Genomic DNA, 272681 nt, shown 5'->3' on the forward strand with positions numbered 1-272681 from the left:
TGTGGAATAACCACAGAATCAATGTGGGGCATATAACGAACATAACCATTTGTGCAGTGCGGTTAAATTTGGCGTTAATGGGCTATGGCAGCAGATGTCCGATGAGAGTGCCTTTGCTAATGGGACATCACCACCTGCAGCACAACTCCTGAGCTCATAACCATATTGCTTGCACCCTACATGACTGAAAAACTGTGGCCTGGTCAGATGAGTCCCTATTTCAGTTGGTAAGAGCTGATGGTAGGGTTCAAGAGTTGCACTGACTCCCATGAAGCCATGGACTGAAGTTGTCAACAAGGCACTGTGCAAGCTGATGGTGGCTCCATAATGGTGTGGGCTGTGTTTATATGGAGTGGATTGGGTGCTCTGGTCCAACTGACCTGATCATTGACTGGATATGGTTATGTTCTGCTACTTGGAGACCATTTGCAGCCATTCCAAGACTTCAAGTATCCAAACAACCCTGGGCCACAATTATTCGCATTTGTTTTGAAGAACATTCTGGACAATTTGTGTAAATGAATTGGCCATCCATACTGCCCGACACGAATCAAAATGAACTTTGCGGGACATAATTGAGAAGTCAGTTTGTGCCCACCATCCTGCACTATTAACGCTTTCGCTGTTATGGATGGCTGTAGAGGCAGGATGGCTCAGTATTTCTGCAGGGGACTTTCAGTGACTTATTGAGTCCATGCCATGTCGAGTTGCTGCACTATGTTGGGCAAAAGGTGGCCCAACACGATATTAGGAGGTATCCCGTGACTTTTCTCGCTGCCCCTAATTCCTGTATGCCCTGGCACCCAACAAAAAGATACTTATTACCTTTAATTCCAAATGTGTAACAGAATGTTTTTAACATTTTGAATCATTACATTGGGTATGTTTCTGAGAAAAAAGAAAGATTAGGTTTTAACACACTGTCCGTGATGTCTTGAGGAAAGTGAAGAATGGATGGAGAAGGAAATAGGATAAGCCCTTTCAAAGTAGCCATTCCAGCATTTGACGTAAGACCTTTAGGAAAATCACAGAAAAGCTAAATGTGGATGGCCAGAGGGGGATTTGAAGTGCCATCCTTACAAATATGAGTTCAGTGTCTTACCACTATGCCACATTGTGTAATGGTATATTTCCAGTACTGACTTGAGGGCACAGATAGTGTCTAAACTTGCATTCCCATGTACTGACTTGAGGACACAGAGAGAGTGACTAAACTAACATTCCCATGCATCCCAATTTTTACAGAAATATGCCAGAATACCCAAACCCTCTTTGGAGATAGCATTTTCTTAATTTCAAATTGCCTGTCCTGATACAATGCTTTGTTTGCCTGAAGTTTTGGAACATCAGCATTAAGCTTCATTCAGTCAAAAAAACTAAAACGATTGGTAATCCATTCCAGTATAATATAGAAATTCTTTTAGAAACTTGATGGTCCATCTTCTTGTAAACTATTACATGTCTTCTAACTTCAGTGTGTTATACTGTAGTTTGTTTCCAAGGGTTATGGCAGTGACATGCAGAACTTTCTGTTAATATTGTCTGTGTTAATCATGGGAAAATGCAAGCCCAAACTAAACAATAAGAAGCTGCAAGAATAACTGTTTATAAAGAATGTGGTGAGAAGCTGAGTGCACAGTTTGTGGTGTGAAATTTAGCAGTGGATATAGATGATGCACTGGCTCAGCAACTTAGATGAAGTCCAACAAATATGAAACTACACTCCACGTTAACTCATCAAGATTAAAAAGTTAATACTACTTTTTGGTGAAAGTAGTTTCAAATAGGCATAAGGAGCCACATTTGAATACCACACAGTAATGGACACATAGATTTCTGGCCCATGGACTGCACCACTGACAATTAAATCATTGATCTACAAGGAGATCTCACACTTGTAGATCAAAATCAAATCTATTATCATTAACATGATTGTGTCACTAAATAATTAAGGAACTGAAAGCAGCACAGTTTATTTCAGTGATGATAGATTTTTAACGAGATAGACTTCAAGCTGCTTCCTTTTATGTTTAGGTTTTAAATTCAAATAAATACATGATAGTGGGAGTGTTGGACTTGGTGAACTTTGATGCTGAAAGTGCAAGCATTTAGCTGTATTTCTAATACTTGTTTAGCAGTCATTCTGTTGTACCTGTCGGCAACTCAACATCTCAACTATAAGGTGAGTAAAATGAGTTTGACTAGTTTGTACATCAACTCAATCCCAGTGCAAGTATCAAGGGCCAGCTACGAGGGTCACTCCAAAAGAAATGCACACTATTTTTTTTTTTTAATCCATCTTTTATTCTACATGTTGGAAAGTTTTACTGTGTGTAGATACATCCTTTAGGAACAATATTTTCATTTCTCCACATAATTTCCATCCCTCTCAACTGCCTTACGCCATCTTGGAACCAGTGCCCGTATACCAGCATGGTAAAATTCTGGACCAACCTGTTGGAGCCACTGTTTGGCAGCGTGCACGAGGGAGTCATCATCTTCAAACCGTGTTCCACAAAGAGAGTCTTTCAGTTTCCCAAAGAGATGATAGTCACATGGAGCCAGGTCATGACTGTAAGGCGGATGCATAACAATTTATGGTGGTTCCACATGGAATCGAAAAACACTGTAGCCATAACTTTTCCAGCAGAAGGTGTGGTTTTGAATTTTTTTTTTTTTTTTCTTGGGTGAATTTGCATGATGCCACTCCACTGATTGCCTATTCGTCTCTGGTGAAAAATGATGGAGCCATGTTTTATCATGTCACAATTCTCCCAAGAAATTCATCTCCACCATTCTTGTACTGTTCCAAAAGTTTGCTGCATGCTGTTTTTTTTTGTTTCTTTATGAGCCACTGTCAACATCCTGGGAGCTCACCTGGCACAAACCTTTTTCAACGCCAACACTTTCAGTATTCTGCAAACACTTCCTTCCCCTATCCCAATGTAGCGTGACAATTCGTTCACTGTGATGCATGTGTCAGCAGTCACCAATTCGTTAACTCTCTGCACATTGTCTGGAGTGTGTGCAGTACGAGGCCTGCCATTGCGAGGACAATCCTCAATATTGCTGTGTCCGCTTTCATCACGTAACCTGCTTGCCCACTGCCTAACTGTACTGCGATCGACAGCAGCATCTCCATACACCTTTTTCAACTTCTTGTGGATGTTTCCCACTGTCTCGTTTTCACAGCACAGGAATTCTATGACAGCACATTGCTTCTGACGAATGTCAAGTGTAGCAGCCAACTTGAAGACATGCTGTGACGGTGCCACACACGGGAACAGGTTGAACTAAGTTTGAAAACAAGTGGGAAGGATGTATCTACACACTGTAAAACTTTCACATATGCAGAATGAAAACTGTATGTTTACAAAAATAGTGTGCATTTCTTTTGGAGTGGCCCTCGTACTACAGTTGTGGGTTAGCTTGCTTCAGGAGGTGATACAATGGCTTTATGACACCCGTCCCAACTGAATCAGTGCAAGCATCCAGGCCAGATGGAGTGCAACACAACACTGATAAGTGGTCTCATATTGCTGAATTCTTTCTCACCCATGAAGTTTTATTTTGTTTCCTCTATCTCTTCTGGGTGCTTCACTCTTTTTATCTGGTACTGCAATAGGTATAGGACATTCTGCTCAAATAGTGTACAATGCTGTCCAAACTGGAAGAGATGGCTTATCCATTGATATGTACAAACATTTTGATATCTATGCAGCACATGTTGGAAAACTAAAATCATTCTTTGAGTTCACTGAAGTAGAATACAAGGAACTTTTGGGTCATAGTGAAACTAGATGATTCTCTCTTCTATTAGCTGTTGAAAGAGTCACAGGTGTTTTCCCAAGCTTTAAAATCCTACTACCCATTCTCTGACAAGTGTCCTAACCATCCAGAATTTTTTTTTAAATCTACTCTCCTCCATCAACCTTCAGTACTGTATGCTGAACAAAAAAATGTAACAATAATTGATGTTTCAGGCAAAATAAATATATTTCTCAACAAATTAGAAGCCAGAAAATCTGAAAGAGTTATGACATCTGCAGTAAAATAAAAGTTAGCCAAGCTGAAAAGTGAGGGGCTATTGACAGCTGGTCAGTTTAAAGACATCACTACAGGTTTCTTTGATACCTGCATTGGATATATAGGGTGCCCTGAGAAGTTCCTAACTGCTTCTGGGACAATGCTAATTTTTGTCTTTTTATTAAAGGTAATCTGAAAGATATTGACTGCAGAACAACATAACAGCGTCATACATTGGAGACTCAATGGACTACCCTTTGCTGAGGTTCAAGGATTGTTTTGTTAATGTTACGGCACAGAAGCCCCAATACAACCACTGACTAACAAGTTCCAGCGAACTGAGAATGTCTGTGATGAGAAACTTTCTGGGCAGCTGTTGACATCATAGGAAACTGTGGAGACCGTAAGACAGGCTAACGAGCTGAGTCCAAAAGTGATGACACATTGTCTCAGCCAGGAATGTTACATTCAAAAGTCCACTCTGTGGCAATCCTTGCACATCATACGGAAGAAAAAGGCTTATCACATCCAAGTGCTCATCAACTTGCTCCTGGGACTATGTGGCTTGCATGGCCATGGGCCACAACTTAACAGTAAACAACAAAAATTTTTTGGCACATGTCCTGTTCAGTGATGAGGCTACCTTTCATATCTGTGGCCTTGTCGGTCACCACAACAACAGGACATGGGCTGATGAATAAGTACACATCACTATAGAATTGAAATGTAATGCTCCAAAGGTAAGTGTATGGCTAAGCCTCAGCTAACAGCTTATTTTCGATCCATTCTTTTTGCTGAAGTAACATTTATGCCAACATCGTATCTTGATATTCTTGAGCAAATTCTGCAGCCCAAATTGTTTGCTGGTAACATTCCGGATACAGCAGTGTTTCAACAGTATGGCACCCCTCTGCACTTTGCACACATTAAGTGTAAGTACCTCAATGAGACGTTCCAAGGACCCTGTATTGGACAAAGCTCACCATGTTCTGGGCATCAAGTTTTGGTCTTCTTTGCAAGGAATCACATCAAGATTCGGTGTACAGGATGAAGATATTAGGGATTTGTAGCACCTGTGCAAAGAAATTTCAGCAGTGGTGCATACAATTAATCTAGCAATGTTGTAATATGCACTCAGGTGCACTAAGGGGAGATGGCAACTCTGCTTGTACAGTAAAACTTGCTCAAAATGGAAATGCAAGTGGGCTGAAACAATTTTCTGAATTGGACAAGTTTCCAGGGCAGGTATCATGCACAAGAGTATAAATTTGCAATTATGCACTTGTTTATGTACCTTCACTCCTGCACGGTACATGTTCATTTACTGTCTATTGTACAACAGAACACTACACTTTACAGAAACTGATAAATAACATGGCATTTCTCCATCAAACTTTAAATTCATTTGTTGTTGTATGTACATACATATTATTTTCGCATTTATTTCCCTTACATTTCACTTTTTTCCTGTTCAAATATGCTTATTCCATGCAATTTCTTGCACTATACAATGGCTCCAACAACACAGAGAACTTGTACACAGCTTCTTCAGGCGTGTTAATTTTTCTAGGGACATCATTGCGGATTTCTGCTGTTGCTGAAGTAATAGTAGATTGAGTTGAAAGGAAGTCGTCACTTTGAATGTAGCAATCTGCACTGCATGGAATGTTTCACATTTTAATTAATTCGCTATTAGGTTGTACAGTATTGTCTTCCATTGTGTTGCTACTCTTTCACACACATTCTTAACTTCGCCACACACTTCATGTCACACGATGTGGTGATTAGCTACGAAACTGTCAAGCCATCCTGTGCATGTCAAAATCCTTATTTCAAGCTCTTTTGCAACTTTCAGAACCACACTCTGCAACATGGGTCCAGACATTTCCTGTTTTCTTCCCTTTCATTTGCCTGTTCCCTCCCGTCCACCTTATCCCTGTTCCTTAAGGTATCATAAATTTTGTGTTTTACTACCTTTCAAACACACAATCTTTTCACGCACAGAGAGTTTCTTTCTCACTCGCCTCGACTACATTGATTACTTCATTAAACGTTACTAACACATACTTTTTGTTCGACATCATGTTACCGGTATCACTTAAAGTGTTGCTAATGAACTAAAATTGACAGGAGATAATGCAAACAGTGCATTTATTTGGAATGCTTGACCTTGATAGGTAAAACCATTGTTTAGCTGAACAACATCCATCTCTTTCACTGCACATATTGCAGCAGTGTGTTTATAATTGCGCAACAATGTTCCAGTGTGCTCCAGCGCGCATCAGTAATAAAGTAAAATGAGAAAAGCCAACAAACAAGTGAATCATTTCCTTTGGTATACCGACACTGTGTCCAACTTGTTCATTGTTGCACAGAGTAGCCCACACCCACAACACCGCCCTGTGCCAAAATTCTTTTTTCTTGATTTTGCACTGCTCAGCAGAATGTCATGGTTGTAGAGTCTTTTGTGTTATAAGTAGTGTCCTTTTAGAGTCGTGAATAACTAATGTATACTGTAATACAATAGTGCTGTATAAACTCTTTTCTGCATTATACAACAAATTATTAGTTAAGTCTTAAAATTTGCATTCTGTTTCCGCATTAGGCGTGTTCCACTTTATACGAAATATTAGTATAAAAAAGTGTATTGAATGAGTCAGGATTGAAATTACTTGTTCAGCTTGGGCAGATTTTCAAATTGTACATGTTCCGCTTTGATCAAGTTTCACTGTAATACGAAGTGCAGTCATGTCAAATGGCACTTAATTACGGTGTCTTGTTCTATGTTATTTTTGTATTTTTTGATATTGTAAACATTTTATTTATATTGAAGTGCTCCTATGCAGAAATAATTAGGGACCTCTTGGGCGCCCCGTATTTGGGAACAGTGTGAACTATTTCTGAAAACTCTTCGGCCAACAGAGTGGACTGTACAGTTTTGTAAAATCTTATGTCATGAACTTTACTGTGGATGAGGGAGAACTATTTGACAGGTACTGTTGTGCAAGTAAATACTGTGAAGGTAAACTGGTGCATTGGAATAGGAAATCAAGTACTAGTGTCAACAAAAATGGCAGGACATTTTTACTCATTTTCACAATGAAGGAATGTGTCTAAAATAGATAAGAAACATGAGTGTATTTTCAGTAGTTATTCCACATTTTAATGCATCTATTGAAAGAAGGTTTTCCTCAATTATATCCCTATGAGCAGATGAAAGAAAGACTCAAGTTAGAAATAGTAAGAACTCCTACAATGATAAAAATACATTTGGTAAAATCACGTTTGTGACAGCACCTGTTCTATTTTATGTGTATTCTCTACCGGTTTGGATTGTTACAATCATCTTCAAGCATAAAAATGGTGTACATCAATGGATCAACCATACATTTCCGTCATATGAGCAAAGCAATGTAAAACACATATAATTGTGACAATAGCCTGTCGTAATACAGTCCATATAAATGCACTGTGCCTTGGCTTAGTTACAGTAGCATGTTGCATTGCTATCAGAGTTGTGTTAATCAACCAAACCTCTACACCTTTATCAATACAGAAACTCGATACTCCTTTGCATTTTATTACATAACATTCTGTATTATGGATTAGGTCTGATTACCATCTCTACGAGAAGCTTGATCAGAAGGTCTACTTATCCAAGTTCTCTTTTTTCATTTGGGTGGTTTTATTCCCAGATGATAAATCCTTTCTTCTGGGAGTCTTTTTAGTTAAGATATCGAAGACCACTAGGGATCTATAACATTCACAAAGTCAGAGCCCAATTTGACTCGTCTACATCTACATCTACATTCATACTCAGCAAGCCACCTGGCGGTGTGTGGCGGAGGGTACGTTGAGTACCTCTATCGGTTCTCCATCCTATTCCAGTCTCGTATTGTTCGTGGAAAGAAAGATTGTCGGCATGCCTCTGTGTGGGCTCTAACCTCTCCGATTTTATCCTCATGGTCTCTCTCTTTGCGAGATATACGTAGGAGGGAACAATATACTGCTCAACTCCTCGGTGAAGGTATGTTCTCGAAACTTCGACAAAAGCCCGTACTGAGCTACTGAGCGTCTCTCTTGCAGAGTCTTCTACTGGAGTTTATCTATCATCACTGTAACGCTTTCGTGGTTACTAAATGATCCTGTAATGAAGCACGCTGCTCTCCGTTGGATCTTCTCTCTCTCTTCTATCAACCCTATCTAGTACGGATCCCACACTGGTGAGCAGTATGCAAGCAGTGGGCGAACAAGTGTACTGTAACCTACTTCCTTTGTTTTCAGACTGCATTTCCTTAGGATTCTTCCAATGAATCTCAGTCTGGCATCTGCTTTACCGATGATTAATTTTATATGGTCATTCCATTTTAAATCACTCCTAATGCCTACTCCCAGATAATTTATGGAATTAACTGCTTCCAGTTGCTGAGCTGCTATATTGTAGCTAAATGATAAAGGATCTTTCTTTTTATGTATTTGCAGCACATTACACTTGTCTACATTGAGATTCAGTTGCCATTCCCTGCACCATGCGTCAATTCGTTGCAGATCCTCCTTCATTTTAGTACAATTTTCCATTGTTACAACCTCTCGATATACCTCAGCATCATCTGCAAAAAGCCTCAGTGAACTTCCGATGTTATCCACAAGGTCATTTATATATATTGTGAATAGCAACAGTCCTACAACACTCACCTGCAGCACACCTGAAATCACTCTTACTTTGGAAGACTTCTCTCCATTGAGAATGACATGCTGTGTTCTGTTATCTAGGAACTCTTCAATCCAATCACACAATTGGTCTCATAGTCCATATGCTCTTACTTTGTTCATTAAGTGACTGTGGGGAACCGTATCAAATGCCTTGCAGAAGTCAAGAAACACAGCTTCTACCTGGGGACCCGTGTCTATGGCCCTCTGAGTCTCGTGGACAAATAGCGCAAGCTGGGTTTCACACGATCGTTTTTTCGAAACCCATGCTGTTTCCTACAGAGTAGATTTCTAGTCTCCACCACTCCATCTACAGGCCACAAGTGGCCCATTGGGACCATCCGACTGCTGTGTCATCCTCAGAGGAGGATGCAGACAGGAGAGGTGTGGGGACAGCACATCGCTCTCCCGGTCATTATGATGGTATCTTTGGCCGAATCCACTACTATTCGGTCGAGTAGCTCCTCCATTGGCATCATGAGGCTGAGTGCACCCCAAAAAATGGCAACAGCGAATGGCGGCCTGGATGGTCAAAACTTCGGTGATCTCATGGGAACCGGTGTATCCACTGTGGCAAGGCTGTTGCCACAGATTTCTAGTTTCCAGAAAAGTCATTATACTCGAACATAATACGTTTTCCAAAATTCTACAACTGATTGATGTTAGAGATATAGGTCTATGTTCTGCACATCTGTTCGATGTCCCTTCTTGAAAACGGGGATGACCTGTGCCCTTTTCCAATCATTTGGAACGCTACGCTCTTCTAGAGACCTACGGTACACTGCTGCAAGAAGGGGGCAAGTTCCTTCGCGCACTCTGTGTAAAATCATCAGGTCCAGTGGCCTTTCCTCTTTTGAGTGATTTTAATTGTTTTTCTATCCCTCTGTCATCTATTTCGATATCTACCATTTTGTCATCTGTGCGACAATCTAGAGACGGAACTACAGTGCAGTCTTCCTCTGTGGAACAGCTTTGGAAAAAGACATTTAGTATTTCGGCCTTTGTCTGTCATCCTCTGTTTCAGTACCATTTTGGTCACAGAGTGTCTGGACATTTTGTTTTGATCCACCTAACACTTTGACATAAGACCAAAATTTCTTAGGATTTTCTGCCAAGCCAGTATTTTCTCTGGATAGGCTTCAAGCAATCTGTGTGTGGGAGGTTCCTTAGAAGTTGTACACTAATGAGTTTCACCTCAACAGCCACCCACCACATCCATGTAGCGCACTTTGAGGCTGAACTTCCTAACAATCCAGGTAGTCGAGACCATGTCCTCAGTCTGTGTGGCATACAGTACACCACTGTCACACCAAATTGCAATTACTTAAGCATGCCCAGGAACTACGGTAGGCTGTTCCAGCTAGTGTGCCAACATTTGGCTATCCAGACATCCCTGAGGCAGCACTGGACCTCTCACCCTACAGAGTCAACACATCCTCGTGCATACAGACATGGCAAGGGATACCAATATTACCCAAGGAGACCAGTATTACTATTTGTTTTCAAAATGCTGCTGACCACAGCAGGCAATTAATTTAGACACTCACCTCTATTCCATGAACACCAGTCATATAGATCATTTGTTTGTACATTACCTTATGGTCTTCAACGTAGAAGAGAGTTACTTGTTTAAATTTGTGCATTTTTGTAGTTTAATCTTAAATTTCTTGAGTGTTTGTGTATTGTATATTCCCACCATCTTCAGTATCGACAGGGGCTGGAATGCTGTATTCCCTTCACTCACATCTCTAGACAGTGCTGGCTTTGGTCACGGAGCTTGAGGCAGGCCAATGGGCAGCACTGTGAGGTGCCAAATGTGGATACCCAAGGGACATCCAACACTCCCCCCCAACTGGTCCACAGTTGTGAGCAGTCCAGTTGCTGCCCGCATTGAATTTGACCTCTCACCCTTGATCAGCAGAAGACTAAGACTAAACAAAGTGACTCATCAGTTTGGCTCACAAACAGGTTTTCTGAGCCAGCTGCAGTCATTTGCCCTGTTTCAGAGCAAGGTCTTTGCAATTCACAGAGAGTGCAATTACCGGTAGTTGAGAGCTCTAATGTTAGACACATGATGGAGCCCCTGAAGGACATGGTTGAGAAGAGGGGAAAAAATAGTGTGCACACCAGGGGAAGTCGTCCCAGACATGTAGCGAGTCCTTCTGGATGCCATGAAGAGCACAGGGTGCAGCCAAATGCAGGTGGTGGTTCACAATGGTACTAAAGATATGTATTTCTTTGAATTAGAAGAGATTCAGATCTCTGGTTTCTAGAAGATATTTGAAGTTGTAAAGACAGCCTGACTGCTTGCAAGATGAAGACAGAGCTCACCATCTGTACCATTGCTGACAAGGCCAAATGCAGACCTTTAGTTCAGAACTGGGTGGAGGGTCTGAATCAGACCTCAGACGAGTGTGCGACCATGTAGGTTGCGGATTCCTTGACTTGCATCATAGAGTGAAGTGGTGTTAGATCTGTTTTAACAGATCAAGGGTCCACTAACACAAGGGGAGGCTACACAGCTGGTTGGCACTGTGTGGGGTAGACTGGGCAGTTTTTTAGGGTAGTGTGATTTGGAAAAGTATGATCAGAGGTAAATCTCAGGTGGTAGACCTAGGAAGCATTGGTATTATAGCTGTAAATTGTCGTAGCTGTATCAGGGAAGAACCAAAGCCCCAAGTGCTCATAGAAAGCATCGAAGCAATGAAAGACCTCCTGGTTCAACCTGTCACGTGCAGGGTAAGCAGGCAATGCCCTTTCGCATGGGGGCAGGGGCTGCATGGAGCACCAGTGGCAGCACGAAGGCAGAAGGTGGTCAGTGAGTGTGCTTCGGTGGGTTGTGCTGTGGGCCACCTCGAGGTCATTTTGCTGGCCTTTCCGTTCCTTGAAGGGAATTCTTTGACTGTTATTGGGAGTGGCTCTGGTCTTGTGTTCAAATGTTAATGCAGTTTCAAGTGTTACGAGGATCAGCTGGGCAATGATTAACTTCAATTTGGTTGTTAATTTTTCATGTAATTTTAAATGCTGCACAGATCAGCCTTTAAGCAGTTTGTAGTTTAAATTTACCAGTGATTTGAGGTGCTGCTCAGATCAGCTGGGCAGTTCTTGAGTTCATTTGGGTTGTTGTAGTTGTTGACTGAATTTCCATGGGTTTTAAGTTCTGCACAGATTAGCCAGGCAACTGTTGGCATGGTTAACGTTGCTGCAGATTTTGTTTTTTATAGATTAATGTGGATTTAATTTGTGTGCAGCTCAGGTTAGCAGCTTTTGGGTTGATTAACAAGGCTACTGCTGATATTTACCATTTCTGTTAAGGCCACAGTAGTAGGTGTTTGGCTCCATGAAGGCTATACTTCTACGATTACGACATTGTCCATTATTACCATACTGAAACCTGTTTGCGTCAGAAGGTGTTAAACAAGTGCATCCTTCGGCCTTGCATATCTGCAATTAGTGTGTGACCTACTGGCTCAAGTGAGTTGTCAGTTCTCGCTCCTCATTTGGTTCATAAGGTATTATAGTTGGGATAATTCGACAACCCTCCACTGAAGAATTGCTCATGGGATCGAGCTTGGGTTACAATCTCCAAGACTGATAATGGTTTACACAAATTCAAAACTTAGCGTTGACTTCAATACAAAATGATTTTTATACTTTCCACACTGAAAGTCTGTCTCAAAATCTTGCAGAAAATTCAAAGAGCACTGTGTGACAGCAAGTGGACATGTTGCCAATAACAGCCAAAATTTGAGTCAAGAACAACTAAAAACATGAATAACATGCGAGTAGGTGCATGTAGCAGCAAGTTAAGTCACTCAGAGGCAAGTTTTATGGTCCAGATTTTTACCAATTGGGTTCCTTTCATAGTATGCTGATGAAACATTTTTATTAATCATATACAACTACTCACTTGACAAACTGGACACAACAATACACAAGAAAGGAAACAGAAATAAACTGCTGAATCATAGAAGTGTATCACTGACACTGATTTTGGAACATAGACTGTGTTCAAACATTATGAAATACCTTAAAGAAAACCATCTACCGAGACTCAGCCAGTAGGGATGCAGAAAATATCATTCTTGAGGAACATAACTGGCTCTATTTCTATATTTCCTAAAGGCTCTTGACAGCATTCCTCACAACTGACTTCAAATCAAATTGTGTGCCTATGCAGTATTGGTCTCAGTTGTGTGGCTGGATTTGTGATTTGCTGTCAGAAAGGTCACAGTTTAACATAAATGACAGGATCCTACAGTTGTGTTACAGGTACTCTTCCTGTTCTTAATTCACATAAATAATTTAGGAGACAATCTGCACAGGCCTTTTAGGTTGTTTGCAGATGTTGCAGCTATTTACTGTCTAGTAGTTACCGGTAGATCAAAACAAGTTACAAAATGATTTGTATTTAAGTTGTGTGGAAAGTGGCAATTGAGACTAAACAAGAAAAAGCATGAGGTCCTCCACATAGGTACTTAAAAAAAAAAAACTCTTAATAGGTTGCTGATTCAACTAAATATTAGGGACAGAAATGACAAAAAACTTAAAATTGAATCATATCGTGGAAAATATTGTGGATAATATGAACCAAAGACTGCATTTTATCAGTAGAACACTTAGAAGATGGAACAAATCTATGCTTGTCCATCCTCTTCTGGAGTAATGCTGCACAATATGGAATCCTTACATGATAGGACTCAAGCAGAACAACAAGAAAGTTCGAAGACAAACAGCTCATTTTATGACATTGAGGAGAGTGTGTCTGGAATATGAGGCGCGAGTTGTGGTGGAAACAAATACAACATAACTGTGCTTCGCTGCAGCAAGACCTGTTCAAGGAATTTTGCTCAACAACTTTCTCCTGCAAATGAGAAAATATTTTAGTGTCTGCCACCTACATAGGGAGAAATGATCATCACAATAAAATAATAGAAATCCAAGTTTGCTTAGAAAGATATAGGTATTCATTTCTCCCTACACACTACGTGAGAGTGTAATGGCCAGTCTGAAAGAAGTTCTATGAATCCACTGTCACAGATTTAAGTGTGAATTGGGGAGTGGATTTTAGATGTAGAAGTTGGTGGCGTAGCTCCATTACGTGAAATAGTAACAATGTGCCCCACTTCTTTGGATGTTCTCCAACTCTTCTCCTATCCAGCTAAGTAAAGAGCTCACATGATGTTTCCTACATAAAAATAAAATGCTGAGTTATATCAACTAGGGTGTGTTCAACACAATGACAAAGCTGCCCATTACTGCGTAAGCTTGTAATCAGCTGATTATGCAATAGTGTAACACATTGCAGCTAAGGACTTCCACATTCAAGAAACAGGATGTCACACTGCTACAGACAGCAGAGCCTGTGGCTACAGTTGCCTGAGACTGAAGTTGTGTGTGTGAGCTGCATTTGCGTGTGTGTTTTGTCTATTTTCGACGAGGGCCTTATGGGCCAAAAGCTTTATTTGTGACAGTCTTTTTGTTGTATCTATCTGCGACTCAGCATCTCCGCTATCTGGTGAGTGGCAACTTTCCTTTTCATAATATTGTTACATTTCTGGATTTTCCATTGTTTGAAATATTTTACACTGTGAGTCCAAACCTTTGTCTGGTTTGATGTGGACTGACTCCTACATAAATAATGGAAATGGAAAGTGTTACACCATGAACCACCTGATGTTTATCAAACTTGCTGGGTTGCTTCCTGTGACCTTCCGCCTGGTAGTTCATGGACATGATGCCATCAATCTGACCAACACAAACTGAAGAGAGACTTCTTGTTGAACACCTCAGAATGCCTCTCAATATTCAATTGACTTTGGATTTATACCATGCAGTTTTCTGTTGTCTGTGTTATGTTGTCAGCAGTAAACAGTGCTTGGCAACTTGAAATGTCATTCTGGCTTCCAGGAATCTGTTCCTGAAGAACCATGATAACACTCTTCTTGTAAGCACTGGTATGATCTTCTCCTGGTAGTTCAGGAAGGATGTGTATTTACTCTACCTGCCACAATGTTGGCCTGAATCCATCTCGTCACCACTTGTTCTACAGTCATTGCACTATAGCCAGACTCGTCACCACTATTTCTACACTCATTGCACTATAACCAGACAGCAGTCAGTACCATGCTTCCATGTTCCTCCTGCTAAAGACTCAACCTTTCTCAAATTCAAAAGATGGTGACAAGGCACATGCATGCCCTCTGGACATGCTGTGTAGCAATCTGTTCTTGAAAAGTTCCACTAATGTGACACACATCCAATAGCCATCACGTACTCATGTGGTTTATGCATAGGAATGATTTTTTTCTGAACCAAAAATAAGCTCTCATAAGTAATAAATTTTAATCAACACACCTCACAGGCATGGAAATAGAGGAATATAAAGTTCAGTCAAGGTGTTCATGGGTAACACTATTTCTGTCCGTGTAAAGTAAATTCTGTAAGTGAAGGTATCTAGTATTGTACTGCTCTAGATCCTGTATCGGAGCACATCGTTCCCTCAACAGATGGCATATAATTTACTCTCCCAAGACACAAAGTCGTTAATCAAAAAAGTAGTTTCTAAATGCATTCAGATCTAGGATCCAAACTCAACCATATTAGACAACATCACTGCATTATGTTCATTTACAGCAAACCATGTTATTCTTATACACAGTCCATACTTATTTTAGCATTGACTTCTCTGACTTTTCATGTATAAATACATGAACGTTCCTTTGTTCTTAATACATACATTTTTTGTCACTTTTATTTGTCAACCTCCAACATTCCCATAGCTGTCAAACCTCTTGTTTTTACTGTTTACTTTTTGCATTACATTTTAATATAGTATATTTTAATATGTACCTCTCACAAGCTCATAACATATAATAACCAATAAGTACAAAATTATTGCACACCATACTGTACTAAATTACTACAACGAAGTACAAAAATTACTACAATGAAATACATTATCTACGAAAACAAATATTTTATAGCAGACTGAAACATGCAAATGCACAGTAATTGCACACATGACAGAGAGTTTATAAATGTTTTTTCTTCTCAAATATTTTTTGATGTGACGTTTACTTCTTCTACCAAAGCTAATTTATTCACTTTCTTCAGCTCTTCAAATTTCTTAATTTTTAAGAAAAATTCTTTTTTCTTCTCTTTGCTTAACATATGTAGATTTTCTTCATGTCTTCTGTGAGCAGTTCTAACATTGGTCAATAGTGCTTGGGTAACTGACATATTCGAAATCATAGTGCATTTTCTACTGTTCTTTGAGTAACTTAACTTTTACTTATATTGCTTTTTGACAAATAAACTTTTATTTCTTCAAACACCACTCAATTATTTCATTCCCATGTGAAAAGACTAGCCAGTTTAATAGCTTGCAAATTTCCTGGTATTTTTAATTACCCATCACAAAACATGAATCGAAGTCATCTAATCTTGAAGAACTTGCCTTTTCCAAACTATTTTGAAAATTTAGCCCAACAATGGTGTGTGTTTCACTGCAGAGACTGCTGCTACGGGCTTTAGCTTCTGGAAAATGATTTTGGGATTGTATTCGTAGCATAAAATTACTCTAGTGCTATGTCAACCATTGTTTTGTAAATGCCAATTTTGAAATTTGATGAGAAATAGGAAGCAAGTGGACAAAAAATTTGAAATTTTCTTAAAAATGGTTAACAACAGTTTTGAATAATTCCAGTTTATATTTAGTGATAATGTCTTTCACTTACTTATGCTGAAATATTTTCCATTGGCTTGGCATTTAAAATTCTTCTTGAATAAATAAATAACTTAAATAATCAAAAATTGTCAAAATTCATCAACTCAACATTTTCAAACCAGAGTACAGTGTTCTGAAGTTAACTGTTTTTCTTGCTTAATATACTCCAAGTGAGAGGCAGGAAAATCATTGAAAATATAATAGGAATTTCACAAAAAATATTAATTTACATCCCACTTTTCAGCTTGCAAACAACTTAGTCAATTCATTGACAACATGAATTTCACAAAAAATTATTATATTCACATCCCGCTCTTCCCATAAACCACAATGTTAATGGGTTTTTCTCCATCATAATTTTCTCTTCCATCATCATCTTTTCTAACATTTTGAAAAAACTAAAATTCACTTTACCCCATCTATGTAAATTAGAAGGATATAAAATTAACATGTAAAACAGCTTAAAAACACCATTAAAATACTGATTCTGGGTGACTTTCCAGAAATCTACCCCTTTTTCTAGACCTCTCCAGTCCTTTTCTTTGACTCCTCTTCCTTCCCCTTCAACCCATCTGCCACTGGCTCTGAAAGCTTCCCTAACTGTAAATTTCTTTTATTGTGTGTTCTGCTGCAGCTTGGTGAGTAGATTTTTTATCTGTCCAATTATATTATTTTGTTGAAATAATCTGTATGAACTCTTATTTATACAGGATGAGTCACTAACTATTGCCACCATGAATAATTCCGAAAGTATGATAGCAGCTGAAAAGTTTGTGGGACAAAAATTGCGTGGGACAACGGCGGCCGTAATATGACGGCTTTTTGTTGCTAGGTGGGGTCGTGTCAGGGATATGGAGGTAATTTTTTTTTTTTTTAATGGGATGCTATCGTTTGGTACTTATTTTCTGATAGCAGCTATTGAGACGAATCCAATGATGTGTAACAGTAAGGTCTTTGAAGGTCAACAAAGGTCACAAAGGTGGCATGAAAGTCCATTTACAGAAGGTGTTTGAAGTGATGACCAATGGTATCAATGCAGCACTGCAATCTTCTTATCATGGATTGAGTGGCATTCCTTATTACATCGGCGCTTACCGAAGCACATGCTCTGAAAATTCTCTCTCACATATTATCGGCATAGTTGGAACGTCTTTATAAACAATGTCTTTTATGAATCCCCACAAGACAAAATCCAGAGGTGTCAAGTCTGGTGAACGAGCCGACCATGACACATCTCCTCCACATTGTAACAATTCATGTTGAATGTTACTTAACATAAGTTTCTTCTGCCTGGTCCATTGATGAATGAATACTAAATTTTCATGCTTGACAAAATTTATTCGCATTAATTGACATCCGAACTGCACACTCGTCATGTAAACAAAACACGGACAGACTTCACTGATCTGTTTGACTACCAAAAGTAACTTCAAAACTGACTTGTTGCAGCATCGCTGCATTTTTTGATATAGAATTTTAACAACAGCTTCCAAAATAGTCCATTATTAAATTTGTACAATTTCAATGTTACAATTAAAATTTACAAAATGTAAAGAAACTGATGTTACAGCTGAATAAGGTATCAAATACAATATTTGAATAACAATCTTTTATAGTAATATCTTTAGTTTTCCATAAGAAAATCATTTTGAAATTTAATTGAAATTATGTCTCTCATATTATTTTACTTATGTAATTAATTACAGTTTGGTGTTTCCTAGCATTAAACGACATTACAAATAAGGCCTCAAATTATGAAATTGGAAAACTGTGAGATGTAAACAATTGGAGAGTTAATTAGAAATGTAATTACAAAGACTATTAATTGCCAAGGAAGACATAAAAATAAATAACAAATGAAAAAAGATCGCTTGGTAATAACTTTTAAGATGATTCTCAAGATAAAGATGTTTTCTATTACTGGATCTTTAGATTACCATTTTGTTAATTAGAAGCATTGATTTTTCATGCTAACATTGCTGCAGTTTCTAGTTATTTATTGCTCAGGACTTATCACTTCAATTTCTTGTTTAGTTACTTAGTATAGGTACATAATTTTATCAGTGACAACAATCCACCGATAATTATGACAACGCATGATCTTCTAGAACATTCCATATGCCTTCGCAATGAATATAAAGTTTTTTATCAAATAGGACAAAATGATAAACATAAAGACACACATACAAGGCCTTAGGAAGCACTGAATTGTCCGATAACTATCCAGATGCATATAAAAAGAAGGTGGTATTAGACATTTCATATGAATTTTTGGGAAGGCTATATAGTTATAGCGTCCAATCCAAGGATTTGGGAATTGTTTCTGCAACTCACTTCTAGCCATCAGTGAAAAATGTGGTGGACATGCATCGTGTTGATACCACATTCTGTTCCTTGTTCCGAAAGGTATTTCTTCCAATAACAGACCTAATGTTTCTTGCAGGAATGCGGTGTACTTCCTACCATCAAGATTTCCTCCAATGAAATAGGGACTTATAATTCTGTCCTCCAGAATCCCACACCGTACATTCACCGACCATGGTTTTTGGCATGCAACTTGCCGCAGCCAACATGGATTTTCAGTTGACCAATATTGCATGTTATGCAAATTAACATTTCCATGGTTCATCAGTAAATAAAATCATATTAATAAATGTGTCATCCCTCTGAATCTGAAGTTGAGCCCATTGGCAGAATTCAATGCGACACATATAATCCATACCAGTGAATTCTTGGTGGAGACTGATATGGTAAGAATGATATTTATGGCGATCCAGAACACGAACACTACTACTCTGGCTCATGCCAGATTCTCTTGTGATTTGACGCGAACTAATACAAGGATCTCGAACCACAGTGGCAATAGTACCAATTTCCCTTTCCTCGTTAGTAACTTTACTTTGCCGGATATATTTCCGATGCATTAAAGATTCAGTAGTTCTCAATTTATCATAGACATATTTAAATTTCCAATGTGTAGGGTGAGTACACTGAGGAAATCTTTCAGCATATAGGTCTCTAGCTCACACTGAATTTCATTGGTATTCTCTATAAATGAGAAGCATATCGACTTGTTCTTCGAAGAAACACATCATTCACATTCACTTGATTTGACAATACTAGTCTTAACGTACCTATTAGTGTTGTATTGAAAAACCATTGAATGGTGTTTACATGCCAATGGCACGCTGTATTTGGTGAAAATTTACTATTTGCATGATATACGAGAGAGCATTGTCAGAGCATGTGCTTCGATAAGTGCCGAAATGACGTGGAATACCACTCAACCCATGATATGAATATTGCAGCACTGCATTGATACCAATGGTCATCACTTCATACGCCTTCTGTAAATGGACATTTATGCCACCCTTCTGACCTTCAAAGACCTTAATGTTACAAATCATTGGATTCGTCTCAATAGCCGCTATCAGAAGTATAGAAGAATAAGTACCAAACTACAGCATCCCTTAGAAAAAGAAAAAAGACACCAAACAAACAACAAAGTTTACCATTATTTCTGAAGCAACCCCACCTAGCAACAAATAACCAGCGTCATATTATGACCCCCATTGTCCCATGCAACATTTGTCCCACAAACTTTTCAGCTGCAATCATACTTTCTGAGTTATTGTAGGTGGCAATAGTTAGTGATTCACCCTGTATATACTTAAAAACTTCACAAATATATCAATCTGAGCTCTCTGTCCTATATTTTTTGAATTGTTAAAGATATTGTATGAAATCCTCACAATGCTGTACCTTATTTTCAAGTTCATCGGAAAAACAGGAAGTAAGACCATGGTTTATAATACACTGCCAGAAAAAAGTGCAACACCCTCAATGACTGTCCTTGATGGCAGCAGGATATAATATGTGCGGCATTCGTAATTCATTTGTCATGGTCATAGGTGATCAGATGGCACTCATGAGATCTATCTGAGCACCATATGTTTTGACTCTGCATGCAATAACTGTGCCGAGTTTAAAGATGAAAAGTGTTCGTGACATTTATTCTAGGGTACAACCTGTGGTGTCACCGCCAGACACCACACTTGCTAGGTGGTAGCCTTTAAATCGGCCGCGGTCCGTTAGTATACGTCGGACCCGCGTGTCGCCACTGTCAGTGATTGCAGACCGAGCGCCGCCACACGGCAGGTCTAGAGAGACTTCCTAGCACTCGCCCCAGTTGTACAGCAGACTTTGCTAGCGATGATATACTGACAAATACGCTCTCATTTGCCGAGACGATAGTTAGCATAGCCTTCAGCTACGTCATTCGCTACGACCTAGCAAGGCGCCATTACCAGTTTATATTGAGATTATAATTAATGTATCATCAAGAGCGATGTTCTCCAATTATGGATTAAAGTTAAGTATTCAAGCAACTCCATACTTTATTTAGTAGACTCAACTCCTTTAACTGTTCCAGACCTCACGCCAGTCTGCGTGAGCTTAAACGCATGCATTTCGGCCTCCTCTAGCAACACGGTGTTGGCTCTTCTGCCAATACATCACAACCATGCTCCACCGACAAGTACGTACTCTTATTGATAGCTTCAGCCATTGAATGAGGTCATGTTGTGGGAAGCTAGTTGGACATATCGAGGATTGCTGCAGAGGTCTGTGAAACATTTCTACACCAGTGGACCAGCTTCCGGACATTCCCATAGTACACACGCATGTCAAGATTGACACATCTTGCGAGCAGCAGTGCTGGCCCACCAAACATCATCCAGGGACAAACTCCATGCACTTGTTGCACCTGCTGTGTCATCGGGGGGCCATTGGGAACCATCTGGTTGCACCAGGATTAAAATCATGTGCCTCTTGTCAGGCTACCGCTGATACCGACAAATCTGGCTACTATGGTGTTGTGAAAAGAGTTTACCGGATAGTGGTATGGTGCTCTGTTGTCTTCAGAGATGAAAGAAAGTTCTGTTTGTATGTGACTGGTGGAGAAACGTGTATGGCGCAGGCCTGGTGAGCTGCCTATTCCAGAGCACATTCACCCACAATACACAGGTCCCATCCATGCTTCAAGGTGTGTGGGGGACAGTCACATTTGGTGTTTCTGCAGAGTAAAGTAACCAGTGTCCGCTACGTTGCATAGGCTATTACCCACGTGCTATTGCCATTTCTTTGACAGGAAGGTGATGTGCTTTTTCAGCAGGTATGCACGTTCACATACAACTGTTGTGGCACAACATGCTGTTTGTGGTGTACAACAACTACCTTGGCCAGCAAGATCACCAGATCTTTCACCCACTGAACATGTATGGTAGATGATGAAATGGGAACCATTGCCAAATTGCAATGAAAGGTGCAAGATGTTTGGGTTAATCTATCACAGGATGCCATTTGGCACCTTTATGATCACTTGCATGTGAAATACTGTGGCGTCTGTTTCACGAATTTGTTATCATATCCCTTACAATCGTGAACAACCTGTCACATCACTTGTCAATAACATTATCTTCTGAAGGGTGCTGCACATTCCACTTCCCCCCCCCCCCCCCTCCAGCAGTGTATATTTGCACTCAGTTGTACCCTCTGGTAATATCTGTTCGAATGTCTCTCCAACATCTGAACACGAAAGCAATGAAAACTTCCTATTTACAACTTTCAAAACTCATATTGCTTCAGCTTTTGTAATTTTGTCCCTTGTACAAAATGATCAACAAACTGTTGATAAGGTTTTGACACTGACATTTTAACTGTGTCAGGTTTATTTAAAACTGCAATAATTGCTTGGAATAGGTTGAGTGGTTGAATTTCTACTAGCAACATCTCTTTTTCCTTGGGACACTTACAGACAAACAAAAAAAGTTTTTAACAGAACATTGATCCTCCTTTATACTAGGAAAACTCAGTTGAGCTTTTCCTTTGTAGTAAGATGTTACAACCTGACATCCAATGTAAGATAAATTAAAAGATTTTCCATGTAAGTTTGTACACTGGTAGGTCCATTTCTTACCCAGCCACCAAATTGAGGTTTAATTTCAGAGTCTAATCACTGTTCACTGAAAACACTTTATTTTGATATTTTCATAACATATCCATGGGAAAAATTTATACACTGGTCAACAAATGACAATTTGTTGTTGTTGTTGCCTGCAGTGTTTCAACACCTTTAGGGTATTCTATGGTTGCTGAATTCAAATATACCAGTTTTGTCTAATTGGCTCTGGTTTGTGAGATTTGGTATATCACTCCTTTTGTGTTCTGTTTAGGTGCAGACATATGACAGGAATGTGTTTTCTACCTATATACTTGTTAGCACTGATATTCTTGTCATGTAAAGCATATGTCATTGTTTATTACAAAATACACCCATAGGTATAAACATAAATTTGCATTTTCTTTTTGCAGTTAAAAATGAGTTTGTTCCACAGAGCCTGCCTAAACCACCCAGGTGCTTTCTGTCCATATGTGATGAGTATATGCCCCCAAAAGGAAAAACATCTGTGGCTCTGTAAAACAGGCATATCTCACTTATTTAAGTGTACAGCTCAGAGACAGAGACTCAGGCATGCAAAATGATGTGTGTGGTGTGTTTGCAACAGCAGAAAAGTGGAGCAAAAAGAAGTTTACATTCTGGTGTACTCATGGTGTGGAGAGAACCCACATACCACTACTAAGACTGTCATTTTCAAGTAGTGAATTTGAAAGGGTTCAACAGGTACAAAAAAAAATTATATAAATATAACAGAGGGAAACATTCCACGTGGAAAAAATATATCTAAAAAGAAAGATGATGAGACTTACCAAACAAAAGCGCTGGCAGGTCGATAGACACACAAACAAACACAAATATACACACAAAATTCAAGCTTTCGCAACAAACTGTTGCCTCATCAGGAAAGAGGGAAGGAGAGGGAAAGACGAAAGGATGTAGGTTTTAAGGGAGAGGGTAAGGAGTCATTCCAATCCCGGGAGCGGAAAGACTTACCTTAGGGGGAAAAAAGGACAGGTATACACTCGCACACACACACATATCCATCCACACATACAGACACAAGCAGACATATTTCTGCTTGTGTCTGTATGTGTGGATGGATATGTGTGTGTGTGCGAGTGTATACCTGTCCTTTTTTCCCCCTAAGGTAAGTCTTTCCGCTCCCGGGATTGGAATGACTCCTTACCCTCTCCCTTAAAACCTACATCCTTTCGTCTTTCCCTCTCCTTCCCTCTTTCCTGATGAGGCAACAGTTTGTTGCGAAAGCTTGAATTTTGTGTGTATATTTGTGTTTGTTTGTGTGTCTATCGACCTGCCAGCGCTTTTGTGGAAACATTCCACGTGAGAAAAATATATCTAAAAACAAAGATGATGTGACTTACCAAACGAAAGCGCTGGCACGTCGATAGACACACAAACAAACACAAACATACACACAAAATTCAAGCTTTCGCAACAAACTGTTGCCTCATCAGGAAAGAGGGAAGGAGAGGGAAAGACGAAAGGATGTGGGTTTTAAGGGAGAGGGTAGGAGTCATTCCAATCCCGGGAGCGGAAAGACTTACCTTAGGGGGAAAAAAGGACGGGTAAACACTTGCACACACACACACACACGTATCCATCCACACATATACAGACACAAGCAGACATATATATATTAATAGAGGGAAACATTCCACGTGGGAAAAATATATCAAAAAACAAAGATGATGTGACTTACCAAACGAAAGTGCTGGCACGTCGATAGACACACAAACAAACACAAACATACACACAAAACTCAAGCCTTCGCAACAAACTGTTGCCTCATCAGGAAAGAGGGAAGGAGAGGGAAAGACGAAAGGATGTGGGTTCTAAGGGAGAGGGCAAGGAGCCACTCCAATCCCGGGAGCGGAAAGACCCACCTTAGGGGGAAAAAAGGACGGGTATACACTCGCACACACACACACACATATCCATCCACACATACACAGACACAAGCAGACATATTTAATAATCTGGTATGAGACCTCAGTCTGTCAAAGCAAGCTGCCTAAGTTCTAGCTTCAAGATTAAAATAACTGTCTACAACCAGACATTAAAATAACAATGTACCAGACAGAAAAAGAGCAACTTTTGCAATACTTCGGACGAGACCGTGAACTTGTGTATTGAAATAACGTTTTGGGACTTTCCAAAAATTGGGATTACAGGAATATCAACCACAACAGTGGCAGCTTTTCATAGACAGGTCCACTAAAAGCTGAAAATGTGTTTTATTGCACAATGGTAACCATTATGCATTTGTGCCAATTGTGCACTCCAGGGTTGCCAAGTTAGTGGAATTTCCGCTAAATTTGGTGGATTTTATACACTGTCAGCACATGAAATTTTGCATTTATTGGACAACAGATTTGTGGATTGATGTCAGCAACAATATTTTTCCATTTAATCCAGTCTTTCCATTATACAATTTGAAACTATATTTAGTGTGCAAAATTCTGAACTGGCAACAATATGGCTCCAGCTAACTCTTAATAATCAGATTTCGATATAGTGTTTCCCCTGCCTCAAGACAACAGAACAATCCTTTCCAGTCTTAGTTCTTTGGTTTTAGCATTGCAGTTACAAGTTACCGTGGACCGAAGTCAGTACAGTGCATAGTGTTGAATTGTTAATGTTTATGGTGCAGTTAATCACATTGTAATTGGTAATTTTCTTTACTCTTATTAGTTGTCTCATCAAAAAGGACAAAACATACACCCAAAAGTTTAGAAAAGAGTGGCTTAGCAACAAACAATTGAAAGACTGGCTTCTTGACTTCCCCGCCAATCCTTCTAGTGTGTGACATTGATTTTGGCAGTGCAATTAAAATTTGCGTTTGTCAGATTTCGTGAATCATTCAAAAAGCTAAAAGCACATAGAAGCTGTGGCACCCTTTTCTTCACAGGGGCAGTTGAATCTAGATGCAGATGTAGTAAGGCAGTCCAATGAAGTTTCTGTTGAAGAAGCTGCATTATGTTTATTGTAGCTACCCATTCTGCAGCCTTTCAAAAAGTTGTGTTTGCACAGAAGCAAGTGTAGTGGTGTGTGTGTATTGAACCGGGGACCTAGAAACAACGGAGAGGCTTTGTCCCACTGTAGCCCTCAGTGGTTCACAGCCCCACAACAGGTTACAGCAGACCACCTACCTCACTGCCACCCCACACTGAACCCAGGGTTATTGTGCAGTTCGGACCCCAGTGGACTACTGCCCAATGGAAACAAATCAGCAATACTGATGGAAACAAATCAACAATACTGCGGCATTTTGGAATGAAATTAGGTCATACAGAGATGCCAGCAGCTTAAATCCTTTCTGAGAACTCTCGGTCGGGCTATTATGCTTTTGGTTTTACCATGGTCCAATGCAGGGGTGGAAAGCGCCTTTAACCAACTAAATTTGGTAAAAACGTCTCTCCGGAACAGACTAACTACTATTGTGGTGAGCGCCATAATTACAATAAGAGCTGTTCGTAATCATGTTGGTAAGTGCTGTTACGATTATGAGCTGCCGGAGAATGTTCTCCAAGAAATCGCCACCTTGACAGCATATGCCGGAGGGATACCTTCACTTGGTCCCAGTGCTTCAACAGACAATCTACGGCAGGATGAGGAGGAAAATGAAATACTGTGGCTTGCACTACATTAATGTGGAGTGGGATCTGAACTTAGTGAACTTCCCTTTATTAGTAGTGTAGTAGTAGCAGTAGTAGTATGCCATGAAGATGACAAAAAATTTCTTTGTTAAGTTATCAGTGCATTGAAATTTCGTTTTTAGGAGGCTAAATAATAATAATAATAATAATAATAATAATAATAATAATAATAATAATAAGCATTTAGTGGATTTTTAGCAGAATTTTAATTTCATTTTAGCAGAATAAATCTTTCTGTGTTGGCAATGTTGATGCACTCAACACAACTTACTGAAAAATATGATGTATCAAAATGCATTTGGAGAATCTTCATTATCAGGAGCATCAGTGGTTTATGTGCATTGATCTCAAGAAAGTAAATCTCTTGCTTGGCCAGCATGGTGGACACACAAAGTACCCTCATTTCATTCACATGTGTGATAGCAGGGCCACCCAAGACCAAGGGAGAGCATGACAGTAACAGCAAACATTATCAGTGAGCCATTGATTGACAGAAGGTACGAAGGTACATCATTCTTCCACCTGTTCATATCAAGCTAGGATTGATGAAGCAATTTCTTAAATCTGTAACTAAAGATGGCAGTTGCTTCAAATACATTTGTAAATTATTCCCTGGTCTAAGTAATACAAAACTAACAGCCAGTATCTTTGATGGTCATGGAATTCGGAAACTCATGAACAATTCAAATTTCACACAATATATGACTGATGCTGAGGCTTCTAAGTGGTGTGTTTTTGTTGCAATTGTCAAATACTTCTTGGGTACGAGGAAAGCAAGCAATTTTTAGGAATTGGTGCAAAACATGTTGTTACACTCAACAGATTTGTAATATGAGTATCAAAGTACACTTTCTCCATAGCCACCTTGACATAGTTTCTGAGAACATGGCTGATTGCACTTAGGAACAAGGTGAGAGGTTCCACTAGGATATAAAAGTCATGGAAGGAAGGTACCAAGGTAGGTGTGGCAGGATATTGTCGCAGACGAAGCTGAGTAGCACTGTGGTGTAGTGGTTATGATACTAAACTGCGTTCAAAACTCACCTGGACTGTACAATTTTAAATTCTATATTTGGTTAGAGTACATTCTAGAAGTATCCACAAATGTCAAGAATCATGGTACTGGAATGTTCTGGACCTGTATATATACTGTATGTGTTCTGGCTGGAGGCAGTTCGCTCCACTCTTGTATGTGCAAGTGCAGAATAAACCTTCGTTAAGTGAAGTTAGTCTTCGTCATTCATCTAATTACACCTTCTTTTACGTGACATTATTCTGGTGGAGACACTTGGTAGCGGAACTTGTGATAGAGCACATTATCGATGACACAGTGGCTCCCATCAGGCCACGACAGAGCCGCCCTTTATGATGCGAGAAACCTGAGTTCAAGCCATATTCACAGACCACAATCTATTGGGGACAGAAGAAGAAGAGGACATTACGATGACAGCAAGTGTGTGCCACCACATGAGACATCCTTCTGGGTTCTCTGGTGACAGTGGCAAAGATCCAAACAAGTGGCTGAAGGTATGTGAGCATATAGACAAATTTAACAAATGGGATGACACCGTGTGTTTGGCTAATGTATTTTTCTATTTGCAGAGCACAGCCAAGCAATGGTATGAGAACAACGAGGAGAAGTTCACAAGCTGGGAAGTATTCCAGACGGAACTGCGCAAGTATTTCGGTGACACACAACGACAGAAGTGCAAGGCTGAAGATAAATTAAAGTGTAGGGCACAGCATCCAAGGAGAAACTACAGCACCCTATATACCAGACATCTTAGAACTGCGTAAAATAGTGGATCCTAGAATGAAGCAGGAAGATAAGGTTGCACATCTCATGAAGGGTGTTGCTGAGGACATGTATCAAGCTCTACTCCTGAAGGAGGTTTCGACAGCAGACGACTTCTTAAAATGGTGCCAGCAATGCATCAAAAAAGATTTGCACGCAAGAAGTTTGAATGGCTATTAAACATATCGATGTCTGTGATGGAGGAAGCAACTGATTTCACAAGTGTTATTCATCAAATAGTGAGACAGGAGGTTCAGAAGGCACTTGGACTGCACGGCGAGCAAAAAACCGAGACGCTTCAAGAGGTCATAACGGAGGAAGTGGAACAGACATTGAACCCAATCTCTCGTCCTTCATTTCCCTTTAATACGGTGAAAACGTTGAGATGCAGGCGGAGTTACATTCCTACAATGCCACATGAGGAACCTGTTTGGGCACCAAGGAAGACTGATGTCTGGAGAACCCAGGATAACCAACCAGTATGTTTCCACTGTGGATGACCGGGGACATGTGGTGCACTATTGTCGAGAAAGGCGGCGGATATTTGATGACGCCCGTGACAGAAGACAGCAGACCGATCTTAGCCGACGCCAACCCCAGGATGACAAAGATGAACAAGAAGACAAGAAGATGTGGGTGCAGGACAATGTAGGTCACCATTGCCACAAGCTAGCCGCTGGAGATGATGCTCCCCAACACGCCAATCAAGGTCTCCATCTCCATTTAGAACTGTCAGCTGATCACCTAGCCGCCGACACCTGAAAAACTAAAGGATGCGACCTTTTTTGGAGGTGAGGCCACTGGAGAGAAAAATCCTCTGCCGTCAATCACTACAAAAATTATAGGAAACTACACTGATATCCTCATGGGTGGCTGATCAGCCCAAGCACTTGTGGACTCTGTAGCATCATATTCACAGTCATTTCAGAGAAGTACCATCGCCAGTTGCAGAAAACTGTATTCGGCGACAACAAAACATCTCTGCTGAAGATGGCTTATGGGAAATATGTAAAACCTACAGAGAAGATGTACCAATCATGTGGGTATAAGTGGCCATACACAGCCCATAGAATTCATCGTCTTACAAGAGTGTAATCATGATGTCATCCCTCGGATGGGAGTTTTGAAAGTTTCTCAGGAATTATAGATTGTGGTCGCTTGAAGATTATGCTAGACGAGATGAGATACTGTCAACAGCATTCGAATGTGTGGAGACTATGTGTGCTGCATGAAGTGATCATTCCTGCAGTCAGCGCGAGAAAGGTAACTGTCACATGTCATGTCATGTATCAACACATGGATCTTGCAGTGGAATGCAAGAGAAGCATACCACTGAAGAACAACTTGGTCATCCCAGCCTCTGTTGTCTTGTTTAAGAACGGATTCGGCGAATTGTGGATAGTTAACTGTCACTGAGAACCGCAGATCCTTCCAAGATGCATGTGCATAGCAAACGCTGAGCCGTTAACTGAAGAACAGCTGAGCATCATAGAAACCTCCCATGCCAAATCTGTGGGCAAAATTAGCATTACTACTACAAGACAACATCTTCTAGATGGACTATCACCAGATCTCCCTAAGGAACAACAGAAGAAGCTACTTGCCATCATTCAAGAGTTCTCTGAATGCTTCAATCCACAGGTGAAGAGCAAATTAGACAAATTGATGGTGAAGTACTAGATTAGCACTGGAGACCATCAACCAATAAGCCAGAGAGCATATGGTGCGTCAACAACGGAATGTCAAATAATTCGTGACGAGGTAGAGAAAATGATGAAGAATGACATCATTCAGCCTTCGCAGAGCCCATTGTCCTCACCAGTGTTTCTTGTCAGGAAGAAGAATGGAAGTTGGGCGCTTCTGTGTTGATTACTGGAAGCTTAATAAGATAACTAAAAAGGACGTTTACCCTTTTCCACGAATTAATGATACACTAGATTGTCTGAAGGGGGCTAAATTTATATCAACCATGGACATGTACTCTGGATACTGGCAAATAGAAGTAGATGAGGCTGATCGCGAGAAAACTGCCTTCATCAGCCCTGAGGGACTGTATGAGTTTAAGGTAATGCTGTTTGGTTTGTGTAATGCACCAGCAGCTTTTGAAATGATGAGGGATAATTTTCTAAGGCACCTGAAGTGGATGATATGTCTTTGTTATTTACATGACATCATAGTGTTCTCAGAGACATTTGATGACATTATAAAAAGACTGAGGGCCACTCTTAAGTGTCTCCACCAAGGCGGACTGAAACTTAATCCAAGAAAGTGTCTCTTTGGAGCAAAAGAAATCAAAATAATTGGACGCCTTGTGTCAAGTGAAGGTGTGCAGCCAGCCCAGAAAAGGTGAGATCTGTAACAGAATTTCCTATTCCTAAAAGTATTAGAGATGTGAGAAGCTTCCTTGGATTATGTTCTTATTACTGTTGTTTTATCAAAGACTTTTGTATCAAAGCCAGGCCACTCCAAGAGTTGTTAAAAGCTGATGCTAAATTTATCTGGGGTGGTGCTCAACAAGATCCTTTTGATGTGCTGTGAAAAGGTCTGACGACTGACCCTGTACTTGGTCTGCATGATGAGAGAGCACCTACAGAACTACACACAGATGCCAGTGGGTATGGGATCGGTGCTGGTCTGGTGCAAATTTTGGATCGAAAAGAGAAGGTTATAGCCTATGCTTCTAGGACACTGACAAAAGCTGAGAGAAACTACTCAGCTACAGAAAGTGAGTGTCTTACTGTGATCTGGGCCATGTGCAAATTTTGACAGTATCTCTATGGAAGGCCACTCACAGTTGTTATAGACCATCATTCACTTTTTTGGTTGACAGGTCTTAAGGATCCAACAGGATGACTTGCCAGGTGGGCACCACGTCTTCAAGAGTATGACATTACCATGGTGCACAAAAATGGAAGAAAACACCAAGATGCCGACTGTCTCTCAAGAAACCCCTTGCTAGACCATCAAGACTTTGATGAAGACAGTGACTGTCTTGCTGCACTCCAGGATCTCTCTGCCAAGCAGAAGAAGGACGCCACGATATCTCAAAATATGCTTGCCTTAAAGCGGTCAGAGGATGTGAAAGGACAATTTAAGGTAGTTAATGGATTATTTTGAAAGAAAAACTTTGGTCCGTTTGGAAAGAGGTCGCTACCAGTGATTCCTAAACACATGCGCTTAGATGTTCTAACAGAAATTCCATGACACACCTGAGGCCGGACATGTAGGATTTATTAAGACCTACAATAGAACCCGCAAGAGATTTTTCTTCCAGATTTATTTAAGAGTGTCCGTCATTATGTGTCGCACAGTCGAGAGTGCCAGAGGAGAAAGGCAGTTTCTCAGAAATCACTTGGCCGACGCATAACAATTCCACCAGCCGAAACGCCTTTCCAGCATGTTGGGATTGACCTCCTCAGACAATTTCCAATGTCTGCTAGCGGCAATAGATGGATTATTGTTTGCACTGATTATCTGACATGCTATGCCATTACAAAAGCCGTGAAAACAGCCGAAGGCATCCATGGTAGCCAAATTCATTTATTAAAACACGGTGCCTCAAGGTCGTTAATTACGAATTGAGAGAAAGTTTTTCAATCAAATCTTGTGACAGATAAACCGTCAGTTCAACATTACTCATCACATGACGACTGCCTACCATCCGCAAACTAATGGGCTTATTGAACGCCTTAATAAGACCTTGGCCGACATGGTATCAATGTTCGTCAATGTAGAGCACAGCAACTGGGATGAGGTGCTACCTTCCATGACGTTTGCCTACAACACCACCAAACAAGACACCACAGGATTTACACCATTTTTCCTGGTGAATGGGCATGAGGTGACTATGATGATGGACACTGTGTTTCCATTACATCCTACATCGGCCAGGTGTTAACCAGAGCTGAGGAAGCTCAGCAGTTAGCTCTACTCCGTGCACTGCAGGCTCGAGAAAATGGTCGCCAAAGGTATGATGCGAGCCACCGCATTGCTGTCTACCAGCCTTGTGAGATCGTCTGGATCTTCACTCCTGTTCGGAATGCTGGTCTCTCTGAGAAGCTCCTCAGTCGTTACTTTGGACCTTATAAGGTTGTAAGTCAGTTGTCTGATGTTACTAACGAAGTTGAAGATTTTGACCCCGTCACAAGACGACGAAAGATCAGAGATACAGTCCACATCCTTCGAGTGAAGCCCTATAAGGATCCTGCAACCCAGGGAAAATTCGAAGCTCCAGTAACAGGCAACAAGCAGAAAGGTGTCAAAGAGCGTAGCAGCAAAAGAAGTTCTAAGAAGATCACCACGAAGGCGAGAATCAGTCATCAGCAATCAGAGTATGCACGACTGATGATTCATTCCCGGAATAGGAGGACATAACACCAGGACGCTGTTCTCTTAAGGAGAGAGCAAAGTCACAGACGAAGCTGAGTAGCACCGTGGTGCAGTGGTTATGATACTATAAACTGTTGCATGAAGGGTTGGTGGTTCAAAACTCATCTGGATTGTACAATTTTAATTTCTATATTTGGTTCGAGTACATTCTAGAAGTATCCCCAAATGTCAAGAATCATTGTACTGGAACGTTCTGTAGCCGTATATATACAGTATATGTTCTGGCCGGAGGCAGTTCGCTCTGCGCTCTTATATGTGCAAGTGCTGAATAAACCTTTGTTTAGTGAAGTTAATGTTTGTCATTTATCTAATTACACCTTCTTCTACGTGACAATATGATGGCAGACTACTGTTGAAGACTAGACGGGTCTGCTCCGATTTATCATGCAGTAGTTGTTACACTGTAATTTAGCTTACTTTATATCCGCGAAGTTTTGTACTGTTTCCGTACTGTTTGTGACTTACCATGTGGTATAAATTTATTGTGTATTTCTGTGTGTTTTTCAGTGGAATCATATATTAATGCAGAGTCCTGATACTTCTTGGTGGTTGTGGCAAACAGATACATCCTGTTACACTTACGTCAACCCTCTTCAGTCAAGAAACGGTTCCTGATCTGGAATTAAATGCACTGTTCGTCCATCAGCCCACACACCTTCAGATAGGGAATCAAAATCTAGAGCCTACCAGACAAAATGGATGATATATTGACATCAGCAACCCTAACTTATCCTAAAATTGCTGAAACTTTTCTGGAAGAGAGTAAAAAAAAAACCACACACACACACACACAACATTGTTAACCAGTGTTATGAATTTAGGATCCAATAAGTGACCTAATATGATATTGGTACATTTATTAACTTCTCTTAACATACACCAACTCATAAGCTGAGTTTGACTGGCGCAGTGAGTGGCAATACCCTTCCAGTTGCTTTTAACTCAAAAATATTATTGTAGTTTGCATGTTTTTCACTTTTTATTGACTTATGATATATCACCCATACAATGAACTACTTAGTTTCTAAAGCAAGACTTGAAAATATCAAGAAAAAGACAGAGACTGAAAAGCATGTGGGAACCCCTTCAAAGGAAGGTCAATATGCACATTATTAAAAATGTGGAACAAGCATGTGGGAACCTCTTCAAAGGAAGGTCAATATGCACATTATTAAAAATGGGGTACTAGTACCACTGTAAAAATAAACAGTAAAGGAGAAGATTACACGCTGTTTATGAAACCACCTTGTCATTCTCAGCAGTGGTTTAGGAAATCAAGTGTAAACTTAGATAAGGTAACTATTTGGGAATTTTAATGCAGTTCCTTCGAATGTAGGGTTGGGGTTGGGTTGGTTTGGGGGAAGAGACCAAACTGCGAGGTCATCGGTCTCATCGGATTAGGGGAGGATGGGGAAGGAAGTTGGCCGTGCCCTTTCAAAGGAACCATCCCGGCATTTGCCTGAATCGATTTAGGGAAATCACGGAAAACCTAAATCAGGATGGCCAGACGCGGGATTGAACCGTCGTCCTCCCGAATACGAGTCCAGTGTGCTAACCACTGCAGCACCTCGCTCGGTCCTTCGAATCTACTTGCTCATTAAGTTGTGATGATTCATACTTAATTCTTGCATAAAATTACATTAATTGTTTGAAGAAATTTGTGACTTTATCAAAGGACAGTTTCTGGTTAACTTTGGTCATCAACTAAATGACCAAAAATAATAATTATAAAAATCCACAGAGTTGTGTATATTGGTGCAAATACACTCCTGGAAATGGAAAAAAGAACACATTGACACCGGTGTGTCAGACCCACCATACTTGCTCCAGACACTGCGAGAGGGCTGTACAAGCAACGATCACACGCACGGCACAGCGGACACACCAGGAACCGCGGTGTTGGCCGTCTAATGGCGCTAGCTGCGCAGCATTTGTGCACCGCCGCCGTCTGTGTCAGCCAGTTTGCCGTGGCATACGGAGCTCCATCGCAGTCTTTAACACTGGTAGCATGCCGCGACAGCGTGGACGTGAACCGATGTGCAGTTGACGGACTTTGAGCGAGGGCGTATAGTGGGCATGCGGGAGGCCGGGTGGACGTACCGCCGAATTGCTCAACACGTGGGGCGTGAGGTCTCCACAGTACATCGATGTTGTCGCCAGTGGTCGGCGGAAGGTGCACGTGCCCGTCGACCTGGGACCGGACCGCAGCGACGCACGGATGCACGCCAAGACCGTAGGATCCTACGCAGTGCCGTAGGGGACCGCACCGCCACTTCCCAGCAAATTAGGGACACTGTTGCTCCTGGGGTATCGGCGAGGACCATTCGCAACCGTCTCCATGAAGCTGGGCTACGGTCCCGCACACCGTTAGGCTGTCTTCCGCTCACGCCCCAACATCGTGCAGCCCGCCTCCAGTGGTGTCGCGACAGGCGTGAATGGAGGGATGAATGGAGACGTGTCGACTTCAGCAATGAGAGTCGCTTCTGCCTTGGTGCCAATGATGGTCGTATGCGTGTTTGGCGCCGTGCAGGTGAGCGCCACAATCAGGACTGCATACGACTGAGGCACACAGGGCCAACACCCGGCATCATGGTGTGGGGAGCGATCTCCTACACTGGCCGTACACCACTGGTGATCGTCGAGGGGACACTGAATAGTGCACGGTACGTCCAAACCGTCATCGAACCCATCGTTCTACCATTCCTAGACCGGCAAGGGAACTTGCTGTTCCAACAGGACAATGCACGTCCGCATGTATCCCGTGCCACCCAACGTGCTCTAGAAGGTGTAAGTCAACTACCCTGGCCAGCAAGATCTCCAGATCTGTCCCCCATTGAGCATGTTTGGGACTGGATGAAGCGTCGTCTCACGCGGTCTGCACGTCCAGCACGAACGCTGGTCCAACTGAGGCGCCAGGTGGAAATGGCATGGCAAGCCGTTCCACAGGACTACATCCAGCATCTCTACGATCGTCTCCATGGGAGAATAGCAGCCTGCATTGCTGCGAAAGGTGGATATACACTGTACTAGTGCCGACATTGTGCATGCTCTGTTGCCTGTGTCTATGTGCCTGTGGTTCTGTCAGTGTGATCATGTGATGTATCTGACCCCAGGAATGTGTCAATAAAGTTTCCCCTTCCTGGGACAATGAATTCACGGTGTTCTTATTTCAATTTCCAGGAGTGTATATTCATAAGTTGTGAAAAGTGAACCAAGAAGCCTCACATTACTATCTTCTTCATTTTTACAATGTCTGAATTTGGAAACAACAAATGCCTGTAATATGTCAAAAATAAAAAGATTACCAGTAACAGATATAAATTATTATACTTCTAGAACTGTACTGATGACCCAACTGTTGTGCATACTATACTGAGACAAACCTTCAGTTTGAGAAAGAAACCAAAAAACATAATTCTAGTTTATTACATCAGCTTAAACAGCTATTGATTAAGAATTTTCAACAGTCAGCAAGCAGATATTTTAACTCTACCCAATTTCAACTCAGTCAATGTGAAATGTCAGCTATCTTTATTGCATCAAAATATTCGAGGACTGAGAAATAAAATTAATGAATTAACTATCTGCATAGATGAATTAGAGTCTTAAAACCCAACTGACATAATCTGCCTCTCTGAACATCATGTGACCACTGGTATAGAACTTTTAAGTGTTACAGGGTTTAGGTTAGCATCTCACTTTTGTAGATCAGAAATGGAGAAAGGAGCAGTTGCCACATTCATCAGGAACTGTCATAAATTTAAGAACATAGACATTCATAAATTTTGCCTAGAACAGCATATGGAAACATGTGCAACAGAAGTAGAATTTCACAAAAAATCCTTCATAATATTAAGTATGTCGAGCACCTGCAGGTAACTTTAACCTTTTCATAAACCACCTTGAAGCTGTACTGGCCCATTTAACAACCAAAAACAAAGAAATAGCGGTTGCTGGTGATTTCAATGTAGATTTCCTTAAAGACTCACCCAATAAGAACTTATTCGAGTTAGTAACACTATCATTCAGCTTAATTCCCACTGTAAAGTTCCCCACTAGGGTAGCCAATGGCTCACAAACAGCCATTGATAATATCTAGAAAAGTCCAATTAACAAAATTATATTACAAAATCAATAGTCAATGGTCTCTCAGACCATGGCATGCAGTTGCTTCTGTTAAATGTTAATACTGAACACGATATAAAATCTGTTAAATCTGAGCTCAAGAGGGTAATCAATAAGCCAAAAATTGATTATTTTAGGGCATTCCTCAGAGACATTCACTGGACTGATGTTTACAGTGCTCATGGCATGAATGAAAAATATAACACTTTTGCTTATAAAGTGCTTACCTTCTTTGAACACTGTTTTCCCCCAAAACTTACCAAGGTTAGAGTAAAGTCTACAAAGAAGCCATGGATTACTCAAGGAATAGGGGTATCTTGTAAAACAAAAAGAAAACTGAATCTGTCAATCCGAAACAGTTCCGATGTTGATGCTATAGCACATTACAAGAAATACTGCAAAATATTAAAGACTGTAATACGGAAATCAAAGCAAATATATTACAAGGAAAAGATAGTCATATCACATAACAAAATAAAGACAATATGGGATATAGTGAAGGAGAAGACCGATAGAACCAGACATGAAGAGGAACAAATAGCATTAAGAGTAAATGATACATTGGTGACAGATGTGTATAGTGTTGCAGAACTTTTTAACAAACATTTTATAACTGTTACTGAAAAGATGGGGTTGTCAGGATCGGTAGATGCTGCTATGGGATACCTCAGACCAGACATTTCAAGTAACTTGCATAATATGAATTTGACCAGCAGAAATAATGTCCATAATAAAATCTTTAAAATCAAAAGCATCTAGTGGGTATGAAGAAATATCAACAAAGTTAATTAAAGAATGTTATTCTGAGCTAAGTAACATATTAAGCTATCTGTGTAACCAGTCATTTATCAGTGGAATATTTCCTGAATGGTTGAAATATGCTGAAGTTAAGCCACTGTTTAAGAAGGGAGATAAAGAAATAGCATCGAATTTCTTTCCAATTTCACTGTTGCCAGCATTCTAAAATTTTTTAGAAAAAGTAATGTACAATCGGCTTTATAACCATCTTATCTCAAATAACATACTGTCAAAGTCACAGTTTGGATTTCCAAAGGGTTCTGATATTGAGAAGGCTATCTACACTTACAGTGAAAATGTGCTTAATTCATTAGACAAAAAATTGCAGGCAACTGGTATATTTTGTGATCTGTCAAAGGCATTTGACTGTGTAAATCACAATATCCTTTTAAATAAATTAGAATATTATAGTGTAACAGGAAAGTAAAATGGTTCACATCTTACATCTCTGGCAGGAAACAAAGGGTGTTATTAGGAAAGAGACATGTATCAAGCTATCAGACATCATCCAACTGGGAACTAATTACATGTGGGGTCCCACAAGGTTCCATTTTGGGGCCCTTACTTTTTCTTGTGTATATCAATGACCTTTCATCAGTAACATTACCAGATAACAAGTTCGTTTTGTTTCCCGATGATACAAACATTGCAATAAATAGCAAATCAAGTGTAGTCTTGAAAAGATCAGCTAATAAAATATTTGTGGACATTAATCACTGTTCTTAGCCAATTCTTTGTCACTAAACTTTGAAAAAACACACTACATGCAGTTCAGAACTTGTAAGGGGTGTCCCACGAGTATATGCCTAACATACAATGACAAGCAGATAGAAGAAGTGGACAGTGTTAAATTCTTGGGATTACAGCTTGATAATAAATTCAACTGGGAGGAGCACACCACAGAACTGCTGAAGCGTCTTAACAAATCTCTATTTGCAATGCGAACTGTGTCAGACATAGGGGAAATAAAAATGAAAAAGCTGGCATACTATGCTTACTTTCATTCTATAATGTCATATGGGATTATTTTTTGGGTAATTCATCTAGCCAAGCTAAAGTTTTCCGGGCATAAAAATGTGCAGTAAGAGTTATATGTGGTGTGAACTCAAGAACATCCTGCAGAAGCCTGTTTAGGGAACTAGGGATACTAGCTACTGCTTCCCAATATATTTATTCCTTAATGAAATTTGTCATTAAAAATATATCACTTTTTTCAAGCCAACAGCTTAATTCATGGAATCAATACTAGAAATAATAATAATCTTACCAAGGATTTAAAGTCACTTAGTCTTGTACAAAAAGGTGTGCATTATTCAGGAACACACATTTTCAATAACTTGACAGCAGCCATAAAAAGCTTATCAACCAATGAAATTCAGTTTAAGAGAAGGCTAAAGGATTTATTGGTGGCCAACTCCTTCTACTCCACTGATGAATTTCTAAGTAAAACCAACTGATATATATATACAAAGATGATGTGACTTACCAAACGAAAGTGCTGGCAGGTCGATACACACACAAACAAACACAAAATTCTAGCTTTCGCAACCAATGGTTGCTTCGTCAGGAAAGAGGGGAGGAGGGGGAAAGGTGAAAGGATGTGGGTTTTAAGGGAGAGGGTAAGGAGTCATTCCAATCCCGGGAGTGGAAAGACTTACCTTAGGGAGAAAAAAGGACGGGTATACACTCGCGCACACACACACACACATATCCATCCATCTTTCCAAATATACACATCAAAAAACGTTTTGCGTCACCCCGGTTCTGAGAGTTCTGGAACCTGTACAGAAAATTGGAACAGAGATCAACATAAAGATGATTTCCACCCTTTTTATTGCTCATAAAAACTACACATTGCATGTTGTACCACCATTCAGCGAGACCTTCAGAGGAGTTGGTCCAGACTGCTGTACACACCAGTACCTCTAATACCCGGTAGCACGTCCTCATGAATTGAAGCATGCCTGTATTTGTCATGGTATACTATCCACAAGTTGATCAAGGCACTGTTGGTCCAGATTGTCCCACTCCTCAAAAGCGATTAGGTGTAGATCCCTCAGAGTGGTTGGTGGGTCACGTCGTCCATAAACGGCCCTTTTCAATCTATCCCAGGTATTGTCGATAGGGTTCATGTCTGGAGAACATGCTGACCACTCTAGTCAAGCGATGTTATCCCAGAGGAAGTCATTCACAAGATGTGCATGATGTGGGCACAAATTCTCATCCATGAAGACGAATGCCTCGCCAACATGCGGCAAATATAGTTGCACTATCGGTCAGAGGATGGCATTCACATATCATAGAGCCATTACGGTGCCATCCATGATCACCAGCAGTGTACGTTGGTCCCACATAATGCCGCCCCAAAACATCAGGGAACCCCCACCTTGCTGCACTTGCTGGACAGTCAGGCATTCAACATGACCGGGTTGCCTCCAAACACGTCTCCGACGATTGTCTGGTTGAAGGCTTAAGGGACACTCTTCGGTGAAGAGAACGTGATGCCAATCCCGAGCGGTCCATTTGGCATGTTGTTGGGCCCGTCTGTACCGCACTGCATGGTGTCATCGTTGCAAAGATGGACTTCAGGATGGACATCGGGAGTGATGTTGCACATCATCAAGCCTATTGCACACAGTTTGAGTCGTAACAAGACATCCTGTGACTGCACAAAAAGCATATTTCAACATTGTAGTGTTGGTGTCAAGGTTCTTCCGAGCCATAATCCATAGATAGCGGTCATCCATTGCAGTAGTAGACCTTGGGTGGCATGAGTGAGGCATGTAATCGACAGTTTCTGTCTCTCTGTACTTCCTCCATGTCCAAACAACATCCCTTTGTTTCACTCCGAATGCCTGGACACTGTCCTTATTGAGAGCCCTTCCTGGCACAAAGTGACAATACAGACATGATCAAACCTCAACATTGACTGTCTAGGCATGGCTGAACTACAGACAACATGAGCCGTGTACCTCCTTCCTGGTGGAATGACTGGAACTGACTGGCTGTCAGACCCCTCCATCTAATAGGTGCCATTCATGCATGGTTGTTTACATCTTTGGGCAGGTTTAGTGATATCTCTGAACAGTCAAAGGGACTGTGTCTGTTATACAATATCCACAGTCAACATCTATCTTCAGGAGTTCTGGGAACTGGGGTGATGCAAAACTTGTTTTGATGTGTGTATGTAGTCAGATGATTGAGGTAAAAGTAGGAACGAATAGTATAGTTGTAGTATTTCACCTATTATCCTTAATTCCAATGTTAAAAAATTGAAGACAACTGAAAGATAAACATTTTAATAAAATTATGTGATTTAATTGCACATGACTTCTCATTAAAGTACAAAACATGGTTCCATATAAAATTAAACATTTATAAACACTGTTATGAAAAATGCCTACTATGCTTGTAAAACAAGAATGAAAATTGCACTTGCCAACAAATGTAGAACGTCAACATTTAGTTGACTTACACAGGAAATATGAAATTCCAAAATGACAATTTTACCGTATTTGTATGTTAAAACTCTAAATAAAAAAATATTTTCTCCAGCACGCTACGAATTAATTCAAGTTTTTCAATGATTTGTACTTCTGATCATTCTAACTTGCAGTAAATTTTTTCTTCTTCAGCTCTGACATATGTAGGTCCAGGAATATCATACAAAACTATTTTCTTAAGTGAAACAAATGTTGTCTCCAAGTAAATTTAAAAACAAGAATTATAACTATTCACCAACAGTTTTTAGGTGTAACTATATTACAACCTACCAAGGACACTGAATGTACTATCTTATTTAATGTGGAAGGTATTCCGAGCACTTTGCACCATTTCTTCTGACCACTGAAACCTTAAAAAAGAGAGACATTCATAATTAATCAGCAACACAACACCATTAATGTACTTATTAAAAACACATTTCTTATATGAGTGCATTGATACTATAGTTAGCATTCTGTGCATTAAGTGGCAAAAAATTTTTAAATATAAAAACAAATCTGTGACCATAATGGAGCATTATGTAATGCATTGTCCCATGTTTTGTTGTCCTTCTGCCAAATTCATTTATGACATGTGAAATAAATAAAACTGATGGGCATCTTTTAGATCCTCTTACTATCATCCCAAGTGGTCATGACTATCATTAGATCACTTATCAATAGGGAAAACTGCTTGACAAATGGCAATTTTGGTCAAATATAAAACAATAATCACCACAGATTGTCCATTTTTGTTGTGTCTCTTGAACTATTAGACCTGCTACCAAAGAAATAGTACACTCATATGATGAAGAGATGCTACCAAGGAAGAACATGTAAGCTACTCACCATATTGTATAAAGTTTGTTTTCTTTGTATTTAATGTCAGCTTATTTGAATAAAACCATGACTGTATGTATGAGAGCATTTTCTCTGCTGTAGTACACAATGATTCTTTTATATCACTAATTATGATACTCGTGACATCTGCAAATAGTAGAATTTTGGCTGAGCTGTCTGGAGCCTGTATATCATTGATATAAATTAGAAATAACAATGGGCCCAGAATGCTGCCCTGTGGAACACCTATTTCAATTTGTTTTGGTTCAGATATGAGTTTAAAATTGTGAAGATTGTTGGATGATCATCTCAGCTCAACAAATTGTGACCTGTTTTGCAGATAAGATTCAAACCATTTTTTAACAGTACCCCTGATGCCTATTGCTTCAAGTTTCTCTAGTAATATTACATGGTTCACAGTATCGAAGGCTTTGGATAAATCTAGATTAATTCCAACAACCTGTTTATTCGACTCCAAATTTCTTATTATTTATGTTGTGTAGTCCAGTATGGCTGTTTCTGTACTGTGCCCTGCTCGAAAGCCATGTTGACTGTTATTTATTAGTTTATGTTTTTCTAGATATTTTGTAACCCTGATTTTCATTAATTCCTCAAGTATTTTGGAGAAGGCTGGGAGGAGAGATCTAGGTCGGTAATTTTCTATTTTATGTCTGTCACCATTTTTGTATAGAGGTATCACTTTGGAGATTTTAAGTTTGTCCGGAAATATCCCTTCACTAAGGGACAAGTTTGCTATGTGCACTATAGGTTTGACAACACATGGAGCAATTTTCTTAATTATTGATACAGGTACATCATCCAACCCAGAGGACATTTTGGATTTCAAGCATTTAATGACTTTTAGAACTTCATGCTCATCTGTTGGCATTGCCATCATGCTGGTATTTTCCATGGGAGTTGTCACTGTTGGTTGTTACTTAAATTTACTACTTAAAGTAAGGGGAATATTTACAAAATAATTGTTTACATAGTTTGCCATGGCATCTTTTTGTATGGAAATATTTTCATTATTTTTAAGATTGATTTCCTGTTCTTTAGTTTGATCCCCAGTTTCTTTTTTTACCATTCTCCACATCATTCTGGACTTGTTACTAGCCTGCCTTATTAATCTATCATTACTTAATAATTTTGCTTTTGCTATTACTTTGCGGTAAGTCTTTTTTTGTATGTCCTCACATATTCAACAAACTGCTGATCATGACATGTTTTTAACTTTAAACTTAGTAATTTCATGGTTTCACTTGACTTTTTAATTCCGGGTGTAATCCAGGTCCCTTTGGATCCAGATGATCTATAACTCAAAAGCTTTTTTGGGAAACACATTTCAAAGTATGTCATAAAAGTGGAAGCAAATATATTGTAAGCATCATTTGTGTTTGTTTGTGCCAGGACCTCTGACCAAATTGCATTTTTTAAATTATTTTTGAACTGATTACAATTTTCATAGTGAATGAGGTGCAAAGACAATGGTACGCCAAAAGCATTGTACACTGGCGGAAGCTTCCACCAGAGGACGTGACTGTCAGAGGACAATGCCCTATTCTGAATCATGTTAAAGCTGCTTCTCTCTGTCTACATTTTTGAAGGGATGTTTAACATGCTGTAACTGTTGGGCTCCACTGTACTCCAATTAAATTTACTTTATGATTGACAGATGGCAGTGGTGGGCAGCAGAGTTGCTGCCCTGTACACAACATGCCATGTGCTCATGCAACTGATAGTTGCATGTGCATTAAAGAGAAACAACATGTCTGCTTATTGGCTGCTGTTGACATCTCTGTAGGTAGGGGCGAGGGGTGGTGGAGGTGCAGATGTGAGAACCACTGTGGCTGTTGCGGTGGTAATGTGATAAGATCCCAAAATCACACACTATGGCAATCACACAAGTATTAAGTCACACAACCACATGTTGCTATGTACCAAATTATCTAAATATTATGAAAAGATAGACTGCTACTCTCCATAAAGAAGACATGTTGAGCTGCATACAGGCACGATAAAAGAAACGGTTCCATATTATCAGTAACAATCTTTACATCATGCCTATCTGCAACTTGTCATCTTTATGGTGAGTAGCAATCTATCCTCCACGTAATATTGTTGATATTCCAACCTGGACTTTCTTTTGTTTTCAATTATCTAAATAAGCGTGTAAAATTGTAAGAGGTGAACACAACTGAATTTTTGCCAACATACTGTAACATTAACAGATGCATGCCAGTTATATTTGAATCACTTTCATTATCGGCTGTGTACTCATTAGAAATGCTGTCAGAATTTAATGAAATAATAAATTGTTCTGTGTTATTTTACACTAACATTCATTCTTCCAAGCTTTCGTTACTACTTCCTTCGTGTATCTTACAACATTATGCCAATTTGACAACCAAGTTTGGTTTACAGCATCCTCTGTCAGTCTTTCCACTTCTGTAAGCAGACTTTTTTGTTGTTCCTTGCTACATAACTCTTAACTTCAGCTCACATGACTTCAGTGGAATAGAAATGATAATGATATGATGGCAGTCTAAGGACCCAATGTCTAAATTATTTTAACAGTTCATCTACAACATATAGAGATAAAGCTGCTTCATTATGAGCCACGAGATCCAGTAATTTGCCCTTTCGACAGTCATCTTGTATGGGAACATTTCTCTATTGTAACCATTTCTCTATTGTAACCATTTGATAATGTATTGTTTTCTGGAACGTGCCTTATCAAGATCCTCGAGGTTATGTCCATAACTGTTACCAACAGTTTACTCAACTTTTTTATTGTTTACCCAACTTTTTTATTGTTCTTTGATATCAAGAGCTGAAGAATGATTCACAGATTCTAGCTCTGTATGCCTTTAGTGAGATAAATCTCCACTGCCTATTAATACAACAATTAACAACTAAAACCAAGGGATAACAATTTATATAAATTCTCAGCTTTTCATGTTCATGGGTGTAGAAATAAAATAATAAAACAGTTTATTATATTGATAAAAGTAGCATACTAACTAAACTGAGAGCTAGCTTATGACCACAATCCTATGAGAAGATAGTTTTCTTGTTGTTGTGGTCTTCAGTCCTGAGACTGGTTTGATGCAGCTCTCCATGCTACATAGTTTTCTTAGAGAAAAATAACAGGAAGCTTATATTTACTCAACATTCATGGCCTGTTCAAATCAAGCATAAAACGACCACATTTTTCACAGCAAGCTCTCCAAACAAACTGCTTTAAATTTCTTAATTTCAGAAACATCACAATAACTATGATCACTATAGGCAACCTGTGAGCTTTTAACCAAATAGTTTATTTGGGATCATGTGATAAAAATTGTGAATCTGACATTTTTCTTTTCAGTATTTTGTGCGGAAACTAAAATGTTTATTGTGCATACCAACTTCAGCAGCTGATATATCTTTGTCTTATTTGCATAAAAATGTTTTTATTGTGGGGCAAATCAAAACTGCATTCTGTGTGCTCCTTCCCCTCTTGTCCCCTTGTGACCTGCCCCACCTTCAATGCCCTCCTGACTCTGCATGTCATGTCAGGTGGCAAGGCTCTGCTAATCGTTCCCACAGAATAGGCAACACAGTGAGCAAACGAAACCAAACAAACAGTTGCGATTGGCTGACACCAGGCTCCTACCATTTGACTTGCTGATATGTAAATCATGAAATAATTTCAATTGGAGTATAACCTTAGTTTGTTGTATTGTACTGTCCGCCACTCGTCTCCCACTGACAGGTAAATTTCCTCTTCAACGACAAGATAATAGCATCCTAAAGGATACCACAGACCACTAGGTAATACATTGTTTTCCTCACTGCAACATCAGCTTTCTCATTTCCCTGGATTCATACAAAGCCCAGTGCCAAGAAGAATCAGAATTACTTTCCTTGCCATTGTAGTATGGAAAGGCATCTTGTACATTTTGTACCATATTGTTTGCTGGGTACATTTGCTAAAGATTCTATTGGGCACTTAGGGAATCAGATTGGTTGCATCTCGTCTGCACCAGTACTTTCAGCACTGGATAAAGGTCTGTGTCAAAGATCATAAATTTGTCTGGAATCAAAACCTAGTGACACCTGTAATGGGAAAATAGTAAGTTGCCAATAGTATTGCCCTGCTCAGACATATCACGGTAAATAACATATCAAATTTGATGAACATTTAAAAATTCATAAAATGGTTGTCTCAAGTTAGACGAAGTACAAGGAATCTTTCTCCAGCCTTGGGTTAAAGCATCAATTCCTTAGGAATAAAGGAAACTGAGCACTGAAACACTGAAGAGTTGGGTCGTCAAGAGGTGTGCACGCACGCATGCTCCTAAGTTGCTATACGGTACCAGCTGGATGTATAATGCCAGAGATGCATTTCAGCAAGTGGACTAAGTTGGGTGGGGAATGTGTTGGGTGGGGTGGGGTCGGTAGAGGGTGAGAGGCAGGGAGAAGAGTTGGAGATGGGTGACTAGTAGCTCAAGAGGAGGCAACTGATTTGCTGGTTAGGAATGCTGGAGGGAGGGGTGACTGGTGCACAGGCTGGGCATGTGATGCACAGATTATGGAACTGGCGGGGAATGGTGCATGCTGAAGGTGACATGGGGATGTGATTTTGGAGGGTGTGACACAATGGAGGGGAGAATACTGTTGGGTGGAGGTGTGGGGGCAGTGGACTATCAGAGATTCAGGCCAGGATGGTTACAGCAGCAGAGGACACTGTGTTAGGGTAACATCCATTGCTTAGTTCAGAGAAAGGATCTCGGGTAGCATGTCCCCCTTTTCAAGGCATGGTGATAGATAAACAAAACCTTGAAAAGGGATATGGTTCAGTTTTTCCAGTCCAGGGTGATACTGAGCATTGAGGGGGACACTCGTAGGAGCTGATTCGTGGGGCCTGTCGGAGGAGTGGGGTGTGTGAAGATAAGGCACAGGAAATCTGTTTGTGTATTAAGTTCATGGGATAGTGCTTGCCTGTGAAAGCCTTTGTAGCGGTTCTACCTTCTTCGTTTATTGATTGTCCTCGGTGTCGACATACTGCGTTGCTACATTGGTTGAAAAGTGGGCTGACTACTGTAAATAATGTAGCCGACAGGTACACATTTGCGTTTCACTGATTTTCTTTCACTTTGCACAGCCCCCCCCCCCCTCAATAATACACACTAATATATGTATGGCCAGTGCACTATTGTTTAAACTTTCTGTAAGCCTCATTAATAGTTTGCAGGCGAACCTCCACATACTGCTACAATAGTTTTCTGCGTAACATCTACGAGCAGTAAAAAACACAATTACACAGTTCACAGTCCTTCAAAATTGAACGGTCATTGTCACTGCTTTAACATATGGCCTATTGGTGTAACACTTATTTCACTGTTAAGTTGATACATTGTTGTCGTTCTAAGCAATACAGGTTCCTCATCAAACTCGGCCGTGGACTGACTGTCCCGTGACCAAAAATCGGGCCCTTATATATCCTCACAATAATAGGTGCAGAAACTACACATTGATCGAAGTTTACTTTACAGAAATTACAATTAAAACTTATCTCATTAAATTAACAGAATACATCAAAAAATTTACTTCTTCTTCTACAAGGTTTAGGCTGAATTATTTGTTTAAATGATGAAATGAACATATAAAGTTATGTAAACAACACTTTTGATAAAACTGTTAATTACTTTGGAATATACTTCAAGAATACTAGCATTTCGTCTTCCAAATGTTTACAATTAGTACAGAATTTATATTTGTTTATACGTCAACAATAGAATGTAACTTACGAAACAATTACTGACTTCGCCCTATAATGAAAGGTACTAAATAGTAACAGTCAAAATAAATTAGAAAATCAATTACATACATAAAACTAGGTTCAAAAGTAGATCTGCTGTTCTTTACTTTAAAACTGAGGGTCAACCTTCCTCTTTTATGGAAATGCAGATTATAGTCATGTATGTTAATGGTAATTAGTTAAGAACAATATGAATTTCTAAGGAGGCAGATGGTAAAAGAGGGGAATTAAAATTATCCCAGCTTGCTTTGTCACACCTTCATGAGACATTCAGCATACTGGGAAAGGGATTTCTCATCACTACAAATAGAATGTCCAAGGGAGCCATGGATATTTGGGATAGATTTTTTGGTGTGGATGGGATGGAAGCTGTTGAAATGCAGGTACTGTTGGCATTTAGAGGTTTTCACGTGGACATAAGTGAGGATGGAGCCAGCAGAGATGTATAGGTCAACATCCAGGAACGTGACATGTTGTGACGAGTTGGTACAGGTGAAGCAGATGGGATAGAAGATGTTGAGGTCGTGAAGGAATGAGGATATGACGTTTTGTCCCTGAGTCTGGATCATGAAGGTACAGCCAATGAACCTAATGGCCCATAAAGAGGCTGGTTGTGCCATGGATTTATTTGTATGCCCTCCCTTCAAAGGAAATCTATGACATAGGCATTGGCACCTTCATGGTACTCTCCTAAGCCAGTCTGTTTATGGGCCACATAGAACCTTACTAGTCTCCCAAAACCCCAAACTCCTGGTCTGGTTCAGGTTCATTGGTGGTATCTTCATGAGCCAGACTCATGGACAAGACACCCTATCATTATTCCTTCACACCTCAACACCTCTCTCCCATCTGCTTCACCCGAGCCTGCTCAACCAAATGCATCACCTTCCTGGACTTTGATCTACACCTCTCTTATGGCTCCATCCACTCCTCTGTCCATATTACACCCATCAACAGCAGCCATCCATTCCACACCAAACAAATCCCTTATACACAATTTGGCTTCCTGTGGATGATGTATTTGTTATGATGAGAACTCCCTTTCCCAGTGCATCTAAGGTCTCATGAAGGCTTTCACAGGCAGGCACAAGCCGCCCCCCCCCCCCCCCCAAGGGAGTGCCCCCCTCATCACCCAATATCACCCTTGATTGGAATAACTGATTCATATACCTTGTCAGGGCTTTGATTATGTACCATCAGGCCCTTAAATGAGAGACATGCTAACCAAGATCCTTCCCTTCCCTCCTGAAGTGGTATTTCATACCCCACCCAATGTACACAACATCCCAGTCCATTCCTATGCTCACAGAAATCATTCCCTGTGGAAGATCCAGGTGCAAGACCTGCTCAATACACCTATCCAGCACTTCCTACTCCAGCCCTTTCACAGGCTTATAATACACCATAAGAGGCCGGGCCAGTTGTGAAAGCAACCATGCCACACACCATCTCTGCTGCAAACACTGCTCAGATGTTTATGTCGGTATGACTACCAACCGCCTGTCCACCAGGATAAATGGCCTCCACCAAACAGTTGCCAAGAACAATATTGACCACCCAGTGGCACAACAAGCAGCTGATCATAACATGCTCAATTTTTATGAATGCTTCACAACCTGAGCAATCTTGATCCTCCCCTTCACCACCAGGTTTTCTGGATTATACAGATGGCATTTGTCCTTGCAGCATATCCTCTGCTCCTGGTAATTGTCCTAGCCTAACACTACTGTAACCCACTGCCCCCACAACCTCCATCCAACAGTTCCTCCTTCCTCCACCCTATCATCCTCATCCCAACCCACATCCCTACATCACCTTCAGCATACGCTGCTCCCCGCTGGCTTTGATACCTGTGCATCACATGCCCAGCCTGTGCACTTGCCACCCGTCCCTCCTGCATTTCTAGCCAGCCTCCTCCGGAGTAGCTAGTCACTGACGTCCGACCACTACCCCCACCCGTTTACTCCCTCTACCCTCCCCCCACCCAACACAATCCCCAATGCACCTAGGGTGTGTGCGCGTGTTTGTATGTGTGTGTACGCGTGTGGGCATGAGCGCGTACACAGGCGTGCAACTATTTTTCTTTTCTTGTGTGTGCCTGTCGACAACTCAATGCTTTTGATTTTCGGTGAGTGGGTCTCCTTCAGTCCTAAAGCATGTACATTTCACTAGAACTTGCCAACAAATTATACTGCCTTCAGTCATTCACTCTAATACAGAGCTCTGCAAATTGCACCTTTATGTTACTCCCAAATGGACGGCATATGCATATTCACTGACTATCAAAAAGATAATTTTAGGTTGAAGACCATGTGACCGACCTGGTACACATACATGTTGCACTATGAAGTAAAGTTCCACCAGACAGTTAAAGATGGTTCCGCAGCCTCAGCACAAAGGTTGGGTGTGGGGTTTGTTTGAAGGCTCTTATCACCAATCTAATGGCCTGCTGGTGAATTAAAATCCAAGCTCTTTATATATTGTGTTCACGCAGAACCACAAACAGCACAGCTATATCTGCTGTAGACGATTCAGCAATAAAAAACAAGGAAGTGCAGCCTCCCCAATTTCAGGCTATCCTTCCTGCCCATCACAACCTCTTTGGTTGTTTTATGTTACATGCACTTCATTCGGCTGAAGGAGAAATCCAATCAGACCAAAGGATGCGATGTGTGTTGGTTTGTGACACGAACTGTTGAAAAACATATAAGAAAAGAAACACATTATTACTGTAAATAGGGTCACATTCTTTTGTGAGTGATAGCATTTTTTGAAAAGCTCCAGTACACATTTCTATAACAAAAAAGACCAATAAAAAGAGATGAAAAACTGTATTTGGTCTTTGTAGAGGTCCAGGGCATCTCAGGAATATTACTACATAAACATTTTATTCTTTTGTAATTTGGAACTCACTTCTGGTGAACTACGCATTAAGAGATTCGTCGTTTTGAACAATTCTGCTTCGGTAATCAGTTGGTTAAAAGGTTTATATAAACTTCTAAATTATACCATACTTTGAAACTTCTTACCTTTTTCATTGACACTACATGTTGCATACTGTCTGTTCACATGAATGTTTTCCAAAATGTCTCTTCAATTGAATGGAGAGAGAGAAAAAAATTACTACCTGCCACATGGCAACAGAGCTGCTCAAACAAATGAAAGGTGACACCCTCAAGTCCAAGTTCCAACAAACTGGACGAAATTATTGAAGGAAATGAGACTATTCAGGTACTCCAGTACAAATTCATCCAGAAAAAGAGACAAATTATAGTAACAGAAAGATCAATGAAAAGCTGTAAAAAGCAGGTATTTGAAAATCTGACATGAGAAGGAAAGGGAAAGAAAAAGCAAATGACCATGACGAAGCATTGAGGGGGTAGAAAAAGAAAATTAGGTTCAATTATGTCAGATAAGTACCTAGAAGCAAGTAAGAATATTAGTTGGAACAAACTCTATTCTTATTGATAACATAATACAGGGAGAACAAAAGCTACCTTTAAATTAGGCCATAATTAAAAGGTATTATGTATTTTGAAATATTTACTTTATGAGTCATAATTACAGCTGGGCATAACATTTTTTATGTAAATATGAAGGAAACTATCTGATCACAAGAACCAGTACTTATTTCAGGTAACAATATGTATGGAGTTGTCTACCAGTGCCAAGAGAGTCAACAGTGAATCTCATGTCACTTTCTATAGATAACACATTCCACCTCAGGTTACACCACTTTTCTTTGAAAAGAATTCCCTAGACTCCACAATCTGATTGGTTTAGGAAGATGAATGGACAAATATACTTGTTACGCAATACCCTGCCACAACGCATACACTTCAACACAAGGGCTGTGACTTTACTATTCCAACTACTTGGACAACTTAACTCATTAGGTGTGGTCTCTCAGACTGTGCGAAAATTTTCGAACTTGCTCTCCTAGGGCAGTTGTGGTGGAATGCTTCTATACTCCCCTACCCTCCTTAGATTGCCGAGCCTATGGCATTTTGTTGTCAGTTGCGTTATCGCTTTCTGTATTTACTGTTGACACATGTTATTGATAGGTGTTGGAGTCTCTTAAACCGCACCTTGTGAACTATGTACTTGTATCCTTCAGTACAGTACCGTATAGCTCATTATGTGTTGGCACGAATGTGTCATTTTTAACTTTCTCGAGTTTGATGAAACTGTTAGTCGGTCTACGGAGGAAGTTGTCAATAATATAGATCAAGAAATAAGCAAAAAAGATGATGATTTTACAATAGCCAGTGATCACAGTTCTGCTATCAAACAAGAGTATCATTCAGAGGAAGCACTTCTGGGAAAGTTGTGATGGGGACCTCTCTGCTTCTTCACTGAAATACTTAATCCATAACTGGTACACCTGGGTCCTAGGGACTTGAGAGAAATTTATTTTTTGCTCTCCCATCATTCAGTTGGCTACCAGCCCACAGCATTGTCACACGTGTGTCTCTGCTAGTTTTGCATCTATAAAAGCACATGGGTCCCAATGACCCAGTTGTACCTGCAGTGAAAGTTTATTTTCTTTTATTGTACTAGATTTCATAAAAATGGGTGAGGAAGACATCATCAATACTCAGAACGAACCAGTGGGCAGTGATATTGATGATACAAGTGGAAGTGACAGCGTGTGTTGTGCTCATAGTGTTTTGGTGATTTGGATGAGTAAAAATACTGAATTTAACTGGTAAAAACAATAAATGATTTAAAACCTGAGATTTTTAAGCAATTGCTGCTTTTTTTACCATTTTCATAAATAAGGTATATCATTTGGCTGAAAATGTTACCATAGAATCTTCCCAGAAGCTATGACTGCAGAAATCTTTATACTGTATTTGAACTTTTCTTTCGGTTTACAGCTTTGAAGAACAGTCCATTTTGATTGTAAATGTGTAGTTACAGTTATACAGGTTATTGTTTATAGCTCATGAGTAAGACTTGACAAATGTATGTTTCTCACTTTTTGTGCTTTAAGTACTTCACTGTCTTTTTATACAATTTATGGAGGAGATTACCAGAAATACTGAAATTGGCTTTGTATCTGGATTAATTCTACCATATTAAATAGTTAGTATTTAAATTTTATCAACTTTGTTATTTTCTTCTAAAACCTGTTCAAAATTTATCTGGGTCCCAAGGACACAAGTGTACCTTGTGTGTTAACATTTTTTTCTGAACTTATTGGGTGGAATTTTTATGTCAAAATTTAAATCCTGGAATTTAGTTTCATTTGGGAATTTATTTGCTACAGAGTCTATTTATGCACACTTAAAAAAAAAAAAAAAAAAAAAAAAAAACACAAAATTGGATGAGTAAAAATGCTGAATTTAACTGGTAAAAACAATAAATGATCTAAAATCTGCGATTTTTAAGCAATTGCTGATATTTTTTACCATTTTTCATAAATGTTCAGCACTTTAACAGTCTATTTATGGATACTATTAAAAAAAAACACACACAAAATTATGTGCTTTTGTATGATAAACAGTAAAATGCTGTAGGCTTTGTTTACTGCAATAAAATAAACTTAAAGCATTTAATCAACACTTAAATAATTGTGAAAATGAATTAAAAATTTCAAATGATTTTTGCCTTAAATCTCGTTTTAAACATAGGGGTCCCACAGGCCCCATCTCGTGGTATATATTACAGAAAAGTCAACTCGCGAGATAAGGGTTAACATCTTAATGCTACACAGGCAGAGACCTATTCTGCAATCTCTGCATTTTTCTCAATCACTCCCCTGTTCAAAACTACATCACTTTAGATCTATTTTTAATTTATTAATTTTTCTTGTAGTTTGAAGATTTTTTGTATTTCTTTCCACAGCCTGTTCTTCTCAGCTTATTCCTACATCTCCTCTATGCTTCCATTTTCAGTTAACCCTCTATGGGATGTGGTATTCTCTGTAATGATATCAGATGTGGTATGCAAAATTGATCACATCGCTTAATTACACTTGTTTTATTACATTTTAATAATTAAACACTTTATAAATGGCAAATATCTTCACAGAAAGATGAAGATGATATAAAAGAACAAGAACAATGATAATATTAATAATTCTGTTGTCTCGATCATCACTGCTGGAATGTGATAACAAATAAGAAATTTTACCGAAGTCAGAGCAGGAAGTTTGAATGTTCATCAAACAGATTGGCTTTTAACAAATTTTGCAACAATATTTTGTCAGTTTTCTCTTCACTGTGCAGGTATTACACTTCTTCCTCTTGACCCAAGTTTCACCTTCTACTTCTTCAAATGTCAGTCTATAACATTTTTGGATCTGCTGAAGGTCCGAATGAATTTCTGTGGTGTCCAAACTTCTTCACGCCAAATGATGCAAAACTAATGCAAAAGACAGTTGTTTCAGGAATCTTCTTCTTCTGATACATGTTCCATTGCTGCCAAAACAAAATTATTCATGCTTTTGTTCCACTCATATTGATCACTGCAAAATGTATAACCCTGGGCCAAAAGTGCTCATTTCTTGCAACATTGTATGAACTGGTCAACTCATCCACAGTTCTGACTCAACCTTTTGAGCCATTATAAAATGTTACAATGGATTAGTTTTGTTTATCTTCTCTGTAAGCATCTACTGAATTAATCTCACACTAGGATCATATACATTTTTAGAATAATAGGAAACTGCAATACATCATTTCTTGAGGTCAAAAAGTGAACTCTGGACAGATCTTCCTCTAGTGGTAGTAAACTTCGGAGGAATCTCACACTTCTTGTCTTCAAAACAAAAGAAAGAGTTTTTCCTTCCTAACACTCCTATCAAGCCAATATTGGCGAACCACTCATCTGCAAAACTTTCGAGCTTACTGCTAAACAAATTCACACAGTCACAGAACCACTTCTAAAGGTCGGTTGCTTATGTCATTGAATCCTTCCGATTCCAATTATATGGTAAAATATTCATGCGTCCACAAGAGCAAATATCTTAATGTATTGTTTGTTTGGCCTGCTGCATTTACATATCGGAAAGAGCTGCACCTTCCACAGAATTCTTCCAGTTTCTCATCTACTGTAACATTTTTCCTAGAGTATAGGATTTATAACAGTTCTGTACAAACATAGAAAATATTTCTCGAATTGCAATTATCTTATTCTAAGAAATACAGCAATGGCCACTTTTTTATGTATTTTATTTATGCCACTACAAACTGCTGATTGCTGTATTTCTTAAAATATCATGTTCCACAGCCACGGCGGTCAACTGGCAACAAAATTGATAAATTATTGCCTTTATCTTGTGAAATCGTCTCCTTTCATCATGGATTGCATGACAGCAATGGCACTACATTATGAATTTGAAATACTTTACATTCATTATGAGGTGAACACTTTCCAATACTGTCCCCATTGGCTACCCACAGATCTCCTAAGCTTTTCCTGTTACTACTGTTAACAGCAGCTAAAATAAGAGACTGATTAAGGCTTTCAAATCAATAACATCTGTTGGTTTTCCATCTCTCTCTCTCTCTAAGACCAAAATGAAGATTTGTTTTCTCAATATGCTGATTTGTTTACAGAAATATAATAGACAAAATGTCATCATCTATGAGGCAATTCCAGCATTTCAAAGCTGTTCTCACTGCTTTTGCTGCTCCTGTAGGCCTAGGTAACTTTCAGATAATACTACAGGCCATGAAGCATACTCTCTCTGATGGTGGAACTTTATTTCATGTTGTGTCTTTGTTAATTCCAATATAACAACACTCATTTTTCTCAAGTACTTCTACATCATCCTCATGGTTGTTTTCATCTGTTTCTGAATCTTTCTGCTGAACTTCAACATCTTAGTCACTCACGGTGTCCATTTTGTCTTCAAAACCATCTTTAACTTCATTATTATCCTATTCAAACACAGTCTTTGTGACTTCTTGCCGGCCGCTGGTGGCCGAGCGGTTCTGGCGCTACAGTCTGGAACCGCGCGACCGCTATGGTCGCAGGTTCGAATCCTGCCTCGGGCATGGATGTGTGTGATGTCCTTAGGTTAGTTAGGTTTAAGTAGTTCTAAGTTCTAGGGGACTTATGACCTCAGCAGTTGAGTCCCATAGTGCTCAGAGCCATTTGAACCATTTTTTGTGACTTCTTAAATATGTTCTGGCTCAAGGGGATTGAATATATTACTGTAGCTTGCCATGATCAAGCATATCCCACCTAAAATAATAAAATTTCCATAAAATAATGCAATCCAACACTGTGTATCAATCTGATACTTTACATTCAGAAAGCCATAACAATCCATCAAATGATCCAGAAGGGAATAAATGTATTGCATGTTCTAAAGTAGCTGTTTACTTCTTACAAATTTATGTTGATAACCAGATAAATGTACTGTTGAAATGAAGCAGGAGTGGGGGCAATGTACCAAACAGAGCTATCAGCATATCCCAACGACAGAGCAATTGCTCCAATACAGAAGCACACAGCAACGAAAAGGGTTAAGAGAAGGGAAGCTGCTAAGTCAAGGTGTAACTGCTCTTGATTGTTGACAAATAACTGATAGAAAATTTTGATGTTCATTAATCTGTTCAGCTGTGCTTGGTGAAAGGTTGATTACACAACTTAAGTCCTACCTGTTTCAAAATTTTATTTTTAAGTTTCTACTCTCTTCCTATTCCCCTAAATCTTGTCTGACTAAAATCCTGGCCACCAGTAAAACTCCTGAAGACTTCTATGCTCAACAATTCCTTGCTTCCTCTTGCTGGATGAAAGAGTGCTTAGTATAAAATGAGTGTATGAGTACCTTTTATTTGACTACTAAAACAATGACTAGTTTCGGGCCAAGACCCATTTTTAAATCATCATAACAAAGTCAAAAATGGCATTTCTGAAGATGCCAAGACTGTACAGTAAACATGAGTGAGAGAGACACGGATAGACGGATGTTGCTGCACACTTCTTGTTCTTGTAATACAACGCTTTATGTTTATCTTTGGTGTTACCGTCTGTTAGGCCTACCTATCACAAACGGGGGACAGTATCTCCGAACTGGCAATAGTTGTCAGTTTCAGATTATGAAACAAAACAGTGAACAGCAGTGTAAGTCGTCTGACTTATTATCATATACTGCCTCTTTTATTATCCAGAACTTTAAACAAGTTTCCTAAAACATTGGATCCTAGTGACATACTAACAAAAGTAGGAAAAGCTGAATTAGTTTGCAGTAAATACATAGATTAAAATGAGAAGCTATCATGCTATACCATGTAACAAGATGGAGGTTGTGGGAAACAAGAGTTACATAAACAGAAGGAATAAAGGGTGTGTCACAATACCCAAGTGCACATACGATACACAGAGAGGACACATGGTGTAAATGGTAACTGTTTGTGATGTACCTCAGTGGTAAAGGGAATACCTCAGCGATAAAGGGAACTTGAGACGAATAATTTGATGTAGATCACTTGCAGTCTACTAAGGAGGGACACAACCTTGTACTGGCCTACAAAAACTACATACACTGTAGCAACTTCATCATGTGAGAATTTTGACATCAGCTATTTTGTTACTTTTACTAATTTAAACCTTTTCGTGAGGGTAATGAAAGATAGAAGACTTAATGTAAATGTTATGCAAAAGCAATTCACATTTAAAATTCAATCTAAACTTAAAACCTACAAGCACAGTAGTAAGAAGCCCAGACATACAAAACTATTTAACTGTTAGTTTTATACTTTTAAAATTAAAAACATTTCAACATAAAATTTAGACAAACATCAATTTTACATTTTATAGAGGCAACAACAATGTGTTTCTAATATTTGACGGCAATTTCAGTCAACATCTCTTATAGCTGACATATGCTGTAGCTTAGGTGGCTTTTATAGGCCAATCCAAGGTTGTTTCCCAGCTTGGTAAACTGCAAATGTCCTATACATCAAACTGTTCATTTTGAATTGCTATACACCACTGTGGTACACTGTAAACAGTTGTCATACAAGCCCTATATAACATAATAATATCAAAGCAGATATTGCAAACACTTACCAGTCTCCCCAGCCCATCGTTTTATTGGGAGCAGAGTTAGACGAGATTTGTTCCACATCCAGTTTCCACAAGGCCTTCAAAGCTCTCAGGGCAGCCTGAAATTAAATATTAGGTGGCAGAATGTATTACTTCAAATTCACACAAACGCACGCCCGCCTGCCCTTTACTTACTGCCAGATAAGTATTGGGCACACATGTTCACTATCAGTTGCATCTTATAAGTACTAGTTTCTGTAGCAGTACATAACACTCCAGAGACGTGATGTTTATCCTTACTTCTTCTTATCAGAGAATGATACTTGCAAATGAAAATTATAAAATAAGGTGTTGCAGGTAAAACCACACATATTTTGTGAGGATTGTTATTTTATCTGCATGTGGTGAGTGATGTCGAGGGATGACACGAATCTTCAAGAAGGGATGGCATCCCAGCAACTTTGTGGGAGGGCATAACTGCAGGGTGTGGAAACATGAGTGCCAAGGATTGCTTACCTACTCTGGAGTGGTGCAGGTGTCTTAAGGTGCTATCTATAGTAATGAAAGTTATGATGTGTAATAAATGAATGAAATGTGCTTCATATAGTCAGTGCCGAATATTGGTACTGACCGAAGCTCTTTACATCATGTCAATATATGGGTTATTCAAACAAATGGACTTTTTATGTTATTCAAAGGAAGTAAAAAATTGTTATAGAGTCTCTTAACAGAACTAGCAGTGAAGTTGGAGAATGACTCCAGTAACAATCTTCCAAGCAGTCACAGTCATGAACATAAAAAGTAACGTGGTCTGCATTAATGATATTCCAGCATGTTGCTAACCACCATGCAAAAAACATCACAATTAATAGCACATACCTAAGATGTTAGCTGATAAGGTTCATATAATCATCTAATTTTATGACTGTGGTAATCAGAATACAAATTTCGCTGTTACACATTATCCAAACTTATATAGTGAATATCCCTGTCATATAATTAGATAACTATATTATCAGAAATTGCTTTGGCACATGCTAAGAAACTGCTGATGATGGGCATGCACGCACAACATTTGTACAGCAATAAATAAATAAATAAATAAAAAGAATAAATTAATGAGGACACAATTTACTTCTACATGCATGAATTTTTTTGACAGCAACTTTTTTATGAACATCAGTTAATGAAACAGATGAAAAGTGATTTACAAACAAACTCACCTGTTCCTGTGAGGCATCAACTGTTGATCCAACACCGAGACAAAGTGAAGGCTGGTTTGTTGCCAATGATACCAAACTTAAGAATTCATCATTAGGCTGCATAAAACAAGCAATATTTTGTTACACACATATTAACTTGATGACAAATAATATCTTACCTAATGACACTTTAAATTTGTTCATTGTTATGTACTTTCTTTTTCATGCATAGGTGTGTGCCCCCCCCCCCCCCAAATCTTTATTTAATTTTATCAGTTCTTCATCTTTCCTGCCAGCTTTACTGCTCTATGTGTTTACAACACTAGTCATTTCTGAACAACCACATTCAAACTCAGTGAGGTGATAGTAGTGGTATCTTTGTCACTGTAAAGGCTTTCTACTTAAACCTAACTAACCTAAGGACATCACACACATCCATGCCCAAGGCAAGATTCGAACCTGCGACCGTAGCGGCCGCGCGGTTCCAGACTGTAGCGCCTTTAACCGCTTGGCCACCACGGCTGGCTAGGCTTTCTTGACTAACATCAACTTATCATGTTCAATCTCAAAGGTAACAAATGCCCACGACTGTTACAGCAAATATTTAAAGCAAACCTGATCTGCATCATAGTGGCACTACTAGCGCCACTCTTATGTAGCTGGTAGGATATTGGAAGAGACATCACCTTTTAGATGTTGAAACACACCAACCAACTTCTGTTTATGTCACACAACTGCTTCTTAGTGTTGTTGTTTCTGTTAGTGTCTATCTGCCACAAAAATCCCTGATAATTCCACCAAATTATGCATATAGATGTCAAGTAGTCTTCCGAGAAAATGTTCCATTGAAGTCTTTGTATTGCCCACGAGTCATAACCTTAGCTCCACTTCTAGGATACATTTTCCATTGGAACAACTTCCCATCATTTCTAAACAATCAACACTTTTCCTTTTAATGATAGGCATTTTCTTGAGCAGCCTGTAGAACTGCCATCCCATTTCACCCTAAATCACAAAATTATTTGTGATGATTAAAAGCAGAACACTTTTTTTTTTAGTTTCATACATGAAAATAACTGTCAAACATTTCATTTGCAATACAGAGTTTTAATGCTACTACTTTTTATTTTTATTCAATGACAAGTGGTTTGAACGTGTTGATCGTATCAGTTAACTCCTGTAACAGTTACTGCCAGAACTTAGTGGGTAGAAAAATCACCTCCCAGTTATTCTTAATACAGTAAGTGTGTAGATTGTCACATACCAATATTACATTCATATCTATTTGTACTGTGAAGTACAGTGAAGCCAATTTATACTTTACAATACTGATATTCTGGTCAGATTTTACAAGTCTCCTTTTTCATGAGGGTGGCAACAGAAGAGTCTCTGGAAATAAATGACAATAAATTCAGTGACATTATCTATTTATGTGTGTCCTTACTCTGATGTATTTTGATTCAACAGGGTTAGTCTTTCTCCCCTGTCACTGTCAACCTGTACATGAGAGTGACAAAAAATAAGTCCTTAAGTGAATCAGAAGAGACCAAGAACTATCAATGCAGGTGGAAACCAAAAAGCTACAGAAAATATGACCTCAATCATCCATTAGTATACACCAGTAAACCCAATTCTTTAAAGAATTGAACACTTACGTATAAAACAATTTCAAAAGTCTGATTACTTTACAAAAGAATTAATGTACTGAATATCTGGCATTAAGCATATAAGCAAGAAAACGTTTAGAAAAGGTTTGAAATCATGCTTTAAGTTTGTTGGAAGTCAGTAACTGTTCTCATTATGAAACCTGGATGAATATAGTATGGGTACTTCACACTCTATTTCAAGTAAAAACAGGTTTCCCCTCCATCTTAATGCCTATGATGTCTACCTTCAGAACTTTGTGCTGTAATATAATTTTGCAAGAGCATTTAGTGGTATATGCGAATACTGTCTAACAAATTGTGTTGCAAATAGAGTCAGTGGTAAAGAAGTAATAAATTATAACATCTTGCCTGATGCTGCACAAACTGCACAAACAATGAAAACATAGTGACAATTTTTTTTCCTTTTATTGTTTCTTGGAAGGCTGTCAGCAAGAGAAAAACTCCACAAATGTTAGAAATTGTGTGTAAAGTTTGTTGTAAGTCACTAGGTCTTATTTTTAAATAATGGGTGAATATAATCTGGTTATTTGCATGTAGTGAATTATGCTGCTTCAAGATATATACACAGTTTCTAACTGTAATACTTGTCTTACTTTGTTAAACCTGTAACATAAGATTTATACCATTTAATGAGTAGATTCTAATAGCATTTTAAATTTGGTCAATAATTATATAATAAAAGTAAAATTTTTGTTGCCCATGGAACCAGTTATATAGGCAACCTACAATTGGAACTGGATTCCAGGAAAGTCACTCAGAAATATAAATGCACTGAAGAAAATGTAGTACCACAAATACCACTCACTACAAAAACTCTCTTTTTTTGTTTCATAATATTCTATTCCTAATTTTCAAAGGCTCATCCACTGTTCCCACCATTTCTCAATAAAATATCCCGGGATTGAAGAATAAAGTAGATGAGCTCCTGGTTTGTTTAGATGACACTGAATCTTATAATGTAATAGATATACTATGCCTGTCTGAGCTTCACATTGTGTCTGATATGCAAAAGGTAAATATCAGTGGTTATAAACTAGCTGCACATATGAGTAGAGAGAATAAGGTGAGAGGAGTTGCCATACATGTCAAAAGTTATCACTGTCTTTCGTATGGCATCATATTCTGGGGTATCTTATCATTGAGTAAAAGAGTGTTCATTGCATTCACTTATGAAATTTGTTATTAACAATCTGAACGAATTCAAAAGTAATAGCGGTGTACATGGCTACAACACTAGGAGAAAGGATGATCTTCACTGCTCAAGGTTAAATCTGACTTTGGCTCAGAAGGGGGTAAATTATGATGCCACAAAAGTCTTTGCTCACTTACCTAATAGCATCAAAAAGTCTGACAGATAGCCATATAGCATTTAAAAGGAAATTACAAGAATTTCTTAATGGCAACTCCTTCTACTCATTAGATGAATTTTTGGATATAGTAAGTGGGTAATTTCCCCAACACCCACAATATATATATATATATATATATATATATATATATATATATATATATATGAAAACAAAGATGATGTGACTTACCGAACGAAAGCGCTGGCAGGTCGATAGACACACAAACAAACACAAACACACACACAAAATTCAAGCTTTCGCAACAAACTGTTGCCTCATCAGGAAAGAGGGGAGGGGGAGGGAAAGACGAAAGGATGTGGGTTTTAAGGGAGAGGGTAAGGAGTCATTCCAATCCCGGGAACGGAAAGACTTACCTTAGGGGGAAAAAAAGGACAGGTATACACTCGCACACACGCACATATTCATCCACACATATACAGACACAAGCAGACATATTGGTCTTTAAATATGTCTGCTTGTGTCTGTATATGTGTGGATGAATATGTGCGTGTGTGCGAGTGTATACCTGTCCTTTTTTCCCCCTAAGGTAAGTCTTTCCGCTCCCGGGATTGGAATGACTCCTTATCCTCTCCCTTAAAACCCACATCCTTTCGTCTTTCCCTCTCCCTCTCCTCTTTCCTGATGAGGCAACAGTTTGTTGCGAAAGCTTGAATTTTGTGTGTGTGTGTTTGTGTTTGTTTGTGTGTCTATCGACCTGCCAGCGCTTTCGTTCGGTAAGTCACATCATCTTTGTTTTTACATATATTTTTCCCACGTGGAATGTTATATATATATATATATATATATATATATATATATATATATATATATATATATCCAAAAACACATCTTTGTTTTTGGATATATTTTTCCTACGTGGAATGTTTCCCTCTATTATAATCATATATATATATATATATATATATATATATATATATATATATATATATATATCTAAAAAGAAAGATGATGAGACTTACCAAACAAAAGCGCTGGCAGGTCGATAGACACACAAACAAACACAAATATACACACAAAATTCTAGCTTTCGCAACCAACGGTTGCTTCGTCAGGAAAGAGGGAAGGAGAGGGAAAGATGAAAGGATGTGGGTTTTAAGGGAGAGGGTAAGGAGTCATTCCAATCCCGGGAGCGGAAAGACTTACCTTAGGGGGAAAAAAGGACAGGTATACACTCGCACACACACACATATCCATCCACACATACAGACACAAGCAGACATATTTAAAGACCTTTGGTCTGCTTGTGTCTGTATGTGTGGATGGATATGTGTGTGTGTGCGAGTGTATACCTGTCCTTTTTTCCCCCTAAGGTAAGTCTTTCCGCTCCCGGGATTGGAATGACTCCTTACCCTCTCCCTTAAAACCCACATCCTTTCATCTTTCCCTCTCCTTCCCTCTTTCCTGACGAAGCAACCGTTGGTTGCGAAAGCTAGAATTTTGTGTGTATATTTGTGTTTGTTTGTGTGTCTATCGACCTGCCAGCGCTTTTGTTTGGTAAGTCTCATCATCTTTCTTTTTAGATATATTTTTTCCACGTGGAATGTTTCCCTCTGTTATATATACCGCACGTCCAGGGCCTCGCTGTGATGGAGCACTTCCTTTCACGCTGATCACCTGCCACCCTACCTAAAACCTCTTTTCTCATTACCTTAGCCAGCTTCATCCTGACCCACAACTTCTTCACTTTTGAAGGCCAGACATACCACAATTAAAGGGAACAGCCATGGGTACCAGGATGGCCCCCTCGTACACCAACCTATTCATGGGTCGCTTAGAGGAAGTCTTCTTAGTTACCCAGGCCTGCCAACCCAAAGTTTGGTACAGATTTATTGATGACATCTTCATGATCTGGACTCACAGTGAAGAAGAACTCCAGAATTTCCTCTCCAACCTCGACTCCTTCGGTTCCATCAGATTCACCTGGTCCTACTCCAAATCCCACGCCACTTTCCTTGACGTTGACCTCCATCTGTCCAATGGCCAGCTTCACACGTCCGTCCACATCAAACCCACCAACAAGCAACAGTACCTCCATTATGACAGCTGCCACCCATTCCACATCAAACGGTCCCTTCCCTACAGCCTAGGTCTTCGTGGCAAACGAATCTGCTCCAGTCCGGAATCTCTGAACCATTACACCAACAACCTGACAAACAGCTTTCGCATCCCGCAACTACCCTTCTGACCTGGTACAGAAGCAAATAACCAGAGCCACTTCCTCATCCTCTCAAACTCAGAACCTCCCACAGAAGAACCACAAAAGTGCCCCACTTGTGACAGGATACTTTCCGGGACTGGACCAGATTCTGAATGTGGCTCTCCAGCAGGGATACGACTTCCTCAAATCCTGCCCTGAAATGAGATCCATCCTTCATGAAATCCTCCCCACTCCACCAAGAGTGTCTTTCCGCCTTCCAGCTAACCTTTGTAACCTCTTAGTTCATCCCTATGAAATCCCCAAACCACCTTCCCTACCCTCTGGCTCCTACCATTGTAACCGCCCCCCGGTGTAAAACCTGTCCCATGCACCCTCCCACCACCACCTACTCCAGTCCTGTAACCCGGAAGGTGTACACGATCAAAGGCAGAGCCACGTGTGAAAGCACCCACATTATTTACACTGTGACACATTTTATGTGGGAATGACCAGCAACAAACTGTCCATTCGCATGAATGGACACAGGCAGACAGTGTTTGTTGGTAATGAGGATCACCCTGTGGCTAAACATGCCTTGGTGCACGGCTGCACATCTTGGCACAGTGTTACACCGTCCGGGTTATCTGGATACTTCCCACTAACACCAACCTATCCGAACTTCGGAGATGGGAACTTGCTCTTCAATATATCCTCTCTTCCCGTTACCCACCAGGCCTCAATCTCCGCTAATTTCAAGTTGCCGCCACTCATACCTCACCTGTCATTCAACAACATCTTTGCCTCTGCACTTCCGCCTCGACTGACATCTCTGCCCAAACTCTTTGTCTTTGAATATGTCTGCTTGTGTCTGTATATGTGTGGATGGATATGTGTGTGTGTGCGAGTGTATACCCGTCTTTTTTTCCCCCTAAGGTAAGTCTTTCCGCTCCTGGGATTGGAATGACGCCTTACCCTCTCCCTTGAAACCCACATCCTTCCGTCTTTCCCTCTCCTTCCCTCTTTCCTGACGAGGCAACCGTTGGTTGCGAAAGCTAGAATTTTGTGTGTATGTTTGTGTGTCTACCGACCTGCCAGCGCTTTCGTTTGGTAAGTCACATCTTCTTTGTTTTTTTTATACAGGGTGAGTCACCTAACATTACCGCTGGATATATTTCGTAAACCACATCAAATATTGACGAATTGATTCCACAGACCGAACGTGAGGAGTGGCTAGTGTAATTGGTTAATACAAACCATAAAGATATGCACGGAAGTATGTTTTCTAACAAAAACCTACATTTTTTTAAATGGAACCCCGTTAATTTTGTTAGCACATCTGAACATATAAACAAATACGTAATCAGTTCCCTTTGTTGCATTGTAAAATGTTAATTACATCCGGAGATATTGTAACCTAAAGTTGACGCTTGAGTATCACTCCTCCGCTGTTCGATCGTGTGTATCAGAGAGCACCGAATTACGTAGGGATCCAAAGGGAACGGTGATGGACATTAGGTACAGAAGAGACTGGAACAGCACATTATGTCCACATGCTAACACCTTTTTATTGGTCTTTTTCACTAACGCACATGTACATTGCCATGAGGGGTGAGGTACACGTACACACGAGGTTTCAGTTTTCAATTACGGAGTGGAATAGAGTGTGTCCCGACATGTCAGGCCAATAGATGTTCAATGTGGTGGCCATCATTTGCTGCACACAATTGCAATCTCTGGCATAAAGAATGTCGTACACGCCGCAGTACATCTGGTGTAATGTTGCCACAAGCTGCCACAATACGTTGTTTCATATCCTCTGGGGTTGTATGCACATCACGGTACACATTCTCCTTTAACGTACCCCACAGCAAGAAGTCCAGAGGTGTTAGATCAGGAGAACGGGCTGGCCAATTTATGCGTTCCTCCACTTCCTATGAAACGCCTGTCGAACATCCTGTCAAGGGTCAGCCTAGTGTTAATTGCGGAATGTGCAGGTGCACCATCATGCTGATACCACATACGTTGACGCATTTCCAGTGGGACATTTTCGAGCAATGTTGGCAGATCATTCTGTAGAAACACGATGTATGTTGCAGCTGTTTGGGCCCCTGCAATGAAGTGAGGACCAATGAGGTGGTCGCCAATGATTCCGCACCATATATTTACAGTCCACGGTCTCTGTCGCTCTACCTGTCTGAGCCAGCAAGGATTGCCCACGAACCAGTAATGCATGTTCTGTAGATTCACTGCCCCGTGGTTTGTGAAACCCGCTTCATTGGTAAACAGGTAGAACTGCAACGCATTGTCTGTTTATGCCCATTGACAGAATTGCACTTGATGATTAAAGTCATCACCATGTAATTGCTGATGTAGCGACACATGAAACGGGTGAAAGCGGTGATGATGCAGTATGCGCATGACACTACTTTGACTCAGTCCACCGGCTCTCACAATGTCCCGTGTACTCATGTGTGGGTTCATGGCAACAGCAGCTAACACACCAACTGCACCCGCTTCTCCTGTGACGAGCCTGTTACGGACCCGTTTGCGTGCTACGACCATACCTGTTGCATACAGTTGGCGGTAGATGTTTTGCAAGGTGCGGCACGTTGGATGCTCTCTGACAGGGTACCGTTCTGCATACACCCTGCAGGCTTCAGCTGCATTTCGTCGACACTCGCCATAGATGAGTATCATCTCCGCCTTTTCAGAGTTCGAATAAACCATGGTCACAGTTCCTACAGCACTACACTGTCACAGACGTGTGGTAACACGGTGTACTACAGTTGGTCTGCGTGCGGAGACGAATGCAGAATAACAATAGCAGCAAGCGCTACATGCGGACACTGCGACAGCTAGACCAAACCACAACAGTGCACTATAGCCACACTCGTAAACTCGGTCGTCATCGTAGGGGGAAAAAGGACGGGTATACACCCGCACACACACACACATATCCATCCACACATATACAGACACAAGCAGACATATTCAAAGACAAAGAGTTTGGGCAGAGATGTCAGTCGAGGCGGAAGTGCAGAGGCAAAGATGTTGTTGAATGACAGGTGATGTATGAGTGGCGGCAACTTGAAATTAGCGGAGATTGAGGCATGATGGGTAACGGGAAGAGAGGATATATTGAAGAGCAAGTTCCCATCTCCGGAGTTCGGATAGGTTGGTGTTAGTGGGAAGTATCCAGATAACCCGGACGGTGTAACACTGTGCCAAGATGTGCTGGCCGTGCACCAAGGCATGTTTAGCCACAGGGTGATCCTCATTACCAACAAATGCGAATGGACAGTTTGTTGCTGGTCATTCCCACATAGAATGCGTCACAGTGCAGGCAGGTCAGTTGGTAAATCACGTGGGTGCTTTCACACGTGGCTCTGCCTTTGATCGTGTACATCTTCCGTGTTACAGGACTGGAGTAGGTGGTGATGGGAGGGTGCATGGGACAGGTTTTACACCGGGGGTGGTTACAAGGGTAGGAGCCAGAGGGTAGGGAAGGTGGTTTGGGGATTTCATAGGGATGAACTAAGAGGTTACAAAGGTTAGCTGGAAGGCGGAAAGACACTCTTGGTGGAGTGGGGAGGATTTCATGAAGGATGGATCTCATTTCAGGGCAGGATTTGAGGAAGTCGTATCCCTGCTGGAGAGCCACATTCAGAGTCTGGTCCAGTCCCGGAAAGTATCCTGTCACAAGTGGGGCACTTTTGTGGTTCTTCTGTGCGAGGTTCTGGGTTTGAGAGGATGAGGAAGTGGCTCTGGTTATTTGCTTCTGTACCAGGTCGGGAGGGTAGTTGCGGGATGCGAAAGCTGTTGTCAGGTTGTTGGTGTAATGGTTCAGAGATTCCGGACTGGAGCAGATTCGTTTGCCACGAAGACCTAGGCTGTAGGGAAGGGACCGTTTGATGTGGAATGGGTGGCAGCTGTCATAATGGAGGTACTGTTGCTTGTTGGTGGGTTTGATGTGGACGGACGTGTGAAGCTGGCCATTGGACAGATGGAGGTCAACGTCAAGGAAAGTGGCGTGGGATTTGGAGTAGGACCAGGTGAATCTGATGGAACCGAAGGAGTTGAGGTTGGAGGGGAAATTCTGGAGTACTTCTTCACTGTGAGTCCAGATCATGAAGATGTCATCAATAAATCTGTACCAAACTTTGGGTTGGCAGGCCTGGGTAACCAAGAAGGCTTTCTCTAAGCGACCCATGAATAGGTTGGTGTACGAGGGGGCCATCCTGGTACCCATGGCTGTTCCCTTTAATTGTTGGTATGTCTGGCCTTCAAAAGTGAAGAAGTTGTGGGTCAGGATGAAGCTGGCTAAGGTAATGAGGAAAGAGGTTTTAGGTAGGGTGGCAGGTGATCAGCGTGAAAGGAAGTGCTCCATCGCATTGAGGCCCTGGACGTGCGGAATATTTGTGTATAAGGAAGTGGCATCAATGGTTACAAGGATGGTTTCCGGGGGTAACGGATTGGGTAAGGATTCCAGGCGTTCGAGAAAGTGGTTGGTGTCTTTGATGAAGGATGGGAGACTGCATGTAATGGGTTGAAGATGTTGATCTACGTAGGCAGAGATACGTTCTGTCCTTTCGTCTTTCCCTCTCCTTCCCTCTTTCCTGACGAGGCAACCGTTGGCTGCGAAAGCTAGAATTTTATATGTATGTTTGTGTGTCTATCAACCTGCCAGCGCTTTCGTTCGGTAAGTCACATCATATATAAAAAAACAAAGATGACTTACCAAACAAAAGCGCTGGCACGTCGATAGACACACAAACAAACACAAACATACACACAAAATTCAAGCTTTCGCAACAAACTGTTGCATCATCTTTGTTTTTAGATATATTTTTCCCACGTGGAATGTTTCCCTCTCTCTCTCTCTCTCTCTCTCTCTCTCTCTCTATATATATATATAGGGAAACATTCCACGTGGGAAAAATTATATTTAAAAACAAAGATGAGGTGAATTACCGAACGAAGGCGCTGGCAGGTCGATAGACACACAAACAAACACAAACATACACACAAAATTCTAGCTTTCGCAACCAACGGTTGCCTCATCAGGAAAGAGGGAAGGAGAGGGAAAGATTAAAGGATGTGGGTTTTAAGGGAGAGGGTAAGGAGTCATTCCAATCCCGGGAGCGGAAAGACTTACCCTTTCCTGATGAGGCAACAGTTTGTTGCGAAAGCCTGAATTTTGTGTGTATATTTGTGTTTGTTTGTGTGTCTATCGACCTGCCAGCGCTTTTGTTTGGTAAGTCTCATGATTTTTCTTTATATATATATATATATATATATATATATATATATATATATATATATATATATATATATATTTTCCACGTGGAATGTTTCCCTCTGTTATATATATATATATATATATATATATAAACAAAGATGATGAGACTTACCAAACAAAAGCGCTGGCAGGTCGATAGACACACAAACAAACACAAATATACACCCAAAATTCAAGCTTTCGCAACAAACTGTTGCCTCATCAGGAAAGAGGGAAGGAGAGGGAAAGACGAAAGGATGTGGGTTTTAAGGGAGAGGGTAAGGAGTCATTCCAATCCCGGGAGCGGAAAGACTTACCTTAGGGGGGAAAAAGGACAGGTATACACTCGCACACACACACATATCCATCCACACATCATGTGTGGATGGATATGTGTGTGTGTGCGAGTGTATACCTGTCCTTTTTCCCCCCTAAGGTAAGTCTTTCCGCTCCCGGGATTGGAATGACTCCTTACCCTCTCCCTTAAAACCCACATCTTTTCGTCTTTCCCTCTCCTTCCCTCTTTCCTGATGAGGCAACAGTTTGTTGCGAAAGCTTGAATTTTGGGTGTATATTTGTGTTTGTTTGTGTGTCTATCGACCTGCCAGCGCTTTTGTTTGGTAAGTCTCATCATCTTTGTTTTTAGATATATTTTTTCCACGTGGAATGTTTCCCTCTATATATATATATATATATATATATATATATATATATATACAAAGATGATGTGACTTACCAAATGAAAGTGTTGGCAGGTCGACAGGCACACAAACAAACACAAACATACACTCAAAATGACTTACCAAATGAAAGTGCTGGCAGGTCGACAAACACACAAACAAACACAAACATACACACAAAACTCAAGCTTTCGCAACAAACTGTTGCCTCTTTCCTCATGAGGCAACAGTTTGTTGCGAAAGCTTGAATTTTATGTGTATGTTTGTGTTTGTTTGTGTGTCTGTCGACCTGCCAGCACTTTCATTTGGTAAGTCACATCATCTTTGTTTTTAGATATATTTTTCCTACGTGGAATGTTTCCCTCTATTATAACCATATCATCAATTTGAACCCAACAATTACGTTTGTTATTGTCGCTGTTGCATTTCGAAATCTTTTCTGTCGTCTTATTTTCTCTTTTCCCTCTTTCCTGATGAGGCAACAGTTTGTTGCGAAAGCTTGAATTTTGTGTGTATGTTTGTGTGTCTGTTTACCTGCCAGCACTTTCATTTGGTAAGTCACATCATCTTTGTTTTTAGATATATTTTTCCTACGTGTAATGTTTCCCTCTATTATATATATATATATATAGACACACAAACAAACACAAACATACACACAAAATTCAAGCTTTCGCAACAAACTGTTGCCTCATCAGGAAAGAGGGAAGGAGAGGGAAAGACGAAAGAATGTGGGTTTTAAGGGAGAGGGTAAGGAGTCATTCCAATCCCGGGAGTGGAAAGACTTACCTTAGGGGGAAAAAAGGACGGGTAGACACTCGCGCACACACACACACACACACACACACACACACACACACACATCCATGCATCGATGGATATGTGTGTGTGTGTGTGTGTGTGTGTGAGTGTGTGTGCGCGAGTGTATACCCGTCCTTTTTTCCCCCTAAGGTAAGTCTTTCCACTCCCGGGATTGGAATGACTCCTTACCCTCTCCCTTAAAACCCACATCCTTTCGTCTTTCCCTCTCCTTCCCTCTTTCCTGATGAGGCAACAGTTTGTTGCGAAAGCTTGAATTTTGTGTGTATGTTTGTGTTTGTTTGTGTGTCTATCGACGTGCCAGCGCTTTCGTTTGGTAAGTCACTTCATCTTTGTTTTTAGATATATTTTTCCCACGTGGAATGTTTCCCTATATATATATATATATATATATATATATATATAGAGAGAGAGAGAGAGAGAGAGAGGGAAACATTCCACGTGGGAAAAATACATCCAAAAACAAAGATGATGTGACTTACCGAACGAAAGCGCTGGCAGGTCGTTAAATATGTCTGCTTGTATCTGTATATGTGTGGATGGATATGTGTGTGTGTGTGTGCGAGTGTATACCTGTCCTTCTTGCCCCCTAAGGTAAGTCTTTCCGCTCCCGGGATTGGAATGACTCCTTACCCTCTCTCTTAAAACCCACATCCTTTAGTCTTTCCCTCTGCTTCCCCTCTTTCCTGATGAGGCAATAGTTTGTTGCGAAAGCTTGAATTTTTTGTGTCTATCGACCTGCCAGCACTTTCGTTCGGTTAGTCACATCATCTTTGTTTTTGTATATATATATATATATATATATTAGAGGGAAACATTCCACGTAGGAAAAATATATCTAAAAACAACGATGATGTGACTTACCAAATGAAAGTGCTGGCAGGTCGACAGATACACAAACAAACACAAACATACACACAAAATTCTAGCTTTCGCAACCAATGGTTGCTTCGTCAGGAAAGAGGGAAGGAGAGGGAAAGACGAAAGGATGGGGGTTTCAAGGGAGAGGGTAAGGAGTCATTGCAATCCCGGGAGCAGAATGACTTACCTTAGGGGGAAAAAAGGACGGGTATACACACACACACACACACACACACACACACACACACACACACACACATATCCATCCACACATATACAGACACAAGCAGACATATTTAAAGACAAAGAGTTTGGGCGGAGACGTCAGTCGAGGCAGAAGTGCAGAGGCAAAGATGTTGTTGAATGACAGGTGAGGTATGAGTGGCGGCAACTTGAAATTAGCGGAGATTGAGGCCTGGTGGATAACGGGAAGAGAGGATATATTGAAAAGCAAGTTCCAATCTCCAGACTTCGGATAGGTTGGTGTTAATGGGAAGTATCCAGATAACCCGGACGGTGTAACACTGTGCCAAGATGGGCTGGCCGAGCACCAAGGCATGTTTAGCCACAGGGTGATCCTCATTACCAACAAACACTGTCTGCCTGTGTCCATTCATGCGAATGGACAGTTTGTTGCTGGTCATTCCCACCCATGCACCCTCCCACCACCACCTACTCCAGTCCTGTAACCCGGAGGGTGTACACGATCAAAGGCAGAGCCACGTGTGAAAGCACCCACGTGGTCTACCAACTGACTTGCCTACACTGTGACGCATTCTATGTGGGAATGACCAGCAACAAACTGTCCATTCGCATGAATGGACACAGGCAGACAGTGTTTGTTGGTAATGAGGATCACCCTGTGGCTAAACATGCCTTGGTGCACGGCCAGCACATCTTGGCACAGTGTTACACTGTCCGGGTTATCTGGATACTTCCCACTAACACCAACATATCCGAACTCTGGAGATGGGAACTTGCTCTTCAATATATCCTCTCTTCCCATTATCCACCAGGCCTCAATCTCCGCTAATTTCAAGTTGCCGCCACTCATACCTCACCTGTCATTCAACAACATCTTTGCCTCTGCACTTCTGCCTCGACTGACATCTCTGCCCAAACTCTTTGTCTTTGAATATGTCTGCTTGTGTCTGTATATGTGTGGATGGATATGTGTGTGTGTGCGCGAGTGTATACCCGTTCTTTTTTCCCCCTAAGGTAAGTCTTTCCACTCCCGGGATTGGAATGACTCCTTACCCTCTCCCTTAAAACCCACATCCTTTCGTCTTTCCCTCTCCTTCCCTCTTTCCTGACGAAGCAACCATTGGTTGCGAAAGCTAGAATTTTGTGTGTCTGTGCACCTGCCAGCACTTTCATTCGGTAAGTCACATCATCTTTATATATATATATATATATATATATATATATATATATATATATAACAGAGGGAAACATTCCACGTGGAAAAAATATATCTAAAAAGAAAGATGATGAGACTTACCAAACAAAAGCGCTGGCAGGTCGATAGACACACAAAATTTTTTTGTAATGCCAAATGTCAGACAAGCCTGAGAAAATAGAATATGGGAGCGTAATCTGGCTAGGGCGAAGGCATGTCTGCGGAGGGAATGTAAATTTTTTTGTAATGCCAAATGTCAGACAAGCATTTTTTTGTAATGCCAAATGTCAGACAAGCATTTTTTTGTAATGCCAAATGTCAGACAAGCGTGTGTGTCTATCGACCTGCCAGCGCTTTTGTTTGGTAAGTCTCATCATCTTTCTTTTTATATATATATATATATATATATATATATATATATATATATAGGCACACACACAAAGATGATGTGACTTACCGAACGAAAGTGCTGGCAGGTCGATAGACACACAAACAAACACAAACATACACACAAAATTCAACTTTCGCAACAAACTGTTGCCTCATTAGGAAAGAGGGAAAGACGAAAGGATGTGGGTTTCAAGGGAGAGGGTAAGGACTCATACCAATCCCGGGAGCAGAAAGACTTACCTTACAGGGAAAAAAGGACGGGTATGCACTCGCACACACACACACATCCATCCACACATATACAGACACAAGCAGATATATTTCAAGCCTGAGAAAGTAGAATATGGGAGCGTAATCTGGCTAGGGCGAAGGCATGTTTGTGGAGGGAATGTAAATAAAACTTAATGGGGTCGTTGTGGGGGTGTTGTGAGGGTGACATGGTATTAGAAGGTGGAAAGTGTAACATGAGGCTGAAATGAAAATGAAAATATATGGGGAGAGATAAAGGTGAACTGGAAAGTAACTCGAGATCTGGTGTGAAAAAGGCGAAAAGGTGTTGGTTACAGCTGGGCTATGTTGGACTTGGATTGGTAGACAATGATGTGCACAAAGGTTAGGTGGTTGCGTTGCCGCCAAAACACGTTAAAGGACGGAGAAATTCTGGAAAATTTCGAAAAAAGTGCATGTAATGTTTTAAAAGGAGTGGCTTTGTGGTGGCAGATTATGAAAATGAGGCTAACAATTGTCTGACGAAGAAATATGTCTGCTTGTGTCTGTATATGTGTGGATGGATATGTGTGTGTGTGTGTGTGAGTGCATACCCGTCCTTTTTTCCCCCTAAGGTAAGTCTTTCCGCTCCCGGGATTGGAATGACTCCTTACCCTCTCCCTTAAAACCCACATCCTTTCGTCTTTCGCTCTCCTTCCCTCTTTCCTGATGAGGCAACAGTTTGTTGCGAAAGCTTGAATTTCGTGTGTATGTTTGTGTGTCTTTCGACCTGCCAGCACTTTCGTTCAGTAAGTCACATCATCTGTGTTTTTAGATATATTTTTCCGACGTGGAATGTATCCTGGAAATTGAAATAAGAACACCGTGAATTCATTGTCCCAGAAAGGGGAAACTTTATTGACACAGTCCTGGGGTCAGATACATCACATGATCACACTGACAGAACCACAGGCACATAGACACAGGCAACAGAGCATGCACAATGTCGGCACTAGTACAGTGTATATCCACCTTTCGCAGCAATGCAGGCTGCTATTCTCCCATGGAGACGATCGTAGAGATGCTGGATGTAGTCCTGTGGAACGGCTTGCCATGCCATTTCCACCTGGCGCCTCAGTTGGACCAGCGTTCGTGCTGGACGTGCAGACCGCGTGAGACGACGCTTCATCCAGTCCCAAACATGCTCAATGGGGGACAGATCCGGAGATCTTGCTGGCCAGGGTAGCTGACTTACACCTTCTAGAGCACGTTGGGTGGCACGGGATACATGCGGACGTGCATTGTCCTGTTGGAACAGCAAGTTCCCTTGCCGGTCTAGGAATGGTAGAACGATGGGTTTGATGACGGTTTGGATGTACCGTGCACTATTCAGTGTCCCCTCGACGATCACCAGTGGTGTACGGCCAGTGTAGGAGATCGCTCCCCACACCATGATGCCGGGTGTTGGCCCTGTGTGCCTCGGTCGTATGCAGTCCTGATTGTGGCGCTCACCTGAACGGCGCCAAACACGCATACGACCATCATTGGCACCAAGGCAGAAGCAACTCTCATCGCTGAAGACGACACGTCTCCATTCGTCCCTCCATTCACGCCTGTCGCGACACCACAGGAGGCGGGCTGCACGATGTTGGGGCGTGAGCGGAAGACGGCCTAACGGTGTGCGGGACCGTAGCCCAGCTTCATGGAGACGGTTGCGAATGGTCCTCGCCGATACCCCAGGAGCAACAGTGTCCCTAATTTGCTGGGAAGTGGCGGTGCGGTCCCCTACGGCACTGCGTAGGATCCTACGGTCTTGGCGTGCATCCGTGCGTCGCTGCGGTCCGGTCCCAGGTCGACGGGCACGTGCACCTTTCGCCGACCACTGGCGACAACATCGATGTACTGTGGAGACCTCACGCCCCACGTGTTGAGCAATTCGGCGGTACGTCCACCCGGCCTCCCGCATGCCCACTATACGCCCTCGCTCAAAGTCCGTCAACTGCACATCGGTTCACGTCCACGCTGTCGCGGCATGCTACCAGTGTTAAAGACTGCGATGGAGCTCCGTATGCCACGGCAAACTGGCTGACACTGACGGCGGCGGTGCACAAATGCTGCGCAGCTAGCGCCATTCGACGGCCAACAACTTGGTTCCTGGTGTGTCCGCTGTGCCGTGCGTGTGATCATTGCTTGTACAGCCCTCTCGCAGTGTCCGGAGCAAGTATGGTGGGTCTGACACACCGGTGTCAATGTGTTCTTTTTTCCATTTCCAGGAGAGTATATATATATATATATATATATATATATATATATATATATATATATATATATATATATATATATATATATACACACACACAAAGATGATGTGACTTACCAAACGAAAGCGCTGGCACGTCGATAGACACACAAACAAACACAAACATACACACAAAATTCAAGCTTTCGCAACAAACTGTTGCCTCATCAGGAAAGAGGGAAGGAGAGGGGAAGACGAAAGGATGTGGGTGTTAAGGGAGAGGGTAAGGAGTCATTCCAATCCCGGGAGCGGAAAGACTTACCTTAGGGGGAAAAAAGGACGGGTATACACTCGCACACACACACATATCCATCCACACATATACAGACACAAGAAGATGTCTGCTTGTGTCTGTATGTGTGGATGGATATGTGTGTGTGTGCGAGTGTATACCTGTCCTTTTTTCCCCCTAAGGTAAGTCTTTCCGCTCCCGGGATTGGAATGACTCCTTACACTCTCCCTTAAAACCCACATCCTTTCGTCTTTCCCTCTCCTTCCCTCTTTCCTGATGAGGCAACAGTTTGTTGCGAAAGCTTGAATTTTGTGTGTATATTTGTGTTTGTTTGTGTGTCTATCGACCTGCCAGCGCTTTTGTTTGGTAAGTCTCATCATCTTTCTTTTTAGATATATTTTTTCCACGTGGAATGTTTCCCTCTGTTATATATATATATATGTAATATTTTGTGTAATGTAATATCTTTTATAGACACCTTTTACTAACCTGACATGTTCCACATCATTACGAAGTGTCATATTTATGATCTATGGAACAAGTACTAATCTAATCTAATCAGCATGTTGTCTCTTCAAACACATTTTGAAAAGGAAAGAAAAATGTTAACATTTGTATTTTGAAGCAACCATTCATGTTTATCACAAAAAATATTGCTTACTTACTTAAATTGTAAACAGAAACATAATTTATGTCCTTTTGAAACATTTCTGAAATATGTTGCACCAACATTATTCAGTAAAGAACCTAGCAAAAATTAGTCAGTATGAAACATTATTTTAACATTACTACAATATTACTTCATACACTACCAGCTTAACAGCAGTAATACAGAATATCAAGAAAGAAAGCAAAGGCTGAGTGGAGCACAAGCTCATAGTGGAAAAGGGTGTGTAAGGAAATGAGCTGCATATTTGTCAGAGGAACTCTCTCAGGATCCATCTTGGGCAATGTAAGAGAACCCACAGGAAATGTATACCAGAATGGTTAATGGGAGATTCAAGACTCATTCCACCTGAATATGTTGAAAAAGTTACAGACAATGAGACAATCCTATTCCCACTTTTTGAGGAACATTACTGATTATAGAACTTTTCAACTGCTGAGTGTGTGTGCTTGATCTATCTCCACAAGAAGTAAATTGAGAAATTGAGGAGGGGTAAAGATGACATAAAAGCATATGATACCTTCTCAATTAAACTGCATATAGCATGCTCTTTAAAATTAACATCATTTTAAATTTACTTCAAACAAAATAATAGTTCCCATATTATATGCACAATGATGATTACCTTAGGCAAATCTACGAAATGAACTTTAAAATCCAATAAATCAGCTGCTTGCATCAATGTGTGTTTTGCAGTAACTTTTTGGTCCTGTGCCGTTTGTGATTTGGAGCTGAAGGTGGAAGACGTTGTGTCTGTAAGTGTTGACCTCACAGTAGACTCACCAAGAAAGGAACTTCCACTCTTCACCAGCTGCTTTGCAAATGCTACCAATCTTTGATTCAAACCTGCAAGTGTTAGAAACAGGGATTCAGACAGCTACACAAAGTACGTGAAAAATACATGTAGCATATAAATAATGTCTCATACACTGACCAGGGCAACCTGATTAGGAATACGGGGTACTATTAACCATTTTCATACCCATACCAGAGAGGTAAAGGGTCAAAATCCAATATTTGCAGTTTGGTTTAAGCCTATATTTGTAATACCCACACATTGCTTCATTTGAAGAAGAAGAGTGGCAGGCTTGTTCCAGTCCATGATTGGCTTAGTGCTCAAGAGTCCACATGATTATTAAACATTGCTTAAATTGGCCATGGCTTGGAGCACACGTCACTCTTTCTCCACAAATAAAACAGCATGGAGATATTAAAAACATTCTCATAAGTGAAGACAGTGGAATCTGAATTACCCTACTTTACTCATAAGGTATGGATACAGAATCTGTGTTGTGTTTTTTAATACCTTCCCAAGAATCCAAGGAATGATTGCTAATGCATGTCTTTTTACTGTTGGTTGAGCTCTGCTTGTTTTGCAGGTTGAAACACACTTATGTAGATCATAAAAGTGACAGAGGATCTACATGAAGTCATAATTTACTTTTTGACTTAAATTGTAGTTTAAGCTAATGGAGGCAGCGGGGAAGGATCCATCTTTGGCTGTGGGCCCCATGCGCTACTTGTCGGGAATTTTAGGCACTGGGTTTGTAGGGGCAGAAATTCACATATACTGAGTAAGTAACCTTCACTAGCTTATCATCCCCCCCCCAAAAAAAGAGTTCATAACAGCAGGCACACTACATCGACCTCAAATCATTGTGGCTGTCACCCTAAGCACCAAATACTTATGAAGATATCAAGATAAAGGCATTATTCCATATCTGAGATATGCAAAACAGCTTTATTGCATGCACCAGCCAGTGACTCACTGTGGAAGCATTCTGCAGTAGGTATAAAAATACACTGACAAGTAATTCATCAGCTTTCTGAGATAGTGAAAGCAGACTGCTACGTGCAAGCCTCTAACCCTTACATTATTTCCCTCAGAGAAGAAGAGCTGCTATGACCACATGCACATGATGGATTTGTTTTGCCAGTTGCAGCATCAGAGGGGATTGCAACGTATTCTTCATTTGCAGACACAGTAATGGGTGGTACTGATGAGTGGGCTTTTAAAATAACAACTTGGTACACAACATATATTGTGGACACAAGACAAATTAATGCCACACATATTGATGCCAGTGTAGAGGGCATCAATATTCAGATATCAGATACTCATATTAGCTCTTAAAGACATGGATAGTTAATTACTTGGCATATAGATACAGAACGTTATGCAGAAGTAGCAACAGCAATGGATGATTTTGCATGGGAGGTCTGTCCTTTGACTGGTAGGAAATGGTTGTAGTGTGCCATGTGGCAGGTTCTGTTTTGGGTCGAGTTCTCTACATGAGGATGAGCAGCACTACAATGAAGGTGAACTAAAAGGACAGTGAAATACCATCATTAAATTCATTCAGTGAACTTCACTCAACATTTTTACCACAAGTAGATTCCGAAAATAAAGTATGTATCTGGAAAGATAACTACAAGATCCATCTACGGCGGTCAAGATTTCGGATCGCAGGCCGTGCCTGGGCCTGATTGCCAAAGTGCTTAGATTGGCTGGCACATGTACCCCCATCACCATGCCAAGCTGTCTGACAAGGGGAAGGCCTCAGACACGGTCAACCAATTCGGCTCAAATTTGGCAGGTCACTTGTGTACATCCTAAAACGAAGGAATCTAAGATATTTTGGGTCAACACCCCCATGTTTCTGAGAAAATCACCCCTAAAGGTTATGACAAGCAATTGACTCCAAATTGGTGGGATCGACAGATAATTGTAAATAGAGCATTTTTCATTATCAGGTATGGGGTCCAAAAACGCATACTTTACCAGAAATCGAGGTAAGAAACTTTTACAACTGCCGCTTCTGTACCCACATGGTAAACGCTTTTTGCTGACAGCACTGATAGCGCAATGGCCAAGGTAACTGGTTGGGAATCGGAGAACCTGGGTTCGAATCTCAAAGAAACATAGCAGATGTTCTTCTTTTCGTTTGTATTTTTCCATATGTCAATTGATAGGGATAGGAGGATTAATAAGGTAAGTAAATCAATAAGGAATGATAATAGTAAGGTAGGCAAATAAATTTCTCGAACCTCTTGGTATAGTAAACAATTAAAATGTTAAGCCAGGTCACTTTACAATGGCTCTTCTAGTCAATGTTACGTGTCCTCACTTTCCACAAACAACTAGATGGATGGTACTTGTCATACAAACATTCGAAACAAATATACCCACAGCACCAAGAACATCTAATGAATGCAATCTTTCGACAGCTACACTGCTCCTTCCGAAGAGTCGGCGGAAAAAAAAAACTTGGTTTACATTTATAAATATGTCTTTTTCAGGAATTAATTTGGATGTGTACCACGCATACGATATCATTGCCTGAAAAATCGGTGCTGAAAGTTGGTTATGAATTATGCTGTGAATAATTATTGCATCCGTGAGGTTGTGCAATTCCCGCTGGGTTTCCAGAAGCACACTGCAATTCTGAGGCCTGGAAATAAAGTTTTTAACCTGGCGATAGAAATAAACATCACACGGCTGGCACACAGGTGTGCAGTTTGGCAGTATTACTTTTTCTGTGCATGTCGGCTTACCCTCGCCATCTATAAACATTGTGTCATACATTGTAGTATTAATTTGTCCACTCCAGGAATCCAATATTAGACAAAACTTGTTATCATAAACATATGGTATTAAAACATTCTCACGAAATGGTCTGTAAATCACATTTGTCAGTTTCCCAGATTTGGAGCAGGTAATGTAAACATTTTTCAATGAGTCGTTTAAATGACTGACCTCTTCTATAACCCGAGGACCAAATGTAACATTCGTTTCATGTAAACACAGGAAAACCTTAGGCAACACTTTTCCAGAGGCTGTGATGGCATATTGGGCCGTGTACGAATGTGTTAGATTGTTTTTACTACCAACTGCGACAAGGGTCCGTTTTTCTCCCTTATGCAATAATGTGCGTCGAATGATCACCCGATATCCGCATCCTGTTTGATCGGTGTTGTCACGTAATCATGATTAAAACCAGTCATAAGTGACACCGTTTGCGTGATGAAAAGAACCACCACTTTCGGTATATCTTCTATATTTTGTACCTCCTTATGAGAGATGTATGAGGGAGGACCCAAAAATAACCGGAATTTATTTCTAGAAAGCATATACTTCATTGTTTTCAAATAGAACCTTAATCTCCATCGAAGTACTCTCCATTAGCATTAATACACTTGTCCAAACATTCATTCCAGTGTTCGAAGCACCTTTTAAGTTCGTCCTCTTTGACACCTGCTAGCATTTTCATGACATTGCATTTTACGTCTTCCACATCCGCAAAATGCTTCCCTCTCAAGTCTCTTTTCATCCTCGGGAATACGAAGAAGTCCGAAGGTGGCAAATCCGGCAAACAGGGTGCGTGGGTCAAGGTAGTCATCTTCGTTGAGGCCAAAAACTGGCGAACGCTGAGATCTGTGTGCGCGGGAGCGTTGTCGTGATGCAGGAACCACACACCAGAATCCCACAAAGCCGGATGTTTTCGCGACAAACTTCTGCGATGACGTTTCATAACCTCCATATAGAATTGTTGGTTTACCGTCTGGTTTTCAGGGACAACAAATTCAGAGTGTACGATCCGTTTGATGTAAAAAAACAGATCAACATCGTTCTCACATTCAATTTCACTTGTCGAGCTTTTTTTGCTCGAGGTGAGCCAGGTGACTTCCATTGTGAAGACTGTTGTTTACTTTCTGGATCGTACCAATAGCACCATGACTCATCACCTGTAATGATTTAGTTGAAAAAATGTGGATCATCTTTGAACGCGTCATTCATTTCGAGACAGACTTCAACGCGACGATCCCTTTGATCTCAGGTAAGAAGCTGCCACTCTTCACATCCCCAAATCAATGGTCAAGATGCACTGAATTGAGCTCCAGGACAACCCGGACAAGTTCTCGAGTTGGTCAATTGTCCTGCGTCAATCTTCACTGATGAGATCACAGATTTTGTCGATGTTCTCTTCGCTTCAAGCAGTTGAAGGTCGACCGGAATGGGGCTGATCTTCAACCACCATTTCTCCCTTTTTAAACCGTGAAAACCATTTGTATACTTCCATTTTACTAAGAGCATAGTCTTTGTAGGCTGTCTGAATCATCGCAACAGTTTCTACTGCATTCTTGCCGAGCAAGAAACAAAACTTTACTGCCGCACATTGTTCGTAAGAACTAGCCATTTCCTCGTGTCAAGTCAGCACTGTAAGCACACTCTCAAAGAACTGCCAAAGAAACCACACTTCTCACTGTTGGGTGACGCCACGTGGCAGAATGACTCAGCAGAGCTCCTACTACAACCCTCTGGTGGCGCAACCTGCTACTACATGTGCACGATGTGCAGCATTACGATTCCGGTTACTTTTGGGTCCCCCCTCGTATTTAGTGATGTGCTGTTGACGAATTTTATACTCTGATTTGAAATTTCTTGCCCAAGATAATGATGCAGCAAACGTAAAATCCTTGTTGGCCGTATATTGGAGCGCTGCACAGCAGCCAATTCCTGAAGTATTCTCATTGTTACATTCTCATGACAACAATGAGATTTGACAAATCGGTCGTATGCCCACTTATTTATCACCTGGTATTTGTCGTATCTTGTCCCTCCTTTAACAATATCACTTTCCCACAATTTCAAGTCCTTCTTCCTTTTCAGGGCTGTTGTTGCTCCATTCTTTTGCAGTGTTTGTAAGTTCCAATTTGGATGATTCCTGGCTAGTGCTACCGCCTTTACTTTTACTTCAAGGGGTATAGTGCCGTAGTTCAATCGTTTAGTAACCAGTTCACAATACTCATCGGGAACAGATGAAGCACATATTCCCAGTTATGTGGAGATTTCCAAAGTGTTACGACCATTTTGCAATTCACTAGTCGGGATATCTTCCACTGAATCACCTTCTGCTTCGTCTTCATGGTATAGTACTTCAGTATCAACAAAAGTCATTTCGTTTGTCAGCTCCAAAAATTGCTCGACAATAGCCGCTCCTATCGATCTGGAACGCCGAGAAACAGAACTGCCTGCTTGTGGTAGTGTATTGATAATGCATCTGTCTTGTAACACTTTTACAAACCAAAACACATTGTTGGTAACTTCCCGCTTGCCATCGTCTGTGACAGGCTCCCAACTATATATTACAGCGCTAGTCAAAGGGTGTACATCCTCCATTATTCAGATCATGCACCTGAAAGATATGACACAAAAAACAATAACTAGTTACTATGGCATAAACAGACAAGCTAATTACTACAAACTACATGCAGTACTCGCCATATGTTACTTACAGAAGAACACTGTATTCATTCACAAAACGTATTTCATTCGGCGCATTACAAATGAAAAATCGCTACATGTATCCACGAGGTTCACGGCAGCCTAATGACACAAAACAACTCTTTCCGATTGACTTCTATAAGGCTTGTGCTGGACACCTACACTCTTCCAGGTTCACAACTATGATATGATGAAGAGGCAACCGGGACAACATAACTCTCCCCGCGTGCATTCTGTACCCTGCCTCACTGTAAATAAGCGTGGCAAGGTTGGCTATCTGTGGTCCCTCATGAGGAATTCGCAGCATTCTTACTAGGAGTTGTTTTCATGTGACAAAGCTTAAAAGTTTAATACTTTACTAACTCACAGCGTTTGGGAAATTAGCTTGCCTACCTTATTATTATCATTCCTTATTGATTTACTCACCTTATTAACCTTTCTATCCATATCAATTGAAATATGGAAAAATACAAATGAAAAGAATAATATCAGCTAGGTTTCTTCAAGATTCCAAACTGGGTTCTCCTATTCCCAGCCAGTTACCTTGGCCATTGCGCTATCAGCGCTGTCGGTGAAAAGCATTTACCATGTGGGTACAGAAGCGGCAGTTGTAAAAGTTTCTTCCTCGATATCTGGAAAATTTTGTGTTTGCGGACCCCATACCTGGTGATGAAAAATGCTCTATTTACAATTATCTATCGAGCCCTTTAATTTTAAGTTGATTGCTCGTCATAACCTTTAGGGGTAATTTTCTCAAAATTGCGGGGGCATTGACCCAAAATATCTTAGAGCCCTTCGTTTTAGGTTGTACACAAGCGACCTGCCAAATTTGAGCCGAATCAGTTGGCCGTGTCTGAGGCTTTCCCATTGTGAGTGTGAGGTGGGGGAAGTGAGGGAAACTGTGCCACATTTAAATTTCTTCTGCTAGACATTTATCATTTTGTGCGACTGTTCCATGTGCAGCAAATACCAAGTAGGTGTTTTTATGGTTTTAAACATTGTTGTACACGAAGTTACACTTTTCTACATACAAACCTTTGTTGTTGTCACTGGAAACATCCCAAAACTCTGAATTCATTACTGCTGCAATTGTTTCATCTGTCCGAAAACTGGGATTCATCTAGGAAAGAAAATAATCTGTAATATGAAAGTACATCACAACAATCATTTCTGAACACTTCCTAAGAATATCCTCTAGTTCTTGTAAACAATCTACAGCTTGTTTCTAAGGCATTCATCTGTTTACAAAATGACTAATCACATTGGAATTCAAGAAGAAGCAACAGTCGAGTATCATTTCCTTTGAAGAATGATCAAAGTGTACAAGTCTTGATCAACAATATTATTCAATGTGATGAGTCAGGGGTACAAATGGTTTTTGCCCCCTCTGGTATACAAGTGTGAATCCATTAGAAGCACAAGCAGTGACAGAGTAGTATTCGATGAATGATGATGACCCTTTCTTTCATAAAATAGCTTTTTTCATTTAATATGCATAAAATAATCTGGAAGAATTTCCATAATTATTGACACAAGTCATGATCTGTGGTTCATGCTTTACTGGCTGTCAGTCTCATAATGTACTACTTCATTTGTTACACAACCCTGCAGGTCCTCCTTTATTATGGGAGTTATACAACTGAAACTGTGTGTGATTAACTACCGTATGCACTTACAGGGTGTATACGTGAACAAGGAAAAAAAAATTCCGGATTTTCCCTGGATTTCCCGATTAAAAATACACTTTCTCCCAGGTGAAAATACACTTTTTCTGTCTTAAGTGACACTATACTCTTATTCGGCACTGTAAAACTCATCAATCCTTTGAATGTTTGTGGTTTTATATACCGGAGTAGAATTTCCCGGCACTTTAGAAAACCAAACTTAGGGGGAAAAAAACGGTTTGAAAGACCTTTGATGTGCAGCAACATATACGCTGCATATTTTTGTATTACGAAGGTATAAATTCGAGTTCCACCAAACACTGCATGTCACTTTCCAAAGCATTGAAATCGAAATTGCAATGCGATTTTGTAAGCCAGTCATAGCTCATGCACGTGATCTCGCCAGCTGATGACAGCGTAGGACACGTGATGTAGTCAGCCAATAGCAAGATCACTCTTAAGTAGTGCGAACACATAAATAAGAAAAGTTAATGGTTTAAATTAATATACATAGCATTCACATATAATATTGGTTTCGAAGATTAATAAGCTGGAAGAGAAGCTAAACTTCCACATATAATATTGATCCTTTTTGCGCTTGTTACACTTTAAGATACATCACACAAATGTGCCAGTAAAATTTTTAATGACGACGTAAATGTCTGATATTCTGGGCTCAAAATTCTTCTAAATGGTCATACTCAAAGAGTCAATTTTTAAATGAGAGTCAAACACTTTGTAATTTAAGAAATTCATCGTACATTCTCGCACATAGCTCATCTTATGTAAAAGGAAATCTGCTTTGAATGTAATTTTCTTGGAGTACCAATACTGTATTATCTCACGTTTGGTTCTTTATTATGGCATAATGCCATACGTACACTTGAAATGCAGCGAACAGTTGAAACTAGCCAATAGTGTGAAATTAAACACTTTGTTTCAAATAATTTGACTGCCTCTACAGAAAAGATTAATAAAAGCCAAGTCTCTTTAGCAAACTGGCAAAAATAGCTTCATTGTTCTGTAAGGCGATTAATGTTTGACTGTCAGAAAGGTGGAAACAAAATCTAAAACTAATAACATATTTTAGCCTTCCATAATTATAGGAACGTATTTTAATTCATTTGATAGCTCCCGGCCACAAAAATCCGTTTGGTATCATTTAATGTGAGAGCAATAAACAAAAGAGGAAACAACAAAATCACTGTACGTAAACACAGGTCACGTGGAAATGACCCACCTCCCCACCACAACTCAAGACTATTCTGTGCATCAGCCCAAGATTTAGTAATTTCCGAACCGGGGCAATATTAAGTAGTGGTGCCCAGTCACACTTCTGTAACCAGAGGCGGGAGATGGTACTACTCATACGCGACTCAACTGCGCATGAGCCCGCCCGCAACTGCTCAAACAAATCAGTTGTCAAGTCACATTCATTGGAGGCAATTTGGTGTTATGAAGCACTAGTCTTCCTAAAGCCTTTGACACACTTTGCTGTTGGCAGTCGCTTGTATGAGCACTGTTTTGTTGTATACGGTGCATTTTGCTTTGCAACTTAAGTTTTATTTTCGATTCCCCCCCCCCCCCCCCCCCCCCGATTCATGTTTTGTTGCTGCAGTATTATTCTGCAGTAGCGGGATACAGTAATATCCGTTGTTAGAGTATTGGTTCTTACCTGTCAAAATCACATAAATTTACTTGAAAACTAAAACAATGAAAAATTTCCAGAATTCTAAACAATTCCCGGGTTTCTCCCGGTTTCACCGGGATGAAAATATTCCCGGGTTTTTCCCGAATCTCCCGGGTCGTATACAACCTGACTTAACTAAGCACAGAGGGAAAATAAGATGTTAAAAATTTGCACTTTGCTTTCAGTCTCAAAGTAATGTTCCCTTCTTCTACTAAGTTTATAAACAAAATGTTATCTGCATATTTCAACAGCCCAACACCATTATGGAGGGTAAATGAGATTCTCTTGAACTTCATTAAGTCTGTGTAGCTCAAGATAGAACAGTAAAAACTATTTTTTGTATGTAGAACAGACATTAAAAATTCTCACCTTCTGGTGTGGAAAGACTGATTTTTTCCCATGGCTGTAGAAAAATGGTTTTGTTTACAGGATGATAATGCACCAATATTTGGTAGAGACCAAATGTTTGGGAAACAAGGTTGTTCAGTTCTTCAGTGTTGGACTGAGCAAGGTGGAACTTAATATTGAAGTCTTCAGCACCAGCAATCTTTTTCTCCCAACCGATTTCTTCATAACAGATTTGGTGTGGCTACCTCACTTAAAAGTTATGATAGACTGGAGACCTACAATGCATTCAATGTTTACCTTTGTAATGTAGGCAGTTGGTGCCATGGGAGATAAATTTTTCCAACAATCTCATGGAATGTAATTTCTCTTTGTCAACATTCACAATAGATGTATAAGTACCTCCTCTGCCTAAAACTTTCGATGAGCTAGAGACATACACCAGCAGTTACCTTTGTAACAGTAGGCATAAAAGAAAACACTACTCCAATGCATTACCTATTAACTTTATCTGTGATGTATATGATGGAGAGGCCCCACTACACGTTCTTTTTAATTTTGGGGGCAAAAAAAAAAAACAAAAAAAAAACAGAAATTTAATTATTTTACATTTTATGATTCTCTTAAATCAGAAAGTAAACAAGTAAACACAACAAACACAGCACTAGAGACTTCTATTCATAAGGAATAATATTACATACCACCTCTTAAACCTACTAGAAAAATAATGACTGGACAATTATTTTCTTGTGGTTCTTCAGTTCTTCCCAGTCTATATTATGGAGGAAAGTTTTCAAGCGAAAGACTGGATCATCATGCTCACTGTGCACAACATTTTGACAACAGACAGAGTTGTCATCCAACATGCCTGGAGGACAGAGCAACTCCTCCTATACCTTTGAGTGCCTACCCCTCACTTCTTCTGCAGGCAAGATGTTCCAATTTTGTTCGCACCCAATTATAATCCTCAGCTTATTGTCACTTTGGCCAGTATCCCCACAGCTGCTCTGTCAATCTAGTTATCTTCTTATTTTTCGATTTATTCCTTTTTTCCATTCTGGTACAGGTCTCTGCTGTTTTATCAACAGATCAAACACCAGATTCTAGGCTTTACTAGGGTGGTACACTGAGTCATGACTAAAATTGTTCAATTGATTCTTTTAAGATGAAGTCCCAGAATTTTGATGTTATGCCAACATTTTTATTTTGAAGTTATGCCAACATTTTTATTTGGTTGAAATTTTTCAAGGGTTCCATTTCCAAAAAATGCTCCATGACCACCAAGCTGCCTGGTTGTCCTACAAGTGTGCCTTGTTTGTCGCTGGGCCAAAGATCAATGGAAATATGTCGCCTGATCAGATGAGTAACGTTTCTTGTTACCCTAGACTGATGGTCATGTCTAGATATGTCATCATCCAGGCAAACAGCTGTTCAAAACATGCACTGCACCACAGACGCAGTCTGCTGGGTAACAGTATTATACTATAGGGGATACAGTATTCTGATTCCATCAGATCTGTAGTAGTAGCCAAAGACACCATTACAATTGTGGGCTAAGTGAATATTATTGCAGACTACCTGCACCCCTTCTTGCTTGATGTCTCCTCTGATAGCAACAGAATATTCCAATAGAGTAACTATCCATATCACCAGGCAAGTGTCATTTTACAGTGGATTTAAGAGCAACCATGCTGATACAGTGACCAGCAAATTTGCCTCATCTGAATCTCATGGAATAAATCTGGAAAGCTATTGGGCACCAGCTCTATACCCATAAAACACCACCCTATTATTTACGGGAATTGCATGACCTGTAGATATGTGTCTGGTGCGCTATACCTCTGAAAGTTTCCCAAGGATCCGTAAAATCTATAAGAAGCAAATCACTGCTGTATTGCATTCCAAATATGAAACAACACATTATTTAGAAGGTGGTAGTAACTTTTGCATCATTAGTGTGTGTCAACACTGAGACACACACGGTAAATCCCAGAATAAATACTTAGTCAACTAACATGCAAATATAGATTAGTGTTTTGTTTATATTTGTGTATGAATTTGGACTTAGTAACCATACAACAGTGATCATAATATTTTCGCACACATAACTGGAAGGAAAGAATGCACTGGGTAGGCAAAGCATTCAAAGATGCCACATTACCACCTTTGTAGGCCTGCAAACTATTAATAAAATTTGGCAGATGGTATTTCTGTCCTAACTATAGCATGAATGGCTTGCAGTGCATGAGCTTTATTATACTTATATCTTATCATCACATTTATCATCCACATAACATCCACAGCAGGATTAAGGCCTCTTCGAGACTTTTCCAAGCATTCTGGCTGGAGCTGCCAGTGGTAGGTGTGCATGATGTGTGAACGTATGTGCTTTCTTTGCTGAAGAAGGCTTGGGCTAAAAGCTATAATGTGTAACAGCATCTTCGTTGTGCCTGCCTGCAACTCATTGGATCATCTTTATGGTGAGCAGCAATCTATCCTTTTCATAATATTGTTGATGAAATGTAGTTAATTTGATTTTAGTTCCTTTTGATTCCATTTTTTATTTGGTATCTTCTGGAAGAATGAGTCAGGGTAAAAAATCTGCTGCTGTTCTCCTTTTCAGTGTATGTGTGTGTGTGTGTGTGTGTGTGTGTGTTATATCTCAACTACACTACAATATGAAGAGCCTATGATATGAAGCAACATTTCACAATATTACCTGTTCAAAAGTATTGAGAATACTGCGAGTTCTTTTCTTCTTTTGAGATGAACGTCGCTTCTTCTTAGACTTCCTCTTCACTGAGTTTGACAGAAAGGAATATGACTCATTATGCTGCACTAATTCCAGCATTTTCTCAGCTGCTGCTCTCTTTGACAACTGTTAAAAATTTAAAAATAATATCTATGATACAATTGGAAACTATTTAACAGGGACTAGTCATATAAAAATAATATATCTGCCATTACTATTTGCACAGAGTTCATGCCAAAGATAAGATCTTGCGTGGCTGCAGCAAAATTTGAGCAGAAGGGCAGCTAGACTATTCTGCTGGCATATATTAAACTCTTATCGTTAAACATGCAATGACCTGGTGTAGAAAAGTCAATAGTCAATACAGGATATGTAAATAAAGTTTCAAGACTGATTTTTTCCTGACTAGTGGTGTGAGCGCAGGCCAGTCTCACCACATGCGGCAGGTGTTGGGGGGAGGGGGGGGGGGTGTTGGCTAATAAAGCCAAGCATTGGCATTCGTCAGCAAAATGCTGGAGTGAAAACATCGCGAATGCAGGGAGTGTCTGTTTCGAAACATTATCGAGAAATCAGAGGGTCCAAAATGCCCCTCCTCTTGGAGCAGTGGTGTTCGATCAAATTTTGTGTAAAACTGAACAATACCAGTAGGGAGACATTGAAAATGATCCAAGAGGCCTATAAAGAATACACCAAGTCATGTGCCATGGTTTTCATCTGGCACAAGGAACTTTATATGCCAACTAGCTCTGCAGATGACGAAGAAATTAAAGTAATGTATGATGCGATAAAAGAAATTATTCAGGTAGTGAAGGGAGACGAAAATTTAATAGTCATGGGTGACTGGAATTCGACAGTAGGAAAAGGGAGAGAAGGAAACATAGTAGGTGAATATGGATTGGGGCTACGAAATGAAAGAGGAAGCCGTCTGGTAGAATTTTGAAAAGAACACAACTTAATCATAGCTAACACTTGGTTCAAGAATCATAAAAGAAGGTTGTATACATGGAAGAATCCTGGAGATACTAAAAGGTATCAGATAGATTATATAATGGTAAGACAGAGATTTAGGAACCAGGTTTTAAATTGTAAGACATTTCCAGGGGCAGATGTGGACTCTGACCACAATCTATTGGTTATGAACTGTAGATTAAAACTGAAGAAATTGCAAAAAGGTGGGAATTTAAGGAGATGGGACCTGGATAAACTGACTAAACCAGAGGTTGTACAGAGTTTCAGGGAGAGCGTAAAGGAACAAATGGCAGGAATGGGGGAAAGAAATACATTAGAAGACGAATGGGTAGCTCTGAGGGATGAAGTAGTGAAGGCAGCAGAGGATCAAGTAGGTAAAAAGACGAAGGCTAGTAGAAATCATTGGGTAACAGAAGAAATACTGAATTTAATTGATGAAAGGAGAAAATATAAAAATGCAGTAAATGAAGCAGGCAAAAAGGAATACAAACGTCTCAGAAATGACATAGACAGGAAGTGCAAAATGGCTAAGCAGGCATGGCTAGAGGACAAATATAAGGATGTAGAGGCTTATCGCACTAGGGCTAAGATAGATACAGCCTACAGGAAAATTAAAGAGACCTTTGGAGAAAAGAGAGCCACTTGTACGAATATCAAGAGCTCAGATGGAAACCCAGTTCTAAGCAAAGAGGAGAAAGCAGACAGGTGGAAGGAGTATACAGAAGGCCTATACAAGGGCGATGTACTTGAGGACAATGTTATGGAAATGGAAGAGGATGTAGATGAAGATGAAATGGGAGATACGATACTGTGTGAAGAGTTTGACAGAGCACTGAAAGACCTGAGTCGAAACAAGGCCCCGGGAGTAGACAACATTCCATTAGAACTACTGACGGCCTTGGGAGAGCCAGTTTTGACAAAACTCTACCATCTGGTGAGCAAGATGTACAAGACAGGCGAAATACCCTCAGACTTCAAGAAGAATATAATAATTCCAATCCCAAAGAAAGCAGGTGTTGACAGATGTGAAAATTACCGAACTATCAGTTTAATAAGTCACAGCTGCAAAATACTAATGCGATTTTATTTGCAGACGAATGGAAAAACTGGTAGAAGCCGACCTGGGGGAAGAACACTTTGGATTCCGTAGAAATGTTGGAACACGTGAGGCAATACTGACCTTACGACTTGTCTTAGAAGAAAGATTAAGGAAAGGCAAACCTATGTTTCTAGCATTTGTAGACTTAGAGAAAGTTTTTGACAATGTTAACTGGAATACTCTGTTTCAAATTCTGAAGGTTGCAAGGGTAAAATACAGGGAGCGAAAGGCTATTTACAATTTGTACAGAAACCAGATGGCAGTTATAAGTGTCAAGGCGCATGAAAGGGAAGCATTGGTTGGGAAGGGAGTGAGACAGGGTTGTAGCCTCTCCCCGATGTTGTTCAATCTGTATATTGAGCAAGCAGTAAAGGAAACAAAAGAAAAATTCGGAGTAGGTATTAAAATCCAGGGAGAAGAAATAAAAACTTTGAGGTTCGCCGATGACATTGTAATTCTGTCAGAGACAGCAAAGGACTTGGAAGGGCAGTTGAACGGAATAGACAGTGTCTTGAAAGAAGGATATAAGATGAACATCAACAAAAGCAAAACTTAGATAATGGAATGTAGTCGAATTAAGTCGGGTGATGCTGAGGGAATTAGATTAAGAAATGAGTAGTAAAGGAGTTTTGCTATTTGGGGAGCAAAATAACTGATGATGGTCGAAGTAGAGAGGATATAAAATGTAGACTGGCAATGGCAAGCAAAGCGTTTCTGAAGAAGAGAAATTTGTTAACATCGAGTATAGATTTAAGTGTCAGGAAGTCGTCTCTGAAAGTGTTTGTATGGAGTGTAGCCATGTATGGATGTGAAATGTGGTCGACAAATAGTTTAGACAAGAAGAGAATACAAGGTTTCAAAATGTGGTGCTACAAAAGAATGTTGAAGATTAGGTGGGTAGATCATGTAACTAATGAGGAGGTATTGAATAGGATTGGGGAGAAGAGAAGTTTGTGGCACAACTTGACTAGAAGAAGGGATCGGTTGGTAGGACATGTCCTGAGGCATCAAGGGATCACAAATTTAGTATTGGAGGGCAGCGTGGAGGGTAAAAATCATAGAGGGAGACCAAGAGATGAATACACTAAGCAGATTCAGAAGGATGTAGGCTGCAGTAGGTACTGGGAGATGAAGGAGCTTGCACAGGATAGAGTAGCATGGACTGCTGCATCAAACCAGTCTCTGGACTGAAGACCACAACAACAACAACAACTACATGTTCAAAGATGACCGTGAAGACTTGGAGGATGATGACTGCTCTGGAACACCTACAACGAGCAGAGCTGACGAAAATCTGGCCAAAGTGCATTAAGTTTTAAACAGTGACCGACGTCTCGGCGTCGAATGATTGCAGATGAAGTGGGTTTTGAATCACCAAACTGTGTTTCAGCGAGTGACAGAAGATCTAATGATAAGAAACGTGAATGTGGAACTTGTCCCTAAAATGCTCTCAGATGAACATAAGGAGCGGCGCCTGGCTGTTTCACAGGAAATGCTTGAATGTTTACAAAACTGAACCTGATTTTTTTTGAACAAAGAGGTTATTGGTGATGAATCCTGGGTTTTTGGATATGAACCAGAGTTAAAGAGGCAAATCTTGTAGTGGTACACTTCCACATCACCAAAGCCAAAGAAAGCCCACATGAGCAAGTCACATGTGAATAGCATGCCCATTGTTTCTTTGACGCAAAAGGAGTGATAGTTTGTGCCCTACCAGACAGACTGTCAATGGTCAGTATTAAACTGGAGTGGTCTGCCGTTTGAAGCATCAAGTCCGCCCGGAGAAGGAAGATGACTGGGTGCTCCACCATGACAATGCGACTGTTCATACCTGCTTCACTGTCACTGAAGTTTTGGCCTGGTTCAACGTGGCAATGCCGCCACAGCCTCCCTATAGCTTCGACCTCACCCCCAGTGACTTCTTTTTGTTCCTCCAGATGAAGAGAGACCTGAAAGGGAAGTGATTTTGACAGCATCACAGCGGTCCAAAAGGCTTCAATGAGGGTTTTGAACAGCATTCCAGTTGAGGAATTCCAGGGAGCTTACCAGAAGTGAAAATTTCATTGGCAGCGAAGTGTGGATTCTCAAGGCACCTATTTTGAAGAATTTTAGTCTGACATAGGAAAGTATTCAATAAATTTTGTGTTCTGAGACAAGTCTTGAAATTTTATTTACACACCCTGTACATAAACGTGTCTCACATCTACATCTAGGTGCACAGCTACCCTTTGCAAACCACTTTTTGGTGTGTTGCTGAGGGTACTTTGTATCCAACTGTGATTTCCCCCTTTCCCTGTTCCAGTCAGGTATGGGCCGTGGGAAGAACATTTGCTGATATCTACTGTGAGGGCTCAAATATCTTTAATTTTATCTTCATGATCTTTTATTGAGATATACAAGGGGGGACCCAAAAGTAACCGGAATCGTAATGCTGCACATTGTATACTTGTAGTAGAAGGTTGTGCCGCCAGAGGATTGTAGTAGGAGCTCTGCTGAGTCGTTCTGCCACGCGGCATCACCCAACAGTGAGAAGAGTGGTTTCTTTGGCAGTTCTTTGAGTGTGTGTACAGTGCAGACTTGACATGCTGAAATGCCTAGTTCTTACGAACAACGTGCGGCAGTGTTATTTTGTTTCTTGCTCGGCAAGAATGCAGCAGAAACTGTTGCGATGATTCAGACAGCCTACAAAGACCATGCTCTTAGTAAAACGCAAGTGTACAAATGGTTTTCTCGGTTTAAAAAGGGAGAAATGGTGGTTGAAGATCAGCCCCGTTCCGGTCGACCTTCAACTGCTCGAAGCGAAGAGAACATCGAAAAATCTGTTATCTCATCAGTGAAGATCGACGCAGGACAATTGACCAACTCGAGAACTTATCCGGGTTGTCCTGGAGCTCAATTCAGTGCATCTTGACCATCGATTTGGGGAAATGAAGAGTGGCAGCAAAATTCGTGCCAAAGCTTCTTACAGAGATCAAAGGGATTGTCGCATTGAAGCCTGTCTCGAAATGAATGACGCGTTCAAAGATGATCCACATTTGTTCAACAAAGTCATTACAGGTGATGAGTCATGGTGCTATGGGTAAGATCCAGAAAGTAAACAACAGTCTTCACAATGTAAGTCACCTGGCTCACCTCGAGCAAAAAAAGCTCGACAAGTGAAACCGAATGTGAGAGCAATGTTGATCTGTTTTTTTACATCAAAGGGATCGTACACTCTGAATTTGTCCCTGAAAACCAGACGGTAAACCAACAATTCTAAATGGAGGTTACGAAACGTCTTCGCAGAAGTTTGTCGCGAAAACATTCGGCTTTGTGGGATTCCGGTGTGTGGTTCCTGCATCACGACAACGCTCCCGCGCACACGGATCTCAGCGTTTGCCAGTTTTTGGCCTCAACGAAGATGACTACCTTGACCTACGCACCCTGTTTGCCGGATTTAGCGCCCTCGGACTTCTTCGTATTCCCGAGGATGAAAAGAGACTTGAGAGGGAAGCATTTTGGGGATGTAAAATGCAATGTCATGAAACGCTAGCAGATATCAAAGAGGATGAACTTAAAAGGTGATTCGAACACTAGAATGAATGTTTGGACAAGTGTATTTATGCTAATGGAGAGTACTTCAAAGGAGATTAAGATTGTATTTGAAAACAATAAAATATATGCTTTCTAGAAAGAAATTCCGGTTATTTTTGGGTCCCCCCTCGTATGTAGGAAGAAGCAATATATTGGTCGACTCTTCTAGGAATGGACACTCTTGGAACTTGAACAATAGACCACGCCATGATGCAGAGTATTTCTCTTACTGTGTTTGCCACTGGATTTGGCTGAACATATCCCAGATACTTTTGTGCTTAATAAATGAAACTGCAATGAAAAAGACTGCTCTTCTTCGGACCTTATCTATTTCCTCTATCAATCCTATTTGGAATGGAACACATACTGATAAGCAATATTCAAGTAATAGTCGAACAAGTGTGTTATAAGTTACTTTGATGGACTACATTTCATGAGGATTCTTCCAATGAGTCTCTGTGCTGCACCTGCTTTACCCGTGATGAATTTTATGTGGTTGCTCCTCTTCAAATCAGTCTGTACACATACACCTAGATATCTAATGGAACTGACTGCTTCCAATGATTGTTCTGCAATTTTGTAATCATACAGTGAAGGGTCTTTCTGTCTCTGTATTTGTAATACATTACATCTGTTTATGCTGATGGTCAATTGCCATCCCTGCACCAACTGTCAATCCTCAGCAGGTCCTCCTTTATTCCTCTACAAATTTTTATTGCTGCAACTTCCCTGTATACAACAACACCATCTGTGAAAAGTCTAATGGAACTTGCAATGTTATCTAGCAGGTCATTTACATATATTGTGAAAAGTAATGGTCCTGTATCACTCCCTTGGGGCATGTCCAAAGTTACTTTTACTTCTCAGGACTTCTCTTTGTTTAGAATGGCATGCTGTGTTATGGTTGCTAGAAATTCTTCAATCTGCTCACAACAGCAGTCCCATATTCTGTACGCCATATTTAATTCATTAAAGAGCAGTGTGGAACTGTGTCACATGCCTTATGGTAGTTAAGGAACATGGCATCTACCTGGGTGCCTGTATCTATTGCTGTCTTGGCCTTACGGACAAACACAGTGACCTGGGTTTCACATGATCATTGTTTTTGGAACCAATGTTGTTTCCTACACAGGAGATTTACAGTCTCCAGAAATATCAATAATACCTGAACACAAAACGTGTTCCAAAATTATATGATTGACCAAAGTCAAGGATAGAGGCATATAGTTTTGTGCACCTTTTCAATGAGTCTTCTTTAAAAACAGAATGACTGTGCTTTTTTAAGACCACTAGGAATGGTTTGCTACTGGAGATACTTTTGGTATGCTGCTGCTAGAAGGGGGCACATTCTTTTGCATACCCTGTGTAGAATTGAAATGGGATCCCAACAGGTCAGGTCTTTCATCTGTTGACGCATTTCAATTGTTTTTCTTTCTCTTGGTCACTTATTTCCATATCTGTCATTTTGTCATTCATGAGACAATTTAGAGGCGGAACTACACTGGGATCTGCTTCTGTGAAACAGTGTTGCAAAAAGACGTTATGAACTTCGTTCTTTCTGTGTCATCCACCGTTTCAATCCCATTATGAACACAGAGTGTCTGGACAGATGGCTTTGACCCAGTTACTGATTTAAATAAGGAAAAAAAGTTTCTAGTGTTTGCTGTTATGCCAGTAGACAGAATTTTGCTTTCAAATTTGTTGAAATTTCACACAAAGCCCTCGTTATGTTACTTTTGGTTTCATTTAGTTCTTGTATACCTGTGAAGCTTTGGCTACATTTAAATTTGCAGTGAAGCTCTCTGTTTTCATAGCAGCTTTATAACAGGGTTTTTTCTGTTCCTCACAATTTTGCTCAGCACATACTTGTCTGAAATGTGTTGTATGATACTTCTGAAGTCTGTCCACTGATGCTCAACATTGTCAAAGCAGGAGATGAAATTTTCGTGTTGACCTGTTAGGTAATCTGAAATCTGCCATTCAACAGCAAACAGTGTCTGGATTCGTTTAACATGTGGGAATTTCTTACATAATATAATTATCATCTATTGCAGAATGCATACAGAGAAATTTTCTGGGGAGAACCAACATGGTTTCTGAATTTTTAATACAAAACCCTTTGTCATTTATTCCACAGTAGACAATCTGACAAAAATTTGGCAATATTTGGCCAATAGCCCACATCTAGTTCCTTCCAATTACCACTCACTTGGTTTTATCAAGGATGGATAAAAGGAAAAATGTGTAACTACAATGGCATAGCTCTCTTTTTGACTTCACTGTTTTCCAGCTCAGAAAAATTTACTGATTAAATTTTCAAAATGAGACCATTGCTGAGGCAAAGATTCTCTTCCCTGCTCTGCCACTGCAGCTTGATGTTATTCAACTACACACAAGTTATTTATATTTCCACTGAAATATCACACATATAAAGTTGCTGGTGATGCTCTGGGAACTAAATAGTACAAAGATCTCAGATGCCCAATTGTATAGCGCACATAATATGTACAAATTATTTCAGGAATTCATTAAATTCTTGCAAAGGACACTTGTGTTTACTGTCTCGTGCTGCAGAACACTGCTATATTAAACATAGCATTTTGTTTGCGAATATCAGTTACTGATGTATTTCTCAAAGCAACTGTCAGTTTACATAGCTAGATTTTCCATTATGGAACATCACACTGTCTTCAATCCCCTCGACCACAGAACACTCAGTTGATGGTGATGGGAGAGAACATTTTCCATACCAGACTACTAGTTGTAGAAGAATAAAATAGAAGCAGATTCAATGAGTATGATTATAAACAGCCTGAAACAGTTTTTTACAAACCCTCTTGGTTGAGTTCACAGGGAAAGGCACTTCTTCCACATCGACAAACAAGAGGTGAGGGAATACTTGAACTCAAAAGAAGGTTATAAGAGAGTTTAGTGTGTGAGTGTACGAAGAGAACCCAGATGAGGGCCTCACCATGCTGCAAGTGCTAGGAGGGACACCCCTCTGCATACACTCCTACACTGACACTGAGCTACAGGGACCCTCACAAAATAATAGTCTGAGTATGCTTCGGATCTGATTCTCACAGATAACCCAGTATTTAATAGGCATGGATGCCTCAGGGATAGCCATCAGAATCATCGGTCATTACTGAACGTCTCAAGACTTTGCTGTTGTGAGTGTGCCATTTTGGACATGCCCTGTAGTCTGTGCCGCTGGCAGTGATCAATTATTGATACTGTGAACAAACTGTGGATGTGCCTGACTGTTACCTACCATATCAGACTTATTTCACATCAACCTGTGGGGTCATGCACTTTAGGTGTTTAAATCATTCCCTGTGATGATCACTGTCACCATTATTTTTTGTGTTCAGCATGGGCCTTTGACGATGTTTCTACAGTGGCAACCATATCACTGGCTAGACTTGCCACAGCTGCTGACAGTAAAGAGGCCAGGGCAATCTGTGACTGTCTCTCTCTTATGGTCAAGCTGGGTCAGCCAGACTGTGACCATGACACACTGTGTGGACACTACTCCACCCAGAGTCCTATGAGGTCTGATCTGAACTGCTCCCCCTTTCCCCAATAGTAACATCATTGATCTTACGGATTGGGACAAGTGTCTTATTCTGACAGATTTAGTGTATCCTTCTCAATAACGGGTATGCATCACATGGCCTTGCGTTATTTTGAGAGAGAAGAATCTGCAAGACAAAGTACATCATCTGACAGTCCGTGCCCTGCGTCATCTGCTTGGTCAACCGTTTGAGACTCCTCAGTCTGATCTCAACATGGTCAACTGCTAGGACCAATGGTATCTCACTGGGTTCCTGCCGCTACTCACCAGAACCTGTGAGGGCCACTGGCAGGGCATTTACGACTTTTTGATTGCTCCCTCATGAAATTTCAAACTCCAATGCTGGCCTGTGCCAAGATGTGCCTCCACTACCAGTATCTGCAACAAGGTTCAGTCTCCCAGGACACAATTTCTTCTGTTTTTTTCTACTTTCAGATACACTCTGAACAGATACTGCCAGGTGCAGCCTCAGAGTTCGTGGCCACATCCAGACCAGCTGCAGCACCACAGTTGGGCTCTGTATAACCTTGGGACTACTACTACTGGGACACAGACACAGCCACCAAGGACACCGACACCTATGGCCAACCCTGAGGCACCTCGACAATGTCAATGCCCCATCGTCACAAAGGTCCACACCATCAGGAGAGATGGGATCCTTGACCTTCATCCAATATCAAGATGGTGCCGCCATCTCTCTGAGCAGTATTTTGTTAACCCTGTATGACAATTATGATATTAGTTACCAAAATAAAGAACTACCATAACAACAGGAGAACAGTGAAATAAATACTGTAAGTTTCACTTTTTGGAATGATGCTGGTGTTACACTTACAAAACAAGCTGCAATTAATAAACTAGCACTGAATATTTGCCTCTATTTGTTTGGGACTCCAAAAAATTCCAAATAATGTTTCCCACTACTATAAAAAGCATTAAAATTTAGTACAAACTGTCACAAAATATTAAACATGCTTCCCTATTTCAGACACAGGGAATGCTTGATCACATCTCTTACATTACTACTCTAGTATGGATGTAGATGTAGATGTGGTTCAACAACAAAGTTAGGAATCTACTGCGAAAGCAAAGAGAGCTTCACTGCAAATTTAAACGCAGCCAAAACCTCTCAGACAAACATAAGCTAAACGATTTCAAAGTTAGCGTAAGGATGGCTATGCGTGAAGCGTTTAGTGAATTCAAAAGTAAAATTCTATATGCCTACTTGACAGAAAATCCTAGGAAGTTCTGGTCTTACGTTAAATCAGTAAGTGGGTCAAAACAGCATATCCCGACACTCTGGGATGATAATGGCATTGAAACAGAGAATGACACACGTAAAGCTGAAATACTAAACACCTTTTTCCAAAGCTGTTTCACAGAGGAAGACCGCACTGCAGTTCCTTCTCTAAATCCTCGCATGAACGAAAAAATGGCTGACATTAAAATAAGTGTCCAGGGAATAGAAAAGCAAATGAAATCACTCAACAGAGGAAAGTTCACTGGACCTGATGGGATACCAATTCGATTCTACACAGAGTACGCGAAAGAATTTGCCCCCCTTCTAACAGCCGTGTACCGCAAGTCTCTAGAGGATAGGAAGTTTCCAAATGATTGGAAAAGAGCACAGGTAGTTCCAGTTTTCAAGAAGGGTCGTCGAGCAGATGCGCAAAACTATAGGCCTATATCTCTGACATCGATCTGTTGTAGAATTTTAGAACACGTTTTTTTGCTCACGTATCATGTCATTTCTGGAAACCCAGAATCTACTCTGTAGGAATCAACATATATTCCGGAAACAGCGATCATGAGACCCAGAAAATATTAGGTGCAGGCTCCCAGGTAGATGCCATTTTCCTTTACTTCCGGGAGGCGTTCGATACAGTTCCGCACTGTCGCCTGATAAACAAAGCAAGAGCCTACGGAATATCAGACCAGCTGTGTGGCTGGATTGAAGAGTTTCTAGGGAACAGAACAAAGCATGTTGTTCTCATAGGAGAGACGTTTACAGACGTTAAAGTAACCTCTGGCATGCCACAGGGGAGTGTTATGGGACCATTGCTTTTCACAATATATGCAAATGACCTAGTAGGATGATGCTGTAGTATACAGAGAAGTTCCAGCATTAGAAAATTGCAGCGAAATGCAGGAAGATCTGCAGTAGATAGGCACTTGGTACAGCGAGTGGCAACTGACCCTTAATATATACAAATGTAATGTATTGCGAATTCATAGAAAGAAGGATCCTTTATTGTATGATTGTATGATAGCGGAACCGACACTGGTAGCACTTACTTCTGTAAAATATCTTGGAGTATGCGTACGGAATTCTTTGAAGTGTAATGAGCATATAAAACTAATTGCTGGTAAGGCGGGTGCCAGGTTGAGATTCATTTGGAGAGTCCTTAGAAAATGTAGTCCATCAACAAAGGAGGTGGCTTACAAAACACTCGTTTGGCCTATACTTGAGTATTGCTCATCAGCGTGGGATCCGTACCAGGTCGGGTTGACAGAGGAGATAGAGAGGATCCAAAGAAGATCGGTGCGTTTTGTCACAGGGTAATTTGGTAAGCGTGATAGCGTTACGGAGACGTTTAGCAAACTCAAGTGGCAGACTCTGCGAGAGAGGCGCACTGCATCGCGGTGTAGCTTGCTGTCCAGGTTTCGAGAGGGTGCATGTCTGGATGAGATATCGAATATATTGCTTCCCCCTACTTATACCTCCCGAGGAGACCACGAGGCTTTCCGGCAGTCGTTCTTCCCACGAACCATTTGCGACTGGAACAGGAAAGGGAGATAATGACAGTGGCACGTAAAGTGCCCTCCGCCACACACTGCGTGGTGGCTTGCGGAGTATAAATGTAGATGTAAATGTAGTATTTATTCACTTAAGTGAAACCAACGTAGTCACTCAAATAAACAGCTAGTTTGACTTTAAGCACTGTGGATGCTATGTGGCAGAAGCTACTGATTATAGTGAACAACTGTTTTCAAATACGAACTGTGTCCTTACACTGTGACAATTTTCATCAATATTTTTCAACTCTCTTTTTCTCACAAATCATGGAAAAAGGTTTAAGTATATTTGAGCTGATAACACAAAGAATGTTCTGAAGATAATTGTCATTTGCTAATTTTTGATCGATATTGTGTAGTATCAACAGTTGTAACATCTCTTAGGGAAGCTATTACAGCAATGTTTAGCAAGAATGCTTCTTTTAATAAGCACATGTGAACTTTATGATAAGGTAAAAAATAATTCACGAGTATAGTTTACTGCTTTACCTCAAACGATGAAACATTTGTTGAATTAAAAGAGTTTGTATCCTTCATATATTGTGTAATACTTATATGATACTGTGAAAAGGTTTAATATTTCATTTCTGTAAGTTACAAAATTCAATTCAACGGGATATAGGATCGGGAGGGGAGGGGGGTGACAACGGAGTCTTCATACACACTGCACATTTTTCACATGTTACTTCCAGTGACAATATTTTTCAGAATACAACACAAGAGCTTACAATAAGTTGCTACTATTACTAAACATAACATGCACTTTTGTCACTAAGAGGGTATTACCTGCAAACAAAGATTTTACATATTTTATAAGAATTTTACAGTTTAATGTCAAACGCAGGGCAATAAATTAACTGAACATGTCCCACATTACCATCCACACTGTGTTGTCTTCAGTTAACTGTCGATCTATATTATCAAACAGTTATCATGCACGGTTCATTGTTCATGATCCTAGTAGGGACTGCCTATGTAACAGCTTCCGCAGAAAAGAAAACTTTGATTTTCAATGTTTTGAATAAATACTGACCAAATTTTAAGATCTAAAATGCTGGCATAATCTACTCACTAAGAGGTACAATCTTATGTTGCAGGCTTTGTCATAATTAGACTAGTATTACAGCTAGAAACTGTGCAGATATCTTGAGGCAGTATAGCTCACCACACCCAAATAACCAGCTTATATTCATTCTGTGTTTGAAAGTAACAGCAGTAAGTGACTTACAACAAACTTTACACAAAATTTTAAACCTTTACAAAACTTGTTCCTGCTAATGACACTCACCCATAAAATAATGAAAGGAAACAAGGTTATTACTTGCTGCATTTTCACTATTATGCAGTAAAGAACTGCCACATCAGGCATGATGTTTTAATTTATTACTTCTTTACCAGTAATACTATTCACAACACATTCTGGAGATAGTATCCACATATAACACTTATTATATCTGCAAAATTTTATAACTGTACAATTCAGAGTTATGGCACCATAAACATTTGAGATGCATGAAAAATAAGGTTTTGCTTAAAATGGAGCATGAATTAGCCAGCAACTACCAACAAATTTTTATGTAGTTTCAAACCTTTTCTAATTTTTTTCTGTTTTACATGCTTAACAACAAATATTAAAACATTAACTAATTTGTAAAGTAATCTGAAGTCAGAGGCTGTTTTATACAAGGGAGTAAGCTCTTCAAAGAATCCCCGGGTCATTGGTAAGCGACAGGAGGGAAAATAAAAGCTTACCTTTTTACTGTTGGCTTGTCCTCTTGAGATTTTGTCCCCCAATACACATCTTGTCACAAATGTAGGCATATGTGCTGGACCTGTTTGACTTTCCACTTCAAAAGAGAGAGATAACTTCTGCTTGGCTGCGATTTCATAGACTATGGATGTTGCTGTTTTTGTTCCAATATTACCTATGGAAAAAATGTATAATTAAAATAAAATGTGTCAAATGTAAGCAATGGGCAATACGAAACTATATTTTAAACAGCTGTTCCAGTTATTCCCATTCTTTATTTCTGCAACAAGTAAACTGTGAATGGTGCAACCATACAATCTGTAGAAGAATCACTATATTTCTTAAAAATGTTATGCCGCATGAAATTAATACAGGTCTATGTATAATCTTTGCGACAATACCAATATTCTTCATGTTAAGAGTTCTGTTCGTGAGCAGAATTCTGTATTCATATCGATTACAGCATATGGATGTCCTGAAGCCATTAAGACTCTACACTGGATTAGAGTTCTGCAAATGGAATCAAAGAGTACTGTAGATCCACAGTTTACAGGTTCTCTGTTCTTTACAGATGAGGTGGGATTCATACACAGAGTGGGTTAATAAATTACCACAATAATCTAATCTTGTGTGGACAATTGCAAATCTTAGAGTGATTATGGTAGCAAGGTATCAGGATCGTTTTTGTATCAATATGTAGAGGCTTGCGTGCTTCAGTGATACAGATAGCCGTACCGTAGGTGCAACCACAACGGAGGGGTATCTGTTGAGAGGCCAGACAAACATGTGGTTCCTGAACAGGGGCAGCAGCCTTTTCAGTAGTTGCAGGGGCAAAAGTCTGGATGATTGACTGATCTGGCCTTGTAACACTAACCAAAACGGCATTGCTGCGCTGGTACTGCGAACGGCTGAAAGCAAGGGGAAACTACGGCCATAATATTTCCCGAGCACATGCAGCTTTACTGTATGGTTAAATGATGATGGCGTCCTCTTGGGTAAAATATTCCAGAGGTAAAATAGTCCCCCATTCGGATCTCCGGGCGGGGACTACTCAAGAGGATGTCGTTATCAGGAGAAAGAAAACTGGCGATGTACTTGAGGACAATATTATGGAAATGGAAGAGGATGTAGATGAAGATGAAATGGGAGATATGATACTGCGTGAAGAGTTTGACAGAGCACTGAAAGACCTGAGTCGAAACAAGGCCCCGGGAGTAGACAACATTCCATTAGAACTACTGACGGCCTTGGGAGAGCCAGTTCTGACAAAACTCTACCATCTGGTGTGCAAGATGTACGAGACAGGCAATATACCCTCAGACTTCAAGAAGAATATAATAATTCCAATCCCAAAGAGAGCAGGTGTTGACAGATGTGAAAATTACCGAACTATCAGTTTAATAAGTCACAGCTGCAAAATACTAACACGAGTTCTTCACAGACGAATGGAAAAACTAGTAGAAGCTGACCTCGGGGAAGATAAGTTTGGATTCCGTAGAAATATTGGGACACGTGAGGCAATACTGACCTTACGACTTATCTTAGAAGAAAGATTAAGGAAAGGCAAACCTACATTTTTAGCATTTGTAGACTTAGAGAAAGCTTTTGACAATGTCAAATGGAATACTCTCTTTCAAATTCTAAAGGTGGCAGGGGTAAAATACAGGGAGCGAAAGGCTATTTACAATTTCTACAGAAACCAAATGGCAGTTATAAGAGTCGAGGGACATGAAAGGGAAGCAGTGGTTGGGAAGGGAGTGAGACAGGGTTGTAGCCTCTCCCCGATGTTGTTCAATCTGTATATTGAGCTAGCAGTAAAGGAAACAAAAGAAAAATTCGGAGTAGGTATTAAAATCCACGGAGAAGAAATAAAAGCTTTACGGTTTGCCGATGACATTGTAATTCTGTCAGAGACAGCAAAGGACTTGGAAGAGCAGTTGAACGGAATGGATAGTGTCTTGAAAGGAGGATATAAGATGAACATCAACAAAAGCAAAACAAGGATAATGGAATGTAGTCGATTTAAGTCGGGTGACGCTGAGGGAATTAGATTAGGAAATGAGATACTTAAAGTAGTAAAGGAGTTTTGCTATTTGGGGAGCAAAATAACTGATGATGGTCAAAGTAGAGTGGATATAAAATGTAGACTGGCAATGGCAAGGAAAGCATTTCTGAAGAAGAGAAATTTGTTAACATCGAGTGTAGGTTTAAGCGTCAGGAAGTCGTCTTTGAAAGTATTTGTATGGAGTGTAGCCATGTATGGAAGTGAAACATGGACGATAAATAGTTTGGACAAGAAGACAACAGTAGCTTTCGAAATGTGGTGCTACAGAAGAATGCTGAAGATTAGATGGGTAGATCACATAACTAATGATGAAGTATTGAATAGGATTGGGGAGAAGAGAAGTTTGTGGCACAACTTGACTAGAAGAAGGGATCGGTTGGTAGGACATGTTCTGAGGCATCAAGGGATCACCAGTTTAGTATTGGAGGGCAGCGTGGAGGGTAAAAATCGTAGAGGGAGACCAAGAGATGAATACACTAAGCAGATTCAGAAGGATAGAGGTTGCAGTAGATACTGGGAGATGAAGAAGCTTGCACAGGATAGAGAAGCATGGAGAGCTGCATCAAACCAGTCTCAGGACTGAAGACCACAACAACACGTTTAGGTAGTGACTGTGGGTGACATACAGTATGTGCCATATACTATTCTATCAAATTAACAAGGGCTGTTTACAAAAAATTTCTGCATGGAAAATTGCCCCCCCGTACTAGAAAATATTACGCTTGCAGGAAACATATGGGTCTGGTTGTTGCATAACAGGACACTACTGTATTTTCTACAACTCTTGTGAGACACTTTTAATGAGTGACTGACTGATCAAGGAAGTCCACTAGCTTAGCCTCCAGAGACATGCATCATCTGTGGACTGTTTTTGATTTGTGTCTATGTATGATGTTCATGATATTCACCAACACAAATGTCTGTATACAGTGAGGAGATTGTGCTTGTTATTGGAGTATCTTCAGACTGAAGCATCGTAGACGACTGGCTACACCACAGAAAAGAAGTGTACACATAACCCATTCATCAACTTGAAGATGAGGGTGTAAGCTCTCAAAATGTACTGAGTGAGGTGGCACAGTGGTTATCACACTGGACGTGGGAGGATATTGGTTCAGTCCAGTGACCGGCCATCCTGATTCAGGTTTTCCGTGATTTCCCTATATCTCTTCAGGCAAATACCGGGATGGTTCCTTCGAAAGGGCACAGCCAATTTCCTTCCCCATACTTCCCTAATATCCTCCTCCTCCTCCTCAAAATGCATTTTGGAAGAAAATAAATGTGATCGTTAATATAATGGTCAAAATAAATGTTGCATACATATTTAATGTTATAATGTACATAACAGGAAACAATACTGATTCTGTTCTGTCAGGTACAGTTATAAGAAAACAAAAACGATAAACACATTTCCACCTGATAAACACAAACTAAAAACAAAAATGGAGCCTCACAAAATATTCAAATGCATACACTACAGTTTATTCTCACACATCATTTATGAACCAATTGACCTTCCTCATAATTGGTGACACTTTTGAATGCCTTTAGTCATAATCCTTGCCAAATTGTCCAGATAAACCTGTGGCATATTGTCCCATTCCTCCACAGTGGCCTCTATGAGGCCTTGTAAGGTCTCTGGAGGGACAGGAAGATTGCAAATCACTCGTTTTAGCATGGCCTGTGCTTTGGAAAATAAGAAGACCAGTCCATCCATCTGACCCTGTGTTCCAACAGGAAGAGGTTCAGATGATTATAGAGGTTTACAAGAGTAATCATCTTGTGGTGTTGCAGTTCTTCTTATGTCTGTGAAGACACCTTTTCAGTTTCGTTTTACCCAGACATGTTTCAGCACTTTTTGTGACATCTTCAGTAGGTTATTTTATCAACATTTTATGAAATTTTTGGTACAAAATATTTACAACTGCAAATATTTTACAACAATTATTAATTCACAATTGTAAACATCTGTATCAAAAGTTTCTCAAAATGTTAATAAAATAACCCACTGAAGATAGCACAAAAGTGCTGAAACTTGCCTGGGTAAAATGAAACTGAAAAGGTGTCTTGCATAAGGCAGAATTCCTTGCCCTAGGTTCACTAGAGTGTTATGATGAGGGCATGCATTGCCATCCATCAGCATGAATCCCACTCTGTAAGCATGTTGGCCTGATACTTCGCACCACTCATCCTCCCATCTACTGGCACAATGGGTGTCCTGCAGCCCTACATGAATCCATCCCAAAACATGACTGAACTGCCTTGATAAGGGTGACAATCTACGATACATGGATGCATAGATGTGTTGGTATGGGCACACAACATCGAGGTCTCCAGTGCCCGCTCAAAAACAGTGAGAGGAAAAATGGGAGTATAAAACAGCACAGAAACGAAAAGTAACAAAATGTGGAAAACTATGTGTATATCCACATGGAAGAACGAAATGAAGTATCATGTCAATATTAAAACGTCAGCTAAACAGGAAGAAAGTGGTAGAATGAGTTCAAACAATATAGCAGATGGACTTGGCTGGGTGACCGCAAGTATAATGAGGATGAGACACCCACTCTGCAACGAACTAAAACCTCCAGCCTAAAAGCTTAGGCCAGAGTCCAGACATATCATAAAACTTTAAAACTCGAATCACACTTGTCTCATTATTAGCTAAAATAGAGGGCAGATCCCCTCTGATATTTGCTTCTGCCCTTGCATCATGGTATATAAAATGCACTCTGTTGAAATATGGCGTACGGAGATTTGCACGCCACAAGCATCACTAAACGGAGGATCCTCGCGCCATAGTAAAAAGTCACATGTACAAGGGCAGTGACCAATATGAAGATGTGTGAGGGTCCCTTCATCCCAACTCAGCAACTAGCCAGATAGTTGACTTTACCAACTGCAGCTTATTGTCTATTACTGCCAGCCATTCCTCATCTCACAACTGCATGAACTTCCTATTTACTGCTGAAACGACAACCTGCACGAGACAGTGTGCCATACCCTGTCCTCTGCAGGCCTCCTTGGCAGTCCGACCAGTCTGTTCATTTCCCCATATCCCTACATGCCCTGGCACCTAGCAGAATGACACCTGCTTTGCCTGCCACTGGAGCAAGTATAGTCAGTCATAAATCAGCCGGGCCAACTTCTCCGTTGGGTACAGGTAGTGAGGAAATTGTAAGGCACAAAAGGGAATCAGAGCAGATGAGAAACAGCTTGCACTGAATATGATGCATCTGCTCCAGTACCTTCAGGATTGCGAAAAGCTCTGCTGAGAAAACAGTATACTCATCACAAAGGTGAAACCTGGTGACATGTTCAAGGAAAACTATGGACCAGCCATGAGAATTCCCTTGTTTAGACTATCAGTGTAAACTACTGTGAAACCATGAAGCATATCTAAAATGTTACAAAACATAGACTTAAATGTAAATCTGGTGTACTATCTTTCTTAAAATTGGTCAAGTCTAAAATAAGTCTGCGCCTCTGGAGAAGCCAACATGGAAATCTGCTCCAAGCTTGATGTAAAACATTAAGACCGGCCACGCACAGCTCTAAAAGGCAATCTTATGCGCAAGTCCCATAGAGCCTCATTGCAAGTAGCTGTCGCCTGATGTGAAGTGGTGGTTCAGCAGTCTCTGCACAGAGGCTTGGTATGGGACTAGTTCTGAACACCCCAGTGGCCTACTGAATCTCTTCATGGTGCACCATGTCCTACATTTTTAGATAAGAGGGTCTCACAGACCCATACACCATGCACCATAAGCTAGCCAAGAGCACACAAAGGCTCTGTAAAACCAGAGCAGATAAATCCTGTCTGCTCCCCCATGTACTGTGTTTAAGACATTTTAAAATACTTAGTGTCTTAAGGGACCATTTTTCCAGGCCCTTAATATGTGGCAACCATGTAAGTCTACAGTCAAATACGCAGCCCAAGAACCTCATTGTGTCTTTAAAATTAAAAGTAGTTTCCCTCATACGCAACTCAGAAAAGTTTGAAATGAAACCAGAACTGTTCAAGGCTCATAAGGAGAGTCATTATCAGTCTCAGGACAATAAGTCTGGACTGAGAGTGCCTTCTGTGTCGTATGACCCAGCAGCGGTTGCACTGATTAATCCCTTCTCAGAAAAGGCAACGGAGGACAGGACAATACTCATTAAGGATGCAAATGGGTGGTCAAATGAAGTAACCCTATATGTTGCTAATATGCATTTGGCAGGGGACGCCAAAGCATATGTTCTCTACCATGAGACACTGAGCAAAGCACATACATTCCAGAAGTCGGCCGCGTGTTTGTGCCAACGATGCAAAAAGAAGAACAATGCGTGATGTTTTCATGAGAAATCGGGTATATTGCTGATGAAGCGTAATGAGTCTGTGGAAGCATTCTCAGATAGAATCCGTAAGTTAAATGCAAAGATATATGTACAGATCTAGAATGCAGAAGCTAATAGAGTACTGTTACAGGAGGCAGAAAATAGAGCTGTGGGTGTTTTTTTGTGTGGCATACACACTGAAATGTCACGGAGGATACAGATGGGGAATCTAGAGGACTTGGAGTAAACGTTTAGGATTGCAACACTTATAAAGAAGACAGATATGGCCAAAAAGCAGAGAGTGGACCATCACATATTCACTTTTAAAGTCAAGCGTTATAGATATGGTTGGGAGGGGCTTGTAAGGAAGCAGTGTAGGCAACCAGAGTAGTATGTGTGTGGCATAGAGGGTCACCTGACATTTGAATGTAGAGGTAGGAGCAAGGCAAGCAGCTGTTCAAGACAAATGGAACTGCTTCAACTCTCGAAAGGCTGTCCCAATAGACCTCAACACAGCACAAGTTAGTGCACAGACAGAATGTAGCTTAGTGGGCTTAGAGTGTGTCAGGAAACAAAATTTTGGTGGACACAGGTGTGAATGTGTCCGTTATCAGTCTGGACCACCATGGTATACACAATGTGAGGTTGGCAATAATAATGTGGAATCATTGGGTATGGCAGTACTGCAGTATTCAGCGAATGCACGGAGGTGTTGCCATGCATAGGCAAACAATATTCAGTGATTCTTGGGCTAGAGTTTCTCGACAAACATCACACTAAGAATGATCTTCAGCAACACACAGTGGAACTCAGTGGGACTCTGTTTCAACTGGGAAAAACAGTTCCAACGGAGACAATGGTGCAAGGTTCACCTATCATGGAGGTTTACGTTTTCAGCAAAGATTGATCAGCAGGATAAAATAACAGCAGGTATGGGAAAGATAGTGTGGGCTTCAGTGGATACCGATTTGCTAAGGGAAACATAGGTGGTTGAACCGCTCCTAAGCAAGGAAGAGTTCGACAGTTCACATTGTTTTATCTGCAGGAGTTTAGTGCAAGTGAGTAACATTAATGAGGAACAGATGATTCCAGTTAGTATTGATAACTCTGGCAGAGGGGAGGTGACTGTGTTAAAGGGTGCAACAATAGCCACTTTTGAAGTCTTGGAAGATGAGGACTTCAACAGGTCAAGCCTAGAGGAAAGCCACAAGCAAACGTCGATAAGGAAGTGTTACATGGGAAAGTAGATCATTTGAAGGGCACTGAGAGAATGGTATGGAGAACTTGTTGTTGAGGTTTAGTGATTTATTCTGTGCCAACAGGAGGTTACAAACAACCCCACTGATGCAACATCACATAGTAACAGGAGAGAGTGCATCAATTTATAGGAAGGCATAGCATATAGGGTCATTCCATGACAAGTGTGACGGTTCAGAAGATGCTCCCAGCTCGACCATCTTCAATTTTGATTAAATTTGTACAGTATGTACAGGGCGTCAAAAAAAAGAAAATGAATTTTCAAAAATATATTCATTTTGTAGTGCACAATTTTCTGAAGAGCCTGATGCAAGGAAACGTAGTAGGTGAATATGGATTGGGGCTAAGAAATGAAACAGGAAACCGCCTGGTAGAATTTTGTACAGAGCACAACTTAATAATAGCTAAGAATTGGTTAAAGAATCATAAAAGAAGGTTGTATACATGGAAGAATCCTGGAGATACTAAAAGGTATCAGATAGATTATATAATGGTAAGACAGAGATTTAGGAACCAGGTTTTAAATTGTAAGACATTTCCGGGGGCAGATGTGGACTCTGACCGCAATCTATTGGTTATGAACTGTAGATTAAAACTGAAGAAACTGCAAAAAGGTGGGCATTTAAGGAGATGGGACCTGGATAAACTGACTAAACCAGAGGTTGTACAGAGTTTCAGGGAGAGCGTAAGGGAACAAATGGCAGGATTGGGGGAAAGAAATACAGTAGAAGAAGAATGGGTGGCTCTGAGGGATGAAGTAGTGAATGCAGCAGAGGATCAAGTAGGTAAAAAGATGAGGGCTAGTAGAAATCCTTGGGTAACAGAAGAAATATTCAATTTAATTGCCGAAAGGAGAAAATATAAAAATGCAGTAAATGAAGCAGGCAAAAAGGAATACAAACGTCTCAAAAATGAGATCGACAGGAAGTGCAATATGGCTAAGCACGGATGGCTAGAGGATAAATGTAAGGATGTAGAGGCTTATCTCACTAGGGGTAAGATAGATACTGCCTACAGGAATATTAAAGAGACCTTTGGAGAAAACAGAACCACTTGTATGAATATTAAGAGCTCAGATGGAAACCCAGTTCTAAGCAAAGAAGGGAAAGTAGAAAGGTGGAAGGAGTATATAGAGGGTCTATACATGGGCGATGTACTTGAGGACAATATTATGGAAATGGAAGAGGATGTAGATGAAGATGAAATGGGAGATATGATACTGCGTGAAGAGTTTGACAGAGCACTGAAAGACCTAAGTCGAAACAAGGCCCAGGGAGTAGACAACATTCCATTAGAACTACTGGCGGCCTTAGGAGAGCCAGTCCTGACAAAACTCTACCATCTGGTGAGCACAATGTATGAAACAGGCGAAATACCCTCAGACTTCAAGAAGAATATAATAATTTCAATCCCAAAGAAAGCAGGTGTTGACAGATGTGAAAATTACCAAACTATCAGTTTAATAAGTCACAGCTGCAAAATACCAATGCGAATTCTTCACAGACGAATGGAAAAACTAGTAGAAGCCGACCTAGGGGAAGATCAGTTTGGATTCCGTAAAAACATTGGAACATATGAGGCAATACTGAGCTTACGACTTATCTTAGAAGGTAGATAAAGGAAAGGCAAACCTACGTTTGTAGCATTTGTAGACTTAGAGAAAGCTTTTGACAATGTTGACTGGAATACTCTCTCTCAAATTCTGAAGGTGGCAGGGGTAAAATACAGGGAGCGAAAGGCTATTTACAATTTGTACAGTTATAAGAGTTGAGGGGCATGAAAGGGAAGCAGTGGTTGGGAAGGGAGTGAGACAGGGTTGTAGCCTCTCCCTGATGTTATTCAATCTGTATACTGAGCAAGCAGTGAAGGATACAAAAGAAAAATTCGGAGTAGGTATTAAAATCCATGGAGAAGAAGTAAAAACTTTGAGGTTCGCCGATGACATTGTAATTCTGTCAGAGACAGCAAAGGACTTGGAAGAGCAGTTGAACGGAGTGGATAGTGTCTTGAAAGGAGGATATAAGATGAACATCAACAAAAGCAAAACGAGGATAATGGAATGTAGTCAAATTAAGTTGGGTGATGCTGCGGGAATTAGATTAAGAAATGAGACACTTAAAGTATTAAATGTGTTTTGCTATTTAGGGAGCAAAATAACTGATGATGGTCGAAGTAGAGAGGATATAAAATGCAGACTGGCAATGGCAAGGAAAGCGTTTCTGAAGAAGAGAAATTTGTTAACATCGAGTATAGATTTAAATGTCAGGAAGTCGTTTCTGAAAGTATTTGTATGGAGTGTAACCATGAAGAGAATAGAAGCTTTCGAAATGTGGTGCTACAGAAGAATGCTGAAGATTAGATGGGTAGATCACGTAACTAATGAGGAGGTGTTGAATAGGATTGGGGAGAAGAGAAGTTTGTGGTACAACTTGACTAGAAGAAGGGATCGGTTGGTAGGACATGTTCTGAGGCATCAAGGGATCACCAATTTAGTATTGGAGGGCGGCGTGGAGGGTAAAAATCGTAGAGGGAGACCAAGAGATGAATACACCAAGCAGATTCAGAAGGATGTAGGTTGCAGTAGGTACTGGGAGATGAAGAAGCTTGCACAGGATAGAGTAGCATGGAGAGCTGCAGCAAACCAGTCTCTGGACTGAAGACCATAACAACATTTTGTAATGGATGCCATCAAACCATATTCAGGACAGTGGAAATTGAAATGTCCTGTGGTGTCTCTCCTGCTTACAGTCAGCCGGTTTGACATCCTGTCCCTCTTTTTTATTAAAAAGAGAAACTCTTCAGAAAATACGCACTCTTTATTCCCTATCAGCTAACAACTTGCTGCTTCGTGTGACATAAAATTAAATATAGGATTCACAGACCCAGTAAAGACATGATACAAGCAAGACAATACACATTTATTCAATCCTTAGCTCCTAGAGTTTTTTTCTCTCTAATCTTGCTACAGCTTTACATGACGTACTTTCCTTTCTGCGAAAGTTCGTCAAACGTTTTGCTACATGAAAAATCGAAATGTCGCTGTCTAATACTGCAAAAGCTGTTAATACAAATAGGGCCCAAGACTGGTGTGGTTTCCTGATCTGATAATATCTATTTTGTCACTGTCTGCTAGATAAAACAAACTAAGCCTTTCTAATACTGCAACAATTGAAATATCAAATGCCTATTAGGCCTACTACAAGCAAAAAGCTTTACGTTAGGCAATAGTTTCACACTTCATTCATACGCTCCAGCTTCTGAAGCATGAGATCGAAAAGCAGTAGTGCGGAATTTTTATACAAACTTGGAATCATCATATTGTTCCATAATTTGTGTGATGTCCCGATTTCTTCTCCTTCCTCGTTGTAAAAAACAGTCTTGTTATCACTAATTCTGTAACTATTCATGCCAATGTCAAAGCTTATTACTCTGCTAGAATCACCGGTTTAGTTATCTCGCGATTATTCTCCGGTTAGGCGTTGTTACATGTTCGTACAACGCGTTTCCCACATTTCTTAAAGAATAGCACCTAAAGCGGCTGCTAGCTGGGGACTGTGCAACTGGCCCTTACTAGTATAGCGATCTGGCCAAACATTTTCCGTCAAAATTTCATTTTCTCGGTACACCGAGTAGGTAATATGTGATCTTTCTTACCTGTTATTCGTTTATTTACACTCCTGTATTCTGAATCTATGGATTTCGCTAATAATTATAACAACGCTCATCATTCGTAAACCCAATCAACCAGCGGTTGGCATTCAGCCATTTGGCTTTACATCATGTGTCTCAAACTGGACACCTACTACATTAGATTCATTAACATTATTCAACAGAGCACATTTCATTCTATTAGTGTCTCTTTGGGTAAGGTGCAAAAATTATGCCATACATTTGAAATTTTGTTGATTATGTCTGCACTGTTTAAATATTCATTTTGCTTGCTGTTTGTTTGGTGATTTTAAACCTGTTTGTGACAGGTTCATTGGAAAATTTAACCATTTAACTGTACTGGAGAATGCTACATAATTTTTGTGAAGTTGAATGCTCATTAAATTTATTTCTTTTCTTTATTTAGGACTTGACAATTTGATCTAGTGCCTGAAGCATATCACATCATTGCTAAAATGGAAACACAAGATCAAGTTAATGTATACAGTTTTGAAAATACTGATTTTCCATGCCACTTAACAATGTACAGTGCCTTAAAAGGACTAAAAGCTGTAAAGGAACTTTCCTTAGAAGAACGGAGTGGTTTACATTCTACTGAAAATGCTCAACCATGCTTCCACCAAGTAGCTTTACCCCTGCAAAGATTTGAATTTTTGCAAAGATCATGCTGCAACTCGTTTGGTAAGAAAAACCTCTGGTACCAAGCACTGTGGGTTTCGAATTCGCAACAGACGGCATGGACCTCGATTACCACTAGAGGTCTCTCCAGCCATCGCACCGTAAGGTGTGGCTGCGCGTGCTCTCCTGGCCCGCGTATAATGTGAGAGCGCCATTGTGGAGCACGTGGTCCCAGCAGCCGATAGCGACATAATCTATCAAGCATGTAAGTGCCTGCCTCTCGCTCAGCAGACAGTCTGATATTCGCGTTACTCTATCGACATCTCGCATACAGACGGCATGCTTACATTACTTTGTTTCCGTGTACAAGTGGACGTTGTGGATTTGTGAGGTTTTGCTTGTGATCCTGTTGCTATTTGCATGTTGTTGTTTGTTAGGTCTTGCTCTGTCGTCAATCGTTGTTTGTCTCCATCCTTCCCCATTTGTTTTGTTTGTTTGCGGGCCGCTCCCGTTTGGTCCCGCCAAGCTTTCGTTCTCAGCAACGCCGCGACCATTCCGGTCACAGTTATAACATTTTTGCGGTGAGGATGGGATATACTTGAGAGTGACAAAACAGCTGAAACCATAAGTAACAAATACATTTACTAATATTCCAGGACAAAAATGTTAAATGTTGTCATTTCTAAAATTTCTACAGCCATTATTCCTGAGTTCCTAATGAGAATGGAACTGGAAGACAGGCCCGGAAGTGTGGGGGACCAGGGGTATCTGCCTCCTGTGGCAGTTTCAGGGAGTGCCAAATTTCTATCTTTGAAGAAAAAAACCGTTTCATACAGCGCCTAGTGTTGTCACTGTTGTCTTTCCAGAAGATATGCCTTTTACTGACAAACTATTATTCGCAACACTACCATGTGGTCACCTCTTGGCTGGAGTCATATAGCCTGGTCAGTCATATAGTCCCCGGGTCACAGACTTGCAGGGTCTCAGCCGTTGGTGCGATTTTACAGGCACCAATCAGCAGTGTCAGGCTTCGTATACGGATTTCCTGATCCGGGATGTGGTGGTTCAGCTAGTTCCCAATCCTGAGGTCCACACTGCAGCATTGAAACTTGATAACCCCTTCTTGGAAGATATTCTACGCATTGCACACTCCTTTGAAATTGCTCAGGCAGCTAATGAACATCTTGTGACACTGCCGCAAGTGGCGGCGATCGATGTGCCTCGGCAGGTTCCACCCTCGCGACGTCGGTGTGACCCTGCCAACACAGGCCAGCACCGTTGGGACGCCTCTTTGTCCGACGTCTGTATGGCATTGGCGCCTCCGATTGCCCCTCGTAACCAGTCGCATGACTCTTTCCATCTACCCACAGTGCTTTACCGCACATTCTCGAGCTGACTGTCCCCACCGCTGGAAAACATGCACACTGTGTAACAAGGAGGGCCACATCTGATTGGTTTGTCGTAGTTGCTCGACTTGCTCCAGTCCAGCCCTCCTCGGCCTCAAAATACCTCCTTGCTCTGCAATCGGTAGTCCCATAGGATGACCCATCAGTGTTGAAGCTTTTCCACATGCTCTGCCTTTTCACTGAAGATGTCAGTTTTCAGGTCAACACTGGAGCCACCGTCTCCCACATTAATATGGGCTCTCCTGCGTTGTCACCTCCCTCTCAGCATTTGGTCGCGTACAGAGATGGTTCCATTCCCCTTCATGGGCAGTTCGTTGTCCAGCTCCTTACCCTATTTGTTGTCAACCATCCATCGACTTCGAATATTTTTGACCTGGATGTGTTTCAGCTCTTTTGGCTTTTCATCTGTGCTCCACTTTTGCATCGTCGTTTGCAAAGGATTTCGGATGTGCTTCCAATTTTCAGGAGCACATCATACTTTGGCTGGATGCGCAGCCTTGCTTTCTCTGGGCCCGACCCCTTCCGGTGGCCTTATGGCCAGCAGTCAAGCAGAAACTTGATCAGCTCCAGGTCGCTGGCATTCTAGAGCATGTGACATACAGTGCCTGGGTGACACCATTGGTGGTCATACAGAAACCCAATGGGTCCCTTCGCCTGTGTGGGGACTCTGGCACTACTGTCAATGCTCAGTCCCTCGTAGATACTTACCCCATTCCCCGACAGGAAGATCTTCTTACCAATCTTGCCAGGGGAGAGTACTTTTCCAATATCAACCTGGCTGAAGCATACCACCAGGTACCCTTGGATGCCGATTCCCAGAACATCTTGGTTATCAATACGCCTCTCGGATTGTACAAGTACAAGTGCCTTCCATTTGGTGTCTCTTCGGTGCCGGCCATTTCCAAGCAGTTCCTGGAGCAGCTTACACAGCCTATCGCTGCCTGCGTGAATTATCTGGATGATATCTTGGTCACTAGATGTTCTCGCCAGAAACATATGTAAAATCTCAGCACCTTATTTATCGCTCTGCAATCTGTAGATTTATGCTGTCGGCTGGACAACTGTTGTTTTTTTTTTTTTTCTCAATAGGAAGTTTGCCGTCCAAAAATTTAACACCTATCTCTTTGGGGCAAAGTTCACCCTCCTGATGGACCATAAACCCTTAGTTATGCTTTTCAGATCCCACTCTCACCTTCCAGAGCAGACAGTTCAATGTCTCCAGTGATGGGGGTTATTTTTACAAAATTACGTTTACACCATCTGGTATAAGCCCACCGCCCACCATGCTAACGTGGATGCTTTGTCACGTCTCCCAGCAGGCCCCGATCCTGTGTTTCACCAAAAGGAGGTCCTTTGCTTTCACATTGACCGCCAGCTCTTGTAAACTGTCCTTCCTTACCAAATTAACTATTCCTTGAGGCCTCAAAATTTGTCCAATCAACTGATACCCTTGTCTTTGGTTATCCGATCCACTCGTCTCATCTTCAGCATTCTCCAGCAGCACCAAATTTCAAAACCATGACCATAAGATCGCTTCAGCTGTATGATAAATCTTCACTTCAGATTAAAGTAGTTTCGCGGTGTTAGAGCCACATCTTCAGGAATATAGATGCATGTACACAAGGGCAAAAATGAATAAAGATCCTGTTTCGGTTAAAATGATGTTGCTGCCTACTCCAAACACCCATATGATGTCCACATGGCGTCCACCACCATGGATGCCACACTCACTGACCTGGCCAAGGTTCTCACCATATAGGGCCCGCCTCACACATTGGTCTCCAATAATGGCCCCTAATTGACAGCATCCTCCTTCCACGAGTTCAGTGAGGCCAACGGTATCAAACATAGCAGTAGCACAGCTTTCCAACCTTCCTCAAATGGCACGGCGGAGAGGTTTGTCCGCACAGTTGACGTAGGCGGTCGACACATCTCCAACCACATCGGCCCTCACCCTGTTTCTGAGCACCTATCACACCAAACAATTGACGGCTGCAGTCCGGCGGAGCTCCTTGTGGGCGACAGCTGCGGACACTGCTCCATTTGCTGATGCTGCCCCCTCCCGCCCTCACTCCTGGCCCTCTCAGCATTCCGCACCCGGCTCGGTTGTGTGGGCCCACATGTACGGGAGCAAGGTGGGTTGGGCACCCGTCATGGTCGTCATAGCCCACGGGCGGCATGTGATGTCGGTGTGGATGTTAAAAGAGTTGGAGCGCTGCCATCATAACTAATTCTGCCCACATGCCCCTGTGGGACTCCCGCCGCCGCCTCCTCCTCCCCTGCTACCTTCTTTGGGTACAGACGTGGTCCTCGAGTCGCCGCCACTGCCCCCGGTTGCTGCCTCCCCGCCCCCAGGTGGATCGGCGGCTCCCTCCAACAACCTGGCCTCTGGGGCGGCCGTCAAGGACACCTCTGACGTTCCTCCCTCCCTGCCGCTGGCAGTTGACAAGCGTGGGTCTTCTCCCATCTGCCGACTGCCTCGGCACTGTCTGGCGTTTCTGCCCCTATATGCAAGTTTCAGGGAGGAGGAATTTGGTACCGAGTGCCGCAGGTTTCGAATCTGTGCCAGATGGCATGGACCTTGGTTACCATTAGAGGTGTCTCCAGCCATCGCAGCGTAAGCCATGGCTGCGCGCACGCTCCTGGCCAGCGTATAATGTGAGGGCGCCATGGTGGAGCACATGGTCCCAGCGGCCAATAGCGACATACTCTATCATGTATTTAAGTGCCTGCCTCTCGCTTAGCAGGCAGCCTGATATTTGTGTTAGTCTATTGACAACTCGCCTACAGACAGTGTGTTAACATAACTTTGTTTCCTTGTATGAGTGGACGTTGGGGATTCGTGAGGTTTCACTTGTGACCCTGTTGCTATTTGCGTGTTGTTGTTCATTAGGTCTTGCTTGGTAGTCAGTCATTGTTTGTGTCTGTCCTTCCCCATTCATTTTGTTTGTTCACAGGCCGCTCCCATTTGGTCCCACTGCGCTTTCATTTTCAGCAACACCGTGACCAGAACGGTTACAACAAAACCGTACTGTACGAAAAAGTTTGCTCTCAATCAACATAGAAACAGCTGACCTACTAAAAAGGATAACTGTGTCTGATATTAAACAAGGCCAAAAAATGTGCCCTTCCTGTAGAAAAGAATTTGATACACTGAAATATTCACAAATGAGGGGTAGGGATTAAACTGCGAGGTCATTGGTCCCTTGTTCTTGGCAGAACAATTACACAGGGGAAAGGATAAAAGAAAGGAGGCGTACACCACAAAAACAGGAGAAAGGAAGAAGAACGACTATGGACAAAACAGGAAAAGAAAATGACAGAGAGAAGTAAGCAACAGGTAGAATGGGTAAAAACAAGAGAGCAGATGACCCTGGCTGGCCGACCAAGAGAATAAAATGGAAACGCCAGCCACTCTGCGACATATTAAAACATCCGCCCTAAAAGCATTAGAGTGGAAAACACAAAGTGACAAAGGACATGGGCTAAAACTTATATAGAATGATAAAACCCACTGTCACGTATAAAACATAAAAGTAAATTAGCCAATGAGGCGTTGTCAGCTAAAATTAATGACAATGAGTCCGGTAACTGAAGAGTCCATCAGGGCAGCCAAATAAGCACAGTTTATCAAGATACGGGCCACTGTTAGCCGGACGCTGCACTGAGACTGAGGTGGGTCGTCACAGCGCAGGAGGCAGCCATGTGCACCCAAGCGTGACCAATGTGGAGCCAGCAGAGAACCACAGAGTCCCCGCAAGAGGCCCACATGGAGGACTGCCACACATTCATAGTATCCTTAATGGCAAGCAGTTTGTTGTGCGTGCTGAGGTTATGGCATTTTGATCTCAAAGCTGCAAAACCTTGCAGCGTAGTACTGAACGGAGGTCAATTGTAGAGAAGCTGATCTCCATAAGTGGTTTCTGTGTAGCCTGTTTGGCCATCCTGTCGGCAAATTCATTGCCTCGGATTCCGATGTGACCTGGGGTCCAGACAAACACCACTGAGCGACTGGACCATTCCAGGGCATAGATGGACTCCTGGACGGTCGCTACCAAAGGATGACAAGGGTAGCACTGGTCAATAGCTTGTAGGTTGCTCAAGGAGACACTACACAGAAGAAATGACTGCCCAGGGCATGAACGAGTGTGCCCAAGAGCATGAGATATAGCCACCAGCTCAGTCATGAAAACAATGCAGCCATCGGGCAAGGAATGCTGTCCAATATGTCCTCCATGGACATACATGAAGCCGACGTGAGCATCAGCCATCAAGCCATCAGTGTAAACCACTTCATGGCCTCGGTACATGCCAAGAATCGAGAGGAAGTGGCAATGGCGAGCCACAGGGTTAATTGAGTTCTTAGGGCCATGTGAAAGGTTCAGGCAAAGCTGCGGCCTAGGTGTACACCATGGAAGTGTTCATGTATGGACCTCAAGTATAGGTGGTAAAAGCAAGGACTCCAGTTTGGAAAGAAGGGATCAGATACGAACTGCAATTGGATGCCCTGACCTGGGCCACTGATGCAGGAGATGAACCGCTGTGGGTGGGTAAAGGAGATGGTGATTTGGATGTGCAGCAGAATTACGAATGTGTACAACGTAACTGGCCAGCAGTTGTGCACGCCTAATCTGCAATGGAGGGACTCTGGCCTCCACGAGGATGCTGGTCACCGGACTTGTCCTAGAAGCTCCTGTCACCAGGCGAACACCACAGTGGTGCACCGGGTTGACTAAACGCAACGCTGAGGGCACTGCTGAACCATAAACCGGACTTCTGTAGTAGCGTAGAGCAATCTATTCGAAACAATGTGTTGAGGAGGAGGGTGAGTCTTGTTAGCAAATCATCATCACTACTGATGAAACATGGGTGTATTATTATGACCTGGAGTTGAAGTGGAGTAGCACAGAATGGGTGTAATATGGTCAAACACCACCACAAAAGGCAGAAGTCTGCCAATAAGACCAGGGTCATCACTTTTTCTGAACACTAGGGCATGGTGTACGCTCACACAGTTCCATAACATACTACAATCACTGCAAATTACTATAAGAATGTCCTGAAGCAATTGGTAGAGGACCACATACACAAAAAATGAAGTAACATCACTGGACAATAGAAGCTTCATCACAACAATGCTAGCCCACATGTTGCTAATGCTGTTATTGAGTTCTTGACACAAAAACACATCTGCCTTACAGTTATCTTATGAGGTATTAGTTTGACAATGAGACCAAGACAACGAAAGCATAAGACATGATTCTGAAAAGGATGCCAAGGAATAGGTTCTTGCACATCTTCCAGGAAAGGCAAAGAAGGTGGGAGAAGTGCAATGCATTGGTGGTGGTGGTGGTGGTGGTGGTGGTGGTGGGGAGACAAAAGTCTGTATGACTTCTTACATACATTAATATATGAACAGTCGTTATTGAACAACCCTCAAATAAAAGCTGACTTTTCATTCCTCCTTTGTGTGAGACGGTGTGTGCCAGGCTCATGCGCGGATCTGAAATTCAGAATTCTAAAATTTTAATGTTTGCTTCATTTCTCCATAATCTTTCACTGCTCTTGTCAATACTCACGAGCATCGTGGAATATTGTGAAATTTTGGAAATTCACCCACACTATTATTGTCAATTTTAAGCCTAAACTTAAATTGCACTTTTTCAGAAATTTTTGACAACAGCAGGCCTATCTTTGTTCAAAAACAAACATTCTCTAATTTCATAGTGTAATTACTTGAGAAATAGGTCTATTTTAGAAAATTTTTGGATGCTTACAAAAGCATATTTTTAAGAGGTTTTGTAAGAAATGAGTGTTGTGGATAACTTCTTTGCTAGCAAATTAGTGTTTGTGATACACAGTTGCTATCACAGAATAGCTCATGTGGAAATTAGATGTATATCAGCATGAATAAACATACAACTGAGAATTTTTGAAAGTTGCCATTTTCATGTGCACAAACTATTTCATAGTAAATCACCATTTGTGATTTGGTTACTGTAGCACATGTTATAACTAGTATAGTGTGTTACATTTAGTTTTCCCTTTCATGTTGATTGTATCTTATCTACATTTGTGTTTTTGAGTTTGTTAATGACTATAACGACAAATAGTTTTAGCAAATTGGTAATTTTTACTGCAGGTCTTTCTGTTGCCTTAATATAAATCTTCTTTGTGTACTAATTGCTTCGGTCCTTAAAAGAAATAAGTAATATTTAAATGTCAACACACTACCAATATAATTAGCAGGATTTTTAAAGTTATCTGTTCACTGTCCTGTATAACACTGCACCAACCACAATACAGAAGCAGTGTGAATCCTGTCCTCGAACATGGGATGAGTTAGTAGCTGTTCATAAGCAGTTGGAAGTCGCCATGACTAATGTCAAATGATGGGCAGCTGCTGTGAATTGGTGTGTTGGGAGAGCTATTGAGTGTTGTGTACAGTGGGTACCAAAGGTACCTCAAGTATTATCCCGTCCTGTGGATCTTGTCTTCTCTGTGGGATCTTACATTACTCATCCACCTAACTGCAAGTGGCGTGTCGATGGTAGATCTAGCATCCTGTGCAGGACAGACAGGGACCAAGAAGGACTCAGGGTGTTATACCAACTGCCCTAACCAGCCCAGCAAGTCTGAAATGTTGTCATTTCACTGATACTGAAACTATTGAGCCAATGGGACTCACTTCACCTGTTTGGAAACCTGCTGTGTCCTGTCTGAAGAGGAAGCAAAAGCAAAAAGATAGTGTCTATTAACCATCAGCAGTTCAAACATACAACAAATAATTGTACCCCTTAGGGAAATAATAGCAAGGGACAGGAAGGAGCACCACATTCACTCAGTATATATGCCTGGGGGTCTCATTCAACATACTGAGATGGCTACTCTAGCAGTCACCACGAGAACAGGGTGCAACCAACTGCAGATTGTGGCACACACTGGAACAGACAATGCCCATCATCCGGGTTCTGGGGTCACACTTGGATCGTTCCAGTGACTGGGAGAGAGCCTTGCATGTGGAGTTTCAAAGAAGTGCATGATTTGAAGCATTGTCTCCAGAACTGTTAGAGGTCTGCTGGGTCTGAGATGAGTGGAGACACTGAACCACAGAATTCGAATATTCTGTGACAAGCTCAGCTGTGTTTTCATGGACTTGCACCATAGCATTGAGACCAATAGTGCCCAGCTTAATCGCTACGCAGGAATAGCTAGACACAGAAGCATAAACCACTATTGGAAAGATAAATACCATGTACAGGAACATTAAAGAGGCATTTGGAGAAAAGAGAAGCATTAGTTATGAATATCAAGAGCTCAGATGAAAAACAAGCCCTAAGCAAAGAAGGGAAACCTGAACAATGAAAACTGTGTAAAGAGGAGCTACACAAGGGATATCAACTTGAAGGCATTATTACACAAATGGAAGAGGGCATAGCTGAAGATAAGATGGGAGATATGATACTACGAAACGAATCTGACAGAGCACTCAAAGACCTAATTCGAAATAATGCCTCTGGAGCAGACAACATTCCACCAAAACCACTGATATCCTTGGGGGAGCCAGCCACAATAAAACTCTTCCATCTGCTGTGCAAGAGGTAAAATACACGTGAAATACCCTCATATTTAAAGAAGAATGTAATAATTCAAAATCCAAAGAAAGCAGGTGTTGACAGGTGTAAATATTACCAACTATCAGTTTAATAAGAATTGGTTATAAAATAGCAAAAACTCTTTATAGCAGAATGGAAAAACTGCCAGAAGCCAACCTCGGGGAAGATCAGTTTGGATTCTGGAGAATTGCAGGAATACGCAAGGCAATATTGACATTACGACTTGTCTTGGAAGATGGGTTAAGGAAAGGCAAACCTACATTTAAAGCATTTGTAGACTTAGAGAAAGGTGAGTGGGGAGTGAGACAGGTTTGTAGCTTACTACCAATGTATTGAATCTGTACACTGAGAAAGCAGTACAGGAAACGAAAGAAAAATCTGGAGGTGGAATTAAAGTCCAGAGAGAAGAAATAAAATCTTTGGGGCTTGCTTAAGACATCGTAATTCTGTCAGAGATATCAAAGGGCTTCGAAGAGCAGCCGAATGGAATGGACAGCGTCTTGAAAGGGAGATATAAGGTGAACATAAACAAAAGCAAAACAAGGATAATGGAATGTAGTGAAATTAAATCAGGTGATACTGAGGCATTTGATTAGGAAAAGAGTCACTTAAAGTAGTACACGAGTTTTGCAATTTGGGCAGGAGAATAGCCGACTGGTAATGGCAAGAACAGCGTTTATGAAGAAAAGAAACTTGTTAACATCAAATATAGATTTAAGCATTAGGAAATCTTTTGCTGAAAGTATTTGTATGGAGTGTAGAACAGTTTAGACAAGAAGAGAACAGAAGCTTCTGAACTGCACTGCTGCATAAGAATGGTGAAGATTAGGCGGGTAAATCACGTAACTGATGAGGATATACAAAACAGCATTGGGGAGAAAAGAAATTTGTGACACAACTTGCCTAAAAGCTGGAATTGGTTGATAGGACACATTTTTAGATGTCAGGGGTCAACCATTTAGAACAGAAGAGAAGTGTGGGAGCAAATATTTTAGGAGGAGACCAAGAGATGAATACAATAAGCAGGTTCAAAACATGTAGGTTGCCATAGTTATTCAGAGAAGAAGGGGCTAGCACAAGATACGAGCAGCATAGAGGGCTGCATCAAACAAGTCTTTGGACTGAATGCAACAACAGCAGCAGAAACAACAACAGCAACAACAACAACAACAACAACAACAAATGTCATCTCATTGAGGACCTTGAAACTTAGCAAAGGACAGAGGCATGTACAGGGGCTATGGCTCAAGTTTAAAAGAATAGATGTCCATGCACTGGATAGATACGTGTCCTGTTCATAATGGGATAGGCCTTCCATGGTATACACTCACTGTAAAAAATCTGTTAAAGAAACAGACTACCGCATAAAAGGTGTAAAACAAAGCATATGGCTATAGACAGGCAGATGCTGAATGAAACGCATTTGGCTGTCGAGACAGCAATGTGTGAAGCCTTCAATGACTACTGTAGCAGGATATTGTGGGTGATCTTTAATCTAATCCAAAGAAATTTTGGTCGTACATAAAGTCTGTTGGCAGAACCAAAGTTAGTGTTCAGTCAGTTGCAAATGAGACACGAACTGAAACTGACGGTAGCAAAGCAAAAGCAGAAGCAGAAGTGCGTGTGCCATTTTTGAAAGTTCCTATACAAAAGAAAACCCTGGAGAACTGCCGTAATTTAATCCTTGCACGACTGAAAAGATGAGCGAAATATGTTAGTGCCCACGGTGTTGAGAGACAGCTGAAATTGTCAAAATTGAACAAAGCTCCGGGTTCTGATGGAATTCCTATCATATTCTGTCCTGAATATCATAGAGCCCTCAAACAAAAAATCATGCCTAGTCGTCTGAAGGATGCACAGATCACATCTGTTAACAAGATGGGTTGCAGAGAAGTGATCAACAGAACTACCATAAAATATCCTTAACATTGTTTTGTTGCAGAATCTTAGTACATATTCTGAGCTGAAACACAATGAAATGTCTCAAAAAATTGACCTACTCCACACCAGCCAGCATGGATTTGAAAATGTCAATCATGTGAAACCCAACTTGCACTTTTCTCACATGACATACTGCAAGCTTTTGATCAAAGCAACCCGGTAGATGTGGTATTCGTGATTCCCAAAAAGCACTTAACTCACTATTATCGTGTGTATTACCATAATTATGATACAATCATAATGGGTAAGTGAAATTTGTGACTGTATGGAGGATATTTTGGTAGGGAGGATGCAGCAAATTATCTTGGATGGAGATCCACTGACAGATGTAAAAGTAACTCTGGGTATGCCTCAGGGAAGTGTGCTGGGTCCCTTTCTGTTTATGTTGTATATTAATGACCTTGCAGACAGTACTTACAGTAACCCCAGACTTTTAATATATATGACACAGTTATCAAGTACTGCCTGAAAAAGGTGCATAAATAGTCAGGTCGTGATAACATTTCAAAGTGTTGTAAAGATTGGCAACTTGCTTCAAATGTTCATATATGTAAAAAATCCTATGACTATAATATTAATGAGTCACATCTGGAATTGGTCAACTCTTACAAATACATAACATTTTGTAGGGGTATAAAAATGGAATAATATCATAGGCTCACTCAAGCGTAAAGCAGGTCAAGCGTAAAGCAGGTGGTAGACTGCCGTTTATTGGAAGAATTCTGAGGAAATGCAACCAGTCTACTAAAGAGATAGCTTGCAAATCACTAATGTGACCCAACCTAGAATAGAGATCAAAGAGTGTGGGGCCTGTACCAAATAAGACTAACAGATGACAATGAATGTGTAGAGAAAAGGGAAGCAGAAATCGGTACATGTTTGTTTCAATCATGAAAGAGAGTGTCACAGAGGTGCTGAAAGAACTGAACTGGTGGACTCTTGAAGACAAGCGTAAACTATCCCAAGGAAAGCATATGCACAAAGTTTCAAGAATCAGCTTTAAATGGTGGCTCTCAGAATACACTGTAACCCCCTATGTATGACTCCCATAGGGATAATGAGGACAAGATTAGATTAATTATACATGGAGACATTTAAGCAACCATTCTTCCTATACTCCGTACGTAAATGGAATGAGGAAAAACCATAATAATTAGTAAAATGGGAAGTACCATCCGCCATGCACTTTACAGTGCTTTGCAGAGTAGCAAATAGGTATGTGATTGATATACCTACAAATATTTGGACATACTAGTATTTTCTCTGACCTGTATAAACTGATACACTCGGTTGGCAAGATATATCTAACTATTTATTGAACTATTAACTACAGTCCACTACACTGAGTATCATATTTTATGGAATATAAGACACATTTTTTCTTCAAAAAATTGCCTCCAAAATCCAGATGCATCTTATACTAGAAATTAATATAAAAATGTCCAGTGTTGGATTTTAAATTCCTGCCAGCATTAAAAATGGATATAAATTCAATGCAGCAGGAAACCTGTCTCTATCTGCCAAAACTGATAGCAGTGCACTGATGGGCTGAACATGAATTGCGGGTATCCACAAGATTGCTAAAACTGTCTCCCTCTCGCTCTGCCATCACAAACTCGGGACACTGTCTAGCCTATGACACATCACTGCACTTTACAGTGCCAGTGAATTTGAATTGAAAGGGATTTGTGTTATTGGTAACAGTACAATATTTTTGTTAGTAGCTAGCTACTAACAAAAGGTATTTGTATCATGTGGGCTATAAACTGAATGTAATATGTTAGCATATGCAGAACAATGTGGAAATAGAGCAGCTGAGTGGCATTTCAGTCCTCCACCAACAGAAAAAAACCATCCGCAATTGGTGGGCAGTAAAGAAGAACTGGGAAAAAAAAAAAAAAAAAAAAGAGAGAGAGAGAGAGAGAGAGAGAGAGAGAGAGAGAGAGAGAGAAAGACTAAATGTGCAAATTGAGGACTGAATATAAATTGGCAAAAACTAGAAGATGATGCATTGAAATGGATTCAAGGACACCATCGAAATTGCCTTGGAATTAATATAAAAATGATTCAAATACATGCTCATAAGCTAGTGCTACATTAGAACTTAACATACTTTAAGGGTGGGGTTGGTTGGTGATATAGATTTATGAAGCATCATGAACTTAGCATCCGAACCAAAATCAAAATATCTCAAAAAATGCCACAAGAATATGAAGAGAAAATATTATCTTTCTATTGCTTTGTTATTCAACATCAAAAGAAAACCAGTGTGGAGCTACGCCAAATAGCGAATACGAATGCTGACATTTGATGTGCCGAGTAACAGTAACCAAACTGTTGCCAGGAAGGTGCTAAAACTGTAAGTACGAAAACAAGTGGACGTGAAGCAATGCACTGCACTCTTGGCCTTTAATGTTGTGCTGACAGTACTAAACCTAATCCAATGATCATTTTCGAGTGCAAAACAATGCCAAAACCTTCTGAAGTTCTGCCAGGTGTTGTTGTTCACATACATGATAAGGGTTGGATGGATGAGTCTGTTATGAAATTATGGATTGAAAGAGTGTAGAAGAGAAGGAACAAGGCTCTACTGAAGAAGAGTTCTCTTCTTGTGCTACATTAGATTAGTAGTCAACTGAAAAATTCTGTGAAAGAGAAACTGAGACAGGGAAATACAGTGCTTACTGTTATTCTGGGAGGACTTACTTCATAATTGCAACCTCTTGATGTCTCAATAAATAAATTATTTAAAGTGTATATGAGAGATGAATTGAATAAATGGATTATGGATGGGATGAAACCCAACATGAATTCATACCAAAGGGAGCTTGAAACTGAACTACAATCAAACAAGTGTGTCAATGAATACAACAGACATGGTCTACACTGACAGAAGACATTGTTGTTAAACCTTTCAAGAAGTGCACCATAAGTAATACTCTCGATGGCAGTGAAGGCCATGTTACATGTGAAGAGGACAATGATGAAAATGAAGAAGAAAAACAAGAAGGTTCAGATGATGATTTTCAGGAATTTTAAAGGTCAGTTAAGTTTTGTAAACTAAGAATATATATATATATATATATATATATATATATATATATATATATATATATATATATATATATATATATATAAACAAAGATGATGTGACTTACCAAATGAAAGTGCTGGCAGGTCAACAGACACACAAACAAACACAAACATACACACAAAATTCAAGCTTTCGCAACAAACTGTTGCCTCATCAGGAAAGAGGGAAGGAGAGGGAAAGACGAAAGGATGTGGATTTTAAGGGAGAGGGTAAGGAGTCATTCCAATCCCGGGAGCGGAAAGACTTACCTTAGGGGGGAAAAAAGGATGGGTATACACTCGCACACACACACATATCCATCCACACATATACAGACACAAGCAGACATATTTAAAGACCAATATATATATATATATATATATATATATATATATATATATAAAGCTTCTGTAACTTACCAAACGAAAGCGTTGGTACGTCGATAGAAACAATAACAAACACAAACACACACACAAATTTCAAGGTTTCGCAACCCACAGTTGCTTCATCAGGAAAGAGGGAAGGAGAGGGAAAGACGAAACGATGTGGGATTTAAGGGAGAGGGTAAGGAGTCAATCCAATCCCGGGAGCGGAAAGACTTACCTTGGGGGGAAAAAGGGACAGGTATACACCGCACACACACACATATCCATCTGCACATAACAGACACAAGCAGATCTGGCTTTCCAACCTAATAATAAAATGGTAAGAATGTTATTTACAAAAAACTGCTTAAATATTAAGGTGCATCTTTAGTCTATTAAATATGGTATTTATAATTAGCATATAGTAAAAATTTTAGTTGCTGCACATTTTCAAGAATACAGTTCATGGCTTTTCTTTTTAGTGGTCATTCAAATGTACTATAACACTACTGGTACATCTTTGTATAGTACTTAGGTTGGCCAGATATACACTTACATAATTAGCAGTTACTCAGACTATACACTATTGTTTACAACATTATAAGTTAACAGAATTTTAATGTGGGATAAGATGACATGAGTTACTAAACCGTAGGATTGTGTGTACATATGTACAGTAGGAACTGTGTACTGGAAAAAATAATGAATAACTCCAGGGCACATCTTCTGGAACAGTACAACAGTCACGCTAGTGGACAAGTGCTTAGCAAACAAAGATTGCTTTTCCTTCCTTTTTTCTGCACAAATTCAAGATGTGAAGGCAAACTGCAAATGCATTTCAGGAAGCGTGTGCGGCTGGCAGTAACAGCATACTGCAGAGCATATGCTTTCAGCACAAACTGGTTGTGTGCCTCGATTATACAGTGTGTGGCAAGTCACATTCATTGAAGAAACTTACCACACCAGTGTGTGTAACACGATAAATTTGGCAATCTAGTCATTCTCATTATAAAAACAGGTCACACTGAAGGAAGATAAGGAGTGAAATAGCAACGAAGCTTCATATTGATGGAAAGTGAATATTTTTTTGTGTCATGTTGTCCTGACAAAAGTAATTAATACACATGTATCACATATTTCTTGCCACTAGTGAAATTAGATGCAACTGATAAAGTTGTGTAATACTACTTTTGTTAAAAATAAAATGTTATAAAGCAGAAATACTTGGTGAATTCACTTTTACATATGTCAAGCTAACTATAAGCTTTTCCTCTCGAGACACAGTTGAAAGGAAATTGGTGCAGGGTACTCTAGTGTGTGCATCAATCTTTTTTAAAACGTAATCAAACATAGACACAGACATTCATGGGATGTAACAGGATCTGATCATAAACTCTCATACAATGCATTAAACTCTCCAAACAATTCTTTCAGTTTCACTATAATACTTGGACCTTCCTTTACAATGAATAAATCAACATTCAGAAATGTATTTCCTACCAGTATCAAATTGGATAACAATGCATCTGACTCTACTCTTTGTCTGAACTCTGCAGGACACTACTACACACTGCTGAACACAGAATTGCTAGTCAAGACACTACAGTATCGGGTTGCATTACGACATCACTGGTATTTCAGGTCCTCGCCACACTAAAGTAATAGCCTAATACACACTATTACTCCTTTGGAGGAAAGATATGCAAACACATCCATGGCACATCAATGGGCATCCACATGGCACTCTCCTGTGCCAACCCGATCATGGGCTATCCAGAGGACACTTCCCTAGCCTCCAAAAACCCCAAACCTGTGGTCTGGTTCATGTTCACTGACGACATCTTCATGATCTGGACACAGGGCCAAGACCCCTTATCAACATTTCTTTGCAACGTCAACATCTTCTCTCCCATCTGCTTTACCTGATCCTACTCAACTGAGTGTACCACCTTCCTGGATGTTTGTCACCTAATCTCTCATTGCTCCATCCATGTTAACCTAACAAAAATGAACACTGCCTGTATTTGATAGCTATCATCCCTTCCAACCCAGAAATATCTCCCATACAGCCTGGTCTCCCAGGGACGGTGTATCTGTAGTGACAAGAACTCCCTTGCTCAGTATGCTGAAGGTCTCGTAAAGGCCTTCACAAAACAAATGTCCCGTGACACAATCCCACATCCATTCATCACCTGCCAAGAACCAGCCAGAAAGGATCATCCCCTGTCACTGAATACCATTCCAGGCCAGAACACCAGAACCAAATCCTTCATTAGGACTTTAAAACAGAGTACCTAACATCACACCCTGAAGTGGGGGACATCCTACCAAAGTTCCTTCCCACCTCTCCTAAACAGGTGTAACAGCAGAATGAGATTTTCACTCTGCAGCGGAGTGTGCGCTGATATGAAACTTCCTGGCAGATTAAAACTGTGTGCTCGACTGAGACTCGAACACGGGACCTTTGCCTTCGCGGGCAAGTGCTCTACCAACTGAGCTACCGAAGCACGACTCACGCCCGGTACTCACAGCTTTACTTCTGCCAGTATCTCGTCTCCTACCTTCAAAGGCAAGATCCCGAGTTCGAGTCTCGGTCGGGCACACAGTTTTAATCTGCCAGGAAGTTTTCAGGTGTAACAGCACTGCACAATCTCCATGACATCTAAGTCCATTGCTATGCCATTCCCAATTCCAACCCTTTGCCGGAGGGATCATGCATCTGTGGAAGACCCAGATGCAAGATCTGCCCAATCCACCAACCCAGAACTTCCTGTTCCAGTCCTGTCCTATCCTGTCCCACTAGAGGCAAGGCCAGCTGTGAAAGCAGTCATGTCATATACCAGCTCTGTTGCAATCATTGTACAGCTTTTTATATTGGTATGATTACTAACCAACTGTATAGCAGGAGAAATGGTCGCCACCAACCTGTGGCAAAAGGCAAAATGGACCTGCTTGTGGCACAACATGTCACTGAATGTAACATCCTTGATTTCAATGGATGCTTCACAATCTAGGATTTATGGATCCTCCTCTCCACAATCACCGCCTTTTCTGAACTGCACAGATGGGAGCTATCCTTACAACACATCCTCTGCTTCCAAAATCATTCTGTCTTAGAGTAATCTACTGTCCCCACTCCCTACAGCCAACGGTTTCTGCCTGCTCTGTCCTATTATCTCCTCCCCTTTCATGTCCACCTTACCCTCATTGTATGCTACTCTCTGTCAACAAACCCACCCGTCTTTTCCCCTTCTCTGCTCCTCTCGTTTTCTACTCCCCCCCCCCCCCCCCAACAGCTTCCCAATGCTGTACCTGGTAGCCTTGTCCTGCCACCATATAGTCCCTGCACACTTTGCCAGGCTGGGCTGACTTCTCTCCCACCTCTTCTCCTCACCACCACCTACCATATCCTGCCATTCAACTCCCTGCCTCACTCCACACTGCTGCTTCCTTTGCCGTGACACAGTTGCATTTTTGAGTGGTTGGAGATAGCGGTCATGTGCGTGAGGGGTGCGACTGCATGTGCGCGCACGCAAGCAGTCACACCTCTCACACACATGACTGCTATCTCCAGCCACTTGAAAATGTGTGTGCACGCACGCGCGCCTTTCTGAAGAAGATTTTTTCTTATTACATAATGTATAGTATACCGTAACTATCAAGTGTTTCACTTTTCTCAGTTGCAACAAATAATCAGCCATTCTGAGTGATTCACATTTAAGGTTGTTGAGCAAGGTGGCTGGATAACAACGTTCATTCCCTTTAGCCACAATATATGTCATATGGATGTACATTGTGCCACTGTAGACTTTTTTCTGGGAAAATGTACCGAATAACTTGAGCGTACACTTAATCTTGATGTCACTGAGGTAGCTGAAATAGTAACATATTGAAATTCTAAGCTGCACCAGTTGCTATCGATTGGAACTTCTATATTATTCCTAATTAATTTAGAGATATTGCTATTCTACTTCTTTCAGATTAAATTCACCTCTACAATCGTTCTCATTACAGTCCTCTCAGCTGTGTATATTTCATGTTGAGAATATACTTTAATGCAAAACAAAAAAAATAATTACCAAAATGAACTTTTTGATACTTTTCAAAATGAACTTTTTGGTTTTTGTTTGGTGCTTGTGGCAAATTGAATCATATATAGTGATTTTCACTTTTTCATTCTCCTATAATTTTGAGAAATGAAGTTCTAAAGCAGTCAGTATTTTGATACAAAACATGAAATTATGGCTAATGCACTAGCTTTTTGTCAAATGTTTTACTTTTTCGGAAAAAGTTTATGACTGCAAAATAGCTTCAGGGCAATCTGTGAGAGAGCAGAAATTACTCCCCACAGAAAATATCCCAAAATATGACCAAGATTTTTACATTGAATGAAGTTATGTACAATAACATAATTTTAAAACAAATATTCATCACAAATACAAATCTGTGATGTATACTACCCCAAATAAAGAATGTGCAAAAAGGATGATTTACTGGAGTTACATTAGAGGTAAACATCCCTATCATGAAAAAGATGAGCACATATTACTTACTTTTACGCATTTGTTGTTTACGAGCCAATTGCTGTAGAGGTTGCTGATAAAGTGTGTGCTGAAGAAACTTATTTGCCACCAACTGTTGTGCTTTTTTAATGCTTGAACCAGAAGCTGAATACTCTTCACCTCCAAATTTTAAACTAACACTGAAAGTTCTCTCATGAGGTGGTCCCTGCATATCTATCAAAGAGTACTCAGGTCGAACCTAAGAATGGAAATAAAAAGATGATCTGAGCAGGAAAATGATAATTCTTTCAATCTATAAGGAAAAAGTTGTGTCACTGAAATTAATCCGACACAGTTAAAATTAATATTATGAAAAGGATAGTTGCTGCTCACCATAAAGCAGAGATGGTGACCAACGCAGTTAAAATTAATATAATGAAAACACACATATATGACCACAGTCTCTGGCTGCCGAGACCACATATGTGTGTGCGGCCTCAGAAGCCAAGAGACTGCAGTCACTTATATTTGAATTGCGTTTGTGCCTGTGTGTGTGTGTGTGTGTGTGTGTGTGTGTGTGTGTGTCCTATCTCCAACAAAGGTCTTGTTGGCCAAAAGCTCATTTTCTGAGAGTCTTTTCGTTATGCCTCTCTGCGAGTCAGCATTTCCACTATGTAGTGAGTAGCTACTATCCTTTTCACAAAATTGTTACATTCCATCCTGAATTTTCCTTTGTTGAACAGGTAAAATTAAGCTGCATATCATGTTCCTTGTTACATTCCATCCTGAATTTTCCTTTGTTGAACAGTTAAAATTAAGTTGCATATCATGTTCCATGTAAGTTCACTGCAGCCATTAACAGGAGTACTATCTCTGGACTGTTTTCTTAGAACATGATATAGTAATGTAGAATTGCAATGTTATAACACACTGGCTTGCAAAAGAGTAGTTACTCCAGAAAAAAATATTCCTTCCATTTAATTTTTAAGCCCTTGGATAATATCTGGAAATGTCTTTTTCTGTGAACCTCTCCATACATCATTTAGCAAAGATTATATAAATAATATTTTAACTTGCTCAAGATACACATAAGTAACAAATAATAACAATTACAAACTAGCTTCACTATTTCAAATGAGCACTACGTATTTACTGTCAAATGGTCCTACAAGGTAAACACATAAAATTTCTGACAGCACGTTTTCTGTCCAGGATTAGGAGTGTTTAGAAGGCTTAACTATTAGATGTGTTGCATGTTAATAGCAAATATCCATGTATAGTACACAAGTTTCAATTGTTAAACAGTTTGCAAACTTCAAAATAAATTTTTATATTTAGGGCACAGACTCATAAATTGCACCACTTTCAGCATTTTTCTGAAATCCAATAAAAATTATCTAAATGCAGTACTAATAGTGTTTAACCCATTCTCTAGACACATAGGCTGAGAGTTTCAAAAATAAATTATCTACAATTTAATAGATATAACAAAATAGGTGGAGAGGTACAAAGTCGTACAACTTATAAGCAAGTCCTTTACCACTGGCGTTATAAATTATACTGCAAAAGATTTTCTCAACTACAGTAAGAAATACAGAAATTTTCTGAATATGACAAATATTTATTTTACTTTTTAAGACTTTAGCAAACAAAGCTGAGCTCTTAAAACATATTCATTTCTAAAATATTAGGCTACTTTAGGACTTACACTGAACAGTTTCAACAGTAGCCACTCATTCAAGTATGCAGTTATCAAAATAAAATACTTTTTTCCTCGCACTTTAACATATCAGCTATGGAACCACAAACAAATTTGAGGAACTTGATCATTTCTTCCTCTTTGCCAACTTCAAATATCTTGCAGAACCAGCTTGATGAAACATTGTTCATTAGGTTTTGGCAGTTTTAATTGTGTTAAGCCTACTTTTGTTTTTCTCAGATTCTTTGTGAAGGAGAAGCCTCTTGTAAGGACTACTGGTGGTCTCAACAGCAGATGATGTTGCTCTGTTCCTTTTTTGTTTTTGCACAGTTGGAACAGGGTGGATACCTTTTGAGCCTAATGACAATCTTCGTTACTACATGTTTGTTTCATAGGCGTTGAAGGATTCAGGAGTGCACAATTACCATTAGTTTGTATTGAGTTTCCTGCGTATTCTTGGCTCCTGTCTACTCATTTATTCTTTGTCATTTTTTGCTTCTGATTTTGCATCAGATTTAGTCATCATGAAGCCTAAATCTTGAAAAATATGTGGACAGAATGGCCAGATCCCAGTTTTGAAGAAGCCTCTGACATAATTTTGTAACAGCCCTGTCATAGGACTCTCTTACTTCAAGGGCCTGCCAGATCAATTGTTGAGATACGCATTGAGGCTTCAGGAGTACTATGTTATAGCGGTATAAATAAGTGGATGACAAACACAAAGACAATGACTGCCTTTCAAGGAATCATTTGAAAGAACACAGCAGTCATAATTGCGTTAAATGATTTTGCTTCTGAACAGATGGAAGTAAGTGGTGATGGAAATGATAGAAGCCTTGAAGGAGGAGGAACCACCTAAAGGAAAATTCCAATCTTATGAATAGAAGAGGAACTATGATCCAATAGGGTTGTTTGTCATCCCAGGTAATCTGTAGCCAGTTATCCTGAAGTATTTCCATAATGCTCGAACATCTGGTCACCTGGGACTCGCAAAGACTCCAGAAAGAATCAGACAAAGGTATTAATGCACACGAATCTACCAAACCATTAGGCACTACTTGAACTGCTGTAAGGAATGGCAAATATGGAAGCATGTGCTGTAATTACCTCTGATGACTAATCATGCCTGCAGCACCACTATTCCACTGGGATTGGAACTGACCTCTTGGAGAGCTTCCCAAAGTTGGCAAACCGGAACTGATGGAGAACTGACTACATCAGTAGCTATGCTGTCACCAAACCTGTGCTAACTACCAAATCTCCAGAAATTACAAAGTTCCTTGTAGAACATGTCATTGTCAAACACACCCTGTGTGGTGATTTCTGATCATGGAAATTTTCCAGTTGAGACTAGTGTTGTTGTTGTGGTCTTCAGTCCTGAGACTGGTTTGATGCAGCTCTCCATGCTACTCTATCCTGTGCAAGCTCCTTCATCTCCCAGTACCTACTGCAACATACATCCTTCTGAATCTGCTTAGTGTATTCATCTCTTAGTCTCCCTCTACGATTTTTACCCTCCATGCTGCCCTCCAATACTAAATTGGTGATCCCTTGATGCCTCAGAACATGTCCTACCAACCGATCCCTTCTTCTGGTCAAGTTGTGCCACAAACTTCTCTTCTCCCCAATCCTATTCAACACTTCCTCATTAGTTACGTGATCTACCCATCTAATCTTCAGCATTCTTCTGTAGCACCACATTTCGAAAGCTTCTATTCTCTTCTTGTCCAAACTATTCATCGTCCATGTTTCACTTCCATACATGGCTACACTCCATACAAATACTTTCAGAAATGACTTCCTGACACTTAAATCTATACTCGATGTTAACAAATTTCTCTTCTTCAGAAACGCTTTCCTTGCCATTGCCAGTCTACATTTTATATCCTCTCTACTTCGACCATCATCAGTTATTTTGCTCCCCAAATAGCCAAACAGCAAAACTCCTTTACTACTTTAAGTGTCTCATTTCCTAATCTAATTCCCTCAGCATCACCCGACTTAATTAGACTACATTCCATTATCCTTGTTTTGCTTTTGTTGATGTTCATCTTATATCCTCCTTTCAAGACACTGTCCACTCCATTCAACTGCTCTTCCAAGTCCTTTGCTGTCTCTGACAGAATTACAATGTAATCGGCGAACCTCAAAGTTTTTATTTCTTCTCCATGAATTTTAATACCTACTCCGAATTTTTCTTTTGATTCCTTTACTGCTTGCTCAATATACAGACTGAACAACATCGGGGAAAGGCTACAACCCTGTCTTACTCCCTTCCCAACCACTGCTTCCCTTTCATGCCCCTCGACTCTTATAACTGCCATCTAGTTTCTGTACAAATTGTAAATAGCCTTTCGCTCCCTGTATTTTATCCCTGCCACCTTTAGAATTTGAAAGAGAGTATTCCAGTCAACATTGTCAAAAGCTTACTCTAAGTCTACAAATGCTACAAACGTAGGTTTGCCTTTCCTTAATCTTTCTTCTAAGATAAGTCGTAAGGTCAGTATTGCCTCACATGTTCCAGTGTTTCTACGGAATCCAAACTGATCTTCCCCGAGGTTGGCCTCTACTAGTTTTTCCATTCGTCTGTAAAGAATTCGTGTTAGTATTTTGCAGCTGTGACTTATTAAACTGATAGTTCGGTAATTTTCACAACTGTCAACACCTGCTTTCTTTGGGATTGGAATTATTATATTCTTCTAGAAGTCTGAGGGTATTTCGCCTGTTTCATACATCTTGCTCACCAGATGGTAGAGTTTTGTCAGGACTGGCTCTCCCAAGGCCGTCAGTAGTTCCAATGGAATGTTGTCTACTCCAGGGGCCTTGTTTTGACTCAGGTCTTTCAGCGCTCTGTCAAACTCTTCACGCAGTATCATATCTCCCATTTCATCTTCACCTACATCCTCTTCCATTTCCATAAAATTGTCCTCAAGTACATCGCCCTTGTATAGACCCTCTATATACTCCTTCCACCTTTCTGCTTTCCCTTCTTTGCATAGAACTGGGTTTCCATCTGAACTCTTGATATTCATACAAGTCGTTCTCTTATCTCCAAAGGTCTCTTTAATTTTCCTGTAGGCAGTATCTATCTTACCCCTAGTGAGATAGGCCTCTACATCCTTACATTTGTCCTCTAGCCATTCCTGCTTAGCCATTTTGCACTTCCTGTCGATCTCATTTTTGAGACGTTTGTATTCCTTTTTGCCTGCTTCATTTACTGCATTTTTATATTTTCTCCTTTCATCAATTAAATTCAATATTTCTTCTGTTACCCAAGGATTTCTACTAGCCCTCGTCTTTTTACCTACTTGATCCTCTGCTGCCTTCGCTACTTCATCCCTCAAAGCTACCCATTCTTCTTCTACTGTAGTTCTTTCCCCCATTCCTGTCAATTGTTCCCTTATGCTCTCCCTGAAACTCTGTACAACCTCTGGTTCTTTCAGTTTATCCAGGTCCCATCTCCTTAAATTCCCACCTTTTTGTAGTTTCTTCAGTTTTAATCTACAGGTCATAACCAATAGATTGTGGTCAGAGTCCACATCTGCCCCTGGAAATGTCTTACAATTTAAAACCCGGTTCCTAAATCTCTGTCTCACCATTATATAAGCTATCTGATACCTTTTAGTATCTCCAGGGTTCTTCCATGTATACAACCTTCTTTCATGATTCTTAAACCAAGTTTTAGCTATGATTATGTTGTGCTATGTGCAAAATTCTACCAGGCGGCTTCCTCTTTCATTTCTTAGCCCCAATCCATATTCACCTACTATGTTTCCTTCTCTCCCTTTTCCTACACTCGAATTCCAGTCACCCATGACTATTAAATTTTCGTCTCCCTTCACAATCTGAATAATTTCTTTTATTTCATCATACATTTCTTCAATTTCTTCGTCATCTGCAGAGCTAGTTGGCATATAAATTTGTAATACTGTAGTAGGTGTGGGCTTCGTATCTATCTTGGCCACAATAATGCGTTCACTATGCTGTTTGTAATAGCTTACCCGCATTCCTATTTTCCTATTCATTATTAAACCTACTCCTGCATTACCCCTATTTGATTTTGTGTTTATAACCCTGTAGTCACCTGACCAGAAGTCTTGTTCCTCCTGCCACCGTACTTCACTAATTCCCACTATATCTAACTTCAACCTATCCATTTCCCTTTTTAAATTTTCTAACCTACCTGCCCAATTAAGGGATCTGACATTCGACGCTCCGATCCGTAGAACGCCAGTTTTCTTTCTCCTAATAATGACATCCTCTTGAGTAGTCCCCGCCCGGAGATCCGAATGGGGGACTATTTTACCTCCGGAATATTTTACCCAAGAGGACGCCATCATCATTTAATCATACAGTAAAGCTGCATGCCCTCAGGAAAAATTACGGCTGTAGTTTCCCCTTGCTTTCAGCCGTTCGCAGTACCAGCACAGCAAGGCCGTTTTGGTTATTGTTACAAGGCCACATCAGTCAATCATCCAGACTGTTGCACCTGCAACTACTGAAAAGGCTGCTGCCCCTCTTCAGGAACCACATGTTTGCCTGGCCTCTCAACAGATACCCCTCCGTTGTGGTTGCACCTATGGTACGGCTATCTGTATCGCTGAGGCACGCAAGCCTCCCCACCAACGGCAAGGTCCATGGTTTATGGGGGGGGGGGGGGGGTTGAGACTAGTATTAGAGGTTAATTTCACACCGTGGTGTCATCCAGAGGATGACAGTTGTCACTCGTCCACAGACAAATGGTCTCACAGACTCTGGTAGATACGTACTTAATGTATGCTCTCAAACAAAGAAATAGGGATACAATACTGCTCATGGTGACGCATACAACACAACAAAGCAAGACACTACAGCATCACATCCCCCACCCCCTTTTGTGTGTGTGTGTGTGTGTGTGTGTGTGTGTGTGTTCTATGGCTGTGAGGTCAAAATGACACTGGTTGCATGGTTCCCGTTTCAACCAGATGATATTCAGTATAGCTATGTGAAACATCTCATCACCAGGACCAAAGAAAAAAGACAGCTTGTTCACATGTGGACCTTGTATGCTCAAGAGAAGGACCGAGAGTGTTACTATGTCAAGCACCAACTAGTGGGATGCAGCCCACGAGACTTGTTTTGGATTTTTACAACTGTGTGGAAAGTAGGATCACAGCAAAAATTACTATAGTGCTCCTTTAGGCCGTATCGCAACCTTCACTGCTTGTCAGATGTCACACAGGAAGTAGAGAATAATGACCATTCCTTAAGAAGAAAAAATGCAGAGATGTATCCATGTCCTCTGTATGAATATGTATTACAGTCCAGAGGCACTGATGAATGATGGAAAGTTCAAGGAAACTGAGGAACCACTCAACAACTGTGAAGCTTCGATGGGAGAGCCTACCTTTCATGTGTGTTATAGTGAAAAGGATATGATAATGCAACCAGAGTGCAAGAACATGCCAGCACCATCACACTGAGGACCACTGATGAGATCTAGATCCACTGATGAGATCTAGATCCAGAGTACTGCAAACAGCTTCAATGGGAATTTCCGAAACAGCAGGTCATTAATGTTTCTCTAGGAGAGTGAGCACTGCCGCAAGCTGTGGCACAGGTAGTGTACGAGGTGTGGCTAGAAAAAAAACGGACTAGTACTGGTGAAATAATAAAACGAATGCAATAAGGCTGAAAGTCGCGTGGCCTGTCACGTGACTCTCGCTCCGCCTACTGCTCGAGTTTCATCTGCCTCCTGCACTCAGTCTGCCCGTGGCGTCTGTTTTAAGTCGTTGACGTTTTGTCTGTGCGTCGGAAAATGATGAGTGTACAGAAAGAACAGCGTGTTAACATCAAATTTTGTTTCAAACTAGGAAAATCTACAAGTGAAACGTTTGTAATGTTACAACAAGTGTACAGCGATGATTGTTTATCGCGAACACAAGTGTTTGAGTGGTTTAAATGATTTATTAAAGATGGCCGCGAAGACACCAGTGATGACACTCGCACTGGCAGACCACTGTCAGCAAAAACTGATGCAAACATTGAAAAAATCGGTAAACTTGTTCGACAAGATCGCCGTTTAACAATCAGAGCAGTGTCTGAGTTAACAGGAGTTGACAAGGAAAGTGTTAGGCAGATTCTTCATGAAAGTTTCAACATGAACAAAGTGTGTTCAAAAATGGTTCCAAAGTGTCTCACAATTGAACAGAAGGAACGCCGAAGAATGATTTGTTCTGACATCCTGAAAAACATTGAAAGTGATCCCACCTTCTTACAAAATGTTATTACTTGCGACGAATCGTGGTTTTTTACTTACGATCCCGAAACTAAACGCCAATCGATGCATTGGAAAACTCCTGGTTCTCCACGACAAAAAAAAGCACGAATGTCAAAATCGAAATTCAAGGCAATGATGATTGTTTTTTTTGACATCAAAGGGATTGTGCACATTGATTGGGTACCAGAGGGACAAACAGTGAATCAGCATTACTACATTAGCGTCCTGGCTACCCTACGTGAGCGAGTACGGAGAAAACGGAACGATTTGTGGAGAAAAGAGTCATGGATCCTTCACCAAGACAATGCCCCAGCTCACAGTGCGTTGTCAGTGAAGACGTTTTTGGCAAAACACAACATTCCCATCTTAGATCATCCACCCTACTCACCTGATTTGGCCCCCTGTGACTTTTTTCTTTTCCCTAAAGTCAAGTCAGCTTTGAAAGGAACTAGATTTGAGACTGTTGAAGCAGTAAAAGAAAAAGCGACGGAAGTAATGTATGGACTTACCGAAAATGATCTGCAGCATTGCTATGAACAGTGGAAAATTCGTATGGAGCGGTGTAGAGACCGAGGAGGAGAGTACATTGAAGGAGATAACATGAAATTGTAAATAAATGTTTTTTCCAGCATCAGTCCGGTTTTTTTCTAGCCGCACCTCGTATGTAGTGGTTAGCATCACAGTTTGGCAAGCTGCAGATTGTCAATTCAAACCTGACCACCAGCAGTTATTCTTTATTTCATATTTGTCATTTCTGGAAATTTTTTGAAAGATTTTATGATTATATTGCTTGTATATTCTCAAATACTCGATGTTAATATAAATACCAGCATGTGTGATATTAGCTGTATAAATAGCTGAACTCTCTGTCCAGGAGACATAATAAACTCGATCTCAGTGCTAAGTGTTTTGTTTCACTGCTGACTCTGCTTTCAGATTTGTTATTGACTGTAGTCTTGCCATGACAAATTGCTGTCAGGGTTTCTGCGAAACCATTTGTCAACTGCTTGGTTGTAATAAGCTGCAAGTGGCTTAAAGAAGGCAATGTTTATTGGCCACAGCCTTTGACTGGTATGTGTAGACAGGTAAACCATGAAGACATCATTATATCTAGACGCAGTTATAGCACATAGATTTTTCGTATGTGTTGCATATCCATGTAATATTATTAACACCTTCCTGTCATAATCACATTTCACAGTTTCAATTAAGTGCACCATTCTCTGAAAAACAATTCACTAGTCATCCAACCACTCTATGAAATAGCAATTTTGGTGACAGGTGGAACTCCAAGTTTTAAATCATCAGAAATCATTTTACATAGATACTAGGATGGTAGGCACAAACATACAGAAGCACTGAAACAACAAACACATGTGGTATTTGTCCCCTCTCTGCATTAGTTACAGCCCTAACTTGGTGCTATCCTCTTCACCCAATGATCTTTTGAGGTTTCTGTGGATATGCTAGTCTCATACATATTGAAAATCTGCTTAGCCTGAAAATCATATTTGCTCACTAACTCAGAAAGAATTTTAAAAAAGTACATGACTTTTGTGACAGCTTCTTTATTCAAGCCAAATGCTCTAGCTGCCAAAGTAGCTTCTGCTTGGTGCATAAATAACAAAACATGCCAAATAATTAAGGTATAATATCATAATTTACCTGCCACCCCATTGAGAATTGATGAATAGACCTGTTTGATTCGGCCAAATCGAAAGTTAACTTTCCCTAGCAAGCTCAAGAACATCTAAACATGTGGGATTCAAGTAACTGAATGTGATCTACCAGTTCAGCTGCAAACTCCACATGTGGGTCTGTACTACATCCAGATTTCTTCAACACATAAGCAATATAATTACTAGATCAAATCAACTGTTAAAACATGTACAGTGAACATTATTTTAAAATGTTCCAGTATAGTATATGAGGAAAGTCATCGTACAATTTATAAGGCAAGGCTATGATTTTTAAAGTTACTTTTTACTGTACAGAAGCTAGCGCCATATTAAATGTTGCTATGCTTTATTTTCATTGAACAAGTGAAGTTATATGCTATATAAATTATAAGTACACATTACATGCCTGTAAGAGGCAGGTGCTAAACTTCACAAACAAATACTTACTTCCTCAGAGCACAAAATTAACTTGGACCCACACCAGAATTGTCAACAGTCTGTCTGTTCAACTAATCATGTACAACAGTTAGGTACAATGTGACACACACTGGCTGGCTAAATAAATTAGTGGTACAATTTAAAAGGCATTACAATTTATAAGATTCTATCCTATTACACTAACTTAACTGAAGTTGGGGAAAACTCAAGATGCTAATGTTATTACTAATCTGCAGTATACGAGGTCTATTCAAAAAATTCTGGAACTTTGTCCACAAAATTTTTCTACGCTCAACTTTTAGTTATTGGACATGGTCTCCTATGAAACACTCATCTCCAAAATTGAAACACCGCTCCCAACACCATTTCCACTTGTAGAAGCAGTCTTGGTATGCCTCTTGCTGGATTGCACAAAATGCCATCCGCAAGTTTTCTTTTATCTTGTCTATTGTTGCAAAACTTAAAAAAGTCTGCAGGGGCAGATCTGTAGAGTATGAAGGCAAGCACAGTGACTTCATTTTTTGTGCAGTAGTCATGCACCAACAGGGATGAATGTGTGGCTGCATTATTGTGATGAAAGAGCCATGAATTGTCGACCCACATTTCAGGCCGTTTCCTTCTCATGTTTTCTCACAAGCATCGAACATGTCCCAATAGTACCATCGATTAACAGTTTGTCCCTGTAGCATGAATTCACGATGAACTAATCCTTCAAAGTCAAAGAAAACTACTGACATGGCTTTCACATTTGACCTGATCTGACGAGCTTTTTTGGACTTGGAGAAACTTTCCGACCCATTGTGAAGGTTGAATCTTGGTCTCAACATCATAACTGTAGTTTCAAGTCTCATCACCAGTTATGTTTCTCTTAAGGAGCATCTCGTGCTCATATGTACGATCCAAAAGCTCTTCATAGATTGCGAGGCAAAGATCCTTCTGGTCTTGACTCATGAAACGTTAGATGAAATTGGCGGCAACTCGATGCATTTTACATGCTGTGTCAGGATTTCATGGCATGATCCAACTGAAATGTTACATCCTCCTCTGAGACAGTCTGTCTTCAATTAGCACGCAAAATTTTGTTGATATTCCTGACATGATGTTCATCGGTAGACGTCCTGAACGAGGGTCATCTATAACTTCCATCCAGTCATTTTTAAATCATATAAACCATTCATAACACCAAGTATGGCTTAAGCACACATCAACATAGGCATCCTGCATCATTTGGGGTCTGTCTGTAAAGATTTTCCTGAGTTTCATGCAATATTTAAAGCAGATGCTTTGCTCCTCTAACTATGTAATCTCGAAATTCGTAAACTGTTCTAACATAACATTATACTCAATACAGCACTGAATAATAAATAACAGACATACAATAATGAAATTTCCGGCAGTTACACATTAAACACAGGCATCTGAATGGACGCCAACAGCATTTAGCTATAACACACCACTGGTGCGAAATTACCAATGTTCTGGAATGTTTCGAACAGACCTCATAGTGTCTTCCCATTGTTGTATGGACACCTTAAGTTAAAGTGGTTCAAAGGGAATTTCAATCAAACTCATATTTCCAGGTACTATAACAGCTAGCTTGAAAAGAGAGAGACATCAATCATCAAATGGAAACTTGACTAACCTTCATTAAAAGTGATAGCTCATTGACAACTGACATAGGTGTTTTTCCACTGAAGTCTGAAGCACTGTATTCACTTCTGGTTGATTCTGTTGCTGATTTTGTCTTTGTTTTTGTTTCAGTATACACCCCTGCTTTCGTCATGTTTTCTGATAAGAATGCACTATATATGCCTGATATTGATGGTGCCCATTCCTGAGCAACTCTTCCTCCTAACTTCTTCAGCATTGCTGAAATGATATTACACTAATAGAATTCTCATTGTAATCTTCAAAGAGTAGTGAAAGTGCAAAGAGTGACAGTTAATGAAATTCCTTTGTATCTTAGTTAATAAAGTAAAAGTAATAAATATTACTTGCACAGCACCATTTTATTTATACAGTGTTTGTTGCTTTGCTTTTATTACATACCTTAATGTAACCATTTACATTAAATCAATGATGCTATCTCTGTGCCTGGAAATAAAACTGTTACAATATTATACACCAGACTTCTCATTTACCAATATGCTGATTTATACACATTGTTTTATCTTGTATGAAGGTCCTTGATGTATGTTTTATTGACAACGGATTATTCTGTTGCACACTGTTCCTTAATATTTCTGTAACAGAAGCCTTAAGAATTTTTTAATGTATGTCCTACAAATTTCTATTCTGCAACACGCCAAAATATAGATGATCTGAAATATAAATAGCCAGAAAGAAAGGAGACTTATAAATACAGAAAACTGCAACCAGTCACTTTTTTGAAATCCTTTTTTATTCCAAAACAGTTGTCAAACTATTTCACACTCATATTCAGGTGATAAACAGGAGGTTACATGACTATTTCAGGTTGAGAATCCATTGTGACACTCGGAAAAAGCTGAGAATGGTGACAAATTATTTGAAAATGGTGATTTAAAAGGTAACAAACTGTTTCAGTAAACTCACATGGCGCAAATGAATTCTTTTCACTTTTTAAAATGTCCTACAGCAAATGCTGGTTAAGACCATAATTAATTTCTCTGTTACAATACTGGTTTGGAATGGCAATCTTTTTTCCTTAATACAAATTTATTAATATATGCAGGTACATTGGTAATTTGGTACTCGTAATTAAGCACTGTTAATCACAATTCACAAACACAATCTACACAACATTGTACAACAAATGACATTCTACACTTCAGTACTAGAAAAAGACCAACAAAATTGTTGTTGTTGTGGTCTTCAGTCCTGAGACTGGTTTGATGCAGCTCTCCATGCTAATCTATCCTGTGCAAGCTCCTTCATCTCCCAGTACGTACTGGAACCTACATCCTTCTGAATCTGCTTAGTGTACTCATCTCTTGGTCTCCCTCTACGATTTTTACCCTCCACACTGACCTCCAATGCTAAATTTGTGATCCCTTGATGCCTCAGGACATGTCCTACCAACCGATCCCTTCTTCTGGTCAAGTTGTGCCACAAACTTCTCTTCTCCCCAATCCTATTCAATACTTCCTCATTAGTTATGTGATCTACCCACCTAATCTTCAGCACTCTTCTGTAGCACCACATTTCGAAAGCTTCTATTCTCTTCTTGTCCAAACTATTCATCGTCCATGTTTCACTTCCATACATGGCTACACTCCATACAAATACTTTCAGAAATGACTTCCTGACACTTAAATCAATACTCGATATTAACAAATTTCTCTTCTTCAGAAACGCTTTCCTTGCCATTGCCAGTCTACATTTTATATCCTCTCTACTTCGACCATCATCAGTTATTTTGCTCCCCAAATTGCAAAACTCCTTTACTACTTTAAGTGTCTCATTTCCTAATCTAATTCCCTCAGCATCACCCGACTTAATTAGACTACATTCCATTATCCTCGTTTTGCTTTTGTTGATGTTCGTCTTGTATCCTCCTTTCAACACACCGTCCATTCCGTTCAACTGCTCTACCAGGTCCTTTGCTGTCTCTGACAGAATTACAATGTCATCGGCGAACCTCAAAGTTTTTATTTCTTCTCCCTGGATTTTAATACCTACTCCAAATTTTTCTTTTGTTTCCTTTACTGCTTGCTCAATATACAGATTGAATAACATCGGGGAGAGGCTACAACCCTGTCTCATTCCCTTCCCAACCACTGCTTCCCTTTCATGCCCCTCGACTCTTACAACTGCCATCTGGTTTCTGTACAAATTTTAAATAGCCTTTCGCTCCCTGTATTTTACCCCTGCCACCTTCAGAATTTGAAAGAGAGTATTCCAGTTAACATTGTCAAAAGCTTTCTCTAAGTCTACAAATGCTAGAAACGTAGGTTTGCCGTTTCTTAATCTTCCTTCTAAGATAAGTCGTAAGGTTAGTATTGCCTCACGTGTTCCAACATTTCTACGGAATCCAAACTGATCTTCCACGAGGTCCGCTTCTACCAGTTTTTCCATTCGTCTGTAAAGAATTCGCGTTAATATTTTGCAGCTGTGACTTATTAAACTGATAGTTCAGTAATTTTCACATCTGTCAACACCTGCTTTCTTTGGGATTGGAATTATTATATTCTTCTTGAAGTCTCAGGGTATTTCGCCTGTCTCATACATCTTGCTCACCAGATGGTAAGTTTTGTCATGACTGGCTCTCCCAAGGCCATCAGTAGTTCTAATGGAATGTTGTCTACTCCCGGGGCCTTGTTTCGACTCAGGTCTTTCAGTGCTCTGTCAAACCCTTCACGCAGTATCTTATCTCCCATTTCGTCTTCATCTACATCCTCTTCCATTTGCATAATATAGTCCTCAAGTACTTCGCCCTTGTATAAACCCTCTATATACTCCTTCCACCTTTCTGCTTTCCCTTCTTTGCTTAGAACTGGGTTGCCATCTGAGCTCTTGATATTCATACAAGTGGTTCTCTTCTCTCCAAAGGTCTCTTTAATTTTCCTGTAGGCAGTATCTATCTTACCCCTAGTGAGACAAGCCTCTACATCTTTACATTTGTCCTCCAGCCATCCCTGCTTAGCCATTTTGCACTTCCTGTCGATCTCATTTTTGAGACGTTTGTATTCCTTTTTGCCTGCTTCATTTACTGCATTTTTATATTTTCTCCTTTCATCAATTAAATTCAATATTTCTTCTGTTACCCAAGGATTTCTATTAGCCCTCGTCTTTTTACCTACTTGATCCTCTGCTGCCTTCACTACTTCATCCCTCAGAGCTACCCATTCTTCTTCTACTGTATTTCTTTCCCCCATTCCTGTCAATTGTTCCCTTGTGCTCTCCCTGAAACTCTCTACAACCTCTCATTCTTTCAGTTTATCCAGGTCCCATATCCTTAAATTCCCACCTTTTTGCAGTTTCTTCAGTTTCAATCTGCAGATCATAACCAATAGATTGTGGTCAGAGTCCACATCTGCCCCTGGAAATGTCTTACAATTTAAAACCCGGTTCCTAAATCTCTGTCTTACCATTATATAATCTATCTGATACCTTTTAGTATCTCCAGGATTCTTCCAGGTATACAACCTTCTTTTATGATTCTTGAACCATGTGTTAGCTATGATTAAGTTATGCTCTGTGCAAAGTTCTACAAGGCGGCTTCCTCTTTCATTTCTTCCCCCCAATCCATATTCACCTACTATGTTTCCTTCTCTCCCTTTTCCTAGTGACGAATTCCAGTCACCCATGACTATTAAATTTTCGTCTCCCTTCACTACCTGAATAATTTCTTTTATCTTGTCATACATTTCATCAATTTCTTCATCATCTGCAGAGCTAGTTGGCATATAAACTTGTACTTCTGTAGTAGGCATGGGCTTTGTGTCTATCTTGGCCACAATAATGCGTTCACTATGCTGTTTGTAGTAACTCACGCTCCTATTTTTTTATTCATTATTAAAGCTACCCCTGCATTACCCCTATTTGATTTTGTATTTATAACCCTGTAATCACCTGACCAAAAGTCTTGTTCCTCCTGCCACCGAACTTCACTAATTCCCACTATATCTAACTTTAACCTATCCATTTCCTTTAAATTTTCTAACCTACCTGCCCGATTAAGGGATCTGACATTCCACACTCCGATCCGTAGAACGCCAGTTTTCTTTCTACTGATAACGACGTCCTCTTGAGCAGTCCCCACCCGGAGATCCGAATGGGGGACTATTTTACATCCGGAATATTTTACCCAAGAGGATGCCATCATCATTTAATCATACAGTAAAGCTGCATGTCCTCGGGAAAAATTACGGCTGTAGTTTCCCCTTGCTTTCAGCTGTTCGCAGTACCAGCACAGCAAGGCCGTTTTGGTTAATATTACAAGGCCAGATCAGTCAATCATCCAGACTGTTGCACCTGCAACTACTGAAAAGGCTGCTGCCCCTCTTCAGGAACCACATGTTTGCCTGGCCTCTCAACAGATACCCCTCCGTTGTGGTTGCACCTACGGTACGGCCATCTGTATAGCTGAGGCACGCAAGCCTCCCCACCAATGGCAAGGTCCATGGTTCATGGAGGTGGGTAATCATCCATGTACTTAAATAAATCCCTGACATCTTTCTCTTTTTCTCGGTTCACTGGATTGCATGCTACTGTTGGTACTCTCATGTTTTTCAATATTCCATTACTGTACTTCTATTCCTAAAGTCAGAATGATGTATGTGGACCTATGTGTGTTAGTGAGCCTAGAAATGAACCATTTGCTTTGTATTTCAGAACAGAATTCAGTTCTCTTGGCAATAGGTTTCATGAAGACATATTTGCCAAGACCTTCTTTCCATTGCTTTATTACGCTTCTGTCCATAACAACAATAAAGGGTGATGAACTACTTATGCACATCATTACTGCTCATAAGTAAGACAAAAGTTTATTCACGCTGCCCAAAAGAAAGCCTTCGAATTCGGAAAAGATGAGTAATCTCCACAAGAAGCACTTATGCTATCCATGAAAAAAAGACAGTCTTCAAGTTCTTATCCTTACCACCACGTGTTTCTAGAACATTATGTATGAATGAAAGAACTGTGTTGGGGTCCTTTTTAGCTTGCATTTCTGTGCAATATATATATCAAGAATCATCTTTGTGCAGTTGGATGTTGAAAGCAAGTAACCATAATAGATATTTGTAAAACTGACTGGTCACATTTAGTTTTGGTACAGGCAGGTCCTGCAAATAATAAAACTTAATCACAAGATGTGTACAGTCATGCCAGGTTTTAAGAATATAGCCTTTCTTAAGTCTAAGGTAAGTTTCAGCATACTATTTTTTTTTTTTCTGAAGCTACGCAAAATTCACAGATATTTGTTTTGTATTTTCTGAAGGTGTAGTCAAAGTTTAGCTTGAAATGCTTAAAGTACGTTACATAAATCGTTTTAAGCTTGTCATCTATTGCGCAAAGAATCTCTTTGAGAAAAGATCAAACAATGATTTAACATTGAGAGTTGAATATCTTGAATATGATTTGTGTTCACAGTGACGACTTTGTCAACTCATAATTGTGAGTGAGTGCTATCTTAGCATCTCTCAAATGTCAACCATGATTTTTTGAGGGTGACTGTCATGTGTGCCCCAAATCTCTTGAAGTAAATAATAACCTAACTTTTGTTGTTGAACAGCTTGTACTTGTTTGACAGATATTGCTCTCTCCTGATCAAATTTTCAGGTTGTCCTTCATGAATGATTCAACTGAAAACTAAAATTTCTGGTTTAGTTTCTCATATAAGGTTATTTTCCAGTGTTTCTAAATTTATACTGATCAATTCTATTCATTTCACTTTGTTACAAATTTTCATACCCATATACTGTGAAGTTTCAGCTGAAGTTTTAAACGGAGGTTGGGCAGCATAAAATTATTTTGATTTCTGATGTAATCATGTTGAAAATAGTTTGCCATAAATAAATCAGGCTTACTATGTCAAAGATAATCAGCTCATAGATGTATAGTGAGGGAACACTCAATATACTTAAGATTTTTTTATAATCAGCAACACAATTTTCTTCACCCTTTATTGCGCATATTTATAATGATGGTTTCCTGAAGTTTTAATATTTGATACAATCACTTGAGAAATCCACAGAGAAATTGGAAATCACTGATTTCAATGTCCACATCAATTCAGCATTGGTGGAATACACTGGTTACTTAACATTTGTATTGTTGGCGCACATACCAAATTTGAAGGTTGTGCCTAATCTAGAAGTTCTAAATGTAACTGATGTGGCCTACATTTAATTTCAAAGTTACACACGTTTTGTTGCAGGTGACTGGTTAAAAACTGCCTGCCGACCTTTTGTCTCAAAATTGATAGAGCAAGAACACACACTGCAAAATAGTTGATTTTCAATGCTTCTTTCACCGGTGTTTGCTACAAAGAACTTCTTTGAAACGAGCACCAATTGTGCAGCACATGCAGGATGCTGGGAAAGTTTTGTGATAATTGATATACAGGGTGGTCAGAAAATGTGTGAAATGCTTGTAGGGATGTTACAGGGCAGGTTGTACTGAGACATGAATGTTAAGAAAGAAATTCCATATGTTGCTCCGTTTTCGAGTTATTTAGCATTGAAGTTAGCCAATCGGGGCGTCATGTGCTCACATTCAAGCAGCCTGCCAGGGGCGGTGTTGCCCAACGAGTGCTTTGACTCGTTAGCTGAAACTTGAATTTACGCGCACGATGCCCCAATTGGCTAACTTCAATGCTAAATAACTCGAAAACGGAGCAATGTATTGAATTTCTTGCTTATCATTTATGTCTCAGTACAACCTGCCCTGTAACATCCCTACAAGCATTTCACACATTTTCTGACCACCCTGTATATCATGAAAAATGAGCGAAATGCAACCAACTGGTAATCACAATGGACGCTGCTAGATGGATACTACTGTTAATTACAAAGCCACCCATACTGTCACAAGATAGCCTTCAGCATTAAGCTCTGAAATAGTCATGTAATCTCCTGTGCAGCATCCAAATATGAGCCTGAAGATGTTCAAAAACCAGTTTATAGAATAAAAAAGTATTTCAAAACAGAGACTGGCTGCCGTTTTTTGCATTTACACTGTATAAATGATCACGGGTTCTTAAAATCCATAATGGATCAGTTTAATCACAAAGGCAAAAATCTCTCTCTCTCTCTCTCTCTCTCTCTCTCTCTCTCTCACACACACACACACACACACACACACACACACACTCACCTTAGTTTCCTTGCAGTTACAAGTCAAGAAAAATATGTGTACTGTTTTCAGTACATTTCTTATTAACATATCAAATTATCAGAAGAGTAAAGTGGTTTAAACAATACAGTCTGCACACTTGTAAAAACATTACATGATCAGTTATGTCATTTGATAAATTTTTGGAAATAGTTTTGAAATAAGACCAACATTTCTCATACTGACTTTGGAGGGGGGGGGGGGCAAGAGATTTAAAATTACTGATTGAATTGTATTTGGATGAAAGAAAGGGTGGGGATGTGAGGTGGGGGTAGCCTTTTCAGTAGTTGCAGGGGCTACTCACTGCCTGGATGTCTGACTGATATGGAATTGTAACATCAACCAACACGCCCTTGCTGTGCTGGTGCTGTGAACAGCTGAAACCAAGGGGAAACTATAGCAATAATTTTTCCACAGGGCATGCAAGCTCTACTGTGTGGTTAAATGATGATGGCATCCTCTTGGATAAAATATTTCAGAGGTAAAATAGTCCTCCACTTGGATCCCAGGGTGAAGACTATTCAGGAGGACGATGTCATCAGGAGAAACAAAACTAGATGTTCTGTGGGTCAGAGTGGGGAATGTTAGATCCTTTTATTGGGCAGGTCAATTAGAAAATTTAAAAAGGGAAATGGATAGGATGAAGTTTGATATAGCGGCAATAAGTGAAGTTCGGTTGTAGGAGGAACAGGACTTCTGGTCAAATGAATACATGGTTATAATACAAGATCATAAAGGGTTAATAATAAGAAAATAAGAATGCGGGTAAGCTACTATGAACAGCATAATGAATGCATACTAACCAAGAAAGAAACAAAGCCCACAACCCCCAAATGCATAATGAGATAAAAGAAATTATTCAGATAGTTAAGGGAGACGAAAATTTAATTGTGATGGAGGACTGGAATTCAATGATAGGGAAAGGGAGAGAGGGAAAATAGTAGGTGAATATGGAATGGGGAAAAGGAATGAAAGAGGAAGCCGCCTGATAGAATTTTTTTCGTAGCATAATATAATCAACACCGATACTTTGTTTAAGAATCATGAAAGAAGTTGGTATACATGGAAGAGACATGGAGACACCAGAAGGTTTCAGATTTATTATATAATGGTAACACGGAGATTTCAGAAGCTGGTTTTAAATTGTAAGACATTTCCAGGGACAGATGTGGACCCTGACCCCAATTTATTGGTTATGAATTGTACCTTAAAACTGAAGAAATTGCAGAAAGATAGGAAATTAAGGAGAGGGGATCTGGATGAGCTGAAAGGACCGAAGGGTCAAGTGTTTCAGAGGGAGCGTTAGGCAAAAAATGACTAGAACAGGTGAAAGGAATAAAGCAGAAGACCAGTGGGCAGCTATGTGAGATGAGATAGTGAAGGTAGCAGAAGATCAAATAGGTAAAAAGATAAGGCCTAGATAACACAAGAGATGTTAGATTTTATTGTCAAAAGGAAAAAATATAAAAATACAGCAAATGAAGGAGACAAAAGGAAATACAAATGTATAAAAAATGAGACTGATATGAAATGCAAAAAAGCTAAGCAGGCATGCAAGAAGACAAATGTAAGGATTTAGAAGCATGTATCACTAGGAGAAAGATAGATTCTGCCTATAGAAAAATTAAAGAAGCCTTTGGCAAACAGAGAAGCAGTTGTATGAATATAAAGAGCTCAGATGGAAAACAAGCCCAAAACAAAGAAGGGAAAACTGAAAGATGGAAGGAGTATATATGGTGGCTTTGCAAGGGAAATAAATTTGAAGGTAATATTAAAGAAACAAAAGAGCACATAGATGAACATGAGATGGGAAATAGGATTTTGCGAGAATAATTTGATAGACCAGTGAAAGACCTCAATCGAAACAGAGCCCTGTAGGTAGACAACATTCCGTCAGAATTACTAATAGTCTCGGGAGAGCCAGCCATGACAAAACTCTTTCACCTGGTGTGCAAGATGTATGACATAGGTGGAATACCCTCAGACTTCAAGAATAATATAAGAATTCCAATTGCAAACAAAGCGGGTACTGATGTGTGAATATTACAGAACCATCAGTTTAACTCATGGTTGCGAAATACTAACACAAATTCTTCACAGAAGAATGGAAAATTTTCTCTTAGAAGATAGGTTAAGGAAAGGCAAAACCTAAGTGTATGTCATTTTTTGTAGACTTAGAGAGGGCTTTAGACAATGTTGACCAGAAGTTTGTTCTTGAAATTCTGAAAATAAAAAAGGCAAAATACAGGGAGCAATAGGCTATTTACAACATGTACAGAAACCAGATGGTACTCATAAAAAACAAGTGGTGTGAAAGGGAAGCAGTGGTTGAGAAGGGAGTGGGACAGCGTTGTAGTAGTCACTGATGTTATTCAATTTGAACATTGAACAAGCAGTAAAGAGAACCAAAGAAAAATTTGGGGTAGGAATTAAAGAAAAGGAAGAAATAAAGACTACGAGGTTTTCTAGTTACATTGTAATTCTGTCAGAGACAGCAAAAGACTTGAAAAAGCTGCTGAACAGATGGACAGTTTCTTGAAAGGAGGATATAATATGAACATCAACAAAAGCAAAATGAGGAAAATGGAATGTAGTCTAGTTAAATCAGGCAATGTTGATGAAATTAGATTAGGAAATGAGACACTCAAAGTAGTAGATGAGTTGTTATTTGGGCAGCAAAATAACTGATGGCCAAAGCAGAGAGAGTATAAAATGTAGACTAGTAGTGGCAATAAAAGCATTTCTGAAGAAGAAAATTTGTTACACTGAATATAGATTTAAGTGTTAGGAAATATTTTCTGAAAGTATTTGTATGGAGTGTAGTTATCTATAGGAGTGAAACACGAATGATAAACAGTTTAGACAAGAAGAGAACAGAAGCTTTTGAAATGTGCTGCTACTGGAGAATGCTGATGATGAAGTGGGTAGACATGTAACTAATGTGGAGGCACTAAATGGAATTGGAGAGAAACAAAATTTGTGGGGCAATCTGATGAGAAGAAGGGGTCAGTTGGTAGGACACATTTTGAAACATCAAGAGCTTTCCTATTTAGTATCGGAAAGAAGTGTGTGGAGTAAAAATTGTATAAGGAGACTAAGAGATGAATACATAAGCAGGATGCAGTAGTTATTTGGAGATGAAGAGCCTTGGACATAATAGAGTAGTGTGGAGAGCTGCATCAAACCAGTCTTTGGACTGAAGACCACAGCAGCAGCAGCAACAACAAAAACAACCACAGCAAAATGTATTCAGTTCAAAAGAAATAGTAATTATTCAGACACCTGTTGTGAGGACAAGGAGAAAAATATTGAAAATGGGGTGGGGCTGTGGGGGGCATCAGAGGTACTTTACTTTTAAATCTTTGGTGTTTTTCAATTTCCTGTGTGATGTCCACTGATAACCTGCTAAAGACATCTGCACAGAATATAAGTTTCACAACTACAAGACGTTTTTATTTCATTTGTCTAACTTTAATTCTTTGCTACTAGTTTCAGTATTACACCCCATTCTTAAGCAAATGCATCTGCATTCAGCTGAAACATATGGCTGGAACCCTGCATCATCACTGCAGTGATACTGTAATGTTACATTCATTTAACTGATGATCTGCCAGACACAGAATGGATGAGATTTGATTTCAGAGTCCCTGCTTGATATGGAACCACAAGTATGAGGAAAATGAGTCATATACTTAACGAGTCGACTACCACACCTGCATTGTATGTACACAGTATGTGTGGTTGATCATATCATTTGTAACATTAAAAATTTCCAGTGGAGTGAAACTGCAACAATCCTTGAAAAATCCCACGCACATGTTTGTGCACACGAACAATCTGGTGCATAATTTTGAGGAATATGTTGTAATCTTATTCTTCTGGAAATTTTTAATACAACATAACCTAATCTGCTTTCCATTCAGGAAATTATGTTTATGAAAACTGTAATGGGAAATCAAAATATGCAAATGACTAATGTAAACAAATTATCTTCAAAGCATCTGAAGTGACTGATTTGTGACAGCATTACCTTGAAGATCTTCATATGGAAAAGCTGTTGGAGGCATGGTTGAAGGTGGTTGAAAATCAACGAGTGAACCTAAAAGAAAAATAAAAGACGGCAAAACTGAAAGTTACAGATTTGATGTCACATCACTGCACATAAAGCTACAAAAATCACTGCAACTAACCAGAAAGCCGGCCGCTTGTGGCCGAGCGGTTCTGGCACTACAGTCTGGAACCGCGTGACCGCTACGGTCGCAGGTTCGAATCCTGCCTTGGGCATGGATGTGTGTGTTGTCCTTAGCTTATTTAGGTTTAAGTAGTTCTAAGTTCTAGGGGACTTATGACCTCAGCAGTTGAGTCCCATAGTGCTCAGAGCCATTTGAACCATTTGAACTAACCAGAAACTGGATAGTTAAAACTGCATCAAAGAAGTTTACAAATGGCATCATCACAGAGGATAAAGCAATGAAATGTCTTCTCGGAGCACATATTCAGCTTGAAAAGGATATAAAATTCTTATTAACTCACAGTATACTTAATCATTTTAGGGAAGTGCAAGAAAGATTACCCAACAAAGGAATAACGTACTTTCTCCCAGCCTTGGGCCACTGAAACAGTGTTCAGCCTAAAATACATCACATATTCATTCACTCACACAGTGTTCTATAAATACAATCATGAGGGCAACATTTCGGGAGTGTGGAATGAGTAAAATCATATAGTCCTCAGCATCAGGAGCCACTGCATGGGACTCTCGTAAAATATATTAGTAACCAATGAAAGCTAGTATTAATCAGTCCACATTGGTAATTGCGGGAATTGCTTCTAGATTATTTCATGATTATACACTGTAGCAGAAAAGCAGCTGCTTTGGGGAAAAAGAGGCCACTGCTTTTCCTTTGGGACCATTCTGTTCCTGTGTTTATCTAATGTTTAAATCTGAAGATAAATGTAACTTTACACATAATATTGGCAGCTGTTTATAAACAGGGAAAATAAATGAAAAATATTTTGTGTGTTAACAAAAGAACTACACATATTCCAAAATTTGTACCAGTAGCTAATAAGATATTATAAAATTAATAGACAGAATTGCTGGCCAGTATTTATGTTCAAAAGGTCAAATTTCAGTACTGCCGACTAACATGTATAACAGTACATTTACTATCTTAGCTTTCAGAACTAATAGTTTCTTTGTCAATGAATAGAGAATGATATGTTAGGGATGGTTAAAAAGAAAGGGCAGGTCACACAAACCTCACACAAACCTAAGGACGAGAAGGACCCACCCGTTGTGAGAGCAAAAGGAGAAAGGTGAAAAAAGGAGTGTGGGCATCAGAGAGAGTTTAGTTTTAAATAATTGGAAATGTTCAATTTCATGACCAACATCTGCCAGCTACTGCTAAAGACATCTGCATCTGAATACAGAGCTCCTTTTAGAACCCCCAACATTAATGTATAGTCTAGGCTGCTCCAGCTAGAGTCCTTCCCACAGCAGCCAGGTACCTATAGGCACATGAGGGCATGGGTGGACAAACGCTGACATGTGGGCAGTCAGGCAGCCTGGCGACAGCATATGGGATCGTACTGCAAGAGCCTGCTGGCAAGGGTTAGCATGGGGCTTGCACATACACAGAACGCACCCTGGCGGGCAGTCTGTAACAGCTGCGCTTGCTCATGTGTGTACTAACAGGCACAGGCACAGGCATAGGTACCCATAGGCACATGAGGGCATGGGTGGACAAACACTGACATGTGGACAGTCAGGCAGCCTGACGACAGCATATGGGATCGTACTGCAAGAGCCTGCTGGCAAGGGTTAGCATGGGGCTTGCACATGCACAGAACGCACCCTGGTGGGCAGTCCGTAACAGCTGCGCTTGCTCATGTGTGTACTAACAGGCACCCCTGCCCAATGATGTCTTGCTGGAACAGCCTGGTGCAGTCTATACAGAAAGTACATTTACTTTTGGTATTCTGGTAGAAAATTTCACTTCTAAATTCACTTGTATTATTAACCACAAATACTTGGTGCAGTCTTAAATACAATTGTTACATGTGAGACATTGTACATACTGAAACACAGCTTCCAATGGCAACACTTCACTTGATCGCATGGAACATTTGCTCTAAGTAAATATGTAAACAACACTTTATTTACCAAAAGAAACAACACAGAACTAAATGCATTTTGGGTGGCATCAAAAACAAATTAATTTTTGTGTTTTCAACTGAATATAGCTGTATATGATTTTCCAATAAATGAGCCTATGATTTGCCTTTTTTCTAAAAATGTTACTGAAAATCTTAAATGCCTAGAGAGGGAGGGAGGGAGGGAGAGAAAGTAAATATCACCAGTTTTTGCTATATAGTTAAGTAAATCATATAACATAAACAAAATACAACAACATAGTTACTCAGTTTTTAATGATGAAAAAATTGTATTTCAGAAGAAAGGACAGCCATCCACAACAGAACAGATACTGGCCTAATCATCCTCCCTGAAGACAAAGCCTCCACCACTGTCATGATGAATCACAATAACTACCTGACAAGTCTTCCGCCATCTTTCTGACTTCTGTGAGAGAAAGAGAGAGCTAGAAAATTCAAAGTTATATTGTTGTTTATTAAAGGATTATGAACAGACAGACTGAAGAGAGTGGCAAGACTATCAAAAGAATAAAGTCTTTGATGACTGATTGATGATTATGTATTTAAAGGGACTAAACTACTGGGTCATCTGTCCCTCCATTTCATGAGAGAAACATGTAAACAGTGAAAAAAATGGGGACTTGGCTGCTCCAGCTATATAAGCAAGCAAAAGAGTTTAAAGACGAGTGTGACAGGGGGAGGCTCCTCCCCTATCCCTCCACAACCACCCCAAACACTGAAAGTGGTGAAGTATTATAGTTTCATGTAAAATCCACTTTCCCTCAGGAAATACAGCACTTTGGTAGTGGCTGTCTCATCATCCACAAGCATCTGACGTAGTGAGATAGGCAAGCTGAGAACGTGCCACATATCGGCCAACAGGGCGCACTCAACAAGAACGTGCTGTCGTCAGAAGACTACTGCAGCTGCAGTTGAGAGGATCCTCTTGATGCACAAGGAACTTGTAGGCAGGTCTCGTGTGGCCAATGCTTAGTCAGTACAACACAATGGCATCTTTGCAAGAGGTCTGGAAAGATGTATACCACACCTTAGTGTTCTGCGTAATCCTTCTCAATTTGTTTTGGGTCATAGTAGCCTGCCATTCTAATTCCCAGAGCCTCAAAATATTGCATTGAAGTTGTAAGTCTGGACCCAGTATTCTGATGCCAAGTTGATCTCCTGTAGTGGAGAGATGGTCAGCGGCTTCATTTCCTGGAAAGCCTGCATGACTGCATAATTAGCCATAAGCTGCTGTTGTCCAACCCACAGTGGTGCAATACCAGTTTCTGCCAGGAGGCTGTCAACAGTGCTCATGCAAATGGCTGGCCCCCATTGCCAACCGCGTGCCAGTATGGACAGTTGCCCCAAGCAAGATAAAATCACAACTATGCAGTCAGCACCCCACAAGAAGATACTAAGAAAACGAAGATCATTTAGCTTCTTCAAGCACATTGCCTTGAGTCAGCAGATGTGTGCCCAGCCAAATAAAACACCTAAGAATCGAAAAGTTTCAATGACTTCAAGTAACTGGTCACCAAGCTAACTTTTTGTGTGTGGGTGCACCACTGGAGTCAGCAAAAATGCACAATTCTTGCTTTTGTAGGAGAAAACTGATAGCCATGATTCAAAGCCCAGTCTTGTACTCTTCAGACAGCCCCCTGAAGTTGGCACTCAACGGTGAGCACTGACGCAGAGGCACAGTAAAGGTTAAGATCATCCACATACAGTGATGAAGAAACTGTGGGGTCCACTGCATTTACAATGCAACTGATGGCAATAGCGAATAGCATTACACCCAGATCCGACCCATGAGGTACTCAAGTTTCCTGTGTATATTCGTTGCTGAGAGTCAAACCTATCCAGATCCAAAAAAAGTCAGAGATAGGAAATTCTCGATAAAATTGGTAAACTGCCACGGGAACCCACTCATGCAATGTAGACAGGACATGATGTCACCAGGTGGTATCAAATGCCTTACGTAGATCAAAGAAAATAGCAATCAGATGTTGACAATGCGAGAAAGCATTGTGCACTGCAGATTCCAGATGAACCAGGTGAACTTTGCTTGACATGAAAGCCTAAAAGCCACTTTGGAATTGTGATATGTACCCTTCGGCTTCAAGGCACCATCAAAGATGGCAACTGACCATATGTGTGCTCCCTGCTGCCATTGGATAAGCAGCTGCCAGCAGCAAGTCGTATACTCTTAGCTCACTTATTTGTTACATAGTTTAATTCTTAATTTCTTTGCGTGTTTTTGGTACTTCCATTGTTTAATTCATAAATTTCAGGCGTATTATAGTATTTGAGAGTTGTAGCATCGCGGCTTAGTACCTGAATAGTGTAAAGTAACGTAGTCTCCTTCCGCCGCCAAGCAGTGTGTCAGCAGTGCGCAAGTAGCAGCATTACTGCATTTACTAGGCAATCTTGTATTTTAATAACCGTTTAAATTTTGTGTCGAATTGTTTGTGCTCTCTGTAGATTAGTTCAGACGTTCTTTGCACAACAGTTTTTAGCATGGATAGGGACTGCAACTGCTGTGTTCGGATGCAGGCTGAGTTGGCATCCCTTCGTTCCCAGCTTCAGGCAGTGTTGGCTTCGGTCACACAGCTTGAGGCTGTTGCCAATGGGCATCACTGTGGGGGTCCGGATGGGGGTTTGTCGGGGACGGCCAGCTCGTCCCACGCATGCCCCAATCGGACTACGACCGAAGCTGCCCCCGGGATACTGCCCACATTGAGGCTGATCCCTCACCTGTGGTTGAGTGGGAGGTCGTCTTGAGGTGTGGCAGGGGGCGAAAGACATTCCGGAGGGCTGAACGGAAGGCCTCTCCAGTTTGTCTGACAAACCGGTTTCAGGCTCTGTCTCAGGCTGATACTGATCTTCGGCCAGACATGGCTGCTTGTCCTGTTCCAGAGGTTGCTCCTCAGTCTGCAAGATCCGGGTGGTCGCAGAGGGTGGACTTACTGGTAGTTGGGAGCTCCAACGTCAGGCGCGTAATGGGGCCCCTTAGGGATATGGCAGCAAGAGAGGGGAAGAAAACCAATGTGCACTCCATGTGCATACTGGGGGGAGTCACTCCAGATGTGGAAAGGGTCCTTCCGGATGCCATGAAGGTTACAGGGTGCACCCATCTGCAGGTGGTCGCTCATGTCGGCACCAATGATGTGTGTCGCTATGGATCGGAGGAAATCCTCTCTGGCTTCCGGCGGCTGTCTAATTTGGTGAAGACTGCCAGTCTCGCTTGCGGGATGAAAGCAGAGCTCACCATCTGCAGCATCATCAACAGGACTGACTGCGGACCTTTGGTACAGAGCCGAGTGGAGGATCTGAATCAGAGGCTGAGACGGTTCTGCAACTGTGTGGGCTGCAGATTCCTCGACTTGCGCCATAGGGTGGTGGGGTTTCGGGTTCTGCTGGACAGGTCAGGAGTCCACTACATGCAGCAAGCAGCTACACGGGTAGCAGGGCTTGTGTGGCGTGGACTGGGCAGTTTTTTAGGTTAGATGGCCTCGGGCAAGTACAGAAAGGGCAACAGCCTCAAAGGATGCGGGGAAAAGTCAGGACATGCGGGGACCAAGCAGCAATCGGTATTGTAATTGTAAACTGTCGAAGCTGCATTGGTAAAGTATCGGAACTTCGAGCGCTGATAGAAAGCACCAAAGCTGAAATCGTTATAGGTACAGAAAGCTGGCTGAAGCCAGAGATAAATTCTGCCGAAATTTTTACAAAGGCACAGACGGTGTTTAGAAAGGATAGACTGCATGCAACCGGTGGTGGCATGTTTGTTGCTGTTAGTAATAGTTTATCCTGTAGTGAAGTAGAAGTGGATAGTTCCTGTGAATTATTATGGGTGGAGGTTACACTCAACAACCGAGCTAGGTTAATAGTTGGCTCCTTTTACCGACCTCCCGACTCAGCAGCATTAGTGGCAGAACAACTGAGAGGAAATTTGGAATACATTTCACATAAATTTTCTCAGCATGTTATAGTCTTAGGTGGAGATTTCAATTTACTAGATATAGACTGGGACACTCAGATGTTTAGGACGGGTGGTAGGGACAGAGCATCGAGTGACATTATACTAAAATTACCTCGAGCAATTAAACAGAGAACCGACTCGTGGAGATAACATCTTGGACCTACTGATAACAAACAAACCCGAACTTTTCGATTCTGTAAGTGCAGAACAGGGAATCAGTGATCATAAGGCCGTTGCAGCATCCCTGAATATGGAAGTTAATAGGAATATAAAAAGAGGGAGGAAGGTTTATCTGTTTAGCAAGAGTAATAGAAGGCAGATTTCAGACTACCTAACAGATCAAAATGAAAATTTCTGTTCCAACACTGACAATGTTGAATATTTATGGAAAAAGTTCAAGGCAATCGTAAAATGCGTTTTACACAGGTACGTGCCGAGTAAAACTGTGAGGGACGGGAAAAACCCACCGTGGTTCAACAACAAAGTTAGGAAACTACTGCGAAAGCAAAGAGAGCTACACTCCAAGTTTAAACGCAGCCAAAACCTCTCAAACAAACAGAAGCTAAACGATGTCAAAGTTAGCATAAGGAGGGCTATGTGTGAAGCGTTCAGTGAATTTGAAAGTAAAATTCTATGTACTGACTTGACAGAAAATCCTAGGAAGTTCTGGTCTTACGTTAAATCAGTAAGTGGCTCGAAACAGCATATCCAGACACTCCGGGATGATGATGGCATTGAAACAGAGGATGACACGCGTAAAGCTGAAATACTAAACACCTTTTTTCAAAGCTGTTTCACAGAGGAAAACCACACTGCAGTTCCTTCTCTAAATCCTCGCACAAATGAAAAAATGGTTGACATCGAAATAAGTGTCCAAGGAATAGAAAAGCAACTGGAATCACTCAACAGAGGAAAGTCCACTGGACCAGATGGGATATCAATTCGATTCTACACAGAGTACGTGAAAGAACTTGCCCCCCTTCCAACAGCCGTGTACCGCAAGTCTCTAGAGGAACGGAAGGTTCCAAATGATTGGAAAAGAGCACAAGTAGTCCCAGTCTTCAAGAAGGGTCGTCGAGCAGATGCGCAAAACTATAGATCTATATCTCTGACATCGATCTGTTGTAGAATTTTAGAACATTTTTTTTTTTTTTGCTTGCGTATCATGTCGTTTTTGGAAACCTAGAATCTACTCTGTAGGAATCAACATGGATTCCGAAAACAGCGATCGTGTGAGACCCAACTCGTTTTATTTGTTCATGAGACCCAGAAATTATTAGATACAGGCTCCCAGGTAGATGCTATTTTCCTCGACTTCCGGAAGGCATTCGATACAGTTCCGCAATGTTGCCTGATAAACAAAGTAAGAGCCTACGGAATATCAGACCAGCTGTGTGGCTGGATTGAAGAGTTTTTAGCAAACAGAACACAGCATGTTGTTATCAATGGAGAGACGTCTACAGACATTAAAGTAACCTCTGGCGTGCCACAAAGTTTCCCTTTCTGCTTATCCTTCTGAGACTTCGATTTCTGTAAGATTTCCCCATTTTGTCTTCTGAGAGTGAAGAGGACCTTACTTTTCTTTGGCCCACAGCCTGTGCCTCCTGGTCCTTGTCCTGAAAAGGGGGGGGGGGGGGGGGGGGCACCTTGTCAGGTGTCCATACCCCTGATGGTACCCGAGGGTGACTAGGCATCCCTGGATGCACCGATGGTGTGAGAACCACCGGTGCTACAGGGGTTGGGGGCGTGCGAACTGACGTTCCCTCCCCAGGTATGAGGCAGGCCCTGGAATACGACCAGGGCCAGGAGGTGACGTGTAAGACCCTGACATCGAGAGAGGTGTGGACTGTATCAACAGTCACAGACTTTAAGGCAACATTAGTCAGATGAAGTCTTTCAAACTTTCCCTTCTGGATGTGGTGAACAAAATGGACTCCATGCTGTGCCAGATTAGTATGCAGCTCTTCATCAGTTTGTAGCATTAGGTCCCAATGTCAGATTAATGCCTCCAATTCTACTGAGTTAGTTCTGAGGAGAAATGGTGACTGGTACATCTCTTACCTTGACACAGGCCTGAAGTGCCCATGATTGGGCACCTAGCACATTAGCTGTTGCCCAGAGTCACAATACCTCAAAGTTGATAGGCACCTACTTCTTGGCTGACATGGAGACATTACAGTTCAGGCATCAGCAGTGCTATACCTGTGTTATCAGGGAGCTACCACAGAGAGGGTGCATGAGAACCCCACCACAACAGACTGGCTACCGCACAGGAGTTAAGGTGCAGAGGTAGATCCACTTGATGGGTAGGTGCAAAAGATAACAGCACACAGCGGAAAGTTAATGCACCACAGTAAGGCATCCTTCATCAAACAACCCACACTTCTGTAAAGTTTGGAAAGTGGAGGTCACACCCAAAATGGGGACAAGAATTTGAAATGCCGAAGAAGATAAAGGAAAAAGATGAAGGAAAAAGTGTTAAGAAGTGAAAAGTTCAGAAATAAAAAGCATAGTCAAAATACCAAGCTAAAAACATGACCAAATAAAAAGACTTTTCAGGACCAAAAGACACACGCACACACATTCACAAAAACAAGCACACCTCACACACACATGACCACTATGTCCATCCACTCTGACTAAACTGTAACTGTCATATTGAATGAAAGCAACAATTTTCTGCTGGCAGCCTGAAGTTCTCTCCGTAAACCAGTTCAGCCATGGATGTACCTATGTCTGATTTGTGGGTAGTTCAGAGACCTAGCAGCACCACTGGCAACGCTAAAGTCCAACTGTCCTTATGGCACATCAATGCTGTCTTTAATGTTCTGTGCCACCCCTCAAACACGTCATTGCTCGCTGGGTGATAAGCAGTGGTGCGGTAATGGTGGAATCCACAGAGCTTGGAAAATTGTTGGAATAAAGTGGATTCAAACTGCCGTCCTTGATTGGTTGTCATGTATAGTGGACATCCAAAATGAGAGATCCAAGAAGCCAAAAATACTCGAGTTACCATCTCTGCTGAAATGTCAAATACTGGAGAAGCCTCTGCCCATCTTGTATATCAGTCCACTGATGTCAACAAATACCTGTAGCCTTCTGAAGGTGGTAGAGGGGCCACAATGTCCAAATGAATGTGGGAGAACCTCTTTGTTACTGGGGGAAAATCTCCAACTGCTTTATGTACATGCCGTCCAATCTTGTTCCTTTGGTACAGCACGCATGATGTTACCCAATCGCGGCAATCCTTCCTTATACTCAGCCAGACAGAACGTTCCATGAGTAGTTTGATAGCTGCTCTGCTATGCGGGTGACCAAGTTCGTGTATGCTGTTGAAAACCTCTTTCTGTAGTTGCCTTGGGATGAAAGGCCTGGGTTTGTTCATAGCTATGTTTCACTGTATCTTCACATTCGCGCCCACCGGCTGGATTAATTTTCCTACATGCTATAAGTACTGTTTGAGTTATGCGTCATTAGCTTGTGCTACAGCTAATTTATCATAGTCTGTGGTTTGTGAAATAATCAAGACCCACAATAGGGAATCAGCGACTAAGTTTTCGACTCCCTTGATATGCTTGATATCTGTAGTAAATTGACTGATTTATTCTGAGTGGTGAAATTGACATGGAGAACAGTTATCCTGCGACTTACTGAATGCAAAGATTATTGGTTTATGGTCGGTGTATACAGTAAATACTCTTGCCTCTACATATGGGCGAAAATACCGAATAGCTTCATATATCGCTAATAGTTCTCTGTCGCATGCACTCCATTTCCTTTATGGGTCTGAAAGTTTTTGTGGGAAAAAAACCAAAGGTTGCCATTTGTCGTTTACTTTCTGGTGCAGTGCTGCTCCCAACGCTTCTTGGCTGGCATCGACTACTATTGACAGAGGTGCTTTTGGTACCAGATGAGTAACGAGTACTGCTTTTTGTAAGTTGGCCTTTTCTTGAAATGCTCTCTCCATGTCCATGTTCCATTGCAATGGTCATCTGCCATTTGCATTTTTACCTGCGAGAGCGTCTGTCAAGTGTGCTTGTAGTAGTGCAGCACACGGCAAATGCTGTCTACAGAAATTTACCGCACTTAAAAATTTTCTGAGTTGATGGTAAGTCTCGGGGCGGTTCATGTTGTCGATTACTGCAACCTTGTCCTCTTGTGGGTGTACACCCTCTGCCAAAACTTCACATCGTAGAAACACCACTTGCTGTTTTCACAGCTTGCATTTTGCTTTTTTGACTACTATTCCAAACTGGTTTATGCAGGCGAACACTGCTGACAGTTGCTTCTCATGTGCTTCTGCCATAGTTGATGAGACTAATATGTCATCAAAATACGCGAAGCTTCCTTTCAACCTGTGCAACACTTCATCAATAAATCTTTGCCATGTTTGAGCTGCGTTCTTTAACCCAAAAGGCATTCAGACATATTCGAATAAACTGAAAGGTGTTGTAACTGCTGTTTTCGGTATGTCTTCTTCTGCGACTGGTATCTGTTGATAAGCTTTCTTACAATCAATAATGCTAAAGATCGTTGCCCCAGCTAATTGATTTGTGAAATCATGAATATTAGGCACTGGGTAACAATCTGGTGTAGTATGTGTGTTTAACTTCCTGTAATCGCCACATGGTCTCCATGACCCATCTTATTTTCTTTACCAAATGTATGGGTGACGCCCATGGGCTGTCTAATCTACGTATGACACCTGATGTCAGTAATGCCTTGAATTCTGCTTTTGCTGCCACGAACCAATTGGGTGCTAACCTGCGCTGTCCTTGATGTATTGGCTGACCGAGCGTGGTGTAAATGTGGTGTACAGTTTTGTGAGTTACTGCGGATTTTTCTACAACTTAGTTATCATTTACAGCATGTGACACTGTGCCACAGTTATGCTTGCCAGTGCAGTAAGTGTCATGTTCCGTGATGCCATCTACTGTCTCTTGATTTTGTTTAATCTGTGCATTAGCAAGATCTATGGTAATGTGCATGTCAGAAAGAAAGTCTGCACTCAATGTTGCCTCTGACACCTCTGCTAGAATGAAGGTCCACTGACTGCTTTGTGAGAAACCTAAAGCGATTTCGATTTCACGTGTGGCATGAGCAACAATGGGCGACTTATTTGCTGTAGTTAATTGCATCAATGGAGTGCTATCTCTTCCTTGATAGTCAGTAAAGGGGAGCACATTCACATCGGATCCCGAGTCTATTACGCAGCAACGATTCGACTTGACATCTCTGACATAAAGCCGTTTGGAGGTGGTAAGAAAATTATTGACGTTACTCACTCTTCCGTAGTTTGCGTCTATCTCACCTCGTTGTTGCAGGTGCTCTTCTGTGCTACCGTGACCTGCTGCACCTACTGCTGCTCGCCGCTCATGTTTGGGTACGCAAATGGCAGCGAACACTTTGTTGCTCTATCCACAAAGCGTTGATGGTACCAACATACCCGTCCTTGTTGAATTTCACTGTTGGCCTTAATGGTTTCATTCTGTGCAATTGTGAGACCTGTTGCTGCAATAATGTCATCTGTTGTGTTAATTCTTGTATTTGTTTGTTGATGTCCTTATGCGAGTCTTCTGTATTGTTGCTATCACTTCTGACGCTTCTTTTCCATTAAAGATTGTCATGCAAGCCATCTGTGCCAAGAGGTTCTGCATGTTGTCTTTTTCACGAGTACTAGTGCAGTTTTTACTGTGCTTGATAATTGATCTAGCCAGATGTGTCTCAGCGTCACATCTGTTAATTCTTCTGCATTGACAATACCATGCAAATGCTTCCAAAATTCCAATGGTGTCCTGTCACCTAAGGCTTCTTCTTTAAGCACCTGCCATATGCTTTGATTTAACGGTTAACGCATTCTGGTGAGTAATACCTTTTTCAACGCCGCGTACGGTCGTTCTGCTGGAGGTCGGATTATTACATCTTCTCCTGCGGTTGCTGCTTTAGCATCCAGCGCATTCACCATTATCGCGAACTTCATCTGCTCATCATGGATCTTGCTTTGGGCAAACGTGAGCTCAATCATTGCAAACCATAGCTGCAGTTTGTCAAGTAGGAACTGCGGTGTTCGAATTTTTATGTGCTGCATGTTTTCCGTCGGGCTGTTGGTTTGTACGGCCGCAAACGTGTTTTGACGTTGGAGTAATAGGCATCTTTAATCCTTCAAGTCATTCATGTATCTGTCTTTGAAGGCTCACGAGCTGCATCTCTTCATTCCTCCATGAACTTTCTGAAGTCGCTGAATTCTCTTGTTTGTACATCGTAATTTTCTTTATCTTCAGTGTTTGTGGTCACCACTAAAGCCACTGAGGCTAATTAGTAATTATTTTTCAGAGAGAGTAATGCGTTCAAGAATATAACTTTATTTTTGCATGTTGTTGAACACAGGAACAATACCAAAGCCAAGATATATAAAAAGTGATGGCATAGCTCTAGAACAAAACCAAAGAATAAACACATTGTAAATAACATTCTCCACTGTGCGATTTCGTTGTGTCACCAGGCGGTTCCTACATCTTCAATTATTTGCTGGGTGTATTCCAATCTCTGTCTTCCACAATTTTTACCCTCTGTAGCTCCCTCTGTTACCATGGAAGTTATTCCACGATTTTTTAACAAATGTCCTACCGTCTTCTCCCTTCTTCTTGTCACTGTTTTCCATATATCCCTTTCCTTGCTGATTATCCAGAGAACCTCCTCATTCCTTACCTCATCAGTCTAAGTACTTTTCAACATTCTTCTGAAACACAATATCTCCAATGCTCCAATTTGCTTCTTTTCTGGTTTTCCCACAGTCCAAGTTTTACTACCATACAATTTGTACTCCAATCATACATTTTCAGAAATTTCTTCCTCAAATTAAAACCTATGTTTGATACTAGAAGATTTCTCTTTTCCAACAATGCCCTTTTTGCCAGTGCTAATCTGCACCTAGCTCTGATCATTGTGGATTACTTTGCTACCTAGACAGCAGAATTCCTTAACTTCATCTACTTCGTGATCACCAATCCTGATGCAAAGTTTCTCACTGTTCTCATTTCTGCTACTTGTCATTACATTCATCTTTCTTTGATTTATTCCTGATCCTTATACTGATAGACTGTTCTTTCCACTCAGCAGATTCTGCAATTCTTCTTCACTTTCGTTCAGGATAGCAATGTCATCAGCGAATCTCATCATTGATATCCTTACACCATGAATTTTAATTCCACTTTTGAACCTTTCTTTTATTTCCTTCATTGCTTCTTCAGTGTATAGATTGAAAAGTAGACAAAAGACTACATTCCAGTCTTATACCCTTTTTAAACTAAGCACATCGTTCTTTGTCTCTCACTCTTATCATTCCTTCTTGGTTGTTACACATATTGTGTATTACTCATCTTTCCCTGTAGCTTACCCCTATTTTCCTAGAATTTTGAACATCTTGCAACATTCTGCATTGTTGAACGCTTTCTCCAAGTCAAGAAATCCTATGCATGTGTCCTGATTTTTCTTTACTCTTGCTTCCATTATCCACCATAATATCAGAATTGCCTCTCTGGCGCCTTACCTAAAACCAAACTGATCGTCATCCAGCACATCCTAAATTTTCTTTTCCGTTCTTCTATATTATCCTTATCAGCAACTTGGATGCATGAGCTGTTGAGCTGATTGTGTGATAATTCTCACACCTGTCAGCTCTTGCAATCTTCGGAATTGTGTGGATGATATGTTTCCAAAATTCCAATGATGATTGCCAGATTCATAATTTTACACAGCTACATGAATAGTCATTTTGTTGCCATTTCCCCATGATTTCAGAAATTCAGATGGAATGTTGTCTATCTCTTCTGCCTTATTCAATCCTAAGCCCTTCACAGGTCTTTTAAATTCTGATTCTAATATCAGTTCCACTATCTCTTCTATATTGACTCTTGTTTCTACTTCTATTGCGTCATCAGACAAGTCCTCCTCCTCACAGAGGCCTTCAGTCCACACTTTCCACCTCTCTGCTCTCTCCTCTGTATTTAAGAGTGGAATTCCCATTGCATTCTTAATGTTACCACCCTTGCTTTTAATTTCACGGAAGGTTGTTTTGACTTTTCTATATACTGAGCCAGTCCTTCTGACAATCATTTCTTTTCAATTTATTCACATTTTTCCTGCACCCATTTCACCATAGCTCCCATGCACCTTCTATTTAATTCGTGTTTAAGTGACCTGTATTTCCTCTATTTCTGAATTTCCCTCAACATTTTTGTGCTCCCTTCTTTCATCAATCAAAAGAAATATTTCTTGTATTACCTATGGTTTCTTCGCAATCCTAGTTCCTTAGTACTTCTGTATCCTACTTCTTTGCGCATTGATTTTTCTTGACCAATCTCTTGAACTTCAGCCTACTTTTCATCACTAATAAATTGTGATCTGAGTCTATATCTGCCCCTGACTATGCCTTATAATCCAGTATCTTTTCAGAATCTCTGTCTGACCATGATATAATGTAACTGAAATCTTCCTATATCTCCTGGCCTTTTCCAAATATACCACCTACTCTTGTGGTTCTTGAACAGAGTATTTGCTATTACTAGCTGAAATTTATTGCAGAACTCAATTTGTCTTTCTCCTCTCTCATTCCTAGTACCAAGCCATATTCTCCAGTAACCATTTCTTCAACTCCTTTCCTACAACCGCATACCAATCCCCCATGACTGTTAGATTTTCATCTCCCTTTACATACTGAATTACCCACACATATACTTCCTCTATCTCTTCATCTTCGGCTTGCAACATCAGTGTGTATACTTGAACTACTGTTGTCCCTGTTGGTTTGCCGTCAATTCAAATGAAAACAAGACTCTCACTTAACTGTTCACAGTAACTCACTTTCTGCCCTACTTTCCTGTTCATAATGAATCCTACCCTATTATACTATATTCTGCTGCTGTTGATATCACCATATACTCTCCTGACCAGAAGTAATTGTCTTCTTTCCATTTCATATCACTGACTCCCACTATACCTAAATTGAGCCTTAGCATTTCCCTTTTCAGATTTTTCTATCTTCCCTAGCACATTCAAACTTCTGATATTCCACGGCCCAAATCATACAACGTTATCCTTTCATTGGTTATTCAGCCTTTTTCCCATTGTCACCTCCCCCTTGGCAGTCCCCTCTTGGAGATCCGAATGGGAGACTATTTCGAAATCTTTTGCCAATGAAGATGTCATCATGACACTTTTTAAATTACAGGCCACATGTCCTGTGGATATACATTACGTGTCTTTAATGCAGTGAGTTCCATTGCCTTCTGTATTCTCATGCTGTTGATCATTTCTAATTCTTCCGCTTTACGGGCAGTTTCCCAATTCAAGCTCTGTCCACTCCTCCGCTCTCTTTGACAATGCCATTGGCAGAACAAGGGTGACTTCTTATCCCCAAAATCTTCAGCTGCCATTGCTGATGACATTTATTCAAAATTTAAGCAGTGATGGCTTTCGAAACTGGGACCAAGGATGTTTTGATTAATAATCAAAGATGCTACCCCTAGATAACATTGTTTATTGAATATGTTTTGTTTAGCTGATTAGCAATATAAGAAAACTGGTAAAGAACAGGAAGAAACAAAGAAAAGACAGTACAATAACTCGCATCCATAATAAAACTGAGTTCTCACTTCAATAACTCAACAGTTTACAAGTGGAAGAAAAACCCCTTTATCACTGACTCATATCATCTTGCATTAGATGAGATGATGACCTGTCGTCTCATGTTGATGAAAGGGGAAGGGGCAAGCAGACAGCAGAACAAAGGTGGCAGACTGCATGTGGCCCCAGCAGCTGGAGTAGCCTGGATTTTCCACCCAGGCAAGGGTGAGCTGCTAATTCCACACATTGGTGTCCACCATGGCAAAACCGTTGGCTTCAAGAGTCTTAGCTGGTTATTTTGTACCCTCTCACTAATAAATAACTTTCTTCCCCAACAATGAGGAAATAGCATCCAAGGAAACAACTGTTCCTTTCCCAGAATCCCACAATGGCCCTATACCAATCATGCATAGAGGTGCAGCCTTCTTATCGTGGCTGCAATGACACACACACACTGTCAAGTACACCTCACGTACATGTGACCGCCATCTCTGGCAGCCCAGACTGGATCAAATTCCTGGTGCCGGAGATGGCAGTTGTGTGCATGTGAGATGTGCTTGCTTGCATGAATGAAAATGTGTGTGTGTGTGTGTGTGTGTGTGTGTGTGTGTGTGTGTGTGCGCGCGCGCGCGCACGTGCATGCTTGTGTGTTCGCATTTTCCTTTCTGAAGAGAGCTTTGGCATAAAGCTAAATATGTAGAAATCTTTTTGTTGTGCGTATCTGCAACTCAAAGTGTCATCTTTACTGTAAGTAGCAATCTTTTTCCTTACATTGCCGATATTCCAACCTGGAGTTTCCATCGTTTGAAATGCAATCAAGAGTTTTGTGAATTAAAAAAGTATTTAAAATATACTGGTGTGACGGATGTCCCGTATGCCCCTCAATAAGAGTGCGGGATGCCTACTTGCCAGCATCAGTGCCACAGCTCAGCGAATGTGATGGACTGCAATGGGTCGAGGCAGCCCGGGGGCTATGGGCTGACAATCAGCCTCATGGTATGCAGCAGGCCAGACTGGAAAAGCCCACGGGCTCTGACTGTTGCACAGTCAATCACTCTCCACCTCTCCACCCAATACCCAGCAGAATCGCACTTCCTTACCTTGTGTCATAGTATGTAAAGGGTATGTTTTGTACAACGCTGTCTGCTGCATATATTTGCTGAATGATTTGTAGGGCACTTTGAGAATCAGAGATGAGAAAAATTATTCTGTTATTCGCACCTCATCTGCTCTAGCATCTTTAGGATTGAATAGAGCTCTGTGTCAAATAATGTAAATGCATCTGAAAATCACATCCTAAAGAAACCATCGGGGAAAACTACTGGGCAACTGATGGTGCCTGGTTTGTAGCCATCAGTGCAAATACCTGTTCAATTACAGTGAACAATTAATAATTCGGAAGAATCAAACAATGGAAAATCCAGGAAGGAATGTAACAATTATTATGAAAGGGACAGTTGCCATAACCATACAGTGGAGAAGAAGTCGCAGATAGGCCTCAGCAATGAGAGACTGTGTGTGTGTGTGTGTGTGTGTGTGTGTGTGTGTGTGTGTGTGTGCGTGTGCATGCGCGCGTGCGTCCTCCATGAACCATGGACCTTGCCGTGGGTGGGGAGGCTTGCGTGCCTCAGCGATACAGATAGCCGTACCGTAGGTGCAACCACAATGGAGGGGTATCTGTTGAGAGGCCAGACAAACCTGTGGTTCCTGAAGAGGGGCAGCAGCCTTTTCAGTAGTTGCAAGGGCAACAGTCTGAATGATTGACTGATCTGGCCTTGTAACAATAACCAAAACGGCCTTCCTGTGCTGGTACTGCGAACGGCTGAAAGCAAGGGGAAACTACGGCCATAATTTTTCCCGAGGGCATGCAGCTTTACTGTATGATTAAATGATGATGGCGTCCTCTTGGGTAAAATATTCCGGAGGTAAAATAGTCCCCCATTCGGATCTCCGGGCGGGGACTACTCAAGAGGATGTCGTTATTAGGAGAAAGAAAGCTGGCGTTCTATGGATCGGAGTGTGGAATGTCAGATCACTTCAGCGGGCAGGTAGCTTAGAAAATTTAAAAAGGGAAATGGATAGGTTAAAGTTAGATATAATGGGAATTAGTGAAGTTCGGTGGTAGGAGGAACAGGACTTTCGGTCAGGTGAGTGCAGGGTTATAAATACAAAATCAAATAGGGGTAATGTAGGAGAAGGTTTAATAATGAATAGGAAAATAGGAATGCGGGTAAGCTACTACAAACAGCATAGTGAACGCATTATTGTGGCCAAGATAGATACGAAGCCCACACCTACTACAGTAGTACAAGTTCACATGCCAACTAGCTCTACAGATGACGAAGAAATTGAAGAAATGTATGATGAAATAAAAGAAATTATTCAGATAGTGAAGGGAGACGAAAATTTAATACTCATGGGTGACTGGAATTCAGTAGTAGGAAAAGGGAGAGGGAAACGTAGTAGGTGAATATGGATTGGGGCTAAGAAATGAAAGAGGAAGTCGCCTGTTAGAATTTTGCACAGAACACAACTTAATCATAGCTAACACTTGGTTTCAGAATCATGAAAGAAGGTTGTATACATGGAAGAACCCTGGAGATACTAAAAGGTATCAGATAGATTATATAATGGTAAGACAGAAATTTATGAACCAGGTTTTAAATTGTAAGACATTTCCAGGGGCAGATGTGGACTCTGACCACAATCTATTGGTTATGACCTGTAGATTAAAACTGAAGAAACTGCAAAAAGGTGGGAATTTAAGGAGATGGGACCTGGATAAACTGAAAGAACCAGAGGTTGTACAGAGTTTCAGGGAGAGCATAAGGGAACAATTGACAGGAATGGGGGAAAGAAATACAGTAGAAGAAGAATGGGTAGCTCTGAGGGATGAAGTAGTGAAGGTAGCAGAGGATCAAGTAGGTAAAAAGACGAGGGCTAGTAGAAATCCTTGGGTAACAGAAGAAATATTGAATTTAATTGATGAAAGGAGAAAATATAAAAATACAGTAAATGAAGCAGGCAAAAAGGAATACAAACGTCTCAAAAATGAGATCGACAGGAAGTGCAAAATAGCTAAGCAGGGATGGCTAGAGGACAAATTTAAGGATGTAGAGGCTTATCTCACTAGGGGTGAGATAGATACTGCCTACAGGAAAATTAAAGAGACCTTTGGAGATAAGAGAACCACTTGTATGAACATCAAGAGCTCAGATGGAAACCCAGTTCTAAGCAAAGAAGGGAAAGCAGTAAAGGAAACAAAAGAAAAATTCGGAGTAGGTATTAATATCCAGGGAGAAGAAATAAAAACTTTGAGGTTCGCCGATGACATTGTAATTCTGTCAGAGACAGCAAAGGACTTGGAAGAGCAGTTGAATGGAATGGATAGTGTCTTGAAAGGAGGATATAAGATGAACATCAACAAAAGCAAAACGAGGATAATGGAATGTAGTCGAATTAAGTCGGGTGATGCTGAGGGTATTAGATTAGGAAATGAGACACTTAAAGTAGTAAAGGAGTTTTGCTATTTGGCTATTTGGGGAGCAAAATAACTGATGATGGTCGAAGTAGAGAGGATATAAAATGTAGACTGGCAATGGCAAGGAAAGCGTTTCTGAAGAAGAGAAATTTGTTAACATCGAGTATAGATTTAAGTGTCAGGAAGTCATTTCTGAAAGTATTTGTATGGAGTGTAGCCATGTATGGAAGTGAAACATGGACTATAAATAGTTTGGACAAGAAGAGAATAGAAGCTTTCGAAATGTGGTGCTACAGAAGAATGCTGAAGATTAGATGGGTAGATCACATAACGAATGAGGAAGTATTGATCAGGATTGGGGAGAAGAGAAGTTTGTGGCACAACTTGACCAGAAGAAGGGATCGGTTGGTAGGACATGTTCTGAGGCATCAAGGAATCGCCAATTTAGTATTGGAGGGCAGCACGGATGGTAAAAATCGTAGAGGGAGACCAAGAGATGAATACATTAAGCAGATTCAGAAGGATGTAGGTTGCAGTAGGTACTGGGAGATGAAGAAGCTTGCACAGGATAGAGTAGCATGGAGAGCTGCATCAAACCAGTCTCAGGACTGAAGACCACAACAACAACACCTGCGACTACGTTAATTTAAGTATTAACTGTATTTTTCTTACTTGTCACTTCTTCTTCCGTGTGTTTTTGCTTTTAGGAAGCTTTAATTGTTGAGTGCTAGTAATAATGTTCCATAGATTTCGTGTTTGTTTGAATACAGTCAGAGAGAGTCCTGTTAGTCAGCCATAGTGCCACTAGTGTCAGTGTCGTCGTAACTGCCGTCTGCTTCACGTCTGCTGTGCAGCAAGCTACGTTAATTTAAGTATTAACTGTATTTTTCTTACTTGTCACTTCTTCTTCTGTGCGTTTTTGCTTTTAGGAAGCTTTAATTGTCGAGTGCTAGAAATAGTGTTCCATAGATTTCGTGTTTGTTTTGAATACAGTCAGAGAGAGTCCTTTTAGTCAGCCACAGTGCCAGTAGTGCTAGTGTTTGTTTTCAATACAGTCCAGAGACAGGTAGTGCTATTTTCATTGTTTTCTACAAGAAGTGTCCAGCAACCACAGTTTAGTCAACAATCAGCCGCCTTTAGTGAATTAGCAGTCTAGTTAAAAGTTGATTAACTCTCTACAGTAAATTGATTTCTTAGGATGGCTTAGGATGTGTGACTGCTGTGTACGGACGCAGGAGGAGCTGGCCACTGTTCGCGAACAGCTGAATGTGTTGATGGCCGCGGTTAGCCGTCTTCAGGCTGCTGCCTCGGAGTGTAGTGGCAGTGAGGAGTCTGGTGCGTCGCATGGTACACCCCAGGTGTTACATGCTTCACCCACTGTCCCTGCTGTCGAGACATCTTCGCGGGTACCGGGCGCGGTTGGGCCGCCCTCTCCCCTAGGGGAGTGGCGGGTTCAGCGGCGTTCGCGGCGCACGAGGCAGAGGGTCAATGTGGAGGCTGGCCGTGTGGCATCGCCCGCTCTGCCTCTGAGTGGACATGTGGCCGCTCCTTCAGCAAGGTCCGAGCAGGCACATGGGGGGAGGGGTTTATTAGTTATTGGGAGCTCCAACGTTAGGCGGGTGATGGAGCCCCTTAGGGAAATAGCGGAAAGGTCGGGGAAGTAGGCCAGTGTTCACTCTGTCTGCTTGCCGGGGGGTCTCATCCGAGATGTGGAGGAGGCCCTGCCGGCGGCGATAGAGAGCACTGGGTGCAGCCGACTGCAAATTGTTGCTCATGTTAGCACCAATGACTCCTGCCGTCTGGGTTCAGATGTCATCCTCAGTTCATACAGGCGGTTTGCGGGATTGGTGAAGGCAGAAAGCCTCGCTTGCGGGGTGGAATCTGAGCTAACTATGTGTAGTATCGTTCCCAGAACCGATCGCAGTCCTCTGGTTTGGATTCGAGTAGAAGGCTTAAGCCAGAGGCTCAGACGATTCTGCGGAGATCTGGGGTGCAAATTTCTCGACCTCCCATATCGAGTGGAGAAATGTAGGGTCCCCCCTCAATAGGTCAGGCATGCACTACACACCGGAAGCGGCTACAAGGGTAGCAGAGTACGTGTGGAGTGCACATGTGGGTTTTTTACGTTAGAGAATTCCCTCCCTAGGCCCGACAAGACGCCCCCTGAGACACGGCAAGGTAGGAGGAGGCAAAATGCAACAGGGAATAACAATATTAAATAGTAAACTGCAGGATCGTCTATAGAAAGGTCCCAGAAATGCTTTCATTAATAAACTGTCACAATGCTCATATAGTACTAGGGACAGAAAGTTGGCTGAAACCAGACGTAAACAGTAATGAAATCCTAAAATCAGATTGGAATGTATAACGCAGAGACAGGCTGGACAGTGAAGGGGGAGGCGTGTTTATAGCGATAAGAAGTGCAATAGTATCGAAGGAAATTGACGGAGATCCGAAATGTGAAATGATTTGGGTGAAGGTCACAGTTAAAGCAGGCTCAGACATGGTAATTGGATGTCTCTATAGGGCCCCTGGCTCAGCAGCTGTTGTGGCTGAGCACCTGAAGGATAATTTGGAAAATATTTCGAGTAGATTTCCCCACCATGTTATAGTTCTGGGTGGAGATTATAATTTGCCAGATATAGACTGGGAGACTCAAACGTTCATAAAGGGGGGCAGGGACAAAGAATCCGGTGAAATTTTTTTAAGTGCTTTATCTGAAAACTACCTTGAGCAGTTAAACAGAGAACCGCTCGTGGTGATAACATATTAGACCTTCTGATGACAAACAGACCCAAACTATTTGAAACAGTTAACGCAGAACAGGGAATCAGCGATCATAAAGCGGTTACTGCATCGATGATTTCAGCCGTAAATAGAAATATTAAAAAAGGTAGGAAGATTTTTCTGTTTAGCAAAAGTGACAAAAAGCAGATTACAGAGTACCTGACAGCACAACACAAAAGTACCTGACAGCACAACCCAAAAGTTTTGTCTCAAGTACAGATAGTGTTGAGGATCAGTGGACAAAGGTCAAAACCATAGTACAATATGCGTTAGATGAGTGTGTGCCAAGAAAGATCGTAAGAGATGGAAAAGAGCCACCGTGGTACAACAACCGAGTTAGAAAACTGCTGTGGAAGCAAAGGGAACTTCACAGCAAACATAAACATAGCCAAAGGCTTGCAGACAAACAAAAATTACGCGAAGCGAAATGTAGTGTGAGGAGGGCTATGCGAGAGGCGTTCAATGAATTTGAAAGTAAAGTTCTATGTACTGACTTGGCAGAAAATCCTAAGAAATTCTGGTCTTATGTCAAAGCGGTAGGTGGATCAAAACAAAATGTCCAGACACTGTGTGACCAAAATGGTACTGAAACAGAGGATGACAGACTAAAGGCCGAAATACTAAATGTCTTTTTCCAAAGCTGTTTCACAGAGGAAGACTGCACTGTAGTTCCTTCTCTAGATTGTCGCACAGATGACAAAATGGTAGATATCAAAATAGACGACAGAGGGATAGAGAAACAATTAAAATCGATCAAAAGAGGAAAGGCCGCTGGACCTGATGGGATACCAGTTCTATTTTACACAGAGTACACGAAGGAACTTGCCCCCCTTCTTGCAGCGGTGTACCATAGGTCTCTAGAAGAGCATAGCGTTCCAAAGGATTGGAAAAGGGCACAGGTCATCCCCGTTTTCAAGAAGGGACGTCGAACAGATGTGCAGAACTATAGAACTATATCTCTAATGTCAATCAGTTGTAGAATTTTGGAACACGTATTATGTTCGAGTATAATGACTTTCCTGGAGACTAGAAATCTACTCTGTAGGAATCAGCATGGGTTTCGAAAAAGACGGTCGTGTGAAACCCAGCTCGCGCTATTCGTCCAAGAGACTCAGAGGGCCATAGACACGGGTTCCCAGGTAGATGCCGTGTTTGTTGACTTCACCAAGGCATTCGATACAGTTCCCCACAGTCGTTTAATGAACGAACAAAGTAAGAGCATATGGACTATCAGACCAATTGTGTGATTGGATTGAGGAGTTCCTAGATAACAGAACGCAACATGTCATTCTCAATGGAGAGAAGTCTTCCGAAGTAAGAGTGATTTCAGGTGTGCCACAGGGGAGTGTCATGGGACCGTTGCTGTTCACAATATACATAAATGACCTGGTGGATGACATCGGAAGTTCACTGAGGCTTTTTGCAGATGATGCTGTGGTGTATCGAGAGGTTGTAACAATGGAAAATTGTACTGAAATGCAGGAGGATCTGCAGCGAATTGACGCATGGTGCAGGGAATGGCAATTGAATCTCAATGGAGACAAATGTAATGTGCTGCAAATACATAGAAAGATAGATCCCTTATCATTTAGGTACAAAATAGCAGGTCAGCATCTGGAAGCAGTTAATTCCATAAACTAGCTGGGAGTATGCATTAGGAGTGATTTAAAATGGAATGATCATATAAAGTTGATCGTTGGTAAAGCAGATGCCAGACTGAGATTCATAGGAAGAATCCTAAGGAAATGCAATCCAAAAACAAAGGAAGTAAGTTACAGTACGCTTGTTCGCCCACTGCTTGAATACTGCTCAGCAGTGTGGGATCCGTACCAGATAGGGTTGATAGAAGAGATAGAGGAGATCCAACGGAGAGCAGTACGCTTCGTTACAGGATCATTTATTAATCGCGAAAGTGTAACGGAGATGATAGATAAACTCCAGTGGAAGACTCTGCAGGAGAGACGCTCAGTAGCTCGGTACGGGCTTTTGTTAAAGTTTCGAGAACATACCTTCACTGAAGAGTCAAGCAGTATATTGCTCCCACCTACATATATCTCACGAAGAGACCACGAGGATAAAATCAGAGAGATTAGAGCCCACACAGAAGCATACTGACAATCCTTCTTTCCACGAACAATGCGAGACTGGAATAGAAGGGAGAACCGATAGAGGTACTCAAGGTACCCACCGCCACACACCGTCAGGTGGCTTGCGAAGTATGGATGTAGATGTAGACTTGGCATCTCTGCTATGTGGTCATTAGCCCCTATTCTTTTCATAATACTGTTAATTTGGAAACATGTTTATTTAAAAATGAATTTTGGTGAATAAGATTTCTTTTAGTCCATCAAATTTAAAAACAGGTTGCACTTCACTACTAACCAGACAAAAAACCTGTTTGAAATTTGTTTTAAAACATTCGGGTCCCCTACACTGAGCTCTGCAATCTGCTCCTTCATCCTCATCTGTGACTACTCTTCTGCAGTTAGCAGATACACATTATGCTATTGGCTGAACAGGAAGACAAAAGAACTGTGGGAGTGAATAGACCTTACATGCAAGTCACACCATGAGACAGTTCTGTCATATAGAGGCAGTTCCCCAGCCACGGTTAGGAGGCTGCTTGTAGGGCTGGTCCCAAACACTCCCAGTCTAATGTTCTCATGGTGAATAGATCCCAATATATTTAGCTATGCTGGTCAAGCAGAACCATAAACAGTACAAATCCAGCACTGACCAAAAAAAGCTTAAAAAAAGAAAAATGATGCTCTCTCAAATTGCCAATAACTGACAGTAAAAATCTTAACATGTTATGAGCCTCTAAAGCTCTTGGCTCAAGATCCTTCAAGTGTGGCAGCCAGTTGAGTTTCTCATCAAATATGGGGCCAAGAACTTTACTGATTCCTGGAAACTATGCATGGTGTCCAGTCACAGTTTGGGCCATTTAAAAGCTTAATGTACATTCTCAAAGCTAATGTGCACATATTTATCTGTGGAAAATTTGAAGCCCATGTTTTAGGCCCATAATTCTTGCTGCCTTGATGTTATTGGTTATGAATAGTTATCTCGAGAGCTGAAGACTAGCAAAAGATTGAAAAACTGTCAATCAAAAGAGAGTGCTGGACAGGCTCCTACCTGCATAACACAGTGTTAATAGCTATTACACGAAGGGCATCACTCTAGGTGAATTAGTCAGTGTGTGTTGCCAAATCTGAACCTAAAATATCATCCTGAAAGAAAGGATCACAAACCAATGGGAAGGCATTCATACTCCAGATGGACAGTACTGTATTTCCATGTGGTGTAATATGAAATTTGAATATTTAAAAAAAGTCCCATAATTTGCTGCCCACACAAAATGCCTCTTTCATAACTTATTCCAGGAGTATTGAACATTCAAGTGTAAAGAATGGTACCTACAGAAATCATAATGAACATAGAAGAAACTTTTCTGGCTTCGAGAGTCTGTAATAAGCAGCTGTTGATCATTTGTTCCAATGTCTTTCCTAGATGAGTATAGCTTGTGAGAGATACAGTGTGATAATGACTTGTATTGTTGTGTTCCTTTCCAGGTTTCGGGAGGAGGATCATGATTTTTTCCCTCTAAGAATTAGGTACTGTCTCTCAGACTAGATTCTGTCAAAAAGCATGACAAGGTAGTACTTCAAATCAGTATTCAAATGTTACACCATGTACATGTACTATCCCTCTGCCAGAAGGTGTAGCAGATTTGTCAGCATGTCCACTGGTGTAAACGCTACAGATTGAACTACCAAACTATGAAATGGTGGAAGTTTGCCACAGCAACTATACCATTCACGCTACACATGCACAAAGGGCAATTCCCTCTTTATATAGGCCTCACCCCTCTGACAGCAGACCTCTCATAGTGTGACCACAGTACTTTTTTGGGCCTGGTGTTACGTACCAAGCCACAGATAGCATCTGCTCCAACTCCTCTATACAAAAGGAGCAGTAGCATCTGCTCCAATTCCTCTATACAAAAGGAACAGTTTTTTACTCTTTCTTGTTACTGGACCTGCACTGCAATAATATCCTTTCAGGTAATTCTTATCTTTGATCGTGTGTGGGATCTTGATTGGCTTTGGATGCTGTTTGTTTTATATCTGGATTACAGTTTCTGGTGTGGTTAGCAGAGAATCATTGTCCTGCATGCATTATAGTGTATGCATTACCATTCCATTGATACTTCTTATCAATCCCCAAATCATTGCTTATGGTGTGAAACAGTTCACAAATGGACTGAATTCTTGCAATGAGTGCCTTTCACTTTATCTGATAATGTGTAAAGCTTTTGCCTGAGCAATGTGAAAGGTTGAAAGATTGTCAGCAGATGGATTGTGATAGAATTTTTGCAGTGTTGTCTGCCTTTCCTTATTGTTTAAATCATCCTCTGATAATCAAGGGGACAGCTGTCTGAAAGATTTATCATATGATGTCAAGATAGCGGCCCAAGAGAAGTCTCTTCCCTACTCAAACCTTGGGTTAAGCATATGTGGAATCTCACCCCATGTGATGCACAATGAAATCTCAAAGGAGATGAAAAGGCCAAGAAAGTTCATCAATGAGGTCCTCAAAAACTACATTATCTGTAAGTTCACAAGGTGGATGATGGTGCAGTGCACACCGTTATTCTTAATAGTGTGTAAACCGGTACAGTTACTACTTGAATTTTGGCAGTGACAGTAACAGCTATAATAACATATGCATCATGTCCTACGGATCATGTCCTAAAATTTCACTCTTAGGCCATCAAGCTTCCTGAGTATGGTGTTGCCTTTAAACAAAAGGTTGCCTGAAGGCTTGAAATAAGTCTCTCGTACACATAGACACAAAGGTATATCCTGTGTTACGAGCATTACTTCCTCCACATGTGTTCTTCAACTGACCTCATCCTACTGAAATATAGGAGTCATTAACCAGGAGTTTTCCCTTGCTCAGTGTCTTTTCTTGGTAATGTTTGTTGGACATGGCGTAGAGGACTATGAATTGTGATTTTCTCTGCATAACCAGATCGTTTTCAGAATAATCATTGTTAGTTAATAGTGACCTACTCCCTATCTGATAAGTTTCAAAATCAGGTTGCTTTGGTTTTTGCCTTTTTTTGTCTGCTGAACAACTTTATGCGCCAAGTTTTTTGATAGTGTTGTTTCAGCACTTTGTTAGCAAGTGGTTAAGAAGCAGCTGCAGGCTTATTATCATCATGGACATTTTTCGTGTGTATATTAGAACATCTGTTTGTGCCAGTATCTAGTGCCTCTGCCTGCATGAAAATACTGACTTTACTACAGTTTCTCAATTTGACATCAACAGATGCTGAATACATAGAAACTTGCAGGGCTACATGTTCTCTCTCTCTCTCTCTCTCTCTCTCTCTCTCTCTCTCTCTCTCTCTCTTATTGAAGACTGGCACTGAAAACAATGATCTTCATCAGCATCTTTCCTGCATTTGCATTGCCATTGTACCCTACTGACGTGTGATCATGCCTATTTATAACACCACATCAAATTGGCTACAAAAGGTCTTACCATCAGTCAGATCAATCCAATCTTTATATGTTTTGTACGGATCGGTGATTTTAATGTTAGGATGAAACTTGGCAGCTCATCATTCACTCTCTTCATCATACCTCTGAGTTCTATTATGCCTACAATTTCTCTCTATTTTTACAGTCCATGTCCTTGATATCTCTACAACTCAAGTATCCTTATTGGAATATTGCATTCTTCTAATGCTGCAGATGCCTGACCAAAACTTTTTAGAGCACAGAAGTGATATCACTGGGTGAGATAGATCAGTCTCAGTCAAGACTTTTCTATTGCAAAGTTGTGTGGCAGATTGTGTATTTCTCACGGCACTTTCCAAAATTTGTTGATGTGGAAGGGGAATTCTTTCTCTGATGGACTCCTCATCTCTCAGTCACAACAAAAGCACAGTGACACTGTTGTGTTTGCTACAATGATCAGAATTAGATTTTCCAAGGGAAATATTCTGTCAAGACCTCTTAGTATTGATGATATATTAACAGCATACCCATACCATTGAGACACAGTCTTTTAGGATTGTGAGAGTCCATAAGTGTCACTACAAATGGCTAGTGATCTATGTAGTCAACCTATGTAGTGACCCATTTGCCTGGGAAAGCCTCGTAAAACTGAGGTGTAGCAGGTTCCCCGAAAGTTACCCACTAACGATTGATTGGCCTCAAGAGGCATCCATCCAACTTGTGTGCAGCACAATTTGAGAATGCGGTTTTTTCCCCTATATTTAAAATTTTGTCTCCCCCTGGAGGTCTGTACTATCTTTGCAGTGCAGATAGGTAAGCGAAGACCACACAATCTTCAAAACAGTGTTCCGCTGCTGCACCACATGATGTACACCAGAGCATATCTAGAATTTACCGTAATAGAGGACTGATGACAATGAGTGACCCACAACTCAGAAATTTCATGATCACTTTGTCCTTACCCAGATACCACCATCTTAGTTTTTGGAACAGTATATAGGACAGACAGAGATTAGACTTGCAGCACAGGTAAGGATATAGCACACCAAAGACTGTGACTCCCAGTTTGCTAACCATGAGCTTACAAAAGATCTGTACACTTCCTGGGGTTCCTTATTTTATATAACACTAGCTTTTTACCTGCAACTTTGCCACTGTGCGCTTGTATCCCATATACTTCACACATTCCCTCCACACCTACCCTCTCTCCACCTCCTCTGCCCCTTCCTCTGTCTTTGTCCTTCTCTTCATCAACACTCCCTCCTCCATCAGTCCATCTCCCCCCTCCCTCTGACCCACTCACTCCCCCCTTTCTCCCCATCAACACCCCTCCCTCTGTCCATCTGCCCCCCCCCCCCCCCCATCTCCTGTATCATTCTGTTTACATCTACACCTGAATGGGAAGTGGTTCTTACCCCCACAGTACTTTTTTCCAAACACTATGTGCTATGTGTGCCAAGTCTGGCTGAAATTGGTCCAGTGGGTTAGGAGGAGATATGGAACACATACACACACACATTCATTTTTGTATGCTAGCTTTTTACCCATGGCTTTGCCCGCATACACATATTTCACATAAATTGCACACATCTCCTTTTCCCACCCCTCATCCCTTCCACCCTCTCCGTCTGTCTCATTCCTTCCCCCCAACCCCCACCCCCTGGTATACCTTGCCCTCCCCACTCTCCCTGTCTATCTTCTCTCTTCCCTCTCTTTCTGTCAGCATTATCCTTTCCTCCTTTCTTTGTCCATCTCCTCCCTTCCTCCTCTCTCTGTCCATCTCCTTCTCCCCCTACCTCTGCTCAGCCATGACTGTCTGCATGTATAGCCCCTGAAAGACCATCAGAATGCATAGCCCAAGAAAGACCATCAGAATGTAGAGCCCCTGAAACACATTTTGATACTACCCGCACACCACACAAGCAGGGAAGCATAGACGTCACACATTACCAACCCTTTTCACCCCCACCCTTAAAGGAGCTAGATGGTACTTACCACCACAGTATTTCTTTCCAGACAATGAGTGTCGTACGTAGCCAGCTTAAATAAACCCACGTGCACACATACAAGCACTTTCTGAGTGCCATGTGGCAGAGGTATGAAAACAGTTTATCCAATGTCTGTCGAAGATGTGACCACATCATTTCAGGAGTGGTTGAGCAGTGGAGTGCGCGTGCATGCATGCACGCACACACACACACATACCGCTTGTATAACTTTTGTGTCAGTATTTACTTAAACTGATGCCAGTAAAGGAAAAATAATGTTCAACCGAACACTGTTTATAAAATTAATTACTACTACAGAGTTATTGTTATTGTACTTTTTAATGTTAATATTCTAAGGACTGATATTTGCACTTTGTGTATTGATCCATTCACACCCAAATGACTCCCTCACATATACAGATCTGCAGAACGTATATACCATAAATAAATGGATAAAATACACTTTTATATCAGTAAAGATTTCATTAAGAATTACACCTGCCCTATTAACGTAGTTTCTGTTTTTGATTCCATGAATTGTGACAGTATATTTTTTCGTTGTTTTTAAGAAAATCTAATTTTACCGTTCAGTTACCTGTCTGGACTATTGAAGACGATAAAATTAGATTCAACTTTTCATCAAAACTACACTTCTGATTTTTAGTACAGGTTTGGGGTTTGGCCATAACCGAAGTTCTAGTTGCAAAATGCTGCAAAAAGGAGCCACTGCTCATAATGATGTCAAATTTGAACAGCACATTATTGATGCAGGGGGATATACATAAAAAATGAAAATTTGACCAATAGACGGTGCTGTAAGTATCAGAACATGCGCACCAACAGACGTGCGGCACACCAACACTGTTCTTCAGTTTGTGTCCAAGATGCCCAACATGACCATCTCCATGAAGGATTGCGTGCTGCTGATAAAGCTCTTTTACAGAATAGTGACTACACACCAGTAGCCCTGTAGAGGTCCCAGACACTCAAGGGCATTAAACAAATGCATTGGCACAATGTCTGCCAAGAGTATGGAGAAAACAATTACAAATTTTGAAAAGGACATATTCTTTGTAAGTGCCATGTGGCAGAGGGATGAAAGCAGTTGATCCGATGTCTGTTGAAGATGTACCCACATCATTTCTGGAGGGGTTGAGCAGTGGAGTGCAAACGTGCAGTGCATGGGGAATTGCATGAATATACGGCATGCCTGCAAGCATGGTGCATAAAATCCGACAAAACATCCGCGTTGCTGTCCATACAAAATCACAATGTTCACGAGTTGCTTCCTGCTGACCTGCCAGCAAGACAAACATTAACTCTGTAATTTATTGCTAGCATGGATATGGACAATGAATGGCAGTAGAACATTCTGTGTACAGATGAAGCCCATTTCCATCTAAAAGAACATATCAATATGCAGAAAATGAGCAACTGAAAATCTGCATGCATATCAACCAGTACCACTTCACTCTGCAAAGGAGGCTGTATGGTGCAAGTTGAAGACATCGTTTAATGTTGGGCGGTATATTTTTTTAGGAGGTGAGTCCTACCGATCCTGTCACTGGTAAATGCTATGAGAATCTTTTGTGCACCAATGTCATTCCAGTCCTTCTACAGCATGGATATGTGGGTATTGTCATTTTTTACACAAGATGCACTGCCCACACATTGTACAGCCAGTGAAGTGGCTGCTGCAGATGTATTTCAGAAATGATAGAATTATCAGATGTCATTTCGCTATGGGCTTGCCATTCAGATCAGCTGATCTTAATCCGTGTGACTTCTGGTTATCTGAACGATGTTGTGTTCAGTGCTACAATTACAAACGTAGCTGAACTGAAAGCACACATTGCGCACTGTATTCTGAACGCAATCCCTGAGACACTCCAATCTGCTATGAAACATGCTGTTTCTCGATTTCAACTTGTGGCAGAAAATGTTGGACAGCATATTGAACATGTCTTGCGCCAGTCTCACGACAATTAGAAACTGATGTCATTTTGCTTTTTATGAGGTTCTGACCATGGGTCTGTTAAAAATTGATATCATTTTGCTTATTTTTTTGCAGTTTTTAGCCTCAGAATAATTACAACTGATTTTTTCCATACAATGTGGTATAACCTTGTCATCGTAGATGAGCTTACCTAGCTAACAGTGCCACAATTGTGAACTGCCGAACTTGAGCAGTCATGCACATTGAACAGTACGGGTGGTGTAATGTGTAATTCAAACCATAGCTGTCATATAGGGATTCACTGTCTCTTGTAGTCAACCCAATTTATGATTAGATACATACAGCATCATCTACTGATAAAATTTTCATTCCATGATGTTTCCCCCTACATCAATAATACGCTGTTCAAATTTAATGTCATTCTGAGCAGTGTTTCTCTTTCTACATCATTCTGAAACTGGATCTTTAATTATGAACACCATGTATATAATGTGGAAACAAATATGAAAAAGCCACTAATTAAATATCAAGCATATATATAAGCAAAAACTTTAATGGAATAGACTTTTAGATGTAAAAATTGATAAAATAATAAGTGGTAATGACATCAGTATCTGCTTGGTTACAATGATGCAGGATTCCTGCAATAAGTAAATCGCTATAATATTTATTGCCCATGACATAAGAAAATTGTTTTTAAGACTTAGGCTTTGTACCTCTTTACATTATTTACTACATTGAAACCTAGGAATTAAGAAATTTAGAGCTTAAAAATTTGCTGATTCTTCTTGAATCATGCATCATCAATAGTCTGGTCTAAATACAGTACGTTATCTGCCAGACGAATCACAGTTTAGCACAGAAATTTTTATCACAATAACACAGAAATTATTCATCACATAACTCAGAAGTCAATACTCTCAGTTAATATTTTAATTTGCTTGCTGCTATAACAACAATAACATGAATATAAATAACGTGGAAATCCATTCATAGACTCTAGAAGCAATTAAAGACAAGCAAATATCTTAAATTTAAAGAAAAAACTTCATACCTTCAATGCATTCATTATCTCCAAACATTGAGGTGACATCATCTACTGATAAATGTGAAATATCATGTGATGAACAACATTTCACATGGATGCCTATGACTAAGGCAACGATGAAAGGTACACTCCCCATAATGTTGAACCGTGTTACGTACAACCTGAAAAATAAAACAGACACTTCATTACCAACATGAGTGTCATTATGCTTACATACAGTCAATGAATTTATGGTTATAGTAGGAGAAGAGAATGGAGAAGAGTGTTAGTCCTTCTCAGTCATTCAGATATTGTGTGGCACAAATACCATCATGAAGAATAGCCTTGCAGAAAGTAGAACATGACAAATATACACTGACTGACAGAGCAGCTACTGAAGGAAACATCTGTAACGGAGACTAACAACCCAGTTATAAGCAGTGTTAACTACTCACACGGATGATTGTGAGAATTACTTCTAGATTCCTACATATCAGGAGAAAATCAGGTACTCTGGGGGAAAAAAGTGCTTCTCCTCTTACATTACTTAGCTGCTGTTTTCATCTAACATTTAGTGACTCAGCAGTGATATGATCTGGGTTCAAACCCTAGTCCTAGGTTTATCACCTGGCACTCATCGCTTCTTTCAATTTTGGCAATATTTATCCATGTCGAAAATGTTGAGCTGCATCATGGTTTAGAGTACATGTTAGACTATACGTCCCTTTATAAGTGACTGGGTAACTACTCAATGTTCAGAGGGAGGCAAAGGCAGATTCACCTAAAAGTGAGCAGTGCCTAGTAAAATACTGTGGGGTTCAAATTAACCTTCAGGATGATGACAGATTATCTGTTTAATATAGACGTTAGTGTCACCAGAAATTACATCTGTTATACATAGGAGTGAGTACTTTCTTTATTTTGAAAATCAGGGGCTTTTCAATTTACTGCTTTATGTCTGCCAACATGTTCATCAGAACACAATACTTAATTTCTGAATTCTAGATGTGGACACTATTTCTATATAGAAATTATATTTACTTCTGGTATTGTGGTGACAACTTTCACAACTCATCCTACATTCATTCTTATTATCAACGAGAAATACCATTACAGGGTGCACGTGTTGGCACATTTAGATCAAGGTTCCCAGAGTGCCCTCTGGAAAATTTCAGTTATCACCATTACATAATGTCCTTATTGCACACTTCTGTAGAAAAAAATACTTTTTGGCTTATCAGCATCGCCCCAAAAGAATGTACTGCAGAAAAGTTTCGAATGAAAGTATGCCAACCATCTCATATTGTATCAACAAGAATATCTAGGAATCATACAGCATTTTATATAACCTAGGGCCGTTGCTCTCTACTTTTGTGTTTGGAATGACAGAAAACGACTTTTCCTACGATTAAAGAATTACATTATTTGCAGAAATGGTTAAAATGGCTCTGAGCACTATGGGACTTAACTGCTGAGTCCATCAGTCCCCTAGAACTTAGAACTACTTAAACCTAACTAACCTAAGGTTATTACACACATCCATGCCCGAGGCAGGATTCGAACCTGCGACCGTAGCGGTCACGCGGCTCCAGACTGTAGCGTCTAGAACCGCTCGGCCACACCAGCCGGCCATTATTTGCCTATTCTATTATTTTCCATATCATAGTAGACTTCATTTACAAAAGGGGAATGCTGTTAACAACATACCACTTTAGTGAGCCTTGTAGAACTTTTACTAACTACACAATACCAGGCATTGGTATGCTCACAGAAAATATGAACAGGTTAATTTTTCTAGTTTGGTTCTACTAGAAATGAGTTCATGACAGGACATCGTCACCTTACTACATCCAGGTAACTTAAAATAGCAGTTACCGAAAGATATGCATTTGAAAATTTCTCAGAATAATAAACCTTCACTGTACCGGTACATTAAGTATTTGAAATAATTCTTCTGTGATGTATTTTTTTAATTTGAAAACATCAGCAGTTTTTGGTTTGTTCTGATTTTTTACAAAAAATGAAGATATCTAGTTGTTGCAATGGTCCAGATGGTGTGTTACCTACTTGTAATTTCCAAAGCAAACATATTTATTTCCAAAGAAATGCATAGTAATGTTGAAACACGTGAGAACTGTTCTACTCATACACTATGACAATAAATGTTCAATGACATCTTAAAACATACCAAAATGTTTGAAAATAAATGTCATTGTCAGAGGTCATTCACGGTATCTTCAGATGTCTCACATCCTTCTGGATCTCCTAATGTCATACGTTTTTGTAAAATGGCCAATATCTTAATCCTAGTGTGCGAAGCATTGACTTGAGCACTTGAACAAGGACTAAAGATCACTGTACTTCTCCTTTGATACAGACATGATTGACATGTACAAAGATTTGGCATCTGTACACACAGATTTATATAGGGAGTATGTGATTGTTATATCAAGCGATGGACTTAGAAATTTTTTTTTTTTTTTTTTGCTCCAGAGGGACAACTGTAGGATTCAACATCAGCAGAACTTCTTCACTCGGGTTTTCGGATGTTCTTTTTTTCATTACTATGTCCACAAAAGTTTTATATATTCCAAGTGTTTTTTCTTACAAACTCAGCCCTGTTCTCTTCTCACAGCAAGCAGAAGACAACAGTGAAGTTTATGTTTGAATTTTTTGTGTGCTAGTCTTTGTAATGAAGCATATTATTATTATTATTATTATTGTTGTTGTTGTATCTTCACCTGTTTGTCTCTATAAGCAGTAGCGGGCAGATGTATGAAGAGTTCTGCCGCATTAACATTGTTCAAAAATGTGTATTCTAACTGGACATTACAAAAGTGATAAAAAGTTATTAGGAAGATGAAGTTTATTAGTAATTACATCTGTTCATCATTTCACCCGCACCAAGAATCCTGCATCAAGAGGATCGAAGCAGACAAGAAGAATTTGTGTAAGCAGAGTATGGGTGATCCGGAACCAATATTGTCATACCAAGCTCTATGCACAATAGTGGTAACAGAAAAAAGAAGTTGTTGTTGTTGTTGTTGTGGTTGTGGTCTTCAGTCCTGCGACTGGTTTGATGCAGCTCTCCAAGCTACTCTATCCTGTGCAAGCTTCTTCATCTCCCAGTACCTACTGCAACCTACATCCTTCTGAATCTGCTTAGTGTATTCATCTCTTGGTCTCCCTCTACGATTTTTACCCTCCACGTTGCCCTCCAATACTAAATTTGTGACCCCTTGATGCCTCAGAACATGTCCTACCAACCGATCCCTTCTTCTAGTCAAGTTGTGCCACAAACTTCTCTTCTCCCCAATCCTATTCAGTACCTCCTCATTCGTTATGTGATCTACCCATCTAATCTTCAGCATTCTTCTGTAGCACCACATTTCGAAAGCTTCTATTCTCTTCTGGTCCAAACTATTTATCGTCCATGTTTCACTTCCACTGTACATTTAAATGATGAATGATAATCAAAAAATGCACTGACTTTAAAGGTCTGTTGACATTATTGCCAGTTCACTCAGGATACGTGTACCTTCCAATTTTTTTGATTATTCAAGCAGCAATTGTTAATCAGTTTCCATTATATTTTATCCTCACCCCCATATTTTATGCCACTATTAACCTTTCTGAACATCTTGTCCACACTATTGTGATAAAATCTCTTTTTGTCTCTTGCACCTCTAATTATAAGATTCAAAAATGTTCAGCCTTTCTGCATGTGTACACTTTCTATAAGAATCCTTTTGCCAGATGTCTTGACATGGATCTTTCATGCACACTCCTGGAACATGCTACTTTCTGATAGAAACTGCTGTCTGGCTTTGGAAGTTTTGAATGTTTTAATTTTTATTTCGAATGTTGCTTCTTGGAAGTGTGCTGCTCTCATGTCTTTTAAAATTCTGTTCTTTAAAAGGCTACACATAAGTAACGTCATCTTCAGTTGCTCTTTCCAATGGCTCTTGTTCTGTATCATTAGCATTTAAATGCTTCGAACAAACACTCTCTCTTCATAGTGGCTCTTCATCTGATTCATCATTAGACCTTTCACATGGTGAATCTGAACTGTTACTAAACTGGCAGGCAAAGTAGGAGGCAAACTGGCTGTTTCGTGTGGTTTTATTCTAAGAACATGCCAAGAGCCAATGCTACATACAGAAGTATGAACTAGTTTACTGGTTCATGGAATACATAACAATGGCAAAGTGCTTATCCCTTACTGGCCAGAATATAAGTTCAATCATGTTACATATTGTATACTACATTTCCCTTTTCTGAAAGAACAAAGCCTTTTTACTGCTACCCATTACCTTTGTACAAAAAAATAATAAAAAATGTTACAACACTCTTACTCCATTTGGCTTTTTTATATCTCTCCCATACTTATATCATGAAACAGTTCTGGAATTCCCAGGTTTCCTCACATATAACTTGACACTCTTTATTTGCATAAGCTCACCTCTCAGTTGCAAGCTGCTTCCACTCCACTGGACCTCTTCAGGGATGACAAAAAGTTCTGGTTTGATGAATGCATCTGCTGGTCAAACATGCTGAGTATTATGTCTCTGTAGCTTTCCATCATATATTTTACCACTACTGGTCTCAGATAATCTGAGAAATTCTTCTCCTTTCCAGTTTATATGACCGAACTGTATACTACCATTGTCACATGGCTGGTATCTAATTTTTTGTTCAATTTTGACTAACTTTTTGTGGCTTTATTACCTGTGGACTGAAAGCTTCTAGCACATGGATACCAGGGTTCTTGTTTTCCTCGAGAATGCTCGTTGATTAGGTGACCCAAACTCTTTATTCTGTGGTGTGTTTGAATAAATGAGGAGTGCTAAACAGGTGTTTGTTTTATCTACTGAACAATGTGCCCAAAACTACTACTCTGGTACTGCTTGGCATCCCATAAAATTAAAAAATAATAATAATAAAATAAAATAATAAAAGCAACTGTCCACTGTCAGTAAATATTCTTGTTTTCAAGAAATAAACAAACATACCTGCAGCAATTACTTATCCTGGATAGCTTGGCATTGTTTTCACTATAATGGGTTAATGTATCTCATTTCTTGAACGCCGTTAGCAAACATTAAATATTGATATGTAATTCCTGATGTCTTGCGTCATGCTTTCCAGCACTCAAATTCTCTAGCTTTCTTGCAACATCTTTCTATGCCAAGGTGGTGTCCATGAACTGATACGAGTTTCCTATCAATTAACTGTACTGATATAATTATCTTTTGTCCTTTGATGACAATTCCTTCGGCACAGCGGTATTGTCCATAATGGGGGGGACACATTCCTGAGGCACTCCCTTAATTGTATCTGGAATTCCTTGCATTACATATGGTAGAAGTAATCATAATTCTTTATCTTTAAATAAGTTTTTTTCAGGTAAATCAGAAATTCTTCACTGACAGATAAAACGGTCAGTATTTCTAGTCCTTCCAATTCCGCTTTATCTTCTTGTTCCTTGCAGTCTCTACTCAGAACATTGGCATATCTGATTCTTCAGAATAAATTACTTTAAGAGCATAGGGAAAAATTTCAAAAATTATACATTGCAGGTGAACCTTACAATGATCAAAAAAAAAGTCCCCAATTGTTTACGATCAGTTCCAATAATCAATTTTTTGCCATAAATATAGGCATGGAATTTTTTTTTTGACTGTGAATGTAATTGTCACCCCCTCACCATCTATTTGTGGATATAACTGTTGTGGTGATGATATTGACTTTGCAGCATTTATTGTATTTGCACAAAACAAAATTTCATTGACAAAAACATTCCACATTCTTTGATTCCATTTAGGATTTTAGGTATGACTTGCTGAAAAATTTCTGGGGCTGAGACTAAACCAAGTGGTAATATTAAGCCAAACAGTAATCTTGTGCAAATGAATCTGCCCCATGACGTGCAAAACATTAAATAAGTTCTGTCTGTAACTGATTTGCCAAAATTCTTTTGCACACTTTAAAAAGTGAAATATTTTGTTTCCCTCACCACTGTACTAACTTCCTTCATTGTCTCCATTGGATACTGGTGTCAAAGAATATTTTTATTAATTTCACTTGGATCCAGGCAAATATGAAGTTTCCCGTTTTTTGTAAGACTATCATACACCAGGGTGTCTACAGATTTTCAGAGGATCAGATTCATGACATTTTTATTACCTCTTTAGTTACATTCACAATCTCTCAAAAAAAAAAAATGCATGGTACAAAGACAAAAATAGTTTTTTATGAACCTGAAAGCTGCTTGGAATGAATGCAGACTGTAATAATTCTTGTGCAACTTACAATGTACATCAGCATGAATAATGTAATTATGTATGACTTGTAGTATACCATTCATCGAATGCTATAAAAACATTAAAATCTCACATTGGATGAGTTACAACTATTGATTCAGATATATTTATCGTAACATCAACTATGTCAAATGTTAAACTTCACTGTATAAGATTTAGAGTCTAAGTTTCTTACCTAAACTTAAAATTTCAACATCTGAAATTTCAGTGGCTTCTTTTTCTTTTCCTATAATCATTCATTTTTTGTTATTTTTGAGCACTTATTTTTTGAACTGTTCTTTTACAACTGGCCACTTTATTTTTGTCAGATTTCTTCTTTTTAAGGTTTCTAATCTTTTTGATGGAGCATTCTTCACAGCTAGTAATGGCCACATTTAGTCATTTCTCACTATTAAATAAATCACCTAATGATTGTATTGCTAACGTTTCTTTCTGCAATAACTGTACCGCCTTTTAAGTTTTTGGCTAAAACTTCTTTGTTAACAGAAAAGTCTCAACTGCAGCCTTTCCAAGAAACATGAACACCAGCTTCTGCACAAACTTTATTAAGTCATGGTTCACACTTTGCAGTAAATTAATCAGAAAATGATGAAGCTTGTCCTTCTTAGGATTGAATTGCTTCAGTTGTTTTCCCGAATATTCACAAAATTCAAAGTATTCTCTCTTCACTACATCAGCTACTGATGGAGTCACATTTTGACACAAATTCTTCCAATGCAATTATCACTTGAGAATGTCTCAGGTGATAAATGTGAGCCATTTTTTGATTGTCTTTAATTTCAAGAGACTATTCTCTGCAATTTTTAGATACAGACTTTGTAAAAACCTGTGCACACATGTCCGAAAATATGTATATCCTTTTCTGTGTAGTTCTGGCTAGCAGCCGTACTCATCTGCTAATGTTCATTGCCAGCTGTGCAGCATGCTCTGTCACTGAATGTGCTGTCACTATTTGTGTTCTGTTGTGCTATTATTGTTTTTAATTATTTAACATGTCAATTTCGATATCACGAAGTATTTAATTGATGATTACATCCATTGTGCACATTGCTGCTTTCGTGGAAGCTCAAAGCACAAGTCTGTGTCACCTGTACTGCATACTTACAACACGTGGAGGTGGAGTCTGTCTCCCCCTCCCCCTTCCCCACACACTACACCTCTTCCCATAGCAAACACCGTGCAGTCTATCCACTCTCCCCCTCAACAGATGCCAGGTTATAGTCTAGAAGTAGCACTAATATAGCGTGGGAAATGTTTTGGCTAGTGAGAAATAAGTTTAACTCTGATAATCCTTAGCACACTTAAAATGAGATTAAAATTACAGTGGTTTTACATTAATTATTAAAAACCTTTAAGGGAATGTCTTTCTTAAAAAGACATGGATTAAAAGAGATTTCAACAGATGAGAAAGAGGAAAGGAATAAAAATGAAGTGCTAAATACAACGTTTTTGGGGTAGCTAACCTACTATTCCCTTCTATAACCACATCTGACTGACACACAAAACAAAAGTCATGACCACCCACTCAATTTCATTACCTTTTCATTACTTTCATGACCACCTGTTCATTTTCATTCCTTTTTCATGACCTGTAGACACCCTGTAAACTGAGGTGATGGAAATCATAGGATACATCCTACTGTGTCGGACCTCCTTTTGATTAGTGTAGTGCAGCAACCCGACATGGCACAGAATCAATAAGGTGTCGGAAGTCCCATGCTGCCTTCATAGACATCCATAATTGCAAATGTGTTGCCAATGCAGAACTTTGTGCATGAACTAACATCTCAATTATGTCACATAAATGTTCAGCGTGATTCATGCCTGATGGTTTGGATGGCCAAACCATTCACTTGAATTGTCTAGAATGTTCTTTAAAAAAAAAAAAATGGCAAACAATTATGGCCCCTTAAAAATTTCATCATTATTTGGAAACATGAAGTCCATGAATGGCTGCAAGTGGTCTCCAAGTAATCTAACAATCATTTCCAGTCAATGATCATTTCACCTTGACCAGTGGACCCAGTTCATTCCATGTAAATACATTCCACATGGTTACTAGCTTGCACAGTTCCTTGTTGACATATTAGGTCCATAGCTTCTGGAGTCTGCACCACACTCAAACCTTTTCATCAGCTCTTATCAAATAATATCATGACTTCTCTGACCAAGCCACAGTTTTCCAGTCATTTAGGGTCTGACCAATATGGTCCCGTCCCAGACCCAGGAGAGGCCCTGCAGACAACATTGTGCTTTTAGCAAAGGAGCAAAGGCTCTCATGTCAGTCATCTGCTGCCATAGTCCATTAATAACAAACTTTGCTACACTGTCCTAACAGATACCTTTGTCGCACGTCCCACATCGATTTATGCTGTTATTTCATACAGTATAACTTTTCTGTTAGCACTGACAAATCTGCACCAGCACCGTTGCTCTAGGACATTGAATGGAGGATGTTGGCCACTGGGTTTGTATGTGGTGACAGGTAATGCCTAAAATTTGGTATTCTCGGCACACCCTTGAAACTGTGGGCTTGGATATTGAATTCTCTAATTATTTCCAAACAGGACTGTCCCATGTGTATAGCTCTAACTACCATTCTGGCTTCAGAATCTGTTAAACCCTGACATATGGCCACAATCATGTTGGAATCCTATTCATATAAATCATCTGAGCACAAATGAAAATTCCGTCAACGCCACTTTATACCTTGCATACGTGACACTATAGCCATCTGTAAATGTTCATATCGTTGCGTCTTAACTTCTGGCACCTCAATGTAGTTGAAACTGCATGTGTAGCTTGTTCTACAAGCTTGATTAGTCCCATTTCAAACTTTAGTTAAATCTCATATTTGGTCTCTCAATTTATGTGGGATCCTCCTCGAATAGTGAATCTTTAAGTCAGGATCTTCATTGAGGACTGTGTCATAAACAAAATCTTTAACACATCCCAAGCCTGATAAAATTTTCTCATCAGGAATGTAGGCTGCTGGCACATTTACTTTTACCTGCTCATTTTTTTTATTAGATTCAGTTTCGAACATGTTTATTGTCCTAAGAATACATGAAAAATCAGGCTCCACCACTACAAAGTTCACATCTGTTAGCCTATTTCTGATGGTTCAGAAGAGTGTGGCTTGTCTCACAACATCTACCTTACCTTTATTACAGGTAAGATGCTTGTCTCCAAATCTGATATTAAGGAACACACTTTGTTTGCTATTTTTTCTGGTTATGACAATAAGTAGTGCACCTGTGTTGTGTTTGGCACTGGCTTTTACTCTTACATTAATTTTAAAAAAATTACAATTTCACACCAGTTCTTGTCAAAATTATAATCATTTCACTGGAAGATTGGCTTTCGCCTATGGCCACATTTTTAACCATTTTTACTTTACTTTTACACTTGTTTGCAATAGTGACCATTTTGCGACAATTCTGACATTTGCTATCAAACCCCAAACATTTCTTAATGTGGCGACCTTGTACAGCTTTTTATTATTATTACTTTTACATTAGCACATTTCTTCCAGCCATTTCTGAACTTGGCATTTGTTATTACATCTAACATTTCGTTTCTGGGCTAATAATAGTCATCTGCTTTGAGGCTAATTCACATGTTTTTCAAATATAATTTAAATTATCCAAAGTGAGATCTGTCGGGGTCAACATCGTTTTTCTAATTTCTTCACTGCGAATACATATGACTATTTTGTCTAGTAAAATTGTACTCAATAAGTTTCCGTATTAACAAGATTTACTTTTATTTATAACAGTAGAGTATAATTCATCAAATGTTTCAATATTTCACCCTGTCTTTGTAGTAAGGAGTTGAATATTCTACATCTGAAATGTTATGTTTATTTCTGGGATAAAGTAATCATGGAACTTTTTCAATACCATTTGGTGATTTCGTTCTTAACTGGCACCGATTTCATACATAATATATATAACTAAGGCATCACAACTAATCACAAATATAAATACTGCTACCTGCATATTTACTGGTTTGGAATTTATTTGGATTGATTTGTTGCTTCCACAGTTTCCAGACACTTCCTATGTTTTCTACACTCACCATTAATGGTTTTGGTGGATGTAATCGCATCACAGGACTACTGTTTGTCAGAATTTCAGTTTCTGTATCTGTATTGGTGATGCTGATGAACATTATATATGTAATAATGGCTAAGTTTGTATATCTTATTGCCCAGACTACAAGTACAATCATGGCACATATTACACATGCTTGAGTATACTGTCTGTGTTATATTTAAACCATTCCCTACTTTTCAGCTTAACAAAGATACCAAAAAACGAAGACGATAATTTTTATGTTTCCACTTAGTGCCCATAGAAAATGAAGAAAACAGGAAAGAGAAATAAAGCACTGCAATACTATTTCTACACTACGGTACTCTAGAAGGGTATTGTAATACATTGGTTCCCAACCTTTCTGTGACCATTATGCCTCAGTGTAATCAGATGTCAGTTAGTACACCCTCCAGCCCTGCCTTATCATACACCAACTCGCACCATTGCAATTAATAATTAATGCCAATGCCTTGTGTCTGACCACTGCCACTAATCATAATGACAATAATAATAATAATTAATAATAATAATAACAACAACAATAATACTGTTGTGGTATCTGGTAGAATTGAACATTTACTTCCAAACAAAACACATCTACACAGGATAGCTTGCAAATGTGGAAGGCTGAACAGTTAACTGTTGAGAGACGCATAGCATCGTCTATCTCACTCACATCAAAGAGTAATTATAATGATGAATACCAGTCACATGGAATGTTCATATACCACTATAAACGCGCTTTTCCGGGGACAGAATGCGAAGCTACATTACTCCCCTCCTAGTGTTAACAATATCGCATATTAAACTTCACACATCGCCCTGCATGCGTTGCCACTGCTTTTTTTGAAACCTGGTGTTATGCCACTGGAGCCAGTGGTTCCAGCAGAATGTGAGGCACCAGTCTTCAGTGTCATTTTCTTCTCTGAGGCACCTGGTGTCTGTAATGACTCATGGTGGCTCTGGGATATGAGGCTGTCTCCTGGTGCTACATTCAAATCTTCTCGTTCATCTCCTGCAATCCTTGCTAAGTCCAAGGCATCGAAAAATGCAGGCTTGAGTTGGCCTAGTGTGACGGTGGTAGGCATACCATTTACTCTAACCTGGAATGTGTGGCCACATCTGCTGATCACCAGATATGGTCCCTCATATGGTAGCTGCAACAGCTTGTGTACTGCATTGTGTAAGAAAACGCGTGTGCAGTTCTCAAGATCTGTGAACACAAACAAGTGTCCCCCAGCCTGGTCTGATCTATCAACTGTACTGTCCGCAATGCTGTGCAAGAATTCTCCTGGTAGATGTAGCTCTGCCTGTACACTAACTCTACTGCAATGCTTTTAGATCAATTTTGAATCATGCTGTGGTCCGAGGAATACAATAGGTAGTGCCTACATCCAATTCTGCATCGCGTGACATCGCAGAGTTGCTTTCCATAGGCGATTAATGCTTCCAACTATACCATTTGATGCAGGATGTAAGTTAGCAGGATGTAAGTTAGCAGGATGTAAGTTAGCAGGATGTAAGTTAGCAGCTTGTGATATGTATAAATAGTGAACTGTCAGCCCTCTAGCAAGTGCCTGAATTTCTTGACTGTGGCATAAGCTGCTTACGGTTTGCGGTGATAGATTGCCCAATGTTGCTGTGAAGGTGACAACTTCTGACTGAAGAATGCTATGGGCTGTCAACAATGATCAATCTGCTGTTTTAGCAGCACCAATGGCTGTAGACAATGCATCAACCATAAGTGCAAGTGGAGTTTGTCCACGGGGTGTGCTAACTGTGCAGCCTCTGCAAATGGCTGTTTTCACAGATTGACATGCATCATCTGCTTTGCTTGACCAAAGCAATTTGTCGTTCGGCTTTGGTGTGCCCTTAAGAAATTCATTCAGGGGTGCCATTATTGATGCATGGTTGTATACAAATCTTTGGTGAAAATTTATGACCCCTAAGAACTGGCATACCTCACTGACTGTAATGGGTGAGGGTACTTCTTTATGGCTTCCACTATCGTGCAGCGATTGAATACCATGCACGTCTACTAAACAGCCCAGAAACTGCACTTCTCTCACTCCAAAAGTACACTTTGAAGGATTAATTATGAAGCCTTGTGTGCGTAAAGGATTAAGAACCTGAGCCAGATGATGTAAATGTTCTTCTTCCATCGCAAACATCACCAAAATATCATCTGTAAACATAGCAGAAACAGTGGCAAACATAGAAGTCCCTAGTGATCTCATCCATGAAACGTGGAAACGTCTGTGCTGCGTTGCACAGACCAAAAGGCATCCTAGTGAACTCGAATAGACCGAAAGGTGTTGTCACTGCTGTCGGCGGACTAGATCAATAGTGGAAAATATAGCCTTACTATGAACACTGGCAGAGAAGCGGCACCGGGTACTGATCCAGGATGGTCCTCGCATTGAGCTGTCAGTAAGCACCACATGGACGCCATCCGTTCTTCTTCTTTGGTACCCATGGGCAGGGGCTGCCCAGCTGCTACTCAAAACTCTGCAAATGCCCATGGACAGCATGCTGTGGAATTCCTGCTTCACCCCTCGCAACTCCTCTGGCATCAAATGTCGAGGTCTAGCGAGAGATGGCGAGCCTGGGGTGGTCAAAATGTGATGTACCATTGTGTGTTTAACCAGTGAGAGAGTAGGTGACTGCTGCATGATTTTTTGGAATTTCTTGTAGTAATTGTGTATACAGTGTATCTCCTGCTACCGTACGTACCGTCATCAGAGTGATGCAACACATCTTCCCTGGAGTATGCAGGTTTGTAGTGGAATTGATGAGCTGCATGCGTCGGAGATCAGGCATCAGATCATAAAAGTATAAAAAAGGATAAGCTGTGATATATCCACTACTGTGAAGTGCCACTCAAATGTACAGCACAGTCCAAGATTAAAGCAACAATGTGAGCTGACCGTATGTTTTAATCGTATAGTTGTTAGTGGCAAACAGGCAAGAATCGTCGCAGCTCTGGTGTGGTACACGGGTTGCTGGGTACACGGACAGTTCTGCTCATGTCCGCTAGGTACTGTACTTTCCTGTTGCGATCTGCGACAAAACGTTGACATGCATTACTGGTATGAGTAGTTGTTGCTGCTACACTTTCTGCTTCATGTTTCCACTTGCATGGTGATGTATACTTTCACGCACTGTTGCCGAATTACTTGTGGTACAAACAGAAGTTTTGTGCCAATGGCGAGCAGTTACAACTTCTTGACGACTGGCAACAAGTCAATGATGTGTGTGCATTGTTTATAATGTGGCTATTTGCGTGGTAAACTCTGCTAATTGCAACTAGAGCGATGCTAGTGTTACAGCAGATGTATTCACTTGCCGTGGGGTCAGTGTTGATACCTTTGTTGCGGGATATATCTCAACAATCCTGTCCGCTGTTTGTACAAGTGCCTTTAAATCACCCGTGAACACTGTCAGAATTTATTGAGTGTCAGAGGGTAATTGGGACAACCAAATATTGTGTAGCACGTCATCGCTCACTGTGTTGCTTGCCAATGTGCGCAAACAGCATAAAAGTTGTGACGAGATTCGATCGCCGAGCTCCTCAGTCCATAAAAGCTTCTCTAGTCACTTCGCTTCCAATTGTGATAGGCGCGTCACTAGTGAGTTCTCAATTGACACACACCATTCGGCATCGGGTGGTGCGGCAAGGATATCTTGTACCTCAGCACCTAAGTGTTCTGTTACTGCTGCAACTACATGGCTATACTTAGTTTTGTCTCCTGATATCTGTGCAAGGACGAACTGGCTTTGAAGCTGTGAAGATCGTCCATTTTCGGGCGAGAATGAGCACAGTGCAGCAGATGCGGAAGTAATGAACATTCACATTACGATTCAGTGTGGAACGCTGAAGCCGATGCATTCGTGTTGTCGTGTTATCGTCAGGGTCACAAAATATGAGGTATCTGGTAGAATTGAACATTTATTTCCACATAAAACACATATATACAGGATAGCTTGCAAGTGTAGAAGGCTGAACAATTAACTGTTAAAAGAGGCATGGAATCGTCCATTTCACTCATGTCAAAGAGTAACTATAATGACAAATACTAGTCACATGGAATTTTTATATGCCACTGTACACTCATGTTTACAGGGACAGAATGCAATGCTACACTGTGTAGATCCTACAGCAGTGTAGTACCTATTACAAAGTTATTGTTGTGTTGTGCTATCAATTAGTTCTTTTACTATTGTGAATCAAATATTGAAGCAATATCTGATCAATTGTGGGAGCAACATACAACTTGGAGAAGATATTTCCACGAGATTTTTAAGCATATATGATTTATGTGTCTAAATTTTATTGTTATAGATGCATGGTACAAAGTATGTTTGTAGGGAACATACTATCTGAGAAACATGGTTTTCAGACATTTGTTACACAAACTATAACCCCACCATATTGTGTCACATGTTAATGCTAGTAATTGGTGGAGAGGAGGAGGGGGGGGGGGGGGAATTACTTACTGATAACCTTCATAATCAGTATTACAGTCTAATGAAACTGTGATAATAGTAATGCCCTATTAAAAATAATTTAGTTTCATGACTTAAATAACGTTGAACAGTTTTGGTTTTACCCCTCAAGGAGATAATTACCCCCAGAATCACTGTTGCAACACATGCCAGCCTGAGACTTAGTTCCCTACAATAGCTTCCTCCATCTTTTCCCTCCGGAACTCCCAACAAAGTAAAATACAAGCAGTACTTACAAATTGTAAAACAAACGTCATGCATGGAGTGTTAATTACCTAACCATCCAAAGAATATACAATGTAAAATGGCAAGAAGTTGCCTTCGTGATTAATACTATCTTTGTAATAATGTATAATAAAAATTTTCAATATATTTTTTTCTTTTCAGTTTGTTCAAAATGAAATTTGGATTTTAAGCATGTTGTTATTGTGGTCTTCAGTCCTGAGACTGGTCTGATGCAGCTCTCCATGCTACTCTACCCTGTGCAAGCTTCTTCATCTCCCAGTACCTACTGCAGCCTACATCCTTCTGAATCTGCTTAGTGTATTTATCTCTTGGTCTCCCTCTACGATTTTTACCCTCCATGCTGCCCTCCAATACTAGATTGGTGATCCCTCGATGTCTCAGAACATGTCCTACCAACCGATCCCTTCTTCTAGTCAAGTTGTGCCACAAGCTCCTCTTCTCCCCAATCCTATTCAGTACCTCCTCATTCGTTATGTGGTCTACCCATCTAATCTTTAGCATTCTTCTGTAGCACCACATTTCGAAAGCTTCTATTCTCTTCTTGTCCAAATTATTTATTGTCCACATTTCACTTCCATACATGGCTACATTCCATACAAATACTTTCAGAAACGACTTCATGACATTTAAATCTATACTCGACATTAACAAATTTTTCTTCTTCAGAAACGCTTTCCTTGCCATTGCCAGTCTGCATTTTATATCCTCTTTACTTCGACCATCATCAGTTATTTTGCTCCCCAAATAGCAAAACACATTTAATACTTTAAGTGTCTCATTTCTTAATCTAATTCCCTCAGCATCACCCGACTTAATTCGACTACATCCCATTATCCTCATTTTGCTTTTGTTGATGTTCATCTTATATCCTCCTTTCAAGACAGTCCATTCCGTTCAACTGCTCTTCCAAGTCCTTTCCTGTCTCTGACAGTATTACAATGTCATCAGCGAACCTCAAAGTTTTTATTTCTTCTCCATGGATTTTAATGCCTACTCCGAATTTTTCTTTTGTTTCCTTTACTGCTTGCTCAATATACAGATTGAATAACATCGGGGATAGGCTACAACCCTGTCTCACTCCCTTCCCAACCACTGCTTCCCTTTCGTGCCCCTCGACTCTTACAACTGCCATCTGGTTTCTGAACAAATTGTAAATAGCCTTTCACTCCCTGTATTTTACCCCTGCCACCTTCAGAATTTGAGAGAGAGTATTCCAGTCAACATTGTCAAAAGCTTTCGCTAAGTCTACAAATGCTAGAAACGTAGGTTCGCCTTTCCTTAATCTTTCTTCTAAGATAAGTCTTAGGGTCAGTATTGCCCCACGTGTTCCAATATTTCTACGGAATCCAAACTGATCTTCCCTGAGATCAGCTTCTACCAGTTTTTCCATTTGTCTGTAAAGAATTAGCATTAGTATTTTGCAGCTGTGACTTATTAAACTGATAGTTTGGTAATTTTCACATCTGTCAACAGCTGCTTTCTTTGCGATTAGAATTATTATATTCTTCTTGAAGTCTGAGGGTATTTCGCCTGTCTCATACACCTTGCTCACCAGATGGTAGAGTTTGTCAGGACTGGCTCTCCCAAGGCCGTCAGTAGTTCTAATGGAATGTTGTCTACTCCCAGGGCCTTGTTTCGACACAGGTCTTTCAGTGCTCTGTCAAACTCTTCACACAGTATCATATCTCCCATTTCATCTTCATCTACATCCTCTTCCATTTCCATAATATTGTCCTCAAATACATCACCCTTGTATAGACTCTCTATATACTCCTTCCACCTTTCTGCTTTCCCTTCTTTGCTTAGAACTGGGTTTCCATCAAAGCTCTTGATATTCATGCAAGTGGTTCTCCTTCCTCCAAAGGTCTCTTTAATTTTCCTGTAGGCAGTATCTATCTTACCCCTAGTGAGATAAGCCTCTACATCCTTACATTTGTCCTCTAGCCATGCCTGCTTAGCCATTTTACACTTCCTGTCGATCTCATTTTTGAGACGTTTGTATTCCTTTTTGCCTTCTTCATTTACTGCATTTTTATATTTTCTCCTTTCATCAATTAAATTCAATATTTCTTCTGTTACCCAAGGGTTTCTACTAGCCCTCGTATTTTTACCTATTTGATCCTCTGCTGCCTTCACGATTTCATCCCTCAAAGCTACCCATTTTTCTTCTACTGTATTTCTTTCCCTCATTCCTGTCAATTGTTCCCTTATGCTCTCCCTGAAACCCTGTAAAACCTCTGGTTCTTTCAGTTTATCCAGGTGCCATCTCCTTAAATTCCCACATTTTTGCAGTTTCTTCAGTTTTAATCTACAGTTCATAACCAATATATTGTGGTCATATTCCACATCTGCCCCTGGAAATGTCTTACAATTTAAAACCTGGTTCCTAAGGTAACTTCTCTCTTCCTTATCTTATGGTTCAGTTGGATACACAAAAAAGCTACTCACCAAGTGGCAGCTGGAGTGATCCCCCCCCCCCCCCCCCCACACACACACACAGTTTTATGTATGCAAGCTTTTGGGGCTGGAGGCTCTTTTATTCTGAAAGAAGGGTTGGAGGGAAGGAAGGGGGGTGAAGGAAAAACACTGGAGAAGATTAGCAAAAGTGGTAGAATTTGAAAAAGTCGCCCAAAACCCTGGGTCAGGGGAGACTTACCAGATGGGATGAGAAGGATAATCAATCTTTCCTCCTCGTCCTGACCTTGATTATTTTTGTTGTTATCTCATAGTTTTTATTTTATTATCAATACAGCTTTTATTAAATAATTCAGAATTGTATCTGTTTTCTATGGCTTTATGTCTCAATGAGTCTACTCTGACAGGAAAAAATACTTGTGTGTTGTTGGATGACATGGGGTATTATAGATTATCCCATTAGCCGTGGTTTGTTTTCAGAAAACTGTTATGAATCCAAGTGCTCCTAAATTAAGAGCACAACTCGAAACTCATAAAAATAACATCCCTATAAGATGGACAATCTCCTACAGAGGGTCTCATCTTTAGAACAAAAATTAAATAATAACTTTTTTGAAGAAAACCACTGAATTCATTAATCATATTAAAAATATTAACACCCAACCAGAGAGTAAATTTCTTTCATCAGAGGTGCTGAACTTGTATATAAATTCCCCAGTGCATGAAACAATTAATATTCTGAAGAACACTTCCCTAAAATATTGGAAACTTTGTCAGGCATAAATTGTTGAACTTACTGAACTTTCATAACTAATCTTGTCCTTCAAGTACTTAATTTTTAATGGTAGAACAAGACTTAGATGTGGGCTGTAGCCTAGCAGGAACATTAAGTAACATTTTTCTTAACCATGCAGAAAACATGCTTTTCAAAGAGCAACCGACATGAGCCAACAAGATAATGAATTATACAGGGCGATCAGAAATAGTCTGAAAAGTTTGTCAGTGTATTGCAGGGTAGGTTGTGCTGAGCAATAATTGTTATGAAACAAATTTGATACATTGCACCGTTTCTGAGTTAATTAGCATTCAAGTTATCCAATCAGGCTGTTTGATGCACAGCCAAGCAGCCCATCAGATGCAACTGGTGTTAGTTGTTTTCACAGGGTCGATGATAGTACACGAGACTGCTCTGCCTCTTGCTCAGGTTCTATCCTTACATCCACCCAATAGCCAATTTTTGTGTTGCTCTCTTGTTCGGTTTTAGGAAACCAAATGAAGAATATGTTTGGCTCTGGTAAGCCACGTGAATTTGAGTGTGCAGCAACCTCATTGGCTAACTTTAATGGTGGAGCAATTATTTCTTAGCATAACCTACCCTGAAACACCCTTACAAGCTTTTCAGACTGTTTCTGCCCAAGTTGTAGAACTTATGTAGATGACACAATCATTTTATTCAAAGAAACAAAAGAAGAGGCATCTACATTTTATCAGAAATTCAATGAACTTCACAAAAACATGCAAAAAATACACAATTCATCACTGAATATGGACTAGAGAAGGGCATAAATTTTCACAAGCATCTATCCACACTGAAAATGGAAGTCATACATTTAACGAACAGAGATTGCCAAATAAAAACATAGTGACAGGCAAGAATTACAATTAACATGTGGACAAAAAAGAAAGAAGACTGCTTGAAAGGTTCTTATTTGCGATTTGTGAATGACCTGCCACTCATTTTTGTACAAATAATAAATCTTGGTTGTGAACGAAACAGATCTGCAGCATACCCTGAGGTCTTGATTAGTCTGGAAAGTGGCAGTTGTATTTGCTATGAGCAAATACATTATTGTGCAAGAATACAATCTTGCTCGTACTTTGATCGCTGTTTCTTTATATTTCCTTACAATGCTGTACTGCCACATCACATTCAGAATCTTTGTTAATAATTTGTAAGTACTTGAACTAGACTGTTATAATTTTAATATGAAATGTTACGTAAATTCTTTATTACACACTTAGACACAGATTTGTCAAATGAAGGAATTGTTCCAAAGAATAAAATGAATTTGCTAAAAAGGAATTGTGCAGATTTTTCTATTATAATTTGACTAGCATACTTCAGGTGTGAATACAAAATTAGTTATACACTGCATGAACATGGATATTGGTAGTTTTTGCAAATGGTTTTTGGTGGTTAAATGTAAATGTCGTGTGACTAGGGCCTCCCGTGGGGTAGACTGTTTGTCGGGTGCAAGTCTTTCGATTTGACGCCACTTCGGTGACTTGTGCATCAATGGGGATGAAATGATGATGATTAGGACAACACAACACGCAGTCACTGAGCGGAGAAAATCTCTGACCCAGCTGGGAATTGAACCTGGGCCCTCAGGATTGACATTCTGTCACACTGACCACTCAGCTACCGGGAGCGGACATTTTTGGTGGTTAAACTAAGAGATGTGCAGTTTCCAGTATTACACTGTTCTCTCTGATTGGTTACAATTATTTTCCGTAGTTCAGCAAGTAAGTAACACAGTAAAGCAGATTAATAACTATTAAGATCTGGTATTTAATGAACATAGGCTTACAATGTGTTCTGTTGTTCCCCTTTTGTTCTGTTTTCTACCCTTGCTATTATTTGGCTCAGTTTGTTCTGAATTAGAAAATCATTTACTTTTCCTCTGAGTCCCTACAGTATTAATACTTAAATTGCAAAATGTGCTGTTGTTTTCAGGTCAGCAGTCCCCTCTTCAAAATATAACTGCTATTTGTTCAAAATGAGAGTTTCATGTTGTTTGTTGTCAAGAATAATTCTCAAAATTTATGTTTAGGTTTTCTATATTGGCGATTTTTAATAGGATCAACTATGTATTCTGGGTCTTTTTTCACTTAATACTCTTGTTCATTAGTTACCCTACAGCATTAACACCATTAAGGCATCATATCCAAGTAGAAAACAACATTCATTCAATAAGAGCAAGGAATAACTAATTACTACAAAACAAAGACTAAAGATGTGTCAATGAATGCATCACCAAATATAAATACTTTGAGCACTGTGTGATGCCATTATAATCGTCACTGCGCTATTTTGATCATTACATAACTCCTCCACTAGTGTCACTGATACTTGATTCTGAAACGGACATAGCATCCTGCTTGCATGATCACTTGCTTCTTGGGGTCCATTGCAGTATTTTGTGGACTGTGGTTTGCTGCATGTCATGAAGTGGTCACATCTATTGCAGTATCTGTAAGTTCAGATCTGATGATAGTTATTGCTAGTTCGGGACGGACTGGTTGATGGTAGCTGAGGGTGCCATATTTCTAGTTGGCAGCATAGCTGCACAGAACTTACTGATGGGAGAGCTGCAAAATGCAAGCTTGTGGTGGTCCATGGAGACTGTGGTGGGAATACCCATAATATCAATCATAAACATCTTTCCATTCCTGCTGAGGACTGCATAAAGTCCATCACAGGGGGGGGGGGGAGGAGGGGGGGCTGAGGGGCTTGCATCTTGCATCATCCTGGACAAAGATGTGGCCACATGTGGATCCTGGAAAACTGAAGGACAACGAGTGAGTTGGCCACACAGTGCAACAGGGTGAAGTTGTCGGATCTGAACCTGCAGCTTGGAGACGATGTCAGGCACATCAATGCAGTCATTAGATTACACTCAAGGTATTTGCCTGATAGTTTTATTGTTTTGCAATATACGAGATCAACTACTGTAACCTTGAGATCTTCCTTGACGGATGGGTGGAGGACTACGAGCACAGTGGGTAATGGTTCTATTGAATGTTGCAAATCTTGACATCTTAATGCTGCCTTCAATTGCCAGTACAGTCATTCCATGAGTCCATTAGCTGCAGGGTGGTAAGCTATAGCGCAGATACACTTCGTGTCTAGCAGGGTGACGAGTGCTTGAAACAAATGACTCAAATTATGGGCCTTGTTCTGTGGTCGCACAAAGAGACACACTGAAACTGGCAATCCAGCTTCGAAAGAAGGTGGTTTCCACAGTTATATAACTCATTGAGAAGGCTTCTGGCCAACGCAAAAATCAGTCACTGGCCCTAAGGCAGTAACTGAAACCTTCGGACAATAGTAATGGCTCGATTATGTTTAAATGGATGAGCTCAAATAGTTGATTAGGTGGCAGAAATGTGCCAAGTGGTGGTTTGACATGTTGAGTAATTTTATTTCTCTGGCAAGCCATGCTCCAAGCACACAAACAGTCTGCAGCTTTTGTCGATTCTTAGTCTCACAAAAAATGTGCTTCACAAGATTCAATGTATCATAGACCCCTGGATGCACAAAGTCATGTGATGACGCAATGGCAATGGCTTGATATGGAAACTGCAGGGGGACAAGTGGTCATGTGTTTGCCTTTGAAATGACACAATACATCCTCTTGTTCACAAGTGGTACTTGGAAGCATTGGAGGTACAGGCCATTTGATTGCTCCAGCAATGTGCACAGCTCTGTATTGGGGTGTTGTGACTTAGCCAGAGATTTGCAGTCAATTGTGGTTATAAACATTTCAATTGAGTGAGAGAACCCAGTGGGACAGTCAAATCACCCTGGATGTGGATAACATGTATTGTAAATTGGCCAATGTAATATAGGTGGCACAGCTATCATGGCAATGTCCTGCCTGGCTTCTGAGGAAAGGCAAGTGTCAGTGGCTTGTGTTCAGTGAGCTTAAGCATATGGTGAAACTTTTTTATGGCGGCATAAGCAATGTAAAGCTCGCAATCATATGTCAACCAGCCTTGTTCTGCTGATGAAGGCTCCTGTCTGAAAAACAAAAGAGGTTGCCAGCACTGCTCTTATTTGCTACCACAGTAAACCATAAGGGGTCCACCCGTGCTTCTTACAGCAACATACCTGTTGAGTTGTGGCAATGCACTAAACTGATATGAAAATCAGATGAAAAAATCAGAAACTTCAATACAAGGTGTATCCAGGTTCAATCCTTGACCCCTTTCTCAAAACTTAAAGAGTGAGATAGAAAAAGTAATGTACCTTATTAACAACTCAGAGAAAATGAATCAACAAGCAGCATCATGTTGCAAGAGGTTCCCCAGTTGTGCACAGAAAACTGGACTACACATGGCATCTATAACTTTTTTCCTCATTGTCAACAATCAAATTTTGGAACAAATAAAGCACTATTATTGTCATCTGACACTGCACTGAACTTAGTTTCTGCTTTACACACTGCAAGTAATCCACTCAACTAAAAATGTGAACAGCCATACGGTGAAGGTTCCGCACCTGTCTGACCAGCAAGCAGCGATGTGCCAGCTACGAGGCTGCAACATAAATGTAATGAGGCTCTTGGTAAGCAGCGAGATGTGATGTGCGAGCACCGAGGTGCCAGGAACAAGGCTGCCGAGGGCTAAGGGGGCCTGCGAGCCTCCTAGCCCTCAGGGAAAGAAAAAAATATAGGGAAGTCACGTGCTTTTCTTCCGAGAAATTGATTTAAAAGTAGGTGTTACATAGGTTTTTAATGCGGTAGTAACGGGAACTTTCTTATAGTTGCTTACAAGTCGCCATTCGTCTTTCAGAATATTAAAAATACCCCAAATTCCATATCCCCAAGTCTAGCCCTCCTCCTCCCACTCTTGAACTATCATATGAGAGCCCTTGGTTGCTAAGACTTACGCTTGGGACAGGCTACAGAAAATATTGTAATAAAGTGTTTGTGCAGCATAAATGCTTAATAATATAGAGGCTAATTTACACATATCAAAATTACTTACCTTACATGAAACTGAAGTTATCAAGCGCACATGAGCACAACACCAGAAAATAATTATAACTACTTCCGTGAAAGAAATAAATTGAAAATGACAGATGCAAACCCATACAATAATTGTCTGATTTGGTTTGACAAACTATTGAACTATTTAAGAACGTGTAAGGGGATTGATTCTAACACGAAATTACTTGTCTGATTTGATTTGACAATCTATCAAATTATTTAAGAACACGTAAGGAGATTGATTCTAACGCGAAATTAAAATCTTTTCTGATAGAGAAACGTTTATTTTTGTCCAATGAATTCAAAGACACAGCTTGTGATATGAATAAGCAGCATATTAGCTGTACAGTAATTAAAATATAAAACAGATATAAGATGCAACAGTTGTAGTGTGCAACATATTTTGTAACTAATGACTGTCAACTTTATTTTTAATTTTTGCAAAAACCAGTGCTATCCTGGCTCTTTGCAAAGAAAATGTAAATGAATAAATTTACAAAGAATCTAAAATATATTTTCATCAGCATTAGGGTCATGAAAGATATAAATTAAATAACTTATGTTCAATCATACACGATTAATGTAATATCAAAATGTTTCTCAATATGCACCCAACGAAGCTCAAATATCATAGAATCTACTGGAAACATAGACAGCAGTACCTTCATCACAGTACTGATGACGATGATGTTGGGTTGTGGGGCGCTCATCTGCGCGGTCATCGGCACCCTTACAAAGTCCAATTTGTTTTACACAGTCCAATCTAGCCACTGTCACGAATGGTGGTGGTGGTGGTGATGATGATGATGATGATGATGATGATGATGGTGAAGACAACACAAACAGCCAGTCCCCGGACAGAGAAAATCCCCAACCTGGCTGGGAATCGAACCCGGGACCCTTGATCCAGAGGCAACAATGCTAGCCACCAGACCATGAGCTGCGGACATCACAGTACTGAGATCGGCAAAAACTGTTTCCATACACAGTCCTCATGGTACACAGAATTCAGTCTGCTCTGGTTTGAGCCAATGTTAAAAAAAAGAATGAGGAGAAAGGAAGTAATGTAATGATTCTTCCAAAATTTCAACTTTCCCTTCAAGTCACTGGACATTGAAATATGCAATGTTAAATCGATTGTTAAGATCATTTTCATGTTTTATAATACCTGCTCACTGATATTCACGATCCTGGCATACATTACAACACTGAGATAAGTGATTCTGAATCACCTATCTTCCACACTGCACTGCAATGACAGTTTATTCATTTCTAAGATTATCTCTTTACCAAGAGTACAAGATATATTCACCATACAAGGGGTTTAGCTAACAATGTTGTGTTGCTTCTTGCATTTGAAAAAAAAAAAAAAAACTGCTGATCAAAGTTCAACATGACTGGGGCCCCACTTTTACTTGGTTAATCACAGAAGCCAGATAAATGGTTGAAAATCTTTAGCATTTCCTTTTTAGTTTGAAGTCTGTGCCTGGTATGTTCTTCATGATTCCCTTTACTCAGACATAGCAGGTGCATATTACAATTTTTTTGTTTTTTGCAGTGTCTCTAACTTGGAATTGTAGCACTCAATTTCCTTAGTAACACAAGACCATTGAGGTAATCACAGTGCACTGATATCTTTGTTATCAGACCAAGATGTTTGTGATGTATATTGTGGTAATAACTTCCTGTACTCGGACCTGTCAAGTTTCATGCCTTCTTCGAATATTGCTCCATCTATTGTGTGCAGGCGCATGTGTAATGTGATACTAGACGCATGCTCTCTGTTGGAATGCACACTCGTAAAGTTAAAATTCAGATGTCAAAATTAATAAAATAAAATGTTGCTACATATTTCATTGGTCATAAAATGTTTTCTTTCTGAAGAAATTAAAGAAATCGCCATATCACACATCTTATCCAGCTGAAAGCCACCATCACAATTAATATCTTGTGCTAAACGTTTTTCCACCAATTCCTTAATAACTGAAAGACCTCAATGAGGGCAAAATTTCCCTGGCAGAATAATCCATAGAATATCCCATGGAGAAACAATGCTTGGCTATGGCTGACTTACTTAGCTGCAAAAGGCGAAGGTGGCAATCACACTCAATGCATTTTCCTGCGCTGTGTGCATTGTCTGACATATGTAGGCCTTGCCACAATGGCAAGGTATTCTGTGATTCCAAGTTTTCTCAATCCCAGATCATCTCTTGCCTAACCAGGAAGAGCACAAGCCTTTGCAGATGGGCGAAAGATTACTTTGGGATATGATGTTTCATGAAGATCCTGCCTAATTTCAGCATAATACTGCCGACTTACAGGAGGAACACCCTAGACTTGAACTGCTACTTCTCCTCTTGGTCTTGTGGGTGGTCATGTTTCTTCCTCCTTAAAGCTGTGCTGATATTATGTGAAAAATATCTGTTTTATTTGAAAACTGATTGTATGTATTCCAGTTTCTTTGCAAGACTGTGTCTATCAGACACAAAATGTGCATGGTGCACCAACGTTCAAAAGACACTCACAGTTTTTGATGGTTAGTGACATCCAGGCGACTGCAAATAAAAGTTTGTAAGTGTTGGCTTATGATAAACGGAATGCCCCAATGATCCATCCACCTTCCGACTGAACAAAATGTCCAGAAATGCAGACATCCACCCTTCTTCACTTCCATCGTAAATGTATATTCTCATGAACAGTTCATCATGGGGCCACACTGCAAAAGTATCATCCACCTATCACCAGAAGATGTTCTGTTGAATCAAGTGCCCTCTCCTGAAAGTCTTCCACAAAAAAGTTTGCTGCCTGATGGAAGAGAGTACTGCCTAGTCATACACATACACAAAGAAGGTCTTCCATTATGTCCTATTCTGAGCAATATCGAAAATCCAATATATGACTTAGCTAGACAACTTGCATCTTTACTGGGACCTTTTGTGGTCAAGTGCTCAGATCAATTCGCAACACTGGTGACTTGATTAATAGACTGAACTCACTTCAATGCCACAAGTCACTTATTAGTAAGCTTTGATCTCATCTTACATTCACTAAAGTCCCTCTCATCGATTCACTGTCACTTATCACCAGTAAGTTCAAAGCTGAAATAACAGCATTATTTCGTTATGCTCTCTCCTCAACGTACTTTTAATACAACAATGAATATTATAAGCTAATTGACAGTGCTGCCATAGATAGTCCTCTCTCCCATTTAGTAGAAAAGTTTTTTTTTTCCATTTAGTAGCAAACTTTTTCATGGAAGACTTGGAGGAGAGGGCACTTGATTCGGCAGAACACAAGCCTAAAGTCCTTTTGTAGTGGGGCCCTACAATGAAGACCTGTTCCATCTTGCAGCATCTGAATTCCATCCACAAGAATATAAATTTACAATGGAAATGGAAAAGTGCGAATGTCTGCCATTTCTGGATGTCTTGGTTAGTTGAGAAGTTGACGTATCATTGGGGCATTATATTTATCAAAAGCCCTCATATACATACATGTATCTGCAGAGCATCTAGCTGACACTACCTATAACAAACTGGATGTCCTTCAACATCAGTGCACTGGGCACATCATGTATCTGATCGACACAGCCTTACAAAGCAGCTGAAACACCTACAATCAGTGTTAAAAAATAATGGATATTTTCCAAATTAGATCGGTACAGCTTTACGGAAGAAGAAATGTGACCACCCACAAGAACAAGAGGAAAAGGAGCAGTTCAAATCAAGGGTGTTCCTTCCTATGTCAGCAATATTTTGCCGAAATTACTCAGAATCTTAAGGCAAATCTTCCATCCAGTCATGAAGACTTATGCTCTTCCCAGTTCAGTAAAGGAATGTCTGGGATTGAGGAAGTCTGAAATCTACAGAATGTCTTTCCAGTGCAGCAAGGCCTAAATTGGTCACCACCCAATTGTGGCTGGTTACTGTACACCCAGTGAGAGAATCTCCGCTCTCATAGATTAACACCTTCAGCCTATTACCCTCCTATATAAAATATATCAACCATTTCCTCCAACGACTCTCCACAGCTCCTTTTCCTTTACCACACAGTGGCCTGTTCATCAGTATTAATACCACTTCCCTTTACACTAACATCCTGAAGTCCATGGCCTTACTGCTATTGAGCATTACCTATCCCAACACCCGACGGATTCCAACCCAACAACCTCCTTCCTAGTCACCAGACCAACTACATTCTCAATCATAATTACTTCCCCTTTGAAGGCATTACCTAGAAACAAAACTGGGTACGGCTATGGACCCACATGGCATTATTCTATGCCAAACTATTCACAAGCCATCTACAGGAATCCTTTCTAAGCACCCACAATCCCATACCCCTGACCTTGTTCAGATTCATTGATGAAATCTTTGTGATCTGGATCGAGGGTGAGGACACCCTATCCACATTCATCCAGAACCTCAACATCTTTTCCCCCATTCCTTCACCTGGTCCTACTCAATACAACAAGCCACCTTCCTCAATGTTGACCTCCACCTCAAAAAGTCTACATTCCTACCTCTGTCCATATCAAACCTACCAACCATCAGCAACACCTCCACTTTGGTAGTTGCCACCCTTTCCACATCAAGAACTCTCTTCCATACAACCTAGCCACCCACAGCTATTGCACCTGCAGTGTCGCCATAGCACCTGCAGTGACAAGCATCCCTCTCAAAATATGCTGAGAGTCTCACTGAGGCCTTTACAGACCACAATTACCCTTCCAAAGTTGTACAAAAACAGATCTCCAGTGCCTTATCTTTCCAGTCACCCACCACCTCCATAAGTACCACCATCCGGCCACAGAGGAGCATTCCCCTCTTAACTCAGAACCACCAGAACTGGAGCAACTGAATCACATTTGCTGCCAGGGTTTCTACTACCTCCTGAAATGTGGCATGTCCTACTCATTAACCTTCCCACCCTTCACACAGTAGTATTTCACTGCCCACCGAATCTACACAATATCCTTGTCCATCCATACACAACCCCTGTTCCCAACCACTTGCCTCATGGCTCATATCCCTGTAATGCAACTAGACGCAAGACCTGTCCAATACATCCTCCCATCAACAACACCACCACCACCTACTACAGTCGGGTCACAAATTTCACCTCTACAATCGAAGATAGAGGTACATGTGAAACCAGTCATATGATCTACAAGCTAAGTTGTGCAACCATTGTTCTGCATTCTACATGGACATGACAACCAACAAGCTCTCTGTCAGCATGAAACAACTGGACAACCTTGTTGCAGAACAAACCACCTAACACGTCCGCCCCTGGTAGCTGAGAGGTCAGCGCAACAGACTGTCAATCCTAAGGGCCCAGGTACGATTCCCGACTGGGTTGGAGATTTTCTCCACTCAGGGACTGGGACTGGGTGATGTGTTGTCCGAATCATCATTATTTCATCCCCATTGACGTGCAAGTCACCGAAGTGGCGTCAAATCGAAAGACTTGCACCCGGCGAACGGTCTACCCAACGGGAGGCTCTAGTCACACCGGAGGCTCTAGTCACACCCAACGCGAGCTTCCTCATTTCAATGACTGTTTCACAGACTGTGTCATATGGATCCTTCTCACCAACACCAGTTTTCTGAACTGTGCAGGTGGGAACTCTCCCTGCAAATTTTCTACGTTCCTGTAACCCTCAACCTACATTAGTCATTGTCCTCACCCATCTAGCCCCTTCCCTGTTGCCATTCCAGCACTATACAGCCCTCTATTCCACAAACGCACCCAGTCTTTTTATGTCTCTCCTTTTCCGTTACCCCCCTCTCCCCCACCCTCCATCTAACTTCCCGACTGCTCCTAGCTGCTCTACCCTCTCTCCACCTTGTCCCTGCAAGCTCTCACTGGCAGCACTTTGCTGTCTTCCACCCCTACCCTACTATCTCTCCCCTCCCTGACCCAGTCTCCTCCTTACCTCCATCAGGTTGCTTCTCCCACCATGCACTGTTGCTCGTAATCTGGCTTCCAACTGCCAGAGACTGTGGTGGTGGTGATGATGCTGGTGTGTGTGTGTGTGTGTGTGTGTGTGTGTGAGAGAGAGAGAGAGAGAGAGAGAGAGAGAGAGAGAGACTCAGCGTCTCCACTATATGGTGTACATGTGCTCGTAGTCTGGCTTCCAACTGCCAGAGACTGTGGTGGTGATGATGATGCTGGTGTGTGTGTGTGTGTGTGTGTGTGTGTGTGTGTGAGAGAGAGAGAGAGAGAGAGAGAGAGAGAGACTCAGCGTCTCCACTATATGGTGTACATGTAAAAGTTGCCATGCTGGTGTGTGTGTGTGTGTGTGTGTGTGTGTGTGTGAGAGAGAGAGAGAGAGAGAGAGAGAGAGAGAGAGAGAGAGACTCGGCGTCTCCACTATACGGTGTACATGTAAAAGTTGCCTTTGTGCATGTGTTTTCGCACAGCTTTTTAAATATATATAAAGGTAGCGATGTGAACTAGCAATCTCCAGTGCAAAAAACTAACCTGAAGATGACTAAACAGAATATCATGGCAAGAAGTCGACATTATCAGGCTGCAATACCAAAACTTCAAGGAATATCATTACCCTCAGCTAAATTCCAAGCATTGCTTAGAACGGCAGTTAACAATATATACTTCATGGTAGCCCTTAATTAAGCTTTACCAAAGAGCTTCTGGACGAGTATTATTCTCCCATACCAACTAGATAGATCTCAACTATGTATTAGTGACAGCCATCTATTAAAATGGATATATGAATTCACCTGGAAATACAGGTTCTTAGCACTCCTTCCACAACAATTACAAGTACAATAGAGAGAGAAATACCCCTATATAGAAAGAACTAATTTTCCACAGTTTAACCTGCTAGCTGCCAAATAACTGGACTTTCATAAAGCCACATATGAGACACACACACACACACACACAGTTCCAGTTGTATCTTCAAAATAGTTCAGTTCTGTGGTGGAAATCAGTGTGTCCATCCTTGTTGCTAACCTGCAAATACAGCCTCCAATAACTATTTGGGACTGCTGAAAGCTTATACTTGCCAATGGGACACACACACACACACACACACACACACACACACACACACACACACTCACTCTTATCAACTGTCCAAAATCAATCATATCAAATACAGCCTAGATAGCTGAATAGTCCTGTAAATGGTCCACAACAAACATTACTGGGAAGTATTAATCTCATGGATTTGTATAATGTGATTTTGAACAAATAAAATATAGCCTTAACAATTTTGAAATAAAACTTAACTTACTGGGAACAAATATAGGTATTAATGATGCTGGCATGAAAATCATAGTGCTACCTTGTTTTGAATACTGTAATTTTACCTGTTCTCCAGTTGCATTATATAATTATCTTCTGGAGCAATGTAAAACTATTTTTTTAAACATCACAGCAGTACAAATACAACGGTTGCTTCATCAGAAAAGAGGGAAGGAGAGGGAAAGACGAAAGGATGTGGGTTTTAAGGGAGAGGGTAAGGAGTCATTCCAAACCCGGGAGAGGAAAGACTTACCTCAGGGGGAAAAAAGGACAGGTATACACTCGCACACACACCCATATCCAACCACACATACACAGACACAAGCAGACATTTGTAAGGCAAAGAGTTTCGGCAGAGATGTCAGTCGAGGCGGAGGTACAGAGGCATAGATGATGTTGAAAGACAGGTGAGGTATGAGCAGCGGCAACTTGAAATTAGCAGAGGTTGAGGCCTGGCGGATAACGAGAAGAGAGGATATACTGAAGGGCAAGTTCCCATCTCCGGAGTTCTGACAGGTTGGTGTTAGTGGGAAGTATCCAGATAACCCGGACGGTGTAACACTGTGCCAAAATGTGCTGGCCGTGCACCAAGGCATGTTTAGCCACAGGGTGATCCTTATTACCAACAAACACTGTCTGCCTGTGTCCATTCATGCGAATGGACAGTTTGTTGCTGGTCATTCCCACATAGAAAGCTTCACAGTGTAGGCAGGTCATTTGGTAAATCACGTGGGTGCTTTCACACGTGGCTCTGCCTTTGATCGTGTACACCTTCCGGGTTACAGGACTGGAGTAGGTGGTGGAGGGAGGGTGCATGGGACAGGTTTTACACCGGGGGCGGTTACAAGGGTAGGAGCCAGAGGGTAGGGAAGGTGGTTTGGGGATTTCATAGGGATGAACTAAGAGGTTACGAAGGTTAGGTGGATGGCGGAAAGACACTCTTGGTGGAGTGGGGAGGATTTCATGAAGGATGGATCTCATTTCAGGGCAGGATTTGAGGAAGTCGTATCCCTGCTGGAGAGCCACATTCAGAGTCTGATCCAGTCCCAGAAAGTATCCTGTCACAAGTGGGGCACTTTTGTGGTTCTTCTGTGGGAGGTTCTGGGTTTGAGGGGATGAGGAAGTGGCTCTGGTTATTTGCTTCTGTACCAGGTCGGGAGGGTAGTTGCGGGATGCGAAAGCTGTTTTCAGGTTGTTGGAGTAATGGTTCAGGGATTCCGGACTGGAGCAGATTCGTTTGCCACGAAGACCTAGGCTGTAGGAAAGGGACCGTTTGATGTGGAATGGGTGGCAGCTGTCCTAATGGAGGTACTGTTGCTTGTTGGTGGGTTTGATATGGATGGACGTATGAAGCTGGCCATTGGACAGATGGAGGTCGTCACGGAAAGTGGCATGGGATTTGGAGTAGGATCAGGTGAATCTGATGGAACCGAAGGAGTTGAGGTTGGAGGGGAAATTCTGGAGTACTTCTTCACTGTGAGTCCAGATCATGAAGATGTCATCAATAAATCTGTACCAAACTTTGGGTTTGGCAGGCCTGGGTAACCAAGAAGGCTTCCTCTAAGCGACCCATGAATAGGTTGGCGTACGAGGGGGCCATCCTGGTACCCATGGCTGTTCCCTTTAATTGTTGGTATGTCTGGCCTTCGAAAGTGAAGAAGTTGTGGGTCAGGATGAAGCTGGCTAAGGTAATGAGGAAAGAGGTTTTAGGTAGGGTGGCAGGTGATCGGCGTGAAAGGAAGTGCTCCATCGCAGCGAGGCCCTGGACGTGCGGAATATTTGTGTATAAGGAAGTGGCATCAATGGTTACAAGGATGGTTTCCGGGGGTAACAGATTGGGTAAGGATTCCAGGCGTTCGAGAAAGTGGTTGGTGTCTTTGATGAAGGATGGGAGACTGCATGTAATGGGTTGAAGGTGTTGATCTACCTGAAAACAGCTTTCGCATCCCGCAACTACCCTCCCGACCTGGTACAGAAGCAAATAACCAGAGCCACTTCCTCATCCCCTTACCTTAGGGGGAAAAAAGGACAGGTATACACGCGCGCACACACACACACACACACACACACACACACACACACACACACACACACACACACACACACACACATCCCCGGGATTGGAATGACTCCTTACCCTCTCCCTTAAAACCCACATCCTTTCATCTTCCCCTCTCCTTCCCTCTTTCCTGACGAAGCAACCGTTGATTGCGAAAGCTTGAATTTTGTGTGTATGTTTGTGTGTCTATCGACCTGCCAGCACTTCCGTTTGGTAAGTCACGTCGTTTTTGTGTGTGTGTGTGTGTGTGTGTGTGTGTGTGTGTGTGTGTGTGTGTGTGTGTGTGTGTGTGTGTGTGTAATGGGGGGGGGGGGGGGGGGGGGGGGGGCAAACATCATCATACAATAGCATGATTCCATCAAACAACATTCCTTTCACTGTGCGATTTTCGCATCTTTCACAACCTGAAGAATGACGTGTGGACATCAGTTTCAGTCGGACAAGGACATGCAAAAGCGGGTGCAGTTACAGATCCATGAGCAGTCAACCGTGGTCTATGAAACAGGAATTGTTCATCTCATCCTCAGTGGGATAAATGTCTTAACACTTGTGGTGATTACTTTATCATTTATATTCTCCCCCCCCCCCCCTCCCGATGCTGTGTACATATACAAAGTCACAAAGACTATGTCTTCTGGAAGCTTAACTTATTTTGACAGGCAGAGTACTTACGAGTGGTGATAGACATATATGACACTACTCTAGATTTTGGAACTATTAGTTCATTTCTGAGAATGGGGAGAGAGATAGTTAGGGAAAGGTCCATAAAAAGAATTCAGAGAAGCTTGCAGCAGTGGATTGAGATGGAACAGGTCATGGTGCGCCCACTGAAATCGAGGATGTTGTTTACAGCTGGGTGCACTATGTGTCAACTGTGCTCTTGGCCCCAGTTTGGTAGTTGCCATTCATTTGGGTAAACACCTGGTTAGTGATATTGCACACACAAAATGCTGTACACAAATTACAGAAACGCTGGTATCAAATAATGGAAAGTCAAGGGTGGAATAACAATGATGTTACGAAAAGAACAGATAGAGAAGATGTGGGTCACAGACAGGCGCACAATGGAAAGACTTCTACACTTTTAAGCTTTTAGACAAAAGGTCCTTCTTCCAAACTAAAAAATACGAAAGTGTCCTTTTTCCAAAACAGGAAATACGCACATGTTCACACTGACACAACTCACACACACATGGTCACTTTGGCCTGACAGAGCAGGTATATGACATGAAAGCATTCAAAGATGGTCCCACCTCTGATAGGATAGGACAAGTCTGTGACAGCAGTGACAGGGCACGGCTAGGACATTCAGGGTGAGTCCATCGGACTGGTCTTGCATTTGAATCATCCAGTGGTATATGACCCATGTGGCAAGGGGTTGGAGTGGGTAGGGCTAAAAATTGACTTAGATAACCCTTAGATTGGGTGAGTAGAGGGAATACCATTTTGAAAACAATGGGATGTGTAGCAGGTAATATTCATCATTTCTTGGGGACAATGATAAGTAGTCAAAACCCTGGAAAGGATAGAGTTCAGTTGTTCAAGACTGGGATGATAATGGGTGACGAGGGAAGGAGGGTGCTCTTTTATAGTCAGTTCCTGACGGTGGTTAAAGGGTTAGGGGGGTATCTGTAGACATGAAATGCTGACTAAGTTTGGGTTGTAAATCCTGTCTAAGGCTGCCATAGTAAGACCTGGACAAGGGGATGGTGATCACTCTAGATGTGTCATCGTGTAGAGAGGTAGCTGTACAGATATCCTAGCAGAACAGTGGACCATTTTTTTTACAAAATACAGGGTGTTTATGAATTAGTTGTAGAAAAGTAACCCCTAATTGTGAAAGGGAAAATAACTTACAGAAATGTTTGATACAGCACTGAATGCAATATATCTTCATTCTATGTGGGCATGACAACCACCAAGCTGTCTGTTCACATGAATGGCCACCGACAAACTGTGACCAAGAAATAACTGAACCACCCTGTTGCTGAGCATGCCGTACAACACGACATTCTTCATTTCAATGACTGCTTCACAGCTTGTGCCGTATGGATCCTTCCCACCATCACCAGCTTTTCTGAACTGTGCAGGCGGGAACTCTCCCCGCAACATATCCTACGTTCCCATTACCCTCCTGGCCTCAACCTTCGTTACTCAGTGTCCTCACCCATCTAGCCCCTTCCCTATTCCCATTCCAGCATTACGCAGCCCTCCTCTGTTCCACCCAGACACTTTTTACTTCTTTCCTTTTCCACTAACCCCACCCCTCCCACCTCTCCCCAAATCTCTGTCTAGGCTCCCGACTACACCTAGCTGCCCGACCCAGTCTCCACCTCATCTCTGCTCCCCAGCAGTACTCACTGTCCCCTACCCCTACCCCGCTATCCCCCCCCCCCCCAAGTTGCCACAGACTGTGATGGTGTGTGTGTGTGTGTGTGTGTGTGTGTGTGTGTGTGTGTGTGTGTGTGTGTTTTTGACAAAAATCTTGTTGGCCGAAAGCTTATTTTGTGACAGTCTTTGTTGTGCTTATCTCCAATTTAGCACCTCCACTTATCATAATATTGTTGGATTCCATCCTGGATGTCCAATTGTCTGATATCTTCAAGTCATTTACAAATGTTCAATGTGGCTACCTTTTATAACAAGACATATGTCCCAACTGTAATCAGTTTCCTGCACTCATCAATGTTTCCCCGAAGCAGAGGAACATACATTTGGTCTTCCAATCCAAGTCAGCACATTTCTGTCGAGATATGCAGCAACTTCAGAATGCTAATTGTGGTGGCATGCTATCTCGCTGGAAAATAAATTCTGTGGCCATATTCTCTTGCAATTGAGGCATTAGATAATGTTGATGCCCATCCAGGTAAAATATGCCTTACACTTAACTTGGCACAAAAGAAGAATCTACAAATCTTGTTATAGCTCACAGTGCAAAAACCATTCACCTTATTCAAGTAACATACATGTTCAATTACATGTTCTGCTCATTCCATATCTGAACATCTATGCCAATTTACTTTGCTACTGTTATGGAAGTTGGCTTCATCACTGAACACATTTTTATTAAGAAAATAATTTTCAGTCTGTATTTTGTTAAATTCTCTACACAAAACTCAGTGCATTTTTCTTTGTCACTTTGTCTTAAAGCCAACAGTTCTAATTTGTAGGATTTGAGTGACAGGCGTTTTCTTAATACCTTCCACAATGTAACACTAGCCGTATTCAATTCTAAACTAGCAAGTCTCTTATTTATCCAGACTATGAATGTAAGACTGCCGAACTCATTCAATTACTGCATCACAGCCTGTTGTCTGATTCTATACGGTGTCCTGTGATACACAATTTCGGTGAAATGATTGTACAAATTAATAACAGTTTGTCTTTGAGGCAGTGGCTTGTGATATTTAGTCCTGAACTCTAGTAGCAGATTTGGAGTCATGAAACCATAAACAAGACTGTGCATGATCTGCACCGTTATAAACCTCCATGATGATTGCTGGAATAACTCCTATGCGTATGTCACCTAGCGGGAACATCATGAATAACTGTGTTAGGCTGGAACTGAACTCTACAACATACTGTATTCATTGTTGTATCAAACACTGCTGTGTTTACACTTTTCATTATTAAAGGTTACTTTGGTAGAACTAATTTATGAACACCCTGTATGCCTAAGACCATAGCGTAATGCCCATATAACAAAAACCACTATAATTAATATTTTGATTAAAATTTAGAAATATAGGAATTTTTTCAGGTGGTTACTTAAAATACTCGTAAAGATTATGAACACTTAAATGATACGCCATGCAGCTATAATACTTCTGTCAGAGTTTACAGTCCAATTACACTGATTACTGACATCTCTAGCTTCAGAAATCCTGACTACACCAATTTAGCAAACTGTACAGTCAGTACAACAAATCTTTGGCCCTCTGATCACTCTTGCCAGATAACTGAAACATTAAGAATTAATAAGTCACACAGTACACCCAAGATGAAGCAAACTAGATGTGCAATTGGAATATTTTTAAGAGTTTACAGTCTTCACTGTACTCGTCATGATGTGTATTGTGCAGAAAACTTGCAGACATATGGCAAAACCAGAATGAATTTTTTACTCTACAGTGGAGTGCGCACTGATTCTGCAGATTAAAACTGTGTGCAGACCAAGACTCGAGTACAGGATTGTCACCTTTTGAAAGCAAGTACTCTACAAACGGAACCTTTCTTCCTAGAGTGCAAGTCATGCGAGTTTCGCAGGAGAACTTCCGTGAAATTAGGAAGATAGGAGATGAAGTACTGGTGGAAGTAAAGGCATGCTGATAGGTCATGAGTTGTGCTTGGCCGCAGGTTCAAGTGCCAGTCCTACAAGGAAGTTTCAAGTGGAACAACTTTTATAACACATTATTTAAATATCTGAACACAACATGTTTGATTAATTTCAAAAGGAAAAAATGTTCAAAACTGTAAGACTGTCCTATAAAATGGGACACCTGAAGTAAAAAAAGTGGTGAAAGTGCAGTTATGGTGTCCACTGAGTTCATTTTATGTGGTGCTGTTGGTGAAAGTTTGCATAATGAATGATGGCGGGTGAACATGACAAATCAAGTCAGGTACGAATAGGCAATTAGGTTGCTCATTCGTAATTTCCCCTGATTCCTAAACAAAGTTATCCAATATTTCACTACACTCGCAGCAATATCAATTGAGCTATCATGCTCCAACCCATCACAATCTTGGAAAATGTGACATACAAAAAACAGGGCAAATATTCATAACAAAATTATAAGGTCCCAACTCAACAACAAGCTTGGAAATAGTGACATACAGAAAAACACGCAAATACTCATGACAAAGCTATAAGTTTGAGCGATTCTCATTTGCTATTGTATACTACCATCTAATTGGCTACAAGTAATAATAATGAACTGATTAAAGCAGCACACAATAGAAGAGCTGTGTAAGTCCACTGCAGCTGAAAATTTTTTTGATCTACCCATCTAATCTTCAGTATTCTTCTGTAGCACCACATTTCGAAAGCTTCTATTCTCTTCTTGCCCAAACTAGTTATCGTCCATGTTTCACTTCCATACATGGCTACGCTCCATACAAATACTTTCAGAAACGACTTCCTGACACTTAAATCTATACTCAATGTTAACAAATTTCTCTTCTTCAGAAACACTTTCCTTGCCATTGCCAGTCTACATTTTATATCCTCTCTACTTCGACCATCATCAGTTATTTTGCTCCCCAAATAGCAAAACTCCTTTACTCCTTTCAGTGTCTCATTTCCTAATCTAATTCCCGCAGCATCACCCGACTTAATTTGACTACATTCCATTATCCTCGTTCTGCTTTTGTTGATGTTCATCTTATATCCTCCTTTCAAGACACTGTCCATTCCGTTCAGCTGCTCTTCCAAGTCCTTTGCTGTCTCTGACAGAATTACAATGTCATTGGCGAACCTCAAAGTTTTTATTTCTTCTCTATGGATTTTAATACCTACTCCAAATTTTTCTTTTGTTTCCTTCACTGCTTGCTCAATATACAGATTGAATAACATCGGGGATAGGCTACAACCCTATCTCACTCCCTTCCCAACCACTGCTTCCCTTTCATGCCCCTCGACTCTTGTAACTACCATCTGGTTTCTGTACAAATTGTAAATAGCCTTTTGCTCCCCATATTTTACCCCTGCCACCTTTAGAATTTGAAAGAGAGTATTCCAGTCAACATTGTCAAAAGCTTTCTCTAAGTCTACAAATGCTAGAAATGTAGGTTTGCCTTTCCTTAATCTAGCTTCTAAGATAAGTCGTAGGGTCAGTATTGCCTCACGTGTTCCAATATTTCTACGGAATCCAAACTGATCTTCCCCGAGGTTGGCTTCTACCAGTTTTTCCATTCGTCTGTAAAGAATTCGTGTTAGTATTTTGCATCCGTGACTTATTAAACTGATTGTTCGGCAATTTTCACACATGTCAGCACTGCACAAATTGCAAAAGAAAAGATAGTAACCCACATTAACATTAGCAAACCAAAACCTAGCACTAATAACACCAAACTGAAAAGCGAGTGTGAATGCTATATACCATTATATGGTGAAAATATATCTAAAAACAAAGATGATGTGACTTACCAAACGAAAGCGCTGGCAGGTCGATAGACACACAAACAAACACAAACATACACACAAAATTCTAGCTTTCGCAACCAACGGTTGCTTCATCAGGAAAGGGGGAAGGAGAGGGAAAGACGAAAGGATGTGGGTTTTAAGGGAGAGGGTAAGGAGTCATTCCAATCCCGGGAGCGGAAAGACTTACCTTAGGGGGAAAAAAAGGACGGGTACACACACACACACACACACACACACACACACACACACACACACACATATACAGGCACAAGCAGACATATGTCTGCTTGTGTCTGTATATGTGTGGATATATATATATATACCCGTCCTTTTTCTCCCCCCTAAGGTAAGTCTTTCCGCTCCCGGGATTGGAATGACTCCTTACCCTCTCCCTTAAAACCCACATCCTTTCGTCTTTCCCTCTCCTTCCCTCTTTCCTGACAAAGCAACAGTTGGTTGCGAAAGCTAGAATTGTGTGTGTATGTTTGTGTTTGTGTGTCTATCGACCTGTCAGCGCTTTCGTTTGGTAAGTCACATCACCTTTGTTTTTAGATATATTTTTCCCACGTGGAATGTTTCCCTCTATTATATTCACCCATTATATGGTCAATAATACTTATTGACCATTTTATGAATTCAAGTAGTTTAGATATGAACTATGGTACATGTTGTCATAGAACTCCCAATTCAGTACAAAAACGAGTATGGGTATGAATGGATACAAATGAATAACAAATTAAATGCAGGAAATAGTCTGCAGTGTACAGGGATGAAATTTCGTCAATTATTCTTAAAAATTGCAATCCTTTACTCTTTCCAATTCTAGTTCATCTGACCAATGAAACTTTAAATAAAGAGTGTTTCCATCTAAATTAAAATTCGTTACAGACCACTGCAAAAAAAGGGGCAATGCTGATAAAGTTGAAACTACTGACCTTAAGTAGTGTTAAAAAATTATTTTACTCAGATTAGACAACTGTCTCAGAAACAGTAGTACAAGAAATACAAAATTCTTTCAAAATGGCTCTGAGAACTATGGGACTTAACTTCTAAGGTCATCAGTCCCCTAGAACTTAGAACAACTTAAACCTAACTAACCTAAGGACATTACACACATCCATGCCCGGAGCAGGATTCGAACCTGCGACCGTAGCGGTCGCGCGGTTCCAGACTGTAGCGCCTAGAACCGCTCGGCCATCCCGGCCGCCAAAATTCTTTCAGAAAAGGTTACTCATCATTATCTGCTATACCTGATCCAGCACATCCCGTATCAATAAAATAAAACAAGAAAGAAAGGATTGCATGTACATTTCTATAGTTGATTTGGCAAAAGAAGATTCCTGAAAGTTGCACTGGACTTAGCGCATCTGCTTTGCACGTCCATCTCAACCAATCACGTAACGCAATTATGTGTACATGTTTATGGTAATAACGCCTCAGTGTTGTGGCAGCTGTACAGATGACTGTTGTTTTTAGCTGCAAACACTTGCACTTCAGAGTGGAATGTTGGAAACAGCACTGCCAGCTGTCAAGCTGCTGCTTTCAACAACTCTGGTATAGGTTTATCATATGAATTTGTTGTAGTTTATCATGAGCTGCTACTTAATAAAAGTGAAAACTCAAAATATCAAAGAAACAGATGAAAGTCTTTAACAGAATTGGATTATACAAACTGGGCATAAAGACACTAACATTATTATAATATAGCCTAGAGCTCTAGTCCAGCTGTAGTGAAGTGTAATGTGCATCAAGCGTCAATCTGGCTCCAGTATTGTTCATACCGTACATCAATTACCTACCCATTATGCACAATTGCAAGGTATGCCAACAACAGTTGTAAGCTGGGGACTCACAAGAAAATATGGCACTGCAATGTTTTAGTGCATATAAAGTTAGAGGAGTTACTCCATAAGAAACTGCCTAATCATTAAGCTTAGTTTTTTTCTTTTCCAATCAAACTCTTTAATGAAGAGTGATGTTTTCTGTGTAGCATTAGACATATCTGTCTCAGGAATATCACATTTACCTTTCACACCAAAAAATAAGAAAATAAATTTGCACAATAAGAACAATGTAGTGAGTTATGAGCAAATGTGTATGGTGTATCTTGCACTAATCAATCCAAACAAATATCCAAGGGAAGGGCGGGGGTGGGGGAAACTGTTATATTTTTCTACCAACTTCCAGAGAATAAAGTAGAATGAAAACTAAGAGAGTTGAAAATGACACGGAATTCTACAAATTACAAGCTGTGTTTAACTCAGTATACTTTCCAGCTGCTTGCATGAGGGTCTCCCACATGGATGGACATGTGGCTAGACCACTAGTAGAATACATAACAGCCATGAAAATGCACTTGTTCACACACTTGCCGTTAACAACATATCACAAATAGTTCGTAAGTCCACAGGGCAAACCAGCAAACAAAGTGTTTGAATATGGCATGGCACAAGTAAAGATCCTTTGGAGTGCCAGGGGTAGGAGAGAACCAGAAAGACTGACTTCATGTTTGTTGGCGGACACAAGTGTAAGAAACAGCATCTAATTTTTATGCTAATATAGTGATTGTTTGCAAACTTGTGCTCACTATCATAGTGCCAACTGAAGTAGGCCTACTGATATCAGTAAGTGCTCCCTACAATTAATTTTATATTGAGGAAATAATTACTTGTAAGAGTTTTGAGAGTTCGTTACTATTGCAGTTCTTAAGGCAATTGTGTGACACACATACTTGTCATATTTTCAGACTAATCCTTCACAAATACTGTATTCCAATGATACAAGGGTATCATTGGAGAAATGACCAGGTTTCAGTTTTTACAGGAGTGACATATTTTCAAAACAAAAGTTCTGAAAGTTCTCAGTGAAACAAATCTTAATCCACTACCAAGTGATTCAGAAACAGAAACCTTTAATTGTAATTTGTAAAAATACAGCAAGCAACAATAGATAGGTCAAGTTTTAATTATTGCAATCTTATAAAAGAAAGGCTATTGGAAGCCATTCAAATTGGTCTGCAGGAGGTTAAGTTATGAGCAAGATCTAAGCCGAAAAGTATTGCACAACATACGTAAAGTAGTTAGCACAAATCAAAGTTGTAAAAAGGTGCAAGTTACATTAACATTCTGAGTCCGAGAGTTTATACAGTGACTGTTATGCAATGATTGGCTGTGGACTTGTAATTAGTCTCACAAATCGTGTTAATTTACAATAATGCATTCTGCAAACTGTGACAATAGTATTTGACTGTGAGCTACGTTATTTCTAAATTATACTTACCGTGCACATCATTTTCATTTCAATATTACAACTTAGAAGGACAGTGAAATTAGTGAATGTGTTAATGATTTACATGCCACACATTAATTACTGTCAATCAGGACGACTTTGTATTATAGGACATCAGCAGTGTGTGAGACACAATCTGGTCATAAATCACAGGTGACATAATCCGTATCACTTCAGGCAGCTGGGTTACCTTCATAGTCTCGGATGTTATTGAATTTAGCATATGTCAAAATTCAGGAGTTAGTAAGAAACACATTTTTTTCCCCCAAAAAAATTCCTGCACCAAGATATAGGTCTCCAGACGCAATGCTCTGAACACCATTCTGAATATGTGAATTTCGGAAATTTTAAAAAAATGCTGTATCTCTGTAACAATTCTAGATATTTTGTTAGAGTTTATTTTATTTGAAAGATAATTGCTATATGATTACAATGGTATCCTCCATTTGGACATAACTGTCAAAGTTTTTTTACTGTTACCTTTTAATTTTTTTATAATTTACAGATTTTTTTTATTTTTTCCAAAAATGCTACTCCAGAAAAGTTAGATTTATTTTCTGTTGATTAGTACCATGTATTACTATATTATCTCTATTACTGCATTACTGTATATTCTCTCTACTTTTTTAACTTTCAAGGCTAATGTATGTCTTCACTGAAGCTCCTTCTTACAAATTTCTTTGTTTCAATATTTATTTCTATTGCCTTTATTACAGTTATTTCTTTTCACTTTCATTGATGGAGAATTTCTTTTCACTTTCATTGTTGTAGATATTCTTACACTTTGCTGTAGTTTGTTGTCAGTTTCTTTGGCATAGTTGTTCATTGCAGGTATCTGTATTGTAGTTGTTCAGTGCTAATTTGTTTACTGAAGAGACTTCTAAGAAATCTGAGACCATCCGGTGAGTTCCGTGTTTTCAAGAGGAATTTGCCAGTTGACACAGCTGCAGTGTGTTTTGTGAACAGCACTGTTTGAAATGTCTTTGGACTGGGACCACAGGTGAATGAAGTGTGCTGAGGACCACAGGTGAGTGAAGTGTGCTGACTATTTGCATATCCATAATAGAGTGATATATATATATATATATCTAAAAACAAAGATGATGTGACTTACCAAATGAAAGTGCTGGCAGGTCGACAGACACACAAACAAACACAAACATACACACAAAATTCAAGCTTTCGCAACAAACTGTTGCCTCATCAGGAAGGAGAGGGAAAGACGAAAGGATGTGGGTTTTAAGGGAGAGGATAAGGAGTCATTCCAATCCCGGGAGTGGAAAGACTTACCTTAGGGGGAAAAAACCCACATCCTTTCGTCTTTCCCTCTCCTTCCTGATGAGGCAACAGTTTGTTGTGAAAGCTTGAATTTTGTGTGTATGTTTGTGTGTCGACCTGCCAGCACTTTCATTTGGTAAGTCACATCATCTTTGTTTTTAGATATATTTTTCCTACGTGGAATGTTTCCCAGGGAAACATTCCACGTGGGAAAAATATATCTAAAAACAAAGATGATGTGACTTACCGAACGAAAGTGCTGGCAGGTCGATACACACACAAACAAACACAAACACACACACAAAATTCAAGCTTTCGCAACAAACTGTTGCCTCATCAGGAAAGAGGGAAGGAGGGAAGGAGAGGGAAAGACGAAAGGATGTGGGTTTTAAGGGAGAGGGTAAGGAGTCATTCCAATCCCGGGAGCGGAAAGACTTACCTTAGGGGGAAAAAAGGACGGGTATACACTCGCGCGCACACACACACACACATATATATCCATCCACACATATACAGACACAAGCAGACATCTCACAAGCAGACATCTCACAAGCAGACATATTTAAATATTTAAATATGTCTGCTTGTGTCTGTATATGTGTGGATGGATATGTGTGTGTGTGTGTGTGTGTGTGTGTGTGTGTGTGTGTGTGTGTGTGTGTGTGTGTGCGCGAGTGTATACCCGTCCTTTTTTCCCCCTAAGGTAAGTCTTTCCGCTCCCGGGATTGGAATGACTCCTTACCCTCTCCCTTAAAACCCACATCCTTTCGTCTTTCCCTCTTTCCTGATGAGGCAACAGTTTGTTGCGAAAGCTTGAATTTTGTGTGTATGTTTGTGTTTGTGTGTCTATCGACGTGCCAGCGCTTTCGTTTGGTAAGTCACATCATTAAAGACTTCGTTCAGGTTGTGAATAAGTGTGAATAAGTGTTCTCATTTGAAGACTCTGTTTCAAAATGAAGATGTTTCCAGTGAAGACTTTCAGTATTCTAAATGTTTTGACAGAGTAACAACAATGATACTATCTGAACTAGGTGAATCCTCCCATGGTGCAGATTTTGCATCAATAGAGGAAGAATTAAATACCCTGAATCAATCAACTACGGAGGTAGGTGTTAGTCTTATTAAGACACTGTGATCAGTGAAGTCGAGTCATAAGCTCTATGCATCAAGAAAGCGCAGGGAAATTACTAAAGCTGTGGATGAATACACTACATCAGAACTGACCACACTCTTCAAAGTAGAAATTCTATCTTCAGAAGAAAATGAACCAAAGCACTCTTGCACCTCTTGCCAGGAATTTTTCACAAATATCAATTCAGCTGTTGTGCTTCCTACCGTGAAATGGTGCAAGTTTTAGCTATTATTCCAGATACATTTTCAAAGAAAACAATTTCCAACCACATTCCATCACTATCAAAGTACATGGTAGACAAATCAAGAAATGTGAGGTCTGTAAAAGGAGTCTTTGGAAGACCAGATCCCTATTATAGTCATCCTGTAGAAGCAGCTCAAGTTCAAATAGTGCAGTCATTTTATCTGGAAGATAAATGGGACTGTTCTCGCCAGAGTGCCAACAAAAAAAGACATTACAAATGTAACAGTTGAAGGTCAAAAAGTTGCGAAAGTGAAGAGGTACATGACTCGCAGTATTAAAGAAACTTTTGCAATTTACAGGAGAAAATGGTTCAAATGGCTCTGAGCACTATGGGATTTAACATCTGAGGTCATCACTCCCCTGGACTTAGAACTACTTAAACCTAACTAACCTAAGCACATCACACACATCCATGCCTGAGGCAGGATTCGAACCTGTGACTGTAGCAGCAGCACGGTTCCAAACTGAAGCGCATAGCACCACTCAGCCACAACGGCCAGCTTATAGGAGCAACTATACAACTTCACATATTGGAAAATCAAAATTTTATGCACTACGTCAAAGTGGGTAGTTCCACAGCCACCTAGAGATGTCTGTTTCTTTGTGTACTGTGCAAATTTTGAACTTTGTTTGGTAACTTTGATGAACTTACTGGAGCATGTGAGATACGACACCTTAGTTGGGCGTATGAAGTCATTAGTAGTCTGTGACAAGGCGAGAGACTTGTTTGTTTGGAAAATGTGGTGACTGCCATGGAAAGGGAGGACTGTCTTTACAGACACTTCATCTGGAAGATGTAGCAGATAACTCTGCAGTAATTACATATGTGACAAGGGATGAAAATAAACTAATTAAAAAAAACTGTTGCCTCTGACAGTTTCATTGATGAACTTGGTAAACCGTCAGTGAAAGCACTAACACACCAGCATCTGAAGAAATTGCAACACCACATTGCAGAAGTGGAAGAGTGCGTAGAAGCTGAAGAACTATGTTTAATGCGTCTCTGGGATTTTGCTAAGAACTGGACTGTAATTCTCCCACAAGAAGTACAAGGGTATCATTGGAGAAACGACCAGGTTTCAGTTTGTACAGGAGTGACATATTTTCAAAACAAAACAACAAGTGTTGCAATTATAAGTGATGACATAGGACATAACTCAGCACATACATGCTTTGCTAGCAATGCGCAAAATTCTTCAGCTGCAAACAGGGGCAGAGAAGATTATCATTATTTCTGATGGTGCTCATAGTCATTTTAAAACTCATTACCAGCTGTTTGAATTGAGTAAGTCGCTTGTGCCAACTGGCTGGGTATACAGTACTACTGGTCACGGGAAGTCACCTTGTAGTGGTGTAGGAGGCCTGCTGAAGCACCATGCTAGAAAACATAATCTTTCCACCCAAATATAGCTGCAATTCAGAATGGTGAGGATCTTACGAGAGTCGTCAAATCTTCCATCCACAGACCTGATTCTTTTGTCCAAAGAGGAAATCGAAGAATTCCACAAGCAGAAAAAAGAAGAATGATCTAAACTACTCCTGTGAAGGGAATTCAGAACACACATTTTTGGACTCAGAGTGATGGGGGAACTCTTATTGCATGTACTTTAAAGAGCAACAAAGAAGAAATTTCATTAGTTCACCAACACCTCAGAAACAGCAGAATAATATTCAGTCTCACAACCTGAGAAGGGGGATGTTTGAGGTGCGTGTGTATGACTGTGACTGTCAATTGCAGAGATTATAGACACCAGTTATGCATTAAACAAAATTGTAACGAACATTATGCTACCACATGTACCAGCTGCTGGATATAGGTTTCCCGCTGAAGGACAGCAAGAACACCATCAGTGCTCACTTTCTGTTCACAATGGTTTGAAGATTTGTAAAGTTCTCCAGTTCCTTTTGGTTCAACAAGAAGGCTTCACTCTATATCATAGGAAGATACTGAAGCAGTGGGACACATTTTTAGTTCATTGACTGGCTAAAAGTCTTTGGACCTCTAAAATACATTTTGGAACCATTAAAATGTTTGAAAAATGAGTCTCTTACTCATCTTTCAAAACTAAAATTATGTTAAATAAGGTTATGTTTTGATTTTTATGGACCTGTTACGTGATAATTATAGTCTGGGAGACGAGTCTTTGGTATTGACAGCTCGGTAGCGTCTTTCTATTGCCTAGCGACCGCAGGCAGGCAGCCAATGACGGCCTGACTTTGAGCGGGTAGCAAGGGCCACGTTGCCGCTCTGAAACCCGGTCGCGCGCGCTTATGAAACTTACCAGTGTTTCGCGTGCAGGCGGTGCGGTCGTTTGTCGTTTGTCTGAAGTTGAATTCACAGTTTATTTCGTTTTTGTTGTTTTTGGTGTTTCTTTGTTTATGTTTCGTTGTAAACAATGTCTAGTGCGGCGGGTAGTACCAGCCCAACACAAGAAGTGAAATGGAGTAAGAAAAGTGTGCTACACACCCAGGCCCGTGAATTCGTGTGCTCTGTGAGGGATTACTTTGAGAAAGAAAAGGACAAAGGTGGGCCCTTAATTCCTGTTGTTCAGGTTGTGAAGAGAACTGCAGCAGCATTGAAAATAAGTAAGAACACTGTTGTAAAGATAGGGAAAGAACAGTATAGTGTAGATTGTGATGAGACTGGCACAACAAAGCTGCACACACCAGGAAAGAAGCGACCGAGAAATAAGCAGGTGACAGCTTTGGACGATTTTCAGAAAGACGCTATTCGTCGTCATATATACAGCTATTATAAGAGAAGGGAACATCCCACTCTACCTAAATTACAGGTGTCGCTTCAGAAAGACGATCTTTTTAAAGGGAGCAAGTTTTCATTGCGTACAGTGTTGAAAGACATAGGCTTCACCTGTTCACTGTTTAACGGACGCAAAATATTAATGGAAAGGACAGATGTAGTTGCATGGCGGTGCAGATTTCTGCGCAGGATCATGGGTGTGGAATTCGAAAGTACAGTGTGGTTAGATGAAACTTGGGTCAATGCCAGCCATTCTTTACGTAGAGGCTGGAATGATGGAACGCCCGAGGGGACAATGGCAGTGCCTGTTGGCAAAGGAGGGCGTATTATTGTCTTACATGCAGGAACATCGAAAGGTTTTGTGCCAAACTGCATGAAAATGTTTCGGTCAAAAAAGACGGGAGATTACCATGAAGAAATGAACAGTGTAGTATTTGAAGAATGGTTCGAGACATTGCTTATGACGAATCTGACAAGTCCATCAGTGATTGTTATGGACAATGCGCCTTATCATTCCGTTGTTCACGATAAGGCACCAACCTTGGCAACAAAAAAAGACGATATCATTCAGTTGTTGAACCGGCGAAAAGTAGACTTCAGAGAAGATTTAAGGAAGGCGGAACTGCTCGAAATTGTGGCACAAAAGAAACCCCAATTTCCAACATATGTAATTGACGAGATTGCTAAAAGGCACGGGCATGAAATCGTTCGGCTTCCTCCATACCACTGTCACTTCAATGCAACTGAAGGAGTGTAGGCGCAGATAAAAAATTACATGCTGCAAACAATAAAAAATTCACGATCTCTGAAGTGGAAACTCTCCTTCCAGCAGCTATCAATAAAGTGACAAGCGAGACGTGGGCTAAAATTGTAAACAGCACTGCAAGTGCCATCAGAGAGGCGGCCAAAACCGAAGGGGTTGTGGAAGAATGCAGCGAAAATTTAATTATACATCTGGGAGAGAGCAGTGATAGTTCGAGTAGTGCTGAGGAAGACAATGTCAAATCAGACTCTGACAGTGATGTGAGTGGTGTTTTTCCATTACAGTAACTACAGCGTATTCAGGAATGTAAGGAGGGAGTTTGCTATCTATCTACAACCAGATCATCATATTGTGAGTACTTTCTTCAGATTATAACTCTTAATACACTGACCAATTATTCTGTAGCTTGTAGTAGAACAAATTAATAATGCTAATACTTAACAATGGAAACCAAAACTGCTAATGTTCAACAACTTGCGAAAATAGTTTTCATTTCAGTTGTGAAGTTTAACAAATAACTTTATTATGTTTCGGCATCTTAGATACTTGTACTAAATAGCTCTTATCAGTTTTCGAGTTAATATATTTCAAGCATCAACTTTAAATATTCTCACGCATACCAATACGACTTATATTTTGTCTCGCTTTTATTTCTGCTGCTAGAGAATGCGTGTAGCAGACAGGGCGCCGCGTGCTGTGAGCCACGTTCGGCAACAGCGCCGTCTGCCCGCCGGAACTGTCAGTACCAATCACTTGTCTCACGGACTATAGGTAATAAAAGAAAAAATTTCAATTGTTTATAAAACCTGTTCAACCTGAAAGAGGAAGTTCTCCTTTTCAGGGAATGTAGAACTATATAGTACTAACCAACAGAAAAAAAAAAAAAAAAATCAAAATTTTCTGCATTAGTATTTTAAAAAAATTCCATAAATTATAAAAAAGTTCAGAATGCTATAGTAAAAGAACTTTGACAGGAAAGCCCAACTGGAGGCTTTCTTTGTAATCATAAAGGAATTATCTTTCAAATGATAAAAAACCAACAAAATATCTGGTACTGTTCGAGAGATACAGCATTTTAAATTTTTTTCAAAAATCCACATCTTCTAAATGGTATGCATAGTGTCATCTTTGAAGGGCTGTATATCTGAGCAGAAACTTTTTTGGCGAAAACAAAAAAATATGCGTTCCTTACTTAGTCCTTCATTTTAACATATGCAAAATCCAATAACATCCAAGACTATGAAGATAAGATTTTTTCCTTGACTGCCTGAATTGATATGGACTATGTCAGGTGATTCAACATCAAAATTCGATTAAAGTATTTGGACTGTAAACCTTGTGTGGAATATATCATTTGAAATAGCTCACTCAAGACAATCACATTTCAGTCAGATTCGACGGTGGCACACCCACTGATTGCATATTGGCACAAGTAAATAGGGAATTGTTACAACAGTAACAAACTCATAGCCCCAGAACAAATCCATCAATTCATGATTGCTTTCAAGCCTATGCAGTATACATCTTTTAAAAATGGATGTTCATGAGAGAGAAATTACTTATACAGCCATCAATAGTATTTTCTAAATCTGTAGAATGAGTTTTAAAATACAAACAGTATAATAGTTTAAACAATGATGTACACTTTTATAACAGCAGGAAGTATAGTGATTACCAAAGACTGATGTACAACACAATCCTTCACGTATAGGTACATAATAATTTAACAACTCCCAAAAGTACCATATTTCAAGAGGTTACACGATAATTGCTTTTATGGATTATCTCACTAATTTAGAATTTGCAGCTTTTGTATTTTTCATTTGCAGTGTGTGTCACAAATGAATGTTTTAGAGCATTAAAGAATACTTAACACACGAATGGATCACCTTCACTTGCACCATATTAATTATAAGAAATTTGATACATTGTGCTAGTATAACTGTTCCCAGGAGGTACCGGTATGGTATGAATTTTAACACACATACACAATCTGGAGCAAACTTTTATTTCACTGTGGAGAATAAATAACTATATGTATTATGTATGTTTGTGCACTTATATGTACCACATTTTCTTTTTCCATTGCTGATATATCCATTATATAATGATCCAAGGCCAGCTATATTAATTACTAAAGTAAAAGTCGTGTGGTACATTAAATTGTTACTAATGCCGATAACTCGTTCTGTTGGTTGGTTGTTTGGGGAAGGAGACCAGACAGCGTGGTCATCTGTCTCATCGGATGAGGGAAGGAAGTCGGCCGTGCCCTTTCAGATGAACCATCCCGGCATTTGCCTGGAGTGATTTAGGGAAATCACGGAAAACCTAAATCAGGATGGCCGGACGCGGGATTGAACCGTCGTCCTCCCGAATGCGAGTCCACACTGCGCCACCTCGCTCGGTACTCGTTCTGTTATGATTAGCAATGTGATCCTGGAGAACCTGAGCTAGCAGCTGGTGACAAAAAGCAGCTGCAATTTTCAAATTAGTCTCTCTTGTCAATTAAAAAAAAAAACTTTTAATTTGGAAAACGTAAGATCAAACAGCTGAGAGCAATTTCTTAACAGATTCGAAAGCTGCCTCACATTGTATATCTTCATTTACTTCGTAACTCCCTACAGGAAACAAAAAAGTGAATGAATAAATACATGTAAGAATCTCTTTAGAGTGTTGTCTGGGTAGTACGTTCAAGCCACTTCTTCCAGTGGGCTGTTTAAAGGATGGGGGGGGGGGGGGGGGGGGCTTGCACATAGAACTATAGAAGCGCAGTGGCCATCTATTGCAGCATGAAGCTATGCACATGACCTCTCTTCAGCAGAGTAACATGCGTAGCCCACGTATGTTGAATGGCTATATCTCATCCATAATCAAAACATATTCGTATGGTAAGTGGACCGTAAACAAGCATTAAAAGCCAGTACAACTCGTGACCTTTTCCTTAATTTGTAAGCATACTATACGCACAATATAACTTCGCACTCTTTGCTGTGGATGCTCGTAGCGTTAAAACACGATCGTCGCTTACACTTTGACGTATGTATACTTGTATAGTTTCCTAGTTAAGGTTGGCAACGGACGGAAACAATCCGAAACTGCACGAACTCATTCGAATTTCACCGATTCCTCCGCGCCAAAACTTAAGAGGAAAAAAGGCCTCATCCCCAAGGTCAAGGATACTCGCCTATATTTACTGCAGTTATCTTCAAGAGTCCTGATAACATTACTTCCGTAAAATATCAAAGACAAAAAACTCTACCTTAAGCCATAAATCGTATATATTAATAACAAATACAAAATAAATCATGATTTGATACTTAAAATGTTACCTATTTTTACCGTTAGTAGAACCATACCGAAAACCGGATACCGAGGGGTTGATCAACAGATCAAAAGCCACTAAGGAGGCCAAAGTCTTCAATAAAACAATTGATATATTGACCAAACATCAGCTAATAGGCAGGCCGCATACATAACAAAATAATTAATAAACGAACCCATCGCATTAACTACCTTAGCTCCGTATAGCTGATTTTTGTAAGTTATTTGACACGAGTTCCCGTGCTAGGTCAGAATGTCTTTTTTGGGAATAGATAATGTATTTTCGTGATGTTTGTGCTCCGTTGATGCAATCTGTTGGAACGTGAGGATGATTCCCCATTATTCGCCTTCTACAATCGTAATTTGTTGCAGTTGCAAGAAATTTCATATATAATCGTCACGCGTTGAAACTGGTCACATACTGTTAAACGCGGCTGTAAGTGGTATCACAAGACAGTGATGACGTCTGTCAAATAACATTACAAAAATGTCACCCATACTGGAGATAAAGTAGTTAGCACAATGTGTTCTTCCCGTATTATGATTTTGTAAGCGTCAAGCGATATAGGGGTCTGGAAAATACTACTACGTTTAACCTTCCTGCTACAAGGTGTAAAATCAGGACACACGTCACAAGGCCGAGTCATATACAGCACTTGGCTAAAAACTTGTTTTCCCCATATAAATCACGTTCATTTGGTTTATTTCTTTGTCAAAGATTTGATCAAAGATGTGATCAAATATTCCGTCAAATATATTTGACAAAGATCTTTGACGTAGCGCTAGAAGGCGTATTACACTGTCATCATATTTTTCGTCAAAGTTCAAGATGGCTGAGAACAACAACTTGTTAACCACAGCAGTTGCATGTACCACAATTGCACTGTGTACATATGTGGAAGAGAAGCGGGGAAAAAAAAAGGAAACATAGCTGGGTGAAGCTGTGGGTTTTACGACGACACGATAAAAGCATTCAACAAAACTTGTTACGTGAGCTTATAGTGAAGGACGTCAAGTCGTACATCAATTACTTAAGAATGCATAAGCATACATTTCTGTATGTGCTCAATGAAGTGTATCCTCATATCACAAAGCACAATATTCACTTAAGAACTGTTACATCTGCAGAAGACAGGCTCACTGTAACACTCCAATTCCTTGCTACAGGAGAGGGTTAGGTTAGGTCAGGTCAGGTCAGGTCTCCAATCTTCGTAATCTATTTTTATATTCAGCGTGCCTCACGTTGTAAAGCGCCTCATCAGCTTCATACATCTCTATTAAATTAGTAGTTGTCGGCACACACCAATTGTATTTACCCGAAATGTTTATAAAAACACTACAGACGACAGAATGCAGCGATGCTATCGCTCCATGTCAGTGATGTCACATTGCAGTGAACAGAAGACAAGCGATTTCTTTGATCAAATCTACAGCGAGGCCCTAGATTTGATCAAATATTGGACGACATTTGACAAAGTTCCCTATTACGCCATCAAATATCTTTGACAAAGATATTTGATGGTGTAATACAGGCCTAACACATACTAGTGCTGTTTCCTGCGCAAACGCGAAAAAATTAGACATGTCGGATCTGACACTGAATTGTGGTAGGAATGATAATTGTGCTGTAACCGTTACAGAATGCTTTGTGCTGTGCGGTTTTTTTTTTTCTTCTTACTTTGAAATTCACAGAATGGGAACGTGAACTGATAGCACTGCGGGAGGGAGGCGGGGCTTGTCGCTGTCGTATCGTTCTACTCCTCATTAAAGTTCGCGGCAGACTGCAGAATTACATATATGATCTGTACAGTAAAGTCACTGGCGTAGTACGCTATCGCCATATTGAAATAGCAGCATCCGTCTCGTGGCACGAACATTCACACATTAAAACGCTCGATTTTATCAATGACAGTGTAATCTTAAGAAACTTTGGTACAAAGTGCAGCAATGCATGTATAAAAATTTTAAAATCAATTACAAAGCGCGCACACACACACATTGCCAACGCACAGTAGTGTCCCTATTGAGTTCCAGATTTACGTGCACTGGAAAACAGTTTAACAGGCACCGGGAATCAAATAAGTGACGGTCAACCTCAAATTCATGAACACCGTCTAGCCGATGTTTCTATTACTTTGAACATAATCGGACGTCAATACAGTAGTTACATAATTAAACGAATGCTGAGAAATATTCACGTTCAGCATTGGCTATGACATTCGGGGGTACGCACAAAGACGTCAAAAACTGAAGAAGCACGAGTATAGCAAATGAATACACAGTCAAAATTAGGAATCTGGGGCGACAGTATCAACTGTTCATGGGAACAGAGACAAACGAAGGGCTTTTTCACATTGCAGAGCATGCGAACTCAAATGTCATGCCATTAAAAAAAGAAAAACATTACCAACAATTTATCACACCAACCTGACATTTATAACAATTCTCGTACCTTCAAGTTGAACACCACCACATTCACTTCAGAAACACTCGGTGACGTTATCTTAACTACACTTTCGACATGTCTGTTAGAATCCCCGTCAACAGTGTTAGCAACGTGCAACATGAAAATTCCCTGCTAATGTTATTAATTATACCACACTTGTTCGAAAAATAAAGCAAACTTACCATTATTCCTCCAATATGCTCTCATATGCACCCTAACAACGGAATATATCATGTAGTAATCCTATATAAATGTATTAGGGCTTCTTTCAATTTATTACACAAAAATTTCTCGTTTGCAGTTGCATTACTCATTAAAAAGTGAAAGGTATGTAAGAAGAAAATCGCGTGCGCTGATTTAAATTTGTTTACCATGAACACGAATAAACTTTGAATTTGTATTTCATATAAATGGCTACCTTTTGAAGAACTTAGTGTCTGTAAACGGAAATTAACGAGGTTTGGTTTTCGTTAAGTTTTTTAAGGTGCTGGGCCGTGTGGGCGATCGGTTGTAGGCGCTTCAGTCTGGAGCCGCGCGACCGCACCGGTCGCAGGTTCGAATCCAGCCTCGGGCATGGATGTGTGTGATGTCCTAAGGTTAGTTAGGTTTAAGTAGTTCTAAGTTCTAGGGGACTGATGACCTCAGATGTATAGTCCCATAGTGCTCAGAGTCATATGAACCTTTTTTTTAAGGTCATTCAGCGTTAAAAGTCGCGACTGATAGGCCTAATTTGTTTAGGTATATCAGTAGAGTATACATGCAGCTGTAACAGGTCACTACAATAATATGTAAAAACACATATATCGGGATAATTACTGAGAATAGTGCGGTCATGGCTGATGAATGCACTTGCTGCCACAGGTTAGTTAAAATTTTAAATGATTTCTTTGGGGCGATTACAGTTGGAAACAAGAAGCGATTCCTTGAATAGAATAAAACTTTACTGTCACATAACATGTCCTATACAATAAGATGATTGGTCATAGGTGATTCGTCAGTTTAAGCTACATTGTAATTGTAAGTATACAGAATAATTACAGTATTTGGTAATTTAAGTACCACAAAATTATTTAAAATAATCGTGTTGGAAATAAAGTAAAATTAAGAATAAGTATTTACTTAAAGTACTTTTTTAGCATGACAGAATAAAATTTAACATCAGGCACAGCTACTTGTGACAGTCAGTCATAATATTTACTTTGTAGGTATTTTTGTAAATGATGTCCAAATTCTTCTGGTTCATAATTTTTAAATTTTTCACAGACTTTATTTCCCACCCACATACCCATATAGTAAGGTGTTTTCTCCAGCAGTTTTAGTCTATGAGTCGGTAACTTGTACTGATATTTGTTTCTTGTTTTATAATCATGCTTAAACAGGTTATCCTCATAAAAGTTGTGGGTTTTGTTTAGAAAACTTAGTTGTCTCAAAGATATAGAGGCCAGGAACAGTTATAAGATCAAGGGCCTTGAACAGAGGTCTGTACGATTGTCTTTTTTCTGCACCTGCCGTGGCTCTAATGATTTTTTTATGTAGCCTAAAGACACTCTGTAATTTTGTTTTCTCTGTTCCCCAAAAAATTATGCCATATCTAATCACAGATACAAAATGTACATGATATACAACTTATTTGGCTGGTGTTTCTATTATACTGCTTATAACATTCGTTGCAAATATTAGACTATTGAGACGGTGACACATGGCATCTACGTGGTCTGTCCATGATAAATTGTTGTGCAGCATTACACCTAGAAATCTGGTACAGTTTGTGATGGCAAGGTGATTTTCCTTATATGGTATTTCTAGTATATCTCGTACAGCTTGTTTTGTGGTAAAGTGAGTGATTCGTGTCTTTGTTACTTTTAATTTCAGACCAAGACGGAAGACCAGACGAATTATATGCAAATCAAAAGACAGCTAAAAGTGCGTCCATAATTATGGTGAGAAAGTAAGAACGAAATTTTCCAAAGTAAACATGCACTCAGATAGCCATGGGCGTGGACTCGCAAAAATTTTACGTTATGGACATGGTACAAACGCATCTACTTAAGCTGGAACTTCACCAAATGCAAATGAATGCACTTTAATAGTGGGAGTAGCCAATTACGTTTACAAAAATGAATTATCGAGTGCCGTCGAAAACTTAAAGGAAATACTGGATACCGATCAGAGCATAACAATGTTCATCATTGGAATCCCGCTTAGACACGACCTCATAAACGGTTTATTTTTTTTTTATTTTTTATTTTTTTTCTGGTCCATCATACAAGGTGGGCTAGCAGCGGATAATTTTACTCCGCTCTTCAGCCACAAGCAGTACAATAAGAGAGAAAACCAACGAAGACAGAAAAGTAACATAATGGCGATTAAAAAACAGTAGATACAATAATTAAAAAACATGAAGCCGTTCACACTCGACAAAAAAACAAAAAAACTGGCGTCACTGTGCACAAACACTGGTGATTTAGACGACACACGTGAACAAAGGAGCGTGGGCAGCGAAAAACACTGAATCACTTACACGACAGCACACTCAATAAACCGATGACGATAATCTCCGGCACGCGAATTTCCACTTAACGCGTGCGAGTCCCGGGACCTGCCAAGCGGGAAAGAAGATGGTGGGGGAGGGAGAGGGGAGAACAGAGATGCCTATGGCAGAGGAGATGGGGGGAGGAATGAAGGTATGGGGGGTTGGGGAAGCCCGGGGGAGGAGGGGGGAGGAAGGAGGGAAGGGAGAGAGGGTGTCCTGAGGAAAAAAACACAGGAAGTGGGAGGGGAGGATCAAAGTTGATAGGAGGGGTAGATGGAGGGGAGAAGGGCATCATCAGGGAGGGGGAGCTGGCGGAAGCCACCTTGGGAGAGGGTAAGGAGAGTGGAGAGATGCTGAGCAGGTGGGACGTGGAAATACAGGCGCAGCAGCGGACGGGGGTGGGAGAGGATGTGAGAGACAAGCAGGTGAGGAGGATCTAGTTTACGGGAGGTGTAGAGGATCCATATCCGTTCGAGGAAAAGGAGGAGGTGGGGGAATGGAATAAGGTCATACAGGATCCGCGTGGGGGAGGGGAGACGGATGCGATGGGCGAGGCGAAGAGTATGGTGTTCAAGTATTTGAAGGGATTTGTAAAATGTAGGAGGGGCGGAGATCCAGGCAGGGTGGGCGTAGCAGAGGATAGGGCGTATGAGAGATTTATAGCTGTGGAGGATGGTGGAAAGGTCCAGACCCCATGTACGGCTAGAAAGGAGCTTGAGGAGACGGAGTTGGGAGCGTGCCTTGGCTTGGGTTGTCCGGAGATGGGGGGGTCCAGGAGAGGCGACGGTCAAGGGTGATGCCAGGTACTTAAGGGTGGGGGTGAGGGCAATAGGACTGCCATAGATGGTGACATAGAAGTCGAGGAGGCGGAAGGAAGGGGTGGTTTGGCCTACAATGATCACCTGGGTTTTGGAAGGATTGACCTTAAGCAACCACTGGTTGCACCAAGTGTTGAACCGGTAAGATGGGATTGGAGAAGGTGTTGGGAGCGCTGCAGGGTGGGGGCGAGGGCAAGGAAGGCGGTGTCATCGGCGTACTGGAGAAGGTGGATGGGGGCTGAAGGCGGCAGCATGTCCGCCGTATACAAAAGGTACAGAAGAGGGGAAAGGACGGAACCGTGGGGCACACCGGCAGAGGGGAAAAAGGTTTAGGAATCCGTGTTATGGATGGTGGCATAGGAAGGACGGTGGGAAAGAAATGACCCGATCAGATGGACGTAATTAATAGCAAGGGCGAAGGTTTGGAACTTGAAGAGGAGACCAGAATGCCACACACAGTCATAGGCGCGTTTGACGTCGGGGGGGAGAGGAAGATAGCGGAGCAACGGGAATTGAGCTGTTCAGAGAGGAGATGAGTGAGGTGAAGGAGAAGGTCATCGGTAGAGAAGGACGCCAAAAGCCACACTAGGTAACAGGAAGGAGGTGGTGCTGGTGGAGATGCTGGTGGATGTGTCGGGTAAGGATGGATTCCAGGACCTTGCTGAAGACTGAGGTAAGGCTGATGGGATGGTAGGAGGAGACAGCGGATGGCAGTTTGTCGGGTTTAAGGAACATCAGGATGCGGGAGGTTTTCCACAGGTCGGGGTAGTAGCCGGTGGACAGGACTACATTATAGAGCCTGGCCAGGGTGGAGAGGAAGGAGGCAGGAGCTTCACGAAGGTGGTGATAGGTGACACGATCGTGACCGGGAGCGGTGTTGCGTTTCATGCAGAGTGTAGCGATGATATTCTGAGTAGTGATGGGGGCATTGAGTTTGGTGTGTGCAATGTTGTCCAAGTACTGGAAACCAGGAGTGAGGGGAGGAACAGAGGTGTCAGTTCGATCGCGGACATCCGGGAAGAGGAAGTAATCGAACTGGGGATCATCTGAGATGGTAAAGGCATTGGAGAGGTAGGAGGCAAAGTGATTGGCCTTACTAAGGTTGTCAGGAAAGGGTTGATTATTGTGAAGGAGAGGGTAGTAGGGGGGGGGGGGGGTTAGATCCAGTAAGGTGGCGGAAGGCTGACCAGTACTTGGACGAGTTGATAGGAAGTGTAGCATTAAGACGGGTGCATGTCTGTCGCCAGTCCCGGCGTTTTTTAGCCGCGAGCAAGTTTCTGATGTGTCGTTGTAGTTGCCAGTGGTGTCGTAGTGTGTCCGGGTCACGCGAGTGAAGGAAGGCACAGCAGAGACGGCGGGATTCATGGAGAAGGAGGATGGCCTGTGGGGGTAAAGTGAGACGGTGGGGGTGGATGACTCATAAACGATTTGTACGTAAATAAAGAACTCATGAAAGCCAACAAACAGATTGAGAACATATGCAAAATGTCTGAAAATGATCAATTTCTACCTGTTAACTTCCTAGAGAGAGACAGTTTTGCAAGACATGGTATGCACTTAAATGGAAAGGGAAAGAGACTTCTCAGCTCTAAAGTTATGGAGACGTTGATGGCAACAGCAGAACCAAAATTACCATGCCAGCCACAAATAACAGAGTTTGCAACACCATCAACTACTAGCAGTGAAACCATCAAAAACTACAGCAACAAAAAAAATACTGTTAATATCAGAAATAAAATCACCATCATCAGCTGACACAGCACAGCCCTCACCAGTGGCAGAAAAACCAGCATCGACTGAAGCAAGACAGTCCTCATCTCAATCAACAGCAGAACCACCATCATCAGAAACAACAACAGAGCCATTATCACAAGTGGTGGTAGCATCAGCATTGCCAGAATCAGGACTATCATCAGATGAACAAGCAACAACGGAAGAACCAACAAAAACAGCAGAAGAATCAATAGGAGCTAGTCATAACAAGAGAAAAACTTCACTACCATGCCATCTTGTAGATTACATTAAGATGAGTAATCTACAAAAAGTTGTGCCTGGCCAGTTTAGAGTAGATAATTTTGACATCATCACATCTAGAGCAGCAAATAATGACTGTATTATGCATTTGAATATTGGAGGTTTATCAAGTAATCTGGTCAGTAAGCTTCATGACTTAGAAATATTTCGAGAGAGAACAAAATGGTCTGTAAAGGTTATGCTTAAGTGAACATTGGCATAGAGATGAAAATATAAATTTATTGAACAAACTTACAGGGTATAAAGTAGCAGCTAGCTTCTGCAGAGACAATGGGTATGGTGGTTCATGTATTCTGGTTCACTCATCAGTAAAATACCAAATTAAGAAAATTTCAATAATTTAAATGAAGAACACACATTTGAGAGTTAATGCATAGAACTTAAGGACTATAATATGCTGATATTCAGCATATATGATACCCCTAGTTACTCAGTCTCTTGCAGTTTTCTGGCCAAACTTGAAAATTTACTCCACCAACTCAAAACTGAAAAGTTATGTAAAAAAATTGTTGTTAGTGCTGATTCTAATATAGATGTGAGAAAAAATGACAAATTTGCCTTTAAGATGAAGGAGCTGATGTCCACACATGGCTATATTCTACGTTTTGCAGAAATGACAAGGGTAACTGGTTCGTTGCCATCCTGCATAGATAACATTGCTCGTAGGTTAAACTACAGAGTAAGCGAAAAATGTATATATAAGCTTAGGGATCTCAGACCACACTGCTCTATTAGTGCCATTACCCTGTGTTAACCCAAAGCACACAAACAAGAAAATCAGAAATTTTAGCCTAGAAAATATAGAAATGTTCGTCAATAAAATCAGCCTCATCTCATGGCCTTTTACTGCTAAGTCCTCAGTAAATGAAAATTTCAGTAACTTTCTGGAGGCCTTGTTGATGGTGTTCAATGAATGTTTTCTTTTATAACTATAAAAACTGACACACCTAAGAAGGGTTCATGGATAACAAGGCATATTCAGATTTCAAGCATGAAGAAAAGAGAACTTTATTTGGAGGCAAAAGTCAATCGAGACCCAAAATTCTTAAATTATTTAAGGCAATATAAGAAAATCTTTGATAAAGTTGTCAGACAAGCGAAAAAATTGGAGAATAATAATTAAAATCAAATGTGTGTGAAATCTTATGGGACTTAACTGCTAAGGTCATCACATCAGTTCCTAAGCTTACACACTACTTAACCTAAATTATCCTAAGGACAAACACACATACCCATGCCCGAGGGAGGACTTGAACCTTCGCCCGGATCAGCCACACAGTTCATGACTGCAGCGCCTTAGACTACTCGGCTAACCCCGCGCAGCAATAATAATTAGATTTCAAATGCTAAACATATGTCAAAAGCAATATGGACCATTGTAAAGAATGAAATAGGTATCAAAAAAGGCAGACAATGGAAACTTAACTGGTGGTTGAAGGTGAGACTGTTTGGGACACTACACAAATCTGTGAAGCGTTTAACAGCCACTTCTTAAATCATGAAAACTGATGAACTTCCACCACCAAACGTGTACCCTGTTTCCAATTTATGTAATCCCACTAAATTTAAATTCACTCATATATCCTATTCTCAAGTAAAGTCCTTGAAGAATTTAAATTCTGTAGGATGGGATGAAATTCCTACAAAAATCACACTATTGCACATTCTCTGTCCCTTATAATGAATCAATCTTTCGAGGAAGGATGTTTTCCTGATAGACTGAAGTATGCTGAAATACAACGCATTTACAAAAAAAAAGGTAAACACGATGAAATGAGTAATTATTGGCCAATCTCATTGTTATCAATGTTTTCCAAAATATTTGAAAGCACTGCATGTAACCAGATAGTTAGCTATAATAATCTGCATAATATTATCCAGATCAATCAGCATGGTTTTCAAAGAGGACACTGCACTGCGCAATCCATTAATGGATGTATTCCAAAAATTAGTAGTAGCCTAGATAAAAATATGAATGTATTGGGCATCTTTTGTGACCTAAGTAAAGCCATTGACACAGTAGATCACAAACTACAAATTCGCAAGCTACAAGCATGTGGTTTTAGTGAAAATTCGCTGAGATAATGTCATCTTACCTATTAAAACAGTAAACAAAGAGTAGTAGTAGAAGAAACTGGTAAGAGATTCTTCTCATGTTGGAAAAAGACAGAACAAGGTGTGCCACAAAGATCTATTCTTGGGCCAATACTGTTCTTGTATTATATAAATGACCTGCTGACTAACATAAATTCAGACACTATTCTTTATGCCGATGACTCTACAGCAGTAGTCTGTTGCAAGAAATCTTAAAATTTAATTAGTCATCTTCAGCTGAAATTAAGGCCTGGGTGAGAAATAATGGTCTGAAATTAAATCTAACAAAGACACAAATCATTCACTTTACCACGAAAGAAGCTGTACAGGATATACTAGAAATACCATGTGAGGACAATCACCTTGCCATCACAAACTGTACCAAATTTTTAGGTGTAATGCTGAAGAAGAATTTGTCATGGGCAAACCATGTAGATGCCATGTGTCACTGTCTACATAGTCTAATATTTGGAATAAATGTTATAAGCAGTTAATAGAAACACCAGTCAAAAAAGTTGTATATCATACATGTTTTGTATCTGTGATTAGATATGGTATAATTTTTTGGAGAACAGAGAAAACAAAATTACAGAGAGTCTTTAGGCTACATAAAAAAAAAAAATCATTAGAGCCATGGCAGGTGCAGAAAAGAGACAATCATACAGACCTCTGTTCAAGGCCCTTGATCTTATAACTGTTCCTGGCCTCTATATCTATGAGACAATTAAGTTTTCTAAACAAAACCCACAACTTTTTTGAGGATAACCTGCTTAATCATGATTATAAAACAAGAAACAAATATCAGTACAAGTTACCAACTCATAGACTAAAACCGCTGGAGAAGACACCTTACTATATGGGTATGAGGGTGGGAAATAAAGTCTGTGAAAAATTTAAAAATTATGAACCAGAAGAATTTGAGCATCAATAAAAAAAATACCTAGCAAGTGATTATTATGACTGACTGTCACAAGTAACTGTTCGTGATGTTAAATTTTATTCTGTCATGCTAAAAAAGTACTTTAAGTAAATACTTATTCTTAATTTTACTTTATCTCCAACATGATTATTTTAAATAATTTTGTGGTACTTAAATTACCAAATACTGTAATTATTCTATATACTTACAATTGGAAAGTAGCTTTGAACTGACGAGTCACCTATGTCCCATCATTTGATTGTATGTGACATGTTATGTGACAGTAAAGTTTCTATTCTATTGTATTCACCCAGGCCTCAATTTCAGTCAGAGACTGCTGAAGATGACTAATTAAATTTTCACTTTTCTTGCAACCGACTATTGCTGTAGAGTCACCCGCATAAAGAATAGTGTCTGAATTTATGTTGGTCAGCAGCTCATTTATATAATACAAGAACAATATTGGCCCAAGGATAGATCCTTGTGGCATGCCTTGTTCTGTCTTTTTCCAACTTAAGAATAATCTCTTACCAGTTTCTTCTATTACGATTCTTTGTTTCCTGTTTAATAGGTAAGATGACATCCATCTCAGTGAAGTTTCACTAAAACCATATGCTTGTAGGTTGCGAAGTAGTAGTTTGTGATCTACTGTGTCAACGGCTTTACTTAGGTCACAAAAGATGCCCAATATATTCATATTTTTATCTAGGTTGCTACTAATTTTTGTAATAAGTTCATTAATAAATTGCACAATGCAGTGTCCTCTTTGGAAGCCATGCTAATTGTTCTGTATAATATTATGAATACTATTATAGTTAACTATCTGGTTATATGCAGCTCTTTCAAATATTTCGGAAAATATTGATAACAATGAGATTGGTCGATAATTACTCATTTCATCACGTCTGCCTTTTTTGTAAATGGGTTGTATTTCAGCATACTTCAATCTATCAGGAAAACATCCTTCCTTGAAAGACCTTGTGAGCCTCCCCCATGGATAGGTAAGTTATGTAAAGAGACAGGAAGCTCACAGAACAGAAGGCAAAGATTTGTGCTCTACAGGGAGAGACTGAGTCTTGGAAATTGAGTTAGAGCTGATTAGGATGGAAGGAGAGAGTGACATGTTAGAAAATGTAACAGAAAAGATGCGAAAAAGGAATAGTTTGGATAGTTCTTTCACTTTCAAGCTGAAGGACAGATATAGCATGTTACCTTTTGTAGAAGATGAGCCTTATTCAGTGGGAAAAGAAAGTAGGGTGCAGCAGAACATCAGTAACAATTTAAAACATGGCCAAAAACTAAGATGAGTAGAAAATGAAAGGTTTTTCTGCTGGGAGGGATGAAGGCCAGCACCTGCAGGAAAAACTAGAATGAAAGTACAGTCACAAATATTGCAAAACCTTGCGATAGCCTTGGTCATGTAATAGAGGATATTGTAGCACTGTTTAGGGATGCAAGTGGAGGATAGATGGTTGGTTCATTCAGGAGAGTGGACCAATCAGTGAGGTCATTGACCTCATTGGATTAGGGAAGGATGGGGAAGGGAGTCAGCCACGCCCTTTCAAAGAAACCATCCCGGAATTTGCCTGAAGCGATTTAGGGAAATCATGGAAAACCTAAATCAAGATGGCCGGGCATGGATTTGAACAATAGTCCTCCTGAATGTGAATCCAGGGAAGAGGACCAAGTAGTGATGGTAGCGCAGGCAATAGCCTGTCAAAAATAGTAAACAGAGTATTAGAAGTGACCTGAGAAGTTAGATGCTGCAACATTACATACACATGAGGACTGTGTGTGGGTTCTGCAGTGGCATAGTCAACCCTTGATGGACAAGGCTGTCAGGCGAATTAACCAGGAAGTGAACAGTTTACTACTGACATCAGGTGGAGCTGACATTGGTGATGTACCAGTTGCTGCCATGGTAGATGGAATACAGAAGAGATGGCCCACACTTTGTCATATCCTTAGGTAAAAGGCAACTTCTGTAAACAATATTGAAAGTTAATTAAAGACAGTATTTTGCTGTTGCAGAGGCCACAAGAGTCACATATGTAGAGCTGGCACACAGCAGATGCAACCACGGGGATGACACACCTGGTCAGAGGACAATAAGGTAGCCCTGGGAGAACAAGCTATTTGTCACACTTTATGAGGTGAAGTCCTTAGACAGGAAAGGGTTGAATAAGATGACAGAATTAATGAAGCAACTCCCTTAGACAGTAGGGGATGAATAAGGTGACAGAATTAATGAAGCAAAGGTCTTGGACAGTAAGGAGACAAAATTAATGAACCAATGCCCATAGGCAATAATTCAGAGAAAGAGAGCACAAGTTGTAAGGGAGAAAGAGAGAGAGGCTTGTGGTTGTGACTATCTTACATTATGAGGCGCTAATGAAAGTCTTAGAACATTTTTGGTAGCCATGCAGGGAAAGACTTCCTATCCCCTCCACACAGCCTCTGAAAGATTTCTGAAGAATAATTAACCAAGTCAGCCAATATGGTGATTTGAAGACTTCAATGCTATGACATGCCAGGTGATACTGGGGTCAAAGCAGTAGTCGAACAAAATGAGAGGGTCCAGGAGACAATGTTCCTTCTTCTAACAATTCCTTGCATGAATCTAAGATCAACAGAGCCATGCAGCTATCTATCTGCTTTCCAGTGACTTCAGCCTAACACACTGTCTGTCTTTGTCCACAACTGCTTCTCACATCTAACCCATACAGCCATGGACAGGCAGACAAAGTGTTGGACTGAAGTCACTGGGAAGTGGATAGACAGCTGCATGACTCTGTTGATCTTGGATTAATGTGAGGAATTGTTAAAAGAAGGAACAGTGACAAATAGTCACTGTCTCTGATAATATTCTTCTCGGGTGTGCAGCTGAGAAGAATATTATCAATTATTACGCCAGGAAAGCCTTTGGAGTCAAGTTATGGTCTCTGTGTAGAGACTTGAATTTAGTGCGAAGGGACCTCAGTTGGAGAAGTCAATCTGTAACTTGAGATTCAGAATAAACTTAAAGGTTAGTTGTACCATTTGAGTACTTATTCTCCTCATCATCCTCCACTTAACTACACACATCTCATGGAATTTACATCAGACCATCAAGTCTCATTCTTACTTAGGTCAACTGACTGGATTCCCTTGAACATGAAACTCTGTTGTGAGGTCCCTTGCTAAAACCATGCTCAGGATGTGATAAATAAATGTGGAGCAGCAGGTGTAGGGTAATTACGGTTTTCTTGTTGGTGGTCATGGTATGTTGGTATCATGTAAGTGTGTGATAAGGAACTGGTAGGTTTGCTATGCTTATATTAGCACCTGTAGAAAGTTGTGGAAACTTGCAATTTTCTGAATTTAATGGGTGTTAGGACAACAGAGGCCTGTAACTGCAGCAGAAGTCGGTGCAAGTAGGTACCATGCCGAGGAGGCAGCCAAGACATCTTCTGGCTGAGCAGAGCAGTGTGTTGAAAGCAATCAGTACAGAGAGCAGCAGATGGTGAGCATCATCAAAGACAGAGACAGGTGGATGCCCTAGGGTTTGAAACCAGGGGCCAGACTTCCAGCAGCAGCAGCAGCAACAACAAGCTATGGGGTGCTAGAGGTGCAGCATCTGATGCTTTGCAGCCAGATGTCATGAGGATCAATGGTGGGGGCCCATACTTTGCAGAATTGGCAACAAGAAAGTGTCAGTGGAGTCCAACAGGTACAGCAGTAGATGCATCGCTACATGCAGCGGCGCAGCTCAGTGTGACTCGTCCCAATGCAGCACAGCAACAAGGTAAATTAAGCATGTAACTTGTTAGAATACTTTGTATAGATTAACTGATCTGGTCAAAATGGCTACTTCTCATTGGTAAGCAGCAGAATAAGTAGTAAGGAAGCTTTGTGTATCATAGGTAGCTCCTTTGATGATAATAAGAGGGGCCAGAGAGAATTTATCAAAAGTGTTGATCATGCTTTTGAACTAGTAAAGCATGAAGAACACAAAATGTTGTTTAAATTTGTAAAAGCAAAAATTAGTGCAGAAGTGTTATCAAGGCAAGGGCGAGGGGAACCAATTGGAGCATGGGCAGACAGGATTGATGAAATGTAAAGGGACTTTAGAGAAGCTTTCGGTAGGGTGGCCAGCAGGGAAAGTCAAAAGGGAACAACAAAATTAACTGAATCCCTAGGTATGGCATACTTTATACAAGGGCTAAGTAGCGAAAGAATACAGACAATTGTGTGAAACCAAGATGATGAAATTAGGCTGTTAGCAGCAAGAGAACTTACTCTACAAGAAGAAAGTGAGTTATTCCTAATGAGGGATGAGGGAATAATTCCACAAATATGACTTGGGCCTGTGAATGAGATGGTAAAACTGTCTAGATATGTAAAAGATCTAAAGTGCTTTACATATGGGATGCAAGAACACACTGCTGGTAAGTGCAGATGGAACCAGCCAGAGGGCAGAGTCTGAGTAGTGACAGCCAAAGAGTTTACGGATGTTTGTTATCAGTGTGACAAGAAAGGTCACACAAATGTGGACTGTAGAGCTCAGTTAATGGAAGTGAATGAAATTGATCCAGACATATTTATAGGGAACTGTAGGAAGACCAACCAGTTATACATATGGAGATGCTCCAAGTGTAGTAAGCTGAGTCACAATAGACTGTGTATGAGAATAAAACACATGATGTGCTTTAAATGCAAGCAAATGGGCCATTATGCCAGGGACTATCATGTACATGCATGGCATGCACTGAGAAAATACAGAATGTCAGTGGCAAGTAAAAATGGGAAAATTCAGTGCACCTAAGTGGTGACAACACCATGCAGTCAGGCATTTGTCACATTAAATAAGCCAACAGTTCGGCTGATAGATTGTGCCACAGAAAACAATGTATTAGTGTTACATTGTGTGGAATTAAGGAAGAAACTGATGTTATTGGTAGATACAGGGGCACAGTTCTGCCGGCTAGTTGTAAAGTTACAATAAATGAAACAGAAAGCCTTTGGCTGAAAGATGTCATCATGATGGAAATACACCTTAATGCAGAAGGTGCCAGAGAAGTCAATCACAAGATTAATTTGTATGGATCAAGGTTAGACATTCTGTATGACAGTACAATGAAAAACAAGCCAAATTTACAAATTTTGCTTTTTTTAATTCACTCAGTGACTAGTTTTGGACTGGGACCCATTGGTTTTTGCAGTTTTGGAAATACCATTTTCGACTATGTTTAGTTGATGGGTCCTGGCACGAAAGTATTCATCAAGTAAATAAAAAAAGTGAAATTTGCAACTTTAGCTGGTTTCTCGTTGTAATGATTAAGAAAAGTTTCTGACAAGCAATTATTCCAGCATGCTGGGAGTTTGTACATTCTGTATGACAGGTTGATCAGTTGAGGTTTTCTAACACAGCAAATGTTAAGACTACAAGGGCAAGACATACTGTTAACAGTAGAAGGGGAACCAAAAGGTTATGATTTTGAGGCACATCAGGAATTCGATGGGAAATGGGACCATGAGAGGTAAGATAATATTGTTAAGAGTGGACTGAAATGTACTGCAAGACAGTGAGAGGGAAATGGTTATTCCAAGACAGGAGATTGTACGTGAGGTGTACATACCAGAGCTATTGGTGAGAGTGCGAAAAGGAGCCATTGGTGAGAGTGCGAAAAGGCGGTTGCATAACAAATGTAATGAATTTGTTGCAGGACAAAGTTCAGTTGAAGAATGTCAGGTTAGTGATGGAAGAATTAGAGTGACTAATGAAAGTAAGTTAAGTGAAAATACAGCAAAGAAGCTAAAGAGAAGACAGGAAGTCATGTCAGTGCTTTATGGATCAGCTGAGAGTTGATTATCTAAATGTGGAATAGAAGAGTGCAACAGTGGACGTTTTGCATGGAATACAGAGATGTAATTCTTCTGCTGGGTGGCAAATTGTCACATACCATCCACATTGAAGCTCAGGATAATGATGGCACCAAAACATACAAGGGAGGTGGTCCAGAATTCCAGAAGTGCAGAAATAAGTCTTAAAAGAGTAAATGCTGAAAGATGATGTAATTGTTGAAAGTAAGAATGGCTGGAATGCATTGTTATTGTAGGTTCCGTAGAAGATAGACACCAGTGGCTAACAGAACTGGAGAGTCGTGGTGGACCACAGGCAAATGATATTACTGTATGTGATGCATTTCCACCACTGAATATCTTCAATATCTCAGACCAACTAGGGCAGGAAAAGTATTTCTCAACATTTGATCTTGCCAACAGATACCATCAGATATTGATGGATGAGAAGGACTGAAGAAATACTGTGTTCATCATCTACATCAATACTCCACAAGCCATCTGATGATGTGAGGCAGAGAATACTTTTGATACCACTAAATGAATGACCTTCCCTGTTCCACCTACAAATGGTGTGTGGGAAGAATGTTTGTCCATAAGCCTCTGTTAGCTCTCATTTCTCAAAATTTTTCATTTTGGTCATTTTGTTATATGTAAGTGAGAGGAAGTAATATGTTGTCTGACTCTTCCTGGGAACTACTCTCTCAGAATTTTGATAGCAAATCTTTCTGTGATGCACAAAGCCTCCCTTTTAGAGTCTGCCACTAGAGTTTGTTGAGCATCTCTGCAATTCTCTCATACGGACTAAATGATCCCACTTCAAAATGTGCCACGTTTCATTGGATGTTCTCTATCTTTTCTTTCAGTCCTACCTGGTAAGGATCCCAGACTGATGAACAATATTGAAGAATTCATCAAACAAACACCTTGTAAGACACTTCTTTAGTGGATGAATTATATTTTCTTAAGATTCTTCCTACGAATCTCAGTCGCATCTGCTTTTTGTACTGTTTATTTTATGTGTTCATTCCAATAAGTTCACAACAGATAGATGTTACTTGAAATTTTATGGCAGTTAATGTATTGAGCAGTTTGCCATCAGTAGTGTAGTTGTAAAGTAATGGATTTCTTTTCCTACGTGCGCGCAATATGATACATTTATTCACATTCAGAGTGAATTGTCAATTCCTATGCCATTCATCGATCCTCTGTAGGCCCTTTTGCAAACTGTTACTATCTTCTGGCATTGGCACCTTTTTATAGACAACTGCATCACCTAAAAACAGCCTTAAAGAGCTTCTGATGCATTCTGTTAGATCATTTATATACATTGTAAACAGTAAAAGTCTTATCACCCTTCTTTGGTGTACTCCCAAAATTATCTTTACATCTGTCAATTTTGTTCCATTAAGAGTGACACATTGAGTTCTATCTGCATGGAAATCTTGATTCCAGTTACAAATCTGATCCAATGTTTAGTAAGCTTGTATTTTTTTCACTAAGCAGCAGTGTGGGACACTGTCTAATGACTTCCTGAAGTCAAGGAACACAATATCATTTTGAGTGCTGATGTCTACAGTGCTGTGAATCTCAAAAAGCAACAGAAGGAATTGAATTTTGCAGGATCTCTCTTTGCAGAATCCATGTTGATTTTTATAGAGGAGTTCAGATTTTTCAGCATTATAAGAGATTGCCTGTGGGACAAAAAGGAGCTCCAGGATATTTTTAGCAGCCGATGAACACAAATTAGGAGGGGTAAAATGTTTTGTTTATCTAGTTGATATAGCATGCTATGGAAGGAGCACAATGAGAAGCTCCACGAAATCCTTGATAGGTGGCAAGAGCAAACAATCAGATAAGTGTGCATGAGTTCCAAGGAAAGAAGTGGTCTTCTTGGGCCATTGTAAATGACAAGGGAATATTGCCAGACATGGTGAAAGTGGGAAAGGAAAATTTCTCCTCAGCCAAAAACAAGAAAAGAACAAAAAGGATTTCTGGGCTTAATTACGCACTACCAATGATTTATTACAAAATTGTGAAGCCACTTCATAAATTTTAAAGAAAGAAGTGGAGTGTGTTTGAGATGAAAGAGAAAAAAATGCTCTTGGAAGAACTGAAGAAGGAATTGGTTAATCCACCATTACTTCAGTATTGAGACTTGGAGAATCCATTCATAGTGATGACAGACTGAGCACTGCAGTGTTGGGGACAGTTTCATTGCAAGACAAGAAAACTGGTGAAGACTTGATCATTGCATATGCATCGAGGTCGCTGAACAAAGTGAACTTAAACTACAGTACTACACAAAAATAATTGCTTACTATAGTATATGCAGTGAAGCTGGTTCGACAGTACATCTACTGATGAAGGTTTATAGTGGTAACAGACTATAAGCCATTAACATGGATCTTTAGTGTAAAGTATCTGAGTTTTAGACTTCTGAAGTGAAGACTGAAGCTTGAACAGTGTGATTATGAGATAATCCACAAACCAAGCAGATTAAATAGTAATGTGAATGCTAGTGAAAAATAAATTGGTCTCTAGGAGAAGGAGAATATATTAAGAGAGATGCATAATAATCCATTTTGAGGACACTAAGGAATGCATAGACTTCTGAGGGAATAAAGTCATATAAACAGTAGCTTTGAATGAAGCATGACATTGAAGACCATATACAGAAGTATGCATCATGTCAAAGAAATAAGTATGCACAAGTGAAAACATGAACGCCTTTAGAAATTACTGACACAGCTGAGGTCATGTTTGAAAAGTGTTCAATGGACATGGTGGGTCCTTTAGTTATATCTAGTATAGGTAAGAGATATAAGTTAACATTTCAGGGTGACTTTCGTAAATTTACATTAGCAGAGCCGATGGAAAAATAAGATGCAGACACAGTAGCTGAAGCATTTGTGGAACATATAATATTACAGTATGGGATTCCATCAGTACTTTTCATGTGCCAAAGTAGAACATTTATTTAGTGATATTGTCAGAAGAATGTGTAAATTGTTAAGTATTAATCAGATACAGACTACAGCTTATCAACCAGAATCTAATGGAAACAAGTCACTCTACACTGATTGAATATCTAAGACATTTTGTAACAGGGGATCCAAGCTTTTCGGACAAGTAGGTACCATATGCAATTTTTGTGTTTAATACCACACCACATGGCAGCACAGGGTACACACCACTCAAACTACTGTATGGAAGAAAAGTGAAAATACTAGGAATATCACAACAAGAGTCAACACAGGTAAATTATGATTATGAATTCAAATATGAAGAGCTTAAAAGCAAGAATGCAGGAAGCAGACAGGAGGTGAGAGAGTTAATAGTAAAGAATAAGAAAACCAATATGGAACAGTATGCTAAGAAACAAAACCCGAAGGGATTTAAGGTAGGTGACAGAGTACTGCCCCATGATGAATCACCCAGATGTTGCAGATCTAGAAATCTAGGTTCACAATAGCAAGGACCATATGAAATCGTAAGGGTTGATACTCCAAATGTAATAATTAAGATTTCAAGAAACAAAGGTATATGCAAAAAGATTAAAACAATACTTTTTATTTCAGGTATTTCACATGCAGGAAGAATGTGACCGAGCGAGGTGGCGCAGTGGTTAGCACACTGGACTCGCATTCGGGAGGACGACGGTTCAATCCCGTCTCCGGCCATCCTGATTTAGGTTTTCCGTGATTTCCCTAAATCGTTTCAGGCAAATGCCGGGATGGTTCCTTTGAAAGGGCGCGGCCGATTTCCTTCCCAATCCTTCCCTAACCCGAGCTTGCCCTCCGTCTCTAATGACCTCGTTGTCGACGGGACGTTAAACACTAACCACCACCACCAGGAAGAATGTTACTATTACTAATAATGTAATAATAACAGCCTTACATTCAAGCTGCAATGCAGAACAAATGACAAGACGCTGTAACAGATCATTTTCAGCTCTGTAAACTGTGGCAAGGTGTCTGCCTGTGTCTGTATATGTGCGGATGGATATGTGTGTGTGTGTGTCTGTGTGTGTGTGTGTGTGTGTGTGTGTGTGTGTGTGTGTGTGTGTGCGTGTGTGCGCGCGCGCGAGTGTATAACTGTCCTTTTCCCCCCTAAGGTAAGTCTTTCCACTCCCGGGATTGGAATGACTCCTTACCCTCTCCCTTAAAACCCACATCCTTTCGCCTTTCTCTCTCCTTCCCTCTTTCCTGATGAAGCAACCTTTGTTGCGAAAGCTTGAAATTTGTGTGTGTGTTTGTGTGTTTTGCTTTCTTATTTGGTAAGTTACAGCATCTTTGTTTTATATATAAACAAAGATGATGTGACTTACCAAATGAAAGTGCTGGCAGGTCGACAGACACACAAACGAACACAAACACACACACAAAATTCAAGCTTTTGCAACAAACTGTTGCCTCATCAGGAAAGAGGGAAGGAGAGGGAAAGACGAAAGGATATGGGTTTTAAGGGAGAAGGTAAGGAGTCATTCCAATCCCGGGAGCGGGAAGACTTACCTTAGGGGGAAAAAAGGACGGGTATACACTCGCACACACACACATATCCATCCACACATATACAGACACAAGCAGACATCTCACAAGCAGACCTGCCGTGCTTGCCGCCTGCCGCTCTCGCTCTCGTGTGTGTACGCGCGTCGTCGAAATAATGGCAGATCAGGCGGCTACGAACGAGACTGCTGCGGCACCCGCCGCCACCAGCACGACGAAGAAGGCCAAGTCTGCGGCGTCTGCGAAGAAGCCGCGCGCCAAGCCTGCGCACCCGCACACCTCTGAGATGGTGACGGCCACCATCAAGAGTCTGAAGGAGCGCGGCGGCTCGTCGCTGCAGGCGATCAAGAAGTACATTGCCGCGCACTACAAGCTGGACGCGGAGAAGCTGGCACCCTTTATCAAGAAGTACCTCAAGTCGGCCGTCATGGCTGGCGAGCTGGTGCAGACGAAGGGGAAGGGCGCGTCCGGCTCTTTCAAGCTTGCCGGCGCCGGCGGCGGGGCGGCCGAGGGCGGCAAGGCTCGTGCCGGCGGTGCGAAGAAGAAGCCAGCAAGGAGAAGAAGGGCGCCCGTGCGGCCGGCGCAAAGAAGGCTGGTGGCGTGAAGGCGGCGACCGGTCGGAAGGCGGGCGCCGCCAAGAAGGCGTCTGTGGCGTCGGCAGCTCCCGCGGGTGCGAAGAAGGCGGCTGCGGCCAAGCCGGCCAAGGCCAAGTCGCCGTCGAAGGCGAAGAAGGCCGCCAAGGTTCCGACGAAGAAGCCGAAGGCGCCGCGCCCGAAGAAGGCGACGACGCCGTCTAAGGCGAAGGCTTCGCCCAAGAAGAAGAAGTAAAGTAAAGAAAGGAAAGGGGAAGGAAGGGAAGGGTTGGCGCTCTACTCCGTCGTCCCCCACCCCCCTCCCCCGCGTCGTCTAGTGGCGCGCAACAGACGCGCGATGGCACGGCTGCGGCTGTCGCGCGCCTGTCTGGTCTGCTTGTGAGATGTCTGCTTGTGTCTGTATATGCGTGGATGGATATGTGTGTGTGTGCGAGTGTATACCCGTCCTTTTTTCCCCCCTAAGGTAAGTCTTTCCGCTCCCGGGATTGGAATGACTCCTTACCCTCTCTCTTAAAACCCACATCCTTTCGTCTTTCCCTCTCCTTCCCTCTTTCCTGATGAGGCAACAGTTTGTTGCGAAATCTTGAATTTTGTTTGTATGTTTGTGTTTGTTTGTGTGTCTGTCGACCTGCCAGCACTTTCATTTGGTAAGTCACATCATCTTTGTTTTTATATATATATATATATATATATATATATATATATATATATATATATATATATATATAGTGTGGTGTCACTGCCAGACACCACACTTGCTAGGTGGTAGCTTTTAAATCGGCCGCAGTCCATTAGTATATGTCGGACCCGCGTGTGGCCACTGTCAGTAATTGCAGACCGAGCGCCGCCACACGGCAGGTCTAGAGAGACTTACTAGCACTCGCCCCAGTTGTACAGCCGACGTTGCTAGGAAAGGTTCACTGAGAATTACGCTCTCATTTGCCGAGACGATAGTTAGCATAGCCTTCAGCTAAGTCAATTGCTACGACCTAGCAAGACGCCATTTCTCCTTTGCTATGTATCTAATGAAGCATGTACAGTAACAAGACCAATGTTCACCAATTATGGATTAAAGTTAAGTATTCCAGAAGCTACGTACTTTTCTTTATAGCATTCATTACGTATCCTGTTTCAGACCTCACGCCAGCCTGCGTGAGTTTATAGCGTGCATTTTGGCTTCGTCAAACAACACGGTGTTGGCACTTCTGCCGACACTTCATATTGATCCCATCCTCGTCGCCACCAAAGGTTGCTTCGTCAGGGAAGAGGGAAAGACAGGGAAAGCTGCTTTCCCTCTCCTTCCCTCTTTCCTGACGAAGCAACCGTTGGTTCCGAAAGCTAGAATTTTGTGTGTATGTTTGTGTGTCCATCGACCTGCCAGCACTTTCGTTGGTAAGTCACATCATCTTTGTTTTTAGATTTATTTTTCCCACGTGGAATGTTTCCCTCTCTCTCATATATATATATATATATAGAGGGCAACATTACACGTAGGAAAAATATATCTAAAAACAAAGATGATGTGACTTACCAAATGAAAGTGCTGGCAGGTCGATAGACACACAAACAAACACAAACATACACACAAAATTCTAGCTTTCGCAACCAACGGTTGCTTCGTCAGGAAAGAGGGAAGGAGAGGGAAAGATGAAAGGATGTGGGTTTTAAGGGAGAGGGTTTGGAGTCATTCCAATCCCAGGAGCGGAAAGACTTACCTTAGGAGGAAAAAAGCACAGGTATACACTCGCACACACACACATATACATCCGCACATACACAGACACGAGCAGACATTTGTAAAGGCAGAGAGTTCGGGCAGAGATGTCAGTCGAGGCGGAAGTACAGAGGCAAAGATGTTGAAAGACAGGTGAGGTATGAGCGGCAGCAACTTGAAATTAGCTAATTTCAATTTGTGAGAGAGTAGCTAATTTCAAGTTGCCACCGCTCATACCTCACCTGTCTTTCAACATCTTTGCCTCTGTACTTCCGCCTCGACTGACATCTCTGCCCGAACTCCTGCCTTTACAAATGTCTGCTCATGTCTGTGTATGTGCGGATGGATATGTGTGTGTGTGCGAGTGTATACCTGTCCTTTTTTCCCCCAAGGTAAGTCTTTCCGCTCCCGGGATTGGAATGGCTCCTTACCCTCTCCCTTAAAACCCACATCCTTTCATCTTTCCCTCTCCTTCCCTCTTTCCTGACGAAGCAACCGTTGGTTGCGAAAGCTAGAATTTTGTGTGTATGTTTGTGTTTGTTTGTGTGTCTGTCGACCTGCCAGCACTTTCATTTGGTAAATTATATATATATACACTCCTGGAAATGGAAAAAAGAACACATTGACACCGGTGTGTCAGACCCACCATACTTGCTCCGGACACTGCGAGAGGGCTGTACAAGCAATGATCACACGCACGGCACAGCGGACACACCAGGAACCGTGGTGTTGGCCGTCGAATGGCGCTAGCTGCGCAGCATTTGTGCACCGCCGCCGTCAGTGTCAGCCAGTTTGCCGTGGCATACGGAGCTCCATCGCAGTCTTTAACACTGGTAGCATGCCGCGACAGCGTGGACGTGAACCGTATGTGCAGTTGACGGACTTGGAGCGAGGGCGTATAGTGGGCATGCGGGAGGCCGGGTGGACGTACCGCCGAATTGCTCAACACGTGGGGCGTGAGGTCTCCACAGTACATCGATGTTGTCGCCAGTGGTCGGCAGAAGGTGCACGTGCCCGTCGACCTGGGACCGGACCGCAGCGACGCACGGATGCACGCCAAGACCGTAGGATCCTACGCAGTGCCGTAGGGGACCGCACCGCCACTTCCCAGCAAATTAGGGACACTGTTGCTCCTGGGGTATCGGCGAGGACCATTCGCAACCGTCTCCATGAAGCTGGGCTACGGTCCCGCACACCGTTAGGCCGTCTTCCGCTCACGCCCCAACATCGTGCAGCCCGCCTCCAGTGGTGTCGCGACAGGCGTGAATGGAGGGACGAATGGAGATGTGTCGTCTTCAGCGATGAGAGTCGCTTCTGCCTTGGTGCCAATGATGGTCGTATGCGTGTTTGGCGCCTTGCAGGTGAGCACCACAATCAGGACTGCATACGACCGAGGCACACAGGGCCAACACCCGGCATCATGGTGTGGGGAGCGATCTCCTACACTGGCCGTACACCACTGGTGGTCGTCGAGGGGTCACTGAATAGTGCACGGTACATCCAAACCGTCATCGAACCCATCGTTCTACCATTCCTAGACCGGCAAGGGAACTTGCTGTTGCAACAGGACAGTGCACGTCCGCATGTATCCCGTGCCACCCAACGTGCTCTAGAAGGTGTAAGTCAACTACCCTGGCCAGCAAGATCTCCGGATCTGTCCCCCATTGAGCATGTTTGGGACTGGATGAAGCGTCGTCTCACGCGGTCTGCACGTCCAGCACGAACGCTGGTCCAACTGAGGCGCCAGGTGGAAATGGCATGGCAAGCCGTTCCACAGGACTACATCCAGCATCTCTACGATCGTCTCCATGGGAGAATAGCAGCCTGCATTGCTGCGAAAGGTGGATATACACTGTACTAGTGCCGACATTGTGCATGCTCTGTTGCCTGTGTCTATGTGCCTGTGGTTCTGTCAGTGTGATCATGTGATGTATCTGACCCCAGGAATGTGTCAATAAAGTTTCCCCTTCCTGGGACAATGAATTCACGGTGTTCTTATTTCAATTTCCAGGAGTGTATATATATATATATATAGAGGGAAACATTCCACGTGGGAAAAATATATCTAAAAACAAAGATGATGTGACTTACCGAATGAAAGCGCTGGCAGGTCGATAGACACACAAACAAACACAAACACACACACAAAATTCAAGCTTTCGCAACAAATTGTTGCCTCATCAGGAAAGAGGGAAGGAGAGGGAAAGATGAGAGGATGTGGGTTTTAAGGGAGAGGGTAAGGAGTCATTCCAATCCCGGGAGCGGAAAGACTTACCTTAGGGGGAAAAAGGACGGGTATACACTCGCACACACACACCTATCCATCCACACATATACAGACACAAGCAGACATATTTAAAGACAAAGAGTTTGGGCAAAGATGTCAGTCGAGGCGGAAGTGAAGAGGCAAAAATGATGTTGAATGACAGGTGAGGTATGAGTGGCGGCAACTTGAAATTAGCAGAGATTGAGGCCTGGTGGGTAACGGGAAGAGAGGATATATTGAAGAGCAAGTTCCCATCTCCGGAGTTTGGATAGGTTGGTGTTGGTGGGAAGTATCCAAATAACCCGGACGGTGTAACACTGGGCCAAGATGTGATGGCCGTGCACCATTTAGCTATTATCTTTCATTATAGAGCAAAGTCAGTAATTGTTTCATAACATAAATTCTATTGTTGATGTATACACAAATATAAATTCTGTATTAATTATTCAAAAACATGTTAGCAAAGACAGCACTTAATTAATTCCAAAGCAATGATCAGTTTTGTCAAAGTATTGTTTTTTATAACTATATCTGTTAATTTCATAATTTAAACAAATAATTTGGTTTAACCCTCATAGAAGAAGGAATTGTTAAAAAGAAGGAATTTTTTGATATCAGTTCATTGAATGAGTTATGTTTCAATTGTAATTTCTGTAAATTAAACATCAAACAATGTATAGTTTCAATACCTGTTATTGTGATGATATATAAAGGCCTGATTTTTGGTCCTGAGACAGTCATTCCACAGTCAATTTTCAGATGGGGACCCTGTGCTGGTTAGAGCAACAACAATGCCTCAACTTAACCATGAAATAAATGTAACACAAATAGGCTGTGCATTGAAACAATGACAGTGCCTGTTCAATACGCCCATGCTAGATATTCAACAGCAAATTATTGTAGAAGTACACTGATGTATTCTTGCAAACTATTAATGAGGGTTATCAAAAGTTAACCAATAGTGAACTGGCCATGTAACTGTGTATTAGGGATGGAGGGGGGGGGGGGGGGGGGGGGAGGTTGTGAACAGTAAAAGTAAAGAACTATGAAACACAATTGCGCAACCATTGGCTATATCATTTACAGTAGACATTGTTGAACTTCCACCCACCCCCCCCCCCCCCCCCCACCTACCCCACCCCAGTTTTCAGCTAGTAGAACAATGCAGTACACCAACACCGAGGACCATTAACAAGATAATAAAGCAGGCGGATATCACATGTTGTTTGATGGCAGTGTAAGTTCGAGTACACCATCTCCATTCTTTATGGCATATTTGATTGGTGGTGAAGATTGATGCCGAAGATTGTTACACCTTTTCCCTCGCATTCTCTAATACCTCCTGACATGTCAGGTTGTCATTCATGGCTCCACCTCTTGCTTACTTGGTCCAGCAATTCTGGTTTCCATACAATGCTGTATCTCTTCTACCATTACTTGATGTGAGATGGGGTTAGGTTGTGGTGGTCTTCCACAGCTGCCATACAATTATACCTACATCTACATCTACAAAGATACTCTGCATGCCATGGTACAGTGCTTGGTGCAGGGTACCATGTACCACTATTTGTCATTTCCCCTCCTGTTCCCTTCACATATAGAGCAAGGGAAAAATGACTTTCTGTACCCCTCCATAGGAGCCCTAATTTCTCATATCTTATCTTCATAATCCGTACGTGCGAAGCATGTTGGCAGGAGCAGAATCGTTCAGCAATGAGCTTCAAATGCCAGTTTTCTAAAGTTTTTTCAATAGTGTTTCCTGAAAATAACAGCACCTTCCCTCCAGGGATTCCATTTGAGTTCCCGAAGTACCTCCATAACACTTAAGATTTGTTTGAACCTACTGGTAACAAATGTAGCAGTCCACCTCTGAATTGCTTTGATGTCTTCCTTTATTCCGACCTGGTACAGATTCCAAACACTCAAGCAGTACTCAAGAATAGTCTGCTCCAGCATTCTACACTCATGCTCATAAATTAAGGATAATTGCAGAATGTGATGCCACATAACGTGGCACTACACAAAACTGGAGCTAATAGCATAGGCACATAGGGAACACACACAACACAGATCTGGTATTGGTGATAAGTTGAGAAAACCGTCCTGAAACACATGTGCTACAAAATGCCACTGTTTCCTGTGCATGCACTCCGACATCAATACGGAATATGATCACCATGCACATGTACACAGGCCGCACAATAGGTCGGCATACTCTGGATCAGCTGCTGGGCTATAGCCTCCCATTCTTGCACCACTGCCTGTCGGAGCTCCTGAAGTGCCCAAGGAGCTTGTAGACGTGCAGCAATACATTGACCTAGAGCATCCCAGGCGTGCTCGATGGAGTTTAGGTCTGGAGAACAGGCAGGCCACTCCATTTGCCTGTACTCTTCCACGATGGCAGCTTGGTGGGGCTGTGTGTTATCATCCATCAGGAGGAAGGTGGGACCCACTGCACCCCTGAAAAGGCAGACATACTGGTGCAAAATGACGTCCCGATACACCTGACATGTTACACTACCTCAGTCAAAGACATGTAGGGGCGTACGTGCACCAATCATAATCCCACCCCACACCATCAAACCACGTCCTCCATACAGATCCCTTTCAAGGACATTAAGGGGTTGGTATCTGGTTCCTGGTTCATGCCAGATGAAAGTCCCAGTGAGAATCACTGTTCAGACTACACCTGGACTCGTTCATGAACATAACCTGGGACCACTGTTCCAATGACCATGTACTGTGTTCTTGACACCAGGCTTTACCGGCTCTCCTGTGACCAAGGGTCAGTGGAATGCACCTTGCAGGTCTCTGGGCGAATAAACCATGTCTGTTCAGTCATTTGTAGACTGTGTGTCTGGAGACAACTGTTCCAATGGCTGTGGTAAGGTCCTGAGCAAGGCTACCTGCAGTAATCCGTGGCCGTCTGCGGGCACTGATGGTGAGATATCAGTCTTCTTGTGGTGTTGTACACTGTGGACGTCCTGTACTGTAGCGCCTGGACACATTTTCTGTCTGCTATAATCATTGCCATAATCTTGAGATCACAGTTTGTGGCACACGGATGGCCTGTGCTATGACATGCTGCGTTTGACCAGCCTCCGGTCGACCTAGTCTTCTACCACCTCCGCTGTGGTTGCACCTATGGTATGGCTATCTATGGAGAGAAGCTACTACAAGGAGGTTTGGGCTTGGTTGATGTGGTTTTGCAAGACTGTGTTGGTGAGGGCTAAGGATTGGTGGAATCTGTACTGGTGGAGGTCATTGCAAAAGGAAGGGTGGCAGCAGGTGATGAGTAATTTGATGGTAAGGCCATCTGGGGGGATTCCATGAGCCTTGGCTCATGGAACAATGCAGGAACAGTATGTGGGACTGGGTTCTGGCTAGGGATAAGGAAACTTTTCTGTACTGACACAGATGGAAGGACCAAGGATCCATGGTGGTGGAAAAAAATCGAAAAATTACGTAAATAATGTAGAAATTCGTCAGAAAAAAATTGCATCCATACAACCAAATACATGTGAAAAATCACTAGAAGGATGAAACTGATACAAAAGGGGAAAACAAGATGAAATCTGAAGGGGTTGAGGATAGCAAAAGGTGAAAACACACTGAAATTTGCATGAAGTCACAATGAAATCAAAGAAAAGATAAAAAAATATTTAAAGAAATGTATTTTACTGTGGGTAGCAGGTCAGAGGGTGGACAGCAGATATGACTGGATGAGGTGGAATTAGTCTCTGCAAACTGGGTTAGAATGGCGAAAGAGTGGGGGGTGGGGAAGGGTTCATAGAATGAGATTCAAGATCATGTGGCACCAGAAAGGTGTGGGAGATAACACATGGAAATATGGGAGAGTGTCGCAGGAAGAGTGATCAGTGGGAGTTATGTGGGACATAAGATGCTGCACCAACAATCAGAGTGATCTTGTAGCCGTCTGTTGTGGGCTTCCAAGACAGTTGATACAGTGTGTCTCATAAGTAGAGCATGCAGCATGGTTTGTAAGATGACAAAAGAAACACAAGAAAGAAGAATGGACATTAAGTATAGTGATACATAAGAAAACAGTAACAAAGGAAAACAGCACAGGGTTAGGACTGAAGAAAAGCCGTGAGGCAAAAATCAAACAGTGGAAAATTCAGGATGAAATGTAACAATATTATGAAAAGGAAAGTTGCCACTCACCATATAGTGGAGATGCTGATTCACAGATAGGCACAACAAAGACTGACTCAAATAAAGCTTTCCACAAGTAAGGCCTATGTCAAAAATGATGACAGACACACATACTCACGCAAATGCAGCTGACACACACGATTGCAGTCGCAGGCAACTGGGAACCAGTGTACCACCCTGTTGCTGAGCAAATTGCCAAACATAACATTCTTCATTTCAATGACTGCTTCACAGCCTGTGCCATGTGGATCCTTCCCACCAACACCAGCTTTTCGGAACTGCATTGGTGTGAACTTTCCCTTAAATATATCCTACGTTCCTGTAACCCTCATAGAACACATTGTACCACCTCTGTATGCTCCTGGCATCTAGTGGTAGATTGCCGCACCAGGTGTACTTTGTGTTTGTTGTGAAATATAACTTTCAGTTGTCGTGATATGTCTCTGTTGCCTTTCGTGGGCTATGGGCAGTATATACAATAATATTCTTTGTAAGCCCAGTGGGATGTGTGCTTACCTCAAAAGTAATTTTTCCATGAGACATGGGAAGTATAATTACCACAAAATTATATCTCCTTTTCTGGACTGTGGGAAGTACAGTTACCACAAACATAACTGTTTTACTTCACTCATGGGATTATATCTTACAACCACTGGATGTGCCTGACATCTTGTGGCAGCACACTGTGTCAGGTGTTTTCAGTTCCTGTTTGTCATGAGATCGCTACTGTTGTCAGTTGTGAAGTTGGAAAACACTGCTTGTTTCTAAAGTATATACTATTGTGCCTCCCCCCATGAACCATGGACCTTGCCATTGGTGGGGAGGCTTGCGAGCGTCAGCGATACAGATAGCCGCACTGTAGGTGTAACCACAATGGAGGGGTATCTGTTGAGAGGCCAGACAATCGTGTGGCTCCTGAAGAGGGGCACCAGCCCTTTCAGTAGTTGCGGGGGCAACAGTCTGGATGATGGACTTATCTGGCCTTGTAACACTAACCAAAATGACCTTGCTGTGCTGGTACTGTGAATGGCTGAAAGCAAGGTGAAACTACAGCCGTAATTTTTCCCAAGGGCATCCAGCTTTACTGTATGGTTAAATGATGATGGCGTCCTCTTGGGTAAAATATTCCGCAGGTGAAATAGTCCCCCATTAAGGTCTCTGGGTGGACACTACTAAGGAGGATGTCGTTATAAGGAGAAAGAAAACTGGCATTCTACGGATCGGAGCGTGGAATGTCAGATCCCTTAATTGGGCAGGTAGGTTAAAAAATTTAAAAAGGGAAATGGATAGGTTTAAGTTAGATATAGTGGTAATTAAATGGTTCAAATGGCTCTGAGCACTATGGGTCTTAACATCTGAGGTCATCAGTCCCCAAGAACTTAGAACTACTTAAACCTAACTTAACTAAGGACATCACACACATCCATGCCCGAGGCAGGATTCGAACCTGCGACTGCAGCAGCAGCTATAGTGGGAATAAGTGAAGTTCACAAGACTTCTGGTCAGGTGAATACAGGGTTATAAATACAAAGTAAGATAGGGGTAATGCAGGAGTAGGTTTAATAATGAATAAAAAAATAAGAGTGTGGGTAACCTACTACAAACAGCATAGTGAATGCATTATTGTGGCCGAGAGAGACACAAAACCCATGCCTACCACAGTAGTACAAGTTTATATGCCAACTAGCTCCGCAGATGATGAAGAGATGGATGAAATATATGATGAGATAAAAGAGATCATACAGATTGTGAAGGGAGACGAAAATTTAATAGTCATGGGTGACGACTGGAATTTGATAGTAAGAAAAGGAAGAGAAGGAA

The 272681-nt window shown here is 40.7% G+C and overlaps 1 protein-coding gene across 1 annotated transcript; it reads right to left on the reverse strand.

Annotated features, from left to right (window-relative positions):
• Positions 1-40504: 40504 nt before the first annotated feature.
• On the reverse strand, positions 40505-241560 carry LOC126194933 (maternal effect protein staufen-like). Its single transcript, XM_049933319.1, has 12 exons — positions 241515-241560; positions 189326-189480; positions 156799-156867; positions 145597-145823; positions 133931-134138; positions 103053-103225; positions 89254-89412; positions 83871-83955; positions 77175-77395; positions 58565-58660; positions 57366-57460; positions 40505-41061 (listed from the first exon to the last, which is right to left on the reverse strand). The coding sequence occupies exons 2-12, from the start codon at positions 189453-189455 to the stop codon at positions 41004-41006; spliced, it is 1521 nt and encodes a 506-aa protein (XP_049789276.1). The 5' UTR covers positions 189456-189480; positions 241515-241560; the 3' UTR covers positions 40505-41003.
• Positions 241561-272681: the final 31121 nt, after the last annotated feature.

The sequence above is a fragment of the Schistocerca nitens genome, chromosome 1 (genome assembly GCF_023898315.1).
Source record: "Schistocerca nitens isolate TAMUIC-IGC-003100 chromosome 1, iqSchNite1.1, whole genome shotgun sequence".
Lineage (NCBI taxonomy): Eukaryota > Metazoa > Arthropoda > Insecta > Orthoptera > Acrididae > Schistocerca > Schistocerca nitens.

Bases quoted from the DNA above. Each gene is read 5' to 3' on its own strand.
- LOC126194933 (XM_049933319.1), bottom strand. From the start codon at position 189,455: ATGGGGAGTGTACCTTTCATCGTTGCCTTAGTCATAGGCATCCATGTG. The intron at 134,139-145,596 runs GTTAGTCAAGTT...TTCCATTCTTAG, and splicing joins AGCTATCACTTTTAATGAAG to GTTCGACCTGAGTACTCTTT. The intron at 89,413-103,052 runs GTAAGCTTTTAT...AATTTTTAACAG, and splicing joins GACAAGCCAACAGTAAAAAG to TTGTCAAAGAGAGCAGCAGC.